At 40.8% G+C, this 288358-nt stretch overlaps 4 protein-coding genes, 1 long non-coding RNA gene and 2 pseudogenes across 15 annotated transcripts in view; 2 read left to right on the top strand and 5 right to left on the bottom strand.

The window, feature by feature from the left end:
* Positions 1 to 59068: 59068 nt before the first annotated feature.
* EOGT (EGF domain specific O-linked N-acetylglucosamine transferase) lies at positions 59069 to 96952 on the bottom strand. The gene is made up of 16 exons (XM_049777245.1): positions 96893 to 96952; positions 94878 to 95101; positions 93646 to 93746; positions 92608 to 92716; positions 88557 to 88651; positions 88000 to 88104; positions 84734 to 84840; positions 80297 to 80400; positions 71788 to 71880; positions 71382 to 71453; positions 71150 to 71236; positions 70115 to 70183; positions 64766 to 64827; positions 62464 to 62583; positions 60197 to 60299; positions 59069 to 59262 (listed from the first exon to the last, which is right to left on the bottom strand). The coding sequence occupies exons 2-16, from the start codon at positions 95085 to 95087 to the stop codon at positions 59116 to 59118; spliced, it is 1584 nt and encodes a 527-aa protein (XP_049633202.1). The 5' UTR covers positions 95088 to 95101; positions 96893 to 96952; the 3' UTR covers positions 59069 to 59115.
* Positions 96953 to 109610: 12658 nt separating this feature from the next.
* TMF1 (TATA element modulatory factor 1) lies at positions 109611 to 157498 on the bottom strand. Its single transcript, XM_049777243.1, has 17 exons — positions 157319 to 157498; positions 152719 to 153923; positions 150248 to 150351; positions 148491 to 148617; positions 144714 to 144819; positions 143368 to 143510; positions 142624 to 142790; positions 142134 to 142290; positions 130687 to 130779; positions 128960 to 129116; positions 122329 to 122521; positions 118628 to 118697; positions 118046 to 118138; positions 115729 to 115830; positions 115326 to 115478; positions 111172 to 111297; positions 109611 to 110233 (listed from the first exon to the last, which is right to left on the bottom strand). The coding sequence occupies exons 1-17, from the start codon at positions 157458 to 157460 to the stop codon at positions 110090 to 110092; spliced, it is 3282 nt and encodes a 1093-aa protein (XP_049633200.1). The 5' UTR covers positions 157461 to 157498; the 3' UTR covers positions 109611 to 110089.
* Positions 157499 to 162946: 5448 nt separating this feature from the next.
* UBA3 (ubiquitin like modifier activating enzyme 3) lies at positions 162947 to 272595 on the bottom strand. Of its 11 annotated transcripts, none has more exons than XM_049777256.1 (18): positions 272547 to 272571; positions 272312 to 272353; positions 270046 to 270166; positions 266511 to 266591; positions 262780 to 262862; positions 258067 to 258147; positions 255339 to 255382; positions 254283 to 254347; positions 253561 to 253716; positions 252188 to 252290; positions 251948 to 252061; positions 248765 to 248818; positions 247188 to 247224; positions 246149 to 246230; positions 245676 to 245776; positions 245506 to 245569; positions 164734 to 164788; positions 162947 to 163734 (listed from the first exon to the last, which is right to left on the bottom strand). In XM_049777256.1, exons 1-18 carry the CDS (start codon positions 272564 to 272566, stop codon positions 163646 to 163648), a joined length of 1392 nt encoding a protein of 463 aa, XP_049633213.1. In that variant the 5' UTR covers positions 272567 to 272571; the 3' UTR covers positions 162947 to 163645. The 11 variants fall into 11 exon arrangements, with proteins under 11 accessions (XP_049633213.1, XP_049633214.1, XP_049633212.1 ...); XM_049777257.1 differs by lacking the exon at positions 245506 to 245569 and adding an exon at positions 164878 to 164941; XM_049777255.1 differs by lacking the exons at positions 245506 to 245569; positions 245676 to 245776 and adding exons at positions 164878 to 164941; positions 165047 to 165147.
* Positions 180288 to 183317, top strand: LOC126013985 (uncharacterized). Its single transcript, XR_007497558.1, has 3 exons — positions 180288 to 180366; positions 181839 to 181977; positions 183003 to 183317. It is a non-coding gene; the product is annotated as an uncharacterized LOC126013985 (long non-coding RNA).
* LOC126015346 (uncharacterized) lies at positions 207945 to 208032 on the bottom strand (annotated as a pseudogene).
* On the bottom strand, positions 230186 to 230273 carry LOC126015282 (uncharacterized; annotated as a pseudogene).
* A 9329-nt stretch (positions 272596 to 281924) lies between the features above and the next one.
* Positions 281925 to 288358, top strand: part of ARL6IP5 (ADP ribosylation factor like GTPase 6 interacting protein 5) — a 27792-nt gene continuing 21358 nt past the window's right edge. The window contains exon 1 of the mRNA XM_049777260.1: positions 281925 to 282148. Within this exon, the coding sequence (XP_049633217.1) occupies positions 281973 to 282148 (176 nt within the window). The 5' untranslated portion in view covers positions 281925 to 281972. The remainder of the gene's footprint in view (positions 282149 to 288358) is intronic.

Below are 288358 nucleotides of genomic sequence, written 5' to 3'. Positions count from 1 at the left end.
AGTGACTTATCATAGCTTGCTGACTTAATATGTATTTCTAACTCCTATTTAACTTTCAAGGGTGAGGAAGGGCACCATTATTTGCTGTATCAGTCCTTCCAGAAGAGGTGGCAGAATCTGCCACTGCCTTCTGGGAAATCACTCTAATACAGGAGGCCAGATAGTTCACACAGGGACACTCCGCCAGTCCCGGGCCAGTGGGCTTCCAATTGGTGCTCAGAATGTCTGGGGGCCCAACCTAAAACTGTAGATCAACCAGGAAGTCAGTTTAGTGCAAAAAGTTGAGGACGCAATCAACACTGCTCCAGGTTCTGCAATGCCAAGGATAATCAAGCCATCTTGGCAGTGCTGGGGATGCTCCCAGAGATGGCAGAGTACAAGCCAGCAAAACACGCTAACAACTGTTATTATATCCTGTCGCCATTTCTGGTACTTTCAACTTCACAGTGATTTCCACTTTGCCAAGAGTGCAGCCAGCTACTAATCATACCTCTCTACTAATGAAAGACTGATGGTGTTCAGCCTAGAAATTATTGTATAGTGGTAAGGCATTTGCCTTGCATGAGACCAACCTAGGTTTGATCCCACGTACCACACGTGGTGTCCACTCACCACCTTATATTAGTTCCTAGCCCCAACCAGGAATGATTCTTAAACAAATATTCAGGAAGTAGCACTGTGCACCTCCAGATCTGACCCCAAAACAAACACAACTATGTTGTGATAAAAAGTGAGAGGAAAATATGTAAGAAAAAAGTGAGTCTGTTGAAAATTGATTTGCCAAAGGCAATACAATTTTTAGCAGCTGAGGTCTAAAATCCGTCTTACCTGAAGCCAGGACTTTTTCCTATTAGTGCAACATTCACACTGCCCAAACTGAAATAATCCTGAGATTATGTCCCCTACTCACATAGTGTAAATTTGTGAACCTTGCAATGTTGGAATAATTTTTTATTATGAGTTGTATCTCCAAGTACAATTTGTGTAGAATCAGGAGATCCCAAAATATAATTCAGCGACCTTGAATGAGTGACTGTCACTTCCTCAACAAAATTCCACACCATTTTCATATCCAAATGCTCATTTAGAGGGACAATAGTTAAAGATTCTAATTCCAACATCTGATTCTTATTTATCCCTGAAGTCAAATTAAGTTGGTACAGTCTGTTTTTACTTCCAGTTACTCTCTAACACAGATTTATCACTGATTAATTTGTTATCAAGGAAAAATAACCCCATTATAAGTATTTGCAATAATGGCATTTAAGTATTTTATATTGCTTTAAGACTGAACAGTTAGAATAGAGTGCATCCAATGTTCATTACCTCTTAATGCTTGCATTCTTTTTCATGTTTTGATTTGCCAAAAATAAGGAAAAAAAAGAAGTTACCCAATGCTTAGTCACTTTTTAGCTTTAATGAGATAAAATAAATTCTGATGGGGGAAAGAAAGAGTACAGCTTAATAATGTTTTAAGTGGTTTGTAGAAACATTTCTTTTACCATGGGCACAATTTTAAACCAAAGCCAACTTTTGCAGTGTTATTGAAGGCTAATGAATGCCTTAATAATATGGAGAGGAAAAACATGATGAGTTGATTAGATACAGAAATATCCTAGACCTCTGAAACACAGTTAGAAAAACAACTCAAATGTAGTCAGAGACAGAATTTATAACAAAGAATTATCCTAAAATCCCAATGATATATCTCTATTCTGTACGTATAAAGAGATTGCTATTTTTGCAATGGGGGGGGGTGGTGGACATGGGTGATCTCAGACACTGTTAATAGAAATTAGGTAATTAAAAATTAAGAAATTAATTGAGAAATTAAGTAATTAAGTAATAAAATATCACCAAAAATGATTCCTTATTAATAATAGAACCAGAGAGATAGCATGGAGGTAAGGCATTTTTGCCTTGGATGCAGAAGGTCAGTGGTTTGAATTCCGGCATCCCAATGGCTCCTTGAGCCTGCCAGGAGCGACTTCTGAGCAAAGAGCCAGGAGTAACCCCAGAGTGCTGCCAGGTGTGACCCAAAAACCAAAATAATAATAATAATAATAATAATAATAATAATAATAATATAATCATATTTTCTCCTTTCAGTGATTAGAATATATTAACTATCATATTATAACAAAGGGAAATTGAAAAATGTTTAAGGATGAAGTAGGAGGGCCAGGGATATAACTTAATAAATAAAAGCACTTGCCTTATGCATATGAGGCTCCAGATTCAATCTCTCCAACACCCCCCCCCCACACACACACACACTCTAAAAAATGAAAAAGTCTTAAAGAATGATGTAAATGTAAAGCAATAGATACACAAAAGAAGGAGAAAGGTAGGGGTTAGGATTAGGGTTAGTCTAAGAAAGGGAAGAGAGTTTGATAGGCAACCATTACATATTAGTTCCAAAAGAAGGAATCTTAGTCTTGAAATGTATTAAGCTATTGCTCTTTCTTCATTCCTCAATTGAAGGAAATGAAAAAAAGCTGAATCCTCTAAAGTTTGAACTTTGCTTGAGTGAGCAGTAAGACTTAGCAGCCCCTGCCTCCAGCCCAGTACAATTGAGGGCCTAAAAGAAGCTTCTTTTCTTCTCAGTCTCCATCATCACTGGGGCTTCCAGGAAACTTTGATATTATTAATGGACATGTTGGAAAAAGCAAAACAACACGTTCAGCAAACACTGGATTTAGCAAGCACCTATTTTGTTATGACAACCTCAACCACCTAAAATATAGAGAGGTTGCTGTTTTTGCAGTGGGGTAGGCTATGTATGGTCTTGGTGAGTTAATATCCACTGACCCACCTGTCCTGTCTTTTATTTCAATCAGAGGAAGAAAATTGTTAATGGGAACTAACAAATAGAGTTAGCTTCTGGATTTGGGCCAGATGGTACCGATTCAAATTATCCTATTGTTGCCAAAGCATATAACAGGGTAAGACAATTGCTTTGTTGGTTTGCCACAAAAGTGAACATGAAGAGCTTTGCTATTAATGTCCACAGAGTGTGGGGCAACAGATAGAGGAAGGCTTCTCTGTTGGCCAGGTACTCTGAAGGAAATAATTCTATTTTCAAAATGGATGTGCCCAGGTTCATTTAGTATTATGACCTAAGTTCATCATTGCCCTTCTAATCATATAGTCCTTTGTCACTATAGCAGTCTTTTTTAGTACATCAAAAGAAGACAGCAGACCCACTGTAGACTCAAACCCAAGGTCCAGCTAGCCCTGTATCTATGTGCCAGAAGTAGGAGGATGCTTTCTAGGAGAAAATAGCATAGAGTTTAGGTTTTGAACCAGGGCATATTGGACTCATTAACTAACTGGCTTCAAGAAACATATCAGCATACTGTTGTTTCCTTTCTTCCTTTATCAATGGCCATAGGAATAACATTTCCCTAGAAGAATGTTTTGATGCATATTTAAATATGATATATACAGGCACAGAGATCAATAAGGAAAAAATTACACTCAAGAAGGAGGGCCAAGTTTGGGCGGCTCATTCTGCAGTGACCTAGCTGGTGGTGTCATGGCCAGACAAGCATGACAACTCATGACCACCAGTTGCCCAGCCTGCTTCCGCAGAGCTTTTGCTCCACATTCTGTATTCCGGATAGGTGTGAAAGTCTCAGCAGAGTCCTCAGACCCCAGACCATCAGGCTTTGTGCTCTGGCCTTGTTGCCTGGGAACACAGGGAGAGCCTTGGATTGGACCACAGCTCCCAGGCCAGCCAATTCTCACGGAACTGCCCAGCCGGGCTCCAGGATTTCCACTGGTCCCAGTGGGCCAGGCCGTTGTGGACATTTGGGCAGAACGTGGCAGGTTTTCTGGACAGGCTAGCCCGGTGAAAGGACCCGTTAAAGACTTCGTTTCCTCGGGACAGTTGCTTGGGGCCTTGGAACCTGCATTTTGTGACTACTGTCAAGCACTGAGGTTGGTGTTACTAACATGTTTCCCGCCCTCCTGAGTCCATGATCACTGGGTCCATTGCATTTGGATGAAGCCCCCTTTGCCTACGATAGTGCTAGTCGTTGTTGAAAGTACCATTTCCTGCTCGGGTGTATCTCTTCTTCCTGGGACCCTGCTCAGATCCTGGTGGAATTCTGCAGCGGTGGGACATCGGTTGGGCTCTTTCCAACGGTTCCAACGGCCTAGCCTTGAAGTCCTTCTACCTGCCCGTTAGAGCGTTCCCATTTGCAGAGGCAGCTTCTGTGGCAGACACGGCTCCCCTCTTAGTGGACTTGCCAGGAGGGACTTGATCCAGGACCAAGGTGTCTTGACTGAGTAGTAGATGGGGCAGGGGTGCTCCCATGGAGAGAAGACTGAGGGTGGGTCCCTGAGTCTTTTGAGGGAGACGCCCTGCTATGCCAGACCTAATCTTAGATGGGCATTGAGTTGAAAGAATGGTCAAGTCCTCTGGGCAAAGAATTTCCACTTCCTGAAGTGGCAGGCTTTAATGAGTTTAAACTGAAGAGTTCTCTTGGTCTGGGCTGGGAAGCTAAAAGGTTCCCTGTTTTTGTGGGGCCAAAGACTGGCCCCTTGCCCAGTTTACTGAGTTAGGCTGATTAAGTCTTGTTTTCGAACAGATAGGTCTTTAAGCAGGTACAAAAAGAGGTTGTGACCTGCATTGTTTTCATAAATGCCCCATATTGCCACACTTAAAGCCTATGACCTGACCTCTTGAAATAGTCTTTGGACCCCTCCCTGGTTGTTGATGAGATGGTTAGATACTGAATGAGAGTTACTTGCCCAGTAAAATCTCTTCCAACACCTTGGACAAGGACCACATGGTTTCCTTGGGTGAAAGCCATCTGATTTCCTGAGTTTGCCTCTGAATAGCATATGTTGTTAGAGGTGCTGTGGTGGGAGAAAAGGGGACATTTCTAAGTCCAAGCATTTCTATGGGGAAGAAGAAATCCCATGACATGTTCTCTCTCTCTCTAATTAGGCATAACACAGCCTGACAACGTTCAGTGGCATTGTCAAAAGCTAAGGATTTTGTCAAGAGATATTGAATTTCCATATTTCTAATCTGCCTTTTAATTGCCTCTGTCAATTTTCCTACAAATTCTGCATATGGCCCCATAGCTCCCTGAATAATCTATGTATAGCTTCCCATGAACTAGGTAAATACCTAGTAATTTTTTCCCCGAGGTTTCAATGCAAGTTCCCTGACAAGTTTTAAAAACCGCCCAGGGTATTCTTGCCTACCTAGTTTTTTCTGTATTCTGTCCTTCACCTATCAGCATTTCATAAGATAAAATAATACCTGCAACCTTCCAGAGTGATCTAGATTATGACTTTTAATCTTAGAATTTTCTTCAAGCCACATTTTCCATTGTAAATATTGAGAAGCACTTAAAAAGGTTTTTGTTACAATGATAAAATCCTGTTGGGTCTAACACTCACCATCACTCCAGGTACCAAGGTATTAAACACAAAATGGAAAAGAGGACCATACTCCGAGCATGCTTTCTTAAATGTACTGAGGGGTGACTCCTGGCTATGCACTCAGAAATTGCTCCAGCTTGGGGGACTATATGGGATGCCTGGGATCCTTTCAGAACTATTAGAAAGCACTTCAGAAACTTTCAAAGTAAGAGTAGAATAATCAGCCTGTGCCTAATCAAATTTTAATGCAAGGGGCCAGAGCAGTGACATAAGCAGTAAGGCATCTGCCTTGCATGCCCTAGCCTAGGCTGGACCACGGTTCAATCCCCCACCATCCCATATGGTCTCTCAAGACAGGAGCGATTTCTGAGTGCATAGCCAAGAGTAATCCCTGAGCTTCACCAGTTATGCCCCAAAAAAAAAATTTTAATGAGAGGTTAGAGTATTCAGCCTAACTTTTTTGATTCTCAAGATACATACAAAATGAAAGAAAGAAAAAAATAAACAAGGAAAGCCACCACTAATGTCATTTAAATGAGGAAAAGCCAGGGTCCTTCAACTAAAGCCCAAGCAAATGATATCACATTGAACCAAAGAGTTCTAAACCTAATAGCCTAGAACGGTGAATTCACCTGAGAAGCAATAAAATGAACATTTCACCAGTTGGTGGCAGAGTCCCTTTCATATTCCCTTTTACAGTTTCAGGTCCAAGTCTTGGCGGCATCTCTAACTGGAGGGCTTTGCTCCAAAATGAGGATCTGGGAGATCCAGATCTGGAAGCAAATGTCGATGCAGGAAATAATCCACAGAGGAAAAAAACTACAAGGACAGGTTTAGGAAATTCAGCACTCAAGCAAAGAATCTCACCACACAAGCTTTCTGCTCCTGAGGAATGCAGCTTAGTGGAAGAAGAGCCAAGAATGAGCACCTGCCTTCCTCTGACTCTTGCTTTTATTGACAAAAACCAAGCCACACCTAGGGTGGAAGAGGAATACCAAGTAGGAAATAATCCAGTAAGCCCATCACCAGATTACACTCTAGGGTGAAGTATGAATATTGATTAGGGTGGGACCAATAACCCAATAGTGTACCAGCCCTGACCAGGTCCTGTGTCTTGGCCATCCTATGTTTACAATGTAGGGATGGTGTACCTCTGCACAAAATGTGTTCTGCCCTCCAATGTCCTGTGACCTGGGTGGGGGCCCTGCTAATGGCCAAGCTCTTTCTCCTGTCTCTTCTTTGGGGTGCTTGCAGAGGGTCCCACTTGTTTTGCTCAGTCTTCCCAGGCGACACTGGTGGGATGCATTCAACCTGGACTAGATCACTGCTGGGTCCATTGCCACGACAAGCGCCTCCCTTGGCATGCCTAGGGCTGGTCATTTTGGGATCTGAATAGTCTCCCTGTCTTGGCCATCAGTGCACTCAAGTGTGTGTGCACAGGGATGCTCCGTTTAACTGGGAATCTTCCTGCTGCTGTCATTCATGGACTCAACATGTGCAAGAAAGGGGCAGAAGGATGCCCAGGGCAGTGATGGGCTTTTGATCTAGGTGGCTCCAGAAAAAAACAGACTCTAGCTCCATGTGGTCCTGACATGGCTGCCAGTAACCTCAGTTTCTGCTGGAGCCGGTTCAGTCTCAGGGCCTCGAAGCCGGTGTGGCTCGACCTGGTGTGGGTGCTGGGGTCCCAGTTAGTGTCTCAACAGGACCTGTGGCAGTGCCTGCTCGAACTCCTCCTATCCTCACCACAGCTCTGCAGCTAGGTAACCCTTTGATCCCCCAACAAGGTCAGTGGAGATGACTTCCTGGCCTAGTGGGTGGGAACTTTCCAGGAATCATCCCAAGATGTGCTCGCAGCTGCACGTCCTCTCATTCTTCTTTTACCAGGTGTGCAGAGCTCAGGCCTCCCCTCTGGGCCAGTCAAGGCCAGACACCCCACCTGGACTAGGACTAGCTGGGGCAGGATAATCTCCTTCCAGCTGGAGCCAGACACCCCTCCCTCCCCTGACTGGGGCCTCTCCCTGGACTTTCTCCCTCTCTGACTTCCCTACCCCCCCCCCAGACTTACCTCCTCTGACTTGGGATCCAGCTAGGGCTGAGGCTAGGCCAAGCCAATTTGTCAGGGCCCTGGATGGTTTGGGGACAAACCCACTGAATAATGAAGATTCCTTTTTCCTTGCCTATTTTGTCCTTGTAAATAGGTATATCCACTGACCAGATTGAAGGGAGCATTTTTGTAAAAAAAAAAAAAAAAAAAAAAAAAAGTCACATCAAGTCACATAAGTCTGCCTTTATTAATGTAGATGAAATGAGGGGCAGAGCATTAATATGTAGATAAAGAATTGGCAGAGCCTGTCCCCAGCCTCTTCTGAGCCCTCAGACATCAAGGGGTCAGCTGTCTGAACCTGGAAAACTATATCACAGCCAGTTAGTGCTGTGCACCAGATTCACTCATTGTAGTGCAAGGCAGGGTTCTTGGGCACACTCCCTCACACACTCCCCTCACCAGGGTTGGGGTTAGTTCTGGGGGGCTTCTTGGAAGGGATGCCAGGACCTCTGTGTTGTGCTAGATTGGCCTTCTCTAGGTAGAGGGGATCTTTGCCTCGCTTCCTCTGGACCACTTCTAAGGACACTTCTTCCTGCCAAAAACTTCCCTTCCCTCTCTCTCCACCCCATCCTGCCACTCACTGCTTGGGCAGCTGCCATCTACCTGACCCTTCCAGGTGGACTTCTTGGCACAAGTGGATGAGCGTGTGGATGTTTGGATGTGAAGTATGACTATTCATTGTGGGTAGGTACATATACATGTGTATATGCATAGGTGTGTTGAGCATATATGTGGAGGGATATATGTGTTACGTATATATGTGCCTCAAGTGTGGTGTGTGCATGTTAAGTGTGTGTATAGGTGTGTGGAGTGTTCATGTGAATGTGTATGCGGGAAGGGGAGCTCTGAACACCCAGACACAGCCACGGTGATGTGTCAGCACCTTCACACCCTTCCCCTGCCAAGACTACTGATGATGTTGGCCTTGCTTAGCTCAATGTTCATGGACTCTGAGACTAGCCACGCTCCCAGACCTGCTGATGATGATGTTCTATCGCCAAGGTGGTTGCTGTTCCTGGTATCCTCACTTAACGCTGCCTTCAATGATGTCATCCCTGTGCGTTGGATCCACTGAGACATCCAAGACTTTCAAGAACACTCACTGATCCTTTTGGGCCACCCAAGTCGCTGGGTCCACCAGGGCCACCTGTGCCCCTCTCAGGTGTTCCAAGGAGAAAGACAAGTACTCTTGGGGGTGCATAGCAATTCAGAAGGTTGGGAGAAGCAAACCACTGCATGAACTGTGGCTATCTGGGCTGGCTTCAGTGAGTATGGAGAGGGATGGGGGTGTCGACCTTTTGCCAGGGCAGAGGTGCCCAGGAAAGGGGAGGGCATGGCCTCAGAACAGAGTTCACCAGCAAGAAGGTGTGACATGGTCACCCATGAGCCCCGTGGGCTGTGGGACTCTAAATGGGCTTTGTGTTCAGGAGGAAGGCTGTGGGACCCGAGTCCCGGAAAATGCCCAGGTGACAGCTGGGCCAGAGTGACCATCGTCCCGGGGGCCAGTGCTGGGCACTGCTGTCCATGAAGAGCCTCTCCCTGACCCCTCCAGGGGATCTGGTGGGAGGATAGAGAAGGCCAGGGCGCTCTGCTCTTCCCTCTGGAGGAGAGAACTAGAGAGCGAGTCCTACCTGGCTCTAACTTCCTGAGTGGGAAGCTTTGGCTGGAAGCCAGAAGGAGGAGCTGCACCACCACTCTTGTGGTAGCCAGCTTCATGCTGAATTCTATCGTAATGAAAGTCTCCTCTTCTCACCCTCTGACTAAGATGACTGGAAAATCTCTGCTCTCTGAAGTCATCTGTGACGTCATGAATGCCAAAGAGGGGCGGGGCATGCTAGTGAGGCCTGTCAGGTCACTTAAGCTCTTCCAGGAGGGCTGCCTTGATTCCCTGGCCCTTCCTCATTTCCTCTAGAACAGCCCCCCATGGACCCCATTCAGGAGTTCCCCTCTTTAAGGCTATGAACTAAGTTGTTGCTTGTACATGAAGCTCTGTATCACTCCCTTAAATCAGAACAATAACTTCATTGGATAGAATATTCTCAACCGAGAATTGAGTTCCATGGTGTTTTTTCTATATCCCTCCATTAACACTGGCTCAAAGGACCATTTTATTGATCTGTAAATTTTCTGGGACTCCTTTTGTATGTGAGTTTTTTCTGAGTTTCAATATTCAGCCTTGGGTTTTGGAATTTGGAGTACAATGTGTCTTGGAGTTTTTCTATTGGGTCACTTTTTGCTGCGACCCTTGAGAATTCTTGGATATGGGTGCCTGTACTCAATTCTGCAAAATTTTACCACTGTGTTTTAAAATATAGTCTAAATTCCTAAAAAATAAAATAAGACACCTGCCCAGTGGGGCCCGACCGTGAGAAATTGTGAGTGCTGCCTGAGTGTATCTGTCTCCTGTCTTGTCACTTGAACCTCTTGGGAGTGGACTGAAAAGAGGCTCCAGCAGAGCACGGCCACTTCGCTATGTGGCCATGCGCTCTTTCTAAGGAAAGAACACCATTGAAACAAAAAAAAATCACAATAAGAACTGTACTGGAGGCTGAACTCTGCTGGAACTCAGATGCCAGAACCCCTATCTGCCTGTCTTCTGTGCTGTGCTCCATTATTGGCCTGATTTCATCCTGTGTGTGGCTCATCTGTGGATGGCTCACCTTCCCTGGAGCCTTCCCTGGAGGTGAGTTTACAAGCCAAGAAAGGGGAAGCCGCTGAAATCTGGAACTCAGATGCCAGCACCCCTATCAGCCTGTCTTCTGTGCTGTGCTCCATTATTGGCCTGATTTCATCCTGTGCGTGGCTCATCTGCGGACGGCTCGCCTTCCCTGGAGCCTTCCCTGGAGCTGAGCTTACACAACCAGAAAGGGGAAACCACTGAACTCTGCTGAAACTCAGATGCCAGCACCCCATTCTGCCTGTCTTCTATGCTCTGCTCCATTTTTGGCCTGATTTCATTCTATGTGTGGCTCATCTGAGGATGGCTCGCCTTCCCCTGGAGCCTTACCTGGAGGTGAGTTTACAAACCCAGAAAGGGTGAACCAGAGGAGCACAGCCGCTTCGCTTTGCCTCCCACCTGTGCACATCATTTAGCCAATGAATACAACCACAACACGTAGAAAAACCCACAATACAAGTGTGACAATGGGGAAACAATGCAGGCCAGCGACAGACATAGAGAATGACGATGGCAACTCTGATGATTTGAACATCACCAACCAACTAGTCAGTCTCTCAGATAAGGAGTTTAGAGTCACAATATGGAAGATGTTCAAAGAACTCAAAGTATAGAAGAGAACACTAATAAGAATCAAGAAAATATGAAGATAAAAATCAGAAAACTCCAAACTGAAATTTTAGGTCAAATAACAGGTCTGAAAAACTCAGTAGATGAATGAAGAAAAACATGGTTGAGCTTTTCCATGGGTTAACAGCAACTGAGGATAGAATTAGTACACTGGAAGATGAGATGAATAACAATTCCATACAGCAGAAGAAATTGGAAAAAAGCCTTAAAGCAAATGATCAAACAATGTAAAAATTAGTCAAAGAATGTGAACAGATGAAAATAAAAGTCTATGATAAGCTCAAAAGAGACAACTTAAGAATCATTAGAGTCCCAGAGACCCAAGAAAAAAATCTCCAGGAAGAATCAACGGTCAAGAACATCATTAAAGAGAAACTACCAGAGCTGATGAATACATGTGATCAAATCCTGCATGTCCGAAGAGTATCAACTAACAGAGATCCCAGAAAAAACACCCCAAGACACATCCTAGTCACAATGACTAATCCCAAAGATAGAGACAGAATTCTGAAAGCAACAAGATTGAAAAGAGAAATTACATTCAAGGGAACATCCTTGAGATTTACTGCAGACCTGTCACCAGAAACACTCAAGGCTAGAAGGCAGTGGTGGGACATAGTGACAAAACTCAAAGAAATAAATGCTTCGCATAGAATGCTGCACCCAGCAAAACTCACTTTCAGGTCTGAAGGAACAATACATGGTTTTACAGGAACTTTACAGACTCAAAACCATTCTTAAAAGAAAAACTGAAAGGCCTACTTTAAGAAAAGACAGACCAACAGACACACCAAACTCCAATATAAAGATGGCACTGACTCCCAGGACAATTCTTTCAATGTCAATGAACTAAATGCACCAGTTAAGAGACACAGAGTGGCTAAATGAATCAAAAACTCAATCCAACCTTCTGCTGCTTACAAGAAACACACCTGAGTAGTCCGAACAAACATAGACTCAAAATAAAAGGCTGGAGGAAAATCATCCAAGCAAGCAACACCCATAAAAAAGCTGGAGTGGCTATACTACTATCAGATGATGCAAACTTTATACTTAGGAAAGTTGTAAGGGACAAAGATGGATATTTTGTATTAATCAAGGGATACGTACAGCAGGAAGAAATCACTCTCCTAAACATATATGCACTGAATGAGGGGCTAGCAAAATATTTAATAAAATTGTTGACAAATCTGAATAATAATATCAATAACACAATAATTGTGGAAGACCTCAACACGGCATTGTCAACACTTGACAGATCAACCAGACTAAAACTGAACAAGAATATACTTATACTAGACCTGAAAAGAGAAATGGAAGAAAGAGGCCTAGTAGATATATACAGAACACTCTACCCCCAGAAGCCCGAATACACATTCTTCTCCAATGTACATGGGACATTCTCCAGAATAGACTACATACTAGCACATAAAACATACCTCCATAATATCAAGAGGATAGAAATTTTGCAGGCTACCTTCGCTGACCACAAGGCCCAGAAATTATATGTGAACCACAAAGGGACACAGAAGAAAAACTTTAATACCTGAAAGTTAAACAGCCTAATACTGACTAACCAGTGGGTCCGAGATGAAATCAAAGAGGAAATCAAAACCTTCCTAGAAAAAATGACAATGGAGACACAAACTATCAGAACCTATGAGGCACAGCAAAAGTGGTACTGAGAGAAAAATTTATAGCTTTGCAAGCACACATCAGGAAAGAAGAAGGGGCATACCTGAATAGCTTAATGATGCAGCTCATAGAATTAGAAAGTACTCAACAAAAGGACCCAAAAATAGGAAGACAGAAGGAAATAACAAAGCTGAGAGCAGAAATCAATTAAGTGGAAACCCGAAAAACAATCCAAAAATCAACCAAAGCAGAAGTTGGTTCTTTGAAAAAATAAACAAGATTGATAGACCACTAGCAAAACTAACAAAGAGAGAGAAACTTGATAACTCGTTTTAGGAATGAAAAAGGAGAGATCACCACTGATATAGTAGAGATTCAAAGGGTAATCAGAAACTACTTTGAGAAACTCTATGCCACTAAAAATGAAAACCTGGAAGAAATGGATAAATTTTTGGACTCTTATAATCTTTCACGGTTGAATGAAGAGAATGTAGCATATCTAAACACACGCATCACTATTGAGGAAATTAAGACAGTAATCAAATGCCTGCCCAAAAACAAAAGTCCAGGCCCAGATGGATTTACTAATGAATTCTTTCAAACCTTTCAAGAGAAACTTCTACCAATCCTGGCAAGACTCTTTCATGAAATCAAAAAAACAGGAACACTTCCAAATAGCTTTTATGAAGCCAACATCACCTTGATACCTAAACCAGACAGAGATGCTACCAAAAAAGAAAATTACAGACCAATATCGCTGATGAATACAGATGCAAAGATCCTCAACAAAATCCTGGCAAATAGGATTCAATGCCTCATTAAGAAGATTATTTACTATGTAGGTTTCATCCCAGGAATGCAAGGATGGCTTAACATCCATAAATCTATCAACATAATATACAACATCAACAACAAGAAAAATAAAAATCACATGATCATATCAATAGATGCAGAGAAAGCATTTGATAAGGTCCAAAACTCATTCTTGATAATAAAAAAAACTCTCAGCAAGATGGGAATGGAAGGAACCTTTCTCAATATAGTTAAGGCCATCTACCACAAGTCAGAGGCAAATATTGTCCTCAATGAAGAAAAACTGAAAGCCTTTCCTCTAAATTTTGGCACAAGACATGGCTGTCCTCTCTCACCACTCCTATTCAACATAGCACTGGAGTTACTTGCTATAGCGATTAGGCAAGAAAAAGATATCAAGGGAATCCAGATAAGAAAGAAAGAAGTCAAGCTCTCGCTGTTTGCAGATGACATGATATTCTACCTAGAAAACCCTAAAGTCTCTATGAAAAAGCTTCTAGAAACAATAGACTCATACAGTAAGGTGGCAGGCTACAAAATTAACACACAAAAATCAATGGCCTTTCTATACACCAATTGTAATACGGAAGAAATGGACATTAAGAAAACAACCCCATTCACAATAGTGCCACACAAACTCAAATATCTTGGAATCAACTTAACTAAAAATGTGAAGGACCTATACAAAGAAAATTATAAAACTCTGCTCGAAGAAATAAGAGAGGACACGCAGAAATGGGAGCACATACCCTGCTCATGGATTGGCAGAATTAACATAATTAAAATGGCAATACTTCCCAAAGCATTGTACAGATTTAATGTGATCCCTCTAAAGATACCCATGACATTCTTCAAAGAAGTGGATCAGGCACTTTTGAAATTCATATTGAACAATTAACACCCTAGAATAGCTAAAGAAATTATTGGGAAAAAGAATATGGGAGGAATTACTTTCCCCAAGTTTCAACTATACTACAAAGCAATAGTTATCAAAACAGCATGGTATTGGAATAAAGACAGGTCCTCAGATTAGTGGAATAGGCTTGAATACTCAGAGAATGTTCCCCAGACATACAATCACCTAATTTTTGATAAAGGAGCAAGAAATCCTAAATGGAGCAGGGAAAGCCTCTTCAACAAGTGGTGTTGGCACAACTGGCTAGCCACTTGCAAAAAATTGAACTTAGACCCCCAGCTAACATCATGTACTAAGGTTAAATCCAAATGAATGAAAGACCTCAATATCAGACCCAAAACCATAAGATACATAGAACAACACGTAGGTAAAACACTCCAGGACATTGAGACTAAAGGCATCTTCAAAGAGGAAACTGCACTCTCCAAGCAAGTGAAAGCAGAGATTAACAGATGGGAATATATTAAACTGAGAAGCTAATGCACCTCAAAGGAAATAGTACCTAGGATACAAGAGCCCCCCACTGAGTGGGAGAAACTATTTACCCAATACCCATCAGACAAGGGGCTAATCTTCAAAATATACAAGGTACTGACAGAAATTTACAAGAAAAAAAATCATCTAATCCCATCAAAAAAAAAATGGGGAGAAGAAATGGACAGGCATTTCGACAAAGAAGAAGTACAAATGGCCAAAAGACACATGAAAAAATGCTCCACATCACTAATCATCAGGGAGATGCAAATCAAAACAACTATGAAGTACCACCTCACACCCCAGAGATTGGCACACATCACAAAGAATGAGAACAATCAGTGTTGGCGGGGATGTGGAAAGAAAGGAACTCTTATCCACTGCTGATGGGAATGCCATCTAGTTCAACCTTTATGAAAAGCATTATGGAGATTCCTCCAAAAACTGGAAATCAAGCTCCCATATGATCCAGCTATACCACTCCTAGGAATATACCCTAGGAACACAAAAATACAATACAAAAATTCCTTCCTTACACCTATATTCATTGCATCACTATTTACCATAGCAAGACTCTGGAAACAACCAAGATACCCTTCAACAGATGAATAGCTAAAGAAACTGTGGTACATTTACACAATGGAATATTATGCAGCTGTCTCAGACAGATGAAGTCATGAAATTTTCCTATACATTGATGTACATGGAATCTATTATGCTGAGTGAAATAAGTCAGAGAGAAAGATAAAGACGCAGAATGGTCTCACTCATCTATGGGTTTTAAGAAAAATGAAAGACATTCTTGTAATAACAACTTTCAGACACAAAAGAAAAAGAGCTGGAAGTAACAGCTCACCTCATGAAGCTCATTACAAACAGGGATGAGTTTAGTTAGAGAAATAACTACGTTTTGAACTATTCTAATAATGAGAATGTACGAGGGAAATACAATGCCTGTCTAGAGTACAGGTGGGGATTGGGTGGGGAGGAGGGAGATTTGGGACATTGGTGATGGGAATGTTGCACTGGTGATGGGTGGTGTTTTTTACATGACTGAAACCCAAACACAATCATGCATGTAATGAAGATGTTTAAATAAAAAATAATAAACATAAAATAAAATAAAAAAGAAATCACAGTCCAAAATTCAAATCCTTTCACGTGTGCAGTTAGTCTATGACAAAGATATCAAGAGCACAAAATGAAGAAAAATCTTTCCAATAAGTAGTGTCATATGCAAAACAAAAGTAGATCACTCATTCCATACATAAAAGTGAACTCAGAAAGGATGGTAGGACAAGATAGTACAGAAGCAGTTGGCTATGTGCAAGGCAAGCACGTTGGATTGCATGTAGACAACCAGAGTTGAATCCCTGGTGACACATATGACCCTCTGTAACTCTCCTGTTTTTGAGTACAGAACCAGGACTAAGCCCTCAATGTTGGATAATTTTTTGCTGGTGCTTTTCATTAATGGACTGAATGTACCTCTAGATTGGTCCCTTACTCTACTGATCTCTACCCAAGTCATTTTCAGACTCCACAGGACTGTGTTGAATCTATACTCTGGATTTTATTCCCCTCAGACTATTTTAAAAGACTTATGGGATATGTATGTATATTTCCTTTGTATATTTTTTGGTGTATTTCTTTGAAATGTATACTTTATTGTATTCCTCCTTATGTAGATGTAGTTTCCCATCCATTTTGGATTAATTCTAGTAGATATGTATCTCTAGGGTTCTGTGTTTCTGATAGAGCCAGGTTATAGAAATTTATTACTTTGTTATTTATACCCCCACATGCATCAATAGTATCCTGTGACATTGTTCATTTCTACATAGGCACAATTAAATAGGGGAAACCTTAGGAATGAAAAGAAATTACTATCTATGAGTGATGAAGACTCCAAAATTTTTATTGTTGCAGGGGAGCCTTTGACCCTGAACATTTGTTATAGTGATTTGACTTAGGCCTCAGTTGCTCAGACATTGATCATTTACCCCTAAAACTTGGGTCCCATTTCTGGAACCGGCACAAGATTTCTACACCAACATCAGGATTAGACCTTCTATCGTGACAGGCTCTTGTGCTGCCTTGGCGCCAACTTGCTCAATAGTGCGTCCCTTTGCCAACCTGATGATAACTTGGAAACAACCTTCTTCAAGGGCAGGTTTTCTTGCCATGCCACCTAAAAGTAAGATGAAACCAGGAGATAATTCATGATGCCCTGAATTCACATAGAATGAAAGTAAAAACCAAAAATTTTGATTACTGAAGTCTGATAACTATGACGAGAACTTTTTTCTGGGATGTTCCTGAGACTTTTAGGGTTCGACAAATTAGTACGCCCAACTTTTGCCATACCTATGCAAAAAAAAAAAAATGACTGCCACCCTTTTTTAATCTTTTAGATAGGGGCTCCAGCATTGGGAAAAGAGTTACTTTTTTTACCTCATATTTTTGCATTTTCTATAAAATTAAGAAGGGGAAATTGTTGGAGTAACTGGTTTTTATTATATTCAGGATAATTCCCCTTTGCTGGTGCTTGTCACTCATGGATTAGAAGTACCTCTAGATTTGACTCTTACCTACCATTCTCTACCCAAGGAGTGGTCTTTTTCTTCTCAATAAAGACCTCAAGTCTCAGGGAGAAGCTGGTTGTAGTTTAAGTTTTCACAATTAGTCTATCTGCCTGCTGGTATCTTTTGCTAGTGAGCAGAAAGCTTGTAGTGGAATTTTCTGGAACCTATTTTATTCTCTTTAATCTTGTGTGAATTATTTCCTGTATCAGCAATTGCTTCAAGACATGTGCTACCCAATTCCTTGGGATTGTGGCATGAGGCATTCACTTCACCTCAGAACTATTGTTTTAAAAAATAATCAAACAAAATGGCTATTAGAACCCAAACTTTGTCTACGAATTCACAGACAAAACAATATACTCATTATCAGTTTTACTCCAATATCAAAACAAAAACAAAGATAAGTTGGTTGTCATCAAGTTAAAAATCTTCTACACAATAAAAATAAGTTACCTTTAAAATATGACATCATACATCATACATAAAGTGGGAAAATATTTGTACATCATACAACGAATAGAGAGCTAAAATCTAAAATTTTATATTTAAATTTTTAAATCTAAATTTAATTTTTAATTTGTTTATATTTAAACTTAGATTTATATTTTAAGTTTTAATTTTAGATTTAAAATCCAAAATGCTAGCTGTTTCCATGTCCCACTATCATTCCTGATCTCCCTGTTGTTTCTTTCCTGATATCTGTTGCATCTGCTGAGAGGGACTCTCTAATCCCTCTTATCAACCCCTCCTCCAAACCTTCCCTTTTCTCAAATTGAAGACATTTCAATTTTTATCAAATATTTGCAGGCAGATTGGACCTAGCATGTTTTTTTTTTCTTAGAAAATACACAAAAGGGGCCAGTGTGGTGGCACAAGCAGTAAGGCATCTGCCTTGCACGTGCTAATCTAGGATAGACCACGGTTCAATCCCCTGGCGTCCCATAAGGTGCCCCAAACCAGGAGCGATTTCTCAGCTCAGAGCCAGGAGTGATCCCTGAGCGTCACTGGGTGTGGCTCAAAAACAAACAAAAAAAATTTGATAAAACCAGGAGATGGTTTTTTGAAAAAGTAAACAGACAAATAATTGGCAAGACACAAAAAAGGGGAAAATGCTCAAATACATCAAATCAGAAATAAAATGGGAGAGATTACAACAGAATCCCAATAAATCCAAGACATCATGACAGCTTATTATGATCATCTGAACTCTGTTGAGCTAGAGAACTTAGAAGAAATGTACAGATTTCTAGAAAAATATAACACCCAGAACTGAATAGGAGGGAAGTAGAAAGCCTAAACAGGTCAATTGGTTTCAAGAGAATTGAAACAATAATTAAGAAACTTCCCAAGAATAAAAGCAGGGCCAGACAGATTTATGGGTAAGTTTTATTACACATTCAGAGAAGACTTACTAGCATTGATCCTTAGACTTTTCCAAAACAGTTTAAGAGAAGGGAATCCTCCCTAATACCTTCTATGAAGCTAGCTTCATGTTCATCATTCCCAAAGCTAACAGAGATACTACAAAGAAAGAAAACTACAGACCAATATCTCTGCTAAATATTGATACAAAAATCCTTAATAACATCTTAGCAAACCGAATCCAACAGCACATTAAAAAGATTATACATCATGACCAAGTGGATTTCATCCCAGGAATGCAAAGATGGTTCAATATACGCAAAACAATCAACATCATATACCACATCAGTAAATGGAAGGATAAAATCCACATCATCAGATAAATTGATGCAGAGAAAGCATTTGATACAATACAACACCCATTATGATGAAAACCCTCAGCAAAATAGGTGTAGAAGGAACCTTCCTCAAGATAGTTATAGCTATCTATAAAAAGCCCCCAGCAAATATTATTCTTTTTTGGGAGGCACACCGGTGATGCCCAGGGGTCACTTCGGCTATGCGCTCAGAAATTGATCCTGGCTTCGGGCAGGCATGGGGGACCAGATGGGATGCTGGGATTCAAACCACCGTCCTGGATCAGCTGCATGCAAGGCAAACACGCCCTACCACTATGCTATCTCTTCTGGCTCCCATCACACCCATTTGTTAAAAACATTTGTTAAATAAAATCTCTACTGAAATTGAAAAAAAATTGATCCTGGCTTGGGGGACCATATGAGACCCGGGGGGATAGAACCAAGGTCCGTCTTAGGCTAGCGCGGGCAAGGCAGATGCCTTACCATTTGTGCCACCACTCCAGCCCCAGCAAATATTATTATTAATGGTGAAAATTGAAAACATTTCCACAAGGTCAGGCACTAGGCAAGGATGTCCACTGTTTTCACTCTTATTCAACGTAGTATTAAAAGTCCTAGCAATAGTAATCATACAAAAAAAGTAAATAAAAAAATCCAAATTTAAAAAGAAGTCAAGTTATCTCTATTTGCAGATGACGTGATATACATCAAAGACCCTAAAGGTTCACCAAAAATAAGCTCCTAGAAACAATAAACCAATACAGCAAAGTGGCCAGCTACAAAGTCAATACACAAAAGACAATTGCGTTCCTTTATACAAACAATGACTCAGAGGAGGAAAAGATTAATCTATCCCATTTAATATGATATAGTGTCCAAAACTTTCAAGTACTCAGGAATCAACCTAACAAGAGAGGTGAGAAACCTATACCACTAAAACTTCAAAACACTTCAGAAAGCAATTGAAGAAAATGGAAATACATTTTATGTTCATAGATTGGAAGAATCAATATAAGCAATAGGACCATTTTACCTACACTACTATATAGATTCAGTACAATATCCAAATTCATTCAATATGTTTCATAAACTTAGAATAATTATAAAATTTTCCCAGAAACATAAAAGACCTAATATAGTCGAATCCATGTTGAAAAACAAGAAACTGAGAGGCATCTCATTACCTAATTTGAAGCCATAGTGACCAAAAAAGCATGGTATTGTAACAAAGACAGTCTTTCAGACCATTGGGTCAGAATAGAATGTCCAGTGAATAATCCTCAAGAATATGGTCATTCTTTGACAAAGGACACAAATGAAATCAAGACAATCTCTTCAACAAATGGTGTTGGAACAATTGGATAACCATATGTAAGAAATTAAAGATCGATCTATATCTCACACTTTACACAAAAGTAAATTCAAAGTGGGTTAAAGATCTTGAGGTTTAATGAGGAGACATAGGCAGAGCATTCCAAGACTTAGACCTCAAAGAAGTCTTTGATGATGATGGCAAAAGCAAGAACTATAGCATCAAACCTAAATAAATGAGACTACATCAAACTAAAAAGTTTCTGTATGGCAAAAGAAACACAAATTAAAATTAGAAGGCAGCTAAATGAATGGAAGAAAATTTTTGCACTCAACATATCAAATAAGTTTTGATATCTAGGATATACAAAGCACTCATAAAGGTTAACTCCACAAAACCCACAAACCCTATAATGGGGAGAAGAGATGAACAGGCACTTCTCTAAGGAAGACCAATAGATGATCAACAGACACATCAAAAACTGTTTATCATCACTTATCCTTAGAGAAATCAAAATCAAGACAACAATGAATATAATCTTACACCAGTCAATATGACACATATTAAAATACTGGGAACAATCTGTTGGCAAGGATAAAGTGAGAAAGGAACTCTTCTCTATTGCTGATGGGACTGATTGATCAAATCAATATGGAAAAAAGTATGGAGGGTTCTCAGTAAACTCAAAATTGAGCTGCCATATGACCTAGGAAATCCCTCTTTTGGATATCTATCCCCAGTACAGAAAAACATTCATTCCAAAGCATGTATACACACGGCTATTCATTGCAGCACACAGTACAATATCTAAGACTTGGAATCAACCTAGAAACACAACAGATGAGTGGATTATGAAGATATGGTACATATATACAATGAATACTTCACAGCTGTAAGGAATGATGCAATCATGCAATTTGCAGGAACATGGAACTGGAATATATTATGTTAAATGAAGTAAGCCAGAAAAAGAAGTATAAATATAGAATGATATCACTTATATGTGGTATTTAGAATAATTGCATGAATCAACACAATGGTTTAAATGGTAGCTGTCTCTAACACTATTATTCCCAGAGTATAGTGAGGAGAACAAAAAAAATGAGTTGAAGAGGAGAAACACAAAAGCTTGTATTCTCTTCTATACTTCAAAGAGACCTTCAGCAACAACACAGCCATTTTTATTGAACAGGTGTCCAATCAACTGCTCTTTATAGAGATCAATAATACTGTTCTAATGCTTTTATCCACAAAAACAAGTGACGAATGCATTTGGAAGCTATGGACTCCCAATACAATGCTCTATAAAAAGTTTAAGTATCTTAATATTAAGAAGTCTATAATAGGGGCCGGGCGGTGGCGCTCGAGGTAAGGTGCCTGCCTTACCTGCGCTAGCCTAGGAGACGGACCGCGGTTCGATCCCCCGGCGTCCCATATGGTCCCCCAAGCCAGGAGCGACTTCTGAGCGCATAGCCAGGAGTAACCCCTGAGCGTCACCGGGTGTGGCCCAAAAACCAAAAAAAAAAAAAAAGAAGTCTATAATAACTTCTTGATCTTTTTGTCCACAGTGGTTAGTTGGAGATATACGTTGGCCACCCTAATTTCACATTGCAATGCTATATTATATTAGACTCAAAAGACAAGTGCTCATTAAGATAATGTCTTGACAAAAATTCTAAACTATTTTCCATTTGATTATGCCTGCTACATAATCTAATGTTTTTATGTCTACAGACAACAATGGAATGCCATAAACTCCTGCTACAGTGAGTGTTCATTCATTGAGTATGTTATTGCACTTTATTTTTATTTTAGATAGTTTACCATTGTATTATAATGCTCATGATTTCAGTTTGCTTTCCAGAAAGGAATCTGGATGTTTAAGACCTGCTAAATAAATAAAACTAAAATAAAAATAAATAAATAAATAAATAAATAAATAAATAAATATAATAACATAAAATAAAAAGACCTGCTAAATAATAGACTTTTATTACAGTGCTCATTACCATATGACTTTGCTTTCTAAACTTGAAAACTATGATTGTTTTAAGAATGTTCTATATAGAACCTAACCCAGGAAGCCTCATTTCAGTAAAGTTTACCCTCACCGATGGTGATTTGCCTAGAAAATGGAAAACCTTTCCATCTGACTTGCCTGCCTTATACTTTGTAAGCGTTCTAACCCATTCCACCTGGGTCAGCTTTTCACCTAAAACCCATAGATTGATCCTCAGTGTCTGTCTAAAATTTAATTTGTAATGAAGAACCTAAATATAAAACCTATATGCATATTCAATAATCATATGACTATGCACCTTTATTTTTTATTTGGGGGTCCACACTCAGAAGCACTCAGGGGTTACTCCTGGCTCTGTGCTCAGAAATCACTCCTAGCTCAGGATACTATATGGGATACTGAAACCAGGGATTGAATCCATGTCCATCGTGGATCAGCCTCGTGCAAATCAAATGTCTTACCACTTGGTTACCACTCTGGCCCCAAATTAAAAAAAATTTCCCTTTCTATTTACTGGGTTTTACTCTTGGAAGACATTTTCAAAGAAATAAACAATGTTTAATTCTCTCATGGTAATGATATTTATCTTTGACATTCACTTCATATATATCAAAATGAACAAATATTTTTAGACTAATAGATTATCACATTGTCACAATTGGCATGTTGAATAATTTTTGAATCTCTAGTCCATAGTTGTGTCTTCTTTGACACAAATGCATGATGTGTAATTTAAGAAAATTACTTACCATTACTCAACTTCAGTTTCTTCTAAGTTATATAGAATGCTTACATCTCTCTTTATATTTATCCAATAGGGAACTTCTCTGGCTTACTTAGAAAATTCACATACAATTTGGTTTGGGATTATTGCTGTCCTCGGATCCTGTGTTTACATCTCCTCTTCTTGTAGGTAAGCTTAATTTTCCAATCTGAACATATGAAATTTTTCAATTGTTCATAGAATAATTAACTCTCTCAATTGGTGGAGAAAGCTCAAGCATGTTGATTCTGTAGATAATTAAGAATTATCTATTACCTATCCTGTAAGAATTAAGTCAAGTCGTGATGCTGTAATTTAGTCACAAGTTCGTTGTTACGAAGAATATATGGAACCAAATTTGGCCTAAGTCCAACTCAACTCCAGAGTAAGAGCCTGTGGTTAATATACCTTTAAAGAACAAAAGAATATAGGAAGGATTTATAAGGAAAGGCCTTCCTAGAGACTGGACTCAAAAAGTGTTCTATCAATTTTAGACTAAATCTATGTCTTGTCATATTATCAATATGTCATTTTATCAATATGTGGTCTACAGTTTTACTTATGTCATTTTAACATTATGCTTTCATTTCCAAAATTGGTGAATTAATATCTAATTGTAATAATATTAATTTATGTTTTAAAGTGTTTTACACTATATATAATTTTCTGAAGTCTTAATTTATATAAATAAATTTTAATATATTTAGTGTTAATAATAGCCTATGAATTTTGTCTGGAGACTGTTTCAAACTACTGTGGCCCTATGGGTAACCTACTTTGACTCTAGGTCTTCCAGCTCCGTCAGTCTATATGCATATGTCGGCAACCTGCGGCTCCGGAGCCGCATGCGGCTCTTTTGAAGGCTTGCCGCGGCTCCGGAGCCGATGTCAGAAAAAAAATACTGCTTTAATCTCAGCTCCGCTTCTCTCCGCTATATCTATAGCAGTGAGGCGGAGCTGAGGAGCGGAGCCAATGGAGGCAGCCGTACCTGGTGACGTATATAGCATTAAGGTAAGAAACAATATATGCAGTGTTATATTTGTTTTAAATGTTGCAATGGTTTTGCGGCTCCCAGTTTCCTTCGGAAACGGGTCCAAGTGGCTCTTTATGTCTGAAAGGTTGCAGACCCCATGTATATGTGTAAGTGAATGTATTGTCCAAATCAATGTCTGACAAATGTCAGTCTGTAATATACATAATATCTATGTTGTATATTGTTCTTCTCGTTATATATAACCCTTCCTCCCTCCCCCCACTTACACTTTACAAATCCTTTTCTATTTCTTTACTCTCTCACCTCCAATCTGTTATTTCTCCCTTTTTACACCTTAATACCCTCAGTTTTTAACTTCTCAGGAACCCGAATCTCCTTTTACCCCAAGCACTCAGAGAAGAATTACTACCATTAATACTGAGACTGTTCCAAAACACTGAAAAAATAGGAACCCTCCCTAATATCTTCTATGAAGCTAATATCATGCTAGCCTAGGACAGATTGTGGCTCAATCCCCCAGATTCCCATATGGTCCCCCAAGTCGGAGTAATTTCTGAGTGCATAGCCAGGAGTAACCCCTGAGCATTACCAGGTGTGCCTAAAAACAAAAACAAAAACAAAATAAAATAAAAAAGAAGAATGTTGGCTGTGGGCTTTTTATATAGACAGCTGTTACTATCTTGAGGAAGATTCCATTCACACCTATAATGCTAAGCGTTTTCATCATTAAGTGTGTTGGAAAATTTTTGCACTCAACATATCAAATGAAGTATTAATATCTAGGTTATACAAAGTACTCACAAAGATTAATGCCACAAGCCCACAAAACCTATCAAAAATGGAGAGAAGAGATGAACAAGGCACTTCATGGTATTAGATTTTGTCAAATGCTTTCTCTGCATCTATTGATAGTATCACATGTTTTTTTTATCCTTTTACTAATGTAGTTCATGATGTAGATTCCTTTGCTTATATTGAACCATCCTTGCATCCCTGCGATGAAGCTTACTTTGTCATAATGTATAATCTTTTTGATGTATTGTGTTTGGTTTGCTAAGATTTTGTTAAAGATTTTTACATCTATGTTCATTAGTGAGATAGATCTGTATTTTTCTTTATTGGTGGTATTGTTGTCAGCTGTGGGAATGAGCATGATATTAGCTTCATAGAAGATATATGGGAGGGTTTCTGTTTTGTTTTGTTTTTTCAGTGTTTTGGAACAGTCTTGGTATTAATGGTAATAATCCTCTGAGTGCTTAATAAAATTCACATGTAAGCCATCTGGTCCTGGACTTTTATTCCTGTAGAGTTTCTTAATTACTGTTTCCATTTCCTTACTTGTAATTGACCTGTTTATGCTTTCCACTTCTTCCTCATTAAGTATTGGTAGATAATATTTTTCCAGAAACTTGTTCATTTTGTCTAGGTTCTATAGCTTACAGGTTTTCATAATAAATACTCATGATGTCTTGGATTTCTAGGGGTTCTGTTGTAATCTTTCTCCTTTCTTTTCTGATCCAATTTATTTGAGTATTTTCCTTTTTTCCTTATGAGTCTTGACAGTGGTTTATCTGTTTTGTTTGTTCTTTTAAAAAAAACCAGGTCCTGATCTCATTAATTCCTTGTATTATTTTTTGGTTTCTATATTTTTTATTTCTGCTCTGGTTTTTATTTTTTTCTTCTGCTTGTCTTTGGGATCCTTTGCTGTTGGTTTTCTAGACATTTAAGGTGTCCCTTAGGTTGTTGATTTTGTCTTTTTATCTTTCCTAATGTAGGTCTGTATTGCTATGTGTTTCCCCATAATTACTGCTTTTGCTATATCCTTAGATTTTGTTTTTTCATTATATTAGGAATCTCTTTATTCTTTTATTTTTTCTTTGATACAGCTGTTATTGAGCAGCATGCTGTTTAGTCTCCAGGTGCTAGATTTTCTCCACATCTTCTTTTTTACAGTTAATCTTAATCTCTGTGGCATTGTGGTCTGATAGGGTGATTGGTATAATTCTTATATTGGTGACTTTATGTAGGTTAGACTTGTGTCTTAAAATTGGTCTATCCTAAAGAAACTTCCAGAGCTAAAGACTGCATGCAACCAAATCCTGTATGCCAAAGAGCACCAGCTAAAAAAGATCCCCAGAAAGCACACTAGACACATCCTAGTCACAATGACAAATCCCACAGATAGGGACATAATACTGAAAACAGCAAAATCAAAAAGGAAAATTACATTCAAAGGAGCAGCCTTAAGATTTACAAAAGACCTTGAAATCCTCAAGACCACAAGGCAGTGGAGGGATATAGTGACAAAACTCAATGCAGATAAATTGAAGACCTTGATATCAAAACTTATGGAAGCTATATAGAAGCTATATAGAAGAACACAGGAAAACACTCTATGGCATTTCTACTGAAGACATCTTCAAGGAGAAATCACCACTGTCCAAACAGTGAATTTTTATTATTTATAAATAAATAAATAAATGGGACTATATTAAACTGAGAAGCTTCTGTACCTCAAAGGAAATGTTGACTAGCATACAAAGGCCATCCATGGAATGGGGAAACTATTCACCCAATACCCATCAGATAAGAGGCTAATATCTAACATATCTAAAGTACTAACAAAACTTAAAAAAAAAAAAGCTAACCCCATCAAAAATTGGAAGAAGTATTGAGCAGACATTTCCTCTAAGAAGAAATACAAATTGCCAAAAGGCACATGAAAAAAATGCTCCACATCACTAATCATCAGGGAGATGCAAATCATCAGGGAGATGCAAATCAAAAAATCAAAAAATATCATCTCATGCCACAGAGATTGGCACACATTACAAAGAACAAGAACAATCAATGCTGGCAGAAATGTGGGGAGAAAGGAATTCTCATACATTGCTGGTGTGAATGCCTTCTAGTCCAGTCTTTTTAATAGATTTCTCAAAAAAACTAGAAATTGAGCTCCCATATGATCCAGCTATACCACTCCTAAAGGTATACCCTAGGAACACCAAAACACAATACAAAAATGCCCTTTGCATGCCTATGTTTATTCCAACTTTATTTACAATAGTCAGAATCTGGAAACAACCCAGATGCCCAACAACAGATGAGTGGCTAATGAAACTATGGTACAAGTATAAAAAAAAAGAAAAAAGAAACTATGGTACATATATGCAATGGAATACTATGCAGCTGTCAGGAAAAATTAATTTGCCTGTACATGGACAGACATGAAAACTATTATTTTGAGTAAAGTGAGTCAGACAAAGACAGACACAGAATAGTTTCACTCATTTGTGAGATTTAAAAACAATAAAAGATAGTTTGGTAATAATTCCCAGAGACAACAGAGATGAAGTTTGAATGGACCAGCCCATGATATGAAGCTTACTACAAGATTGGTGAGTACATTTAGAGAAATTATTACAACTATCATGACAATGGTAGTGAATGAGAGAAATAGAACATCTTGAAGACAGGCAGGGGGTGAGGGAGGAGGGAAATATGGAGCATTGGTGGTAGGAAAGTTGCGCTGGTGAAGGGGGTGTGTACATTTTTATGACTAAAACACAACTACAGACTTGTTTGTAACCATTGTGCTTAAATAATGATATTAATAAACAAAAAATTTAATGAATAAAAGAAATAAAATTATTTCTATAAGCATCCAAAAGTATCACAGTCCTCAGGCATTGTGCCTACCTTGACTATATCCTAAAATATTAGCCTCTTCCACTCACATTTCTGACAAACAGGAAATGATCAGAAGTTTCCAGGATAATGGTTCTCTACAAAAGTTAAAATCATGATCCTTAAGTTAGTTTTCCTAAACAATCTTTTTACCTGTCAGTGAACCAAACTCCTTGTCCTTCAGCAGGTTCAATTTCCAAGTCATAATGACAAGCCATGATGACAAGATAATAACAGGAGAAAAATGAAGTATCTAGTGTTGAATAAAGGTCTAATTCATTGACTGTTCCTCACGTTCCAGTGGCTAATGACACCTTAATCATATACTTAATTAATAACACCACTTTCCTCTATGTGAACTCGATAGCTACACAGAAAATGTTCTTCTCAGAAATATTGTTTCTTTACAGTACTGAAAAACAAGGTTAAAGTTTGTTTTGCTTTGTTGAAGTATATTCATTGTGATTTCTTTTTTGAGAATAGAAGAATTATTTGTGTGTGTGTGTTAATACCATCTTTAGTTGGCCATTTGTTAAGTAATTAAGGTTATATTTGGATTTCTCTTTGTTCAGCTGGCTCTTAACCTATGATCATCTCATAGACCAGGTAGGGGGGAAACATTAACAAACTAGACAGCACAACTATTAGTAAATCTGAAACAAGCAGTTATTGGGCCAGAGAGATAGTACAGTGGGTAAAGTGCTTGCTTTGCACACAGCCACACCAGGTTCAGTCCCTGAGCCCATCAACAGTGACTCCTGAGTGCAAAGCTAGAAATAACCTTTTAGCACGGCCAAGTGTGGCCTAAAACAAAATTAAAATAAAATAATCAATAATAAAACAGTTACTGATTTTCTGTTGAAGGTAAAAGCCTCGTGCCTATACAAATGTGAACCTAATGTTACTTTATTTCTTTCTATTCTTTTGACTGACATCTTAACTTTTTATTACAAGATTGAAATCTCTAAGCCTATGGATCTCTCTGAACCCTCTTGCCAGTCTTTTCCTTTGACAGACTGAAGGCATGAGAAGGTCCTGCAAAGGACAGGGAAGGCTGAGAATTTGCCCCCAGCACCCTAAATATCAAGCATAAAACTAATGAACTGTGGCAACTGAATTGTCTAGGTTCATTCCAAATTATGCCTTGGTAAAGTTCATCTTTGTTTTCAATTATCATCCTGGAATCATAAATGTCGAAATTGAGGTAGTTGCTCAGCTCCCTGAATCAAGCTAGCATTCTTCTTACTATAAAGTTCAGGATACGTGATGTCTACTTTACTGAAAACAAGGCAATAAGTCCCCTTTGGGGGTGGGGAAAATATTTTATTTTTTCTAGGTTATTATATATGAGAAGGTCTTTGAAAGCATACCCTAAGTCAATGAATCTCAGTTTTGACATGTTGCTGAGGATGGTGTTTTTAAGTCTATCACTCTGAACTATTCATAACCTAGTTATGAATTCATGTTTCTTTTATACCATTTTCCTCTTTTTCCTCTTATGACATCTGCCCTGACAAGTTTATAGAAAATATTTAGGTTGATGCTTGCTTGTCTTAGTAGACATTAATCTAAGCCCATCTGTTCCCTTCTTGGCCTGGACAATTTCATTACAACTAAACCAGAGATTATAGGATTCTTATATATTCTTTTTTTTTTTTCTAACATAGTTTAGCTGATTTTGGAAACTATGATTAAAGCTGCTTACTTTAAGGGAGATTGGAAAGATGAAAGCAACTTGATCCTGAAATATTTATATCTAAGACTGGAAATCTGCATCAGAGGCATGATGAATGATGAATGTAACCAAAGACTTTTTTTTTTATTTGAAAGCTATATGTCTTCTCTTTACACTTCACTTTACTCATAAGCTAAAGGAAATAAGCACTAAATGCTTTCACTGCCCCCATCCCAGTTAGATTTTCTACTTTTATTTACTTGTAAATCCAAGATAGTATAATAAAGAGATTCAACGATAACGATTACCTTCTGACACTGACTTTTTATAGGGATAAATATCAGTTATCCTTATGTGGCCTTAGAATGACTGCTTTCAAAGAAACACAGAACACAAATGAAGGGGAATGTATTTAAGCCTCCCGCAAGGAAATACCTTGATCTGGGATTCAAGAAATCTAACGAATTAGAAGTGATTACTAGAGAGTAATTCTGGGTTTACTCAGACTTAGACAGGTGCTATAATTAACTTCTCTCATTCTCCCCCCCCCCCTCCAATCTGCTTTCCAAGACATTCTTCTTCTAAGTCTCAGTTTAATTGAGATAAAATGCAAAGAACTTCCGTATCCATTTGGATAAGTGTTGACAAATATATACTCATCATCACAGAACCACCATCTAGTCAATAATTAGAACATTCTTATTCTCAATTGTGTCTGTGTGGTTGGTTTTCGTTTTGTTGTTGTTGTTGTTGCTGTTTTTTAATGAGAATTACTGTAACCCTCTGCTAGTAGGCATGAACTCCAATGTAAATTCCAAAAGGAAGAAAATGAAGCCCAAAATCTTGGCACTGGTTCCCATGGAGTCAATTGCTGTTTGAAACCCATCCATGTCCAGAGCCTTTTAACAGCATAACAAAAAAAAAAAAAAAAAAAAAAAAAACTGAACTTGACTGGCAAGCAGAGGAGATGCGTCATGGCGCAAACACCAGATTAGAAACACAATGATTCCCAGGGACTGAACTAAATCCTGGCAGACACGCAGCCTTTCATCTTCTGAAATGGATAAATTGAATGAAACAAGGCCAATTCTAGGCCAGACGGTGGAAAGCGTACGTGTGTGTGTGTGTGTGTGTGTGTGTGTGTGTGTGTGTGTGTGTGTGTAAGTTCCTCACTGTCTTACATAAACAGTAAAACTTCAATTACCACAGACCTTCAGACCTAAAAATGAATGACCTTCAGTCCTTGACATTCCCTTCGTCTCTCCGTGTTCTTGTGTAGCAGGAAAACTCCCCAAAGTCTATTCCCAGCCCTTCAGAGGGATTTCCTGTCTCACAGAAATTCCTCTGGATAAAATGAGAATTATCACTCTCAACCTTAGAAATTTTGCAGATCAAATACAAACAGCTGAGGCAGTGCAAATGTTCTCCATATCGTACAGTAATTGCTGCTCAGGGCCTAAGCATGGTGACAAAGGGTAAATAATCTGTACAGTAGAACAAAAAGAACTGAATGGTGGGACAGCATTGTTTTTTACTTCAGATTTCTATGTTCGCAGCTTTCAGAGCAATCAGATTGTGGTACAGTAGAGTTTTCTAGGACCTAGAAAAGAACCTTATTCTAGTCTGAGTTCAAATCTTGTCTCTGTCTCATAGTTGAAATGTGACTTGCTTTGTTCTGTTTTAGTTTGGGGGTCACACCCAGCAGATCTCAGTAGGGTTAATCCTGGCTTTGTTCTCAAGGATCACTTCTGACAGCCCAGTGACCACATGTGGTGCCAGAAATCAAATCTGTGTAAACGGTGTGCAAGGCAAGTATCCTACCTGCTATGTTATCTCTCCAATTCAAAATGTGACTTTCAATTCTTTTTATTTTATTCACTAGGATTTTCAATTTTACAGTACTGTCCATAATAGAGTTTCATGCATGCCACACTCTAACACCACACTCTTCATCAGATTGTCTGTTTTCCTCCAGCATTGTCTCAGGCTTCCCCCCCTCCAACCCTAGCAATGTCGCTACCATGGGAAACCAAGTCTTTATATTGTGCATATGAGAAATCATTCTCTCTCTCTCTCTCTCTCTCTCTCTCTCTCTCTCTCTCTCTCTGTCTTCCCCCCAACCCTAGAGGACTTCACTCAACTAGATACTCTCTAGATAGATGCACCCACATAGTGGAAAATTGCATAATTTTGTCTTTTCTTATAACTGAATTGTATTTCATTGTGTTTATTTACCATAGTTTTTTTTTATCCATCTATCTGTTCTTGGACTTTTGGGGTCTTTCCAGATTTGAGCTATCATGAATAGTGCTCCCATGCGGTTATAAACTAATGATTACTCTCTCTGTGTTTGCCTATAAAAGGAGGACTCTATAAGGAAGACAGCTACAGTGCCTGGCTGGGAGAGAGGGGTCAGTGCAGTTCCATAAAGTGCCAAAAACTAAATATTTGAGCTACTTCTTCTCCTTCTCCTTCTCATCCTACTTCTCCTTCTCTTTCATCTTGCTCCTTTTCATGTTGTTGTTGTTGTTTTTGAGCCTATATCTAGCAATTCCCAGAGATTACTCCTGGCTCTGCACTCAGGAATTACTCCTGTCAATGCTCCAAGCATCTCAGATGCTTCCTATCTTATGCCTTCTATCCTAACCTACACTCTGGCATCTGATATGGCAAAGATTTGAATTGGATTAGCCATACAAGGCAAAGACCTAAACCATTATACTACTCCTTTGGTCCCAACTACTTTGGGTTCTAAGAACCTTGCAACTTGTCATAGCTACTGAGCACTGTCAGGTGGTATGAGTTGCAGCCATAGAAAACATACTGTATTTAAACAAATTTGTATTTAAACAAAATGTATTTCATTCAAATATGAATCTCAGGGCTGAAAACATAGTATGGGGCTAAGATATTTGCCTTGCATACAGCTGACTCTGTGATTATCTGTGATTATCTTTATGATCATCCATGATTATCATAAAGTCTCCTGATCACTACCAGGAACAAACCCTGAGCAGAGAACCACTAAAGCCAGGTATGGCCCAAAAATGCCCCCCAATTTTTTTGGCCAGACCCAGTGATGCTCAAGTGTTACTCCTGGCTATGCACTCAGAAATGGCTCCTGGCTTGAGGAACCATATAGGACACTGGAGGATGGAGGATGGAACCGCAGTCCTTCCTAGGCTAGAGCGGGCAAGGCAGATGCCTTACCATTTGGACCACCTCTCCGGTCCCAAATGCCTTCCAATTTTAAAATTTCGTGTAAATTTTGTAGAATGAGAAGTTTTATCTTTATAATATGTTTAATCCTCATCCATCCTAAAAATAATAGAGATTTCCTAAATATTCCTTGCCCTCAAATATGTTCCAATATTAATGTCTTTCAGCAGAGTGGTAGATGTGTTACTAAGGATGACCCTCCATGGACACATCATAATCTCTCAGCATTCATCCTTTCCCTTAGGGCTCACTTTCAGTGTTGTATCTTCTTTGGGTTCAGTCAAGTGTATAAAAACATATGTCTGGGCCGGGCGGTGGCGCTCGAGGTAAGGTGCCTGCCTTACCTGCGCTAGCCTAGGAGACGGACCGCGGTTCGATCCCCCGGCGTCCCATATGGTCCCCCAAGCCAGGAGCGACTTCTGAGCGCATAGCCAGGAGTAACCCCTGAGCGTCACCGGGTGTGGCCCAAAAACCAAAAAAAAAAAAAAAAAAAACATATGTCTATAATTATAATTCTTTAAACCATACCGAAAACCCTGTGCTCTATCCATGTATCTCCTCCAAACTACTTTACAATGACTAGAATATTGTTGTCTTCAAATTTTGTTGAAGGGGCCAAGATTTATTGTGGTAGGTAGGATAGGGTGGTGAGCAGAGATCAGGAGCCCACACCAAGGCGCTCAGAAGTGCAATGCATGCTATTTGTCCAGAGGCCCACGATACGGGATATACTTGACCCCACAGCCATCTGAGATGGGGCACTTCTCAGTCACCATGTCCTCAAACTCATCTGCATTAAACTTGGTAAAACCCCACTTCTTGGACATGTGGATCTTCTGGCGACCAGGAAACTTGAACATGGTCTGATGCAGAGCCTCAATCACATGTTCCTTGTTCTGCAATTTGGAGCGGATGGACATGATGACTTGTCCTATGTGGACTTTCGCTACAGTGCCCTGGGGCTTTCCAAAGGCTCCCCACATACCTGTTTGGAGCTTGAAATTGGGGCCAATGAGAACCCATAGGAACATCCAATAAAGACTTTTAACTTTTTCAGAATCTTACATAGCTGAAACCATATAATATAGTCTTCTGAAATTGACTTCTCAGTGCTAAATAACATTCTGTTTTCTGGATATACCATATTTATCCATTCGTTTACTAAAGGAGATCATGGTTATTTTCCATTTGGGGCATTTATGAATAAAACTACAAGCATGTAATAGATATTTTTAAAGCTCTAAACATCTGAAAATCTTGCTCAAGAGACAAACCTCTCATACTAGAGGCAACTTTATGCCGGTCTACCTTTATTTCTATTCTCTTACATAAAATCTCTTCTGAATTCTACGTTTAAAATACTTAAAAATAAATCTCTAACATCTATATACAGGTATTTGCATAAGTTTAAATTTTTTAACTTTTTTGGTAAATAACAAGGAGCACAGGTATAAGATAGATCATATGCTAAGATCCTGTTTAATTTCATAAAAAAGTATCCAGATATCTTTCACTTGCATTTCGATCAGCACTGAAGAATTCCTATGGTTCTACAATCCATGAGAGTATTTGGAGCTGTCAAAGTTCCATATAATAGCTTCTCATAGTTAACTTAATTTCCATTTTCCTGATGGCATATGGCATGAACTGTTTCTTCATAGACCGTACTTATTTGGCATCTATATATCTTATTTGGTGGGCTGTTTATTAAGGTCTTTCAGCCATTTTATTAATTGGTTGGGTTTTTTACTTATTATTGGGTTTTAAAATTCCTTTATACTTTGTGGATAAAATCACATCTTATCTGTTTTATTTGCTAACTCATAGTTATCAGCTGTCAACAATTGATGCATTTTTTTCTTTCTGTTTTACTTTCTTTTTTGTGAGGAGGGATTTTTGTGGGGAGGGGCCACACCTGGTTGTGCTCAGGGATTACTTCTGGTTTTGTGCTCAGTAGAAAATATTGGGTGCTGGGGATTGAACATATAGGTTGACCACCTATATGTGACCACAGGTGAGTAGCACAGCTAAAACTGTGCTAGTACCACAGATAAGCATGTGTGTTACTCTGGTCAGGATGGTTTTTTCACAACAAAAGGAAGAAGGGATGAACAGGAGATAATAACAAAAATGTAGACCATATTCTTAGTTGAAAAAATAAAGATAGCAGCTAAATTATGTCAATGGGGCATATTTTGCCAAGTCCTGAGTTAGCTCATAATAGTTGTCTGAATAGTAACACATGTAAAGCTTTTAGACCAGTCTGTAGCATTCGATAAGCTCCATCTCACTGTTATAATTTATTGTTATTACTATTTAGGAGGACATGATGAATGCTATACTCTCCAGGTATCTACTGTCAGAATTATTTCCCAGAAACTGATCTTATGGGCTTATAATTATGAGAAAAGATAAATAAATGTCCTAAGAGAGAAGATGATTTTAATATCTTCCTCCAATATCTAAGAAAGAGATAGTGAATATTGTCTACAGATATGGATCCAACATACAAAGTGTGCCATTGTATAGATCCCATCATTTGGGGAATGATTTTTTAAAGCTGTTGCTGTCCATTTTTGCACATTAAATCCCACAAAGAGATTTATTTACAACATTAAATCATTCCTCTGCTGCCTGGCTACATTTTTAACTATTAAAATATTCATCACACACTCTAGGAACCTAACGCCAAATGTTTTATGACCTTTTAAAGTATGGCTTCTTTAAAAAATCACCTTCAACTGTGGTTGTCAGTTTCTGAGTGGGTCTCAGAAGAACAGCCTATTGTTAAGATATCAAAAGGGATAAACAAGAGATCATTGCCCTGGAAAATATTCTCAAAGATGGACTGTTTGAACAGAAATGGATGTAAGCTTAAATCCATGGTGGGGGAGGCAAGAAAATGAAAAGAGTAGAGAAGTTTGCGGTTAAATGTATTTGCTGACGAGCATGAAAAACTCTATTCTATACACTCCTATGGTACACAGTCACAGTTCCAAACAGGGAAGCAATTTGGTATGTTCAGAACCCTTGGCATTGTTTCTGGTTATCAGAGCTGCATTGAGGGTTTGGGATTTGACACTGGTATCTGGTAAGTAGTGAGGGGGGATACGCTGTAAAATACTCTACAAATCACAGCATAGCCACACCCACCAAAGTAGTGGCCCCATGTATAATATCAATAATATATAATGTACAATAATATAATAAATAATGTATAATTATTCATATATAATTATAATATCAATAATACTAAGGTTCAAAACTCTGTTTTGGGATCCATACCAGCAGACCTCCCTTCCCCACCTCATATCTGATTGTATTTTAATTTTCAACTTTTTTATTTTTTTATTTTATTTTTCATAAAAGTCCATGTAGTGCTAGGATCAAACTTGGGGCCTTGTACATTCTACCTACACTATCATGCCATGCCCTTTAAATTATTTATTATAGGGATGTGTTAAAAAAAGAAACCCACAAGAGAAACTTTGGGAAGATCTTGTCACTCCATTTCCATTAAGACTCACAATTCAGTTTGAAATCTCTATTAATCTACTTTTCATTTTGTTTTGTTTTTGTTTTGTGGCCACACCCAGCTGTGCTCAGAAGTTGCTCTGGCTCTGCACTCAAAAATCGCTCCTGGCAGATTCCAGGGACCTTATGGAATGCTGGGGATCAAACCCAAATCCCTCCCGGCTCATCTGCTTGCAAATCAAATGCTCTGCCGTTGTGCTATCACTTCAGCCCCACATCATCCACTTTTTTCATAGACATCTATGATAGAAAATTTGCAAGATTGGTATTCATTTCGATAACAAATTAACTCAATTACCCTGAAGAACACTGATATCAGATCACCAGATTACTAGCTAATGCTAATTTAGTAATTTATTTACTAAGGAGATAATGGACAAATTTTTAAAAGCTAGTCAGCTGTAAACAAGGCAAGACAGCCAAGGAAGACTTAACCTGCTGAGTCTCGATTTCAGATTCATTTCTTGTTCTCTACCACAATGAATCTGCTCAGTTTCCTTAAGCAAATAAGGCCCCTTTTAGAGCAATACAAGGTGAAAAAGAGGTGTTATGAACCTCTATTATTTTATAGAACATCAAAATATTTAAGTTAGCCGATAAAACTGATAAAAAGTCTTCCGACTTAATTCAGAGAAAGTCAAAATAATTCTGATTAATATCACTGAAACTAAAAATCATAAGTAAACCAATTAGCGTTGTCTATTAGCACTGCTTTTTTAAATTTTGCAATATCAGTTCCAAACTTTCTTCTTACAATAAAGTTCTACTTAAACTGTACTTGTAGACTGTTTAACAATGCTATTTTAATTCATATCTGTTTGTGGAGTGATTTATAATTTATGAAGTGATTCACTCGCATTATCTCAACTGAGCCCTAAAATAATTCCGAGAAGGGATGCCAGGCACTATCATCCTTAACTTACAGATGATAGAGCATCTTTTTTTCCACTATGGAGAAGCCTATGTTCTCACTAGAACACATCTTCCACCCTTTCTCTCCCAACACATCTTTTAACTAAATTTTTTCCACAAAAAATATTTTGTTAAACTAAAAAAAAAGAAAAAGCACCTTAAAGATAAATGAAGGTTTTCCTCTAACACAGAGATCCTTCGGCTGACTGGAACATTCTGCTAGGGATGATAGTTTACAAAATTAGATTAAGAAGATCTCAAACTCAACACATTCCGAAAGGAACTCTCCATCTCTCTAAAATCCTCCCTCCCTGCCTTTTACTGTAGCAGCAATGCAATCATTCACAATGTTTTCTAAATGCATGTCCAGAGCATCATCCTTGGCTTCTCCTTCACCTCATCCTTGGCTTGGACACTCCAGAATTCTAACTCTTCAAATTCCTCCACTTTACTTCATCATCATTACTTCTAGCCTACTTCAGAGATGTCCACACTCCTCTCCTACTTTCACTGACTCTGCTCTTCTTCCCATTTAATCCACAGTGCCCTTTCTAAAATCCAAATAGAATTGTGTCACTTCCATTTTGGCCAGAGGCACGCTGCCATGGATAAAAATCCAAACTCTTGAATATGATTTGCCAATGTCATTCTGGTCATTTGATCTTAAGACACCAAATGCACTCCTACTCCCAATGTATTTTTCTCACTGGCATAGTCTGTAAAATATCTGCATTGTCCATTCTTTCTAGTTAAATAAAATTCATGAGTCTCTGCTAATTGAAAATGGCATCTAAGAGCCCCCATTATTGCTTTTGGTTCACTCATCAACATATCTCTGTGATTCTTTGATCCTTTGGTAATGGGTTATAGGAAAGAATGTTTTGAAAAAAGTGGGTGTTATCTAAGTGTGTAGACCCATTTCTGATGTATAACAATCACAATAATTTTCCATCATAAAATCACATCAGGAAATATTTTTATTGTAAAATTATGACATTTTGGAAGAATAAAATAATGGGTGTCATCAAAAAAGACATATCTAGTAAATATCTAGCCACTTCAGAGCCAATGTTTCAAAATTATCTGAGAATCATCTAAATTCCTTATTATTGTATCAGAATAGCTTAAGAATCAGCCAAATCCAAAAATATTAAAATAAATTCCAAAGAATGACTTGCAATCATTGGTGATATGTAAATATGAAGTATCCATAACTTCTTTTTAAAAAACTTTATTGATTGGTTTTGGGGCCACACGCAGTGGTGCTCAGGGGTTACTTCTGGCTCTGTACTCAGAAATCATCTTTCTGGCTCCCAGTATCAGTCACTTCTGGCAATTAGGGACCCATGAGACAAGACCTAAAAATTGTTTCCATTAATAGCTTAACTGCTGATTTATAACAGTATTTATTACTATGATAGGACTTGACCTTTAGTAGAATTTAACAGCTTTGAAACGGAAATTCTCTGACACCTCTTCATTCATTTTCCACTGCTGTTAAACTTTTCCATGTTCCTTTCCTGTTGTAGAAATATGAAGGACTGATGTCACTATCACAAGTACAGTGTCCATACCCTCTTCTAAAACCTGAATTACTGGCTATTTGTGCTTATCTTTTTTCTTCATCTAGCTCCTGCTATGCCCATATTTTTAAACATTCTCATCATTTTTCTATTTTCTTCTATCCTAGCAGTCTTTTATCACTCCACATCTCCACATCTTACCACTTCGCTTCCCAAAGGTCCTACATGGCATTTCCTATAAAATCTGAATTTCAGTTATGCTAATAGCAAAGATGATATTACATTTTTATCATTTTCATATTATCTTGTGGGAACTTCAGAAACCCTCACAATACTACTACAATGATATTATAATCATTTTTATTGAACAGAAATTGAGGTTCAGAGTAGTCAATTTTGTTGGGCTCCTATAATGAGTCAATATTGTCTAAAAAATACTATGAAGATACCGAATCAGGTTAGATTCATTGCTATCAACCAGTCAAAATCACTTTGGGTACTTTAAAGTATTTATGGATAGAATGAGATATCAAAGATTTGGTTTAATATCATACAGTGCAGAGGAAGAAACTAGAGTAACCATGAATTAACGAATGTCAGTTAGGTGATGTGTGGATGAATTCATTGTAATTCTCACTCTGATTTGTATATATTTGAGATTTAGTAAACGAAAAATGTAAATTTTCAAATGTCATAATTTTAATACAATTGCAAACAGCTCAAGCCTACTGATATGTAATTATGATCATGTTTATAGACCATTTTAAAATGTTCCATGAATGCACAGACTTATATGGGGAGTTCTCTAGCTTTAAATAAAAATATCTCTTTTTTGTAGACAAGTTGGCTTTTTGCTAGACCTATGTAATATGCATAGCATACTTGTCTTCATGGAAGAAACAATTACCCAGGCACTATGTCCAACTGCATGGTGTTATCTTTTAATTAACCTGTGTAGCCTTTTTTACTTAACCTAGTTTGAGAAGTGACAACCACTTGGGCTGTCTAAATAATGCTTGCGCCTACTCCTTTATAGTGTCTATTCAATCAAAACAATAGTTCCCTGTGCTTGGTTCTGCTCTCCAGATCTGGTTATACTTTCTATTTAGCTTTGATCCTTGTCACAAACATCAATGTGACAACCCTCCCGCTAACCAAACTGCCTAAATTGTCTCAATATATGAAGCACAGATTGACCCAATATGTCTTCTTCTCTCAGTTTTTCTGTGTAAAAGCTGTTCTGAAATCCTGCTTTAAACACTTACCGCCAACTTAGAATATCTAGTATTGTGGAAAAAAGTGCAGAAGTTGGTTATGCACATATCTGCAGAAGTGTTAGATAAAAATTATCACATTCTAGGGACAGTGGGTAAGGTATTTGCCTTGTATACATCCAACCATGTTTTGATTCCTAGCACGACATAGGGTCCTCCTTGCCAGGAGTAGTCCCTGAGCACAAAAATAGGAATAGTCCCTGAGTACCATTGGGTATGGCCCCAAAATAAACAAAAAAATGTGTCACATTCTAGAATCTAAATTATCAATATATAATTAAATTTCTAAAAATGTGAATTCTGGGGCTGGAGAGATAGAACATTGCACATACATGGTCAACCCAAATTCAGTAATAGTCATCTCAATCTTATCTGGTTCCTTGATCACCACAGGAGTAATTCCTGAGTGCAGATACAGAAATAAACCCTGAATGTCACCAGATATTGCCCAAAAACAGGGTCCAAAATATGTGGACACTATGGAGCTAAGAGTTCCAAATCTAGAAAACTATTCTAAAGAAATAACTGGGCAGTTGTATAAATACAGACATGCAAAAATAAGCGAGACAACTTTGAAAAAATACAATATTAAATACAGTATTTGCATTTAATATCATCAGTGGAATCTTGGAAACTTCAACTCAAGCAAAATGGCCATTTTATTACAAAAGCAGAGCCTTGAATAGCATCACTTGGTTCAACATGGTCCAAGGCTGTTTATTTTTCCACCTTAATTATTATAAAATGATGTGGAACAAAATTTAGAAGTTTTTCAGGGACCTGCTACATATAGAAACAAACTTTCCAATAATATTTCTATGCCTTAATTAAATCATCAATACATATTTGTGGGCATACCCAGCAGTTACAGGACTTACTCCTGACTGCACTCAAAGATCAATTCTGGCAGGGCTCAGGGGTACCTTATGGGGTTCAGGAATTAAAAGCAGATTGGCAGTGTTCAAAGCAAGCATCCTACCCACTGTATTATTTCTCCAGTTCCTTCAGTAGACATTTAATTTTATTTAGTTTTAGGACCACACCCATCAATACTCAGAGCTTACTCCTGGTTCTGTGCTCAAGGATCACTGTGGTGGTGGTCAAGGACTAAATGGGACACCAGGAATTGAACCCGGGTCTGCTGAATGCAAGGAAAGCACCTTTCCCACTCTACCATGTCTTCCAACCCTATATATTTTAAATAATGTAGTAGTTTATATGATAATGAGATGTGTCCATTAAACCCTATTAGTTACCAGCATGATGCCCAGAAATATTCATGAGTGACATCTATATCCAAGTATGTATGTATAAAATATATGTGATTATGTCTGAGGAGATGTTAAGACTATAAATCCAGATTGATAAACATTTTATTATGCTTTCCTTCAAGTGATTTTTTTAGATATGTAAGAAATGAAAAAGAAACACAAATAACAGATCAAGCCCATTCTGTCTAAATGTGTTTCAGATCAAAGGAAAATTAAATAACCTGGAGAGGAGCAAAAAAAAATCTTTGAGGAAAATTGTTTCAATGAAGAAAGGCCTTTCAGCATTAATTATTGAGTAGGAAAGATGGAAAAAGTAATGGGAAAAGGTGCAGAGTGAGTCCTTTGCAATTGGCAATAGCATTATTCCAATGAGAGGCTGTGAGCCAGGGTTGAGCTTTGACTATTGACAAATCTTGCTTCTTTCTTGTAGGATGCCAGAGAATTTTGGAGTTTCTTGAAGTCCAGGACTTTCTGCTAATCCTTACAGCAAGATGTCAATGGAAAATTTCCTAAAGTGTGACTCAAGAAGCTCAAGCCTTGCACAAGGTCGTAATCTTGGTCAAGATTTTGAATTGACCACTATATTTTGGGACTCTCCACTATAAGTAAGGAGATGTACTGATGAATTCACCTCTATGTTACTTAGATAGGAACTGGCTACAGTTTGGGAAGAATTCTCTATAGGACAGGATGGAGCTGAATGTACAGGCAGCAAAGAGAGCACTTTTTTAGGAAGCAGACATGAGTCTTTGTGATTATCAGTTATTCCAGCAAAATGCTTGCATGAACAATTTAGCTTTAGACCAATGTTAACTTCCATTCCTATTGCTATTAGATGACTTGAATTTGTGTGACTTATTTCTAAAGACAGTCCAAATCAGAAAATCTCAAATTTAATAACACTTGGTCATTAAAGAAGTCACTGTGTAGCTAAACTGCAAACAAGCAAAATCCAAGGTGGGTTTGTTTTTAAATAATAATAAGCATAATAAGATTAAAAACAAGCTGTGATGTGTACATTGAAAGATTCTTTAGATTATAAAAGAACTAAAGAAACACAAACAAAGGTGGAGAGAGGGAACATGAGTAACACTGTGTTTAAATAATAAATCTTTAGAATTCATAGAAATTTTAACTAACTCAGTTCAAGGTTAGACAATCTATATAATATTGAAGTCATATGTATGTCAGTATGTTCAGATAAGATAGACTCAAAGGGAAGTTCGGATTATCAAATAAATTTTAAATACTCAATACCAAAAAAATTAACATTTCCCTTGTACTTCAGATAATAGGTAAATATGGATATACCTATAAATATCTATGTATCTTCATTTGTCATTGTTCTCCATGGTCTCATGCCTTTACATACATCTGATATCAAGTACTGTTTCACAGCAGATCAATAAAACACCATTTACATCAAATAACTAGAGAGTTGTCAATTTTTTCTAAATCCCAGCCTCTCTTGTGGATTGCTAACTTCAAAGACATGCATTAAGATTATTAAGCAAGTAATGATTGATTTATTACATAACATTAAGAAATGTTTTCTTTGAAGCACAAATTAAAAGGTCACAGATGTCCAGATTTTTCATCAGGTTGTGAGTTAAAAATGCAGAAGAGATCATATTGCTGACTGTGAAGGACACATGAAGGGGATTTGAAGCAACTGTCCTTTCTGAGCAATATTTTCATGAAATGCTAACTATTTGGCAGTGAGTCAATGGAGCTATTCTCTATTTCCAAACAATGGGTGAACAATTAACACTCAATCCTGAGAACAAGTTGGTGTTGCTGTGATTTTGAGACGGTATTTTTAAAAATCACCATCATTGTCGTAATGGGGCATTATTTAACGGAATGGAAAATCATCATTTACATCAAGCAATTCAGTGGAGAATTTTGAGTTGGGAAAAAAATGTGTGTGTGTGGCAGAAAAAAAAGTGTGTGGCAGCTGTTCTTTCTAGAAATAAAGCTGACATTTTAGGATGAAAGCAATTTGACCGGCTGAAACCTAAACAGGCTTTACACCATGTTCAGAAATCACCCAAAATGTATACCAACGTGCTAACCAGGTCCCATAAAGCCAGTGAGCTGTGTAGTTTCTCACCTGGTTTCACAGCATGCAGGAGAGAAGAGATGGGTGCAGATCTGTCTAGAGAGATCAGACTGAACAGGTTAGATCCGAGAATAAATGGAATTAATTAACCACTTGAGTATAAGGGGAAAAAAACACTGCATCGAGTGTGAGAAAAGTAAACCTCATTTGGATATTCACTGGGAAAAAAATTGATCTTGCAAGCAAACTCAAAGTCCAACCCAAGATTGCCCTAAACACCTGTGTCCCAAATAATCAAGAACTATATTGCTCAGCAAAGCTGCATCTCGGTGCAAACCTAAAACTAAATTATCTCCTGTCTTCCTGGTGCTGTGTTATGAAAAATGATAAAAATTTCAGTGTCACTCTACAGGTAGTCAATGAGAAACACCATTTTTCCCAAGCCCCGGATGGGTCTAAAACCAGGAAACGTTACATGAACATTGCAGAATTGCAATTGCATGTTCACCGTCATGTCTTCCCTGAGGATATACTTCCTAATTCTATTTCTCCTACATACAGTCTTTCCTTCCCAGGTTGCAAAGTTATATTGCTTACTATCTTCTTGTCACCACTGTTGTTTGGTGCTAAAAACCATGTTTACTATTTTAAATAACTTCTCCGGCTTCATCCTACCACCTCCCCACCAAAAACAAAAGTATAGATAACCGCATTGATGGAATGAAATGGTAGGTTTAAAGAATAATTCATTATACTATCAAGATCTTGGCATGCCAATTGCTGAAAAGACTATTTTGAGCTGTCAGCTCTAAAGAACATATTTTTTCATTGACTGACATGCCAAAAGCTTGATGGAATAATGAATTGTTCTCTTTGACATCACCGTTGTTCACAACCCTGGGGCCCCATGGAGCATTTTTCAGGGGGAATGAATAATGTTGCACATTTTCTGGAATGCATAAGACTAGGAGGGTAAGGTCGACTCAGGGACATGTTGAAGAGGGGGTGGGTCTAGTGGCCCAGAGGTGGAAGGAACAATGGGCAAGAATAGGATATTCAGTGGTGGAGGGAGGACAACATTGGTGGTGGGAGTGCCCCTGATTCAATATCACTATGTACATAAAAAATTACTCTGAAAAGCTTGTAATCCACTTTGGTCAAAATAAAAATTAGAGGCCGGTGAGGTGGCACTAGAGATAAGGTGTCTGCCTTGCAAGCACTAGCCAAGGAAGGACCACAGTTCGATCACCCAGCATCCCATATGGTCCCCCCAAGCCAGGGGCAATTTCTGAGTGCTTAGCCAGGAGTAACCCCTAAGCATCAAATGGTTGTGGCCCAAAAAACAAAAACAAAAAAAAAAAAGAATTAAAAAATAAATAAATAAATAATAAAATTTAAAAAAAGAAAAAGAATAGGATATTCAGTAAGATCAATCCACACTGTGAAAAGGTCATAGTCTTCACTGTTAAAAAAAAATGTGCCTGCATCTACTTTTGGACATAATTACAACATAATGCCACCTTCCTGACATTTACTTTTTTCTTTTGTACAAGGAAGAGCTTGTGATTTTTTTTTTTTTGGTTTTTTTTTGGGTTTTTTTGGTTTTTGGTTCACACCTGGCAGCACTCAGGGGTTACTCCTGGCTCTACACTCAGAAATCGCTCCTGGCAGGCTCGGGGACCACCATATGGGATGCTGGGATTCACACCACCGTCCTTCTGCATGCAAGGCAAAAACGCCTTACCTCCATGCTATCTCTCTGCCCTGTGATTTTGTTTATAATCTGACTTTGAAACATTCATAAAGTTGAGTCCTCTAATTTAGAAAACAAAAAAATCATAAAAAGAGGAACCACAGGGGGAGCTCTTACCTGGCATGTGACCCATACAGGTTCGATCCCCAGCATGGCATATACTCCCTGAGCCCACCAGAAATGATCACTGAGCACAGAACCAGGTGTAATTCCTGAACAACAATGGGGGTGCCACTTCCCCAAGAAAAGAAAAAGAAAAAACTTAAAAAGGAGACATACCGGGCCTGGAGAGATAGCACAGCGGTGTTTGCCTTGCAAGCAGCCGATCCAGGACCTAAGGTGGTTGGTTCGAATCCCGGTGTCCCATATGGTTCCCCGTGCCTGCCAGGAGCTATTTCTGAGTAGACAGCCAGGAGTAACTCCTGAGCACCGCCGGGTGTGGCCCAAAACCCAAAACCCAAAAACCAAAAAAAAAAAAAAAAAAAAAAAAAGATACATACCAACTCAAGCCAGAAGCATTGTCCGGAGCTTAGGGTAACTTTTTAAACCTGTTGAGGTTCTTCTCTGAGGATGAGCCAGACCCAAACCTTTTCAGCCCAAAGAACCATCTTGTGCCTGAATACCCACTGAGCACTGAAGATGTCCAGATGCTCCATAATAACAAAAGGTCATTCATAGACATGTGCATACATGTGATAAAAATTTCTAGTCACAGGAAGGTGTGTTTCTCAACCAGAAACCACACAGTCTCATATGGGTCCCTCTAGGGAGGATACTCCAAGGGAGCCACAGATGAAAATCAGATAAACGAGAGGTCAAGGAGAGATTAGGGAGACCAACTTGTAGGATAGGAACAAAGCAAAATTAGAAAGATGAGGGGAAAAAATCAAGAAGAATTTATGTAAAGAACTTTGATTTCTGGGGTCCAGATAGTACAGTGGGTTGCCTTGCATACAGCTGACCTGGGTCCAATTCCCATCATCCCTTTTGGTCCCCTCAGCACTGCCAGGAGTAATCCTTGATTGCAGAACCAGCAAATGATCCCTGAGTACTGTCTGGTGTGGTTCCAAAACAAAACAACAACAGTAAAAAATCAAACACAGAAGAAAACAAAAGAGAGAAAGAAAATGAAAGAAGAACTTTGGCTTCTGAATCTAAAAAGCAGGCTTGGGAGGGGAAGAAGTGAGATAGTCCAGTGGGCTAGAGCATATGCTTTGCATGCACTAGGCTAGGCTCCAAGTTTAATTCCTGATACTACATCAGGAATTCCTGTGCCCTCAGCACAGCCACGGTGACCCTGGTGGCTTCCATTACCACTGGGCCCAAGCAACTTTACATAACCAGCCTGAACACTGAATTATCAGGCACACACAACTGGCCAAGTATCACTGGAAGTAATCCCTGGGACCCCAAGCACTGCTGGGGTTTTTGAAAACAGTTGAGGCCAGGGATATAGCTTAGTGGTGAATACTTGCCTTGCATTTGTGAGTATCTGCATTCAGTTGCCAACACAAAAAAATAAAAGTAATAATACAATTTAAATAAAGTGGGGACCAGAGCCATAGCAATCTGGTAGGGCACTTGCACACAGCTGACTTGGGTATGATCCCAGCACCACATATGGTGCCACAAGTACTACCAGAAGTGGTCCCTGATGGGGAGCTAGGAGTAACCCCTGAGCACTGCTGGGTGTGGCCCAAAACAAAACTAAATAAACTAAAGGCAGTCTTGGACCTTCACTGAACAAGGCTCTAGTTTCCAGGTGTCCTTTGAACAAAGGGCTACAAGTCTTTAACCAAAATCTGCAGTAATAATGCCAGCTTACTTTCTTTAAAATATTATTGATGCTTTTGGTTGTGTTGTGGAAGCAGGGAGAGAGTAGAGAAGTTTGCACACAGCCAACTCAAATTCAATCTCTGGTTTTCCACACACAGTCCAGTATTACTGACAGACTCAGGAGGCCCCTGACCATCACACCCCAAAGTCTGCATCTTTAGGGTCTCACACTGAACCTCCTGTCAGGTTGGCTGAAAATCACTAGAGATAATTCCAGACCATATAAAAGGCATATCTACCATGCCCCCCAAATTTCTGAATGCTAAAACTCAAAAAGTACATACCAAGAGGGACTTGTATACATGCAAGTTGTATGTTATTCACTGTTGTACCACACTACCTTTGTTATTGCTCTGCAAAGCTTCTAATTTTTCCTAAGACAAGCACTTGCTAAATGCCATTATCTTGTAGCATACCCTCAGGAGAACTCAGGAAATCTCAGTGAGGGGAGTAAATGCAATCCACAGGCTAGTTTAAACATTCCAACATATTCATTCCAAACCTTCCTATATCAACAGCTTTTTGGCTGATGTTATTTACCTTCACCAAGAAAGGAGACTTTAAAAACCCATCTGGTGCTGGAGTGATAGCACAGCTGTAAGGCATTTGCCTTGCCCTTGTCTGACCTAGGACAGACCCAAGTTTGTCCCCGGCACCCTGTATGTTCCCCCAAGCCTGCCAGGAGGAATTTCTGAGAGCAGAGCCAGGAGCAACCCCTGAGAGTCACCACCAGATGTGACCCCAAAACAAACAAACAAAAAATGGTACCATCAGGATTGATAAAATGTGTTTTAAAGTTATTTATCATCAGCAAATCAAAATGACAATGAGATATCATTACATGCCAGTGAAAATGGCACATATCCAAAGACCAGAAATAATCAGTATTAGTAGTAATGTGGTAAAAACAGCAAACCTTCATTTATTGTCAATGAGAATGTTTATTCTCCATGGAAAATAGTGTGCAGATTCCTTAAAAAAAAAAGGGGGAGAAGGGGCCGGAGCAATAATATTAAAGATAGGATGCTTGCCTTTCACGCAGTGAACACCAATTCTATCTTTGGCATCTTATATGCTTCCTTGTGCACCTCCAGGGGTGTTAACAGAGTGCAGATCCAGAAGTAACCCCTGATCATCATCACCTGTAGCCCAGAAAAAAAAGTAATAATGAAACTTCTATGTTGCGACCCCCAGGACCCTGCCCGCAGGGTGGACTGAGGATCGCGAAGTAATTCGTGGGTCTCGAGAGGGATCCGACCTAAAAAGGAGGAAAGATGCTGGGAAAGAAATGAGCTCAAGTCAAGCTTGCTAATCAAGAGCCAAAGTTTTTTGAAAGGGGGCTAGCTTTTATAGCATGAGCAAAATACGGAAGTAACAGTCAGTACTTTTCCATGGCATCTATAGAAAAGTAGGGGGGTCGTGCAGGATGGACTTTCCAGTTTTACATGATCTTTATGGGGCACAAACATTCTTTCACAATGGTAGCTTAACAGGATGTGTGATCTTATCTTAGCAACTCGGGCGGTTTACTGGAACATCTTGTAACCTTTGCTAACTGAACTATATGGCTGTTCTTTCCTTTAGGTCCATGGGGGAAATGCCACAGTGGCCGCCTGTCATGTACACAGGCCTTATGTTTCAGGCATCAGAGACTTCATTTTGCTCTCTAGCTCTAACAGCCTCCAACACTATGTGATCTACTGATCCTATTTCTTGGCATCCAAGACCCAAAAAAAATTGATTAAAAAAAATCATCATATTTTTACTGCATCACTTTATATTATAGCCAAGATATGAAAACACCCCAAATCCATCGGGAGATGAATAGATAAAGAAATGTGGTTTATTGGGACAGAGACATTATACAGGGCTAAGCATTTGCTTTGCATACAGTTGATAGATCAATTCCCAGCATTCCCACTAGCACAGGCAGGAGTAATTTTTGAGCAGAGTCAAGAGTATTATTGGACATGTCCCTAAAATAACAATAAAGGAACACATAGAGCACTTGACTTGCATGCAGCTGGCCCAGATTTGATGTTCACTACCCCAGTCCGTATGGTTCTCTAAACCTGCCAGGAGTGATTCAAGTAAGCTCTGAGCAAGACCAGAAAACAAACCCAAAAAAGAACTTGTAGTAGATACACACATAATAGCAATAAAATGAAATCTTTTGGTTCACTGCAACGTAGATGGAACTTAGATGGGACTAGAGGGCATTAAGGAAAGTCAGAGGAAGAACAAAAAATACTGGGTGAACTCACTCAACTGTGTTATTGACAGAAACAAGACAAGGAACATAGCATTAAATGACAAGAAACCCGTGACCCTGGATTTTAACACTGTAAGTATCAGGTCAGTGAGAGAGAAGGCAGCAGGGAATAAAGAAGTGAATTGGAAATAACATAAGTTCATTTCCTGGTGGAGGGTCTTAGGCATATTCTTGGGGCTGAGTTGAAGTAACTACACGTGAAAACCAGAAGCATTAACACTTTTGGAAACATGTGACAATTATAATAACTTTTTAAGTGATTATACCAGTTTCTCCCTTCCTGATACTCTGACAACCACAGGGTGTGACTCCAAACAAAACTAAAAAAGGAGGAGGAGGAAAAGAAAGAAGAGAACGTGGAAGAAATAAAGGGAAAGGAGAAAGAAGAGGAAGGAGTAAGATGATGGAAGAAGTAAAGGGAAAGAAAGGAAAGGAAAGGGTAAGAAGATGGAGAGAAGTGGAGGGGAGAAGGAAAAAGGCACAAAATAAAAACATCGAATTGTACATAGCCTTTCCCAGCCATCAGCCCTTCACACTCAAGCACAACAAACAGCCTCTCTCTGGGATTGTTTCTATTCCCCAGTCCTCCAGAGTTATTACTTACACCAAGAAACAGCCACCATAAAGCTCTTCTTCTCAATAGACTGTCATTTGCATTACAGGCGAGAGGACCCTAGGACATATAACCTAGTAAAAAGTAAATACAACAGTATTACAAAGTGATTTCCCAAAGGTACTTTATTTGCATAGAGATACTGACAGGTCAAACCAAAATTGCATCTCAGCAACTCCTTGCTGTTAGGTGATGGCACTAGGAGATGCTCCATCATTATCTTCTCTAATGTTACAGAAAAGTAGATGGATGGACTTTCCTGTAACAGATAGATAAAGGGAAAATTCCTGGTCTCATTTTTCTGCAAGGTGAATAATAGAACATAAAGCATCTTGTGTGAAAAAGGAAGGAAGGAAGGAAGGAAGGAAGGAAGGAAGGAAGGAAGGAAGGAAGGAAGGAAGGAAGGAAGGAAGGAAGGAAGGAAGGAAGGAAGGAAGGAAGGAAGGAAGGAAGGAAGGAAGGAAGGAAGGAAGGAAGGAAGGAAGGAAGGGAGGGAGGGAGGGAGGGAGGGAGGGAGGGAGGGAGGGAGGGAAGTAGGGAGGGAAGTAGGGAGGGAAGGAGGGAGGAAGGGAGGGAGAAAGGGTGTGAGGAAGGGAGGGAGGGAGGAAGGGAGGGAGGGAGGGAGGAAGGGAGGAGAGGGTGGGAGGGAGGGAGAAGGGAGGTAGGGAAGGGAAGGGTGGGAGGGAGTGAAGGGAAGAAAGGAAGGGAAGGAGGAAAGAGAAGGGAAGAAAGGGAAGGGAGGGGAGTGATGGGAAGGGAGGGAGTGATGGAAAGGGAGGGAAGAGAGGGGAGTGATGGAAGGGAGGGAGGAGAGGGAAGGAAGGAAGTGAGGGAGGGATGGAGGGAGGGAAGGAAGGAAGAGATGGAGGGAGGGAAGGAAGGAAGAGATGGAGGGAGGGAAGGAAGGAAGGGAGGGATGGAGGGAGGGAAGGAAGAAAGGGAGGGAGGAGAGGGAAGGAAGGGAAGGAAAAGGAGGATGGGAAGGAAGGAATGAAAGAAGGAAAGAAGAAAAAAGAAGAAAAGAAGGAAAAAAGAAGAAAAGAAGGAAAAAGAAAAAGGGTCTCAGTATGCATATTTTTCTACCAGTCAGATGCATCTTCTATGATACGCTGCTATAAAGCGATGATGGCTTGCAGGTCTCCCAGTTTCTACCCACATTAAGCATCTGATGGGTTGCTACAGTGCTTGCATTTATTTCCTTTAAACTATCCATCCCTCTCCCTAGCTTCCTTTAGTTGGCCTCTTCAATATGGGTCTAGGCCTTCTCGGTGACCTCTTATGCTTCATTTGATTCATGTGTCTACACATTCATCACAGCATGTTTTCCCCACTTCTTCCCCTCCATCTCCTCAATTAACACCAGTGGGATTTCTCTGAAACCGTTAGAAAGCTCAGCCTGGGATTTTGCCCAAAGCAACAGATAATTCAACAGCTGAACCAGAGAGAAGCAAAGGAGTAGGGCCTTGTGTTACACATCTTTTACTCTAGCTCAGACCTGCACATATACTGTCCCTCATGCACTGCCCAGGAATGATCCCTCAGCAAAGAACCTCAGCAGATGTAAGCCCTGAGCACCATTGGGTGTGACCCATTTCCTCCTTCTCCACAATATAAAAATATTTTAAACCAAAACCAAATAAAAACAAAACAATAACAACAAAAAGCAGCATTCTGTTCTTGCATCTTATTTGCCAGATTTTCCTGGAAATGAACCTACTTTCTCCCTGGAGTTGTCCTGCTAATGGAATGGCCTCATCTTGAGAGGCAGTAATGGTCTAGGTGAGCTGTATGGCATTAGACATGGAGTTCTAAATTCTGGATGCCAAGCTTCCGTGGTGGCATGTGTGATGTTCACGTGGCTGAATGAGTTAAACTCTTCAGACAGTAAAGAAGAGTTTCTTCTTTATTGGAGAAGAAAGGAATGCATGCACTGTTGCAACCCATCAAAGGCTTATTGTGGGTGGAAACTGGAGAGACCTACAAGCCATCTTCACTTTACAGAAGTGCATCATAGAAGATGCCTCTGCACTGGTAGGAAAAAGTACATCCTGAAGACTCCTTCCTTCCTTTCTTCTTTCCTACCTTCCTTCCTTCCTTCCTTCCTTCCTTCCTTCCTTCCTTCCTTCCTTCCTTCCTTCCTTCCTTTCTTCTTTGCTTGCTTCTATTTCTTCCTCCTTCCCTTTCCTTCTTTCCTTCTTTGCTTCCTTCCTCCCTCCTTCTCTTCCTTCTTTCCTTCCTTCCTCATTCCTTCCTTCTTTCCTTCCTTCCTTCCTTTCTTCTTTCCTTCCTTCCTTCCTTTTTGTTGTATTGGAGACAAGAAAACCCTAGAAATCTGAAGTTTTGGTATCAGGGATTTTGGCATTCTCTCTGCACCTCACATCCAAATGTCTCTCACAGAAATATTGTTAGATGGGTCATTTACTGTTTGTTCATTTTGTTGTCATAGGGTCTTCCTGGTCATGGAGTCTTCTCTGCTAATCTCATCAGCAGTTCAATGTAAGAGCCCAAGATAGGATGCTATGCAAGCCCTATGGTGCTTTTGATTATCAAGACATCCAGGAAGTGATCTGGGGTCTCTAGAACCTCAACCAACAATGCTGGAAGACTCTTTGGAAATGGGTCTGCTGCCATGGTGGCAAGACCTCGTGCAAGGTGTGTGCCTTAATCTCAGTACTACCTCAGTACTATCCTGTGGGTGGGTCATTTATTTTACCTTTAGTATGCAATCTCCTATTGGGTAGACTTTGGCTCAGTTCATCCAATAAACTGTGACCAGGGAGCAGTTTATTTAACTCACACACCTGCTACAACTGGTCAGAGATGCTTCATGCTAAGCACTGTCTGGCACCAGTTTCTGCAGAAGGTGGCATTACCAGCAGAAATACTCAGGATTGGAGGGATGTTTGCAACACAAGAAAAAATTCTGTAACCCTTGAGAAAAAGATCCACAGTCAAATAAATCTGGGTGGAGCGCATGTTTAGAGATTCACTATGCAATAGTCTGTCAAAGATGCAGGAAAATCCTGCAACAAACAACTCTATTTAATTTGACTTAGGACAGCATTTCCTGGTGAACTGTTTTATGTGCAAAACCCATTGGTACCCAGTGGAAGCTATTTTGACAAATGCTGACTTATCCCTCATGAATTGTCCAGTGTCATCAGCTTTATCATTGTCTCCTAGGCTAGTTATTCCCAACTGTCAGGCACAGGGACTAGCTTGTGACGTCTGAATAAATATAATCAGTCAACTGTAGTCCTCAAAATTCTGATTTACTCAGTCTGGGCAGAGGCCTGAAATCAGAATTTAAATGCTTCCCGGGTACTAAAGCTTTAAATAATAATAGCCTTATATGTCATAGTATAATAATAGTGTGCTTGAAGAATGCATGTTATATGTCACGCCAAACAAATGTGATTTTTTTCCACCACCTCTAAATCTACCATATCTGATATGCTTCTGTACCATCTGAAAGTAGATCACTCCTATAAAGCCTTTCTTATTTTTTTAGGGAACTTCCCCAGCAGTGCTCGAGGATCTGAAAGCCACTTGTGGCAATTTTTAGCAGCTCAGGCCAGAAGATTCAAAGCAAAGTAAAAAATCACTGCTACTTAAGCCCAGCGTTAGAGGCCCTGTAGTGCCTGGGACTAAATTTGGGAATTTGCACATAAAAGACATGTGGCCCTGACCCCTGAGTCACCTCTGCAGCCCCTGTGAAGCCTTTCTCTAGCAGAAATGGCAGAAAGCAATTCCCATTTCCATTCCTGTCACGTTGAAACATGCCCAGGCTCGCACAGCTCCCTGTTACAAAGCTGCGAAGTCAGAACCTCCACGTGTATTCCCATGATCTTTGGTCTGCATGGCTCACTTTTCTGGATCCCTCCTCTGGGTCTGGAAGTACCTGTTACAAGTACACAGTTGACACATCATTGTTGGGTGGACAGATTCACAGAGGACTTCCACAATCCATTTAGGGGGGAAAGGGCATCATCCAAGTTTGTGAGGAATAAAACAAGAATATAAAATACTTTGAGAACTCCTTTGTCTTATGCCCATGGAAAGACTAGAAGCAAACACGCCTTTCTTTATGTTAAGCAGCACTCTTGAATCAGTGCTGCAAAATTCTTGGACGCGCTGCAGAAGGAAACTCTTTTGGTTACCGTTTGGCTCCTCTGAATCTAATGATAATAGCAATTATATATGAGAAAACGTAGTAAGTAATATATGAGAGAGATGAACTCCTAAAAGGAAGTGAAAAGTGACTTCACTGTCTATAGATCCTGAAATAGAGCCAGACACTTTAGTAAATTCCTCTGCCTAGAAAGTGTTTTCCACCAAGTAGCCTCTGGCCGGGGATCATCTACCAGGGGTAAGTGCTCTTTCCACAAGGTCATCAGGAGCTTTTATACAGGCTTCAGGATTGGGATATAGCTAAGAAACTCCACATTTAAATCGGGAAACCTTCCATTATAATTTTCCCTCTTAAGTCATGGTGGGGTTGGAAGTGGGCAGACTTAGATCACTCAGAAGCGAGGTCTTCATTCCCAGCTCTCAGGTGTTTGGAATCTACAGTGAAATTAGTATACCAACACCAGGCCACAATGGCCACTTCGAAGGGCTTGACTACCATCTAGTGGTAAAAATGAACACTACATCCCGCGTGCACTCTACAGCGGGGGACGGGGGTGCCAAAACCAAAACCAAAACACGTTTAAGGGAGAATTGATCCATAGAATTGGTTGGGGAGGACTTGAAAGAGAGGGGCTTTGAGAAACGAAAATGGGGACACTGATGATGGGTGTCATGTTGGAATTGTAGTAAATCCATCATTAATAGTGCAGTACTTCAACCAATAAGGAAGTTTATTTTAAAAATAAAAATAAAGAAAAGAGGGGCCTGAGCGATGGCGCAGCTGTAGGGCATTTGCCTAGCATGCGGCTGACCCAGGACGGACCTGGGTTCTATGCCCTGCATCCCATATGGTCCCCCAACCCAGGAGTGATTTCTGAGAGCATAGCCAGGAGTAACCCCTGAACGTCATCAGGTGTGCCCCCCCCCAAAAAAAAAAAGAAAAAGAATGTTTACAATACTGATATATAGTTCCAGGGTACATATCAACAGTCCTTGGTTTGTAAGTTTCACGCAAAATATTTTTTCCTGAGGCAACTTGGTCTTAATTTAGAAAATAGCAAATATTTTCTAAATCCTCTCTCTACTATGCTTTGAAGAAAACCATTTTCTCCATTTTCTTGTTTCTCAAAGTTTTTCCCCTTTTCCTTCCACCCTCTCCTCTCCTCTCCTCCCCTTCCTTCTTTCCACCTTTCCTTCTTCCATGCATAGCTTGTACATGTTATGGCTTAAGCTCCCTCGAAACGCTGTGTGCTTAGACACCTTAAAAGCTGCTCTTTGCTTAAACATCTGGATGGGTATTTTTCAAAGACTGGAGCAAAGGGTGGGAGTGGAGGCACAAATAATAACATGGGGCCAAAACCATAAATATTTCACAAAGCCAACCTATTCTAGAACCTTCCTGCCAGAATCCCAGTGGCTGGGGACAGACGTTGGCTGCTAATGGATCCAACATGAGCTCCCCTGAAAGAACTGCCCAAGCAGTCAAAGACATAGTACATGAGCTTATCCACATATGGCTAAACCCAATGTAATACCCACCACTTCCTGTGGTTTCTGAGTCCCACCACAATCACTTCTGAGCACAGAGCTAGGAGTAGGCCCTGAGCACCACTAGGTGAGGCACAATTATACGCCCCCGCAAAAAGTTCTCAGCAAAAGAGAACAGCTTGCTCATAGCCTTGTGCTCCTCTGTGGGTCTGACTCATTTAATGAATCATTGATTTGAGGATAAATCCTTATTCCTTTGTTCCTTTTGATAGGGAGGGGAGTAAATCTAGGTCTGTCACCTTGATTATCATAACCAAGTATGTGTGTTGGTGTGCCTGTTTGCCTTGGTTGCAACCTTATCTACAACTAGGTGGTCCTTTGATGTCTTCTCCACTCAAGTCTGGTCCCTGAAGTGCATGAAAAGAACCTTCCTTCATAAACTACATGCAGACAAATCTCAGTTCTCCATCCCTAACTCTCTTCTAGGAAAACAATCTAAACCAATCCTTACAGTTTATTCCCAGCTAGAGTGATCCCATATCATTAAACCTTTATGAAGATCTTTCCATGCTTCTTATTTCATCACATCATGTACATTTCTGTCCCGTTATCTCTGTGATGTCCTCACCTACTCATCTGGTCCTCAGTCACCGCAGTCAGCTTTGGTCTCCCAGTTGTGGCTCAGTACATGCCAGGCAAGCTTCTGCTTCAATGATCCTGTCTCAGTGTCTTTGTCCACACCCCTTTGGCCTCATGGAATCCTCTTTGCCCAGTTATCTGCATGACTTCCTCCCTCCTGACTTCAAAAGTCCACTCAACTGTTTCCCCCCAGAGAGAACTTTGACTCATTTGCAGTCTGAGGCATTCATAAGGAATAAGACTTCCCACATTTTGGCTTTTGTTTTCTCCATAGCCATCCGTATCTGGCTTATAGTGTTCTCATTTAAATCACTCCTCCAGGCAAATTCAAACTCCAAAAGGTCAAGAACTCTCTTCTGCTCTTTTCACAGTTATATCCCCCAAACCTAATGTAGTTAGTTACCCAAGCAAGACTGAGGGAGCAAGAGTTTAGAATCAGAAAACCTGAGATCCTTCTGGAATTTCCTTAAGCAGAATTTTTTCATGTGAAAAAACAGGAGCTATAATTCTTAGGTCACTTTTGTAAGCTTTATACAATCATTTGTACAAACATTTGTGAAGGCATCACTTGATAAACTGCTTATAAGTACAAAGCAAATTTTTTTGCATAAATTGAGTTCTTTATCCGTGATCGACTTGATTGTTATAATCCAGAGAAACCATATTTCTTAAAGACACAGACAAATCTTAAAAGTACTCCTAAGTGTCAAAATATAAAAATTTATTCCAGAGTCATATGCAAAATGTACAATGGCATGCATCTCTTCTAAAGACTTAACCAAAAAGTAGTCTTTACATTTAAATTGTATAATAATTTTAAGATCTTATAGTTTCCATTTTAAAAGCCTGAAAAAAAACTTAGTTCTATAAAATATCAACTGTTTTTGTATTTATATAAAACATATTTCTCTAACTGCAAAATATTCACATATTACAGTTTTATTATAAAATTGTTTTCAGTTCCTAAAATCCACACTCATCTAGAGAATCACATATCCACACACTTCCTAAATGAGGTAATAAGAGACATGATGAAACATCAGATGTTTTCAAACACACATTCATGACTAAAAGTGCAAATGACTTTGACAACTACTTTTATGGGAAATATTTTCCCAGCGGTTACTCAGCTTCTGCCCAAAAAACTGCAGTAATATGTCACTGAAAAATTGATCTGTCCCCATTCTTTTATACAATTTTCAGATCCCAATCAAGGCTAGAACTGTATATAGTTCACTATTTTCTTTACAGATACTTTAATAAATATCCTAACCTCTGAAACACTTCCTTGTTCTGTAAAAGTCAGGTAAAAAAAAAATAGTTTAGTTTCTCCAGTCTCTTCTCAGTTTTGTACAACTCCAATATGTGATGAAGCAAAAATAAGTTCCATTTTCATTTGCTAAACCTCTACTTCATTTTTATTATTATCATTATTGTTGTTATTACTGGTCTTTAGAACATACCAGGTAATGGTCAGGGTTTACTCCTGGCTCTTTGCTTAGTGTTCCTTCTGAGCTGGGCTCAGGGGACCATATGGGGTGCTAGAGATAAAAGCTTGGTGCTAGGGAAGCACCCTTCCCATTGTATTATCTCTTCAGTCCCAAAAATCTCTACTTAATTTTGTTGTGGTTGTTTTTTGTGCCATACCCAGCAGTGCTCAGGGGTTATTCCTGACTCTGCATTCAGGTGTCATTCCTGACTGTGCTCAGAGGATAATATGGGATGGCGGGGATTGAACACGGGTTGACTGTTTGCAATAAAAAATACCCTATACTCATGTGCTATAACTCTGGCCCCCAAAACCTCTACTTTTTTTGGGGGGGGCCACACCCGGCAATGCTCAGGGGTTACTCCTGGCTGTCTGCAAAGTGGAAGTTTGGGGGTTTTTTTGTTTTGGGGCCACACCCATTTGATGCTCAGGAGTTACTCCTGGCTAAGCGCTCATAAATCGCCCCTGGCTTGGGGGGACCATATGGGATGCCGGGAGATCCAACCTCGGTCCTTATTTGGCTAGCGCTTGCAAGGCAGACACCTTACCTCTAGCACCACCTCGCCGGCCCCCAAAACCTCTACTTTAAAAAAAGGAAATATCTATCTTTTTCACTTACTTAGCTCAAATATAATAAACTATGAACTTCACAATTTGTCATCAAATCAAGAGAGTTCATGGAGAGTAAGAAATAATCCCATTCAAAGAATGGGACTACATTTCAGATATTCTTTTTCATCAATGGCATTTTATTATATCTTTGCTCTTTTAATAGGAAAAAGCTCTGTTAATGTGGCTAATCTGAAAATCAAAATCAAAATACACAATCAAAGACTGGAACACTTCCTTGCTGAAAGAGGTAGATGTGTGCGTGCATATAAGCACGTGCAGTTATAAATACATGAATGATGGCAACCATTATTGAGATACACATTCAATACAAATGTTCTCCATTGTTGAGAAGAAAACAGAGCAAATCAGCCAGAAGGTACAAATAGTGGTCTTAAGAATCTAGTTTGTCTTCAGCATTTGTTGGTTTTAAAGTTTGGAAAAATATGATTTGCATATAAAATATGTGAATGTAAATTTATGAAACTGCTGGGTTAATTCAGCTTCTTAAAACATATTACCTAAAATTGATTAAGAAAAAGTGACTGATTGGGGCTGGAGAGATAGCATGGAGGTAAGGTGTTTGCCTTCCATGCAACTAAATGCTAAGGAAGTTGAAACCTTTCTTTAAGGTGTTTTTTTGGCCACAACTGCAATGTTCAAGTATGATTCAAAACTCAAAATTATTCCTGGCAAGCTTGAAGGACCATGTGGATTGCCGGGGGGATCAAACCCAGATCTGCTAAATGCAAGGCAAGTACCCTACCCATTATACTATAGCGCTGGCCCAAAAGTTGAAAACTTCTGTATTCTGACAAAGAAACCCATGCCCAATTCTTTAACTATAAAAAAAGAAGAGTTTTCAGTGCAAAATTAGTAAGTTGATAAATAGCAATGGCATAGAAACTGTTAAAGATTATGCAATATAAGTAACATCCCAAAGGCATTTTTGAATAGAGAAAGGTCATCTGGTGACTACAAAAAAAAAAAAAAAAACAAAAACCAGGTTGTTTTGGTGATTTAACTTCAGAGTTTGGGTGATAAAACACTTAAACACCCCTCTTTGTAAACAAGCTAAAGTTATTTACAGTTCATCGTGTTTTTTCTTAAATGGCCACTTTGGGTGTTGAGATACATAGTCTGCAGCCTGGAGGACAAGGTACATAAATTCTTCTACATCAAAAGAGTAGTTGGTAAACTTGGGGTGCTCCCCCAGAGTGGGGTGGTGGCCCTGCAAAAAAAATCAAATCCAAATCAATATGTCGTTGCAAACATGACTTTCAGCACAGGAAGACAATTATTTTTCTTAGAGCAACTATTTTAATGTGTGTCTTATATTCAGTGGTCAGCAGATTTTTTCCACTAAAAGGCTACACATAATACTTTTCCTGCTCTGTAGGCCTCAGAATTTCCACCACAGTTACTCAATGCTGCCACTGGAGTTCTCATGCAGAGACAAATACCACAAATCAGATCAAGGGGACTGGAGCTTCAATAAAGCTTTATTTATAAAAAAAAAAAAAATGAGGGAACAGATTGTATAGTTTGTTAATTCTTTGTACAGAATAGATCTTCCTAGGCTTAAATATCACACCATAGAGATACTGAATGATCAAACGTCCCTTTCCCTGCTATTTTTAAATACAAAATACAACAGCTATTTCAGAGAATAACAATAACAATTTTTTTGGTTATTTGGGCCACACCTGGTGATGCTCAGGGGTTACTCCTGGCTATGCGCTCAAAAATCACTCCATTGGGGAACCAAATGGGACGCCAGAAATGGAACTGAGATCTGTCCTGGGTCAGATATGTGCAAGGCAAATGCCCTACCACTGCGCTATTGCTCTGGCCCCTACAATTTATCTTTGAGGTTCAATGGGTTTTTCAAATGAACAATTTATTATTTTATTTTTGCTTTTGTTTTTTTTGGGGGGCCACACCCGGCAGCCCTCAGGGGTTACTCCTAGCTCTGCTCTGCTCTCCGAAGTCGCTCCTGGCAGGCTCGGGGGACCATATGGGCCAGGGATTGAACCCGGGTCTGTCCCAGGTCGGCCTTATTTATGTAAGGTAAAAGACCTACCCATTGTGCTATCACTCCAGCCCCAACAATTTAATATTTTAATCCAATTAAAAATCAAGGGACATTTTTGTTATTTTGTTACCTTATCTTGAGGAAAGACTTTGTTTTGCTTCCGCCAAGTGATGTAGTGGACACCTCTCAGCCTGGCCAGGTCTAAATAACAGCGTTCATCTTCACAGTTGTACCTAAGGAGCCAAGAACATCTATAAGGGAACTTTGTTGGGAGACATCTACCCTATCAATGGCTCTCTAGGAAAGGAAATTATCACATATATATTTTCTTGAATATGGTTTGATATATGGGCAGAGCAACAGTACAGGGACAAGATGCCAGCCTTCCTTGTACATGGTGGCAGTTCATATGGACCTCTGAGCAGGCCAGAACACAGGTGTATGTGGCCTAAAAATCAGAAGAAAGAGAAAAAGAAAGAAAATGGTTTACTATCCAGTGAACAAGACAGGGAGGGCATTTTTGTTATTTCGTTGATTTTGGCTCTGCACACAGGAATTACTCCTGACATTTTCTCAGGGGCCACATGCGATGCCAGGGATTGAGCTCAGGTCAGTGTGTGCAAGGCAAACGCCCTACATGCTACAGTATTGCTCTGGTCCCAGAGAGTTTATTTTTAAAGTATTATAACTATATTACCTTAATTAGCACACATACACAGAGGATTATCCTCTATTAGTTGAGCCATCAGGGTTATAGTTCTGACCAGCAATTGAATATAATATATAACATTATGTATTATATATAATCTAGCAATGCGTCAAGAACTAAAGATGGGTCCTGATTGCAAGGTAAAATAACTATTATTTTTTGTTGGTTTTTTTTTGGGGGGGTCATACCCAGTGACATTCAGGGGTTACTCCTGGCTATGCACTCAGAAATCACTCCTGGCTTTGGGGACCACATGGGACACAGGGGGTTAGAACTATAGTCCTTCCTAGGCTAACGTGGGCAAGGCTAGCGCCACTGCACCGGCCCCTTGGTAAAATTATTAAGGAAAAGAGGGCTATGACACCATAAGCAGCCACCAAATTTAAGGAATACCTAGAGCAATCATTTCTGCCTTAGGGGCCTCATTTCCCTGTAGACTAAGTCAGTAAACGGGTCACTTATGTCGAGGAGCCATTTCAGCATAATAAGTTATTAAAGTAAATTCTTTTTTTAAAAATTTTTGGCACAGGGATGAATTTGTTGTATATAAATTAATATGTTTGCTTAGCATGCAGCCAATCTGACTTGCTCCTTGTCACTGCCTGGTTCCCCAAGCAAATCTACAGTGATCCCAAAAGCCCAGACCAAGAATAGGACCTGAGCACCACTGGTTATATCCCTAACTTGCCACATCAAAATAAATAAAGATGGAAAATAAACTTAAATAAACTTATGGATGTTTTTGTGGTAAGAAAAAAAAAGACATGATATAAAATTTATTAACCATTTTTTGTTTTGTTTTTGTTTTTGCTTGGGGGCCATATCTGGCAGTGCTCAGGAATTACTTTTGGCAAGCTTGGGAGGCTGGGGATTAAACCCAGGCTGTGTTCGAGGCAAGTGCTTTACTCTATACTATTGCTCTGGTGCCCTTAACCATTTTTTAAGCAAATGATTTAGTTGTGTTAAGTATATTCTCCTTGTGGCAGAGCCAATAACTAGAATTTTTCAAAAATTCTGAAATACTAAAATTTGCAAAACTGAAACACTGTACCCTGTAACCTTTCAGTTGCAGCTTCCTTTCTTTCAGCTGTTGGGGGCAGAATTATCTTTCTACTTCCAGTCTCTTGCATTTACCTACAAGAGGTGTCTCATAGAAGTAGGAGAGCACAGATTGTAAGTAACTGATTTCACTTGGCACCATGTTTCACTCATGCTGTAGCATGTGACAAAATTTCCTTTTCTAAGAGGGAATAATGATGTCCAAGGCCATATTTTATCTCTTCACCCATCAATGGATATTTTGGATTGTTTCTAGCTCTTTGCTGTTGTGAATAGCACAGCTCTGAACACGGGTAGGCAACGCAGGGTTTCTTTGAAAACAATAATTTACACCAAGTACAGGGAAATGCCCACAGTTTGAGCAACACAGGCACAAATTTAGTGAGGCAAATCACAGTGTTAGCTCCTGTGCAGTTGAGACATAGGCAGGAAGAAACAGCCTGCTTGCTAAATAGAACGGCAGGCTGCCGACTTCACAAGTTTAGCTTTAGGTCTTTTTTTCTTTCTAGGCGCCTAGATGATGTAACTTCTCTGTCATGATTAAATATTAAGCCTTTAGATGCTCTGAATAAAAGTCTCAGCATGCATGATAAGCTGCTGCAACATAAAAACTATCCCCCAAAACTTACAGTTCAAAAACAGCAGCCCAGTCTGGGAGAAAAAGTAAGTGGGTAAGTCCAGCTCCATGCATCCCAATAAATATGTCTGTGTTATGAGTGATGCGGAGTTGATCCAAAAATCCAAGTTCCCTGTGAACATAAGAAAAACAATAAACAGATGCGGAAGTAAGACAATGTATTCAATAAAATTAACTCCTAATTCATGGTAACAATATTTATAGTCATGTCTTTCTCAACTTAAATCATATCCAACATGATTTTTTGCCAAACTTCAAATGTACTGAAGAAAAAAAACTTTTTAAAATTACTTCATAATTTTATTTATTTTTTCCGAGATAAAATCACCTTTAAAAAAACCTTAGGTAAGGACTCTCTGTCCACCCTGAGGTGATGCTGGCCTCTGGCAGAAGTACTTCATACCATGTGGGTCCCAGAAGCTTCCACATCAACCTATACTATATCAAGGGACCACAACACAGTTCCGTCCTGACCTTCTGCTTGCTGCTTCACAATCTCAGGACAGGCAGTGAAGACAGAATGCAACTTCCATCTTAATCCTTCAGCATGTGTGTGTGTGTGTGTGTGTGTGTGTGTGTGTGTGTGTGTGTGTGTGTGTGTGTGTTAACTACAAAAAGTCACCCCCAGCTCAATAAGAGCACTAGAAACCAATGGGGGGAAGACATGGATGTGCCTTAAGCTCAAGGAGCAAAAAAACACTATCATTAAAGACATAGCAATGCCAGTAAATCCTCAGGGAGTATCTTTAGTTACAATATGATGAGGATATTCAATGTTCAAAAATGATAGTACAAGCAATCAGCAAAGCACAAGAAAGTATGAGAACTGAAATTTAAAAAAATAACCACAACAATCAAAAATGATAGAAAGTATGTGATATAAAAAGTTAATAGATGCTCTGAACAGTAGAATAATAAAAACTGAGCAAAATATCACGGAGTTTCAAGACAAGAAGGAAGCCACTGCTACAATATGGTCAAAAGTAGAAAATAGTCTGAAAATAAATGAACCATGGGATGAGTTCAAGAGGAACAATATAAGAACCATCAGAGTCCCTAAAGAACAGTAAGGCAAATGCGATGAAGAAGAAATAGTTAAGGAAATCTGTTATTGGTGGAGAGAAGGGAACACTAAAGACGGGATTGGTGTTGGAATATTGCATTTCTTTTTGTTGTTGTTTTTGGGTCACACCCGGCTGTAATCAGGGGTTACACCAGGCTCAGCATTCAGAAATCACTCCTGGCAGGCATTCGGGACCATGTAGGATTATGAGATTTAAACTACCATCTGCCCTGGATCGGCTGTGTGCAAGGCAAATGCCCTACAGTTCTGCTATCTCTCTGGCCCGGAACATTGTATTTCTAAACAACTCTTATTATGAACAACTTTATAAATGGTGTCTCATTAAACATTACTAAAAGTAGATTTAAAAAAAGAGAAAGGAAAGGAATGTGTTCTCTTAAACATTTCTTACAATTAGTTTTCGATTGTTTTCAACTAATTTTCAGTTAGTTTTGTTTTTGTTTTTGTTTTTGTTTCATTTTGTTTTGGGGCCATGCTCAGAGATAATCAAGGCTTGTTCCTGGCTTTGCACTCAGGAATCAATCCAAGCAGTTACCCCTTATGGTAAGGGATGCCAAGGACTGAAAACACAGTCTGACAAGGCAAATGCCCTACCCCTTGTGCTATCGTTCCAGCCCTCTAAGTATTTATTGTTCTAAAATGCACGGATATTTATTATACTAAAAATAATAAAAATGTAAACATGAAAAGAAAAACTTAGATAAATTTCTTTAAGAAGAAAACATTGCTGTCCTGTGCAAAACTAGTAATAGCTGACATAAACAAATGTGAAAATACATCAATAAAACTAATAGAACATAACTCAAGTATAACAATATACCTTTGCATGGTAAAGTACTGAGTTTGACTATCTCATTATGAAAAAGTAAAACAGACAAATATTACCAAGATGTGATGCTAAATTAGGGATAGAGTGAAAACTATTTCCTTGTGATAACAAGACTACTTTTTAAGCAAATGGACCTTTATCAGACACCAGCCATTTTTCTACCTTTGTACATTAAGACTAAACTTGTCCCCTCAGTTCAAGATATTCAAAGATGTGCAAGATTGGAAGTGAAATCAGTACCAGAAAGGTTCACTGAAGTGAGCTTGAAAGGAATACTGGAAGTAAGGACAACACTCTGGATAAATATTACAGCATTAGATCTACCACTTCTATGTAACCAAAGTCAAGAAAAATAAATGACCAAGAATGGTTATTACTTACTTATATTTGTAATCTACAATCCGGACTTCAAATACAGATACCGTTTTCAGTGCATTTACAAGCTAGGGAAGAAAAAAATAAACAAACACTGAGAATTTCTTTCCCTTCCTTTTTCTGTGTTGCTTTCCTTTGAGTCCTAAAATTACTCCTTTTTTTCCTGGGTTTACATCTGGTGGTAGTCAGAACTTACTCCCATCTGTGCACAGGGATCATTCCTGGGGGTGCTCAGGGATATATGGGGTGCTGGGGATTGAACCAAGGTTGACCATGTGCAAGATAAGTTCCATATCTGCTATATACTTCTTTCTTTGTGTGTGTGGTTTTTTTGGGTCACACCCGGCAGTGCTCAGGGGATACTTCTGGCTCCATGCTCAGAAATTGCTCCTGGCAGGCACAGGGGACCATATGGGACACCGGGATTTGAACTGATGACCTTCTGCATAAAAGGCAAACGCCTTACCTCCATGCTATCTCTCCGGCCCCTGCTATATACTTCTTACTTATCAGGTATTAAATATCCTGCAGAACAATTGTTTAGTTTTGGTTGGGTGCAAATGTGAATTGTTGAGAGCACACAACCACAACAAAAGTGAGCTCTCATTTGGGCTTTTTCATTAATTATTCCTTCAGCTATAACAAATTTGTGGGCAGCTTTGTTTTTAGAAATCATAGTAAAATATTTTCTTCTTTTTTTTTTTTTTTTTTTGGTTTTCGGACCACACCCGGTGAAGCTCAGGGGTTACTCCTGGCAATGTGCTCAGAAGTTGCTCCTGGCTTGGGGGACCATATGGGACGCCGGGGGATCAAACCACAGTCCATCCTAGGCTAGTGCTGGCAAGGCAGACACCTTACCTCTAGCGCCACCGCGCTGGCTCCAAAATATTTTCTTCTTAACCACTATGTCATCTCAGATCCACCATTCATGCTCTTGACCTCATCCTTTAAACTGTGTCATTTAGAACTAATGCAATAGAATGGGAGGTAAAGAGCTAGCCTTGTATGTAATACAATTTGGTTCAGTTCCCAAGCAGTGCCAAGAGTGATCTCTGAGCAGAGTTACAGTAAGCCCTAAGTACTACCTCCTGTTGCCCAACCCTTCCCCTGCAAGTAGGGGGGGGGGTATTATTTCTTTTTAGCAACCAGAAAATAACACAGTACACTAACCTATTATCAGATAGATAATCATAGCTCCATATGTTCCTCTCAGTCAGTTTATTACAATTCAGTGTCTGAGGTCACTGGCATTCATGACTGTTGCCCTTGAGTCCTGCTGTCCGTGCAATAATAGTGGGTACCCTACTTTGCAATTATATCCCTGATGGTGCATTTCAGCTGTGTTGGCATTTCCATCCTCATGGAATCATACCAAGAAAGTGTTGATAGTAAGCTGTTATTTTTAAGGATATGGCAAGACCTTAGAGATGCCCCCATTTTCCTGCAGCAAGCATGTGTGTTTCCATTTCTAGTCTTCCTCCAGAGAGGAGGACATTTCCCTTCTAACATGTTTAGTTCAAACCTGAATTTTGGGCAGGACTGCACAAACTTACAAAAATGGAGCATTCTAGGTTTTATTATCTATTCACAAATCAAGGTCAAATCTTTGATGTTGCCTGGGTGTTGGCTTTTCAAGTGATGATCAGCATTCAGGTGAACAGCAGCCAGCAGGATGCTCACTGGCTTAAAATCTAAGTTCAACTATCAAATCTCACCCTTGTTAACATCATTAAGGCAATCTGCACTCCTGGCTCTGGAAGCAGGGATGTGACTATATTAGAGCTTTTTGATACTGTCCATCTCTATTGGACTTCTCAAAGTCTGATGCTGTTCCATTCTGATACACTAGGAACAATGATCGGTCTCCTTATTTTAAGACACATTAGGCAACAAGGAGTAGGGCAGTTGCCTTGCATACAAGTCCCAAGTTCAATACCTGGCATCCCAAATGGTCCCCTGAGCCAATCAGGAGTAATTCCTGAAGGCAGAGCTAGGAATAACCCTTGAGCATCAGCTGGTATGCCCCCCCCCAAAGAACAAACAAACAACAACAAAAGAAGTACTGTAGTTAAGTAGCAGGCTACTGAAGGGATAGGAGTGAAGAAGACAGTACAGCACAGAGCACAGTCTAAGGAAAACACTTAGCACTAGCACAAGGCTGACCTGGGTTCAATCCCCAGCACCACATATGGTCTCCCAAGCCCTACTGTGAATGATACCCGAGCACAGAGCCAGGAGTCAGTCCTGAGCACAGCTGGATGTGGCCCAAAAACAACAAAAGACTCTGAAACCTCTGCTCACATCTCATTACTCTGCTCACTGACTGATGAACTTGATTATGTTCTGGGTTTGTTTACTTAAAGGACCACCTAGTACCAAAGATCAAACTCAGTGTCTCATAATACTAGGCATATATTATGGGTCTTTTTCTTTTTTTAACTTCAAAGCATTAGTATTCTCATCCAGAATAGAGGATAATAATAAAATACCTATTAGTGGGTTGGGGGAGAGATCATAGGATATACATAAGGAGCATATATAGTTAGCATTTGATAGAGCATTTATCTCTACCAATATATACTATGGTTATGCCTACTGAGATTTCCATCTATCTACCCCAACATGCATTATTTGATATGTTCTGACTTACAGGTATTTAAGGAAAACAAACAAAAAAACTTGTTTCTTTCATTCACAAAGCTAATGAGCAGTGTCTCATTATACCATATGTTCATGGCCTCTGTCATCCACATGGATCTCAGCAAGAGATGCTGACTACATCATTCTGTTTAGCCTATACATAAATTCATGTAAAATAATTTATCTATTGAAACTTTGCTCTCCCTTCCTTCCTACAAATTTTTTATCCATCCAAATTGCACTAAAGTGTCCAAGCTAAAAGTCTCAGCATTCACATCTGAATCTTAGTACCAGTAATGTTAGCATTACTTGATATGAAAACTGACATTACAACAGTATCGTAAGTTCTGTATCTAGATAGATCTCAAATCCATGCATTTTGTCATTTCTTCTCCATTTGTCTTTGTCCTAGTTCTTATCAGGATTGAAGTAACTGCTCTGAGTTATCTCCCTGATTTAATTTTGGAGGTGGCCACACCTAGCAGTGCTCAGGGCTTACTCCTGGTGGTGTAGTGCTGAGGATTAAACTGACATTGGCCCATGTGCAAATTTCTGTACTATTTCTCTGGCTATTTCTCCCATTACTCTATAAATCCCACTCCTACTCTTTTTTTTTTCCCACTCCTACTCTTAATCATCTCCTTGATCCTATTCTTGCAACAAGAGTGATTTAAAAATAATTATCAGTTCATATCTCCTCTGTCCTTCTTTCCTATTTGCTGCTATAAAAACTTACCACTAACTTAGTGTCTTAAAGTAACACACATATCTATCCCTTTACAGCTCTTTACATAGAAGTTCAACACATGAGAAAGAAGGTTCACTGAACTAAAAACCTAGGTCCAAGCAGGTTATTTCTAGGCTCCATGATCTTCCCCTGCTCCACCTTCAAAGGCAGTAGCACTGTACTTCCTGCACTCACATGCCCCTTTCTGACATTCTCTAACTCCCCTTGCTCCTCTGAAGGAAGAGAGAACCTAAGATATAACCAATGAAGCTAAGCCTCTCTTAGGTGGGAACTTAAAGCACATTTGTGATTTACCTTGAGTCCCTCATAATCCAGCATAATCCCCCCTATTATGATGATTAGCAACCTAGTAATTTCATCAGCAGTTTTAACTTCCCTGTCTTGCTAATCTAACCTATTCACAGGCTGCAGAGATTAGAGATGATCTTTTTCTTGGGGGTGGATGAAGGGGCAATTTTCTTCCTATCACATCCTGCTTCAAACTTCACAGTAACTTCTGTCTTCTCATCAAAGTCTATGAGAGCATATGAAATTTGACTTCCCTGTACACGTCCAGGGCTCTGTCTTTGCCCATCTCACATTCCCTCCCTCACATGTACATCCCAGTCACACTGGTATCCTCATTTCTGGAACACAAAAGATATTTGCTCTGGACTTGGCTGGCTTCTTCTCAGGTCACTTCTCAGCCCCAGCAGTGCCTGTATCTGACTACCTTCCTGCCAACTGCATGTCTATACTCCATCACAACCCCTGCTGTATTTCCTCTGTGCCCCAAACAATGCCTGCGCTCACCTTATTCACTAACTTTACTACTTTCCTGTCTTTTCTGTCTCACCTTCAGAGCACAAACTCAAGGATAGCAGGCACCTTACATCTCATATTCTCTACAACAGCTCCAAAGCCTAAAACAATGGCCCCACACATGGCATATGCCCAATACATTTTTGTGAAATAACTTACTATTGTGAGGATTAGCCAGGAGGTTTGCATGGGTCTTTTCTTAGTTTAAGTACAATTTTTATAGGAATGACTTCCAACAGTATGTGCAAGGTGCAAAGAGATTCCCAGTGATGCTTAATCTGTTGATGCTCTAGGGCCAACAGGAACACACCACCAGTGCTTGGCAGAGCTATGCAGTGCCAGGGATGGAATCCAGAATCTTGCACATGCTAGCAAGTGCTCTTGCAATTTAAGTAGGTTCCTGGCTCCCAGTTAAATATAATTTATGGGCTGATGCTACTGAAATGTGGTAGGACTCACTGAATAAACAATTTACAAAATTCACAGTCATGAAAAGAATCAGGATACTTTCAACTGAATAGACCATGGGTTGCTTAGGTATTGCCAAATTCCATCAACCAACTCCCCCAAAGATCTCATATTTTTGCTGCTAATGTGTTCAGAGACTGGCAAGCAGTAGTTCATTATAGAAAGAAGTAGAAATTCAGGGCTGGAGTAGATAAGACACTTACCATACCCAAATATGACCCAGGTTTGATACCTGACATTCTATATGTTCTGCTGAGCACCAACAGAGAGCAAATGCTGAGCACAGAACCAGGAGTAACCACTGAGCATGGCTGGTGTTGTTCAAAAACAAAACAAAATGGGGCCGGAGAGATAGCATGGAGGTAAAGCGTTTTTGCCTTGCACGCAGAAGGTCAGTAGTTCGAATCCCGGCATCCCATGTGGTCCCCTGAGCCTGCAGGAGCGACTTCTGAGCATGGAGCCAGGAATAACCCCTGAGCACGGCCGGGTGTGACACACAAAAAAAAAAAAAAAAAAAAAAACAGAAAAATAAACAAAATCAAATCCAATAAAATGTCTGGACATGGCCATCAAACTTTTCTAAATCTAATCATTTCAAACCAAAGCATTTAGTACTCTGTAAACAAATCAAGCTCATTAATCACAGAAAATCATATTCAGTGTGATGACATTAAAAATGTATCTAAAAGCTAACTAACCTCATTTTGGTTTAATATTTTCCGGTATTCTGTGCTCCTTGCAAGAATGGTAACTCGAATTTTTCCATCCTGTATTAAAGATAAAGGTAAAAACAATGCTGTGCATAGCTGAGCAAGTTATTAAACCTTAAAAATAGAGTTTTTCACAGAGATCATTCTGGACAATAATTGAGTGCTGAAAGGAGATAAAGTGATATGCATAATACCTCTTCAGTAATAGTATTGGAAGCCACAGTGTCTAAAGTGGAAAAAAAGGAAGAATAAGAGAGAAGAAAAGTATCTGCCATAGAGGCAGGCAAGGGAGCAGGCAGGGAAGAGAGTCAGAGGGAAACTAGGGACACTGGTGGTAGCAAATGTGCACTGGTGAAGGAACAGTTGTTGCATGTTGTATGACTGAAACTCAATCATGAATAACTTTGTAACTGTGAAAAAAAATGAGATTACAGCCCCCCATCCAAAAAAAAACTAATAAGTTTACAGCTATCCAACAATCATTTTCAGCCTCATTTCTTCAAAGTTCTCTCGAGGACTAAAAAAATGTACCATTACCCAGAGATGACAAAAACTGTTCATTCCGGGGCCGGAGAGATAGCATGGAGGTAAGGTGTTTGCCTTTCATGCAGGAGGTCATCGGTTCTAATCCCGGCACCCCATATGGTCCCCCGTGCCTGCCAGGAGCAATTTCTGAGCCTGGAGCCAGGAATAACCCCTGAGCACTGCCGGGTGTGACCCAAAAACCACAAAAAAAAAAAAACAACAAAAAAAACTGTTCATTCATTCCACTATTCACAACTTAGCTCAATAGAGGATTTGGGGGCAGCAGTATGTGGCCTACTGGAACTTTGAAAAGAATGGGAAAATAAAGCCAAAGTAATATCAGAGGAAAAGGAGAAAAGCCTAGTTTTTCACCTTGATTAGTTCATAGGCAGTGGGTGGCTGATCAGAAAGCATGTTATTCTATTATTTTTCTGTAGTTGCCACAGATGTTTACTAGGAGGCAGGTCAAGCCCTTTAGAACCACAATGCATTCTTTACCATGGGTCCTTCCCGTGTGATATTCAGTCTGTGTAGGACATGCTGAGAAAAGGCCCTGAATAATCCAGTATTTTGACAGCCAGTTATCTAAAATAAAAAAGAGAGTTCATATTGCAGTGAAGAGTCTGCATTACTAGTGGAGAAGTTCTCAAGTTATAAGTAATTGCCACATTAAAATCTGCAAGTTTCTTTCAACATGAATGTTAACAAGAGTAAAAGCTAACATGCTTACCAAAGGAGTGTTATAGAATAGCCCATATCTCATTCGGGGGAGTAATGAAAAAATAGCTTCTTTAAAGCATACCTAAGAATAAAGACATTTTAAAAGTTAAGAGAATACATCTCATACACTATTATAGAAATAGCACTTCTAATTCCAGACATAATTTTCAATTAATCTCCATTTTATATTATGATAGTTTGAATGGCAAATCATTTCAAATGAAATTCATGGTTTGGGAAAGTTATAGGGGGAAGTCTTAATAAGCTACATAGTTTTAAAAAATAAGGATTCTAGCAAAAAGGGTAGTGAGAGATTGATGATTAAAGCTAATAAAATGTTATATTAAATATGTATTTGATAAATGTATTATCTACAATGAGAGCTAGTTGTAGATATTTTGGTAGCACTGCAGTACCCGTTTGGAATCATAAGCCTTCAGGTGGATAACATCATAATCTGTAAATGCTTTCCATGTTTCTGAGAACAAGTCACCATATCCATAGGAGCTCTGGAATGAGAAATGAAAATCAGGACAATGAAAGGGACTAACATGCTTTAGTAATAAAAAAAAAAAATGATCGGACTTAAACACCATATCCAAAGTCAACAACAAGCTAGACACAGAGGGGACCACTTATACTAGCAGCCCGGGGGGCGGGGAGGGGGGGGGGAAGGAAGGGGAATATGGGATGCATGCTGGGAACAGTGGTGAAGGGAAGACAACTTTGGTGGTGGGAACTCCTCTGATTCAATGTCAATATGTACCTAAAATATTACTGTGAAAGATATGTAATCCACTTTTGTCAAAATAAAAATTGTCATTATAAAAAGAAAAGTGCAAACAAGGAACCAGAGCAATAGGGCATATGCCTTGCATGTAACCAACCCAGGACAACCCATGCTTGATCCCCAACATCCCATTGGGTCCCCTGAGCCTGCCAGGAGGATTTCTGAGTGCAGAGCCAGAAGTAACCCTCAAGCAACACCAGGTATGGCCCAAAAACAAACAAACCAAAAAAAAAAAAAGTGCAAACAGAAAAGGATGGAGATAATACAGAGGTAAGACACTTTTGCCTTACATGTGTCAGTCCTGGGTACAAAACCAGGTATAAGTCATTAGCACTGCTGAGTGTAGTTCATCCTCTACCTGCCTCCTTAAAGTAACTATCTGAATTCAGTTATTAGTGTGAAAAACCAATGATTTAAAACATTTCATAAAATTCTTATAGGAAAGTATATCCTTTCATCTTGAGCCTGATCAAGTACCTAATTGGACTGATTTTGATGTAATGTCACTAGAAATAATAATCAAATTATAATTTCAGGTAGCTAAAAAATGCTTTGTTTCTCTATCCTTGCCTTTTTATTTTCATGTCTTTAAAATCATAGTTATTAAATGGTTATTGGGTTTTTTTTCTGAGTTTTCTATCCAAATCAGAGATCAACACAATCCAGACACATGCCAATATTTGAACACATTCAAATAGGTTCAGTGGACAAAGACGATCAAAATGAACAAAATATAGTCTGGAAAGATATTTCAGCAAGAAAATGCCTTGAAAAAATTTAACACTGGCATTAATATAATGCATGTAGCATAACAAAATAATATCTCTACAGACTAATAAGTACCATGATAATTCCTCCATTATCACCATTAATAATAGTATCATACACACTTCAGACATCCTAACCACTGTTTATAAAATTTTGCATTATTTATAAATCAAAACAACCATGAGGTACCATCTCACGCCACAGAGATTGGCACACATCACAAAGAATGAAAACAAGCAGTGCTGGCGGGGTTGTGGAGAGAAAGGAACTCTTTTTCACTGCTGATGGGAATGCTGTCTAGTCCAACCTTTATGGAAAGTGATATGAAGATTCCTCCAAAAACTGGAAGTTGAGCTCCCATACGAGCCAGCTATACCACTCCTAGGGATATACCCTAGGAACACAAAAATACAACACAAAAATCCCTTTCTCACACCTATATTCATTGCAGCACTATTTACAATAGCCAAATTCTGGAAATAACTAAGATGCCCTTCAACAGATGAATGGCTAAAGAAACTGTGATACATATACACAATGGAATATTATGCAGCTGTCAGGAGAAATAAAGTCATGAAATTTTTCTATACATTGATGTGTATGGAATCCATTATGCTGAGTGAAATAAGTCAGAGAGAGAGAGATAGACGCAGAATAGTCTCACTCATCTATGGGTTTTGAAAAAATGAAAGACATTTTTGCAATAATTCTCAGAGACAAAAAAAAGAGAGGAGGGCTGGAAAGTCCAGCTCACGAAATGAACCTCACCACAAAGAGTGATGAGTGCAGTAAGAGAAATAACTACACTGAGAACTATCCTAACAATGTGAATGAATGAGGGAAGTAGAAAGCCTGTCTTGTATACAGGCAAGGGTGGGGTGGGGAGGAGGGAGATTTGGTACATTGGTGATGGGAATGTTGCACTGGTGAATAGGGGGGGTGTTCTTTTATTCTGACACTGAAGAATATTTTAATATTCTTTTTCGTTTGTTTGGTTCTAAAAGTATTATTTTTTTAAACTTTCTTGGGCCGGAGTGGTGGCGCTAGAGGTAAGGCATCTGCCTTGCAAGCGCCAGCCTAGGATGGACCAGGTTCGATTCCCCGGCATGACATATGGTCCCCCAAGCCAGGAGCGATTTTTGAGCGCGTAGCCAGGAGTAACCTCTGAGCATCATAGAGTGTGGCCCAAAAAGCCAAAAAAAAAAAAAAAAGTTAAGAAAAGAAAAAACTTTGTTACTAAGTCTGTTTTACATTTAAACATGCACATCACCTAAACATTCTACATTACAGGAATTACATCTACAGGAATCTATCTTCATTCTGTTTAAAACCCACAACCCTGGGGCTGGAGCAATAGCACAGCGGTAGAATGTTTGCCTCGCACACACCTGATCCAACACAGAGAGTGGTTTGATCCCCAGCAACCTATATGGTCCCCAAGCCTGCCAGGGGTGATTTCTGAGCAAAGAACCAGGAGTAAATCCTGAGCGCCTCTAGGTATGACACTCCCCCCCCCAAAAAAATCACAGCCCTGTTAGTGTCCAGAAATGCTACTCTAAGTGTGTAAAGGAGATTTCACTGCATTTATGTACATAGAAATGACATGATAGAAACACAAGACAGAGATAATTACACGCATGGAAGCATTCAAATATCAAATATTTCTGGTATCCATGATTCAAATTCCTTGCAGCTGCTAAACAAAGACCTAGATGTGCTAATTTGGAAAGATATCCATGATACAATATTAACACTTTGAGAAGGGGTGTATTTTCTACAAAGATAGGCTGTTCATATACAAATTTTATATATTACATAAGCTATAATATACATATGTTTTATTTGGGGGGGGGGTTACACCAGCAGTGCTCAGGGGTTACTACTGGCTTTGCGCTCAGAAATCACTCCTGGCAGGCACAGGGGACCATATGGGATGCTGGGATTTGAACCACTATCTGTCCTGAATCAGCTGCATGCAATGCAAATACCACTGTGCTATCTCTCTGGCCACTATAGTATACATTATATATAGATTTTATATAAAATTTCTAAGAGTATATATTTTAATATAAAAATGCCTTACCCAAGGAACTTGGGTAGATTAATTGCAATTACCTCTAAGGGGAACAGAACTGGAGGAGAGTAAAACTGTGGGGTTTTAATTTTCTTGGATACACCCAGTGACGTTCAGTGGTTACTCCTGGTGATATCAGGCATCCATATAGAATGCTGGAAATGAAAAACTAAGGCAGCCGCATACAAGGCAAACACCCAGTGACTGTATTATTGCTCCATCCCCAAGAGTGAAGAACTTTGTTTGTTTTGACATTTGGGGTCACACCTGGCAAGTGCTCAGGCACAGGCTCAGGTTCAGACTTGCTTTCCACATGCTCTACCTCCCATTTAGCTTTTTCCATATCCCTTGAGAAAGGAGACTTTTTATTGTTTGTTTGGGTCATTTCAGGACTCTCATAGGTTATTCCTGGTTCTATATTTAGGAAGGGCGATGCTAGATTGCTGGATTAGTAATGAAAATAAAGACATTTAACTGTATATATACTTCTATACTGTTTGAACTCATTACACCAGACATCACTTACATAATTAGAAAAAAAATAATAACGAATGAAGGTCAGAGCAAAGTAAGTACAGCAGGAAGGAACTTTCCTTCCATATGCAGAGCAGGGTTCAATCCTCAGCATCATGGTACCCTGAGCCACCACCAAGTATGGAACCAAATCAAACACCAACCAACAAATGATAATTAACGTCCATTTTGCTTTGCTTTTCAGCACAAGAAAATAGAGACAGGGCAATCTGGAATCACTCTCATCGATTATACCCCATCTTGGGATGGAGAACACCTTTTATTCACAGAGTTCACTCTTCTCTCAGATTTCCTAAATAAAACTACATACTTCATTAAACGTAAAGTTCAAGAAAGAGCTTCATTGTTATTCAGTTCTGCTGAAAAAGAACAACTCTACCATAATCAGAACTGTATGTGTAGAAGTGTTCCTCTAGGACTTGCTTGAGGTTAGGTGTCTTGCCCCACTACCAGCTTCAAGAAGGCCAAGTTGATGGATTTTGAGAGCAGGTAAGGGGATGAGGTTCTATGAACTTATTTGTGAGGAAAGATGAAAAATGCCACTAAGATCTGACCTGTAGACAAATCCACTCCCTGTGGAATTTGCATTTACAACATTGGATTTTCTTTTTCTTTTTTTTGAACTTTTAAATATATTTTTTTATTTAAGTAACATGATCATATTTGGGTTACAGTCATAACCAGAACACCTCCCCCTTCACCAGTGCAACATTACCCCCCTCTCCCCCCTTCCGATCCCTGCCTGTATTTGAGACAGGCAATTCTACTACAGTAATTTGTTTTTAAGTTCAGTAAGTTGTATTTTTTTCTTAAAGGATAAGAGTAAAAAAATATAGTAAAGGTGTGATATTGGCAATCGCCAATGTTTGCATAGGGTCCAGAAACATTGGATTTTCATGAACGACATTGTTCACACTTTTGGCCTCATCAAGGCCTTTACATGCAAAAGAGAAGAGTCAGAGGCCACACACCTAATAACATTGCCATCTAACTGACAGTATGCTGTAGGTTGAATTCTGCAACAACCCAATTCCACTGAGACCCTGATTGACAGGCTGACCAAGACTAAAAGTTCAAAACAAGGAAAGAGAAAATGGCCAAAGAGGATGTGTGGAAACAGGGAGCCAATCCACTCAGAAGAATACATCCTGCCTATTCCTAGAAGTCAAGGTCAGACTCCTCTAACTGCAACATTCCTGGGAAGTAGGTAAGCAGAAAGCTTTGTGATAGCAATACTTCCTATTTCCTCCATGCCAACAGGCACAAAAAGTAGGTTTGTAGAAGTAGGGCTCCATTTAAGTCAATCTACATGCAGAAGAAGTGGAAGAGCTTTCAATAAAATACAGTGAAGAACTGTGAAAAGTGTCAGGAAAACTTCAGACAAATCCTTTCGAGTCAGGACAGAGGTGGGTCATAATGCCAGAACAGCATCTGTCCCTCTTTCTATTGACTGCAATAAATTGACATTATTTATACATCTGCCAACTGCTCAGTGTCTCAGCTTCCTCCCCTTTTAAAATCAGCTAATCAAACACAAGTTCACAAAGAGCTGTGAATATTCAATGGCATAACACTGCATGCTATTAATCAACAACCCAGAAAAGCACAACTAGGAGTTAATCATTCTGGGTGAGATCTTGAAATTGTGGCCAAGCAGCACTAACTACAGAGAGAGAGAGAGAGAGAGGAGAGAGAGGAGAAAGGGGAAAAAAATGGGGACTATTATTCCTTTGTTCACAGAAACATTTCCAGAGAAATGAAACTATGTGGCAGCAAAACTGGGAACACATAATGGAAACATGAATAGCTGGAAAGCAGGAACCGAGAGAGAGCACGACCTTGCCAAGATATGACCTATTTTCATTCAAGCTTCAAATCATACAACAGATCTAAAGAACAAGGATAATGATCTTTAGGCAGTTCTGGGGCCTCCAATCTGTGAACAATAAACATTAGCAATGTTCTGGTGGGGAAGCACCAAGTAAACTAGTTAATTTAATTAATCAAAATGGTACCCAATCGAAATAGAAACTGGGGATGACTAGTGGTGGGAAGACAAGATACAAATGGAAGCCCCCAGCTAGGCAACTCCTCCTTTTGGGGAAGGAAGGTTGGCTACACCTGGTGATACTCAGGAATCAGTTCTGGTTCTGCACTTAGGGGATTATTCCGAGAGTGCTCAGGGAGATTATATGGGATACCAGGAATGAACCTCCATTGGCTGTATGCAAAGCAAGTGCCCTACAAGCTGTATAATCTCTCCACCCGCCCCCCCAGGCAACTCCTCTTTTGTCCTTTCACCTAGGCCCGGACAGACGGCCACCAGCAGAGGTTCTCACCTACCTTCATATTGTCATGGTGGAAACTAAGGAAAGCCAATGGCACAGGAAGCTGCTATGATACAGCTCTAGAAATCTGAAGTGATAGATTATAGAGAAGTAAGCCTCAGCATGGGGACAAAGGTTACAGATTTCCAGCTACAGATTTCAGATTTAGAAAACATATAAAGACAGCATGGGGGGGGGGGGGCACGGAGAGATAGCACAGAGGTGTTTGCCTTGCAAGCAGCCGATCTAGGACCTAAGGTGGTTGGTTCAAATCCCGGCGTCCCATATGATCCCCCGTGCCTGCCAGGAGCTATTTCTGAGCAGATAGCCAGGAGTAACCTCTGAGCACCGCCGGGTGTGGCCCCCAAAACAAAAAACAAACAAACAAAAACAAAGACAGCATCAGGAACAAGGTCAAGTTATCATACACTGGAGGCAGTCAGATGGTAGGTGAAGGGATAGGACCAGGATATCATCATCTACACCGGGCATTGATGGACTGCATAAATGATACATAAATGACTAAAAGGAAAGACCTGGACTTTGGGAGGGACCCAGACCCATCTACTTAAGCTGAACTATAACATATAAATTCCTGTGCATCTGAGTTGTATATGCAAATCTTTCTTGTAATGCTCAGGAACCTACATACAGGATTAAAATCAGTTTTGTGCCACTAGCAGAACCATGCCTGCTTCTCATGATAATATGACCTTCAGTGAACTGTCCAGCTCTGCCCTCTGAAAATGTAAATTGCCCCTGCCAGCTATATTTTTAGACAGCAATCCTCATGATTAATAAAGACACTTAATGAGAAAATTGTATCTGGAATGAGAAAGAGCGCAGCAACTGTCAACAAATGGCTGCATGTCTCCTGAAGATGCTGGGTGCTTTGCCAATATAGTTATTCCAGAGATATTGGGCTCTATGGGACATGCCCTGGGAGATTTGTCTATTTGTACTTGAATTGAGATGTGTGTGGGTCATTACCTATGCTGCCATGCCAGCAAATTGACATGTATCTCTCTCAATGGACTCATACAAGGGAGAGAGAGGCCAATGGAGGCCTTGTGAGCTACAAAGTTTTGGTAAACTATGGTAGCCATTCCGAGGACTTCCCAACTTCCCAGTTTATACAGCCTCTCTAAAGTACACTACAACAAGGAAGGACCATGGTTCGATCCCCTGGCGTCCCATATGGTCCCCCAAGCCAGGGGCAATTTCTGAACGCTGAGCATCAAATGGGTGTGAAAACAAAAAAACAAAAAGTACACTACAAACTTGTCCTTATCATGCCAAAGTGCTACATGCTAGTCAATGTGACACATCACATTGATTGTTCTCAAAATAACACTGAAATAGATACTACAAGGATCCCATTGAGTGTCCTGAGGCAACTTCCTGAAGAAGGAAAAGAGAAGAAAAAAGGGGGTGGGAGAGACCGAACCAAAATAGCAAAAGTGAACAAACAAGCAAACAAGCAAACAGCATTATAATTCAACATATATGGATATATGTACATATATGGATTTATGTACAAACCTAAGACTCATCCAGCCCAGTGAGCTTATTGCACACAGTACAACTGGCATAAAGTAGGTAGCAATAGGGAGACTACAATGAAGCAAAGGCAAATGACAAATACAAGAGGCCTAACTACCACTTACAAATTACAAGATGCAAGTGCTCCCAAAATGCTTCATGCAAGGATTCACAGAGGTTCAGAAAATGCATTTATATAAGTCTTTCTCAGAGAATACTAAGCATAGGGGTTTGGTCTTTGCTCAATGGGAGAAAGAAATCCCACTGCCTTATTCTAAAATTTCTAAAGCAGAGATAGATGATAGATAAATGGATAGATATGCAGACTTATATTTTGCCTACAAAAAATTAATACAAGTGTATACATCTACACAGACACATCTTCACAGGTCTCAGAATACATGTCTTAGACAATGGTAGTGAGAGAACTAGAATGCCTGTCCTGAATGAAGGCTAAGAGTTGGGGAGGAGGGAGATGAAGGGCATTGGTGATAGGAATGTTGCACTGGTGAAGAGGAGTGTCCTTTTTTTATTTATATAACTGAAACCCAACTACAAACATGTTTGTAATCATGGTTCTTAAATAAAGATATTTAAGAAAAGAATATGTGTCTTAGAATATTCCATTTCTTATAATGCCTGTCTTGAAGACAGGTAAGGAATAGGGGAGGAGGGATATGGGGGACATCGGTGGTGGAAAAATTGCACTGGTGAAGTATGCATTTTATGGCTGAAACCCAATTGCGGACATATTTGTAACCATGGTGCTTAAAAAAAGAAATTATTATTTAAAAAAAAAAGAACAAAAAGGAAAATCCCATTTCAAAACATCAAAACCACACATTTAATGAGCAAGACCAAAGCAGAAGCAGACAGCATATCTTACTTACAGTATCCCACATCACGATGTACACATCAGTATTGAATGAATTATTAACATGCTGAGTAATATAGAGATTGATGAAATCGCAGAAGTGATGATACATGTTAACACCTAGTATTAAAAAAAAACGATATCAGTTAAGCCCAAATAACAAATAACTGTATGTAGGTTACTTACAAAACAGCAATTGTTATTCTACCCCATTCATTTAGAACATAATAAGAATTTTAGCCAAAATAAATTGAAAAAAATAAGCTTTTGAAACATGAAATTATGCACATTCTTAATTAATTAATTAATTCTTAATTTACAGACTGAGTCAAAAATTCCCTTAAAATTGGTTATTTAAAAATTAGGAATATAGGTATTTTATCTAGAATCACCCATGCCCCTCTTGGGATGTATTATTTCTCTACTTTTTAGGGTTCTCTATCTCTTTCTTTTCCTCTCTCTTTCTCTCTCTCTCTCTCTCTCTCTCTCTCTCTCTCTCTCTCTCATCCACACACACTATTCAAAACAAAAGGACTTCATTTGAAAAAACTAAGAATGCATTCCCCAATATATGTTAAGAAATTATGATTGAATTCCTAGAGAAAAATAGTAAGTATTGAAATCAAAATGGGATCAACTGGAGGAGCTTAAAGTCTAGTTTTTTGTTTGTTTCTGTTTTTGTTTTTGGGTAACACTCAGTGGTGCTCAGGGGTTACTCCTGGCTCTGTGCTCAGAAATTGTTCCTGGCAGGCTTGGGCAACCATACAGGATGCCAGAGATCGAATCCAGGTAGACTGCGTAAAAGGCAAATGCCTTACCCACTGTGATATCACTCTAGCCTAACATTTTTGGGGGCAATTGGGTTTAAGGGCCACATCTGGCAGCAGCTCTCAGGGTTTACTCCTTGCTCTGTGTTCAGAAATTACTCCTGGCAGGCTCAGGGGAACCATATGGGATACCAAGGATTGAACTTGGGTCCATCCTGGGTGGGTTGCATGCAAGGTAAATGACCTACTACTGTGCTATTGCTCTAGCCCCTAATCTAGCTTTTTATTAATTGTTTTAATTTAAAGAACTGTGATTTACAAAATTATTGATAGTTGAGTTTTAGGCATATAACATCTCAACACCAATCCTACCACCAGTGTCAACTCCCACCACCAGTGTTAATTCCCATCATAAGTGTCCCCCAACTCCAAGACCCCACTCCAACCCACCTCCTTCCTGCACTTTGGCCAGCACATCACAAAACGTTCAGTGATTGCAGCTTAGATCTCATGTTTTCAGTGTCGTTGAATCTGTGTTTTGGATTTATAGATAATCCACTCTTCCACATCATCAATACAAACAATACAAGGCCCTGACTCCAGTTCCTTCATTACTTTCCTTTCTCATCTTTTTCCTCCTACCTTGATTAAGACTAGCTGTTACTTTGATGTTACTTTATTTTTTAGATCACAAAAACCAACATGCATTCATAAAAGTGTCAGAGACGATACCTACAAACATTGTGGTATTTTCATTACTGTTTTTTTCCTAATCAATAACTATTTTATAATATTACTTCTTGGAAAACCATTAGCTCTCACTTCAAAGGGCTCCATGCTTCATGTTCTAACTGTAAGAATTTGAACTTTGGGGGCCAAAGCGTTGGTGCTAGAGGTAAGGCGCCTGCCTTGCAAGGACAAACTGTGGTTTGATCTCCCAGCCAGGAACGATTTCTGAAAGCATAGCCAGGAGTAACCCCTGAGCATCAATGGGTGTGGCCCAAATTAAAAAAATATATATGAACTTTGGAATCAGAATAACCAGACTGAATTACAGTTCAGCTATCATGTGCAGAGTTTTTTGATAAGCATGTAAAGTTCCTAAGATTTAGCTTCTCTCCTTGAAATCGGAAACCATTGTACTTAGGTGCCACTTTGTTCAGAGAAATCTAAAGATAGTGTATCTAAAATGAAACTGGCCCTAGCGTGTGGAAAAATTTCAGTGAAGACTCTGAGTTCCATATGACCCCAAGAGTTAGGGAAAATAGCTGCAGCTACTTATAAAATCCTTTTAAAAAGAAACTGAGGGCCCGGAGAGATAGCACAGCTGTGTTTGCCTTGCAAGCAGCCGATCCAGGACCTAAGGTGGTTGGTTCGAATCCCGGTGTCCCATATGGTCCCCCGTGCCTGCCAGGAGCTATTTCTGAGCAGACAGCCAGGAGTAACCCCTGAGCACCGCCGGGTGTGGCCCAAAAAACCAATAAATAAATAAATAAAATAAAATAAAAAACTGAACATGCTCTCTTAACTTTGCAATCCAGACAGGGAATTCAGCGGGGCAATATAAACATTTAAGCAGGCTGGAATTCCAAGAACCAGCAGTTCAAGACTATATTTTATAAAAAAGAAATAATGGTACAATGGGCAAGGTGCTTGCTTTGCATGCAGCCAACCCAAGTTTAGGACTTGTCAGGAGTGAGTCCTGAGCATAAAACCAGGAATAATTCCTGAGTACTGATGGTTGTGGCTCAAAAAAAAAACAAAAAAAAAAAAAACAAACAAACAAACAAAAAAAACATATACACATGAAAGAAAATGTTTGCTAAAAGAGAAACATGACTCCCCAAAACAGAAATCATTAAAATAGAGCCAGAGCAATAGCACAGTGGTAGGGCATTTGCCTTGCATGCAGCTGACCAGGAACAGTCCCGGATTCGATCCCCAGGATCCCATATGGTCCCCCAAACTTAAAAGGAGTAATTTTTGAGAGCAGAGCCAGGAATAATCCCTGCCAAGAGTAACCCTGAGAAATGCCAGGTATGGCCCCAACTCAAAAGTAAATAAATAAATAAATAAAAGTAAAACAAAATGAAACAAAAAAATCATTAAAATATTCTGGGGCCGGAGAGATAGCATGGAGGTAAGGCGTTTGCCTTTCATGCAGAAGGATGGTGGTTCGAATCCTGGCATCCCGTATGGTCCCCTGTGCCTGCCAGGGGTGATTTCTGAGCGAGCTAGGAGTCACCCCTGAGAGCTGCCAGGTGTGACCAAAAACCCAAAAAAAAAAAAAAATGTGTGTGTGTGTGTGTATTCTCACCTAATTTTCCCACACAGTGAAAAATAATGCAAGCCAGAAAAATAAAGGAAAAACTCTGTTCTCTGAAAATGACTAGTATCTTAGATAAATGTTTGAGGGGCTCTTTTTTCACTCGCAAAACTGTGACAAGGATCAATTTTCAAGGAAATAAGAAAAACAGCACTCCATTAAAACACCAGTCCTTTTCCAAGAGTAGTGTGCCACACATGCTGGATCTCCAGTGGGTTATTTTATGAGTTACCAGAATTGATTGAGGAAAGGAGCACAAAATAGCACTTGGGGCCAAGAGGACATAAAAATAAGAAAACATAGGCTCTGTGTTCAAGAAATGGGCCCCCAAATGATCTTTGTTCTGCAGAAAGCTCATTCATTGGAGGTATGAGTGAATGAAAAAAGGAAAGCAGAATAATGATGAACTACACTAGAAGAAAATAATAGAATTATGAGAATCAAAAAGTGTGTGCTGTCAACACTAGCCCATTATTTCTATTTCACAGCCTTTAATGCATGAGTATCTACATAAATTGAACAGCTTATTCATATTCAACTCTCACAGAAAGACAGTGTTTTCTTTTCTCCTTTTTCATTCGCATATTTTAAAAATGTGTCAGGATCTTGAGCGTAGCATTTTTTCGTGCTCTTATTTCCAATACTTAAGCTTGTTTGATTTCTGAACTTAATACTTTGTCATATAAGAATGATGACTTCAGAAGTTGAGCACATTAAAAAATACGATCAACAAATTATAGCAATGTTGAAATATTTTTGACAGAACACTCTCTATTTCACTGTAAGCCCAGCCTCTCATGAATTTTTATATGGGGTGGCCTTCCACTCATTCTAAATGAGAGAGGATTGCGTGCTATTCTCAGGGCCAACTAGTTCACAGTTAAAGCTGTTCTTACAAGATGAGTCAGAGATGATAAGCACAAATGGGAAAATCATTTTAATGTATTTTAATATATACTGTAGTACTCCCAGAAGAATTCATGAAAATGGTTTCAGAAAGAAGGCCAGAAGTCTCAGACATTCTATTCTCACATATGGTTTTTACTTTAACATAGTTTCTAACAGTTTCTAAAGTGAATGGTTAGAGAGAAACCAAGCCATCTAAATTTAATTACAGATACCTTCTCCTCTCATCTTTGATTTTGACTCAATCACGTGATACAAATGTGAAGGTTTCTTCTAAAACCACAAAAAGCAGGAAATAATGGAAAGCTCAAAGTAGTTCTCAGCGAAGCAAGAAGCAAGACCATTGTTCAAAGTCAAGTTGCTTTCCAAAAATCTACAAAATGCTACTACTACGTAAATACATCAAGAAGGAAGCAAAGCCTCATCAACAAGTAAGTAAAAGACAAATTTTCACCTGCATCTAATTTCATGAAGTAGGTTGGTTTTTCAATAACCATGTCACATCTAGTGTCTTCTATGGGTCTGAAGTTGAGCTGAGTATAGCTTTGTAGCTCAGCAAACCTGGAAAAAGAAATTGGGAGATGCCTTTAAAGTGATTCCCCCAAACTCCTTACTGAAACAGTCTAACTTAGGATCGGTTACCCTCTATTATTGGTGCTTCTCAAACACACAAACATTTACACAACCTGATTTCATATTATTTTGTGTGTGTGTGTGTGTGTGTGCTTGTTTTTGAGCCACACTCAGCCATGCTGAAGACTTACTCCTGGTTCTGTACTCCGAGATCATTCCTGGCAGATTTGGGAAAACAGAGAAGTGCTGGGAATCAAATCTAGGGAACTAATCCTGCTTTCTCCACTCCCTTATCTCTCTGGTCCCCTGATGTTGATTCTTATGTTGAAACAAGGGTGTCAGGTAATTAGTGAGATATTTGCCTTGTACATAGCCAACCCAAGTCCAATCCCCAGTACCACATATGGTAATGAGCCCCACCACAAATAATCCCCAGACATTAAACCAGGAATAGCACTGTACACTGTCAGGACCTCCCAAAACAACAACAAAAAATGTTGAGACATCAAAACATTTATTGTGGGGCCGGATCGGTGGTACGGAGTGGTAAGGCTTGCCAGCACTAGCCTAGGACGGACCTCGGTTCAATCTCTCAGTGTCCCATATAGTCCCCCAAGCCAGGAGCAATTTCTGAGCACATAGCAGCAGTAACCCCTGAGTGTCACCGGGTGTGCCCCAAATAACAAACAACAACAACAAAAAAAAAACATTTGTTGTCACAACAACATTTAAAACATTTAAAAATGAAGATTTTTTTAAATTCAACCTAACGTACAAAGTAAATTAGAAAGTTTTCACATTTAGTTGGTAGTCTACCAGTGAAACGAGCTTATTATTCAAAAAGGTTTCCTATCATTTGATAAAACTCAGAAATAACAATGAGTTCAGAACATCGGTGAGTTTCTTGGATTCTGAGAAAGAGGACTTCGCAGAACTATGAGCACTTCAGAAGCAGCAACCAACTAGGACACTTGCCAAAATGAAGAAAATTTTGTTTCTCAGAAAACATCTTTGAAAGCCACAGGCACAATTTTCTTTCATATGAAAGAGGGCAATCATGAAAATGTAAAAATAAAGTGCTTGAAACTCTTCGAGTCTATATTTTGAGGTAAAAATACAAACTACATCTTTCAAAAATATCCAGTTACTGGACCAGAAAAGTAGTACAGAATTAAAGTATTTGCCAGATTGATCCCTGTACCATATACTGCCCAATGACTCACACCAAGAGTGATATTTGAGTAAAAATCAGGATCAAAGGACCAGAGTGATAGCACAGCAGGTAGTGTATTTACCTTGCACACCACCAACCCAGGGATGCCAACCTGGGGATGCCAACCCTGATTCAAACCCCAGCATCCCATATGGTCTCTTGAGCCTGCCAGGAGTGATTTCTGAGGGCAGAGCCAGGAGTAACTCCTGAGCACTGCTGAATGTGGCCAATAAAAAATAATAAATAAGTAAACAGAATCAGGATTAAGCACTGAGGAACACCAGATGTGGCCCTAAAACACTAAATGATTTTAAATATCCACAGTTGGGAAATGCTATGATAATTTCAAAAATATGCCTTAATTATTCTTAGATATTTATCTCTCTTTTTTTTTTTTTTTGTTTTTGTTTTTGGGTCACACCCAGCAGTGCTCAGGGGTTACTCCTGGCTCTATGCTCAGAAATCGCTCCTGGCAGGCTCAGGGGACGATATGGGATGCTGGGATTCGAACCATTGACCTTCTGCATGAGAGGCAAACGCCTTACCTCCATGCTATATCTCCAGCCCCAGATATTTCTCTTTTTAAGAGGCACAGATTCATTTCCTTTCCTGAAGGATGGACTAATTTTGTAATTCATTTCTGACTTATAAATGATAGCAGAAACAATGGTGTGTCACTCTGAAATCAAGGCACACAAGGACTGAGACCTCTATTTTGGGTAATCCTCTCTGCATTTCTGTCTTTCTGTCAGTTTCTCTGGCTCTTGGAAAAGTCAGCTACTTTGCTGTGAATAGTGCTAGAGAGAGGCCCACATGGCAAAGAAATCATTCCTCTGGTCAAGAGGCAAATAGAAATGGGAGCTGATAACCACAAACTTTGAAGCAGGTTCTCTAGATCCAGGTGAGTCTACAGATGGCCACAAGCCCTCATCAGTTTGTTTCTGGTTTTTTGTTTGTTTGTTTTGGATCACATCTGGTAGTACTCAGGACTATGCTCACAGATTACTTCTGGCAGGCTCTAAGGACCACATGGGTTTCTGGGGATCAAAACCTAGTTGGTTATATTCACAGCAAACATCACACCCAAGTCTTGAACATCAGAAACATCATGAGATAATAACTGTTGGTTGTCCTAAGTATTAATCTTTGGAACAATTTGTTACTTGGCAATAGGTAATAAACATAAGTATATGTGAGGGTATTAGAATAATGTAGTACAGGGGCCAGAGAGATAGCACAGTGGTGGGGCATTTGCCTTGCAGGTGGTTGACCCAGGACAGACCTGGGTTCTATTCCTGACACCCCACATGGTCCCTTGAGCCTGCCAGGAGCTATTTCTGGGTGAAGATCCAGGAGTAACCCCTGAGCACCTCCCGGTGTGGCCCAAAAATCTAAATAAATACTTTTTTTAGGGGCTAGAAAGATAGTGAAGCGGTAGGGCGTTTGCCTTAGATGCTGAAGGATGGTGGTTCAAATCCCAGCATCCCATATGGTCCCCTGAGCCTGCCAGGAGCGATTTCTGAGTGTAGAGCCAGGTATAACCCCTGAGCGCTGCCGGATGTGACCCAAAAACCAAAAAATAAATAAACAAGTAAATAATTACTTTTTAAAAAAAAAAAAAAAAAGAATAATGTAATACACAAAGTAAATAAAACAAATACACCCTAGGAAAATACATAACAAAATGAATTAAAAATTAAATTTCAAACATCAGGGGCCAAGGAGATAATACAGAGGTAAAGGAGTATGCCTTGCATGCTGTCAAATCTACTTCAAGTCTAGCACTTCATTTATATGGCTGCCTCAGCAACTCTAGGAATAATCCTTGTGCATAGAGTAAGCTTGGAGCACCACTGGGATGACCAAACGAACAAACAAAAAAAAAAAAAAATCAGATGAGGTAAAATAAACTAATAAATTTTTGAAAGTCTTACCAAGACTGCAGTGGGCTTTTGCGCTGACCTTCAGACATCAAAGTATGACTGTCTAGTTTACAGTATCCTCCAATCTCCCCACTCTGGAAAAAGCCTTCCTTAAATCTGTGGATAAGAAGTTAAGTTCAGAAAAAGTTTCCATGGACTTCAGCACCAAGACTATAACTAACTGGTTTACCTAATTTTTTTTCAGGGGAGAGCACAAACACAGTCAGTCCCCCCCATCACAAATTATGCAGTTGAGTTTCCCACGTCTGGGGAAGTCATAGGGGTCAGCACATCCAGGTGGTTTACCTATTTCTAATGTCAATTTTTATTCGGATTTAACTTCTGATAATAGAATGTTTCAAACATACAAAAGTAACCTAACACAGCATAAATGCACATTCTGTCTATGATTATAACCCAGCTGTACAATGATCAACTTGGGGCCAGTCTGGGTCTTTTCTATATTCCTCATTCTCGTTACCATATTATTCGGAAGCAAATCTAAAGCAGATGCCTGGATCTGAAAATAATTCAAAATTTTCATTTCATTTCAACAACCACTTCATTACCTGTCATGATTTCTCTTGATGTTTGTAAAATCAAGGTAGAGATTGACTGCTCTGCAGTACTGAAGAAAACGGGAACATACCAGACTCGAGTCACTCTGAAATTAAATTGATAAAAAGGGGGGAAATAACTCTGAGTATTAATATTTTGAGAATATAACCAGACTTGTTAGGTCTGTTAAAGGCTGTACAACTTCAAGTGCAAATCACAGAACTATAAAGAACTTGAGAATCTTTAAAAAAATTTATGCTGCCTAGCAAAGCTTGAACAAGCATAGTTTTGCCAATTCACACATGTTTAAGTTACTATGAATAACTCCCACACATTCTATTTATACCACCTCATTCTTTAAAGCCAAGAAGTATATCTGTAGTTTAAATCAGTAAAAAGAAAAAAAGAAGGAAAAAGAAAAAAGAAGAAAAAAGAAAAGAAAGAAAGAAAAGAAGAGAGAAATAAAAATATAAAAAAGAAGAGAGAAATAAAAGGAAAAGGAGAGAAGTGAAAGAAAAAGAAAGGAGAAATAAAATAGAAAGGAGAGAAATGAAAGGAAGAAGAGAAATGAGAAAAAATGAAAGAAAAAGAAAGCAAGAGAAAGAAGAGAGAAAAGAATGAAAGGAAAAAGCGAAAGAAAGAAAGAAAGAAAGAAAGAAAGAAAGAAAGAAAGAAAGAAAGAAAGAAAGAAAGAAAGAAAGAAAGAAAGAAAGAAAGAAAGAAAGAAAGAAAGAAAGAAAGAAAGAAAGAAAGAAAGAAAGAAAGGAGGGAGGGAGGGAGGGAGGGAGGGAGGGAGGGAGAGAGAGAGAGAGAGAGAGAGAGAGAGAGAGAGAGAGAAAGAAAGAAAGAGAAAGAAAAGAAAGAAAGAAAGAAAAGAAAGAAGAAAGAAAGAAAGAAAGAAAGAAAGAAGAAAGAAAGAAAGAAAGAAAGAAAGAAAGAAAGAAAGAAAGAAAGAAAGGAGGGAGGGAGGGGGGAGGGAGGGAGGGAGAGAGAGAGAGAGAGAGAGAGAGAGAGAGAAAGAAGAGAGAAAGAAAGAAAGAAAGAAAGAAAGAAAGAAAGAAAGAAAAGAAAGAAAGAAAGAAAGAAAGAAAGAAAGAAAGAAAGAAAGAAAGAAAGAAAGAAAGAAAAGAAAGAAAGAAAGAAGAAAGAAAGAAAGAAAGAAAGAAAGAAAGAAGAAAGAAAGAAAGAAAAGAAAGAAGAAAGAAAGAAAGAAAGAAAGAAGAAAGAAAGAAAGAAAAGAAAGAAGAGAGAAAAGAAATTCAGAACATTCACTATTCTCACTGCATTGTGAAAAAGTATTCTTCAAAAGCAAGCCAAATGAAACAAGGAAGAATGCAGTTCCTAAGAGATGTTAAACTGCAGGGCAGGAAAGAAGCTTGCCAATTTTATTAAGCAGTACTTTTTTACAATCCATAAAACTTGTAGGAATTTCTGTCTCAACAGAAGCATTGTCTAAAACACCAAAGAAACCATTCCCAGACCCTGTTCCTATTTTTATCAGTCTAGATTGTATTGTAAGAGGGATATTCAAAAAGCATTTAATTGCAGCAGTTTTTATTTACTGATGCGATGCCATCTTATTGATTTTGTAATGAATATGAGGCTCTAATCTTGACCCAAACGGGATATACAGCTGGTATAGGATTGTACTCAATCAGCACAAAAAGATTAGGATAGATCTCATCCAAAAAAGGATCCTATAAGCAGTGATGTCTCAAGCCTCCTGTGCCAAAAGGGATTGTGGCTCTTCCTTAACCCTTTCCATGTGAACAACTAGACTCCAGCAAAGTGTACAGTATATAAAGAAGGAACTGATAATGATGTCTGGCAGCAAAGCCAGGCCTTCCATCTTCCCGTGCATCTTCAAAAAGTTCATTTATGACCAGAGTAATAGTACTGTGGGTAGGGTACTTGCCTTGCAAGAAGACAATTTAGGTTTGATCTCTGACACTTATGGGCCTCAAAGCTTTGCTAGGAGTAATACCTGAGCAGAGAGCCAGAATAAGCCCTGAGTACCATCAGATGTAGCCAAAAGAGCAAATAATAATGAATAAAAGTTCAAATATGTGACATCTCCAAAAGTACCATTAAACTTATATCTCAATTTGTGGATTTTTTTTTTTTTAGTATTTTAGAATTCCTGGAGATAAGAGAAATCCCTAAGATGACAGAGACATGAGGTAGATTCAAGAAAACTGGGGCCAGAGTGAAGCCAATAGTGGGGCCTGCAGCAGGTAGGGTGCTTTCCTTGCACACTGTTGACCCAGGTTCAATCTCTCACACCCCACATGATTCTCTCTAGCCCCTCCAGGAATGATTCCTGAGTGGAGAGTCAGGAGTAGGCCACACACACCAGATGTGGCCCAAAACTGCAACAACAAAAATGAATATTGAGTAAGTAAATAATAGACTTTAATCAAAAACGTTTACAACTTCATGGACCTTTAAAAACTAGCACTGAAGCCTTTGCTGGGAAGCAAATCCTGCAAAAGCACTTTCAGATGCAGAAAATATAAGAGGTAAGATGTATGCATGCCTTCCCAAGCAGCCAACCATAGTCTAATTCCTGGCACTACATATGGTCCCCAGGTCAGCCCTGAGCACAGAACTAGTAGTAAGCCCTGAGCACAAGTAAAGTGGTCCAAAATCAAAACACACACATACATGTATGCATGCACATACATATTATACATACAAAAGCTAGCTCAAAGAATATGAGTAAATTCTTTGTATGCAGAGCACCACTGGGCATGATTCCTGAGCAATGACCCAGGAGTCACCCAAATGCATACCAGTGGAGATCAAAAGCAAAAATAGAAAATGACTTAGCAACTAGAATGCAAGCTATAATATACAAAACAAAGAAAAGTATGGAATGGCAGTATTTATAAAAATTTATAGAATTGCATTATCAATTTACCTTCTTTAGCATATGTTGGGGAAAACAATTCTAAATCTAGAAAAACAGTCAGAGACATAGTTCCATGGGCTGAAGCTCAGGCTTTGCATGCCTCAACCCAGGAGGCCTGGATTTAATCTCCAGTGCCACAGATTCTCCCAAGCACAGCCAGGAGTGAGCCCTGAGCACCAAGCTTAGAGTAGTTTTTGAGCACTCCTGAATATGATCCCAAAAGAAAACATACAGAAAAAGTGAATCTAGAAATAGTTTAACTGCCTCAAAATTCAGTGATCTCATATATATATATATATATATATATATATGAGAACAGAATGGGGGCTTCTAGGATAATTCAGTGGTTTAGGTTTGGCTTGCCTTGCAAGCTCAAGACTGAGAGTTCAATCCCAGGTTCCACCACTTACGTTGTCGCAGCTGCAATGTTCTACTGTATGTACCTAGCCGTGAGTTGATCTGTGACCCCCTACACCACAGATGACTTCAAGCTATACTGCAACCAAGTGTATGCTAGCACTGCGATGAGCAGGGGTGCAAGAACTCAAGCACCAAGGCTCAAAAAAAATGTGAGAGCACCAAAGCTAAGGAATGACTAGTGAGAATGTGCATGAGCCCTACAACTCAAAAAGGGGGCCGGAAAGATAGCATGGAGGTAAGACGTTTGCCTTGTATGCACAAAGGCAGTGGTTTGAATCCTAGCATTCCATATGGTCCCCCGAGCCTGCCAGGAGTAACCTCTGAGCGCTGCCGGGTGTGACCCTAAAACCAAAAAAAAAAAAAAGAATGCAAACTCAAATGAGCATCACAGCAAAGAGTACAAGCACTGCAACCTGAGGAAAATCCCCTACAAGCATCACAAGGAAATGTATCAACAATAACTAGTATGTGACTACCAGAGACTCACCCACAATAGCAACCACCACAACAGGGAAAGGAAGGGATGGGGAGGAAAAGGAAAAACAAAACAAAACAAAACAACAGGATATGGCCTCCAAATGAAACAAGTTGTTTAGGAAAGTTAAACAATAACAACAACAACAAATACAATAAATATATTTCAGGAAAGGGTTCCTTTCATGACACCATCACCAACATAGTAACCTAAATACTGTAGGTATTTTTACATGTCCTCATGGCTCAATACACACCGTTTCCTTCGGGTGGCAAAGCACATGTAACTCCTCTAGCCGCTCGCCAGCATAGCCGAAATCAGCCTGCCTCCAAAAGATATCTTGTGCTGACTCCAGGGTGTCTGTCCTACTCACAAACAAAATGATTTCATATAGCTGGGTTGTAAAATTTTTTGAACATTAAATCTTTCCCTAAAAGTCTATCATTTCTTGTTAAGTAACTTATGGTTTTCTTGAAACTATCACTTGCTATGCAATATTACCAAAATATAAGACTTACAAATTTATATATTGATAAAAAAAAATATTCAACAGAAACAAAGTTAGGAACTGAAGAAAAATAAAGTGTTAATTACTACATTTTCTTGAATGTACTGAAAACACCAATTACATTAAATCCTTCCTTCCGGGGACTGGAGTGATAGCACAGCAGGGCATTTGCCTTGCACATGGCCAACCTGGGATGGACCCAGGATCGATTCCTGGCACCCCATATGGTCCCCAGAGCCTGACATTAGGGTTTCTGAGTGTAGAACCAGGAGTAACTGGTTCTGAGAACTAAGTGCTGTTTGGTGTGGCCCCCCCCCACCAAAAAAAAAAAAAAAAGAAAGAAAGAAATCCTTCCTTCTAGAACTAGAAGAAACTATTAACTTATCTTCCTAAGTATGTTGAGGCAAAGTGTTTCTCATGTATTAGGGGAAACGAAAGATATTTCTATGGAAGGGGAGATAGGTTAAATTAAGCTTATGATTGCATAAGCAAGTTATTACCTAAAGGAATTACTATCTAAAACCAAGAGTTGGGACTGGATTGATGATAGTACAGTGGGAAGGGTAGTTGCCTTACTTGAGGCTGACCCAGGTTCGGTTCCCAACAACGCCAAGATTAATTCCTGAGTGCAAAGGTAGAACTAATCCCCTGATCATCACTTGGTGTGACCTCCAGAAAAAACAAAAATAAAACAAGCCAAGAATCTAGCTGGGCATTGGAGCATTAATATACAATGCAGAGCTATAGATGACTTAAAGGGGGAAGGGATTCCATCTGCAAACTTACCATCCCATGTCCACATAGTTGCAAACAGGGTAACCAAATCTGAACTCTGGTTGACAGGATTTTTCATATCCCCAGCAGTACTTTAGATTTTCTAAGTGTTTCTGGAATATAACACACATAGATTTTGACTCATCTCTCTTCTTCTGACAGTTGAAAAGAACCCCAACATTTTTCTCAAGAAGAAAACAAATACTTTTACATTTTCTACTACTTGTCATACAAAGAAAACAGTCAGAGAAAGTTCTAAGAATAGAAGCCCTTGAGAATTTTCCTTAATAGCAAAGCCCATCCCACCCCATGCACACTATGTGACACAGTCAAAGTCTAGAGTTTATCTAGAACACCAGAAATAATTTAAAATGGAAAATTTCAAAGTAGCCTAACCAAACTGTCTTTCTCTGTGAAAACAGATTATAAAAACAGTTATAATATATAAAAATAATATATATTCATTTATATAATATATAAAAACAGTTCTTAGGAACTAATATTCCAGCAACAAAAGTACAGTTGATAAAATGAACGGGTCCACAAATTTTCTCATCAACTGAGATTAGCAGAGCCCCCATGGAGTGGGAGATCTCTGCAGTTTTTAGGAGACAGAGCATTTGTTGCTGACCAGGGAGAAGAAAGCTATTCTCCAAGACCCAGAGAGCAATGTAAGATTGTTCCCATGTTTCTTCTCCATATGCTTCCTGTGCTGGCACCATGAAAAAGGAAATGTCTCACAATGCCCAAGCTTTGATGTAGGAGGATTTGTGAGACATCTTAATGGGCTCCAATTTGAGGCTATTCCAAAAACAGAAGGAAAACCACAGTAACCTCTTAATTAAGTGGAGGCAGAGATGGGAGTGCTATTGCTGAAATTAGGTGCTAAAAAACCCTGTTAAGTGCAGTTTTAGAAATAAAAAGTGAGAGATCTTTTCTACATAAAATCTGTTTTGCTTCACTTGCAGAGTAATTTATTAGTGAATTCAATTTTAATTTTCACATCTCCCATGACTGTCTCTTGGAAGCTACAGATGAGTATTGACTTGACTTGACTACAATTTTATATATATATATATATTATATATATATATATATATTATATTATATATACACTACTATAAGACTTGACTACAATTAAAGAAAGAACTCTACCTTCCAGATTAGAATAGACTGCAGAACTTGTAAGCAGCCTAAACTGCATCCTTATAAAAATAAATAAAAAGAAAAGAAATAATACCAACCTTATAAGGACACTGTGCGTCCTTTTTGCAGATGGTGGCAATGTGTCCATTATTGTGCAGAAAGAAAGGGATGTGTTCTTCTGGCAAGTGGATGCTGGTGTAGTCAAACAGAGGTGCATCTGCACTGCCTTGGACTTTGGGGGGAGTCTCATCTTGACCACTCAGTGGAACTTCATGAAGCAATACTCCAAAAACAAACAGCATTAACATAGCAACTTCCAAACCTATAGAAAAAACTTGAAACCATCTTTGTTAATATCTGGCCTTTAAACGGCAAAATGGCTGGGGATAAAGAGATAGGACAACAGCTCATGACCAACCCGAATTCAATCCCCAGCATCCTGTATGGTCCTCCAAGTCAACCCCTGAGCATCACTGAGTGTGGCCCCCAAACCAAAAGAAAAAAAATTAAAGGCAAAAGGGGTTGCAGAGTAAATCACATGTATAAAAAACTCAGCAATACCACTGAGTAGTGTTTCTTTATTCAATATTTATTGTAGAACTATTATGTGCCAGAAGTTGTGTAAAGATCTAGCTATACAGAGGTGAGCAAAACTAAAAAAGACCTTTGCTTTCATAGAGCTTCTAATTCAATATCAAGAACATAAAATAAACAACACCAGCTGTTATCAAAGGCTGAGAATCAAATAAACCAGAAGCAGGCAGTTTTAGAGATAATACAGAGGTGAAGGCATTTTGCCTTGCATGTAGTCAACCAGAGTTAGATCCATGGCATCACATGGTTCCCCAAGCACTCACATTGAACTTCCCACAAAAAAGTTGGCCAAAATTGCTAGAAGTAATCCTCAGACCCTCCTAAAAGTCCCCCCAAGAAGATTTTATCATCACAATAAACATGGGAGAGCATACCGTGTGCTCTTGTGTTAAACAGATGCACCAGCAGATATGTCTTTGTGAATCCTACATTTATATGTATATAATGCTTATCTCTGATTGTAAGAACTCAGACTTAGAACACTCCAGAAGTGAACTCCAGGCCATCTGTCCCAGAATTTGGCCTTAAAGCCTGGCTTTCATAATGTATGATGATGAGTTTAGTTAGAGAAATAACTACATTGTGAACTATTCTAACAATGAGAATATATGAGGGAAATAGAAAGCCTGTCTAGAGTACAGGTTGGGACATTGGTGGTGGGAATGTTGCACTGGTGATGGAGGGGGTGTCATCTGATATGCCTGAAACCCAACCACAATCATGTTTGTAACCAAGGTATTTAAATAAAAAATATTAAAAAAAAAAAGACACGGCATGAAAAAAAGAAAAGACATCACAGCATGATAGAAAGACTTGACAGTCACGACATGACAGCATTAACTCTATAAAGGACTTAAATCTCTTGGACCAGATTTCTCCTATATAATTCAGAAAAATCACCATGTCATTCTTTACTTATGTTAGTACTATCTTAGTTCAAAAGTGAGAAGGAAAAGGTTCCCATCCTGTCAAATGATAGAACCAAAATGCACATTATTTGCTCCCTGGCAAGGTCTGGGAGTGGCAGATGGTGGGAAACCCAGCTTTCAAGCCAGTTTTTATTAACAGTGGGAGATGTGGGAGGAGCCTTTAGAAACAGATTACAGTTCACGCAAGTCTCAAATTGCAAACAGTGGAGACAGCGAAAGAAAACTTTTGCCACTCTAGATTCAGCAGTATAGTGTTTCCCATTTAGGTGACTCCGGAGATTGTATTATTATCTCATTTTAAAGGTAGTGTAAATTTTTAGTTATGACTTGTCTCCAACATTAACAATTTTACAAAAGGTTAAAAAGACATATTAAGGGGCCGGAGCAGTGGTGCAAATCGATCAGGCAGAGGACCAAGTGTGGTTCCAAACCCTGGAGTTCCATATGGTCCCCCAAGCCAGGAGTGATTTCTGAGCACATAGCCAGGAGTAACCCCTGAGTGTCACTGGGTGTGGCCAAAAAATAAAAAATAAAAAAAATAAAAGCATATTAATAGTAACCATGGTTTTACTGAAAACAATGATATTTACCTCTTTAATCCTCAAAATCCCTCAAAAGCTGTTGTGATCTTTCAGGCATCTAAAAATCTGTCAAAAGGGAAACACATTACCTTTAAAAAACAAATCTAAATTAGATTCCTATTCAAGTAAATATTTTGAATGAAGGTAAAGGGCAATGAGATAAACCCTATTAGGAGAAGACTTAGCTAGTTCATCAGGTTCTTGATTTTCTTTAAAGAAAACCTGCCACTAAACATCCAATTACAGAAGGCTTCCTTAGTGCAGTAACTTAAAATTCTAACCGTGAACCACAGAAGAATGCACTTTATTATTTTGGTTATGGGGGCAGAACCAGGGAGTTGGGGGGGGGGGTTACTCCTGGCTCTGTGCTCAGAAATTACTCCTGCCAGGCTCGCTGGGACATATGGGATCCCGGGGATCGAACTTGGGTTGGCCATGTGCTGTGTTGTTACCACTCTGGTCCCTGAAGGATACACTGTGGAAGTCTTTTGTTTGTTTTTGAGGTTTTGGGTCACACGCAGCGGTGCTCAGGGGTTACTCCTGGCTCTGTGCTCAGAAGTCACTCCTGGCAGACTAGGGGGACCATATGGGATGCCGGGATTTGAAGTGGGGTCTGTCCTGTATTGGCCGCGTGCAAGGCAAACACCTTAACGCTGTGCTATCGCTCCGGGCCCCTGTAAGTCTTAAGTGGTCCAGGACACAGGACACAGTAGCAAAAAAGACAAGGAAAAAATTAATTCCCAGGAGCAAACTATTGGTCTGCTTCTCAGGGTAGTAATCCTCAGCAAACCACATTTAAACCTTGCATCATGTCCTCTTGCCTAAGGTTTAACAAACTGCAAACCTATCCTTTAAATCACTTTTAAAAAAAATCACAAACGGTCCCTCTCCTCCGCCACCCCACAAAGCCCCTAATAAGATCTAGTCCTTTTTGCAAGCCTATTGTCCTCAGCTGAGCTCAGGCCTTAACTAAGCTCACTGATCCATGGAAACAGAGTAACACTTAGGTCATGGGAAAAAAATAGTCTAAAGACCCAGATGAGAAAGAAGGTTTCTACAGCCGGCAAGTACCCACTTGCTTAAATTAACGGGAAGTGGCGCTGGTGGCATGAAAGCACAAGCCCCAGGTCCTGGTGGAGAGCCTTCCCAGGCCTCTGGCAAGCACACCAAGGCCTCTGGCTAGGGATAGGGTGGAAAGTTTTGGCGACTGCTTTACTTTCTCGACTTAAGCGCAAAGTAGCGGATTCTATCCATTTGTGTTTCTTTGCTTGGATTTCCAGGGGCCTAGACTTGGGAGAGGACCATGGGAGGAGACTATGAGATGCTAAGAGGAGGGCCTGGGGCTACAGGAGAAAGTCTCCAAAGCGTAACCTGTCTCCAAGGAGTGCATTAGGCTTTATAAAGAAAGCCTAAAATAAAAAGCAGCCAATCTTCAACAAGCTATACACAGAGGGGACCAGTTATCCTAGCAGTCTGGGCGGCAAAGAAGGGGAATGCTGGGAACAGGGATGGAGAGAGGACAATATTAGTGGTGGGAATCCCTCTGATTCAATGACTATGTACCTTAAATATTACTGTGAAAACTTGTATTTCACGTTGGTCACAATAAAAATATTTTTAAAAAAAAAGAAGAAAAGAAGAAGAAAGAAGAGAAAGAGGAGGAGGAGAATGGAGGAAGAGAAGAAGAGGGAGAAGAAAAAGGAAAAGAGGAGGAGGAGGAAGAAGAAGAAGCTGAAAAAGTTGGACACATCTCACTAAAATATTTTTAAAAGGAAAGAAAAGAAAGAGAAAGAAGAGAAAGGAAGGAAGGCAGGAAGGAAGGAAGGAAGTAAGAAAGGAAGGGAGGAACGAAGGAAGTAATGAAGTAAGGAAAGAAGTAAAAAAGAAATAATAAAAGAAAGAAATAAAAATAAAGAAAGAAAGAAAGAAAGAAAGAAAAGAAAGAAAGAAAGAAAGAAAGAAAAGAAAGAAAGAAAGAAAGAAAGAAAGAGAAAGAAGAAGGAAGGAAGGAAGAAGAAGGAAGGAAGAAGAAAGAAAGAAAGAAAGAAAGAAAAAGAAAGAAAGAAAGAAAGAAAGAAAAGAAAGAAAGAAAGAAAGAAAGAAAGAAAGAAAAGAAAGAAAGAAAGAAAGAAAAAGAAGAAGAAAGAAAGAAAAAAGAAAGAAAGAAAGAAAGAAAGAAAGAAAGAAGAAAGAAAGAAAGAAAGAAAGAAGAAAGAAAGAAAGAAAGAAAGAAAGAAAGAAAGAAAGAAAGAAAGAAAGAAAGAAAGAAAGAAAGAGCGAGCAACTGAAAAAGTTGGACACATGTCAGGCTCCCAATGACTCCTGAATGTGTGCACCCAGCTTGGATTCTAACTTCACCATCGGTACTGGGCAGTGGGCCAGGCCGCTCCTGTCTGCCTGAGATGCCCAAGTGGAGACGCCCTCCAGACACTTGGTTCTTGGCTAAGGCTAATAGGAGACTTCGGAGTGCACCCCCACATCAGAACCTGCCAGGATCCCCAGTTGCATTCCACACCTCCAAAAGCACTAAGAAAGGGGCCTGGGGTGAGAGAGGCAGAGCTATGCCCAGAGCGCGCAGAGGAAACTGGGTGCATGGAGAGCTTCAGGGAGAGCTCCACGCAGCATGCAACTATTTTGCAAGGGTGCGGGGGGGGGGGTGGGTAATCGCCGTCCCCCCAACCTTCCGGGAACTGGCAAGAGGAGTCCTAAGGAGAGGGGTTCGATCCCGGAAAGTGGCCCCAGGAGCGGGGCAGCCCACGCGCCCCCACTTGCAGCCCGGCGCGCCCCCCCCCCCGGACCCGTAAGGCGCGGCTGGCAGGCAGGGCCTGGGCATCGAGGCGAGGCCAGGGGAAGGCTCAACTAAGCGCGCGGCGAGTCCCCCACCTGCAGTCCAGGCGATCTGGGGTTCCAGATGAGGAAGTCGGGGTGGCAAAGGAGGAGGAAGCTTTGGAGACGCTGCTGCTCCCGAGCCCAGGCGAGGCGAGGCGGTCACAACCGGCTGCCGCGGCTCACCGGAAACCTTGGGCGCCCCGAAGCCGGCCCAGTTGGGGCGCCAGGGAGCAGCCGAGACAACCCGGGCGGCGGGGCCGGGCCCAGGAGGCGCCGCCGACCCCGGCGAGTGGGGCGCGACTCCTCCGGGATCGGGCTTCGGCTCGGCTGGGGGCCGCTGGAGGAGGCGCCTCTGCCACACCCGGATCTGCCCCCCCCCGTCTCGCTGCGAGTCCCAGAGCCAGCGGCCTCCGCACACAGAGAAGCGGTGGAGGCCGAGCAGGAATGGGGAGGACATCTCGGGCGCTTCTCGCTCTCACACTGAGGCGGGGTTTAGGGTCTCCTTCTTCTTCCTTCCTTCTTCCTTCCTTCCTTCCTTCCCTTCCTTCCCTTCCTTCCTTCCTTCCTTCCTTCCTTCCTTCCTTCCTTCCTTCCCTTCCTTCCTTCCTTCCTTCCTTTCTTCCTTCCTTCCTTCTTCCTTCCTTCCTTCCTTTCCCTTTCCTTCCCTCCTTCTTTCCTTCCTTCCTTTCCTTCCTTCCTATCCTTCCTTTCTTCCTTCCCTTCCTTCCTTCCTTCCTTCATCTCCTTTCTCTTCCTTCCTTTCTTCCTTCCTTTTACCTTTCTTTCTCCCTCCCTCCCTTCCCCCTTTCTTCCTTCCTTCCCTCCTTCCTTCCTTTCCGTCTTCCTACCTTCCCTCCTTTCTTTTTTCTCCCTCCCCTTTCTTTTTTCTTTCTTTCCTTTCTGTCTTTTTCTTTCTTGTTTTTTTTTTCTCTTTCCTTCATGTTTTCCTTTAATTAAGATGAAACTGGTTTGCTTTATTTTTATTTATTTATTTATTATATTTATTTATTTATTTATTTTATGTGGAGCCACTCCTGGTGGTGCTCGGGGTTACTCTTGGCCTTGCGCGTCAGAAATCACTTCTGGCAGGCTCTGGGGACCATATGGGATGCTGGAGGTCGAACCAGGAATCGTCCCTGAGTCTGCTGCATGCAGGGCAAACAATCTTACCCACTGTGCTCTCGCTCCAGCCCCCCCCCCTTTTTTTTCTTTTTGGGCCACACCCTGTGATGCTTCAGGAGTTACTTCTGGCTATATGCTCAGAAAAATGCTCCTGGCTTGGAGGGGGACCAATATGGGACACCGGGGATCGAACCAAGCGCCAGCAAGCAGACACCTTACTGCTCTGCACCACCACTCCGCCCCTCATTTTTCTTTTTCATTTTATGTGTTTTCTTGAATAAAGATGACACTGGGTTTTTCTTTTTTTCTTTTATTAGATGGGTGTTTTTTCTCCCCTCTCGACATGAGTGTTTTCTTTAATTAAGATGACATTGGTTTGCTAGAGAGGTCATGTTGTTAAGGCCCTCTCCCCACCACCAAAATGCCAACGTCCAGAACACTTAAGTCTTCTGGGCTTCGTCCTCCTGTTTCAAATCTCATCATCCCCACATTCCCCAAGGTAGCTCTGAAAGCTTTATTTTTCCTTGGATTTTGCTTTTTTAAGCAGGGCAGTCGCAGCCCTAATTAAATCTGAGGCCTGAAAGTAATTAAATGGTACTTTTGCTAACAATGGGGGGAAGGTGTAAGGTTGAGGACACATCCTTCTGTGCTCAGGGATTCACTCTTGGGGGGGAGGGGGGGAAGGGACATGCATGGGGGAGACCAGGATAGAGTTAGCTCCATGCAAGACAAATGTCCTACTTCTCTCTGGCCACAATGAACAGCACGTTTTGAGAAAGTTTCATGCCTTTCCCCTGTGGACCAGAATGACGCTAAGGTCAAGTGCTATTCTATAGATTTTTTGATTTTTGCTGTTATTTTATCAAGATTTGAAAGGACTGTCCTTAGACTCCTTTATCAGCACATATGCTGTCTAGAGAATAAAAGAGTGGGTCATTAGACTCAACTTGAACAGATTAAATGAAGATTGATAGTAAAATAAACATGCTCAGCGCATGTGGTCACTTGCAGAAGTAATACACTCAAGAAAACATTCTTGTTTTCATAGACTTTTGTTTGTTTGTTTGGGGGGGCTACACCCAGCAGTGCTCAGGGGCTACTCCTGGCAGGCTGGAGGAACATCATGGGATGCCAGGATCTAACCTGAGCTTGACCGTATGCCAAGGCACAGTCCTACCCGCTGTGCTAGTGCCTTCTGCCTCAGAAGACTTGTGAGGTTTTTGTTTTGTTTTTTATTAGTATTTTCTATTATCTTTAAGCACCTTGACTACAAAAAATGATTGTAGTTCGGTTTCAGTCATAAAAAGAACATCCCCCCCCTTCACCAGTGCAACATTCCCACCACCAATCTCCCTTCTCCCTCCCGTCCCCCACCACTCCCTGCCTGTATTCGAGACAGGCATTCTACTTCTACTTCTCTCACTCATTGATATTGTCATCATGGCTGTCAGTGTAGTTCTTTCTCTCACTGCACTCACCACTCTTTGTGGTGGTAAGCTTCATATCGTGAGCCAGTGCCAGTCCTTCCGGTTCTCATCATTATTGTCATTTCTGGGTATTATTATAATACTATCTTTTCTCTTTCTTAAAAACTATAGATGATGGGGGCCGGGCGGTGGCGCTGGAGGTAAGGTGCCTGCCTTGCCTGCGCTAGCCTAGGACGGACCGTGGTTCGATCCCCCGGCGTCCCATATGGTCCCCCAAGAAGCCAGGAGCAACTTCTGAGCGCATAGCCAGGAGTAACCCCTGAGCGTCACACGGTGTGGCCCAAAAACCAAAAAAAAAAAAAAAAAAAAAAAAACTATAGATGAGTAAGACTATCCTGTGTTTCTTAATTTTTTTATTCTTTTGTTTTTGTTTATTTTTTGTTTTTGGGTCACACCCAGCAGCGTTCAGGGGTTACTCCTGGCTCTGTGCTCAGAAATTGGTCACTCCTGGCAGGCATGAGGGACCATATGGGATGTCGGGATTTGAACCACCATCCGTCCTAAATCGGCTGCATACAAGGCAAACGCCCTATCGCTGTGGCTATCTTTCCACCCCCCCTAATATTTTAAATGTATTGGAATTGCTACAACTTCCAGCAGCTTCATTAAGGCTGGGCCAGAGTGATAGTGCAGCAGTAGGGCATTAACCTTGCACGCAATCTGACCAGGACGGACCTTGGTTCTATCTCGGTGTCCCATATGGTTCCCCAAGCCAGGAGTGATTTCTGAGCACAGAGCCAGGAGTAACTCCTGAGCGTCACTGGGTGTGGTCCAAACATCACCCCCCCCCAAAAAAAAAATCATGGCTGGCGCTAGGGCAGAAGAGTTGGGCCCCCTGGAAGGAAGGTAGGAAGGTAGGAAGAGAAGGAAAGGAAGGAAGGAAGGAAGGAAGGAAGGAAGGAAGGAAGGAAGGAAGGAAGGAGGAAGGAAGGAAGGAAGGGAGAGAGGGAGGGAGGGGGGGGGAGGGAGGAAAGAGGGAGGGAGGGGGGGAGGAGGGAGAAAGGAATGGCTGGCCCCAGGGCAGAAGAGTTGGGCCCCAGGAAGGAAGGAAGGAAGGAAGGAAGGAAGGAAGGAAGGAAGGAAGGAAGGAAGGAAGGAAGGAAGGAAGGAAGGAAGGATGGAAGGGAGGGAGGGAGGGAGGGAGGGAGGGAGGGAGGGAGGGAGGGAGGGAGGGAGGGAGGGAGGAGGGAAGAGAGGGAGGGAGGGAGGGAAGGGGAAAATGGATGGCATAGCCAGGAGTAACCCCTGAGAGTCACCAGATGTGGCCCCAAACAAAACAGAACTAAAAAATTAAGTCCCCTTCAGCCCAAGTTCTTGAGGAACTGTGGACTCAGGCTCGCAGGAATTGCTCTTTTCAGGAAAGTCAATTCTAACCTCAGCACAGGTGTTCCAGGTCCATTGCCTGCCATTGCAGAAAATAATTTTAGGTATCGAAATAGTGAAGCAAAGTAATTTTTAATGAAAAGTGGAGAGATATGTAAAAAGAAAAAGGAAAAAAGATATTCTCAAGAGAATACAAGCCTGAAAAAGCAAGCAAGCTAAAGTTTTCTTAATACTTATATTTCAGAGGTATTTTTATTGGGACTAATTAATTCTAATTTAAGCAGAGCCTTGAATATACTCAGTCTTTAATTCTAGGTTCTCACTCATAATTATCACACAGCAGTAGTACTTTTAGCAACTCACTAACTTAAATGTGTGTATCTCAATGGGCCCATTTTGACCATTAGTTTTTTGTTTTGGTTTGGTTTTGATTTTTGAGTCACACCCAGTGACACTCAGGGGTTACTCCTGGCTATGTTCTCAGAAATCCCTCCTGGCTTGGGGGACCATATGGGACATCGAGGGATGGAACTGTGGTAAGTTCTAGGTCAGCTGCATGCATGGCAAATGCCATATAGCTGTGCCACCCCATGTCCTATTAGTTTTTGTTTCATCTATTTCTGATTTCTTTTAGTGCCTGTAGAATTTTATTAAGTGTCTATTAGTGTCTATTGATGAGATTATGTAATATTACATTTCTTTTGACATGTTACTTTAATTGATTTGCATGTGGTGAACCAGACTTTGGCATCTTTGAAATGAATCCCACTTGATTGTGATAAATTGATTTGTTTTAAAGTATTGTTAGACTTCATTTTGCATCTATTCATTTGTAGCTTTTTTTGTATGTTGCCTTTACCTGGTTTTAGGATTAGGATAAAATATTTTTTCATTACTTTTATATGGGGATGAGGGGTTGGCCATACCTAAAGTGCTCAGTTTCTATCTAACCATGTACTCAGGGATCACTCCTGAGTGCTTGGGTGGCCATACATGGTGCCAGGTATTGAACTAGGGTTGACCTGAATACCTGTAAGTCAAGTGCCAAGAGGATAATTTAAAGCAGCAATAAAGGTAACTCTGATAAGGGGCCGGAAAGATAGCACAACGGTATGGCATTTGCCTTGCAAGCAGCTGATCCAGGACAAATGATGGTTCGAATCCCGGCATTCCATATGGTCCCCCCCGTGCCTGCCAGGAGTGATTTCTGAGCATAGAGACAGGAGTAACCCCTGAGCATCACTGGGTGTGACCCAAAAAACAAAAAACAACAATAAAGGTAATTGTGATGAAATTAAACACAAATACTTTTAAATACTGTATTAAAAAATAATCAACTTGTCAACCCATGCCTGGGAAACTGGTTTTAAAAATAATTTTCATGGGTTGAAGCATAAAATATAAATAAATCAAAATGAGCCATGAATTACTGAACACTTTTAAGAAATATTTTGGGGCCAGAGAACTAGTATAGTGGGTAGGACAATTATCTGGTTTGCCCTCAGTACACCCATATGGTCCCTGAGCTCTGCCAAGAGTGATTCCCCAAGCACCACTGAGTATGCCCAAACTCCCCCACCCAAATATTTTAAGGAGTACGTAGAGATACAAATCCTTGCAGGCAGGTACACGCCCACAAGTTTGATCTCAGCACTGCCATATGCCATTAATGATTCCCAACATCACAACAAAGTATGCATCTGTGGCATATTATGCATTATGACCAAGTGTGTATATCACAGCAAAAAGTGATTCAATCTCAGCAAGCACTGCAAGTCAGGTGGGTAATCCCCAGCAAACACAAGCGATCAATCATTAAGTGTGAAGCACTGCAATTATATCCACAAATTCTACAACTAAAGCGTAAGAACCCTGGTGAGAACTACAACTAAAATGTGTGAAACCTCCAGGGTATCATAACCAATTGCATACAATCTCAAGTCATAACAACAACAACAAAAAAAAGGGTTGTAGGGAAAAAATATAAACATCGTTTAAAAAAAAAAGGTATGCATGAACCCTATCATCAACAGTATTGTAAATCATGGTGTCTCAAATAAATTTTTAAATAAAAATTAAATGGAAATTAAAAATTTAACAGCAATGATTTATATTAAACAGAAAATGTTTCCACTACTCTGTTTAGTATTATTTTAAAAATCTAAATTCTATGGAGAGTGGATCAGTGGAATAAATACTACATAGCACTAAAAAATAATTCCATTATTTCAGCTCTTTAAATTAAATATACGTATTTTCATTGTAATTTGATTTGCCCAAAGGTCAAATGGATATTTACTAAAAAAAAAAAAAAAGGGGGGGGTAACTTAAAAGTTCTTTAAAAGCTCCAGTTGCAATGGTCAGATAAGGACAGCAGCAGGTTAAGGAGCTTGCCTTTCACAACCTACTTTTCATCTCCAGCTTTCCTTGTGGTTCAAGTGATCCCTGAGCATAGGGTCAGGAGAAAGTCCCTCTCAAAATAAATGCTGCAAAGTTCAATAATATAGCAACATATAAAGAAAAGATAATTTATTTTTATCTATTTCAATACTGCACACTTATGTTATTTTTCACTTATGTTATTTTTCAGAGTATCTTCATACAGTTTAAGGTTTAGGGCTTGGGGGGGGAGGTGCAAGGACTTATTCAGAGTTGCTGGAGGACCATCTGTGGTGCTTGGGGGGGGGGGGGAACCCAGCATGGCTGCATGCAAAGGAAGTATCTCTCTTGTCCCACCCCCAGTTTTTTTCTTTTCTTGAGCCACACCTGACAGTGCTCAGGTGTTACTCCTGGTTCTGTGCTCAGAAATCGTCCACAGCTTGGGGGACCATATGGGATGCTGGGAATCAAACCTGCATCCATCCTGGGTCAGCCACATGCAAGTCAAGCACCTTACCAGTTTGCTATCCTCAGGCACCTCTCTGGCCCATTTAAAAATGTTTAAAAGATACAAATAATCCTTAGCTACTAGTTCATCATAAGTTCCTATACTTAATATTTTCAAAAAACATCTGCATTAGAAATCTATTCGTGGTACTAGTAATAGTTTATAATGTAACTTCATTTTCTTAAAATATGAATCCAAAGTTTTTTATTTTATATCTGTTTTTGCTTCTGGGTTACACCCAGTGATGCTGAGGGCTTTGTGCTCAGAGATCATTGCTGGCTTGGGGGAATCGTATGTGGTGCCAGGGATCAAATCCAGTCAGCTGCATTCAAGACAAGCATATTACCTACTGCGTTATCTTTCTGACTCACTAAATTATGTTCCTAACATTCTCTTCACTCATTAGGATTAATGACTGTTAAAATACATTACCTTTTTACAATCTTTATTCAAACAGATCCATGCTGATTATTACATTTTAACTTAGAATTAAGTATTTTTAAAATTATATAGATCTGCAGATCTAATCATACCATTAGCCCTTTACAAATATAAAATTAAAATTGTTGTAGTTCAAAACTAAATAGGGAAATAAACTTTTTTTTTTTTTTTGGTTTTTGGGTCACACCCGGCAGTGCTCAGGGGTTACTCCTGGCTGTCTGCTCAGAAATAGCTCCTGGCAGACACGGGGGACCATATGGGACACCGGGATTCAAACCAACCACCTTTGGTCCTGGATCGGCTGCTTGCAAGGCAAACACCGCTGTGCTATCTCTCCGGGCCTGAAATTAACTTTTTTTAAGATTAAAATGAAATATTATGTCTGATATACTGGAATAAAGATGTATGTAACTTAACGAATAGAAAACAATATTCACTTTCCTTTTTTCTGTGGTTAATGTCTAAGTACTTAAACTTAGACTTTCAATAAGCATTTGGTAAAAATTAGTTGTCAGTTAAAACATCACAAGACAAGTTTTCAAAAATTCTTTTAGAGTTAACTACAAAGGCTTATGTTTCTGTAGAAAACATGTTAGACACATGTGCTAAGTATAGCACAATCTGACATTCTCAGAAAAGAGGCAAAGTAAAAGCAAGAAAGTATTTTCAACTTCACTTCCAGTTAAAAGAATGCCTATAGCTTGTACTAAGTGCCAAACAAGAAGCAAGAATCAGGCCTCCTTTACACTTGTTTGTATTCCTGAAATTGTGATTTATTCATTTTCCTCCAATGGAAGCACCCAGTTACAAACGTTTTGTAAAATAATTAAAATATAAGTATTTTTTCACTAGAATATGGATACTCTATCCATGTCAAGCTTTACTAACAAAAGCAAAATATGGCAACTAATATTTATTCAACAAGTATTTTTCACATTGTTGACTTCAAAAAACTGGTTTTATTGTTTTTCTTTTCCAAAAACATCATCTGCACTCAATTTAGAAATGTACTGATTTCTTAACAATTCTTAACAATTAAAATAATGTCATGTATCAATTTTAAATATGTGGCTAAAATACACGGCAATATACCAATAGGCCTTTAAGTAGCTGTTTTGTATTTTTATATTAAACAAATTAAAAATTCTTAAAAATTTTAAGTTGACTCAATTCTATTAATAAAGAGACTTAATATTATGAAACTGAAAATTATATAGAAGTTTTATTTCCAATGTTATATTTCCAACTAAAGGAGCTATTTAACCACACGTGGATTTGTTGTTGTTGTTTTTGTTTTGGGGTCACATCCGGCAGCGCTCAGGGGTTATTCCTGGCTCTATACTCAGAAATCGCTCCTGGCATGCTCAGGGGACCATATGGGATGTGGGGATTCGAATCACCGTCCTTCTGAGGCATGGCAAATGCCCTACCTCCATACTATCTCTCCGGCCCCAACTTGGATATTTTAAAAGAAAATTTTTATTACAATTCCTAAGCTTCAAACTGAAAGTTTCACAAGCTAATTTTCTGGTTTTGTATATTTTTTATTGCTATCAGTCTTGTCATTCCCTGTAAGCCCCTGAATATTAAAAACAAAAAACAATAAAAAACAAAAAACAAAAAACAAAAAAAACAAGGAACAAAACGTTTTAATATAGTTTTTAACCCCACAACATGGAAATCTAATTTTATGAATTACATAGTGAAATAATATTAATGCTGCACATCAGAGATCTAACGACAGATCTGCCCTTTGGAATATTAAAAAAAAAAAAAAAGAGGTCACCTGAGTTGCTCTAAAAAGCATTCTAAATTCTTCAGCATGGCATACTTACAGCTATATTTTGAATTCTTGTTACTTCTTTATTTGTAAATAAAGGCAGTTAAATGACATTTAGAATAAAATATGTCAAACTACTTCTATATCTAAAAACATAACCTGGTTGGTTAACTTTCTTTTTCTTTTTCTTTTCTTTTTTTTTTTTTTGGTTTTGGGGCCACACCTGGCATTGCTCAGGGGTTACTCAAGGCTCTGCATTCAGTAATCATTTCCAGCGAGCTCAGGAGACCCTATGGGATTCAGGGGATCGAACCCCAATCAGTAGCATGCAAGGCAAATGCCCTACCTGTACTATTGCTTCTGCCCTTCACTAGTTAACTTTGAACAAAATAACATTTGGAAGACAGCATAGCCATTTTCAAAGCTATTCTATACTATTTCCATGTTTATATGCTAAAGAAGAAAAATGATAAACTACACATAGTGAAAAGGCCAAACTGTTGTGGATAGTCAATAGTATCAGATAATCACAATTAATGTTTTAATAATGACTTACAAAATGTGAACACTTGTTTCTAAGGAGAAAATATTAATCATTTTAATCCATTTATAGGAATGTAAAAAGCACTTAAATATTATTGTTGCTACCACAAAACATTATAATAAAATTGTCCATTATCCAGTTATACCTATATAACTGAATAGCTCTCAAATTTCTCCAGATAGGTCCCAAAACTTGTAGACTTCATTGTGAAATCTGGGTAAAATAAATTCTGATATAATAAAATAAAATTGTATGAGCATACATTATCACCCATAAATAGAGTGTCAGTGTGATATATATTTTAAAAGAAAAAATTAGGTCAAAAGGTTTAGTTTTATTACTTGAACATTTAATGTCCATTTTCATGAGTAGTAATTAGATATGTTTAATATTTAGATGTAAAACCTTTCAAAGTTTTGATATGTTAATATCACTCATTAAATGCTCTCATATATACAAACATAAATTATAAATACATTTAGCTATGTCTATAATATACATATAAACATCATTCTTCTTCCTTAATCGTACTGATGAGGATCAAGTAATAAATCTGTGCTAGTCAAGGCAAATAAAAGGATGCTTTAAAAAATAAATCTTTAAAGAAAAGTTTCAAAAATAAAGTTCAAATATTGCATAAAATAATTTAACTGCAAGTATTATGTACTATAAATGTTTTTCAATTTTTGAATTCTAATTTGGTTCCACTTTCTAATTCTATAAAAGAATTTAATGGAGGTCCAGATTTAGATATTCAATGTTTACATTCAGTTTGATAGGAATTTTCAGAAGTTTAGCTGAGCCTTTGTCTCAAAAGTTCATCTATTTGAGTCTTATACATATTTTTCACATCTTCAAGATCTAACCGAAGTTCTTCTGCTTCTTCTGCTTTTTCTCCATACATCTGCAGAATAGTGTTGTACCTTTGATCCAAATCCTATAAAATATTTGTTTACAATGTTAAAAACTGGGTAGACTACCTTTTATATTAGCATAAGAGTCACAAATATGGGCGGGGAAAAAAAGAGTCACAAATAAAGCTACAATTTATATAAAAGCATAGTCATCACTTAGAAAAATTAATTCACACTCCAGTTTGTAAAAATTAGCAAGAAAACAAAACAAATTAAAACACCTATGAGAAAATGGCTATGATTTTACTCTCCAGTAAATCTGTAATTCTCCCAATATTTAATTTAAATCATTTTTTCTTCCATTAATGTATGCATACATGATAATAAAGTGTCACTGGTCATTATAATTATTACTTAGCATTTTCCTCTAAAGGAAAATTCAAAAGAAATTGTTTTCATTTATGGCCCAATAATGACTCATAATACCAATATGCTAAGTGTGAGGACACAAACAATATTTCAACAACTAAAGTACTACTAATCATGTAAAATGCAATACTTTTTTAGTCTTGGCTAGAAAGTCTAGTTATTTTCCTATACTGGGACTAAAAACATTTGTGAAAAATACTTCGCATTTTATAACCAAGAGTCATCTTTCAAGGTCTTTACTAGAATGCAGTCAATTCTCTAAAGTTTTAGACACAACAAACACATGCATTAACATTCATTAAAAGGGCCCGGAGAGATAGCACAGCGGCATTTGTCTTGCAAGCAGCCGATCCAGGGCCAAAGGTGGTTGGTTCGAATCCCGGTGTCCCATATGGTCCCCCGTGCCTGCCAGGAGCTATTTCTGAGCAGACAGCCAGGAGTAACCCCTGAGCACTGCTGGGTGTGGCCCAAAAACAAAACAAAAACAACAACAACAAAAAAAAACATTCATTAAAAATACCAAAATTTAAAAAATAATTAACTGTTACTATACTTATAGTATCTTGGATCCATTTGAGTGACCAATACTTACTCTTAGCTGAGTTCGAAGTTTGGGTATTTCCCTCACTTTTTCTTCAAGTTCATCATTTTGGTTTGTTAATTTAACTAGCTCTTCAGCCATTATTGAACGAGTTTTTTCTAAATTGCTTATCTCTAGCTGAGAAGAGAGAACCACAAGATAATTTAAACCAAAATTAAATTCAAATATTAGTTTAACATTCTGAGGGTTCGAGATATCATACAGGGAATGAAACTTCTCTTGCATGTGGCCAACCCCAGTTAGAACCTTAGCACTGCATATGGTCTCCCCTGAGCACTGCCAGAAGTGATCCTTGAGCAGAGAGTCAAAAGTAATCCTGGGCACCTCTGGCTGTGGCACAGAAACAAGCACATTAGCAACAAAACAGAAAAGCATAATTATGGAGCCAGAGCAATAACACAGTGGATAGAGTGTTTGCCTTGCATGTAGCTGACCTGGGTTCAAATCCTAGCATCCCAGATGGTTCCCCAAGCCTGCTGGGAGTGATTTCTGAGCACAGAGCCAGGAGTAATCCTTGAGCACTGCCAGGTAAAGGCCCAAAACTAAAAACAAAAATAGAAAGACAAAACAAAAAATACCCACATAATTATGAGTGTGTTCTTTAAGAAAAAAAATATGAAAATAGTGTAAATGAGAAAATAGTGCCAAAAATGGGTTCCAACTTTTATCAGAAGTGTAAACCATTTGTAGGATTTATTAAGTTTGAGAAGCTATAGAAAATCCAGATATCAGTTTGAAAAATGAATCTTTGCTCTCAATTTCTCGCAATTGCCTTTCTCAAGTAACCTCTTGTTACTTGTTACTCTTGTCATCTTGTTATGGAGAACATGAAGGCCAACTGAGGCCCTGTAATTACACAAAGAATATAGATTTGTTTTTTCTTTTTTTATTTAATTTTTTTTTGTGTGTGTGTGTGTGTGTTTTTTGGGTCACACCCGGCAGTGCCCAGGGGTTACTCCTGGCTCCATGCTCAGAAATTGCTCCTGGCAGGCACGGGGGACCATATGGGAAGCCGGGATTCGAACTGATGACCTCCTGCATGAAAGGCAAACGCCTTACCTCCATGCTATCTCTCCAGCCCCTGTTTTTTCTTTTTAATTTTAGGCCACACCCAGCTGTACTTAGGGCTTATTTCTAGCTCTGCAAACAGGATCCCTTCTGGAAGGCTGCAGACACTGTATGTGGTACTGAAGATGAACCCTGTTGGTTGCTTGCAAGATAAATACAAAACCCACTGCACTCTCTTCAGCCTCAACACAGATTATTCTAAATTATGAACAGTTTTAGCCTTAAGAGACTAAAAAGAGGTTTTTGTGCTTGCCTCAGATCTTTGCCCTTTCTTTTCCTAATCAAGAGAGCAATGACTAAAAAAATCTGCTACAAAGGAACAGACAGTCCCTGATGAAGGTAAGTTGAATAAGCAAGCAAACCTTTACATATAATGTGAATGATGGACTATAAGGATCACTTAATTGATTGATCCTTTATGATCATGTACACATGAAGCCTATTCTGCAAGATCCAAACCAGAGAAGTATATCCAACATAGGAAGGCCAACTTGTGACAGCTTCGATCGGAGAACTGAGCACTACGACATATCAGAAATGTATATGGGTGATTCCAGAGGCTCACTATCCACTATGTGATCTCTGGCCAGAATGGCAGCTCATGCAGCAGATATAGAGCCAGGACTTGTCCTCCAAATCAGAGGAACAGGACATCAAGCACTCTGCCTGTGTCTTGTGTGTAGAGAGTGGCATAAAGAGCACCCAGTAACTCGTTTCCATTAATAATAATGTGAACGTATGACTCTTGCAGTTCTTCACAGTGAGTTTAGCCTGAATTATGGGATTTTGGCAACCATTTAATTTTATTATTGCTACTGTGTCTTTGTAAGTAGAGGGTTGGCACAGATGCAACAAGACAAAAGATGGGTCACATATTTGTGTACCTGTGAAAACTAATAAATATTTTATATGATTTTTTTTTTGTTTTGTTTTTGGTCCACACCCGGCGATGCTCAGGGGTGACTCCTGGCTCTCTGCTCAGAAATAGCTCCTGGCAGGCACGGGGGACCATATGGGACACCGGGATTCGAACCAACCACCTTTGGTCCTGGATCGGCTGCTTGCAAGGCAAACGCCGCTGTACTATCTCTCCGGGCCCATATATATGATTTTTTTGTTTGTTTTTGTTTTTGGGTCACACCCGGCAGCGCTCAGGGGTTACTCCTGGGTCCATGCTTAGAAATCGGTCCTGGTAGGCTTGGGGGACCATATGGGATGCCAAGATTCGAACCACTGTCCTTCTGCATGCAAGGCAAATGCCTTACCGCTGTGCTATCTCTCCTGCCCCTTTTATATGATTTTTAATTCACTTTTCAAACATGCTACCAAATGCTGAAGTGCATGCATTTATAACTTGGGCATCAGTGGGATGCAAGACTAAAAGTTAGTGCAGTGATGTATTTTAAAATGATGTGCTTAAGTAAATAAGCTAAGAAAAGAAAAGGGAGGAAGAAAGAATGAAAGAGAAAAAAAGAAAAAAAATGATGATGAGGAAGAGGAGGAGGAAGAATAAGAACAAGAAGATATTGTAGTTTTCAGGCCACACCTGGAGGCATTCAGAGGCTGAACCTAGCTTTGTACTTGTAGCTATGGGCTCAGGAGACAATACACAATGGCAGGATTAGAACCAGTGTTGTGACCACAACCACAAACTAAGCAAGAACCTTAAACTTTTGTGCCATTTCTCAAGCCCCCAATACATGGATATCTCTTTTTTAATTTTGGGGATACACCCAACAGTGCTCAGAATTTACTTGTTTCTGTGCTTAGGGATCAAAGGATCACTCCTTGCATGCAATTAGCTATAAAAATATAAAATTTCTGTTTTATTCTTTTTCTTTTCTTTTTTCTTTTTTTTGGGGGGGCGGGGGGCACAACCGGTAACACTCAAAGGTTACTCCTGGCTATGTGCTCAGAAATAGCTCCTGGCTTGAGGGACCATATGGGACATCAGGTTTTTGAACCTTGTTCTGTCCTAGCCTAGCACCAGCAAAGCAGACACCTTACCACTCCGTGCCACTCACTGCTCTGGCCCTGTTTTATCCTTTTTAATTCCAAATAAATTTATTTTATTTATTTATTTGGTCTTTGGGCCACACTTGGCAGTGCTCAGGGGTTACTCCTGACTCCGTGCTCAGAAATTGCTCCTGACAGGCTTGAGGGACCATATGGGATGCTGGGGATGGAACCCAGGATCACTATGGTCAACCTCATGAAAAGCAAGTGCCTTAAACTTTGTTCTATCTCTCCAGCACCACAGGCATATTTTTAATAGAAAGTTAGCATACCATTTTCAACTAAAATCATGTAATGGAAATTAATTAAGCCTTAATATAAAATAATTTGGGGGGGGGGTTGAGTCATACCTGGCAGCGCTCAGGGGTTATCCTAGCTCTATGCTCAGAAATCGCTAATGGCAGGCTCAGGGGACCATATGGAATGCCGGGATTTGAACCACCGACCTTCTGCATGCAAGGCAAATGCCTTACCTCCATGCTATCTCTCTGGCCCCACAAACTAAGTTTTAATACTGAAAATAGGCAAATTGTTCAAAGATTTACCAGCATGTTTTTGCAGAAGATGAGAGAATACTTCTTTCCCATTCATGATTCTTCCTTTCATGTATAAAATGCTATTAACCACTTCACTTTTTTTTCATTGCCCTCAAGAAGAGATGGAGTAACTTCCCTAAGTGCTAAGGAAGAACAGAATCTGCTTCACTCAGCAATTTCCCTACTTTATTGTTGTTTGGAAAAATATGCCTGCAAGAAGCTCTGTTCTTATCTAAGTCTTCCCTGAACAGTTCACAACTCATGAGGAAGCCAATTCATTTTGCATTTTCTGTGACAAAAGAGGCATGTCTCCCTAACTCTGGCCATCTGTTAGAGCAGATTCTTCTGACACGTAACTGCCTAATTTCCCTACCTAGTCCTTGTCATTAGGATGCATTTTTGGTCTTTGTCTTTAATTCATTTTAATTTTTAAAATTTGTTCAGCGTTCAAGTGGAAATAAAGAATACAACAAACTATGAACTCAAAATGTCACTTGTTTCTACAGTACATTTAATTTTCAATACCTGCAAATGAGTAATTTCTCCTTCCCTGAGCTTTAGCTGAGACTGTAGATTTTCAATAACGCTTGATCCTGCCCCCATCCTTACAGCATCGTAGAGATTGTTTCCATTTGCTGATAAAGACATTGATCCAACTGAGTGATCTTGAGCCTCATCCTAATTAAGAAAGTACATATAGTTTTTCCATTACTATAGATTTTATTCCATTTTATATGCAAACAAAGGTTCTGTCAATTCTTACTTCAAAATGTCTAACTTTCTCAAAGACACATAAATCTCTGTAAAACTGTAATCAGCACCCTAGAAAGCAAAGTCACAATGATAGCCAAACTCTTAACTGCATATTCCATTTATCACTGTTCACTTTACGAACTAAGCACATATAATATAAGAAATAAAGTATTACCTGAGATAGAAAAGATGTTTGTAGCCCCGCCATATCTACTCCACTTATTGAACTTGAGCGTGAAAGTGTGGGAGTGCTAGAAACAGAAAATGGTTTCCGTTCCTTTGAGTAAAAAAAAAAAAAAATTTAGTTACCTAAAGAGTATAATGTTAAACAGAAAAGAAAAAAGTGAGAAAATTTTCTAGAATTAGTAACAGAAATACTTTCCTTTCCCCAAAATCATTACTATGATTCTGAAGTGGTTTGTTTTTTTTTTTTTGGTTTTTGGGTCACACCCAGCAGCGCTCAGGGGTTACTCCTGGCTCTACACTCAGAAATCGCTCCTGGCAGGCTCGGGGGACCATATGGGATGCTGGGATTCGAACCACCACTGTTCTGCATGCAAGGCAAAAGCCTTACCTCCATGCTATCTCTCTGGCCCTGATTCTGAAGTCTTAACAAAGACATAACTTAGTAATTGAAAAGGGTTGGTAAATATGGTTGAATCATTTCAGGACTCATTTTATATATATGTATATATATGTGTGTGTGCATGCGTGCGTGTGTGTGTGTGTTTGTGTGTGTGTGTGTTTGGTTTTGGGGCCATATCACAGCGCTCAGGGTCTGTGCTCAGAAATCGCTCCGTGTGTGTGTGTGTGTGTGTGTGTGTGCCCCTGGTGTGTGTATATGTGTGCCTGGTGTGTGTGTGTGCCTGGTGTGTGTGTGTGCGCTCAGAAATCACTTCTGGTGTGTGTGTGTGTGTGTGTGTGTGTGTGTGTGTGTGTATTTGGTTTTGGGGCCATATCACAGCGCTCAGGGTCTGTGCTCAGAAATCGCTCCTGGTGTGTGTGTGTGTGCGTGTGTGTGTGTGTGTGCGCCTGCCCGGTGTGTGTGTATGTGTGTATTTGGTTTTGGGGCCATATCACAGCGCTCAGGGTCTGTGCTCAGAAATCGCTCCTGGTTTGTGTGTGTTTGTGTGCCTGGTGTGTGTGTGTGCGTGTGTGTGTGTGCCTGTGCCTGGTGTGTGTGTGTGCCTGGTGTGTGTGTGCTCAGAAATCGCTCCTGGTGTGTGTGTGTGTGTGTGTGTGTGTGTGTGTGTGTGTGTGTGTATTTGGTTTTGGGGCCATATCACAGCGCTCAGGGTCTGTGCTCAGAAATCGCTCGTGTGTGTGTGTGTGTGTGTGTGTGTGTGTGTGTGTGTGTGTGTGTGTGTGTGTGTGTGTGTGTGTGTGTGTGTGTGAGAGGCAAATAACCTACTTGCTGTGCTATAGCTCTGGCCCCCTCATTTTCTATTTAACAAGATTCGACTAAATCTTTTATCTTTCTATTTTGGGCTACACCTGGTAATACTACAGGGTTATTCTTGGCTCTGTGTTTTAGAATTATTTCTGGAAGTTCTCAAGGGATAATATGGTATGTTGAGAATCTAACCCAGATTGGCCACATGCGAGGATAGTACCTTACCACACTCTTTTATCTCTCTGGCCAAGATCTAGATAATGTTTAATAGCATGTGAATGTTTTTGTTGAAATAATCAGAAATTAACTGCTTCATAATATGTAGTATCAATTAAATTTTCTGCTTCAGAATAGATTTATCAATTAACAATAAAACCATAAAATGTCTGTTTTATCCTTTTTTAATTCCAAAGAAATTTAAAAGATGATTTCAATGGACACAAGAAGCCTTAGTATTATGCTAACCACCAGGTATACTCTAATCCTTTAACAAAGGAATTTTCTATAGAAAAATTAGTTTCTTTTTCCTTTTTATTTTTTTGTTCTTTTTGAAAATTAGTTTCTTAATTAGAAAATCAAACTAGTTTTATTTCTTAAGTCACCATGGGCCAAATGAGGTGCATTAGTTTCAATAAGAAGCCACAATAATTACTTAAAAGTGAGTACAATGAGAGGAGAGAAATAGTACAGCAGGTTGGATACTTCCCTTGTATGTCTGCCATGGGTTTAATCCCTGTAATCATATATGGTCCCTGAGCCCAACTAGGAGTAATCCCTGAGCACAGAGCCAAAATGTAAATTCTGAGCACAGACAGTCATTCCCCCATCTCAAAATAAAAAAAGCTAAAAAAGGGACGGGGGGCTAGTCTGTAATTCAAATTCTAGAAACCACAATCTCTAGAAAAATTTTAGTTTAGAATCTGCTTCTGAGCAGGACACTGATTCCTCTACTTAAACTCATCACTATTCATTTTAGGTGTAGGAAAAGGCATTTATAAAGTATGGTCAAAATTAACCAAAAAAAAAAAAAAATCAATGCTTGATAATAACATCTTTTAAGTAGTAAAATCCTCCCCCTCTCCCAAAAAGAATTCAATACCTTTTCTTTCAAAGCCTCTTGAGTAAAAATTGCTTTTTTTCTTTCTTGTTCAACTTTCATTTTCTCCATTTCTAATTGACTATTCAGCAGTGTCTAATGAAGAGAGATACAGTTAGATCATTTCTCTAATACTAATTCAGGTCATCATTAAGTCAATTTCAAAGTCAAGCACATAGGCTGCTTTTTTCAGTGTTCCCTCTTCAATACAAATCTTGCTTGCCTGTCTGTCTCTTTGCCTGCTTATTTCCACACTGGAGGAGCCATGTTCTTTAATACCTACTTCTATCTTTTTCTCCTCTCACATCTTTCTAAATAAGTTTCAATAAAAACTTTGCTAAAAAACCTTTAAATAAACCTTTTCAATAATAAAAAGCTTTTCAATAAAAACCTTGCTTAAAACAAATGCACCAAAAACAAAAAACAAAACAAGTCAGGCACATAAAATACACCCCATTCTAAAAGAGGTAATTCCAAAAACAGTTAACGATATAGCAAACATCTTGTCATCCCATTAGTTCACTACCATCCCAAGCCATTCTCTACTGGAAGCCTAAAGAGGTGAGCAAAAAATGAAAGAAATACCTTTTCTTTCCTTGTCTCTTCAAGTGTCCTTACATATTCATCTTTTAGATTTTCTAATTCAACCTGATACCTATACAGGGCATTATACAAAACAAAAAGAATGATAATACAGAAGATTAAAACCTCACTACTTAGGTCACACTGATAGTACAGAAAATCGGGCACTTGCCTTGCCACAGCTAATATGGGTTTAATCCCTGGCATCCCATATGTCCCTGAGCACTGCCAGGAGTGATTACTAGCTGCAGAGCTTGTAGTAACCCTTGCAAATGCACCAAGTATGGAAAAACAAAACAAAACAAAAACACTATTTAATTTTATTTCCTAGCAGACATTTTTTTAATTGAGGCACTGTGATTTATAGTTATTCTTGATTGTGTTTTCTAAAATGCAGTATTCTTTTTTTGTTTTTTGGGCCACACACACAGCGGCACTCTGGGGTTACTCCTGGTTCTGTGCTCAGAAATTACACCTGAAGGCTCAGGGGACCATGGAATGCCAGACATTGAACTCAGGTCAGCTGTATGCAATACAAATGCCCTTCCATCTGTGTTATCACTCTGGCCCTACAAATATTCTTTTTTGTTGTTGTTGTTTTTTGTTTGTTTGTTTGTTTGTTTTGGGGTCACGCCCGGTAGCTCAGGGGTTACTTGTGGCTCTACTTTCAGAAATGACTCCTGGCAGGCTCAAGGGACCATATAGGATGCCGGGATTTGAACCATCATACTTCTGCATGCAAGGCAAACACCCTACCTCCATGCTAACTCTCCGGCCCCCAAATAGAATATTCTAATACAGATAATCCCTTCATCAGCCAACTTCATTCTACCAATGTCCCCAGATTACTTTTAGACACTGTGATTTACAATAGTGACACTTAATGTCCTTCCAGCACCACCTCCTGCTTTGGAGTGGCCACTTCTTTCCATTATTGTTGCAGAAATCCCCAGTAATATATTTACCATATTTTACAGTGTATAAGACGACTTTTGAAACAAAAAAAGTCAACCAAAAATCGGGGGTCGTCTTATACGCCAAGTATATCTCGAGAAATGGTTGAATATGCCGCTAAACAAAACAAACAAAAAAATATCAGGCCACAGAGTTTCCAAATCTCTTTCTTGGGGGCTCCCAAACAGTACTTAGGAGATCTGGGGGCCACTTCTGGCAAAACCCAGCTAACCGTGTTGGTGGTTCAGAGCTAGGGTCCGAGGATGGGGTGTTGTTTGGTTCATGTAGTGGGGGAGATTAACTGACGCCACCAGGGAATTGCCAGAAAAAGTGCCTATGATAAGGGGCTAATCACTGCAAGGCTGCTCGGACCGCCTCTCTAACTCAGCCAATCCAAGCAGGCTTTTTATGCATGCAAATTAGACAATGTTCTGGACCCGAATCTACACTGTCAAAAGCCTGCTCAGATTGGCCAGTGTCAGAGAGGAAGTCTATTACAGTGTAACCTTTGAACCTTTGCTTGTTGTGATTGGCTCACTGTGGTACATACAGTTGCAGCATAGAAACGTTCTGTCTGATACAGCAAATACAGGCCTAAATCTATGTTTTAACTGCAAAATTAGGGGGTCGTCTTATACGCCCAGTCGTCTTATACGCCAGAAAATATGGTAGTGGTCATTTTTATTTCCATCTTAACATTGGTGATTTTCCAACTATATTTTTTCAGAGAAGTTGATTTTATTCAGAAACTGAACTCCAAATTAAAAATGTATTTTTAATTGAACTTAGACCCCCAGCTAACATCATGTACGAAGGTAAAATCCAAATGGATTAAAGACCTCGATATCAGACCCAAAACCATAAGATATATAGAACAACACGTAGGTAAAACACTCCAGGACATTGAGGCTAAAGGCATCTTCAAGGAAGAAACTGCACTCTCCAAGCAAGTGAAAGCAGAAATTAACAGATGGGAATATATTAAGCTGAGAAGCTTCTGCACCTCAAAGGAAATAGTGCCCAAGATACAAGAGCCACCCACTGAGTGGGAGAAACTATTCACCCAATACCCATCAGATAAGGGGCTAATCTCCAAAATATACAAGGCACTGACAGAACTTTACAAGAAAAAAACATCTAATCCCATCAAAAAATGGGGAGAAGAAATGAACAGACACTTTGACAAAGAAGAAATACACATGGCCAAAAGACACATGAAAAAGTGCTCCACATCACTAATCATCAGGGAGATGCAAATCAAAACAACGATGAGATACCACCTCACACCCCAGAGAATGGCACACATCACAAAGAATGAGAATAAACAATGTTGGCAGGGATGTGGGGAGAAAGGAACTCTTATCCACTGCTGGTGGGAATGCCGTCTAGTTCAACCTTTATGGAAAGCGATATGGAGATTCCTCCAAAAACTGGAAATCGAGCTCCCATACGATCCAGCTATACCACTCCTAGGAATATACCCTAGGAACACAAAAATACAATACAAAAACCCCTTCCTTACACCTATATTCATTGCAGCACTATTTACCATAGCAAGACTCTGGAAACAACCAAGATGCCCTTCAACAGACGAATGGCTAAAGAAACTGTGGTACATATACACAATGGAATATTATGCAGCTGTCAGGAGAGATGAAGTCATGAAATTTTCCTATACATGGATGTACACGGAATCTATTATGCTGAGTGAAATAAGTCAGAGAGAGAGAGAAAAACGCAGAATGGTCTCACTCATCTATGGGTTTTAAGAAAAATGAAAGACATTCTTGCAATAATAATTTTCAGACACAAAAGAGAAAAGAGCTGGAAGTTCCAGCTCACCTCAGGAAGCTCACCACAAAGAGTGATGAGTTTAGTTAGATAAATAACTACATTTTGAACTGTCCTAATAATGAGAATGTATGAGGGAAATTGAGAACCTGTTTAGAGTACAGGCGGGGGTCGGGTGGGGAGGAGGGAGACTTGGGACATTGGTGATGGGAATGTTGCACTGGTGATGGGTGGTGTTCTTTATATGACTGAAACCCAAGCACAATCATGTATGTAATCAAGGTGTTTAAATAAAAAAAAAAAGAATTATTAAAAAAAAAAAAGAAAAGAAAAGGGCTCCACAGTCTGCTTGCACCCCACTGTTTTTGGGGGGCACATTTGAAAAAAAAATGTATTTTTAGGATGTGGAGGTGGCTAAAATAAAAGAGCACATGTTTGGCATGTTTGAGGCCCTGAACTCAGTCCCTGGTACTACATGGGTTCCTAAACACAGTTGGATACAGCCCTAATTATTCCCGAGTACCACAAGTTCTGATCCTTATAAAAAGAAATGCACTTCTGAAGATAGAGAGCTAGAACAGTGGGCTGGGCACTGAACAAGGTTGGTCCAAGTTCAGTCCACACCACCACATAAGGTCAATGAGGATGACTATGAGTGTTCCCAGTATATTTTTTGCTATATTATCTCGTCTGTGGTTTTTTGTTACAAATTACAAACAAGTCTTTTTCTTTAATCAGGTTCAGAGCTGCACACTCAGGATGTGGTAAGGAATCATACCCAGATCAACTGCTTGCAAGGCAAGCACCCTGCCTGTACCTACATCTCCAACCCCACAAGCACTTCTTCTTTTAAAACTAAAATTAATTAGTACTCAAAGTTATAAAGCTAAAAGCCAACATGATTTTAAGTGCTTTGAAATATCAAGAACTATCATGAATGATACTCAAGACATACTCACCTATTATTTTCATCCTCCATTTTTCTTAGTCTATTTTTCTCGGATTCTAGTTGGGCCTGAAATCTACTGTTTTCCTGTCTTAAGAGAGAATTCTGTGACTCCATGGAAGACATCTGAGTTTTGTTGGCAAGAAGTTCTTCTGTAGCTGCACGTTCTCTTTCCACTGCTGCTGCCAACAAAGACTGAGATTCACCTGCAAAATTCAAAGGAAAATCACACATTATATAAAAGACCAAGAGACCAGGTATTCTTTTTTAAAAGTTCTTCAAACTTCCTTTAAAATATCACTTTCTCTTCAAAATCCTTTCTTCTAAATGTTCTTTAAACCTCTTTAAAAGTCAAAAGTTCTTTAAACTTTTAAATATGCAAGCAGCTACATTTAAAACTGTTAACCAAACTTACTGTCTAATGTTAGGACTGCCCATGAGACAAAATAATCTAAATAAACTTAATATTTTCTCCTTTAAAAAAAAAAAGCAGGGGAGGAGGTGGGTCTTTTCAAATGGCACTCGGAAGGTCCAAAGGCCTCTTCTAACAATTTTCGGCCGAAAAAGATCATGGGTCAATCCTAGGGCCAGACTATATTTAGGTTACCCCAGCAGCACTTGAGGGCCTCTAGAGTCATACAGTGATACTTGGGATTCCATAGCTGCGCCAGAGCAATGCCCAAGGAACCATGTAGTACCAAGCTTGGAACTGGGGTTGGCCACATGTGTGCCTACTCTGTATGATCTCTTTGGCCCACTTTAAGTAACTTAAAAATAGAGGGGGCTGGAGCAATAACACAGTAGGTAGGGTGCTGCCTTGCACGTGGCTGACCCAGATTCGATCCCTAGCATCCCATATGGTTCTAGAGCTTGCCAGAAGTGATTGCTGAGTGGAGATTCAGGAGTAATCCCAGAGTGCCACTGGGTGTAGCTCAAAATCCAAAACAAAAATAAATAAATAAATGGAGGAGCAAGAGAGATATAGTACAGCAGATAAGGTGCTTGTCTTGCATGCCACCATCCATCTCCATGAAGCCCCACAAGGGTGATTCATAAAACAGAGCAAAGAATAATTTCTGAGAACCACCAAGTGTGGACCAAAACTCAAAAGGGAAAAAAAAAGTAAATGGAAGAAAATAAGAGGAACAAATTAAGTAGTGCAGAAGCAAAATCATCTGTACAAAAGCAAACTTCAAATTAAACTTGACACAAATAGATTTGTACAAAAACAAACTTCAAACTAAACTTGTCATACAATACAATCATATATAAAAAGTAACTCAGGGCTGGGCTCAGACCACTCCACATGCCAGGATTTCTGGGTCTTTGACTGGTATGTTGGGGGCTCTGGGCAGGACAGCTAGCCACAGGTCCCCTGGGCTGAACTCCTAGTCCAGGGGGCCAAGATCCCCCCAAACCTGGTGGGTCTTCAGGGCCACGCCTGGTTAATCGGGCCCTGGGGGGAGGGGGGGGAGAAATCCCGCCCTATGCATCCCAAAACTGCAGAACCGCGCGGGGGCGCTATTAAGAGTATTCCTATTGTTATGTTACGTTTTACGTATCCAGAATCTTCATTTTGTATCGTGCCCTTTCCCACATCCCTACAAAGCTCTTTTTTATTCCTTTACTCTCTATCCCCCCCAAACATCTCTAATCTACATTACTCTTTTTAATCAGTAGTGTACAAGCGTTATCACAGACCAAAGCCGTGCATTGTGTGTAACAACCCTAAACTGCTTCAAGATACATAAAATGGACACGTATTTCTTTAGAATATTTTGTTTTTTTTTCTCTGACAGCTATAATTCTTACTAAATGTTGTCTTATATAGTGATGATTCTAACCGCTTTTCTCCTTCTCTTTTTGAGCTGTTTAACAAGGAATCTTAGAGAAAGAGTCCCCCAGATTAATGCTTATGATTGAACCATAATTGTTCTTATCACCCCCTTATGGGCCAAGAACACCACGTGGCATTGCTCCTTTTTTGCATAGGCACATTAAAATGGGAAAATACTATACATATAAATAAGATCCTATCTAATAGAGATTGGTACAGACAAATCTTATAGTGCAAAGGGACCTTACACCCTGAACATTGACATAACGACCTGGCACAGACCTCAGAAGAAAGGGCATTTCCCTGAACCAGGGAAGCCATCCACAAAACATCCAGGCTGGTCTATAGCATCACCTGGAAGCAATCCTCTACCAAGGAAGGCTCTACACTGCTCAGACATTGTCCTGCTCAAAAGAGACTTCCATTAACACTGAGAAGACTTAACAACAACAACGATTTGCTTACAGGACAGGGCTCCCTGCATTGCCCTTTGATTGTAAGGTGAAACCAGAGGACGCTCCACATCCTGACTTCAATGTTGGATATACAGATTCCAGGATCTTAAATACAGAAGCTTGATACCAACAACAGAGACTGTGTGAAAAATATAAGTGTGTTGGCACTACAGACAATGTCTTGGATTGGACGATCTAGCTTGCCTGGAGCCTAGAGTTGGTCTTGTGCCAGGAACCTTCAGGGATCGGGTCTTTTTGTATTTAGGCCAAGGTTATTTCTTTCCATGTCTCTCATATTTTGGTGGGCCTATGCAAACAACAATTGCCACTCTAACACCATTTTTGCTGTGCTCCTTTGACTCTAATCCTTAAAAAGAACCCAGTTAAGATTTGAGGTCAACTTAAGCTAATATGCATGAATATGGAAATGTAAAAAAAATGCTATGCCTGTAATGTTTAAGGAGTTATGTAAGTTTTATGGCTTTAGATTGTCTTGTGTGCTGTTAAGAAATATTATAGTGTGTTACAATCTTAATGTTCTTTGGATGAAATTTCAAAGTTGGGATATCAGCAAGGGGACTTCTGAGAATTATGTTATGTATTGTCCTTCCACTGTAACTTTACCTTGTCCTCTTTCTTTGCATCCTTGTTCTCATAATTAAAAATAAAAAAAAATAAAAAAAAAAAAAAAAGTAACTCAAAGCAGATCATATACTTAAAAAGTAAAACTAAACCACAAAAGGGCCTGAGAGACAGTACACAGGTTAAGATGCCTGCATGTCCTGCCTGTAGCCTGGGTAAACCAGAAGTGATAACTGAGCAAAGAACTAAAGTAAACCAGAGCACAGCTGGGTACAGCCCCCAAACAAAACTCAACCAAAATCTAAGCTATAAAACTTTTAAAGAAAAAAAAAAAAGAGAATTCTTTAGGATCTAGGAATAGGCAGAAGTGGTTTAGGTTTAAACTTAAAATATTTAACTTTTGCTCTATGTGAACAAGATTAAAAAAATGGAAACCATATATTTACAACTAGTACCTAGAATAAGGAAGTCAAAATACTTCTTGAAAATAGAAACAATTCATTAGGAAATGGGCAAAAGAAATTGGGAAACTAGTTTCAAAGGCTGGAAACACAAATAGTAAAATTGTATATAATTTAACACAAACACAAAGTTATACAAATAAGTAGCAGTGAGGCTGGGAAGATCTTAATAAAGTCATTAAAAGGAAAGTAGTGGGGCCAGAGCGATAGCACAAGTGGTAGGTCGTTTGCTTTGCAAGCAGCTGACCCAGGACGAACCTGGGTTCAATTTCTGGTCCCCATCATCGGGAGCGATTCCTGAGTGCATATCCAGGAATAACCCCTGAGTGTCACTGGGTTCCTACCGCCCAAAAAAAATAAATAAATAAAAGGAAAATAGATTATATTAATTTAATATCTTGGCTACAGTCTTTTGCTATGATTTAAAAAATATTAACAGTTGGCTACTGGGCAAATTAAATTATGCAAGGAATCTTATATTATTTATCATAACTACCTGTGACTGTGCAATGAATTCAAAATATTTCAATTAAGAAGATTCTAGGGATTGGAACATTAGCACAGTGGATAGGGTATTACACATAACCAACCTGTGTTCAATTGTTCAATCTCTGGCATCCCATATGGTCCCCAAGCCTGCCAGAATTCCTTATCACAGAGCCAGGAGTAACCCCTGAGTGCTGTACTATATATATATATATTTATATACTACATATGTACTATACATATATAGTACACCATGAGCATAGCCCAGAGTGAACTCAGCATAGAGTGCAGAACTAGAAATAACCCAGCTAAATATGGACCCCCCCCAAAAAATAGTAGTAATAAATAAAATGTAACTAAACTAAATATTCTCATATTTCACCCCCACAAAAATAAGTCTTTAATTCGTTTTACATTTTATGCTTAGCTTTCTACTATATCTTAGCTTCCCTGGATAACATGTTGCCTTATGACTTTGCCTGCTTCCAAGAACATTACCACATATCCCTCATGTAATGTCAACTCTAGTTTAAAAAACATAAAAAGATTGAGCTGGGGCCGATGTGGTGGCGCTAGAGGTAAGGTGTCTGCCTTGCCAGCGCTAGCCTAGGACAAACTGCGGTTCAATCCCCTGGTGTCCCATATAGTCCCCCAAGCCAGGAGTAACCCCTGAGCGTTACCGGGTATAGCCCCCCCCCAAAAAAAAGATTGAGCTGGAGAGACATTAGAGGGGTTATGGCATTTGCTTTGCACTAAGCAGACTCCAGTTCAATCTCCAATATCACATATGGTCTCATGAGCACTACCTTAATATAGAGCCAGGAACAAGCCGCAGCACAGCCAGGTATGCCCACAAAACAAAACAAATCAAGTTATAAAAATGAGGAAAACTGGCCTAGAAACCATTTCATTCAAAGGTAGATATTTATTTCAGAAGGCTTGATATTCAGATTCTCATATTTCATAACAAATTGGGCTCATTTTCACAGGTAACAAATATAAAATTTATCTATAAGTTAAACAATATATTAAAATTTACTTTAGTAATGATAACATTGTTTTAAGCTGATGAATCTCTCTTTACCCAGACAACTCAAATAAAAATAGGCTAGTAGGAACTACTTTATTAAAGAATTCTGGAGAAAGTCAGGCACAAATCTATTTAGCTTCTCACTATGACAGGTAGTCCTAAACATCTAGGGGACTTACTGAATACTCTTTCGTTGTTGTAATATTGTTGTTTTTCTGGTTTTGAGCCACAACCGATATTGCTTAGAGTTTACTACTACCTGTGCTCAGGGATAACTCCTGGTGGGTTCAAGAGATCACTTGAGATACTAAGAATCAAACCAGGTCAGGGCATGCAAGGCAAATATCCTGCAAGATGTACTATCTCTTCAGATCCCGTATACTGTTTGGTAGTCTCTCATCCAGACCAGCTGCTTCCCATTTAGAGAAAGGAAAGGCTAGAGAGCTGCCTAATGAACTCAGCATATGCTTTGTTATGTGTGAGGCCAGGGTTCAATCCTGGTCATCATAAAGTTCACTGCTCACTTTCAGGAGTGATCCTCAAGCAGAGCCAGGAGTAGTCCCTAAGCACTGCCGTGTGTGATTCCAAAACACAAAAACTAAATCAACAAAACAAAAAGCAATGCTAAAAAAATGGTTAAGTAACAGCTCCAAACTATTTGGCTAGATAATTCAAAACCCTGACAGTCCATGACTCCAAAACCCAGTCTGCATTTTTCACTTTAATCACTACGATAAGATGTCTCTCAAATAATAGCTAATCTTCTGCACAGAATTGGTAAATGAATTTTCCAAAAGTTTGCTGGTTCCAGGCTATTTAATACTAATTTAATATTTATACTACCTGTATGTATGCTTGTATAAAGATCATATAAAATAATTTTCTTTCTGTTAATAGCACACAGGGCAACTGTGGCATTTCATAAGAAGCAGAAAATAAAAATCTTTAGATATCACAGTATGTCTATTAGAATTTGAACTTAATTATCCTTAGACCTTTCTCTGCTTAGAAGTCTGTCACTAATTAGCATAATACTTTTTCCTACACAATAGTATAAAAAGGAATAGGATTTAGCAATAGACAAGGAGAAAATGAGTGCAGAAGTCCATAAAAATGGGTGCAAGAATGAAATGAAAAGTATTTTAGTTTCTATACAATGTAAAAGAGAAAACAAATAATTTGAAAATTAAAGTAAAAGAGAAGAGTTATAAATCTATTAGGGGCCGGAGAGATAGTACAGTGGGTAAGGTGCTTGTGTTGCTATACAATTGACCTAGTTTCGATCCCCAGCATCCATTATGGTCCCCAGAGCACAGCCAGGAGTGATTCCTGAGTTTGAAACCAGGAGTAACCGGAACATCACTGGGTGTGGCCTCAAAACCAGCAAACAAACAAAAAACAACAATAAATCTATTATTTAGGTGCCAGAGCAACAGTATAGTGGATAGGACAATTGCTTTGCATGCAGCCAACCCGGATTCAATACCTGGCATCTCATATGGCCCTCTTTGCTCCAACAGGAATTATTCCTGAGCTCAGAGTCAGGAGTAACCCCTGCTCACCATTAGGTGTAGCCCCAAAACAAACAAACAAAAAAATCTATTAGTAAGGTTCAAAATATAACTCAGATCAAGAGAATTTCAATTTCATACCATAATCCTAACTAGATTGACGGTTTCTATATGCAACATAAGAAGTAAAGCAATAGAGATAAAAACATGGCTTGCATGTGAAAGACCTGGAGTTCTATATTTGTTGTCACATGATTAAAAAGAAAGAATTAAAATAGTTACCAAGCCTATCAGAAAGATTCTTTTCTAACTTCTCCCACGATGAAGTCTGGGAGCCTAGAGTTGCTTGTAAATTTTCTATTTGGCGAAGCAGTGGTCTTGTTGTTGATGAAACATTTTGACTCAGTTCCTGGTTTCGATTCTCTGCTTCTTGTAGTCTCTGAATCATGAAATTCTTAAGTCACTGCCATTGATAGTAATAAAAACACTGAAACACTCTAGCAAACAAACTCTATGACAGATTCCTGGAAAAAATTATTTTTCCAAGATAAAAATTTCCTAATTATCTTCAATCCTTAAATTCAATCCTTAAAGTTAAGATGAATAAATAGAATATCTAAATAAGTGCTCATCTACAACCATTTCTATGATAAAGATGATCTCTGACAACCTTAAGGTTTAAAAGGGTATCATCCAAACCGCCTGATTAGGTGTCTCTTCATCCAAGATTTTTAAATTATTCATAATATTTTCTACATTAACATAATTTAAAAATATTAAGGCACTGTATTTATATAATTAGTCATAGATGAGTTGCAGATGTACAATGTTCTAAAAACAGTCCCAGCATAAATGACCACAGGTTTCTTCTCACCCCAAAGTCTCATCCACATATTTTTTATTTATAAAAACAGAAAGATCTAAGTTATAGTTTACCTTTACCTGCACAATGTTGACTGAGTGAAAATACAGTAATGGCACAACAACTGGGCACAGACTTCTTTCCCACTCTGAAGTGGGAAACATTTTCCATTTTCTTTCTTTCACATATATTTCTATCCCTCCCTAGCACTTCTTTTTTTTTTTTTGGGGGGGGGGGCATACCCGGCAATGCTCAGGAATAAATTACTCTCCGCTCTCTGCTCAGAAATCACTTCTGGTGGGTATGGGGAACCATATAAAATGCTGGGATTCGAACCACCATTGGTTCTGGGTTGGCCGCAAATGCCCTACCACTATGCTATCTCCCCAGCTCCTCCCTGACACTTCTTAAAGTAAATTTGTTTATAAAACTACTCTGCCTTGAGGCCGGAAAGATAGCATGGAAGTAAGGGGCTTTGCCTTGCATGCAGAAGGTCGGTGGTTCGAATCCTGGCATCCCATATGGTCCCCTGAGCCTGCAAGGAGCGATTTCTGAGTGTAGAGCCAGGAGTAACTCCTGAGTGCTGCCAGGTGTGACCCAAAAACAAAAAACAAACAAAAAAACTACTCTGCCTCACAAAAAGAAAGAATGGGCACATAATTATCATTCTCAAAACAATCAAATACTAAAATAAATCATATTCTTAAATTATACAAATATGTAACAGTACTAAAACAGTGAATTATGATAAAATTATTTTCTATGAGGGTTGGAGAAATAGTACAGTGGTAGGGCGCTTGCCTTGCATGTAGTGGAGCCTGGCTCAATCCCTGGCATCTCCTGTGGTCCCCTAAGAACTGCTAGGAATAATTCCTGAGTTCAGAGATAGAAGAAACCTTATGCATCATAAGGTGTGACCCAAAAACAAAAGAAATGGAAATAAATCATTTTCTATGAAACAAAACTAAGGATTTCCTTTATTTCAAAGTACTCATTCTCATTTTATTCACATAAGCCACAAAAAAAGTACTAATGAGAAAGATGGTGGTGATAATCTCGATTGAATGCACATTCCATCACGGAGTTATTTTTTTATTTTTAGAAGGAAAAAAACTTGAATTTCTGTTCAGGAAAATTGTGACCATACCTGCTGAAGTTCACTGATCTCATGACGTAGGTAATCCTCTTTTCTGGCTGCTGTTTGTTCTGCACGTTGTAGTGCCAGTCTAAGGTCTCTCACCTGTGTAAGGAGAAATCATCAGTTGTCAAAAAAAAAAAAAGTCAAGAACTTAGAGCAATAGTACAGAAGGTAGGAGACTTGTACGTGGTAACCAGAGTTTGATCCCTTGAAGCCCCTATGGTCCTGATCCCTGCCAAGAATGTTTCCTGTGCAGAGTCAGGAGTAAAGCCCAAGCACCATCAGATATATCCCCAAAATGAAGTCAAAGCATCATTATAAATTCCTATTAAATACAAATTTTGTATTGTCTTAGCTGTTTATGCACATGAGCTATTACATTTATCCAATGAGCTATTACATTTAATTTCACATCCAATTCATTAATTTCAAAACAATTATTCATATGTTTGTGTGTATATGTGTGTGTAAATGTCTACTTAGGAAAGCACTGTTATCCAAAAACAAAAACACACAAAAATCTGCACAAAACATAATCAACGGGGGCCGGAGAGATAGCACAGTGGCAGGGCTTTTGCCTTGCACACAGCCAACCCAGGACAGATGGTGTTTCAAATCCCAGCATCACATATGGTCCCCCAAGCCTGCCAGGAGCAATTTCTGAGCACAGAGCCAGGAGTAACCCTGAGCACCACTGGGCGTGACCCCTCCCCCCCCAAAAAAAGACATAATCAATGCCAAACAATATATGAGACACAATATAAGCAAATTTAATGTTTGCATGATTAAGATATAATCCATATAATTACTCAAGCTCTTCAGGAATGATCCCTGTGTGCAGAAAGTATGCCCTGAAGACTGCTGGGTTGCAGTTCTAAAAGGTAAATGCTATACTAATCAGAAATGCACTTCTTTGGCCAGAGGTGGTGATGAAATGGTGGAGAGTCAAAGTGATTCTCAGAAAAACCAGGGCTAGGGGCCCCATTGATGATTCTTGGCCAATTGAGTTGCTGGTTTATGCAAGGCCTTGCAAAAACCATAAAGGTCACATACCCAGGCTAACCTGCAATGCCATGCTGGCAGTGCTGGGGGCCTCCAAGACTGTATCAGGCAAAATTTGGGGATCATGTATTACTGAGAATCAAGCCCAAGTATGGTGCATATACTATCCACCCTTGTAGTTACCCATCTTATACACTGCGACAGTCTTTAGGGCACATATAATGGCAATACATACTAAAAATCTCAAACTTCACATTCTTTCACCTGTTTATCCTAATTCCAGGATTTTGCTGTTTGGAAGCAGGTCTGTAAGCAAAAATATTCTTAAACCTATTAGCTATATTTGAAGAAACAAGAATAAACTTATTAAAGTTTTTGAGTATAAAAACATGTAAAATGCAATTTATTAAAAATAAAAACATGTGGGCCCGGAGACATAGCACAGCGGTGTTTGCCTTGCAAGCAGCTGATCCAGAACCAAAGGTGGTTGGTTCGAATCCCAGTGTCCCATATGGTCCCCCGTGCCTGCCAGGAGCTATTTCTGAGCAGACAGCCAGGAGCAACCCCTGAGCACCGCCGGGTGTGGCCCAAAAACCAAAAACAAAAAAATAAATAAATAAATAAATAAATAAAAATAAAAACATGAGGGACCCAAGAGGTGGCGCTAGAGCTAAGGTGCCTGCCTTGCAAGCGCTAGCCAAGGAAGGACCGCGGTTCGATCCCCAGGCATCCCATATGGTCCCGCAAAGCCAGGGGCAATTTCTGAGCGCTTAGCCAGGAGTAACCCCTGAGCATCAAACAGGTGTGGGCCCCCCTCAAAAAATAAATAAAAAAATAAAAACATGTAAATAAATTTGATTTTCTTTTTTGGGGTCATACCTGATGATATTCAGAGAAAACTCCTGGTTCAGTGCTTGAACATCACAACTGACAGTGTGTTCAGGGACCATAAGTAAAATCAATCAAGTGCAAGATAAGCAAGCTTATACTCTATACTATCTCTCAAGTCTTTTAAATTTTAAGTATAAATATTTCTCTATCAGTGATAAAAGCTAAAACCATATGAATGGTATGCTCCAAAATAACAAAATATTGGAAATAAGCCAAATGTCCATCCATAAGAACTGAGTATACTAAAACAAAGCCCAAACATGAAAGTTAAGATGATCAACTCTTAGAAGGAAACAAAGGAAAACAATCATGACCTTGGATTTGGCAACAGTTTCTTAATTATAATATCCAAAGCAGAGGCGGGGAAAATCCGCGAAAGTACACCGGCCCAGTGGGGCTCAACTGTGAAAGACTGTGACTGTGACCTGTCTATGTCTGTCTACTGTCCTCTTGCGTGAAACTCTTGCGAGTGGGGCAAAAAGAGCCTCCAGAAACCTCGCTCGCCCAGACGCCATTTTCAGGGAGGGACTTCAGAGCATAAAAACCGGCTAAGCTTTGCAAAAGCCAGCTCCCTGTGTGTGACACCAGGCGGGGAAAATCCGCGAAAGTACACCGGCCCAGTGGGGCTCAACTGTGAAAGACTGTGAGTGTGACCTGTCTATGTCTGTCTACTGTCCTCTTGCGTGAAACTCTTGCGAGTGGGGCAAAAAGAGGCTCAGAGGAGCACGGCTGCTCCGCTTCGCTACGCGGCCGTGCACTCTTTCTAAGGAAAGAACTCCATTGCAACAAGAAGGAAAAATCACACTAAGAACGGCGCTATATCACAGAAGCAAACATTTCTCTCTGGACTGTCTTCTCTGTTGCATGCTCGGGCCTAAGATTTGACCCAGTGTGAGGCTTCATCCACGGAGGACTCCCCTCCCTTAGAGGCAAGTCAGCCCATCCAGAAAGGGAGGAGCCAGAGGAGTGTGCTGCCTACATCATATAGACAATGAATACCACCACAACACGTAGAAAAACCCACAATACAAGTGTGACAATGGGGAAACAACGCAGGCCAGCATCAGACATAGAGAATGAAGATGACAATTCTGAGGACCAGATAATGACTGAACAACTAATCAACCTCTCAGATAAGGACTTTAGACTAGCAATATGGAAGGTGCTCAACAGACTCCAAGAAACCATGGATCGAGTTGAACAGAACACTAATAAGAACCAAGAAAATATGAAGGCAGAAATGACAAAACTCCAAACTGAAATAACATGTCAACTAACAGGACTGAAAAAGTCAGTAAACGAAGTGAATGACAAAATGGATAAGCTCTGGGACAGGGTATCAGAAGCTGAGAATAGACTTGGTGCTGTGGAAGATGAGATACATAACAATTCCATACAGCAGGAGAGATTGGACAAAAAACTTAAAGCAAATGAGCAGACAATGGAAAAATTAGTCAAAGAATGGGAACAGACGAAAATAGAAGTCTATGATAAGATCAACAGAAACAACTTAAGAATCATTGGAGTCCCAGAGACCCAGGAAGAAAATTTCCAGGAAGAATCAATGGTCAAGAACATCATTAAAGAGAAACTTCCAGAGCTAAAGAATATATGTGATCAAATCCTGCATGCCCGAAGAGTACCAACCAAAAGAGACCCCAGAAAAACCACCCCAAGACACATCCTAGTCACAATGACAAATCCCACAGATAGAGACAGAATTCTGAAAACAGCAAGATCAAAAGGGGAAATCATGTTCAAGCAAGCTTCCCTGAGATTTACAGCAGACCTGTCACCAGAAACACTCAATGCCAGAAAGCAGTGGTGGGATATTGTGACAAGACTGAATGAAATGAATGCTTCACCCAGAATACTATACCCAGCAAAACTCACTTTCCGGTTTGATGGAAGAATACATGGTTTCACAGACAAAAAACAGCTCAGAAACTTCACAGACACAAAACCAGTCTTAAGAGAAAAACTGAAAGACCTAACCTAAGACAAGACTACCCAAAAGACACACCAAATTTTGAAATAAAGATGGCGTTAAATCCCAGGACAATTCTTTCTCTCAACGTCAATGGACTAAATGCACCAGTTAAGAGACACAGAGTGGCTAAATGGATCAAAAAACTCAATCCAACCTTCTGCTGCCTACAAGAAACGCACCTGAATAGTCAGAACAAACATAGACTCAAAATAAAAGGCTGGAGAAAAATTATCCAAGCAAACAACACCCATAAAAAAGCTGGAGTGGCCATACTAATATCAGATAATGCAAACTTTATACTCAGGAAGGTTGTAAGGGACAAAGACGGACATTTTATATTAATCAAGGGGTACGTAGAGCAGGAAGAATTCACTCTCCTAAACATATATGCACCGAATGAGGGGCCAGCAAAATATTTAATACAACTGTTGACAAATCTGAAAAATAATATCAACAACAACACAATAATTGTGGGGGACCTTAACACGGCTTTGTCAACACTGGATAGGTCAACCAGACTGAAACCCAACAAGAATATACTAGACCTGAGGAGAGAAATGGAAGAAAGAGGCCTAGTGGATATATATAGGACACTCCATCCCCAGAAACCTGGATACACATTCTTCTCCAATGTACATGGGACATTCTCCAGGATAGACTACATGCTGGCACATAAAACATACCTCCATAAGATCAAGAGGATAGAAATTTTGCAGACTACCTTCGCTGACCACAAGGCTCTGAAATTATTTGTGAACTCCAAAGGGACTCAGAAGAAACACTTTAACACCTGGAAGTTAAACAGCCTCATGCTCAATAACCAGTGGGTCCGAGATGAAATCAAGGAGGAAATAAAAAGGTTCCTGGAAACAAATGACAATCAAGACACAAACTCTCAGAACTTATGGGACACAGCAAAAGCAGTACTGAGAGGAAAATTTATAGCTTTGCAAGCACACATCAGGAAGGAAGAAGGAGCTTACCTGAGTAGCTTAATGACACAGCTAATAGAACTAGAAAATGCTCAACAAAAGGACCCAAGAATAGGAAGACAAAAGGAAATAACAAAGCTGAGAGCAGAAATCAACGAAGTGGAAACTCAAAAAACAATCCGAAAGATCAACGAAAGCAGAAGTTGGTTCTTTGAAAAAATAAACAAGATTGATAGACCACTGGCAAACCTAACAAAGAAAGAGAGAGAGAGAAACTTGATAACTCGTATCAGGAATGAAAAAGGAGAGATCACTACTGATATGACAGAGATTCAATGGGTAATCAGAAACTACTTTGAAAAACTCTACGCCACTAAAAATGAGAACCTGGAAGAAATGGATAAATTCTTGGACTCTTATAATCTTCCACGGTTGAAGGAAGAGGATGTAGCATATCTAAACACCCCCATCACCATTGATGAAATTAAAACAGTAATCAAATGTCTGCCGAAAAACAAAAGCCCAGGTCCAGATGGATTCACTAATGAATTCTATCAAACTTTCCAAGAGGAACTACTGCCAATCTTGGCAAGACTCTTTCATGAAATTGAACAAACAGAAACACTTCCAAATAGCTTTTATGAAGCCAACATCACCTTGATACCTAAACCAGACAGAGACGCTACCAAAAAAGAAAATTACAGACCAATATCACTGATGAATGCAGATGCAAAGATCCTCAACAAAATCCTGGCAAATAGGATTCAATGCCTCGTTAAGAAGATCATCCACTACGATCAAGTAGGTTTCATCCCAGGAATGCAAGGCTGGTTTAACATCCGTAAATCTATCAACATAATACACAACATCAATAACAAGAAAAATAAAAACCACATGATCATATCAATAGATGCAGAGAAAGCATTTGATAAGGTCCAACACCCATTCTTGATCAAAACTCTCAGCAAGATGGGAATGGAGGGAACCTTTCTCAATGTAGTGAAGGCCATCTACCACAAGCCAGTGGCAAACATTATCCTCAATGGAGAAAAACTGAAAGCCTTCCCTCTAAATTCTGGCACAAGACAAGGCTGTCCTCTCTCACCACTCCTATTCAACATAGCACTGGAAGTACTTGCTATAGCGATTAGGCAAGAAAAGGATATCAAGGGAATCCAGATAGGAAAGGAAGAAGTCAAGCTCTCACTGTTTGCAGATGACATGATACTCTACTTAGAAAACCCTAAAGACTCTATCAAAAAGCTTCTAGAAACAATAGACTCATATAGCAAGGTGGCAGGCTACAAAATTAACACACAAAAATCAATGGCCTTTCTATATACCAATAGTAATAAGGATGAAATGGACATTAAGAAAACAACCCCATTCACAATAGTGCCACACAAACTCAAATATCTTGGAATCAACTTGACTAAATATGTGAAGGACCTATACAAAGAAAACTATAAAACTCTGCTCCAAGAAATAAGAGAGGACACACGGAAATGGAAACGCATACCCTGCTCATGGATTGGCAGGATTAACATCATCAAAATGTCAATACTCCCCAAGGCATTATACAGATTTAATGCCATCCCTCTAAAGATACCCATGACATTCTTCAAAGAAGTGGATCAGACACTTTTGAAATTCATTTGGAACAATAAACACCCTCGAATAGCTAAAGCAATCATTGGGAAAAAGAATATGGGAGGAATTACTTTTCCCAACTTTAAACTGTACTACAAAGCAACAGTTATCAAAACAGCATGGTATTGGAATAAGGACAGGTCCTCAGATCAGTGGAATAGGCTTGAATACTCAGAAAATGTTCCCCAGAGATACAACCATCTAATTTTTGATAAAGGAGCAGGAAATCCTAAATGGAACAGGGAAAGCCTCTTCAACAAGTGGTGTTGGCACAATTGGATAGCCACTTGCAAAAAATTAAACTTAGACCCCCAGCTAACATCATGTACAAAGGTAAAATCCAAATGGATTAAAGACCTCGATATCAGCCCCAAAACCATAAGATATATAAAACAGCACATAGGCAAAACACTCCAGGACATTACAGGCATCTTCAAGGAGGAAACTGCACTCTCCAAGCAAGTGAAAGCAGAGATTAACAGATGGGAATATATTAAGCTGAGAAGCTTCTGCACCTCAAAGGAAATAGTGCCCAGGATACAAGAGCCACCCACTGAGTGGGAGAAACTATTCACTCAATACCCATCAGATAAGGGGCTAATCTCCAAAATATACAAGGCACTGACAGAACTTTACAAGAAAAAAACATCTAACCCCATCAAAAAATGGGGAGAAGAAATGAACAGACACTTTGACAAAGAAGAAATACACATGGCCAAAAGACACATGAAAAAATGTTCCATATCACTAATCATCAGGGAGATGCAAATCAAAACAACGATGAGATACCACCTCACACCCCAGAGAATGGCACACATCACAAAGAATGAGAATAAACAGTGTTGGCGGGGATGTGGAGAGAAAGGAACTCTTATCCACTGCTGGTGGGAATGCTGTCTAGTTCAACCTTTATGGAAAGCGATATGGAGATTCCTCCAAAAACTGGAAATCGAGCTCCCATACGATCCAGCTATACCACTCCTAGGAATATACCCTAGGAACACAAAAATACAATACAAAAACCCCTTCCTTACACCTATATTCATTGCAGCTCTATTTACCATAGCAAGACTCTGGAAACAACCAAGATGCCCTTCAACAGACGAATGGCTAAAGAAACTGTGGTACATATACACAATGGAATATTATGCAGCTGTCAGGAGAGATGAAGTCATGAAATTTTCCTATACATGGATGTACATGGAATCTATTATGCTGAGTGAAATAAGTCAGAGAGAGAGAGAAAAACGCAGAATGGTCTCACTCATCTATGGGTTTTAAGAAAAATGAAAGACACCCTTGTAATAATAATTTTCAGACACAAAAGAGAAAAGAGCTGGAAGTTCCAGCTCACCTCAGGAAGCTCACCACAAAGAGTGATGAGTTTAGTTAGAGAAATAACTATATTTTGAACTGTCCTAATATTGAGAATGTATGAGGGAAATGTAGAGCCTGTTTAGGGTACAGGCGGGGGTTGGGTGGGGAGGAGGGAGATTTGGGACTTGGGTGATGGGAATGTTGCACTGGTGATGGGTGGTGTTCCTTTTATGACTGAAACCCAAACACAATCATGTATGTAATCAAGGTGTTTAAATAAAAAAAAAATTATGCATTAAAAAAAATAAAGAGATACAAACATTAAAAAAAAAATAATATCCAAAGCATAATCAACAAAAAAGTAGCAGTAAGTTGAACTTCATAAAAATTAAAAACTGCATTCATCTCACCACGAAGAGTGATGAGTTTAGAGAAATAACCACATTGCGAACTATCCTAACAATGAGAATATATGAGGGAAGTGGAAAGACTGTCTAGAGTACAGGTAGGGGCAAGGAAGGGAGGTGGGATATTTGGGTCATTGGTGATGGGAATGTTGCACTGATGATGGGGGGGTGTCTTCTGATATGACTGAAACCCAACCACAATCATGTTTGTAACCAAGGTGTTTAAATAAAAAATATTTTTAAAAAAAAACTGCATTCAAAGGAGAATACTGAGAATTGAAAGACAATCTATATAATGGGAGAATTTAACTGCTAATGAAGTAAGGATTAAAAGGAGTGATTTTCAATTGCCAGGCTGCAGGCAAAAAAAGACTGAAAACCACTGAGCCAGGGCATTATTTCTCAACTGGGAACCATATGACCCCGGTGAGCCATGCTACAGGAACCACAGTTTGAGTGGAGGAAGTCAACTGGTAGAACTGGGAGCTGCACAAAGGAAATAAGATTGGATGGGGCCCATGGCCAAAAAAACTGAGAAATCACTGGTTTAAAGTATACAGAGTTAAAAAAAAAGTAGTATACAGAGTATATAAAGAACTAATAATAACAAGGATAACTCAATTAAAAACTAGAAAGTTATTTGAACAAACTCATCTAAAAATGGTATGCAAATGGTCAATAAGTACATTTAAAAGACATTTAATATTGGGGGCCGGAGAGATCGTGTGGAGGTAAGGTGTTTGCCTTCCATGCAGGTCATTGGTTCGAATCCCATATGGTCCCCCAAGCCTGCCAGGAGCAATTTCTGAGCATAGAGCCAGGAGTAACCCCTGAGCACAGCGGGGTGTGACACACCCCCCCCAAAAAAAAAAAAAAAAAAAAAAGACGTTCAATAATCATTTAGGAGATCTAGGAATACTAAATTCAGATACTCACTTAAGGGTTATAATGGACAAAAAGATGAGTGGATCATAAAGATGTGATACATATACACAATGGAATTCTACGAAGTTGTAAGGAATGATGCAATCATACAATTGGCTGCAACATGGATATGGAAGATATTGTGTTAAATGATAAAGCCATAAGGATAAACATTATTTATCACTTATCAGTATTTAAAAGAACTGCATGAAGAAATGCAATGTTTTAAACAGGGGCTTCGAGAATACTCTGGGCTCCAAAACATAGTAAGGAGAAGGAAAGAAAGAAAGTGGGTTAATGAAAAACACAAAGAATTGATAGGAGACAGGAGTTAAAGGGTGCATTGGTGGTGTTAAGAAAGGACAGAACAAAATATAAGCCAAAGTCTACAATAATGAAATCATGAGACCCAAACTTTTAACAACCAAACTTAAAAAAAGGTGCCTGTTATGATGACAGGCTGGGGCTGGGATTGATGGCATTGAATAGACTCTGGGTGGAAAGAGGTTGACACTGCTGGTGGGATTGGTCCTGAAACACTGTGTGTCTAAAACCCAACTATGAATAACATTTTACATCATGGCAGTTTAAATAAAACAAAAATTTTAGGGGCCAGAATGGGGGACTAGCACAGTGGTAGGGCATTCGGCTGATCCAGGACGGATGTCAGTTCAATCCTGGGTGTCCCATATGGTCCCCCAAGCCAGGAGCAATATCTGAGCACATAACCAAGAGTGTAACCCGAGTGTCGCCGGGTGTGGCCCAAAAACAAACAAACAAAAATTGCTTTTTAAATAAACAGATAATAATAAATACTAGTAAAAATACAGAGAAATTAAAACAATCATATATTACTATAAAATATTAACTGTGTACATGCAAAAATAATTTAGTACTTTTTCAAAAAGTAAAATGTAGTAAAATGACTCAAGGGTATTTAGAGAATTTAAAATATGTGTGCATAGGGCCAGAGCTATAGTTCAGCGGGTATGGCATTTTCTCTCCATGTGGCTGATCCTGGTTCAATCACTGGCACCCTTTATGGTCCCCCCAAATCACCCCTGAGCACCACCTGAGTGTGGCCCCAAAACAATAAAACAAAAACGTACACATTGAAATCTTGTTAATGAAACACTATTAAAAAATAACCTGTTACCTCAATAATAACTGTTAAAAGTTTGCTAATTGTTTATAGCAGTATAGTTTTCATAGCCAAAAAGGTATAAATAACTCAAATATTCATCAACTGATGGTTTCCTAAAGTAAGGTCAAACAAACTCTAGTCTTATTCATCTGAAGCCTATATAATTCAGAGATTAAAAACTCAGAGTTACACAAAATATCCTCAAATTACATGGAGGCTTTAGCAGTCATCTGTAATTGTAGCATTTCTCAATAAAAGGATCCCTAAAAATTTTTTTGTTTTTGTTTTTGTTTTTTGGGCCACATCGTTTGATGCTCAGGGGTTACTCCTGGCTAAGCGCTCAGAAATTGCACCTGGCGGGGCTGGAGAGATAGCATGGAGGTAAGGTGTTTGCCTTTCATGTAGAAGGTCATCTGTTCGAATCCCCGTCCCATATGGTCCCCCGTGCCTGCCAGGAGCAATTTCTGAGCATGGAGCCAAGAGTAACCCCTGAGCACTGCCAGGTGTGACCCCCCCTCAAAAAATAAAACCACAACAAAAAAAAAAAAAAGAAAAGAAATTGCCCCTGGCTTGGGGGGGACCATATGAAACGCTGGGGGATCAAACCGCTGTCCTGCGGTCCTTCCTTGGCTAGCACTTGCAAGGCAGACACCTTACCTCTAGCGCCACCTCACCGGCCCCAGATCCCTAAAATTTTTAATTAACCTCAAATATATGTTCAAAATACAAAATACTAGTATATAAGCATATAAGCAATACTAGTATATAAGCATCTCTTTAATAACAGGTAGCATAAACAAACACTATTATTAAATTTGGTACTGTCCAGTACACTTAGAAATATGCCCAGGCCAGGTTCAACTGTGCCCAGGGCACAGTGAGCCCTTTCCTTAAGCATGGCCAATCTGGATTCAATCCCTGGCACCAATACATAAAGTTCCTGAATCCTCATCAGGAGTAATTCCTGACTACAGAGACCAGAATAAACCCTAAGCACAATTAGGTATAGTCTCAAAGCAAAACAACAACAAAATGCCCAATAGGTTTATAAAATTTTCTAAAATAGTATCAATTAATATCCAGTGTCAATATAGCACATGCTCTACCTATACTGCTGAATTCACTAATTAACAGAATCTAATTTGCAGAAGTACATACACAGATAGGAAAGACTGACTTAATCCATCATTCACGCTTACCTGAATGGCCAATGTTTCTTGCTGCAGGCGGGCTTCTTCTTGAGCCTTTTCTAGTGCTGCAGAAAGTTGCTCTTTAGCTTTCATTTCACGACTCAGAGCAGCTTCCTGTGCTTCGCTATCTTTGGCAGCATTAGCTTTGTGGAGATCAGTCAGTTCTCTTTAAAAATTAGATTGATCATTTTAGTTTGTAATAATAATCACATGCCCAAGTTAATGAAGTTCACATTTATGAAATCTACATGAGATCTACAAAGTGAGGTAGAGTTCACATAATAAACTGACTACAAAGAAAAACGTAACAGTCCCTGATGAAGCTGCTTTGAAGTTTATAACAAACTTAAAATGTAGTTAGATGTCAAGCACCGAATGAGTGTGTCCCAAATCCCCCCTTATCCTCAAATTATGTAGTGTCAGGGAACAAAAAGTTATGTCTTGACCATTCTGCTCTGGTTACTGATTTTAAATGCGTCGATACTTGTTCATTTCTTACTTGTAAGCATTATCAAGAGCAGCCTGAATACTTCGGTTCTTTTCTTCAAGTTCATCCATATCTACCTGAAGTCGACCAAGATCCTTTTCTTGGCGTTCGACCAGGGAATTTAGTTTTTTAATATTTTCTCTATGTTGTTTCTCAACTTCTTCTTTGCCATCCAGAACCTATATTATTACAACAAACAAAAATGTTTTGCAATAAATAACACCATGGTAAATAACCCTAGTCCTGGGATATAAAGTATTAAATAAAAAAACAAAACAAAACTTCAGCCCTAAATTAAGGTCAGTAGTTTGCTGATCCTGGTTTCAAGTAGGACCCTAAGAAAAATCTCTTCATGGTATGCTGACCATTTCAAAATTTTAGAAATGCAATGGTCAAAAAAATACCCCAAAATAAACCCTTAATTGGTATTTATCAAAACATTTCCTTGATATATTCATTAAATGCTTTATAAATTAAATGCTTTATAAACAACAGTAATCTGTTCGTGTAGAAAATAAGACAATGTGTTTATGTAAAGAATGGGACATATGGGCCTGGAGAGATAGCACAGCGGCGTTTGCCTTGCATGCAGCCGATCCAGGACCAAAGGTGGTTGGTTCAAATCCCGGTGTCCCATATGGTCCCCCATGCCTGCCAGGAGCTATTTCTGAGCAGACAGCCAGGAGTAATGCCTGAGCACCGCTGGGTGTGGCCCAAAAACAAAAACAAAAACAAAAAAGAATGTGACATATTTACCTGTCTTAAATGTTGCAATTCTTCTTCTAGCTCTTTAACTTTTTTGTTCAGCTTTGTAATAACATTTTCATTTTCTTTGTCTTTAGCTCTTAACTTCTTAATGATGTTAGAATTATGCAACTGCTGTTTTGAAAGTTTTTCTCCTAGCAATGGCAATGAGTAGAAATTCAAACAATTAATAATTTCCTAAGAGTCTGAAAGTTTCAGTTAATGGTGATAAAAAAATGATAGTGATAGAGTAATTTTAAAAAATATTATCATTTGGGGATCGTTGTAGTCATACTTGATACAATCAAGAATCAGTCATAATCAGTGGTGGGAGAGATTGAGCCTGGGTCAGTCATGTGCAAAGCAAGTGCCATAACTGCTGGACTGCATCTCTAGTCCCCCAAAAGTACCAATATTATACCAAATGTCACAACTGATTTGATAAGAATCAATTGATTATTCAAATAATAATCTTCTAAGAGTCTGGAATATCATGTTTAACAGTGTTATAAATAAACAGAATATTTTAAGAATAACAATATCTTAATTACCGTGTTACAACTAATCTGATAAGAATCGTCAAAAAGGGGCCCGGAGAGATAGCACAGCGGTGTTTGCCTTGAAAGCAGCCAATCCAGGACCAAAGGTGGTTGGTTCGAATCCCGGTGTCCCATATGGTCCCCCATGCCTGCCAGGAGCTATTTCTGAGCAGACAGCCAGGAGTAACCCCTGAGCACTGCCGGGTGTGGCCCAAAAACAAAAACGAAAAAAAAGAAAGAATCGTCAAAAAGTACTAATTCAAATCATAATCCCCTGAGAACACTGAAATGAAAGTTTCATTTAACAGTGATGCAAAATAAGTAGAAATTTAAAAATTAACAATACTTTGAAAAAAGAAACAAAACAATTTCTTATTTTAGGGCCAGAGCCAGGAGTGTTCATCACTAGCTCCTGGCTCTGCTCAGGGAATACACCTGCAGGGCCTAGGGAACCATATAGAATACCTGAGTTCAAACCTAAGTCAGCTGCATGCTAGGCAAATATCTCACTCACTGTACTATCTCCCTAGCCCCTAAATGAAAACTTAACTATCAAATGTCAAAATAATCATAATGTTATCGTTTAGTAGCAACCAGGCTAAAGATTCAGATACTAAATAAACTTCACATTTATAACCTTTAAAGGTTCTGGCATAGATTTCTGCTTATAAATTCTTATTCTGCAGCGTAGCATTTCTGAGCTTTAAATACAGACATTCTTTGCTTCTGAAATGATTTAGTAGGGGAGTGGTAAGCTAGTTAAGTAATTAATAGTTTTCATTTCCTTACAAAATTTTTAGCAATCAACAAAATACATACCTTCTTCCATTAGCCCTCGGATCTGCTCATCTTTCTCTTTCATCAGGTCTGCGGTTTCACTACTATTTAATCTAGTAGCAAGTTCTTCTTTTATATTTTTTACTTCCTAATTGAAAAGATCACAAATATCATAAGACACTATCATTTGAGGCGAATTTTTCAATTTTCACACATCCAAAAACTTGTCAATAATCACATCCTCAATAGAATCTGTAGGACCAATTAAGTTAATTGGCACTTATTACCTTGGCTAATTATAACTTAATAAACACATTTTGTTTTAATTGAAACAACTGTGATCTACAAAGTACTTGATTATTGAATTTCAGACATATGGTGAATAACCAGATTTTAGATGGCACACAAAGCAAACATAGAAACAAGTTTTAATATTAAAATACAAGTTTGCTTTTACTTTCTCCATATTCTATAGGCTACATAAGTGATATACTGAAACATTTTCATTAGTACAGGTCTCCAATTTTCACTACTTCTATTTGTCATCTAAAACTGAAATTACTGGTGTGTTGTGAAATGAGGTAGAAAACAGCTTATAGAGGTTTGATCTACTTGAATAAAACAGAAGCATGTGAAGATAGCTTAACTTTTCAAAATACAATGGAGAGTAGTGATGTTCGTATATCATGATTTAAAATTTAGTCTTACACAATGGAAGTATAAAACTATAACTACGCTGTTAGCCTATTATCATTTAATCCCTAACAATCTTATGAAAGGAAGCACTTAAAATTCAACTAAAACTTGGAGCCAGAGTGTTAGCACAGCAGAGAGGATGTTTGCCTTGTATGCAGCCAACTTAGGGTTCAATTTCTGGCATCCTATCTCCCATCCCTGAGCCTGCCAAGAGTAATTTTTTTTAATAATTTTTATTGTGACCAAAGTGAATTACAAATCTTTCACAGTAATATTTTAGGTACATAGTGACAATGAATCAGGGGCATTCCCACCACCAGGGTTGTCTTCCCTCCATCTTTGTTCCCAGCATGGATCCCATATTCCCCTCTTTGCCTCCCAGGCTGCCAGTATAAGTGGTCCCCTCTGTGTCTAGCTTGTTGTAGATTGGGTATCGATTCTGTTGTCAATAGCTTTAGATTTGGTGTTTAAGTCTGATCATTGTTTTATTTATACTCAATGTTCACACGACTGTTTGGTCTCAGTACCATCATTTTTTTACACCCTGAGGCAGAACAAGATGATTCAAGTTTTGTGGTTCTGTTTGAAGAAAAAAAAAATAGAAAAAAAAAGGAAAAAAGGAAAAACAAATGAAAACAAAACAAAATAAAAGCCAAAAAACAAAAAACCATGGGTGCCGGAGAGATAGCATGGAGGTAAGGCGTTTGCCTCTCATGCAGAAGGTCATTGGTTCGAATCCTGACATCCCATATGGTCCCCCGAGCCTGCCAGGGATGATTTCTGAGCGTGGAGCCAGGAGTAACCCCTGAGCACTGCTGGGAGTGACCCAAAAACAAAAAACAAAACAAAACAAAACAAAAAAAAAAACAGGAGAAATCCTTCTAGAGGTTATAAATATCAATTTAAGAGAAGAAAGGGAAAAGGAAGAAAAACATAACAAAAATACAAAAAAAAAAAAAACTAAACAGAATAACAAGAAAACAAAAATAAAAAAACGACAAAAAATAAAATTAATCAAGCAAACAAACAAAAAAAAACCCAAAAAGCATCATAGCAATAAAGACAACAACCAAACAATAACCATATGGCCAAAATAAAAGGGAAAAGAAAAAAAAATTGTTTTTTGTTTTTTGCGCATAGGCACAGTAAATATTGGGGGGATTAGAAAGATTAGAAAGGGGGCCGGAGAGGTGGCACTAGAGATAAGGTGTCTGTCTTGCAAGCACTAGCCAAGGAAGGACCGCGGTTCGATCCCCTGGCATCTCATATGGTCTCCCCAAGCCTGGACAAACAAAATTTCATACTAATATTGGTTAAGGGAAAAGTAAGCTAAGAAGTGCAAATGCAAATGCTGAGAAATGTTATTACTAATAGTTTGTTATAAGCAATAATTAATAAGCCCAGTTACCAATTTCTATAAGACAATTTTTCGAGTGATAAGAACATGGGTGATTTTGCTTCCAAAAAGCCATCTGACAATATCTCTCAACATTAAAAATGATCTCAACTGGCGATAAAGCAATAATAAAAGTGGGTAGTATGTTTGTCTTCCATGCAGCTGGCCTGTGTTTGATCCACAGTGCCCTATATGGGTGCTGAGTCCCTCAGGAATAATTCCTGAACACTGAGCTAAAGCATAGGCCCTGAGTACCACTGGAGGTGACCAGATCTCCCCCATTTCCTTCTAAAAAAAATCACAACTGAGATGGTAAAGTTGGGTAGAGACTAAAAAGGGGAAAGAAATATATACATTTTTTTTGTTTTGTTTTGTTTTGTTTTTGGGTCACACCCGGCGGTGCTCAGGGGTCACTCCTGGCTGTCTGCTCAGAAATAGCTCCTGGCAGGCACGGGGGACCATGTCGGACACCGGGATTCGAACCAACCGCCTTTGGTCCTGGATTGGCTGCTTGCAAGGCAAACGCCGCTGTGCTATCTCTCCGGGCCCAGAAATATATACATTTTAGGTGGGGTCTGAGCACAAGGACAGTCTAACACAACATGAAAAATCCAGTTCAAATTATCAATAGTGCCAAGGTTGAGGATTAGTGCATCAAAATAAGTCAACATGGGGGCTAGAGCAATAGTACAAAGGGCAGAGCATGGTTCAATCCTTGGTATCCCAAATGGTTCCCTAAGCCCTCCAAGAGTGATCCCAGAGCACAGAACAGGAATAAGACCTGAGTATGACTGACTATGGCTCAAATAAACAAAAAAAGTAAATAAAGATTAGTCAATATGATTTCCAAGTCACCAACCACTAGCAATTTTTATTTTTAAATTACTTTTACTTAAAAGCTATATGTTAGTATGCTTTATATGGCAGGGAAAAAGCCAAATGAAAAGATAAAAATCTTTAACATTTAATGCCTTCTATAATTACATATTATTAATTTTGATAAACCGTTCATTCACAAAAATTATACTAATATTCCAGTAATGTATCTTGCATGCAGACAACCCAGGTTCAATCCCCAGCATACCATCTAGTCCCCAAACACCACCAATTGTGATTCTTGAGTGTAGAGCCAGGAGTAACCTCTGAGCACTTGCCAAGTGTGGCTCCAAAACTAAAACAAACAAAAACAAATCCAAACAACCAAAACCAAAAAAAAAAAAAAAAAAAAAAAAAAACTATGATTCTAAAAGTGCTAAAAAAAAAATAAAATCCACAACTATTGTGCTTAAAATGCATGATATTACTTTTCTTTTTCCGAATATCAAAATATCAAAAATAGCGATCCACCCTGGTTTAATCATCAATATTCCATATGGTCCTTCCAGGAGTGATACCTGAGTTCAAAGCAAGGAATAAATCCTAGGAACAGCTGGATGTGTTCAATAAACAAAAACAGAAAAACCTCAAGTATTATAATTGTACTTACAAAAATAAACTGGGGCCAGAGCAATAACACAGAGGGAAGGTGTTTTTGCCTTGCATGAGGCCAACCCGATTTAATCCCCAACATTCCGTATGGTCTCCTGTGCCTGCCTGGAGTGATTTTTGAGTGCATAGCTAGAAGTAATGCCTGAGCACCACCAGGTATAGCCCAAACTCATCCATCCCCCCCCAAAAAAAAACTCTACCTCTATAGGTTTAAATTACATTATTTAAACTTCCTTTACCTTTTTAGCAACATCTCTTTCTTTGCAAGCTAGCTGAACTTTCTTTTCTGCTTCTGCAATTCTTTGAGTAAATTCATCTTTCAAGGAAGAAATGCTGCTGCTTTCTTCTTTCATTCTGAACATTTCACTAAATTTAAAACAATATTAAGACTGAGAATATGTTCCAAAAGTAAGATAAGTTTAGTTTGCAAAAAAAAAAAAAAAAATGTTACAATCTGGGTACTTGAGGGACAAAATAATTGTACATGGATTCTGTTTTATTTATCTTAATGTTCTTTGGCTGAAAGTTCAAAGTTAAGATATCAGCAAGGGGACTTCTTCTGAGAATTATGTTATGGGTGATTGTCCTTCCACTATAACTTTACCTTGTCCTCTTTCTTTGCATCTTTGTTCTCATAATTAAAAAAGAAAAATTTTAAAAATTACTTTATTCAAACACTGTGGTATAAAAAAATGTGTTTTCAATACTATCAATACCTTATCATAATGTTAGTTTCATATCACAGCTGAGTTACTTTCTTGACTTTTCCTTTTTGTTGTTATTGTTGTTGGCTTTTGGGACCTGCTTTGTGGGGTTACCCAGTGTCAAGGGTATTATAAGATGGCTGGAATCAAATCAGAGGCATGATGGAAAGCATATGCTCTGTGCCTCATACCTTGAACTATCATCTTGGGCCCTTGTTAACACTGGGACAAAAGAGATAATAGACCAGAAATAATGCTCCTTCCTGCCTTGCATGAGTTGATCCCAGCTCAATCCCTGGTACCACATATGGTCCCCTAAGCACTACCAGGAGTAATCTCTGAACACAGAGTCAGGACTAAGCATTGAGTACAGTGTCTGTAACTCAAAGACATTCCCCCCTAAAAATATTATTTTTCTTAAAGTTAAGACCATTAGAAAATGTAAATACCACCAATGGGACTGGAGCAATAGTACAGCAGGTTGAGTGCTTGCCCTGAATGAGACCAACCTGGGTTGAATCTCCAGCAGCCCATATAGTCCCAAGAACATAGCCAGGTGTGCCCCCCTGAGTGTAGAGCCAGGAGTAACCCTTGAGCTCTCCCCAAAATGAAAATGCCAACAATATTTTCTGTGTAAAATAATATTTAAAATTTTTCATTATTGGGGCTGGAGTGATAGCACAGCAGTAGGGCATTTGCCTTACAAGCTGGCAACCCAGGACAGACCCAGGTTTGATCCCTTGCATCCCATAGGATTCCCTGAGCCTGCCAGGAGCAACTGCTGAGCACAGAGTCAGAAGTAACCCCTGAGTGCCACTGGGTGTGGCCCAAAATTAAAAAAATTTTTTTCATTATTTAATTCTTGTGTTACAGCTCAACAATCACATTATTAAAAGTAGACACATAAACTTATCATTAACAGAGTTGTAAATCATGGCAGCAAAATAGAAAAACAGGTACCCTTTCCTTAGGGCCAGAGGTTGCATGCAGACAACCTAGGTTCAATCACCAGCACTACTATGGCCCCTAAAATCCCTACCAAAGTGACCCCTGAGTACAGAACCAGAAGTAAGCCCTGTGCACCTCAATCTCATCATTGCACTCTTCCCCACTGGCACCACCTGGATCAACCTGAGTATAGACAGATGTGGCCCCCAATATAAAATAAAATAAAATAAAATGCTACTCAGTCCTTTAAAACTGTTATATAAACACTTTAATTTCAAAAAAAATCTTAAATACAAGTTAAGTGTATGAGTTTCAAATATTATTCACACTTAAAAAATACTTACTCTTTCAGATTATCATAAGCTTCCTCTAGAAGAGCCTTTTCTTTACTAAGCGATAGTAACTGAGCTTCCCTTTTATCTAGTTTTTCATTCAGATATTCAACTTTCTAAGAAAGAACAAAGTACACAATGTCAAACACTCAACTTTCAAAGACCAATTTTACAAGTGGAAAGATAACCTAATCATTAAAAAAAGTAAAACAGTAATATGAATCTTAAAAATACCTTAGGAAACAAAGAAGCTACAGAAAAAATAAGGTAGAAAGTATACCTTAGTACAACCAATAGTTAGTGGGAATATAAATGAGAAAACAGGTCATATCTAGTTGAAGATCTCTATTTCCTTTTATGTAGAAAATTAATTTAGGAATACTATAAAGGAAAAAACTCTAATAAAAGCAAACTACATAATGTGCAACAATGTGTAATAGTAAATATCTAGGAATAGTGTGTATAACCAACAAATAAGACAATCATGGGGCCAGAGAGATAGCATAATGGGTAGGGCATTTGCCTTGCACGTGGCCAACCACGGTTCAATTCCTGGCATCCCTTATGGTCCCTCAAGCCTGTCAGGAGTAATTTCTGAGTGAAGAGCCAGGAGTAATCTGAGCGTCACTGGGTATGGCCAAAAATAAATAAATAAAAATAACAAATAGGACAATTATGATAAAAATAAAATTTTTAGGAGCCGGAGAGATAGCATGGAAGTAAGGCATTTGCCTTTCATGGAGAAGGGTGGTCGTTCAAATCCCCGCATCCCATATGGTCCCCTAAGCCTGCCAGGAGCGATTTCTGAGCGTAGAGCCAGGAGGAACCCCTGAGTGCTACCGGGTGTGACCCAAAAAAACAAAAAACAAACAAACAAAAACAGTTTTAAAAATAAATTTTTTAAAGAGGCCCAGAGCAATAGTACAGCAAGTACTATTTGTCTTACACGCAACCAACCCAAGTTCAATCTCTGGCATTCTGCATAGTCCCCTAACCAATACCAAGAGTGATGCCTGAGCACAGTGCCAGGAGTAAACCCTGAGCATTGCTAGGTGTGTCCCTCACCACCCAACTTTAAATTTTTTAATCCTAGAGTAATAGCACAGAGATTAAGGCACTTGCCTTGCAAATGACCAACCAAAATCAACCCCAGGAAGGATCTCGAGATACCAGGAGCACTGTCAGGAACAGCCAGAAGCAAGCTCTAAGCACTCCAAGGGTGGCCCAAAAACAAAACAAAAAACTTAACTAAGTTCGATTGAAATTATTCAGAAGCCAATTATATTCTGAAAATAGTTTTAAAATATCTTACTACTAATGAATAGTGACATTTTAGAAATTCAAATTACTAGTATAGCGATAGCATGGCAATTTGTGAGTAATAATAAACCTAAGTAATAGAACCCAGAATTTTTGTTCTGCATTAAATAACTTTATACTTTACATTTACAGGACATCTCTCCAAAGCATCCTATAGCTCAGAGGAATATATTAAAGATGCCAGATCCAACTCAATTTCTCTATCTAAAAATCACAGGAAAAACAAATCTGTGACATAATGTTAAAGAATTTACACCACTTTTTATGCTTTAGGTAGAAACAATTTCTTGGGGTTTTATTTGTTTTGGGGTCATACTCAGCGATGCTCAGACATCATTCCTGGTACTGCTCAGGGCCATGTGGGGTCCAGGGACAGAACTCAAGGTTGGTCACATATAAAGCAACTGCTCTAGCCATAGTATCACTCCAACCCTCCAATTTGTCATTCTTTGTTTTTGTTTTTGTTGTTCTGTTGTTTGGTTTTATTTTTTTGTTTTTGTTTTTGGGCCACAGCCGGCAGTGCTCAGGTGTTTACTCCTGATTCTGCTCAGAAATTGCTCCTGGCCATATGGGATGCCGAAATTCGAAACATTCTCAGTCCTGGGTCAGTGCTTGCAAGGCAAACACCCTACCACTATGCTATCTCTCCAGCCGCCCAAATTGTGATTCTTAAGCAATGTCCTGGTTCTTTAGACATTTTCCTTTTCTTATTAATGTAAAACAGCTATCAATAGGGAATACTAAAAACAACTTGAGAGAAAACTCAATCAATAAAAACCAGAAAAACATCATGTAAACAAATGCAAAAACAATTTCTAGAAAACCCAGACTTTAGAACTTCGTTCTGCAAAGAAGTTCTATATATTAACATACCAGTTAAGTCGTCCTTTGCTATCTAGCAAATCAGTGAGCATTAGAGAACTCTAAATTAGAACTTGAGGAAAGACATGACAACTTTCTTATATGAGTTTTACTTATACTTAGTAAAAAAAATAAATTCCAAGTAATTTACTAATTCAATTCTACAGGTAACTTCCACAGGTAATGCTACAGATAACTATCTTCTAAAGTAAGTACAAATTATACCATCTCAAAATATTAAACAAATAAATGTATCTCTGAAAAGCATATCCAAAATTTTTTCTTCCACTGTCTATAGTTACCTTGCAAATATCTTCCTTCTCAGAAAATACTTCTAACTGATTTTCGGCAACTTCACTCTGCTCAGTCACCTTGTCTAACAAAGTTTGTTCTTCATTTATTGGTGTCGAAGGAACCAAGATATCAGGCTGTTCACAGTTAACGGGGGTTGCACTTCGTCCACTTTCTTCCATTTCTGTTTCCTCAGCGGGTATACTTAAGGATTCATTTACTTGCTCAGATTTTCCTTCAACAGATTCAACTACTTTAGTCTTTGGAGTTGAAGAATTAACCATGATAGGTGCTAAAGCATATCCCTTGCCTGGCAATTCATCATCTGAATTGATTTCACTTACGCTACGGCTATCTAATGACTGTACACTAAACGAGTCTATTCTTTCAAAAGCATCCGACGAGCAGCAACTTTCAGTGAGTTTCTGGAAATCATCTAAACGATTATATTCCGGACAAGCAGATGCTGAGAGAAGCTGAAAAGATGTCTGCATCAAGTGAAGGCTTGATTTTGAATCTGTGGTTTCCTGTCTAGAACTTGCTGAGCTCTCACTTATGACACTTTCATGATCTAACACTTCAATATCACTGGTGGTAGAAGTGCCTGATGAAAAAGTACTAACAGGAGGAGAAGGTGTGTTGCTTTGTCTGTCTTCATGTTTCTGTTCTTTAGGTTCCAGAGTTATGTCCTTGGTTTCAGTGGTGAGAGTTTGCATAGGCATACTGGATGCATCTTCCTTAGTTCCTTTCACATTAATTACACTTTCAGACACTTTCAAATTTACTGTTGGCACTTTCATATCGGATTCTTTATTAACCATTTCTTCATAGTTATTGTCATTTTTAGAGGGCAGAGCATCTACTGCCGGAGTTTCTTCCCCTGATACACATGAAAAATCTTGTACTGTCGACTCAGTTGTTTCGGTTGTTTTCGATTCTTCTTCATGCAGGGATTCCTGTAAGGAACTTTTCACTTCTTCCTCTGGACGCTGTGATTTAGCTGGCGGTTTTGACACTACTGGACTCTTTTGAATGGGCTGGACATCCGTTGAAGAAAGAAAGGCACTGAAGAAATTTTCAGATTCATCTACCACAGTTCTCCGAACTGGCTTTGTAATTGCTTGAGGAGTATCTACTGGTTGACTTTGAGGTTCTTTGCTTGATTTTAATCCCCAAGTCAAAGTGTCCCATCCTCCAGTGACAGAGGGGCTTATTCCTTTGGCAAAAATAAAATAAATAAAATTACATATACTCATATGCAGTGTTAATACTTAAATTATTATTTACAAGTCAATATGAATGTGAATTATAAATATTGGGTTTTTTTAAAAGCCTGCAGAAACATACAATTTTCATCTCATAAATGCCGTGCTTACTTTATAATTAGTTCTCAAATTAACTTGGGCCTTAAGGAGGAAGCCTGTTGTAAACCTAAGTAAGAGAAAAGAAAAAAGACTTCCAACACCAAGTATATTATTCCCTCCCAAAACAAACTGAGAAAATAATTGTCATTTTATTGACAGATATGGTGTGGTAACATTATACCCCTAAAGCATATAAAAAATTACTGTCTTGTAAATCAATATTACCTCAATACATTAAAGTTTTAAAAAGTAATTAAGTAATGGTATTTCTGAGATAGCCATGTGTAGTACAAGATATATATCACATTATCAGACAGTATCTTCACTCAGGTCATAAGCAATACTGGTAAATAAACTCTATCTTTTTATAGTGAGTTTCATAAAAATTTCATTCTTTAAAAGAAATATAACTTCTAAAGCACAATATTTTTCTTATTCACTTAATGATAAGTTATTTCTCCAAGTTCTACTCTTTATTTTATTTTGGGGCCACACCTGGCAGTGCTTAAGGATCACTCCTGGTAGTGCTTGGGGTATCTTATGGAGTGTAGGAATCAAACCCTAAGCTTAAGAACAAGCAAGACAAGCAAGTACCCAATCCTCCTACGCACCATACAATTTCTCCAGCCTTTAGGCCTACTCTTTAAACCACTTTTTGAAAAATTCTGTTCTCTTCCTAAATCCCACACAGTCAGTAGTTACTGGGTCACTAATCTTGCATGATTAAAAATGTAGGATGGGCAAGCACAAGAACTAAATGTTACTCAAAACTGCCAAGCTAATAATCTTGACCCTCCAGAGGATAGGTCATGGAAGAGAACTTTTAAGACAATGGTGAAGGGAAAAGTATCTGCCATAGAGCTTGGGGCTGGTGATACTGAGGTAAATTGGGTACAAAGTGAAGGGAAGGGGCCGGTGAGGTGGCGCTAGAGGTAAGGTGTCTGCCTTGCAAGTGCTAGCGGTTTGATCCCCCTGCGTCCCATATGGTCCCCCCCAAGGGGCAATTTCTGAGCGCTTAGCCAGGAGTAACCCTGAGCATCGAACAGGTGTGGCCCGAAAAAACAAAACAAACAAAAAACAAACAAACAAAGTGAAGGGAAGTGAACAATGGTGAAGGGATGAGTGCTAGAATACTCTATTTCTAAAACCTAATCATTAATCACTTTGCTAACATTACAATTCATAGTGATGCAATAAAGAAAATTAAAAAAATAAAGTTTAACCTCTAATATAACTTCAGAAGTATGTATGCTGAAAACTTCAGTTTAAGAACACAGTTTTATACCTCTTATTGTTCAGTACGTGAAAACAATGGAAAAGAAAGACCATCAGGGGTGGGGGGGTGACAGTACAGGGAAGAGATTTGTCTTGCACACAGCCAACTCAGGTTTAATCCCCAGTGTCCCATACAGTCCCCAGAGTCAGCCAAGAGTAATTCTGAGAGAAGAGGAAGTAATTCCTGAGCATTGGCAGCTATTACCCAAAAGCAAAAAAAAAAAAAAATAGGCCATGAGGGGCCAATATGATGAGGGTGGACAGGACCTTTGCCTTTCATGTGGTCAACCTGGGTTCATTCCTCAGTAGCTCAAATTACTCAGGGGTAATTCCTGAATGCAGCAGTGCCAGCTGTGGTCCAAATTCCCCAACCCTCCAAAAAAGGAGGTGTCCAGGGCCCTGAAAGTCCCTCCAAATTAAAGGATAAATTTGGGCAAGCAACAGTAAGCCTATTAGCTGATGAAGTTATCCAAATATATTAGTCTTGATGAACGGCAAGTCAAAATTGTCCCTGAGACATATTTCCTATAAATGTCCATTATCATTATTACTCCACTCCTGGGTCATCTTTGAGTCAGTAAAACAAAAACACTGAGGAGCAAATGAACATCTAAATGGCATTTCATGAAAATCTAAGTCTATTCGGGAGTCTATTTATTTTTAATGATAGAAGGCAAAATTCATACAGCCGGTTTCATAAAATGAGAAGTCCCGAAATAAAAATGCATTGTCCTCGAAAGTTCAGTGATTCAAAATGAAGGCAGCATGCAAACAGAAGTAAAGCTAGTCCAAACAAGAAGCACATTTTGTAAAGAATAGGACCCTGACATATTCTCAATTACCTATTAAGAGGGGATAGGTCAAGTTCAGGTTCTTGCAAAATCGAAAAGAAATAGAATGCCTTTCTTGATTACAGGCAAGACTTGGGGAAGAGGGAGATGGGGGGCGTCAGTAGTGGGAATGTTGCATTGGTGAAGGGGGAGATGTTCTTTTTTATAACTAAAACCCACCTGCAAACATGTTTGTAATCATGGTCCTTAAGTATATTTAAAAAACTTAAAAAAAAAAAGAGAGAGGGGCCAGAGAGGTGGCACAGCAGTAAGGCGTTTGCCTTGCATGTGGCTGACCCAGGAGGGACCCGGTTTGACTCCTGGCACCCATATGGTACCCTAGCCTGTCAGGGGTGATGTCTGAGCGCAGAGCCAGGAGTGGCCCCTAGGCACCGTTGAATGTGGCCCAACAACCAATTAATTAATCAATCAATCAATAAAAATAAACCCACAATGCCAAGTAATAGATACTAAAACATCTATTAATAGGAGCTGAGAACTTAAGAACTGGTCTTTAATAGAAAGTTTCCATGGGGTAGAGGGGCAGGATAGAATGAGGGGGAACACTGTAAAATAAAAAAAATTAAAAAAAAAAGAAAAGAAAACAGCAACCAAAAGGTGTGTCACTTACAACTTAAATCTCCCCAAGACCCACCTTCCTACAAATCTATCACTCTTTGGCTAAACCATTCCATCAAACAGCAAAAGTTCAGTCCCCAGGGATGCAGCTCAGCGACTCTAAGCCAAGGCTACTTTGCTAGAAATAAAGTGGGGGACCGCCCCCTCCCCAGAAGCACCCCCCAACCCTGAAACTAGGGTTTCTCTAGTTGCTCTAACTTCCAGCAGATTTCATCCCGAGCCTGCTGAGTGACCTCGGGACTTCCCCTTTCTGAACCTCATTTTTTCCTCCTTTGCAAATCTGTCATCCGAGGCCCCACAATCCTAGGCCCCATCCAGAGCATAGGCCCGGGAGGAAGCTGGGTTCGGATTTACTTGCAGCAAACAAAACCCAACTTGGAACCAAAGAGATCCTGGAAGGCAGTCCAGGGGGCTGGAGAGGGGTCACCCCTTCCAAGCCAGGCAGGATTCTGCTCTGCACCCCTTCTTCTGCCAGCTTCCCAGGGCGCCCTGAAACGCCCTACCCGGCTCTCCGAACGGGATGGTGTCGGCCCAGGCGCTCGGCTCCTCGTCCTGGATGTCCAGGACCCTGTCGATGGACTTCTGGGCCTGGGACAGGGCCTGCTTGGCGAAGCTGGAGAGCTGCGAGGCGTTGAACCAGCTCATCTCCTCGGTTCCTCAGCCCACAGCGGCGGCAGCAGGACCCCGGCCTCGGGGATCCCCCTCGGAGCAGCCTGGCCCCCTTCTTTCTCGTCTCACTGTCAGTGGGGGGCCATGATCCCCACCCCAAAAGTCGGCCAGGTCCGGAGCCTCAGGTCTTCCCGCACAGCTGACCCACCCGGAGGGGGCGGTGTGCGCATGCGCCAGCTTCTTCCACGTACACAACCACCGGATCCCGGAGACTCAACTTCCTCGGGTGGGCGGGGCTACGTGCCGTCACATCCGGGAGCAGGGGTTGCCCCTGGTTACCGAGGAACGCGGAACTTTTTTTTTTTCTAATTGTGACCTGGTCGGTTACTAGGCCAGAGTGGTGGCGCCAAAGGTAAGGCGTCTACCTAGCGCGCGCTCATAACTAGGACGGACCGCGGTTCGATTCCCCCTGGCGCCCCTTAGGGGGTCCCCCAAGCCAGGAGCGATTTCTGAGCTATGCATAGCCAGGAATAACCCCTGAGCATTACCGGGTATGGCCCAAAAACCAAAAATAAAGAAATAAAAGGAATGGAGTGAGAAAATAAAAAAGGAAATGTTATACATATAAAATAAATTGGCTCAAAAAAAAAAAAAAAGCCTGAGTTTCTAGTTTAGGACTCATGAGTGCACAGACCTAAATCTGAATTCAACTCACCTTGTTGGGGTTTTGGCCACATCCAGTAATACTCAGGGATCATTCTTGACAGTGCTAAGGGACAGTATTTGCTGCTGGAGATCCTACGGGGTGTGCAAGCCAAGTGCCTTATCCCTGTTCTGTCTCTCCTGGACTCTTTACAGAGGCTGAACCCAAAAACCAAAAATTAAGAAAAAAAAATGAATGCTCAGTGCTTTTCATAACTGACCAGCACTGCCCACATTAGGGGTTCAACCTACTAAGAACTAGCACCAGGCCTCAAGAATGGACCAGAAAGGTTAGTTTGGTTTGGACATTTCCTTTTGTTTTTGGGCTCACACCTGGCAGTGCCCAGCGGTCACTCCTGGGTCTGAGCTCAGAAATCACTCCTGGCAGGTTTCAGGGGACCACATGGAATGCTAGGGATCAAACCGGGATCTGCCGCATGGAAGGTAAAAACACCCTACTGCTGTGATACTAGTCAGGCCTCCCCTGGGTTTCACAATTCTCTCACTGTCACAAGTATTTTAAATTTTTTTTTGTTTTGTTTTGTTTTGTTTTTGGTTTTTGAGTCACACCCGGCGGTGCTCAGGGGTTACTCCTGGCTGTCTGCTCAGAAATCGCTCCTGGCAGGCACGGGGAACCATATGGGACACCGGGATTCGAACCAACCACCTTTGGTCCTGAATCAGCTACTTGCAAGGCAAACTCTGCTGTGCTATCTCTCCGGGCCCAAGTATTTTAATATTTAACCAGGTCTGTATTAATTTGGTTTCTTTGAAAAGGAGCTCTAGCTTTAGGTTTGCCTACGAAATACCAGACGTGTGGAAGAGATCAGATCAGCCCTCCTTTAAGTGAAAAGCCTCTTGCACAAATTGCATATAAGAACAAGGGTACAAATCACTTTACATGTCCACATGTCACGCTTCTAACCATCCCGGGAAGTATTAGTACCATCATTTGAAAATAAAACTTAATGGGGGGCCGGAGAGATAGCATGGAGGTAGGGCGTTTGCCTTTCATGCAGGAGGTCATCGGTTCGAATCCCGGCGCCCCATATGGTCCCCTGTGCCTGCCAGGAGCAATTTCTGAGCATGGAGCCAGGAAAAACCCCTGAGCACTGCCGGGTGTGACCCAAAAACCACAAAAAAAAAAAAAAAAAAAAAAAACTTAATGGAATCTCCAGGTTTTTTGATATAGGAAGAAATCAATAGGTGGCCTCATTAATTCAGCTTCACTGAAATTCTCATGAATTTCATATCGCCAGAGCGATAGTATATCAGGTAAAGTTCTTGTCTTGCAGGAGGCTGACCTTAGGTTTGATCCACAGCACCATACATGATCCTCCAAGTCTTGCTAGGAGTGATCCCTGAGCAGTCAAGAGTAATCAAGCTCCGAGCACCTCCAATTGTGGGCTCCACAGGGGAAAAAAATCTACACATATTATAAAGCATTACCCTAGTTTTACCACTGGAAAACTTTTAATAGTATTATCAGCTATGATATCTCAATGAAACTATTTAAAATTGTGTATGGGGGCTGGAGTGATAGCACAGTGGGTAGGGGGTTTGCCTTGTCCATGGTTGATCCAGGTTTGATCCCTGGCATTCCATATGGCCCCAGAGCCGTCCAGGAGAGATTTCTGAGCACAGAGCCAGGAGTAACCTGTGTGCTCACCAGGAGTGAACACTTCAATTGTGCTCATACCTGGGCTGAAGCAGAGGAAGAGTTCTTCTTTAGCTGAACATCTCTGGGAAATCACTTAATTTGTTGGTTGGTTGCTGTTTTTATTTTCCCTCCTACACTTGGCTGTGCCAAAGGATCATTCCTAGTGGGTTCCGGGGGACCATATGGGATGCTAGGGATAGAGCCCATGTTGGCTGCTAACAAGGCAAGCACCCTACTCACTGTACTGTAGCTCTGGCCTCTGGGAGATCACTGTTGTGCTCATACAAGGTTTCATTACAGGCCAACGTGCTTTCACATACCTAGAGGGCTCTAGAGAGCAATTCTCAAAGGGTGGCCCCATGTGCCTCCAGGATATTCCCAGGGGGGGCTACCAGTGAAAAAGAAGTAAATAGGTAATCATAGCAGAAGCAAAGGACAAAACAGAGTGGGGAGCAAGGAAGAACAAAGTTGAAAAAGGACCACAGATAAGAGTTTGAGAAACACAGCTCTAGAGATTTAGAGATCACACACTACGCTGCATCTTGGAGGGCCCCAAACAGCACAACTGCGACAATATGTGGGTAGTACCAAGAATCAAGTCAGTGGCCTTATGACTGCACAGCATGTACCTAAAGGGCCACAGTGATAGTACAGCAGATAGGACACTTACCTTCCACTCGGCTGACCCAGGTTTGATCTCCAGTACCACATATGGCTCAAGTTCTACCAGGAATGATCTCCCCCCACCCCAAGCACAGAACTAGGAGTACAGGGGCCAGAGTGATAGCACAGTGGGTAGGGTGTTTGCCTTACACACAGCAGATCCAGCTTCGATCCCCAGCATCCCATATGATCCCCTGAGCCTGCTAGCAGTGATTTCTGAGTGCAGAGCCAGGGTATGGTTCCCCCTCCCCCCAAAAAATATCAAGTACTCTCTCACTAAGTCCCTCTGGAGACCTTTTGATCAGTAACTTTAAGTAACGCATACATATTTATGCCATGATTCACAATGAAAAATTTTAATTTTTCAACACATTTAAAAATTAATCAAAAGGTGGTTTGTTCGAATCCCGGTGTCCCATATGGTCCCCCGTGCCTGCCAGGAGCTATTTCTGAGCAGACAGCCACGAGTAACCCCTGAGCACTGCTGGGTGTGACCCAAAAACTAAAAAAAAAAAAAAAAAAAAAAGAAAAAAGAAAAACAACCCATTAAAACTTTTGAGGTTAACTTAAACTAGTAAGCATGTGCATGGAACTAGATAAATGTACTTTGCCCTCAATGTTTAAAGAGTTACATAAGTCTAATATCTTTAGATTATATGGTGTGCTGCTAAGAAACAATATGTACTACAACTGGGGATTTGAGGGACAAAGTAATTGTATTGTACATGGGTTCAGTTTTGTTTTTCTTAATGCTCTTTGGCTGAAAGTTCAAGGCTGGGATATCATCGATGGGACTACTGAGAATCCTGTTTATGGGTGATTGGGCCTCCACTGTAACTTTACCCTGTCCTCTTTCTTTGCATCTTTGTTGTCATAATTAAAATAATAAAAAAATAATTAAAAAAAATTAATCAGTAATCAATCACATATCTTTAAAAGCTACCATCTAAGTAGGTTTTGAGGCCACATCAGGCAGTATTTAGGAATAACTGCAGTACTAAGTGGACCATGAGAAGCAGTGATTAAACTAGGGTCAGGCACATGCAAGAAAAGTAACTTAGGGGCCGGAGAGATAACATGGAGGTAAGGCGTTTGCCTTTCATGCAGGAGGTCATCGGTTCGAATCCCGGTGTCTAATATGGTCCCCCGTGCCTGCCAGGAGCAATTTCTGAGCCTGGAGCAAGGAATAACCCCTGAGCACTGCTGGGTATGACCCAAAAACCAAAACAAACAAACAAACAAAAAAAACAAGTAACTTAACTCCAGTCCTGCCATCTAATTTAAAACAATAAGACTGTGTACCATGTACACAGTAACACCAAAAGTAATCTTTATTTTCTGTTGTTGCACTGAAACCATACCTAGCAATACTCAAAGGCCAGGGCCAGAGCCTGAACAATAGTACAGTGGATAGGGTGCTTCCTTGGGACATGACCAATCCCCAGAATCCCATGTGGTCCCTGTGCCCCACCAGAGTAATTCTTGATCCGAGTCAGAAATAACCCGAGAACTGCCAGATGTGGCTCAAAAACTAAAACACAAAGATCTGGGCCACAGCCAGTTGTGGTTGGTGGCTATTTGATGTGAAAGATCAAATGTAAGACAAGTGCTCTATCACTTGAACCATATCTCCACTCCCTACCATACATTTTTCGATGGTTATGTTTGATTTAGTTTGTTTTCTTTTTGGCTCACATCTGGCTGAGTTCAAGGATTACTGGTTGTGAACTCCTGATCACTCATGGAGGAGGATTGGGGAACTATATAGAGTGCTGGAGACCAAACCCAGGTTGGGTGCTTGCTTTGCATGCACTATCCATATACTCTCTAGCCCATATACTTTAACTCCGGTTCCTTAAAACTGCCCCAGTACTTAATGTGCTACACATTTAGAAATTAATATACTACAGAACTATTACAACACCAATGCCTCTTATTTAAAAAAAAACTTCTGAATGGTGCTAAAGCAATAGCACAGTGGGTAGGGCATTTGCCTTGCACGAGGCCAATCCAGATTTGATCCCTGGCATAGAGTCCCTCTATAGTCCCCCAAGTACCACCAGGAATGACCCTTGAGCACAAAGCCTGGAGAGTCCTCAAACTTTTTAAACAGGGGGCCAGTTCACTGTCCCTCAGACCATTGGAGGGTCTGACTATAGTAAAAACAAAACTTATGAACGAATTCTTATGCACACTGCATAGATCTTATTTTGCAATGAAGAAACAAAACAGATACAAATACAACATGTGGCCCGCGGGCCATAGTTTGAGGACCACTGTAACACTGCCAGGTGTGCCCCTCCCCCAAGAAACTTCAGTGTGGGGCAAGAAAGATAGTATAGTAGATAAAGCATTTGTCCAACAAGCATCTGACCTGGATTTAATCCCTGAATGCTCGTTTGTCCTCTGAGCATCACCAGGCTCCCTTAGCTTAAAGAAAAAAAAAAATCCCTAGAAGCATCTGGTGGTTGTTGCCCAAAACAAAACCAAAAAAATATTTACTTTCAGTGATAAAAGTAGATAACATATGATTTTATTAATAAATAGTGCTTAAGCATCAGTGATAACTGTTAAAACATTAAATTCTTTTAAACATTCATATCTTGGGTTCAACGTTGCGGACACTGACCTCTATGGCACTGCAAGTAAACACATAAAAATATTTCCCATTTCCATGCTTAGGTATTAGCTATATTACCATTTACAGATTATTAAGGACAAGGTAATCTTTGCAATAATAAATATTCATTTGAACAGACACCATTAAATGAATATAAATCAAGCAAAAAGTCTGTTCGATATGCTCTAGATCATGTTTTAATGTTGCTATTATTGAAAACTTAATTTTATTTGTTTTAAAAGAACATCTTTCAGATCAGTGCTGCAATGAAAACTGAGAAGTACGTTCTTGGACCATAATAATAAAATTCACACACGACTGCCACAAAATAAGCAATACATTTGCTCGTCATTGTGCTCTCCAGACATCACTTCCAACATTAATGAAAATGCTTACAAGTTCTAACCCCCATATTCAGTCTTTAAGGGAAATTATAAAATTAAAAAAGAATGAATGATCATATTTAAAAAGTCAAATTCTGGCAATGCTAATCCTAAAAATGACATCAATTAAACATCTAAAGCATCCATGAAGCATATTTCTGTGAGTTTTCTATTATACAAATATTTATTTTCCTTAAGAAGTAAAATGAAGTTTGAATAGTATGGTCTGTGGTGTAGTGACATCAGCAACTGCCAGTTCTTGCCCATCGACAAGTCCTAATTCTAAAACAGAAAAGGTGTAATTAATCAAAGAAGAAAATTTTTAGCAAACAGGATAAAAATACAAATACTATAAAGTATTATGGCCTAAAGCCCAGCTCTCTTTAGTAAAAGACAGCCACACTCAGCAGCACTGGGGTTACTCTTGGCTCTGAGCTCAGAAATCGCTCCTGGCAGGCTTGAGGAAACCATGGATGCCAGAGCTCAAACCCGGGTCTGTCCCAGGTCATCTGAGTGCAAGGCAAACACCCTACCACTGTATTATCTCTCTGCCCCCCCAATAAAAGAAACAGTAAATTTATTTCTTAGAACGTTGTCAACATTTTATTAAAAGAACAATATTTCATTGCTTCTAAAAGCACAACTGTATCATTTTAAGAGAAAAATCTAAAAATATTTATTACTTTTACCAAAAAATAAAGAATAAAGTAATCATTAAATATAATAATTTATAGTATCTTTCAGGGAGGGATTGAAGCAATGACGCAGCAGGTAGGGCATTTGCCTTGCACACAAGTAGACTCAGGTTCGACCCCTGTCACCCTTTATAGTCTTCCAAGCACCACCAGGAGTGATCCCTGAGCACAGTGCCTTAGGCACTGCTAGGTGTGGCCCAAAAACAAAGAAATAAGTAAAAAAAAATTAAGCATATTTCAGGGGACTGGAGCACAATAGAACAGTAGGTTGGACACTTAAATGCAATCCTCAGCACCCCATATAATCCCCCAAACCCCTGCCAGGAGTGATCAATGAGCCTAGAGTAAACTCTGAGCACTGCCGTGTGTGAAACATAAACCAAAACCAAAATCAAATCTCTTTCAGAGCTCAGGAAATACTTCCAAGGGCTTAGAGAGCAGGATCTGCATGCCAGAGCACCAGGTTTGATGGGTCCATGGCCAAGCATTATTCCTCCAACTAAGTCACAAACAGCCCTGCAGCACCTATAATAGATGTCACAGAAAAATAAAAATAGAAGCAACAGAACAAATTCTACTAAAGTACCTTTCAATGTCTTGGAGAGATTTGGCCTTGTTCGTTCTTCAATTGAAGTTACTGACTGGAAAACAATATAATTTAAATATACAACAAATTAAATGAAAGTCAACTTTTAATATAAATTTGTTTTTAAAAAGGAACACTAATAACCTGTAAGTAAAGCGTTCTATTTTTCCCTTCTAGTGTGGCTGTGATGGCTGGAGATTTCATCTGCCTAAATTAAAAAATAAATACAAGTATTAAAACAATTCTACTTTTTAAAGATTATAAAAATCACAAAAATTGTTTCCTTGAGATAACGAAAAGTCAAAACACTTACAAAGATGCACTATTAGTTAGGTAATCCAAAACTTCCTGTAGTTTAGCTGATGGCGAAAACTGAATATTTTGAGGAAGCTGACTACAAGCCGGACAGTTGTCCTAAACATATAAAACAACAAATTATCGTAAAAACAGCAACGTATCTTCAGAATGACAAAATCAAAATCAAGTATATTGAAGTCATATCTTCCTTTTGAATTTATTTATACTCTCTAAAACCTATTACTATTTTTATATTATTAGTTTTTCCTAATAATATTTTCCTATATTACTTTGGGACATAATTTTTGTTTCAGGCTACAATAAATAATATGTACAATATGTAAAGTTCTCAAAGTTACAAGATATAGTGAGGATAACTTCATTTCCTATTTCTAAGAAATGGTTAGATTTTAAAATCAAAATATACAAGAAAAAACAAAAAAAATTAAAATATACAAAAATCAAAAACTTTTCACTAATATTACAAACCTTTCTCTCTGCTTCAAATGTGTATGTGTACAGTCCATCCACATCGTTAAATATCAAGTAGTTATTAAGGGGAATATATGCACTATAATAAAAAAGTATACATTTTATTAATTATATTTTAATTAATAACAGTATTTTCTTAATTACATAAAAAATAATGAATCAGGCCAAACATAGATTTTCCCTTTTTTGGGGGGGACACACCCACGATACTCAGGGGTTACTTCTGGCTCTAAACTCAGAATCATTCCTAGCAGTGCTCAGGGATCTATATGGGATGTTGGGGATTGAACCTGGGGCAGTTGCATTCAATACAAGCATCCTACCCACTGTACTTTTGCTCTGGACCCTTAGATTCAAATTGAAAATAAAATCTGGGTTATGTATTCAAATGCCTGCCATACATATGAGACCGTAGATTTGATCCCCAAAACGACACAGAAATTAACTGATCAATAAATAAGAACCATTAGAAAAGCTCCCATACACACTATCCCGCTGCCTGGTTTCTTCCTTTCACACACACAACCCTCCAGAGACTGAGCTATCTAACAAGTAGTTTCTAGTCATATTTGCCTGAGGTCTCTGGAAAAAGCAAGTAACAATCTCTAAGAGTAACAGTCTCCAAAAATGAGTTTGGTGGCCTTCACAAAAACCTCGAAGGGACGCCCATGTCCTTAACTATATGATGAAGAACTGGATAACTATGACTGGCAACTCAATTTTTAGGACTTTCTTAATTGGAGTGTTTTGCCCTGGCTTCTTTTCATTGTACCACATGAAGTTAGTCTAAGGGAGCCTCCTGATCTCCAGACCCCATTCCCCAGCATCCCAATCATCTTCCACTCCATCAGCTACTTTGGTGCCCATACATAAAGTTCAGTATCCCTAAAACCCTATGCAGCAGGTCACTTCTGCTATAGAAACAAACTTTAAAAAAAAAAAAGACATAAGATTAAATAAAATACATTACCACCTAAAATACTACTGTGAAAGATATGTAAGCCAATATGGCCAAAAATAAAATAAAATAAAATACATTACCTTGTAGCTATTTTAAAAACCTCAGTGGCACACACGGCTGAAGAGGGTAAAAATTTAAAGGGGTATCAATTCAATGAATATTAGACATTTAACAGTCTCTCTCTCTCTCTCTCTCTCTCTCTCTCTCTCTCTCTCTCTCTCTCACACACACACACACACACACACACACTTTAATAAGAAATAAAGTAACAGACACATTTTTTTTTCTCTTTCCTCTATTTCTCTCTTCACTCTCCTCTCTCTCTAATTTTAGTTTTTGGACACACCCAGCAATGATCAGGGGTCATGCCTGCGCTGTGCTCAGAAATCACTACCGGCTACGCTTGGGAATTAAATGGGATGCCGGAGAGCAAGCCTGGGTCAGCTATGTACAAGGCTAGTGTCCTGACTGCTGTAATATTACTATCTCATCTCCCCCTCATGTTCTTTTTTTGAATATGTCTTTCTCTCCTTAAATTTCTCTTAACTAAAATTTTCTATTTGGGGCGTAGGAGGGGGAGGCTTGATGGGATGAATATAGACAAACCCAGCACTATCAAGGGCTTATTCCTGGCTCTGCATTCAGAAATCACTCCTGGCTGGATTCAGGGGACTAAATATAATCCCAAGAATCAGAACCAGGTCAGTCGTGTAAAAGTCCTCCCACTGTAATATCAGTCTAGTCCAGTAAATTTTTCTAAATAAAACTTACTTCACTAAAATTCACAAAAATGTTACAGATTCCATATAATCCAAGGAATAATATTACTATTCCTCTATTTATGAGCAGCCTGCTTTACTGATTAAATAAGAAATGGTTCTAAAGGAACAGCAGGCAGGGCATTTGCCTTGCAACAGCTGACCTGGTTCAATCCTGTCGCATCCCAGATGGGCCCCCAAGCCTGCCATGAGTAATTTTGGTACACAGAGCCAAGAGTAACCACTGAACACAGCCAGGTGTGACCCAAAATTGAAAAAAGAAGTGGCTGGTGAGGTGGCGCTAGAGGTAAGGTGTCTGCCTTGCAAGCGCTAGCCAAGGAAGGACCGCAGTTCGATCCCCGGTGACACATATGGTCCCCACAAGCCACGGGCAATTTCTGAGCGCTTAGCCAGGAGTAACCCCTGAGCAAATGGGTGTGGCCCGAAAAAAAAAAAAACAAAAGAAGTGGTGCTAAAATGTTCCCTTACTGCAAAGTGCTTTATCTATGACATATTATAAATCAAAATACAAAGTTCAAGAGCTTTTTCTTTTTTTTTTTTGTTTTTTTTGTTTTTGGGTCACACCTGGCAGCACTCAGGGGTTACTCCTGGCTTTACGCTCAGAAATTGCTCCTGGCCAGCTCAGAGGACCATATGGGATGCCAGGATTTGAACCACAGTCCTTCTGCATACAAGGCAAACACCCCCACCTCCATGCTATCTCTCTAGCCCCAAGATTTTTCAATTTTTGATAATTTAGTTACATTGCCTACTCAAGAAATCAAATTCCTAAAAACACTTTTCAAGATCAAGCAGCAAATTCAGCATTCATACATACTGAATCATACTTAAAACATTAAAAAAAAATTAAATAATGGACTTTTTTTTCTCACCCGCAATGACCGCATTTGTGGAAGCTACTGCAGGAATGATTCGTTTTACCACCCCTAGAAGAAAAATAAAGGCTGATTAAAATATGGTCATATAATTTGTTTAAAAGGTGTTAAGAGAATATCATTATTGGGCCAGAGCGATAGCACAGCAGTGGGGCATTTGCCTAGTACACAGATGATCCAGGACAAGCCTCTGTTCGATCCCCGGCATCCCATATGATCCCCCAACCAGGAGCAATAGTGCATAACCAGGAGTAAATCCTGAGCGTCACTGGGTATGGCCCAAAAAAAAAAAAAAAAAAAAAGAGAGAGAGAATATCATTATTGAATACCATTTTCCACAACTTGATTTTCTTTTTTTTTTTTTACCTTGATTTTCTTTTTCTGTTTTTGTCTTGTTTTGAGACAAAACAAAAAAGCTTTATAGCTTTCCCACCAATCTAGGAAGGGATGCAAGCTACCCTAAGCCACTGAAATTTAGCAGTCCAGTTCTACAGATCCTGGGATCTCTAAAATCCACCACCATACTGGGATCCTCCAAATCTACAGTACTGAGAGTCCAGTAGAAACACACCAAACTAGATAGGAAAATAGAGTGATAGCACAGCAGTAGGGCCTTTGCCTTGCACGCAGCCAACCTGGGACCTCCCCAGGTTCAACCCTCAGCACCCCATATTGTCCCCGAGTCTGCTAGGAGCGATTGCTGAGGGAAGAACCAGGAGTAACCCCTGAGTGCCTCCGGGTGTGCCCCTCGCCCCCAAAAAAAGGTAGGAAAGTAGCACAGAAGCCAAGTAAACTCAATAGAAACAAAAAGGCTTAAGGAGCAACAAAAAGCTTAGAAAACTCTCAGGGATGACTTTAATGATCCCATAGTAAGATATGACAGGTTTCACAAGTTTTCTTTTACTCTTTTTTTTTTTTTTTTTTTGGTTTTTGGGCTACACCCGGCTGTGCTCAGAGGTACTCCTGGCTATCTGCTCAGAAATAGATCCTGGCAGGCACAGGGGACCATGCCGGGATTCGAACCAACCACCTTAGGTTCTGCATGGCTGCTTGCAAGGCAAACACCGCTGTGCTATCTCTCCAGCCCCTCAATATTTTTTTTAATTAATCATTTTCTTGTAACAAGCAATATAACATAAATTGTTTTGTGCCTGCTATGAGGACAAGCTTGGTAAGAGTTTGGGAAAATGGGGACAATAGTATAAGGAAGGTCACACTGGTGATGGACTGGTGTTGGAACATTGAAAGCCCAAACAGTTGCATTCTGAAAACTTGGTAAACCTTTTAACAGTTGTATTCTGATAAACTTTGTAAAACAAAACAAAACTTTGAAAAAAAAAAGTTTCGGGGCGGGCGGTGGCGCTAGAGGTAAGGTGCCTGCCTTGCCTGCGCTAGCCTTGGACGGACCGTGGTTCGATCCCCCGGCGTCCCATATGGTCCCCCAAGTCACGAGCAACTTCTGAGCGTATAGCCAGGAGTAACCCCTGAGCGTCACCGGGTGTGGCCCAAAAACAAACAAACAAACAAACAAAAAACAAAAAAAAAGTTTCTTTTTTAAAGAAGAAAATAAAAGGGGGGTGTCGAGGTGCTAGCCAAGGAAGGACCACGGTTCGATACCCCTGCATCCCATATGGTGCCCCAAGCCAGGGGTGATTTCTGAGCGCTTAGCCAGGAGTAACCCCTGAGCATCAAACGGGTGTGGCCTGAAAAAACAAAAAAAAAAAAAAAAAAAAAAGGAAGAAGAAGAAGAAAACAAAAGAAACAAACAAAAAGAAAAGATAAAATAGTAAATGTCTCAAGTCATGTTGTGTTGAATTAGGAAAACTGGGTTAAGTGCACAAGTTGAGGGATAAGGGAAACGAAGGGAAAATATTCCAAATACGGGGTCAAAGAATATTAGAATTCAAAAGAAGAAATAAATTTGGTATGTGCAAGAATATGAAGCAGGCCAGAATAACACTGTAGGAAAGGATGTATGAATGGAATTTTCAGTTTGATCCTCAGCACAATGTATGGTCCCTGAGTGCCACCAGGAGTAATTCATAGAATAAATCAGGAGACCATTTGGAGTAGCCTTAATTCCTCCCTCCAAAACTAAAATACATAAATGCCTTCTTAAATTACAGTGCCATAAAAGAAAAAGGTAAAATCTAAAATGCTATATAATATTTATATTGAACATGGGGTGTTGTATATGTAAACATTTCAATGAGATTATTATGTTACTGACCCTACCCTGATCAGTGATTGTGCCCTACCCTAAAGTGTGACCTGGCATTCTGCTCCCACCCTAGGGTGGTACCTGATTCTGCTCCCACCATTGGGTGGTACCTGATGCTGGGGTATAAAAGCAACAGTCTGTGGTAGGTGAGGGGCTTTTTTCATGGGGCTGATTCTGGGGCCTTTTGGCTTCAGCCACTTCCACAGAATAAAAGCTGTTTTCTTCAGAAGTCTGACTGCCTGTTAGCTTTCTTCCCACCGCATTCACCTCAGAACCACCGGCTGAACAGGGTAACAGACGCGTGGTCTGAGCTGGAGGAGAAAGGCCTCATCCTCCATCCCTCCATCAGTCAACCCCATCAAGAACAGTATTGCAAGAGGTCACACCCTAGGGTAGGGCACAATCACGATCAGGGTAGGGTCAGTAACATAATAATCTCATTGAAATGTTTACATACACAACAATGCGGGAGTTGGGGCAGTTTGGTTAGTTAGGAACCATACAGTGTAAAGAAAGGGATGAAACATACATCAGCTATGTGTAAGCAAGAACCTTAATACCTACTTTTCCAGCCCCTAGAAAGTTGCATTATTACCTAGAATTGAGAATATAGATGACACTTAATATATGGAACAATTAGTCTTCTCCAAATGCTTCAAGAGTTGATAAAGTTTATCTTCAGTAAAAGGTGAATTAAATGTCTCAATTTGCATTATTTAGGGTTTCACCTAACCATAAGCAAATGAAGTCAGTGATTTTATTCCTATGTAGTACGGTGGATTCTACTAAACTCTTGTCTTTGAGTCACTTAATCTCAAATGGGTATTACTATTTGATATGAAAAATATGATCAATTATTTCTTAAGAAGCACCTCTAATAGGTGCCAGAGTGACAGTACAGTGGCGGGAGTTTTGTCAATGACATGATTCCTTGATATTAAATCTGAAAGTATAAAATAAACCAAAATAAGTTCAAAGTTAAATTAATCCTTGAGCCCTTCAGGAGTGATTCCTAAGTGCAGAGCCAGAAGTAATCCTTAAGCATTGGCAGGTGTGGCCCAAATAAAAAACAAAATATAAAAAGCACCTCTTACCCTTAATTATAGTCACCCAAAGATCATAATTCACTAACTTACCTTGAGTGAGTCTATATGTAATACCCCTAATATTATACTGAGATGCTCTTTCTTGGGATTTTTCAAAAATCCACTGGATATGATCAGGATCATCTCCATCTAATGGAACGCCTTCTGTTAGTGCAGGAAAAAATAAACATAAATAAAACACGTAAATAAACTTTTCTGAAACATACTTAGTCAAGCTAATAATACAAATACATTTTGTGTAAATATATTTTTTAAAAATAAGTTTATTACCTCCAAAAGGCTGCTCCTTAGGCCACTGCAATATCCTTACATATTCAATACAGTGTTCTGGTAGCCTGGGCATAGATGCAATGGTGCACATGGGAAAATTAACCTAAAACCACAGTATGTCTTTTTTAGTGAATTTAACTAATGAATTATTTTTAAATTTATCTCTCTGGACCCCTTTCAAATCTAGTTTCTAATAGTTTCAAATTCACTTACTCAATTTCTATAGAATTATATATTATATATACAATTACTAATGCTTCTGAAATTAATAGTATCTGAGTCACTTCACACAGTTTGATCTATTTACAAAAATTACTACATCTACAAGGTCTGCAGTTTAAGAACTGCTAGATTATGGCAGTGCTGAATGAATTCTCACTTATTTCGAGAATATATTTGAGAATAATTTGACATTTATTACAACAATTTTGTAATATTTACTTGATATTAAACCTGAAAGTATAAAATAAACCACAATAAATTCAAAGTTAAATCAATCCCAACTAAACAGAGACCTCTTTTTTTGGGTGGGGGGGCACTCCTGGCAACGCACAGGGGTTACTCCTGGTCTGTGCTCAGAAATTACTCTTGGCAGGCTCAGGAGACTATATGGGATGCCAAAGACAGAACCCAGATCAATCAATCGCATGCAAGATAAACACCCTACCCACTGTGCTATCAATCTGGCCTCCTTAAACCTTTATTTATTTACAAATTAAATTTTCAATTGTCCTTTAAAAGAGTCCCATCTTTGAGAATATCATTCATATCCTTATTATCTCTATTATGGTGAAATAATAATCAGGAAAAAAATCAAGTAAGCTATAGTTATCTCTCACTAAGTATCTAGCTTTGTAACTGAACCTTTGATTCATACTTTCCAAATAAAAAAAGCAAGCAGCAGCACCACCTAAACACAGTCCCTAAGTGTGGTCCATGACCCCCCATAATATTAATAAAATATTAATATGATTAATATGATCACACTAATTAAAGCATAACTTTTTATACCAAGAATTGAACTTATTGGGGCTAGATCGACAGCACAGCGGTAGGGAGTTTGCCTTGCACATAGCCGACCCAGGATGGACCAGGGTTGGATTTCCGGCATCCCATACAGTCCCCCATGCCTGAGCGCAGAGACAGGAGTTACAAAATGCTGCCAAAATGTGGCTCAAAAACTAAAACAAATAACAACATAAAAGAATTGAACAATTGAACCTATGGTTTTTTCATCCATGGAAGGCATGTATGCCCTCTTGAGCCACACACCCAGGCACCTCAATCCTAAACACTGACTAGATTTAGTAATTCAATCCTAAATCTAGCCCCCTAAAATAGAATAAGACAAAGTACAGATGCTATTTTGATTACCTGTGGTGGATACAGTTCCAGTGTACACTCAATACAGGCAGTCATTCCAGGCAGAATCACTCGGGCATTCCCTTTAAAACCTTCTGTACCCCCATCTATCAAAGGGACAATGGAGCTGGTATCCAAAACACCATCTTCATAATTCAGAAGTGATATCTAGGAAAATTATTTAAAGGATTTAAACACATAGGGAAGAATTCTTTAAAGCATATTACTGAATAATTCTATAAGCATTATGGAGTACTAATATATCACATTAATTATGTGAGCAATTTATGGGCTCACCTAAAAATTGACTGAAAATAAGCAATAAAATATCTACTCAATTGAAAATTCAAACATATGTAAAAAATTCTTACACCAAAAAATACAATTTTCAAACATAAGAAATTCTAACTTTCAGTCAGTTACAAGTACCAATAATAGGGGCGAAGCTAGTGTAGCAACAGGACACCTGCTGTGTACGAGATCGAACCAAGTTGATCCTAGGTACCCCATATGGTTTCCAGGGGCTTCTAAGAGATCCCTGAGTGCAGAGCCAGGAATAGGCCCTGAGCACTGCAGGGTGTGGCCCAAAATTCAAAAGCAAACCGAAAGTTATATAATAAGTATTTTAAAAAATTGGGCACAGTGGCAGGGTGTTTTGCCTTGCACCTAGCTAATCCCCCCCCCACAAAATAAAAATAATTAAAAAAATATATATATAAATTTCCAGTCTTTACCAGCATGCATTTATCCATCTTCTGGCTATAATTGAGTCTAAGCCACATACGATTATATGAAATTCTATAAAATAAAGATCAAATTAATATTTTTAAAAGTCATACACAAAACAATTCACTTTCTAAGAAATTGCATGGAAGTCATACAGGTCAATCAATCCTAATTGATTCTAATCAATTCTAATCCCTGAAAAGTTTCATTCATATCAGCATAGAAAAGTTTCAGTTAGTGCTATCAATGATTAAAACATAAGTATTACATATTTTTCTGATCTCACATGTGGCATATAAAGAACAGTGAGGAAATAACAAATGTCCCAAAGCAATAGAAACGAAAGTATGAGACTGGTCCTCAGGAGAAAGGTTATCACTGGAGTGGAGGAGGGTAGATCAGGGAAGGGAACAATACAATGAAGAGAGAGAGAGAGAGGGAGAGAGAAGAGAGAGAGGAGGGAGAGAGAGAGGGGGAGAGAGAAGGAGGAAGAGAGAGAGGGAGGGAGGGAAGGAGGGAGAGAGAGGGAGAGAGAGAGAGAGAGAGAGAGAGACCTGCTATAGAGGCAGGTTGGGGACAAAGGAGAAACTAGGAACATTGGTAAAGGTACCTAGACACTGCCAAAGGAATTAGTGTTGGAATATTGTATGTCTGAAACTCAACCATGAATAACGTTGTAATTCACTGTGATTCAATTAAAAAAAAAAGAAAAACAAAACAGTAGTATTCTTCAATCAATTTGCTTAATAAAGTGAACACCAAAGAGATGAAAAGGCAATGAGGGACAAAGCAATAGTACAGTGGAATTAGGGTATTTGCCTTGCATGCTGCCAACCTAGTTTTAATACTTGGTATCCCACATGGTCCCCCAACCACCATCAGGAGTAATTCCTGAGTGAAGACAGAATCATATTTGTCAGGTGTGACCCAAGACAAAAGTGCCAGTAAGTAGTTTTCAGATAGCTAGCACTCTCCAAATATTTGATTACTAGAAAACATCCAGTAATTAATGAAAGTTTAATTTCAAGTGAACAACGTACGTCGATAGAAAATGTCATTAAAATCCTGAATCTTGTTGAAATGTCTGAATAAGAAGGTAAAGAAATTTAACTTTGCAATTTCAACTTGAAAAGTGAACAATTCCATAACAGATTATAAAAATGTTTAAAGCAATGGAATTCAAGAATTGACTCAAAAATCCACACAACCCAATTTTCTAATAAAATCTTTTTCTAATATGCTTCCCTTAACAACTTAGTTTCTCATCTCTTATCCCTTATATCATTAGAACCATGCCTGACGTATTATTTACTTTGCTTCATTTTTTAAAATAATAAAATATTGATTTTAGGAAATAGGAAAGCAAAATGTGCCTTCACATTAACATTAGGTCATTTGGTATAGGGAGAAAACACAATTACAGTTCCTCTTTAACCAGAATTCACAGGAAAGACAGTCTAGCAGGTAAGGCTCTTGCCTTCACACAATCCCAGGTTCAATCCCTGGCACCCCATAAGTCCCCAAACCTGCCAGAAGTGATCCCTGAGTGCGTAGCCAGGAGTAAGCCCTGAGCACAGCCAGGTATGGCCCCAAAACAAAAGAGGGTCATTTACTCAGTTTCCCCACATGTTTATATTAAACAATTATAGCACAATTATCAAAACCATAATATGATTTTAGTAAATGTATATAGTTGTCATTTAAATATATGTAGATTTTTCTAACTATCAAAATCATATGTAACTATAACTACACAATCACAAGATCTTCTCCTGAGCTATCCCTTTCTACTGATACCCCTTTCCTATGCCTAATCCCTGGAAATTATCAGTATGTTCTCCATCTATAACTGTGTTACTTGAAGAATGTTAGGTGAATATAATCCTATGTGATGCTTTAAGATGGGCCTTTTAGAGTAACAAGTCCTTTATTCCCATCCACCTAGTTCATTAATGAGTACCTTTTTATTTCTGAATAATAGTCTAGGCTCTGGTTAGTCCAATTCAATTCAATACTGAAAATGCTTAGGTAGTCTCACGTTTTGGCCTACCTACTACAAATAAAGTTATTATGAACATTCGAGAATAAGTTTTCCTGCAGTTTTTTTTTTAATAATTCTCCAGAATCAAACTGCTGGATCATATGCAAATAAGCATGGAATTTTGTTTGTTTGTTTTGGGGCCACACCCTGTGGCACTCAGGGGACTCCTGGCTTTGATCAGAAATTACTCCTGCCAGCTTGGGGGACCATATGGGATGCTGGGGATTGGACCCTGGTCTGCTGTGTGCAAGGCAAAAACATCCTAGTCGCTGTGCTATTGTTCTGACCCAAACTTTTTGCTCCATTTTTAGTGAAACAAACCTTGAATTTTTGCCCATTTTCTATGTGCACTGTTTTACTCTAGTTCTAGGTATTTATATAATCAAGATGTGAACCCTATGAAATACTTCTGTTATTTTCCGTTTGTTACTGGTCTTTTTACACTCTTAGAGCTAAAGGTTGTAATGACAAAATTCATAATAATACTCTTATGTGTAGGAATTAAACAAAGCCTTCATGAAACATGAGCTCCAGCACTTTGAACTATACTCCAGCCCCATCAATCAGATTTTTTATGTGATCTATAGATTCATCACCAAGTTCTAGATCTCAAGGAGCTTCTATTGTTACCGTCCAAGGTATTCTTTTCTATTCTAAAGACTATTCTAAAATAGTCCTTAAAAAAAATTAACTGGGCCAGAGAAAAAGCATTTATAAAGGTAGGGTGTTTGCTTTGCATGCAGAAGGACAGTGGTTCGAATCTGGGCATCCTATATGGTCCCCTGAGCCTGCCAGGAGTAATTTCTGAGCATAGAACCAGGAGTAACCCCTGAGCGCTGGTAGGTGTGACCCCAAAATTAAAAAAATAAAAATAAATTTACTCTAGGAGACACAGTGCACCACAAAAAGTGAACCCAGAGCACAGAGCCAAGAGTAAACACTGAACACAGCTGGGTATGGTCCAAAACTAAAAAAAAAAAAAAAATTTTTAAAGGCGGGGGGTGGGGGCTGGAGAGATAGCACAGTGGTGTTTGCCTTGCAAGAAATCAATTCAGGACCTAAGGTGGTTGGTTCGAATCCCGGTGTCCCATATGGTCCCCCGTGCCTGCCAGGAGCTATTTCTGAGTAGATAGCCAGGAGTAACCCCTGAGCACAGCCGGGTATGGCCCTAAAACCAAAAAAAAAAAAAAAAAAAAAAAAAAAAAACCTTTTGGTAATCTACTACTCGATCTACTCTGTCTCTTCCTACTACTATCAGACCAACTAGATATTAAACAAAGAATTTAGTCTAATAGAGGAGGTATTAAACTCTGGAATTAAGGTCAATAATGAAAAAGAAAGGCACTGGTTACATATACAAAATATATTAAAAATGCTGGGGCTAGAGTAGTAGGGCAATGGAGTAGTGACACAGCGGTAGGGCATTTGCCTTTCATGTGGCTGACCTATAATGGACCTCGGTTCGATCCCTACGCGTCCCATATGGTCCTCCAAGCCAGGAGCAATTTCTAAGCACATAGCCAGGAGTAACCCCTTAGCGTCACTGGGTGTGGCCTCCCCCCAAAATTACTAAAAATTAGGCTAAAGAATTCTAAAATTTTAAAAATTTGGAATCAAATGTCACCAGCAGATACTTCTCATTAATACAATTAATGATAATAATTTTTCTTCTTAATTCATTTTCTATGTTAAACATCTATGATGAAACTAAAAGCTTTGTTTGTTGTTTTTTTCAAAAGGATACGGAACTACATTGCAAGTAGGAATTCTGTCATTTAAAAATTCTGCAGCAACTTCAGCTTTAGGTCTTCCAACATCTTTAGGCCTATAGGAAAAATATTTAAATCATCATTCATGATATATATTCAAGTATAGTACATAATCTACTTTCAAATATAAAAATATCCAGTGATATTTTGAAAAAGTATTTTTAATGAATATAGTCACACAATACTAATAAGCATTAAAAAGTATAATTATTTGGGGCTGGAACAATCATAAAGTGAGTAGGGCATTTATTTGCTTTTCATGCAGATGACCCAAGATCGATCCCAGCATCTATCCCATTTGATCCAGTAGGCAAGCCAGGATTAATTCCTGAATGCAGAGCCAGGGGTAATCCCTGAACACTACCAGGTATAGCTCCAAAACAAACAAAAAGTGCCACCAGGTGTGATCCCCCCAAAAAACAAATGGTAAAAAAAATAAGGCCTCAGAACTGAGAGACAGTACATCAGATAAGGTACTTGCTAAACTGCCAACCAAAGTTCAATTCTCCTCATCCCCTATGGTCCATCAGGAGTAATTCCTAAAGGTAAAGCCAAGAATAACCCCTGAGCACTGCTAGCTGTGGCTCAAAAACAAAACAAACCAAACAAAAAATATAGGACCTCAAAAATTATTCCCAAGTAATAATTATAACTATAGCTAGAAAAGAACATGAATTTCTCTTAAAATCTCAATGCAAATGTTATTTTCTTTCTTGATTTTTATTCTTTCTTTTGGTTTTGGGGCCACACCCGGCAATGCTCAGGGGTTACTCCTGGCTGTCTGCTCAGAAATAGCTTCTGGCAGCACGGGGGACCATATGGGACGCCGGGATTTCAACCAACCACCTTTGGTCCTGGATCGGCTGCTTGCAAGGCAAACGCCGTTGTGCTATCTCTCCGGGCCTTTGATTTTTATTAATACAGAAATAACTCTCACGAGTAGATGCCAGTGTTTCATTACTACTTTTCTTCAACACTATTTTATTTTGTTTCTGGGTCACACCTGGCTTATTCCTGTCTACGTTCTCAGGATGCTCATTGGACAATACAGGGTGACAGAAACCAAGCCCATGTAAGACGCCAGTTGTACTCATTCTACACAGGATACATTTTTGTTTGTTTTTTTTTTGTTTTTGGGTCACACCCAGCAGTGCTCAGGAGACCATATGGGATGCTGGGATTCAAACCACTCTCCTTCTGCATACAAGGCAAACGCCTTATCTCCATGCTATCTCTCCAGCCCCAGGATACATTTATATATGTATATATAAAATATATAAATATATCTATCAATTCTTCTAAATATGAACACTTAATTTTGTTATTTCTTCATATCTAAGAACACAGTAAGCACTTTATTTTGGAGAGGTAGAGGCTTTGATCATACTCTATGATGCTCAGGGTTTATTTCTGGTTTTGTGCTCAAGACTGACCCCTGACAGTGCTCAGAGATCACTCATATGTAGGGCAGGTCTCAAGCCAGGATCAGCTGGACTGACCTGGGTTCAATACCTGGGATCCCATATGGTCCCCCAAGCCTGCCAGGAGCAATTTCTGAGCACAGTGCCATGAGTAACCCCTGAGTACTTCTGCTGTGGCCCAAAACCAAAAATGAAAAAAAGGAAAAGGAAAGAAAAGAAATGTGGTTTCAGTACTACATTCAAATATTCTGAACTCAGGCTATGTTTATATATAAATTTTAGTTATGCAAAGCAGATAAAGTAGACTGAAATTCTTGTAAAGCCCCTAACTATTAAGTATAGAAAAATACAGGGTTCTTTTAAAAGTCAAAAATGTGTAACTTGGGGCTGGAAAGAGCATAGAGGTAGCACATTTGCCTTGCATGCAGAAGGACGGTGGTTCAAATCCCAGCTTCCCATATTCCCCTCCCACTCAGCCTGCCAGGAGCGATTTCTGGGTGAAGAGCCAGGAGTAACCCCTGAGCACAGCTGGGTATGGCCAAAAAAATAAAATCACAATATAAATAATAAGTAAATAAATTTAAAGTTTTTTATACAACACAGAAGGAATGGACCCCTTCCAAGGAGATCATTCCAGAACTGAGCTTATACACACATAGATTAAACACTGATGTCTGAATAACGAGTAAGTAAGATTGGAAACCGTTCATGTCAGATAGTTTGCCAATCCAAGCAAAGATGTGTCAGAAAACAGAATCCTGTTTAAGAATAACAAAGATCAAAGCCACTGGAGGTATAGGAGGAGCCTGGACTGGGAAAGGGATACCCTTGAGGCTGGATTGTCTGAGAGATAAAGGTTTTGTCAGCGGCCAAGCAGAGAAGGAAGGGAATCTTCAAAGAGTCTCCACAGACACAAGCCCTTGGCTCTCAAGGCCTAGAATCAGACCTGGACATCTAACCCAGATTCATTTGCTTGTTTTGTCAACTTAACTTCTAATATTGCTCTTGATTGAATCGGCCTGATCTATGTGGTAGCCAGAGGCTAAAGCAGAATTCTAAGCAGCATGAGGGAACCAAAGAGAACATTCGTGAAGACTTTTTGGAATGAATATTTCAGCGTACCATCTAACAGCTTGCCATGTTTGTTTCTCATTTGTCTGACAAGATCTGACTCCTATTGAACATGACAGGAGAGGTTTAAGCATGAATTGTTTGTTGTTTTTCACCAGCCTATAAAGTAAAAATCACATCCACATCTGAGGAAAACATTTTTGTTAAGTACACTGCAACCCTCCTGGATGTTTACAAAGCTGGTAAGGATTTATGTTTTTCCTTTCCCTCGACATTGATGTTATTCTACTACATATTGTGTGCCAGACCGTACATTAGGTACAACTCAATTAAGACCCTCAGAATTCTACCCTTCGTCAAATATTTTCTACTGGAAAAAATACTTTTTATTGAATCACTGTGAGATCCAGAGTTAAAATGTTGTTGATGGTTGAATTTCAGTCATATAATGTTCCAAAACCCATGTCTTCGCCAGTGTTCATTTCCTGTCATTCTTCATCCCAGCCTGCTTCAATAGCAGACACTCTCTCCCTCCTTCTCTCCTCTTTCTCTCTCCATCTCTCCCTCTCTCTTTTCTCTTTCCCTTTCTTCCTTTTATGCAGCAATGTTTGCAATATTGTTATGTCTATTCATTGACCTCCTATCAGCACGCCCTTCTTGTCCAGAGTGATCATTTACAACTATTATCATCATAGTGATCCATTCTCTGCCCTAAGTGCACTCTCCCCACCCTCATTTCTACTGCCTTTGGGCATTATCATACCATATTTTTAATATCCCACAAATAAGTGTGATCACTATGTGTGTCCCTCTTATACTGGAAGATACATTTTTAAAGGGGAAAAAGGCTATCATAAATTGTATGTGTCCTATCTGAAACAGACATGAAATTATGGGAAGATATCCTTCAACTTGAGAGTCAATGGTCTCTTTTAGGGATTAGCCATTATTAAGGGGGTGGAGTGCAGAGGATGCCAATGTACAAAGTGTTTGAGGAACTTAAGAACATGGTACCATCAGACATCTATAAAAACCCCTGCAGAGGCTGGAGAGATAATACAGGGATGAGGCCCTTGAGATGCATGTGATTCACCTCATTTCCATCCCCAGTACTTCCTATATTCTTGCAAGCAACACCAGGAATGGTCTCTGAGCACAGAGCCAGGAGTAAGCCCTGAGCACTGCCAAGGGAGGCACTTTCCATATAAAGAGCATTGAATGGCTCAACAGGTAGGCTTGAGTTGAGAATCACACCAATGTTCAAATTAGTGATTCCTTATAATGACAGCATAGATCTCTGGTTCAGGACCTCACAGCCAGGATGTGGCAAAGCTTAGTTTAACCCCACAGCCAGACTCTTCCTCCTCCCGCTCCTCCTCCTCACGTCTTACCCAGAGGGACTCCACCACTCTCCAATCACCATCATTTTCCAAAAGAGAATTTCCACTCATGAGACCAGAGAGATAGTACAATGGGTAGGTACTTGCCTTGAACCATCAGTCACTATCATGGCCAACTCAGGTTCAATCTCTGGTATGCGAAAGGGTCCCCTGAATACCTCCTGAGTGCAGAATGAGCAACCCCTGAGCATTGCTGGGTGTGACACAAAACAAAAGAAAATCCCACTCAATAATACATCACCCTGAGAGACTGGCATGCTGATTTCTCATAGTTATAGTCACTTGAACGTGATGCTTACCTGTGTGTCTCTCAGGCGAAGCAGCTGTGGAAAGAGCCGCTGAAATTACCTTCCTTAAGAAGACAAATTGTGCTAACACTGACTTGGAGAAAGGAAGTCAGTATTTGATTATGGGCAAGGAAGCTCTCCAGATCAAACACAACTTCAGCTTCAAGTAAGTCACCCAGACTTTGGCGTCTGTGCCTTTTCCTTCTAACATGGACTGTCCTGCATTCTTAAATGCATGCCACGTTTCTCACCAACGGGTCTGTACGAGCATAAATCAAGTGAGTTAAAACTCACAATTAAAAGAGAAGCTTGCAAGTCACAGAGCCCCACAAGCTTTATTGGGTCAGTGAGTTGGAGAAAAAGAAAGGAAGATACTGGACCAACCCTTCACACCACCTTGGCTCCCTCTGTCAATTTGCAGCTGGTTCTGTTCGTTTAAAAGAAGAAGAAGAAGAAGAAGAAGAAGAAGAAGAAGAAGAAGAAGAAGAAGAAGAAGAAGAAGAAGAAGAAGAAGAAGAAGAAGAAGAAGAAGAAGAAGAAAGGGGGAAAGCAAATAGAGACCCAGGGGCTGGAAAGATAGCACAGCAGTAGGGCTTTTGCCTTGCTGGGAGGGACCTGGTTCAATTCCCCAGCATCCCATATGGTCCCCCAGCCTGCCAGGGGCAATTTCTGAATGCAGAGCCAGCAGTAATCACTGAGAGCCCAGAAACCAATAAATAAATAAATAAATAAATAAATAAATAAAGTTAAAAAAAATAGGGGTCCAAGTGATAGTACAATGGGTAGAACATTTGCCTTGCACATGCCAACTCAGGTTTGACCCCTGGATCCCTTACAGCCCCCCAAGCCTACCACGAGTGATTCCTGATATCAGAGCCAAGAGTAACTCCTGAGTACCACTAGCTGTGATCCCAAAACAAAAACAAAAAGAAGGAATTTTAATTTAAGCTAGGCATTTTATTCATTATCTGCTTCTTAAAAAATAAACATTGAATCTGATGCTATCCCTGCCTTTAATGGAGAAACGCAAGGTGGCTTCATGAATTGCCAGAAGTTTGTGGGTCTCAAAGTTTCGGGTGATGCTGATTTCTGGGCACCTGAACAGGCTGACTTCTGAGCGAGACCATTAACTCAGCACCTCACTATTTAGATACATCAGACAAATCCTCAGCTTTCATCTTTTCTTCACAGGTATATCTACCCTTTAGATTCCTCCACATGGATTGAATATTGGCCCACAGATACACAGTGTCCATCGTGCCAAGCGCTTTTAGCTAACTTAGATGACTTTGCTGATGACATCTTCCTAAATGGCTGCGAAGTAGCCTGAAGTCAACTGGGAAGGAATTTGGATTCCTGGTATCAAAGCTTCCTTCTCCCACCTGCTCCCCTTCACCACCACCACCCATTTTTTCAATATGCACAGCTGCTTGTATTTGGAAACCTCACTTTTCTTAGGATTGAGTGGCACTTGCCTTTATTAAAGAACAATTTTAAGGGCTGTCACTTTCTGGAATAACATGACCCTGGGTGTTATGGACACAAACACACCTTCCCAGGTTATCAGACACCAGAAGCAATAAATTGGAACTCCTCCCACACCCACTGCTCCACACTGTTTGCTGGCCATGAAAGAATAGCCCCACTGAAATGGAGTATCTTACAAAAACATGGTCTTTGCTTGAAAGAGAGCAGAAACAGAAAACCCATGATTAAAGCCTGGTGTTGCTTTCCAAATGAGCGGGCAAGGCCAGTTCTTTTATGCTCCACAGCTTCAAACACACAATGACAGGCAAATGGAGAAAGAAGGGAGGACAGCAGGGGGGCCTTTAGCCCCCAACGGCCCCCAACTTCAGATTCCCCTGCAAACTGAGAAGCTCTCAGTCGTGACTTCCCCTGCCTCTTATCCCAAGAGAGATCCCTTTCCAACCCCACCTCTTCCCAGCACAGATTCCTTCCTGAAGTTCCCCTGGAAGGCTGGTTCTGGAACCCTGGCACCAGAGTGGGCATCAGGAGGGCTTGTTCCTGCCCTCACAAGATCCCTGAGCCTCTCTTAGATGGAGCTTTAGAAAAGAGCATTGGCAATCAGTTCATTTGGAAAGGCTTTTGGGAAAGAGCATGTGTGTAGATGCCCATTTGACATCAAGAATCTTAGTGGCTGGAGTTATGATATAGCAGGTATGCTGTTGGCCCTGCATGTGGCCAACCCAGGCTCTATCCCAGCATGCCATATAGTCCCCTGAGCATAGAGTCAGGAGTCAGCTCTGCACTCAGGTGAGGGTGGCCCCAAAACAAACAAACAAAAAAGAATCTCATGAGAATCTAGAATGATTATCATCCCCTTTTGGTGGTAGAGAGGATTCAAACACAGAATGGTTGCAATTTTCCCAGCCTACTAAGGGACATAGTTAGAGACCAAACTCATATGCTCCCTTTCAGCCCAAATACTGCCCAGTCTACTTCCAAACACCATGACATCCCTGTCAAAGCCAACAGAGTAAGACTAAGGCAAGATACAGATAGTATTTCTTCACTAGAGTTTAAACCTGCACCACAGAAATATTTCCTGGAAATGCAATGGTCACTCTAGACAGAGTGGTAACAGTGACAACTCTTTGAAAGGTCTGTATTCTGCCACATAGGGGGACCTGTCCAGGACTTGTAATGTGTCCTTTAAGTCACACAAAGATGATTTTTGTTCCTGTTGAAGCTCAGCATGGATATTCCCTTGACCAAAACCACATATCACATCCAGAGATGGTTACACGACTAAAGCATCTGCCTTGCACGTGTAAATCCATGAGTTTGCTCCCCAATGTGACCACACATGCTAAGCACAAACCTGGCAGTGGTGCTCTCTGCGCCTGGTTGTTCTGCTGTCTCTCATCCCTGGCCTTACGAGCAACTTCAGATATGCAGAAACATCATAACTAAAGGACCCAGCAACAGCGAAACCTAATGCACAACAACTCGATGGTCAAGTACCGTAACCAAGTGTACGTGCAATCCAGGTCATCACAACACATCAACAGAGGAAAGGGAAGGGGAGGCTTAAAAGACACCTAAAGTGTCCATTGTGCCTAAATTTTTTATCAGTAAAAACTGAGAACCCTTTGAACAAGCCTGAAACTGCCACCTTCTTTTTGAGTGGAGGGGATCACAAAGGGTCTTCACCTCAGAATGGTGGCCCAGTCTAATGAACCAAGGATGCCGCTGAGTGTTCAAGCAATAGAGTAGGCCTTGGAGCTAGTCCAGAGCCATAAACACCTCCAGCTCCTCTTCAACTAATTCCCAGGTCCTCTTTTCCCAAGATAAATATTTCCTTCCATTTTTTTTGTCTTTTGGAAAACATATCACACTTTTCTAGTATGTATTTATGCATAATTCCTTGAGGGTGGCTTCCAGAAAATTTCAAACATACTTGAATCCCATATCAACCCTTCTCTTCTCTTCCAAGGCACTTGCAGTTCATGCAATTAAAGTTGTTGCAATAAAGAGGCCCCTACATGCTCTATCCATACAGGGTTGGAGGCCCAATTGGAGGCCCTATCCATGCCGTACTGGAGTCTCAGGATCGGAGGCTCCAACTAACAGGTATAGGGGAGAAAGGCTCCTTAACATATTTGATTGGTCCATGCCACAGTTGTTCAGAGTTCTGACACAACATCCCCAACATCGGCAACATCTTTTTCCTGCACCCCCAACTCCCATTACCCCACCAATTTCCAACCCATGCTCTCCCTTCCTTCTCAACATTCCAAAAATCTCTACCCCTGGCATTTGGAATGCAAAAGGTTGCCTAAGAAATGAAAGCCAACATTTCTTCTTTGTAGAGCAATTTGACAATATACTTTAAGCCAATATACATGGGTAGGCCTCCATCCAGCAATCTCCCTCTGGCTGGATTATTTATCTAAAACAAATTCTCAAAGGGAGGGAAAGAAAGTTATACACAAAGATCTTCTTGTAGGATTCTTTACTTTATAAATAGGTATTGAATTCCTCGTGTGTGCCAGTTCTAGACGGGGCAATCAAGATAAACAAGGGCTGCCCTCCTAAAAAGTATGTTGCTGGGAGATGGAAACAATAAATACCTACTTAAATAAGAAGTCGTTTAAGCTAACAGACTCATGGCAAGCAGGAAGAGGCATAGGAAAGACCACCAGAGAACATTCTAGAAAGGAAGGCAAGTGAACATCAGTAGTCAGTGGTTCAGGAAACTAAAGGCAGGGGAAGGTGTCATTAAAGCAATAAAAGCAAGTGATGGAAAATGAGGCCGGTGGAAAGGAAGTCAGTGTGGGTCATGAGAACTTTGAACATATAGGTGCTTAGATTTGAGTCCACGGATCGGACTCTCCCAGAGCTGAACACTACATGTCTTTAAGCAGACTTGATGTGAGCGCATGCATGGATTGTCCTCTGCATACATACATGAAATTGGGCTGTGGACTCACAAGAAACTGCTTCCAGTTTATTTCCACAGCTGGGTTGTCTGCTGGTATCTTTGTCTGCTGGCAGATAGCTTGTGGTATAAGTTCCTGAACCTGTTTGATCTCCCTCACCTTGTGTGGATTATTTCCTGTGTCAGTGCGGCTTCCAGACCTGCTTCTCCTCAGGATGGGGGCATGAGGTTTCCGCTTCATGTGACTGATGCTTCTCACATGGTTTCATACACAGACAGAGACGGAAGCTTCTGACTTGTTACAGAAGAACTGATGCTTCGCACAAAGTCGGACAGTAACTTGCTTCCAACGCTGTTTCATAGCCAGTGCCTGATGTTCCTGGTATGGTTATACAGCCTATGATGCCACCAGCCACCAGGCAGTAACTGCCGATGACAAGAGCAGAAAGAGCAAGACAAGAGAAGAGCCAAACTACCTGAGCCCAAATCTTGGCCACAACTTTCCTCAATTGTCTGGAATAAGGTACGTGTCACTGTATCCTGCAAGTATTATCTCCTTCATAAATAAAGGTGATGCCAGGGTAAGTGAGCCCAGAGTTGAAAGGCAAAGAGTTAATGGAGTGAAGTGAAGAAGCAAACTGAGTAGAAGTAGAATTAAGCAAGGCTGCTTCCTGGAAGAGATGACCTTCTCAAAAGACACAAGTCGTGTAGGCACAGAGTGTCCCCACAGACCAGGATTGTGGCAGCAGAGAGTTGAACTCAAGAACTCCAGAGAGTCATCCTCAGCAGCACCCACACAGAAACTCAGGGCCTGACTACTTCCTCACATCCTCTACCTTGGGGAGCTGCTCAAGGACCAGGCTGCCAGCCTGTTGCCTCTGGAGCCAGAAACACAAGACCTGGTACCTTGGGAGAGGTAAAATCAAGTCTGGGACAGACAAGTCTGTCCCAGAACATCTGGATCCAAATTTGACTATCATTTAAAACAGAATTCTTTTTATCTATTATCATCATTGTTACATATATTTGTATTTCTTATGCACACTACCCCATGAGGCGTGTGGAATTGAGTCCCTCAGTGGCAAACATAGGCCTCTGAGATTCACCTGTGGTGGTGGGCAGAGGTTGGGGTGCATGATCAGCTCCTCCTCCTCTTTCCCCCATCTCTTTCCATTTGCTTTGACGTCTGCAGCCAACAGGCAGGGTCATGAGGAGAAGCAGAGGAAAGGGGGAGAAGCAGGCTCTCCCAGAGCTGAACACTACATGTCTTTAAAGCAGACTTGATGTGAGCACATGCATGGATTGTCCTCTGCATACATACAGCCAGGCACAGTTGCACATATGTAAATAGCACTGTGTACATACAAGTGCATTCACACTCCGAGAGAAAGATCAAAGATGTGGTCACTCCCAGCCTCCATCACGAAAGCCTCAAGCCAGCTCAGAACAGAAAGGCCTGTGAGATCAGCCCCAACCCCCACAAACTCTATCCTTGTGGACTCTAGCTCAGAGGAGGTGGTGGGCTGGGACCTGGGGTCACCATGTAAACTAGGCACACGCAAAACAGCCCCTACCATCTCTTCCACCTCCAGTACTCCCAGCCATCAGAAAAGTCAAAGATGTACCTGACACTGTTTCTTGAGTGTTTCTGTTCCCTAGGGAAAGGGAACATTGACCATTCATTCCCTCAGTCAGTGCAGGGTCAGTGCCTCCCGGGAAGGGCAAAGGGCCCTGGAGAAAGTGGCTTTCTCTGCTCCTTCTTACTCCTGGAAGTGTGAGTAGCACTTGGATCCCATGAAACGAAGCCTTTCCCTGGACAGGGCATGGAAGGGTGGAGGGCTGGGGGGAGCTCTACTGATTTGTTAAAAGGGAGACAAGGGGCCACCAGACCAAAATGAAACCAGAAAAGGGTTCAGTGTTTCCCATCAGGAATGAATCTTTGTAGGTCACAACCAAGGCCCCAGAATGAAGGCTGGATTGGGGAGGACAGTCACTGGCTCTTATAGAAACAGGCTCATTTTTTCCTGGAGTCAGAACTTGATCCCTATGAAAGAAAAAAAAAGAAGGAATAAAGCCTTCCCAGTCCTGCTTTCCTCCCAAGACCTCCCCAGTCCTTCAGCAATGTCTCGAGCTCCCTTTAGTGAGACCCTGGTGCCTGTTAGCACTGTTGGAGCAAGACGCAGCACCTTGCTCCAATGACCAGGCAACTTCAAACTACAGCCTGTGAGTCACATGTGGCCAGCTGAGGACATTTTCCTGGCACACCAGGTGTTTTGGCCATTGCTGGGGTTTTTTTTTTTTATTTCAAAGGAAGATATGTGCATAGGAATTTATTCATAACTCTGTATGTGTGTGTGTGTGTGTTTAACTATAGTCCAGTCTTCCAACAATCTGAGGAACAGTGAACTGATCCCTGCATAAAAAATTTGAAGACTCCTCAACAAGACTCTCCTCCTGCTGGCTCCTGGGGTCTCAGCTGCTGGACCACGGCTCCAGAGCTCAAGGCCAGGATGTCCCTCTATAAACAGGAGGATGTCATGAGAGACATGAGAGACACAGCCCTGCCACTGGCTCTCCAACCCCGGAGGCCACCAAATCGAGAAAAGAGCAGGTTTTGGAGAAGGACCTTAGGGAATGTTCAACGTTCAATGTTCACCTAAGAAACAGTGTCAGGCACATCTTTGACTTTTCTCTCTGAGCAGGTGTGTTTGTGTGTGTGAATGTATGTCTGTGTATGAATAAGTGCATGATTACATGTACAGATGTATGCGTGTGTCTTAGAGAGCAAGTCTGGATTCAAATACCAGTTCTTCCCCTGGCCCTTGGATCTTTAGTCATGGCTCAACCTGGTGGGTTTCTCCACAGATTAGTAGCATAGACCCCCACCCCACTCACAAGGTGGCTGTGGAGGGGGCCAGGAGTGGGAGCGTCAATGCCCAGAGCAGAGGCTCTGCATACATTCATCCTCTCCCCTCCTGTACCCCCCAACCAGCTTCTCTCCTCGGGAGAGTGAGTGAGTGAATTGGACCTGGGCTTTCCGGGGAAGGAGAATTGGATGAGCTGCTCCAATGGGGCCTTTCTCTGCCTGTGTGATGGAAACTGGTCTTTATTTTAAGATTTCCAACAACCACAAAGCACACCTCCACACAGCATGGCCACCTTCCAAGAAGAGAACCTTGGCACACACGAGAAAGGACCTCACTTCCCCCCCCCCCAACTTCTCCCACAGCCCCCGTGGACTAGTTTCCCTCATCTACAACACAGTGGCATCTGAGAGCCTCACCTGCCCATGTGCCCACTGGGTTGGATAGACAGCATATGGCAGAGGGCGCTCTGGGCACCACCTCCCACCCCTTCCCCCCAATCCCCATCCCCTGCACCCCACTCCAGCCTGCCCCAGCTCTGGAGAAAGGCACAGAGCCAAGGAAAATTCTGGTGGAAATAAAGAAGAAAAGATTCCAGGTTTATGAGTCCCAGACTCTGAAAAACAAAACTGTTGAGTTGTCTCCTGAGTTAGGAGCACAGAACACCACAGTGGCCTTGAGAGTTCCCGGAAACGATCTGTGAAGGTTTGGGGCAAAGCTGGAAGGAGCACAAAGAGAATGCAGCTTCTTCTCAGGCTAGAAGGGGGAACCTGGAATAGGCAATCACATGCCTATGAACAAAGAGTCAATTTCCTAGTCACGGAAGAGTTGGGGGCCCATGTGTGAGTTTCCCTGTGTCTTTCTCTGTCCCTGGGTGAGGAGGGCTGTGGGCCCCATTCCCTCATAGTGCGGGGCCAACGGGTCGTGTCAGTAAACAAGACACAGCCTCTGCACTCCTAGAGCCGAGTCTAGAAAAGGAAACACAGACGTGGGCTTTATAGGTCAAGATTGTGGCCTCTGGAAGTTTTGGGGACTGGTTCCCAGCACTGGCTTGGAGATCCAGCAGCTTAGATGCTGGCCAAACAACCACCACCACCACCACCATCTTGCAGAGATCTTGGCAAACGTCACTCTGGCTTCTTCCCTGGAAACGGGAGTATTTAAACAGATCCTAGGAGAAAGCGTGTGTAAATGCAGGGTGGCTGGATTCTAACACAGAGGCACAAGCTCTGTACCTGGCAAAGCACAGACCAAACACCAGGTCCTTCCATCCAAGCTCAGCTGCTTATGTGCTAGATATGGGATGCCAGCTTCTGCCAGAGCGGCCAAGAGGGGTCCGCAGACACAAGCTATGTAGGTGCTGACTTAGCTAGACTTGGTATTTTGGGGCATATGCATGTTCTAACAATCAAGATGTTTCACCTGAAAAAATCCAGATCTCAAGTTTCTCTGGAGACCTTGGAAGAACCAGCCCTCCTGCCTACAAGCTCCTACTAGCCAGAACTTCCTGCAGACTTGCCCTCGCTTCTGGCAGGAACCCAGACCTGGCCTTGGAGGGACTCCAAGAAGGTTTGATGGGACTCACATGCAGACATGTGCTCTGGGAACCAGGAGGGTGGGGCAAGCAGAAGGCAGTGGGGGAGGCGGCAGGCCCTAGGCCTCACAGGCAGCTCCAGTTCCAGGGGTCAAAAGATCCAACAAGAAGACACTCCTGGCCCTCCCCAAGACTCTCCGCTGTTCCCTGGACTGCGGCTTCAGAAAAATGTGCCCAGGACTCGTTTATTGACTTTGCACTTTCTTTAAAAATACCTCCTTGTCCAGACAGACAGTGGTCTTCCCTGAAAGGTTCACTAGCTATGTGTACTGTACTATGGCTCTTTGAAACCTGAGCAATCGGCCAAACACTACACTATCAGTCCAGGGGATTAAGGACGGAGGAATGGGAGGCATGCTGGGAAGAGTGGCAGAAGAAGGTCAACACTGGCGGTGGAAATGGCCCTAATTCACTGTCACTCTGTGCCTGAAAGACAACTGTGAAAGACTTGGAATTCACATTGCTCTCAATAAAACTTATTATTTAAAAAAATACCATTGATCACTTAAAAATCTACTGCATCTGTTCTGGGGTTTCCCAGTGCCACCCTAAGTCCAAGTGAGGAAAGAACTATCCAGGGAGGAGAGCTGTACCTCCCACACAGGGTCTCTGAGTGGTGAATGACTTGACCCTAAAGCCACTCGACTCGAACCCAGAAGTCAATCGTCCCACATCGCAGGAGAGAACACTGAGCTCCCTGGTTAGGATGGGCTTTTCTCACAATCATCAGGCAGTGAACAGGTCCCCCTTTGGGGCAGCTTCCCCTTCTTGATATTATTGTCAGGCAGACACACAGATTGGAGCACAGAGGGGGCCATGGGACTATAATGAAATGTCCTTCCTCTGCCAGATGTTGATGAGCTTGAAGTCTGAGTTATTAGTGTTCAAAAACAGGACACCCAATCTGCATAGGACATTGTGGAAGGAAAGTGGTGCTCCTCGGCCCCGGGACATCCCTCTAACACAGTATCTTAACCCCAGGGACTGGCAGGAGTAGGCAAAATCAGCTGTGGGATTCCACAGTACCTGCCTTCCTCATGTAGGATTGTGCCCTGCTCAAAGGATCAACGTGGCCTATTCGTGGTACCTTCATCGCAGGCCAAAATTTGCATGCTCTCTGAGCAACCAGTCATACAAATTTCAGAAAATGATGGGGAACCCCTCAGAGACCATTCTAATGCTGCCAAACCAAAGTCTTTGTGATGCATCACATCATCTCTTCAAATCTGGAAACCCACTGAGATTGGGGAGGGGGTCGGTCACCCTAGCAACCTCCTCAGCGAACAACTCCAAGCTTCTTTTCGCAGTTTTGTTGGGATGATTTTATAACTCTGCAAAACAGACCAGCCCGAAGATAATTGACAGATGTCACCCATAATGATGAGTTCATTCTGAGTCATTCACAGACCCAACATTCTTTGGAGTCTTTCTACAAGGCTCAGCTCATTGTGAAGCAGAAGGGAGACAATATTGTAGACATGAGACACAGCTTGAATTCAATGGCTTCATTCATTGAATTGCCATGTGTTCGCATAAGTGATTTCATCTGTTTGTCTAGGGTACTGCAACAGAAAGATAACCTGCACTCATATTGTCGAAACTGCCAACTACAAGTCAAATAAGAACTGAAATAGAGATGAACAGGTTACATGGGACAACACTATGGATTATGACCCCCAAAACAGAAATTGTATGGTTAGTGATTGGGTTTGTTGTTTTTTTTTTTTTTTTTATGAGCTCATGCTCCGTGTCACTCTATTCTGTTGCTATCAGTTCTATGTATGTTTCCATGGGGAAGAACTTAACTGGGTTAAAAGAACCCAGTACCATTTGGTCTCTAATCTATCAGGAAACTGGTACCCTGTGATTATCTGTGTTATTAAAATTTTTTGTCCAGAATCAGAAGTTATCAGAGATTAAGAGGCTGCTACCAGGACATCTGCTCATTAATTGCTTTTCCAAAACAATTCAAGTCATGAATACAACTGGAGTCGAGCAGGCTGACTGAAAATGGGAGGTTTGGTTGCCATAATTAGGGAGAGTAGCAGCCTACTTGGGCACCATGGGTTAGAGTCATTCTCAGGATTCAGCTTCAGTAGCCCCCTAAATTCACTTCCTTATTCTTTTCACCATTAGGAAGTAGTAGCCAACTACTTTCACAGCTACATTCTAAATCCACATAGTGAAGTCCAAAAGAACATGAGATGACCTCCCGAAAAATGATTGCTGCAGTTGTGGTCTACACCCAATCCCCAAAGCCTTAAACTTATTTGGTCTACTCCCCTTCCCCATTCAGAAAAAAATCATTTAGCACTACCTAGAAATTTTCCTTTTTTTGGTTAATATTTTGTTGTTGTTGTTGTTGTTGTTATTTTTGTTTGGGGGTCACACCAGACAATATTCAGGTCTTATTTCTCACTGAGCTCAGGGGTCATTCATGGCAGTGCTCAGAGACCATGTGAGACCAGCCGTGTGCAAGGCATGTGCTCTGAATACTGGACTATCTCTTTGGCCCCATCTACCTTTAAGTGAACAAATAGAAAGTAACTCCACAATTGCATCCAATCTTCACATACACACACACACACTCACACACACACACACACACACACACATACATACACACACCCTTCTAGCTCCAGAGCACATCCCTTTCCCAGAAATATCTACTGCTTTGGGAAAGACTGCCCTATCTCATGTCCCCGTCAGGCCTACCTCACTACAGAGGGTGCTCATTCCTCCTTCTATGCTCACCTGTCCCCAAAACTCGGGTCAGTTATGAGGCTAAAGTGCTGGACCAGACTGGGTATCCAGAGCTACACTTCCCCTCCTCATCAGGCCTGAATGCCGAGTCTGAGGGTTGACAGTCTCCAGAACAATTTACTCCATCCCTATGACCTGACAAATGAGGAAACTGCGGCCCAGAGTCATTGGAAACAGAAAGATCCCAGCTTGGATCGCACCACCATGCAAAAGGACTCTAAGTCTATACTCAAAACTCAGAGATAAGAAGGAGGAGAAGGATGAGATGGAGGAAAAAGAGAAAGAAGAGGAAGAGGAGGAGGGGGAGGATGAGAGAAGAAGGAGGAGGAGGAATAGGAGGAGAAGAAAGAAGAACAAGAAGAAAAAGAAGAGGAGAAGAAGGAAGAAAAGAATAAAAGAAGAGGAGGAGGAGGAGAAGAAGAAGAAAGAAGAACAAGACGAAGAAGGAAGAAGAAGAAGAAGAAGAAGAAGAAGAAGAAGAAGAAGAAGAAGAAGAAGAAGAAGAAGAAGAAGAAGAAGAAGAAGAAGAAGAGGGCCGGGCGGTGGCGCTGGAGGTAAGGTGCCTGCCTTGCCTGCGCTAGCCTAGGACGGACCGCAGTTCGATCCCCCGGCGTCCCATATGGTCCCCCAAGAAGCCAGGAGCAACTTCTGAGCGCATAGCCAGGAGTAACCCCTGAGCGTCACCGGGTGTGGCCCAAAAACCAAAAAAAAGAAGAAGAAGAAGAAGAAGAAGAAGAAGAAGAAGAAGAAGAAGAAGAAGAAGAAGAAGAAGAAGAAGAAGAAGAAGAAGAAGAAGAAGAAGAAATCTCCCCACTGGGTAGGGTGTTTGCCTTGCATACAGCCGCCCTGGGTTCAATTCTAGACATCCTATATGGGGCCCCAAGCCTGGCCAGGAGTAATTAATTTCTAAGCACAGAACCAGGAGCAACCCCTGAAAGGTGTGACCCAAACCTCTCCCAAACAATTCAATAAAAAAATCATCTATATATCAGTATTGGGTTCAGAATAAGGCTCAAGGGGGCAGAGCATATGTTACAAGGTTGAGTTCCTAAATATTATCCTAGCACCAAATGACCCTAGAACCATTGCTAGGTGGCCATAATGGTCCCAACATCACTGAGCCTGAGTAGCACCACAGAAATAGACCCATGCATTGATGTGTCAGACCAGCACTGCCAGAATAAGTATCCCTAGGAGTGGTCCCTGAGCTAATGAGCACTATTTAGAGTCAGGACTCTGCTCCTAGCCTCTGTCAATATTCACAATTGGAAAATTGTGAACCAATAAAATGGAAATGTTCCTAGGTTTTTAGGAGACTAATGCCAATAGTAGAGAAAGCTATTACTTTAAAAGAACATTTCAGGCCAATGTCCAGGATGAACATTGATGTCAAGATTCTCAACAAAATTTTAGGGAGCCAAATTCAATAACATAGCAAAAGGATCATACTCCATGATTCATTGGAATCATACCAGGAATGCTGGAAATCATTCAATGCAATACTTCAAATCAGCCAAAGGGAAGATAAAAAATCAGTGAAAGATAAAAATTTCAGGTGATGAAATCAATTGATTCAGAGAAAGCATTTGACAAGATTCAGTATTCGCTCGTGATTTTTTAAAAAATAATCAACAAAATAGGGATAGAGAATAGGTGCTAATAGCCATTTACAACAGACCCACAGTCAATATCATTCATACTCAGGAATGAAAAACTGAAATTCTTCCCCCTGAGGTCAGGTACAAGACAATTATTCTGCTCTTCACAATATGTTTGGAAACACTGCCACAGCAATCAGCTAAGTAAAAGAAATCAAAAGCATCCAAATTGGAAATGAGTTAAACTATCACTGTATACAGGTAACATCACAATATACATAAAACTCCTAAAAATACAGAAAACCCTGAAAACTCCTTGAAAGCCTCTTACAAACAATAAACCAACACAGAAAAATAGTAGGCTACAAACATTCAAAAATCTATTTTCAGCAGCCAGAATCTGGACACAATCCAGATGCCCAACAACAGATGAATGCCTAAAGAAGCTGTAGTACATCTACACAATGAAATACTAAGCAGCCATCAGAAGAAATGAGGTTGTGAAATTTCCCTATACATGTATGGACATGGAAACTATTATGCTGACTGAAATAAATCAGTGGGAGAGATATAGACACAGAATAATCTCACTTATCTGTGGTATTTAAGAAAAATACAAGACATGATGTGGCCAGAGTGATAGCACAGCAGTAGGGCATTTACCTTGCACTCGACCAATCCAGGATAGACCTATTTTAATCCCTGCATCCCATATAGTCCTCCTAGCCAGGAGCGATTTCTGAGCACATAGCCAAGAGTGACTCCAGACCGTCATCAGGTGTAGTCCAAAAAGAAAAAAAAGAAAAAGAAAAATACAAGACATTATTGTAATAATACCCAGAGACAATAGAGTGATGGCTGGAAGAACCGGCCCATGATATGAAATTCTATCACAAAGAGTGATGAGTTCAGTTGGAGAAATGACTATCACATCAATGGCAGTGAGTAAGAGAAACAGAATGCCTTTGGAACTGGAGAGTTAGCACAGTGGTAGGGCATTTGCCTTGCATGCAGCAGATTCAGGACAGATGGTGGTTCGAATCCTAGCATCTCATATGGTCCCCTGTGCCAGGAGCAATTTCTAAGTGCAGAGCCAGGAGTCACTCCTGAGCACTGCCAGGTGTGACCCCCCCCCAAATAAAAAGATTTTTAGAAACAGTATAATTATTCGAGGACAGTTTAGCAGCTTGAAACAATATTTAGCTTTATTTTTGAGGGATGCTCCAAAGAGTGCAAAGAGGAGGGTTCAGGGGGATCTCCCATAGATAGTCTTAGCTAGCTAGCTAGAAATTCAATGTGAGGTCCAAGGATTGCAAAGCTGCATGGGCCCTACAGTGCGAGGACCTCCAGGGCCTAACAGCAGTCAACAACCCTTTTTTTCAACTGAGCCAAATCTCGCCAAAACCACGATTGAAATTTATTTTGAGAGCCACACAGGGCGCTCACTGACAGAGGCTAGGAGCAGAGTCCTGACTCCTGGAGCAGCCGCCCAGCACACAGAAGAGCCAAATGAAAAGTGAAAAGAGCCACATGTGGCTCGCGAGCCACAGGTTGCCGACCACTGGCCTAACATGTCCTTCTCTGGCCAGGCTTAGGGGCTTCCAAGCTACACCCAAGGGTGCTCAGGAGGAAACATAAGCTGGGAACTGACCACTTCCAGCATGTACCTTTCATGTGCTCTAACACCTTACTATCTCCTCAACCCCTTCAGTCCAGTTCTTAAATGTTTTTCTCTTAAACTGATCCTGTGGATGCAAAATTATATGCACATGGGTTTTCACTGAAACATTACTTATAGTTACTTACATTACTTCCTTCCAAATTACTGACAAAAGCATTATAGGATCTACAAAATAATGATATAGTCATAAAAAAGTCATGATTAAAAAAATAAAATTCTCCTTTATGCCAAAATCAAGAGACATCAACAGTATTTTCATGCCATCTCTAAATAAGTTTTCTCTTTCCTCTAATAAAACTTATCATTGCTCTCTCATTTGGGGGTTGGGAATCACACCCGGCAGCGCTCAGGGGTTACTCCTGGCTCTACACTCAGAAATCGCTCCTGGCAGGCTCAAAGGTGCAGGGATTTGAACCACTGTCCTTCAGCATGCAAAGCAAATGCCCTACTTTTATGCTATCTCTACGGTCCCTCTCATTATTATTATTTTTAATTGCCTGAATCTTGATTAATAGAGCCTAGACTTGGGGCCGGTGAGGTGGCGCTAGAGGTAAGGTGTCTGCCTTGCAAATGCTAGCCAAGGAAGGACCACGGTTCGATCCCCCGGCGTCCCATATGGTCCCCCCAAGCCAGGGGCAATTTCTGAGCACTTAGCCAGGAGTAACCCCTGAGCATCAAACGGGTATGGCCTGAGAAACCAAAAAGAAAAAAATAGAGCCTAGACTTGCACCTAACAGTCTTTAAAAGGGAAAAATGAAAGGCCTGAAAATCTCCCAAGATAGTTTCAATTTGGGTATTGGGAAATAATCACCTCTCCCCATGCAAATGGTATATTATGATTTTATGGACTGAATTGCCTTGTTCTTATTCAGGTCTAAACCAGACTGAGAGCTGAGGTTCTGTGACTTCATTCTTTCTAGAAAAAGAGAAAATCAAGTTAATGGTAATTCACTCATTCAACAAATATGTACCACAGACCTACCAGATTGCAAGCACTGACTGACTCTGTAGCTGTGATCCTTGTCCAGCCCCTGCCCACTGGAAGCCGATGGACTAACAGGCAAGATATTACTAAATAGAAAGCTACAAGCCAAATGATAAGTGCAATAGGGAAAAACAGATATTACAAGAGCATAGAGTTGGGCTTTCCGACCTAAGTGGGGATAAGAAAACCGCTTGGAAAAGAAACATGTGAACAAGGTCTGGAAGGAAAGGGGCTCATGCAAAGAATACATAGCATGGGCCGGAGAGATAGCATGGAGGTAGGGCATTTGCCTTGAATGCAGAAGGACAGTGGTTTGAATCCCAGCATCCCATGTAGTCCCCCGAGTCTGCCAGGAGTGATTTCTGAGCGTAGAGCCAGGAGGAACCCCTGAGCACTGCCGGGTGTGACCCAAAAGCCGAAAAAAATAAAAAAGAATACATGGCATAATGGAGGCCACACATTAGTATTAATTAGGCCAGAATTAGTATTAATATTAAAAACATTTTTAGTATGAACAGCATTAGTATTTTTCTTAAATCCCACAGATGAGTGAGACTATTCTGTGTCTATCGCTCTTCCTCTGAATTATTTCACTCAACATGATACTTTCCATGTCCATCTATGTATAAAAATATTTCATGAATAAAATAAAAGATATCACTTTAATAATATCTAGAGAAAATAAAGGACTGGACAAATGAGGGCTGGAAGGACCAACCCATTCTATGAACCTTACCACTAAAATTGGTGGGTGCAATTAGAGAAATAACTACACCAATAACTATCTTGACAATGTAGTGAGTGAGAAAAGTAGAATGCCTGTCTCGAATACAGGCAGGGGTTTGGGGAGAGAGATGGGGGAAATTGGTGGTGAGAAGGTTGCACTGGTGAAAGGGGTTGTTCTTTTATTATAACTGAAGCCCAACTAAAAACATGTTTGTAATCATGGGGATTAAATAAAGATATTTGAAAAATAATAGAAATAAAAGCATTAGTATGTTTCTGGAAGGAGGGATTTGTTTTTAAAAATTAATAGAAAAAATTTATAGAGCAGGGGCCTGAGAGGTGGCACTAGATGTAAGATGTGTGCCTTGCAAGCACTAGCCTAGGATGGACCGTTTCGATCCCCCCCCTGCGTCCCATATGGTGCCCCCCCCCCGAGCGCATATCCAGGAATAACCCCTGTAACCTCTGAGCATCAACGGGTGTGGCCCCCAAAAAAACTTAATAGAGGAGGGCAGGAGCAATAGCGCAATGGTTGGGCATTTGCCTTGTAAGCAACTGACCCAGAACTGACATAGGTTCCAACTCTGGCGTCCCACATGGTCCCCCAAGCCAGGAGCGATTTCTGAGCACATAGCCAGGAGTAACCTTTGAGGGTCACAGGGTGTGGCTCAAAAACAAAATAAAATCAATAGAGTGATAGTACAGTAAGGTGGGGTGTTTGCCTTGCATGCAGCCAACCTGGGTTTGATCTCCAGAATTCCATATTGTCTCCTGAAAACCACCAGGAATAATTCCTGAGTGCAGAACCAGAATAGACCCCTGAGCATAACTGGATGTGGCCCCAGAACAAGAACAAATGAAATTGACAGAGCAAACTCTATGTCAGGCTAAAATACAGGTTGAATCTGTGTAGATGTCAAATTCTAATTCCCACTAAGTAATGGACAGTCTGTTATGATTTGAAGCTATGAAGTTAGAGGAGGAGTCCAGGTCTATTCCAAGAGAAAAGAGAGAGCAGAGAACCCTATTCATGAAAGAACATGAGTCCACCAAGGAGGGTCTATTGAGGTGCTGACTGGCCCACCCGTATCTTCCAGTGTGAAGAGCAAGAACTTATAGGAGCCAAAGTCGCACTGCTGCAGGAGGAACTGGTGGACCTAAGGAGGAAGGTAACTCCTGCTCCAGCATGGCAGGAGGTGGGAGGGACCATCGAGGGGCTGGAAGGACATGCCTGGGGCCCAGAGCAAGAGAGAACTTAGGGAGTTTTATCAGGAAACGGAGAGTGGGGATGCCAGGGTCTCGAGGACATGAAGGCCTGGAGGTAATGGTCAAGGAAGAGCAGCAGGAGAGACACTGGGTGGTCTCAGCCATGCGCTAACATGCACTTCACCACGCAGTTCACACAGCAGCACTGAGACTCAGGACCCTTAAGCCAGGGTGGAGGCTCCTAGGGGTGGGGGGATAATGGATGGAGCTAGTGGCCTTGAGACAGAGCACAGCCCAATGTCTTAAGTCCTGAGAGGAATTTCATCAGGACTTGCACAGGGAGCTAATGGATTGTCCCATGTCCTATCTGCCTTGAACTTGTGAGTGGCCTTGCGTGTCCAAACTCAGGATCATGCTATCACTGCTGCCAAGCCTCACTTCCAGCATTCTGCCCACAGATGAAAGAGTAGGACCACCAGGCGCTGACCCTGCGCCAGGAGCAGTTAAAATCCCTCCACCACCTGCAGCTGTGTGTGGACCAGTTCCAAGAGCACCTGGCCGGCTCTTGGGAGCTGACCACCCAAAATGAGGAACTGAAGCAGCAGTGCTGCGTCAGAAGCAACATCTAGAAGAATTACAACACCAGAAGGAAAAGGTCCAAGCGAAGATCTGTCACCTGAAAGAGCAGCTCACGAGACCCAAGTGAGAGGCCGGCCTGGGCGGTGGGGCAGGAAGGCCTGGAGCTGGCTTCCCCCCTGGAGCCCTCCTGACCTTCTTCCCTCCCCTTCAGAGTCTCTTAAAAACCACAGAGGAGCTGAAGCAGGAGCTGCAAGCCAAGCTCAGGGCCATTGAGAGTGAGTGGCAGGCTCCCAGGGAGGGAGGAGCCGAGGCCGCACAGGGGGGCCCATTCTGCTAGGGCTCCTTGGTTTTCTGACACCCTGGGGCTCCTCCGCAGGCAATGAGGTGGAAAAAACAGATGAGCAGTGGGCCAAGGTGCTGGAGCTCATGCAGGACGAAGAGGAGGCCATGGTGAAGACCAGTGGCGCAGAGGCCAAGGTCAGCTTGACAGCCCCACTCTCTTTCAGGGTCAAACTAACTCTGGATTTCCCTCCCTCCATTTCCTCTCAACAGCCACTTCCTCTGGCACACAGGGGCCACCTCTCCTCCTCCGCTCAACATCCATGGACTTTGGTGGATGCCTGGGAGGGACTGTCCTTCCTCAGGGCACTCCTCCACAAATTCCATTCTGCCTCTGTCCCCACCCAGGTGGAACTCGAAGAATGAGTCTAGGTTGACCTGAATGCTCCTCCGAAAGAACCTCATGGAGGTGTTGTGAGATGCTGAACTGGGTTGAGTACCTGCTAATCTCCGACATCCTCGCTTTAGACCGGGAATCTGACACCCAGAAGGACATGGTGGAAAGCCACCCGGCTCCGCAAGAACACACACGCCAGGGTTGGGGGTCTTTTTTGGCTAAGCTACCATTTTTCAATGGGTCCAAAGGCAACGAAGCAAGGAATATCTGCCACCTGTAATCACGACCCTCTCCCTCGCACCATCCATCCTCTTTCCCCTATTTCCCTTTCTTGTTTTGCTTCCTTTCCTGCCCTCATCTGTTATATTCTCTATTCATTCTATATTAACCCCAGTTAATAAATTGAAGTTGATGTTACTTTGAGAACCTTTGAATCTTACCGGATGGTCTAGCTTATCGAGCTCCATTGCTTTCTTTTGTTATGCTGCAGGACTGCGGGCACCTGATGCTGTGTTTTGTTCCACATAGCTTCATTACTCTACTCTCAGTTTTTATGGACTTGGAATAGCGAATAATCAAACATGCCCAACAGTACCAACATGTAAAAAGAAAACCCTCTGTGAAAAATAAACACATCAAAGCCGTCATGTCAACCTACAGCGTCAAAGAATGAAGCACCTGAGCTTTAGACAAGTAGAAAGTTCTGGATATTTTAGGGGTGCTTATAAATGATAGTTATTATTGTTGGGAAGAATGGTTTATACAATTTGGTATTTTAGGATTCGTACAGATAGACTTGTGCTAGGAAAATAGCTAAAAAAAAAAAATGGAAGCCATACTTTCTATTTGGGCCCCTAAGTGAATCTCTTATGTTCAGTTGCTATCCATGTACTGTCTCACTTTTTTTGTTTGTTTGTTTTTGGGCCACACCCGGCGGTGCTCAGGGGTTACTCCTGGCTGTCTGCTCAGAAATAGCTCCTGGCAGGCACGGGGGGGGGGGGGGGGGGGGCATATGGGACACAGGGATTCGAACCAACCACCTTTGGTCCTGATCGACTGCTTGCAAGGCAAACACTGCTGTGCTAACTCTCCGGGCCCAGCCATGCACTGTCTTTAGAGGCCCCAGAAGTAGGGTTTGTTTCACAACTGGTATTTATAGTTCAGAATTATTTTTCGACTTTAAAAAGTTTTTAAAAAGAATATCTTTATTGAAACATCATGTTTGCAAACATGTTTGTAGTTGGGTTTCAGTCATAAAAAGGACACCCCCCCTTTCACCACTGAAACATTCCACCACCGGTGCCCCTCCTCTCCCCCCTCCCCGACTCAGAATATTTTTAAATGGCATTAATGGGGGGAGCACAGGGGTTATGGCACTCGTTTTGCACATCTATATATCCTGTTCAGTCCCACCCAAATCTCATTCTCCCCTGAACACTCCCAGGAGTATTCCCCAGTGTGGTGTTGCGAGGAGCTCCCATCTCCCATCTACACGGCCCAATTAAAATTAAAATATTGAAATAGAGATTTTACCTAACAAGATAAATGAATGGTCGCTAAATGAAAAATAAATGCTTATAACTATATTCAACAGTGGGGTACAAGAAATTGATGAACTAAATTACTTAAAAGAACACTAGTAAAGAAGAGAATGTGGAGGTCCTGACATTTTCATATGATGTAGAAACAAACTTGACAGTATGTAAAGTTGTTAAGTATAAATGTATAGTATCAGCTGCCCAGAAGCTCAACTCCTAGGCCTGTATCCAAGAGAATGGAACACATATATCCACAGGCTGCCATTCAGATATTCAGAGCTTTGCTCCTAACAGACAAGAACCAAGTGTCTACTTACTGGTGAAGGAGAACTAAACTGTTGCTCGACCCTAGGACAGTTTAAGAGAATCTGCTAAGACACGTCACAAACTTGGACTAACCCAAGCAAAATTGCAAGAAACCAAAAATAATCTGTATAGTGTCTGCTAGCATCTCTCTGAGAAGTCCATGAAAACACATGCTAGACACAAAGAATTGTTGGGTGCATATCATTGAGGAAGAATGAGTATGTGATTGATTAAAATTGGCACGAAGGGTCTTTTTAGGAGGACTGAAATGTGGTATTATTGAATTGTGTGGATATGCACATATTTCCTCAAGTTACCAAAGTTGGTTCATTATATACTCAAATGGGTGACATTATATAGCAACTATGCCTTAATACAACTATTTGAAATGCCTGTATGCATCGCAGTCAAATATCATATTTCATTTTTGTGATAGTGTTTGATGGGGTATTCCACAACCATGGAAGAAGAACTTTATGACTCGTCTGTCTCCCGTCACCATTTTTCATTCATTCCACTATTGGGCCACAACGTGTAGAGCTCATAAATACTCAGAGAAGAGCCCAGAGGACTACCTCAGGTGGCACTGATTAAATCTGTGTTACATTTGTGCAATACAAACATAGCCATATTTGTTTGAAACCATCATCATCTGCACTGAGATGAGAGGGACAGATATTTTCTTCTTTTTATATTGTTACACTTTTGGTTTGTATCACAATATTAACAAATGTAATATCTATCATACATGCATTAATAACAATATCCTTGCAATAGCAATAAAAGCTTGCTATGCAATTTATAAATAAGTATAAAACTACAAGAGATGGAAGAACTCAAGGGCAAGTGAGTCCATCATGTCTCTGGGACAGGAGATGAAAGAAGTGGTGGCTTGTCTTAAAAAAGCAGTTACCACCTAAAATATCTGGCAGTGCATTTTTTTTGAACCCAGGTAAGCCAATTTCACAGGTAGAGATTCCCCAGGAGACTCAATAGAATGAGCATCAGAGGGCCAAATGCTAGAAGCAGATGGGACAACTCCTCTGTAAATATATAAAATGGCCCCAACCTCTTGCTATGATGGACATTCATCATAACCACTGTGCTAGCTCTCAGCTCTGATTTTCTCTGTTTTATTTGTTTATTTGGGGCCACCATCGACCTTGCTTTTGGACTTGCTTCTGGCTGTGCTCAGGAATCACTCTGGAAGTGTTTGGAGAATCCCAGGTGGTACCAGGCATTGAACCCAGGGATCAGCCACATGGCAAGGCAATTAACATGCTGTGGTAACTTTCTGAAGCTTTATGTTTTAAAAGAAAACACTTACAATTGGTTTATCATCCTTCACCCCGTCAGGAACACATGTGCACCCACTCATTTCTTTTTCCTTGCTTCATGTGTCATATAGAGAATATACTAAGTCCTCAAGCAGGGGATTAAATACAAAACTATCCCATTTAAACATATAAAGTATATATTTTTAGAGCCAAAGAGAGTGGTATTTAAAAAGGAAACCCAAAATCATCAGTAATGTTTCTCCCCATGAAAACAAAAGTTCATTTTCAGGAGCTCTCATTTCCCAAAGGTTGAGAAGGTCTTCCAGAGGGTAGTAGGGATGCTTCTTGTGTCTTGAGAGGATGCACAGGCCCCAATAGGGACTGAGAAGTACGCAGAATCCCCGCCCCCCCTTTCTTGCAGACAAAGTCATCATCAGTCCATCCTCTCTTTCTCTGTTAACAGGACCTATATGTTGTTTAGAAGAGTGTCACATGTAGATCATCATTTCTTCCCCACATGAAGGACTGATCCAATGTATGTTCTCTCTCAGGTTGCAATGACGAGTCTAAAGATGAGCACTGAATCCAATGTGGTTCAGTGAAACTCAATCCCAGGATTTCTACGAAATCATTGGAAACTGTGGTGGGAGTGCCATCTGGGAATTTCTGGGGTGGCCTCGATCTAGAGAGCCTCACTCAGAAAGAGACCAGCTCAACCCAACACACTGTTGAACACCAACCTGGTCCCGATGGGATTCTCTCAGTTTCTAGAGTCCAAACACACTCAATCTATCTCTACATATCTTCTTTCTATTTATCTATCATCTATCTATCTAATCTATCTATCTATCATCTATCTATCCATCCACTCACCCACCCATTCACCCACCTACCCTCCCACCTAACTACCTACATATCAATCTCTTTCTCTCATAGGTATAGTAGGGTTTCAGCTATACCTATAGTAGGCTAGCTCATCAGGGTATAGTAAGCTAGCTACCAATAGATTTATGTACATACAAACACCCATCTCTAGTGAAGAAAATGCACATTAAACAGATAGCACAATTTCTGACATTTCTAAAACTTTTATTAGCTTTTGAGATCACTCTTTTCATCAGAACTAGGAAGAACCATTTTTCTTTGTTTTGGAGCCGCATGCTGCTGTGATCAGGGGCTACTCCTGGTTCTGAACTCAGGAATCACTCCTGGAGAGCTCAGAGGACTATATGGGCTGCCAAGTATTAAATCTAGGTCAGCCGCATGGAAAACAAGAGCCATATCCACTGCGCTATCGCTCCTTGGACATTTTAAAAATTATCAATATTTTATATTTTATTTTTATTTATTTCATATATTTTATATTGATATAAATACTTTATATTAGTATATAAAAATTTAAAAAACAATGTTAATAAGTGAGAGTAGAATGCTGTCTTGAATACAGGTAGGGGGTGGGGAGGAGAAAGATGGGGACACAAAGGTTGCACTGGCGAATGGGGTGTTCTTTTTATAACTAAGACCCAGCTACAAACATGTTTGTAATCATGGTGTTTAAATATTATTAAAAAAATTTTGCGCTGGGGCCGGAGACATAGCATGGAGGTAGAGCATTTGCCTTGCATGCAGAAGGATGGTGCTTTGAAACCTGGCATCCCAGATAGCCTCCCAAGCCTGCAGGACTGATTTCTTCTTCTTCTTCTTCTTCTTCTTCTTCTTCTTCTTCTTCTTCTTCTTCTTCTTCTTCTTCTTCTTCTTCTTCTTCTTCTTCTTTTTTTATGGTTTTGAGGTCACAGCCGGCAGCACTCAGGGGTTACTCCTGGCTCTATGCTCAGAAATTGCTCCTGGCAGGCTCGGGGGACCATATGGGATACCCGGGCTTTGAGCCACCGTCCTTCTGCGTCTAAGGCAAACACCTTCCTGCTGTGCTATGTCTCCGGCCCCCAGGAGTGAGTTCTGAGTGTAGAGCCAGGAGTAACTCCTGAGCGCTCCTGGTGTGACCTCAAAACAAAAACAAAAACAAAAACATTTTGCACTGAGGGGCCAGAGTGGTGGTACAGCGGTAAGGCATTTGCCTTGCACATGCTGGCCTATGATGGACCCGGGTTTGATCCCCAAGTATCCCATATGGTCCCCCAAGCCAGGAGCGATTTCTGAGCACATAGCTAGGAATAACCAACATCTTAGTGTCAATGAGTGTGACCCAATAACCAAAACAAAACAAAACCATATTTTGCACTGAAAGCAATTAAAAATATATCATATAAATATTATAACTATAGGTGTGATTATACAGATATATATAAATAAAATATATCATAAAGTTGTTCGTGATTAAGATCCCATCATAAAATGTACAACACCAGTGCACATTTCCTGCCACCGATGCCCCCACTCCTTCTCACTCTTTCTCCTGCTCTTCCTCTGCCCTCCCCTGCCTGCTTCTGTGGCGGGCCTTTTTTTTCCCTCTCTTTACTTCTCTCTCTCTTTCTCTCTCTCTCTCTCTCTCTCTCTCTCTCTGTCTGTCTCACACACACACACACACACACACACACACACATTTTCCTTTAAGACAGTGTGGTTTCCTTGGCCAACTTTTTATGACTTGTATATTTGTGGGTTGAGGTGTTTTTCTTTTTACCAACCAGGCTTAATCAGGCTGATCAGAATAAAGCACGCTGTTCCAAAAGAAAAAAGAAAAAGAAAAAGAAAGGGTGAGGGCAGAGATGGTACAATATCTTGTTTCTCCTCCAACCTTGCTCCAAAAACTTCACAGTCCTCTAAGAATCTGTAAAATTGTAAAGGAACCATAGAGTCCAGGAGACGTTTCAGTAGCTAAAGGTGCCTGCCTTACAAGCCCGAGGCCCTGAGTCCAAACCCAATACTGCCCACATTCACTTAGCATTGACTCTGCAGCTCTGCTCTCAGGGGCCTGTGGCACCACAATGGAGTATGTGGTTTCTGGAACACTACAATTCAGGGTGTCCAGGCGCTACAAATAAAGGACAATCCCCCTTGCTGAGCTGTGCACAAGTACCACAACCAAAACAGTGCGCCCCGTGATGAGCACTGCAGAAAATATAAATGACAACCAAACATGTGGGAGGAGCAACAAAGGGAAGGAAAATAAATTCAAATATTAAAAGAAAGGTTTGAGCAGGGTTTGGATGGCACCCTATGAGGCTGATGTACATGGCTTACTCATGGCTCTTCACGCAAGAACTTCTCCAAGCAATGCCCAAGAACTTATGGCTGCTGGGCTCGGCTGGGAAGCCCTGGTTGTCTTCATGGAATGCAAACGCCCTACCCGTCAGACGATCACTCTGGCCCCTAAAACTCACGATTGCTTTGTCACCACACAATTTTCACTACTCTTGGAACTCCTCAGGCAGACCATGCCTTTCTTGGCTTCTCACACAGCAGTGCTCAAACGCCTTCCTTTTTTCCTTCCTCCCTTCCTTCTGTCTCTCCCTCCATTTTCCCCTTCTTCATTTCCTCCTTCCTCCCAGTGCCCTTACAGACCTTCTTCCTTCCTCCCTCCCTCTCTCCATCCATCCTTTCCTGACTTCCTATTTCCTTCCTGTCTTCCTTTCTCCCTCCCTATTTTTCTTTTTCCTCCTTCACTTTTTTCCTTTTATATATATATATATATATATATATATATATATATATATATATGTATCTATAAAATTTAAACCCCTTGATTACATACATGATTGTGTTTGGGTTTCAGTCATGTAAAGAACACCACCATCACTAGTGCAACGTTCCCATCACCAATGTCCCAAATCTCCCTCCTCCCCACCCAACCCCAGCCTGTACTCTAGGCAGGATTTCTATTTCCCTCATACATTCTCATTATTAGGACAGTTCAAAATGTAGTTATTTCTCTAACTAAACTCATGCCTTCATGAGATGAGCTGTAACTTCCAGCCCTTAAAAATATGGAACGCTTCATGAATTTGCGTGCCATCCTTGCGCAGGGGCCAAGCTAAACTTCTCTGTATCGTTCCAATTCCACCTTTTTTTTTTTTTTTTTTTTTTTTGGATTTTAGGACATGTTTTCACTTGTATTTAATATCTTCCTTACTTTTCCTTCCTTTCTCTTTTCCCTGAAAGAGAAGAACGACAAGTCCCCAAGATCTGTCTTCAGAGTCACCAGGGATCCTGTCTGTGCCTAGTACCCGTAGTTGGGGGCTGGCTTTGAGGATGAGAATGTGGAAGAGGAGCTGGTGACGGAGATAGAACTGCCAGATTGGGGGGGCACAATGGGCAGGATGTGGGGTGAGCCGCCATCTCTGCCTTTACTCATGTGTCACCCAATCACAATTGTGCTTTGCCCCTTGGTCTTCAGACAGACCTCGGTTTGTAGGGACTTTTCCATCATTTTGGGTGGGCCCTGCCTTAGAGACTTGCTGTACCTGGAACATCCCCTGGGATGATTCCTTGCAGACAGAATGAGAGGGTCACAGTGGCCTGAGGTCAGCTTGGGGGGGGGGCTGCAGATCAGTCATAGTTTCTCAGCTTGAGCCCCTTCTGGGAAAACCATCCTTTGGCAGGGAGCCGAGCCAGCAAGATGCCTTAAATAGGTGCCATGATCCAGGCGTGAGGGCACACGCTGAGCGCCCATCCCGGGTTAGATTCCTGTAATCACATGGTGCCCAGGGCTTTGCTGGGAACAGCCCTGAAGATCCCCAAGCACTGAGATACTCTCAGCACTGAGCTCTGAGCAGCATTGAGCCCCCGGGCCCTGGCTCTGAACTGCCGGGCCAGTGCCCGGGGAATTGCTGATGAGGCTCTGGGCTTCCTGAGCTCTGCTGAGGAACAGTTGCCCTAAGAGATGCTTGAATATGGCCCGGCACAGTCTTGAATGATTCGTGGAAATGTTTCTCTGGTTTGTTTTGGTTTGGCTTGGGGGCCACCTCCACCTCTGCCCAGGGCTTGCTCCTGCTCTGATTTCAGGGGTCACATGGAGTAAGGGGAATCAAATTCCTCTTGGTTGCTTGCAAGGTAGGTACCTTACCCACTATACTAGTTGTCCAAACAGAAATGGCCATTTTATTTATTTATTTATTTATTTATTTATTTATTTTTATAATATCTTTATTTAAGCACCATGATTACAAACGTGTTTGTAGTTGAGTTTCAGTTATAAAAAGAACACCCCCCTTCATCAGTGCAATATTCCCACCATCAATGCCCCCCAACTCCCTCCTCCCCCACCCACTACCCGTATTTCCACACAGGCATTCTACTTCTCTCACTCATTACTACTGTCATGATAGTTGTCAGTGTAGTTATTTCTCTTCCTGCACTCATCACTCTTGGTTTTAAGCTTCAGATAATGGCCGGTCCTTCCAACCCTCATCTCTATTGTCTCTGAGTATTATTAGAATAATGTCTTTTACTTTTCTTAAATCCCAGAGATGAGTGAGACTATTCTGTGTCTATCTCTCTCCCTCTGACTTATTTCACTCAACGTAATAATTTCCATGTCCATCCATGTCTAGCAAAATTTCATAACTTCATTCTTCCTGATGGCTGCATAGTATTCCATTGTATAAATGTACCACAGTTTCATTAGCCACTCATCTGTTGTCGGGCATTTGGGTTACTTCCAGATTCTGGCTATTGTAAATAGCACTGCAATGAATATAGGTGTGCATTTTTGTATTGAGTTTTTGTGTTCCTAGAGTATATTCCTAGAAGTGGTATAGCTGGGTCTTTTTAAATTTCATAGAGCAAGGGCTAGACTAAGAGTACAGTAGGGTGGGTGTTTGCCTTGTATGCAATCAATCTGGGTTTGATCTCTAGAATCCAAGATGGTCCCCTGAGCACCACCAGGAATAAATTCTGAGAGCAGAACCAGGACTAACCCCTGAGCAGCACTGGAAGTAGCCGCCAAACAAAAACAAACAAAATTGACAGCAGATAAAACTCTGTGTCAGGCAAAAACGAAGGTTGAGTCTGCTTAGTTGTCAAAGTCTGGTTCCCACATAGGTACTTTGGAATGGTTTGAAGCTAAGATGTTAGAGGAGGGGTCCAGGTCTCTATCTTTGATTTGAATTCCAATATGGAATCCACCAAAGCATGGAAGAAAGCTCAAAGGGTGGGCACATATGCATGAGACCCCAAGTTCAGTCCCTGTCCCCAATATAGGTGGGGTTGTCTTGGTGGGCTTCAGTGGGGTCTTAAACTATCTGGTCTGGCTGACTGAATATATCCAAAAATGCTGAGTATATCCCTTGGGACTCTATGAAAAAAAAAAAGGACCACCATGCTTTAGTTTTACATATTACATTTTCAAGTTTACTTTATTTTGGGGGGGGGGTTGGGCCACACCCTGTGACACTCAGGGGTTACTCCTGGCTATGCGCTCAGAAGTTGCTCCTGGCTTCTTGGGGGACCATATGGGACGCCGGGGGATCGAACCGCGGTCCGTCCTAGGCTAGCGCAAGCAAGGCAGGCACCTTACCTCCAGCGCCATCGCCCGGCCCCTCAATTTTACTTTTTAAGTGAATAATTTGATTAAGTACCTTATGAGGGGACTTCTTTCCTAAACAGGGCAGATTTTGTAAAATAATAATTTCAAGCAATTTGTGCTTCAAAAATGATTTTTAAAAAAGCCCTGATTTTTCTCTATCTTAACCACTAAGAGCTTAAAATTAAACAAGACAGGAATCTTAAGGTCAAGAGAAGAAATCAGATTAAATCAGCAGCTTGAGCCTTAAGGAATCATTGAGCCAGGCACCTTTCTGTCACATACATAGATCCAAAATCAGTATTTTCTTTTTGTTTGGTTTGGTTTTGCTTTAGTTTGGGGGCTACGCCCTGTGATGTTCAGGGTTTACTTCTGGCTCTGGATTCAGCAATCACTCCTAAAGGGCCTAGAAACCATATGGGATGCAGGAGATTCAACTCAGATGGGTCTTGTGTAAGGCAAATGCCCTACCTACTATGCTATTACTTCTGCCTCAATTCCTTCCTCCTCCCTCCCTCCCTTTTTTCCTCCCTCCCTCCCTCCATCCCTTCCTTTCTTCCTGCCTGCCTTCCTTCCTTCCTTCCTTCCTGCCTTCCTGCCTGCCTTCCTTCCTTCCTTCCTCCCTCCCGCCCTCCCTTCCTCCCTTCTTTCCTTTCTTCATTCCTTCTTTCCCTCTTTTCCTCCTTCCCCCTTTCCTTTCCTTCCTCCCTCCTAACAGTAAATATTCGTTATAATGATTTATTGAATGTTCATAAAAAATGATAAACGTCTGTAGGGAAAAGACCTACAGGGAAGGAATCAAGGATGAATATCCCTGGACTTGATTCCTGGCAAGGAGACAGTCCTGGGCAGAGCTAGGGAGGGGCTGGACTGTACTGTCCAGAGAAGGACATGCTTTCCCTGGGGGGACCCTCCTCTCCTCCTCTCTGGGCATTGACGTTCCAAACCCCCATGCTGGGAAGAGAGAGCATGGTGGCTGGAGAGCATCTCGTGCCTGTCCAGGCCGGTGACACAGGCGCGGGTCACCCCCATTGTGTGTCATCATCAGGCTCGCGGGATTCTGGATTTCTCCCTGGCCAATGAGGGTCCAGACCCTGAGCCCCGCCCACGAGCTAGTGCATCTTTCGGTCTCTGTGGAGACGTCGTTCGTGGCGGAGTATAGTAGTGGCGACCCCACTGATCGGAAGAGATGGACCCCCAAATCCCCTCCCAAACCCCATATCTGGATCAGCTACTCGAAGAGAAGCGACAGATGCAGTTGGCTAGAGCCAGAATAATAGTAAGAAAGCAAGTGTGGGCGGGATGGATGGACAGCCTAAGGCTCTGTCATGGCCCCATGATGTCAATGTGTGTGGCAAGCACCCCAAGACTGAGCCCCCTGGCAAACTAGCTTGGTGACTCCAAGGATGCCCTCTGCGGGACCCACAACCTCCTCCTTCATCTAACCCAGACCTCTTGGGCTCCAAAACCCTGGGTCATGTTCATAAGGTTCCCTAAGTGAACTCAGAGAGGGAGGAATCAGGACTGTCCCCGCTAGACGAGAGCCTGGCCTTGGACCATTTTCCCATGTCCATGGGCCCTACCTAGAGTTTCATCTTTTTTTTTTCTCTCATGTGTTACTATGTCCAGTGCGATGCTAGGGCAGTTGGCTACCTTACATGTTACTATGGCCCATCTTTGGACTTCATTGTGCCCAAAGCGCTACCACTTCACCTGACAGTTATTTTGTCTGGTGCCCACACTGAGTTGTGCTCAGAGATCTCACTAAGTGAGACTTTGGCACAGTCTACTGTGCACAACAGGATTTGAGGCAGGTCTCTGCAACCTCCCTAAAACTCTTAACACTCCATCCACTACATAAAAATTTGGCTGAGTGGATTTCTGTCTTTTTGACTCTTGTGGAATTTGGGCATTTTCTCCACAATTGCTTGCCCTCCCATTCTCATTGCATACTATCAGGTAGGTTCTCTAGAGTGAATTTAGGACTGATCCCCTGAAGTGAACTTCAAGTAGGTTCTGTCCCCTAAACATGACCCTCACAGGTATTGGAGTGCCACAGACTTTGTCGGGCTCTTGCTATGTCCAGATTTTCTGGCTTCTCCTGAGAGAAAACATTTGAACCAACAAAACTTGGGGAGGTGAGGTTTAGTGGCCTGACTTCCCCAGGTCTGACTTGCTTAGCTCAGGTTCCAGAGGTAAGATTAAGGCCAGCTGTGACAATGGCTCTAACCAAGATCTAAGCAAGATGGGACCCACCACCACTACCCCCATCCAAAGACTGATACGCTCATGAATCTACGAAATATACCATGGGTTTGCCCCCGAGTTTTGGAGTTAGAAAAAGCAAGTTAAATTACATAAATTATGCCTCCCTCCTCCCCATCCAAGTTTGAGCCCAATTTAGTTGAATTTACTTGGGGATTCTACATCCTGTCATATCACTGTCCTTTTCTAGGGACAATTAGTAAAGAATTTTGTCAATGGGCTGTAATAAAGAGATGAGAATCAGTATACTGTCTTGCTTTTCTGCAGCTGAGAAAGTATGAAAATGAAAATAAATGCGTCCCTGGCAAGAGGCATACTAAGAACAACATCAGAGGCAGTGGCCAGGAGTGCCAGAAGCCCAAGGGAGTAAGTTCTTTCCTGTGTAGTTTTGCAGGAAGGGGGAGGACGTTGCACCCAGAGCAATTACTGGTCCCCACATGCCCAGGCTATGCTCAGTCTGACATGGGGGGAAACTGCCTCAGTGTGTTTCCTGTTTCTCAGATGACTTTGACCTTTGGCCTTGAGTTAGGACCAGATGGGCAGGAGTGGACCTTGACCACCTTCTTGGTGGGCAACCTAAAGACACCAGGGTCTTGTATCTCTACTCATCTGTCCTATGTCATGTTGGATTATACTGTGTCCTGTCAGATGGACCGTTCAGCACTGGCATCTCTGTTGAAGCAACCCCCCTCCAGTGCAATGCTGGTACTGGTTCCTAAAATGGACAAGTTTGGGGAGGATGGATGGAGCCCTTCTGGATTCCTTTCATCCTCCTGGGCCTGATGAGGGGGACTCAATGCACACTGAATAGGCAGCAACATGGTGAGAGGACTCCAGGGGAAAGGACGCACATGTTGCTGCTGCTGGGTCTCTTCAGGATGTACTCCTTGTTTCCTTCTTGCTCTCTGATGGAATGAAGAGGTCTGCCCTTTGTCATTCCTCCAAGCATGATGCTCCTCTCCCTTTTCCAAGAGGAAAGGGAGAGCAGAGAGCCCTAGTGGCATGAAAGAACACGAGTCCACCAAGGAGGGTCTATTGAGGTGCTGACAGGCCCACCCGTGTCTTCCAGTGTGTAGAGCAAGAACTGCTAGGAGCCAAGGTCGCACTGCTGCAGGAGGAGCTGGTGGACCTAAGGAGGAAGGTAACTCCGGCTCCAGCATGGCAGGAGGTGGGAGGGACCATCGAGGGGCTGGAAGGACATGCTCCTGGGCCCAGAGCAAGAGAAGAACTTAGGGAGTTTTATCAGGAAACGGAGAGCGGGGATGCCAGGGTCTCGAGGACATGAAGGCCTGGAGGGGATGGTCAAGGAACAGCAGCAGGAGACACACTGGGTGGTCTCAGCCATGCGCTAACTGCACTTCACCACGCAGTCCACACAGCAGCACTGAGACTCAGGACCCTTAAGCCGGGGTGGAGGCTCCTAGGGGTGGGGGTGATGGATGGAGCCAGTGGCCTGAGAGAGTTTAGCCCAATGTCGTAGGTCCCGAGAGGAATTTCATCAGGACTTGCGCAGGGAACTGACAGAATAACGGATTGTCCCATGATCTGTCAGCTTTGACTTGAGAGTGGCCTTGCGTGTCCCAACTCCGGACCGTGCTATCACTGCTGCCCAGCCTCACTTCCAGCATTCTGCCCGCAGATGAGAGAGCAGGACCAGCAGGCGCTGACCCTGCGCCAGGAGCAGTTAAAATCTCTCCACCAGCTGCAGCGGTGTATGGACCAGTTCCAAGAGTACCTGGCCAGCTCTAGGGAGCTGACCATCCAAAATGAGGAACTGAAGCAGCAAGTGCTGCTTCAGAAGCAACAGAGAGAAAAAGTACAGAACCAGAAGGAAAAGGCCCAAGCGAAGATCTGTCACCTGAAAGAGCAGCTCAGCGAGACCCAAGTGAGAGGCCGGCCTCCTGGGCGGTGGGGCAGGAAGGCCTGGAGCTGGCGTCCCCCTGCAGCCCTCCTGACCTCCTTCCCTCCCCTCCAGGGTCTCCTGGAAACCACAGAGGAGCTGAAGCAGGAGCTGCAAGCCAAGCTCAGTGTCACCGAGAGTGAGTGGCAGCTGCAGGGAGTGTGAGGCCCCCTTTGGGAGGGAGGAGCCGAGGCCGCTCAGAGGGGCCCCTTCTGCTCTGGCTCTGGTTTTCTGACACCCTGGGGCTCCTCCGCAGGCCATGAGGTGGAAAAAACAGATGAGCAGTGGGCCAAGGTGCTGCAGCTCATGCGGGACGAAGAGGAGGCCGTGGTGAAGACCAGTGGCGCAGAGGCCAAGGTCAGCTTGACAGCCCCACTCTGTTTCAGGGTCAAACACTCTAAGTCTGGATTTCCCTCCCTCCATTTCCTCTCAACCGCCACTTCCGCGGCACACAGGGGCCACCTCACCTCCACGGACATTGTGGGACGCCTGGGAGGGACTGTCCTTCCTCAGGTCAGTTCTCCACAAATTCCATTCTGCCTCTTTCCCCACCCAGGTGGAACTCGAAGAATGGGTCGAGATTGACCTGAATGCTCCTCAGGAAGACCCTCGTGGCAGGTGTCAGGAGCTGAACTGGGCCGAGTACCTGCTCCTCGCAGATATCCTGGCTTTACACCAGGACGCTGACACCCAGGAGGACATGGTGGAAAGCCACCCGGCTCCACAAGAACACACAAGCCAGGGTTGGGGGTCATTTTTGGCTAAGTTACCATTTTTCAATGGATCCAAAAGCAACCAAGCAAGGAATATCTGCCACCTATAATCACGACCCTCTCCCTCGCACCGTCCATCCTCTTTCCCCCATTTCCCCGTTCTGGTTTTGCTTCCTTTCCTTTCCTGCCCTCATCTGTTCATTCTATATTATCCCCAGTTAATAAATTGAAGTTGATGTTACTTTGAGAACCTTTGAATCTTACCGGATGGTCTAGCTTATCGAGCTCCATTGCTTTCTTTTGTTATGCTGCAGGACTGCGGGCACCTGATGCTGTGTTTTGTTCCACATAGCTTCATTACTCTACTCTCAGTTTTTATGGACTTGGAACAGCGAATAATCAAACATGCCCCACAGTACCAACATGTAAAAAGAAAACCCTCTGTGAAAAATAAACACATCAAAGCCGTCATGTCAACCTACAGTGTCAAAGAATGAAGCACCTGAGCTGTAGACAAGTAGAAACTTCTGGATATTTTAGGGGTGCTTATAAATGATAGTTATTATTGTTGGGGAAGAATGGTTTATACAATTTGGTATTTTAGGATTCGTACAGATAGACTTGTGCTAGGAAAATAGCTAAAAAAAAAAAAAAAAATGGAAGCCATACTTTGTATTTGGGCCCCTAAGTGAATCTCTTATGTTCAGTTGCTATCCATGTACTGTCTCTCTTTTTTTTTTGTTTGTTTTTGGGCCACACCCGGCGGTGCTCAGGGGTTACTCCTGGCTGTCTGCTCAGAAATAGCTCCTGGCAGGCACGGGGGGCCATATGGGACACAGGGATTCGCACCAACCACCCTTGGTCCTGATCGACTGCTTGCAAGGCAAACACTGCTGTGCTAACTCTCCGGGCCCAGCCATGCACTGTCTTTAGAGGCCCCAGAAGTAGGGTTTGTTTCACAACTGGTATTTATAGTTCAGAATTATTTTTCAACTTTAAAAAGTTTTTAAAAAGAATATCTTTATTGAAACATCATGTTTGCAAACATGTTTGTAGTTGGGTTTCAGTCATAAAAAGGACACCCCCCCTTTCACCACTGAAACATTCCACCACCGGTGCCCCTCCTCTCCCCCCTCCCCGACTCAGAATATTTTTAAATGGCATTAATGGGGGGAGCACAGGGGTTATGGCACTCGTTTTGCACATCTATATATCCTGTTCAGTCCCACCCAAATCTCATTCTCCCCTGAACACTCCCAGGAGTATTCCCCAGTGTGGTGTTGCGAGGAGCTCCCATCTCCCATCTACACGGCCCAATTAAAATTAAAATATTGAAATAGAGATTTTACCTAACAAGATAAATGAATGGTCGCTAAATGAAAAATAAATGCTTATAACTATATTCAACAGTGGGGTACAAGAAATTGATGAACTAAATTACTTAAAAGAACACTAGTAAAGAAGAGAATGTGGAGGTCCTGACATTTTCATATGATGTAGAAACAAACTTGACAGTATGTAAAGTTGTTAAGTATAAATGTATAGTATCAGCTGCCCAGAAGCTCAACTCCTAGGCCTGTATCCAAGAGAATGGAACACATATATCCACAGGCTGCCATTCAGATATTCAGAGCTTTGCTCCTAACAGACAAGAACCAAGTGTCTACTTACTGGTGAAGGAGAACTAAACTGTTGCTCGACCCTAGGACAGTTTAAGAGAATCTGCTAAGACACGTCACAAACTTGGACTAACCCAAGCAAAATTGCAAGAAACCAAAAATAATCTGTATAGTGTCTGCTAGCATCTCTCTGAGAAGTCCATGAAAACACATGCTAGACACAAAGAATTGTTGGGTGCATATCATTGAGGAAGAATGAGTATGTGATTGATTAAAATTGGCACGAAGGGTCTTTTTAGGAGGACTGAAATGTGGTATTATTGAATTGTGTGGATATGCACATATTTCCTCAAGTTACCAAAGTTGGTTCATTATATACTCAAATGGGTGACATTATATAGCAACTATGCCTTAATACAACTATTTGAAATGCCTGTATGCATCGCAGTCAAATATCATATTTCATTTTTGTGATAGTGTTTGATGGGGTATTCCACAACCATGGAAGAAGAACTTTATGACTCGTCTGTCTCCCGTCACCATTTTTCATTCATTCCACTATTGGGCCACAACTTGTAGAGCTCATAAATACTCAGAGAAGAGCCCAGAGGACTACTTCAGGTGGCACTGATTAAATCTGTGTTACATTTGTGCAATACAAACATAGCCATATTTGTTTGAAACCATCATCATCTGCACTGAGATGAGAGGGACAGATATTTTCTTCTTTTTATATTGTTACACTTTTGGTTTGTATCACAATATTAACAAATGTAATATCTATCATACATGCATTAATAACAATATCCTTGCAATAGCAATAAAAGGTTGCTATGCAATTTATAAATAAGTATAAAACTACAAGAGATGAAAGAACTCAAGGGCAAATGAGTCCATCATGTGTCTGGGACAGGAGATGAAAGAAGTGGTGGCTTGTCTTAAAAAAGCAGTTACCAGCATCTCTGTCTGGTTTAGGTATCAAGGTAATGTTGGCTTCATAAAAGCTATTTGGAAGTTTTCCTGTTTTTTCAATATCATGAAAGAGTCTTGCCAGGATTGGTAGTAGTTCCTCTTGAAAGGTTTGAAAGAATTCATTAGTAAATCCATCTGGTCCTGGGCTTTTGTTTTTGGGCAGACATTTGATTACTTTCTTAATTTCCTCAATAGTAATGAGTGTGTTTAGATATGCTACATCCTCTTCATTCAATTGTGTAAGATTATAAGATTCCAAAAATTTATCCGTTTCTTCCAGGTTTTCATTTTTAGTGGCATAGAGTTTCTCAAAGTAGTTTCTGATTACCCTTTGAATCTCTACCATATCAGTAGTGATCTCTCCTTTTTCATTCCTAATACGAGTTATCAAGTTTCTCTCTCTTTCTTTCTTTGTTAGTTTTGCCAGTGGTCTATCAATCTTGTTTATTTTTTTCAAAGAACCAACTTCTGCTTTCGTTGATCTTTTGGATGGTTTTTCTGGTTTCCACTTCATTGATTTCTGCTCTCAGCTTTGTTATTTCCTTCTGCCTCCCTATTTTTGGATCCTTTTGTTGAGCACTTTCTAATTCTATGAGCTGCGTCATTAAGCTATTCAGGTATGCCCCTTCTTCTTTCCTGATGTGTGCTTGCAAAGCTATAAATTTTCCTCTCAGTACTGCTTTTGCTGTGTCCCATAGGTTCTGATAATTTGTGTCTCCATTGTCATTTGTTTTCAGGAAGGTTTTGATTTCCTCTTTGATTTCATCTCGGACCCACTGATTATTCAGTATGAGGCTATTTAACTTCCAGGTGTTAAAATTTTTCTTCTGTGTCCCTTTGTAGTTTATATATAATTTCAGGGCTTTGTGGTCAGCAAAGGCAGCCTGCAAAATTTCTATCCTCTTGATATTATGGAGATATGTTTTGTGTGCTAACATGTAGTCTATCCTAGAGAATGTCCCATGTACATTAGAGAAAAATGTGTATCCAGGCTTCTGGGGGTGGAGTGTCCTGTATATATCTACTAGGCCTCTTACTTCCATTTCTCTCCTCAGGTCTAGTATATTCTTGTTGGGTTTCAGTCTGGTTGACCTGTCTAGTGTTGACAATGCCGTGTTGAGGTCTCCCACAATTATTGTGTTGTTATTGATATTATTTTTCAGATTTGTCAACAGTTGTATTAAATATTTTGCTGGCCCCTCATTCGGTGCATATATGTTTAGGAGGGTGATTTCTTCCTGCTGTACATATCCCTTGATTAATACAAAATGTCCATCTTTGTCCCTTACAACTTTCCTAAGTATAAAGTTTGCATCATCTGATACTAATATGTCCACTCCTGCTTTTTTTTGGGTGTTGTTTGCTTGGATGATTTTCCTCCAGCCTTTTATTTTGAGTCTATGTTTGTTCTGACTATTCAGGTGCGTTTCTTGTAGGCAGCAGAAGGTTGGATTGAGTTTTTTGATCCATTTAGCCACTCTGTGTCTCTTAACTGGTGCATTTAGTCCATTGACATTGAGAGAAAGAATTGTCCTGGGAGTTAGTGCCATCTTTATATTAAAGTTTGGTGTGTCTGTTGGTAAGCCTTGTCTTAAAGTATGCCGTTCAGTTTTTCTTTTAAGAATGGTTTTGAGTCTGTGAAGTTTTTGAGCTGTTGTTTGTCTGTGAAACAATGTATTGTTCCTTCAAACCTGAAAGTGAGTTTTGCTGGGTGCAGTATTCTAGGCGAAGCATTTATTTCATTGAGTTTTGTCACTATGTCCCACCACTGCCTTCTGGCCTTGAGTGTTTCTGCTGACAGGTCTGCAGTAAATCTCAAGGATGTTCCCTTGAATGTAATTTCTCTTTTCGATCTTGCTGCTTTCAGAATTCTGTCTCTATCTATGGGATTCGTCATTGTGACTAGGATGTGTCTTGGGGTGTTTTTTCTGGGGTCTCTTTTAGTTGGCACTCTTCGGGCATGCAGGATTTGATCACATGTATTCATTATCTCTGGTAGTTTCTCTTTAATGATGTTCTTGACTGTTGATTCTTCCCGGAGATTTTCTTCCTGAGTCTCTGGGACTCCAATGATTCTTAAGTTGTTTCTGTTGAGCTTATCATAGACTTCTATTTTCTTTTTTTTTTTTTATTATTATTAATTTTGATTTTATTGTAAATCATTGTGATTTACAAAATTCTTCACAGTGGATTTCTGACATACAATAAATCAGGGTCAATCCCACCACCAGTGTCAATCCCACCACAAATGTCCACCTCCCTTTATCAATGTTCCCCAAGTGCATCGCCCACCCCCCCCCAGACTGCAGTATAACAGGTTCATTTTAAGTTTATATTGTTAAAGTTTGGTCTCTTGATTCCATTGTTGTTGCCTTTGGCGTGGATATTTAGTTCTGTCCTTTCTTTTTTTTTATGCATAATTTTTTTTATTTAAACACCTTGATTACATACATGATTGTGTTTGGGTTTCAGTCATAAAAGGAACACCACCCATCACCAGTGCAACATTCCCATCACCCAAGTCCCAAATCTCCCTCCTCCCCACCCAACCCCCGCCTGTACCCTAAACAGGCTCTACATTTCCCTCATACATTCTCAATATTAGGACAGTTCAAAATGTAGTTATTTCTCTAACTAAACTCATCACTCTTTGTGGTGAGCTTCCTGAGGTGAGCTGGAACTTCCAGCTCTTTTCTCTTTTGTGTCTGAAAATTATTATTACAAGGGTGTCTTTCATTTTTCTTAAAACCCATAGATGAGTGAGACCATTCTGCGTTTTTCTCTCTCTCTCTCTGACTTATTTCACTCAGCATAATAGATTCCATGTACATCCATGTATAGGAAAATTTAATGACTTCATCTCTCCTGACAGCTGCATAATATTCCATTGTGTATATGTACCACAGTTTCTTTAGCCATTCGTCTGTTGAAGGGCATCTTGGTTGTTTCCAGAGTCTTGCTATGGTAAATAGAGCTGCAATGAATATAGGTGTAAGGAAGGGGTTTTTGTATTGTATTTTTGTGTTCCTAGGGTATATTCCTAGGAGTGGTATAGCTGGATCATATGGGAGCTCGATTTTCAGTTTGTGGAGGAATCTCCATATCGCTTTCCATAAAGGTTGAACTAGACAGCATTCCCACCAGCAATGGATAAGAGTTCCTTTCTCTCCACATCCCCGCCAACACTGTTGATTCTCATTCTTTGTGATGTGTGCCATTCTCTGGGGTGTGAGGTGGTATCTCATCGTTGTTTTGATTTGCATCTCCCTGATGATTAGTGATGTGGAACATTTTTTCATGTGTCTTTTGGCCATGTGTATTTCTTCTTTGTCAAAGTGTCTGTTCATTTCTTCTCCCCATTTTTTGATGGGGTTAGATGTTTTTTTCTTGTAAAGTTCTGTCAGTGCCTTGTATATTTTGGAGATTAGCCCCTTATCTGATGGGTATTGGGTGAATAGTTTCTCCCACTCAGTGGGTGGCTCTTGTATCCTGGGCACTATTTCCTTTGAGGTGCAGAAGCTTCTCAGCTTAATATATTCCCATCTGTTAATCTCTGCTTTCACTTGCTTGGAGAGTGCAGTTTCCTCCTTGAAGATGCCTGTAATGTCCTGGAGTGTTTTGCCTATGTGCTGTTCTATATATCTTATGGTTTTGGGGCTGATATCGAGGTCTTTAATCCATTTGGATTTTACCTTTGTACATGATGTTAGCTGGGGGTCTAAGTTTAATTTTTTGCAAGTGGCTATCCAATTGTGCCAACACCACTTGTTGAAGAGGCTTTCCCTGCTCCATTTAGGATTTCCTGCTCCTTTATCAAAAATTAGATGGTTGTATCTCTGGGGAACATTTTCTGAGTATTCAAGCCTATTCCACTGATCTGAGGACCTATCCTTATTCCAATGCCATGCTGTTTTGATAACTGTTGCTTTGTAGTACAGTTTAAAGTTGGGAAAAGTAATTCCTCCCATATTCTTTTTCCCAATGATTGCTTTAGCTATTCTAGGGTGTTTATTGTTCCAAATGAATTTCAAAAGTGTCTGATCCACTTCTTTGAAGAATGTCATGGGTATCTTTAGAGGGATGGCATTAAATCTGTATAATGCCTTGGGGAGTATTGACATTTTGATGATGTTAATCCTGCCAATCCATGAGCAGGGTATGCGTTTCCATTTCCGTGTGTCCTCTCTTATTTCTTGGAGCAGAGTTTTATAGTTTTCTTTGTATAGGTCCTTCACATATTTAGTCAAGTTGATTCCAAGATATTTGAGTTTGTGTGGCACTATTGTGAATGGGGTTGTTTTCTTAATGTCCATTTCATCCTTATTACTATTGGTATATAGAAAGGCCATTGATTTTTGTGTGTTAATTTTGTAGCCTGCCACCTTGCTATATGAGTCTATTGTTTCTAGAAGCTTTTTGATAGAGTCTTTAGGGTTTTCTAAGTAGAGTATCATGTCATCTGCAAACAGTGAGAGCTTGACTTCTTCCTTTCCTATCTGGATTCCCTTGATATCCTTTTCTTGCCTAATCGCTATAGCAAGTACTTCCAGTGCTATGTTGAATAGGAGTGGTGAGAGAGGACAGCCTTGTCTTGTGCCAGAATTTAGAGGGAAGGCTTTCAGTTTTTCTCCATTGAGGATAATATTTGCCACTGGCTTGTGGTAGATGGCCTTCACTATATTGAGAAAGGTTCCCTCCATTCCCATCTTGCTGAGAGTTTTGATCAAGAATGGGTGTTGGACCTTATCAAATGCTTTCTCTGCATCTATTGATATGATCATGTGGTTTTTATTTTTCTTGTTATTGATGTTGTGTATTATGTTGATAGATTTACGGATGTTAAACCAGCCTTGCATTCCTGGGATGAAACCTACTTGATCGTAGTGGATGATCTTCTTAACGAGGCATTGAATCCTATTTGCCAGGATTTTGTTGAGGATCTTTGCATCTGCATTCATCAGTGATATTGGTCTGTAATTTTCTTTTTTGGTAGCGTCTCTGTCTGGTTTAGGTATCAAGGTGATGTTGGCTTCATAAAAGCTATTTGGAAGTGTTTCTGTTTGTTCAATTTCATGAAAGAGTCTTGCCAAGATTGGCAGTAGTTCCTCTTGGAAAGTTTGATAGAATTCATTAGTGAATCCATCTGGACCTGGGCTTTTGTTTTTCGGCAGACATTTGATTACTGTTTTAATTTCATCAATGGTGATGGGGGTGTTTAGATATGCTACATCCTCTTCCTTCAACCGTGGAAGATTATAAGAGTCCAAAAATTTATCCATTTCTTCCAGGTTCTCATTTTTAGTGGCGTAGAGTTTTTCAAAGTAGTTTCTGATTACCCTTTGAATCTCTGTCATATCAGTAGTGATCTCTCCTTTTTCATTCCTGATACGAGTTATCAAGTTTCTCTCTCTCTCTTTCTTTGTTAGGTTTGCCAGTGGTCTATCAATCTTGTTTATTTTTTCAAAGAACCAACTTCTGCTTTCGTTGATCTTTCGGATTGTTTTTTGAGTTTCCACTTCGTTGATTTCTGCTCTCAGCTTTGTTATTTCCTTCTGTCTTCCTATTCTTGGGTCCTTTTGTTGAGCATTTTCTAGTTCTATTAGCTGTGTCATTAAGCTACTCAGGTAAGCTCCTTCTTCCTTCCTGATGTGTGCTTGCAAAGCTATAAATTTTCCTCTCAGTACTGCTTTTGCTGTGTCCCATAAGTTCTGAGAGTTTGTGTCTTTATTGTCATTTGTTTCCAGGAACCTTTTTATTTCCTCCTTGATTTCATCTCGGACCCACTGGTTATTGAGCATGAGGCTGTTTAACTTCCAGGTGTTAAAGTGTTTCTTCTGAGTCCCTTTGGAGTTCACAAATAATTTCAGAGCCTTGTGGTCAGCGAAGGTAGTCTGCAAAATTTCTATCCTCTTGATCTTATGGAGGTATGTTTTATGTGCCAGCATGTAGTCTATCCTGGAGAATGTCCCATGTACATTGGAGAAGAATGTGTATCCAGGTTTCTGGGGATGGAGTGTCCTATATATATCCACTAGGCCTCTTTCTTCCATTTCTCTCCTCAGGTCTAATATATTCTTGTTGGGTTTCAGTCTGGTTGACCTGTCCAGTGTTGACAAAGCCGTGTTAAGGTCCCCCACAATTATTGTGTTGTTGTTGATATTATTTTTCAGATTTGTCAACAGTTGTATTAAATATTTTGCTGGCCCCTCATTCGGTGCATATATGTTTAGGAGAGTGAATTCTTCCTGCTCTACGTACCCCTTGATTAATATAAAATGTCCGTCTTTGTCCCTTACAACCTTCCTGAGTATAAAGTTTGCATTATCTGATATTAGTATGGCTACTCCAGCTTTTTTATGGGTGTTGTTTGCTTGGATGATTTTTCTCCAGCCTTTTATTTTGAGTCTATGTTTGTTCTGACTATTCAGGTGCGTTTCTTGTAGGCAGCAGAAGGTTGGATTGAGTTTTTTGATCCATTTAGCCACTCTGTGTCTCTTAACTGGTGCATTTAGTCCATTGACGTTGAGAGAAAGAATTGTCCTGGGATTTAACGCCATCTTTATTTCAAAATTTGGTGTGTCTTTTGGGTAGTCTTGTCTTAGATTAGGTCTTTCAGTTTTTCTCTTAAGACTGGTTTTGTGTCTGTGAAGTTTCTGAGCTGTTTTTTGTCTGTGAAACCATGTATTCTTCCATCAAACCGGAAAGTGAGTTTTGCTGGGTATAGTATTCTGGGTGAAGCATTCATTTCATTCAGTCTTGTCACAATATCCCACCACTGCTTTCTGGCATTGAGTGTTTCTGGTGACAGGTCTGCTGTAAATCTCAGGGAAGCTTGCTTGAACATGATTTCCCCTTTTGATCTTGCTGTTTTCAGAATTCTGTCTCTATCTGTGGGATTTGTCATTGTGACTAGGATGTGTCTTGGGGTGGTTTTTCTGGGGTCTCTTTTGGTTGGTACTCTTCGGGCATGCAGGATTTGATCACATATATTCTTTAGCTCTGGAAGTTTCTCTTTAATGATGTTCTTGACCATTGATTCTTCCTGGAAATTTTCTTCCTGGATCTCTGGGACTCCAATGATTCTTAAGTTGTTTCTGTTGATCTTATCATAGACTTCTATTTTCGTCTGTTCCCATTCTTTGACTAATTTTTCCATTGTCTGCTCATTTGCTTTAAGTTTTTTGTCCAATCTCTCCTGCTGTATGGAATTGTTATGTATCTCATCTTCCACAGCACCAAGTCTATTCTCAGCTTCTGATACCCTGTCCCAGAGCTTATCCATTTTGTCATTCACTTCGTTTACTGACTTTTTCAGTCCTGTTAGTTGACATGTTATTTCAGTTTGGAGTTTTGTCATTTCTGCCTTCATATTTTCTTGGTTCTTATTAGTGTTCTGTTCAACTCGATCCATGGTTTCTTGGAATCTGTTGAGCACCTTCCATATTGCTAGTCTAAAGTCCTTATCTGAGAGGTTGATTAGTTGTTCAGTCATTATCTGGTCCTCAGAATTGTCATCTTCATTCTCTATGTCTGATGCTGGCCTGCGTTGTTTCCCCATTGTCACACTTGTATTGTGGGTTTTTCTACGTGTTGTGGTGGTATTCATTGTCTATATGATGTAGGCAGCACACTCCTCTGGCTCCTCCCTTTCTGGATGGGCTGACTTGCCTCTAAGGGAGGGGAGTCCTCCGTGGATGAAGCCTCACACTGGGTCAAATCTTAGGCCCGAGCATGCAACAGAGAAGACAGTCCGGAGAGAAATGTTTGCTTCTGTGATATAGCGCCGTTCTTAGTGTGATTTTTCCTTCTTGTTGCAATGGAGATCTTTCCTTAGAAAGAGTGCACGGCCGCGTAGCGAAGTGGAGCTAAGTGCCTTCTGGAGCCTCTTTTCAGCCCACTCTAAGGAGGTTTACGCAACAGGATAGCAGAGAGACACACACAGGCAGCACTCACAGTTTTTCACAGTCAGGCCCCACTGGTCAGGCGTAGTTTTCACTCGCTCGCTGGGCAGCTTCAGAATGCTGTATTTTTGGGGTTCACTTCCCAGGACTCTGAGGAGAGTCACTGGCTCGCTGGGTAGCTTCCGAATGTAGTTTCTTTGGGGTTCGCTTCCCAGGGCTCTGAGGAGAGCTTCCAGAATTCAGGAAAGACAGAGAAGGGTAGGACAGGGCAGACTTCCGGTGCTCAGTTTCCTCAGAAGAAGCACAGCCGGGTGGAGACTCTGCAGGTAGAGCAATCAGCACTCTGCCTGGAGACCCCCACATCCAGCCATTTTTTACTCACTCACTGGCTCGCTGGGTAGCTCCCGAATGTAGTTTCTTCGGGGTTCGCTTCCCAGGGCTCTGAGGAGAGCTTCCAGAGTTCAGGAAAGACAGAGAAGAGTAGGACAGGGCTCCCTTCAGGTGCTCAGTTTCTGGTTCGCTGGGTAGCTTCCAAATGTAGTTTCTTTGGGGTTCGCTTCCCAGGGCTCTGAGGAGAGCTTCCAGAGTTCAGGAAAGACAGAGAAGGGTAGGACAGGGCTCCCTTCTGGTGCTAAGTTCCTCAGAAGAAGCACAGCCCGGTGGAGATTCTGCAGGTAGAGCAGTCAGCACTCTGCCTGGAAACCCCCACCTGCAGCCATTTCTCACTCACTCACTGGCTCGCTGGGTAGTTCCCGAATGTAGTTTCTTTGGAGTTAGCTTCCCAGGGCTCTGAGGAGAGCTTCCAGAGTTCAGGAAAGACAGAGAAGAGTAGGTCAGGGCTCCCTTCCGGTGCTCAGTTCCTCAGAAGAAGCACAGCCCGGTGGAGATTCTGCAGGTAGAGCAGTCAGCACTCTGCCTGGAAACCCCCACCTGCAGCCATTTCTCACTCACTCACTGGCTCGCTGGGTAGCTTCCGAATGTAGTTTCTTTGGGGTTCGCTTCCCAGGGCTCTGAGGAGAGCTTCCAGAGTTCAGGAAAGACAGAGAAGGGTAGGACAGGGCTCCCTTCCGGTGCTCAGTTCCTCAGAAGAAGCACAGCCCGGTGGAGATTCTGCAGGTAGAGCAGTCAGCACTCTGCCTGGAAACCCCCACCTGCAGCCATTTCTCACTCACTCACCCAGACTTCTATTTTCATCTGTTCCCATTCTTTGAGTAATTTTTCCATTGTTTGATCATTTGCTTTGAGGCTTTTTTCCAATTTCTTCTGCTGTATGTAATTGTTATGTATCTCATCTTCCAGTGTACTGATTCTATCCTCAGCTGCTGTTAACCTGTGGGAAATCTCAAACATGTTTTTCTTCAATTCATCTACTGAGTTTCTCAGACCTGTTATTTGATCTGAAATTTCCGTTTGGAGTTTTCTCATTTCTATCTTCATATTCTCCTGATTCTTTGTAGTTTTCTCTTCTATACTTTGTTTGAGTTCTATGAACATGTTCCATATTGCAACTCTAAACTCCTTATCTGAGAGACTGACTAGGTGGTTGATCATGTTCAAGTCATCAGAGTTGCCATCTTCATTCTCTATGTCTGGCACTGGCCCGTGTTGTTTCCCCATTCTCACACTAGTACTGCGTGTTTTTCTACGTGTTGTGATTGTATTCATCGGCTAAATGCTGTGCACCGTGGCAAAGGGGAGCGGAGCAACCGTGCTCCTCTGGCTTCTCCCTTTCTGGGCGTGTCGACTCACCTCCACGGAAGGCTCACAGGAAGGCAGGCTGGCAGATGGGCCGCACCCAGGATGAAATCAGGCCAAAAATGCAGGACAGCAGAGTAGAGAGGCAGAAGGGTGCTGGCATCTGAGATCCAGCGAAGTTCAGTGGCTCCTCCCTTTATGGGCATGTCGACTCACCTCCACGGAAGGCTCACGGGAAGGCAGACTCCCCGGAAAGTTCACAGGAAGGCAGGCTCAAATCATGGTGTTTAAATATCATTAAAAAAATTTTGCGCTGGGGCCGGAGACATAGCATGGAGGTAGAGCATTTGCCTTGCATGCAGAAGGATGGTGCTTTGAAACCTGGCATCCCAGATAGCCTCCCAAGCCTGCAGGACTGATTTCTTCTTCTTCTTCTTCTTTTTTTTTTTTTTTTTTTTTATGGTTTTGAGGTCACAGCCGGCAGCGCTCAGGGGTTACTCCTGGCTCTATGCTCAGAAATTGCTCCTGGCAGGCTCGGGGGACCATATGAGATACCCGGGCTTTGAGCCACCCTCCTTCTGCGTCTAAGGCAAACACCTTCCTGCTGTGCTATGTCTCCAGCCCACAGGAGTGAGTTCTGAGTGTAGAGCCAGGAGTAACTCCTGAGCACTCCTGGCGTGACCTCAAAACAAAAACAAAAACAAAAAAATTTTGCACTGAGGGGCCAGAGTGGTGGTACAGCGGTAAGGCATTTGCCTTGCACATGCTGGCCTATGATGGACCCGGGTTTTATCCCCAGGTATCCCATATGGTCCCCCAAGCCAAGAGCGATTTCTGAGCACATAGCTAGGAATAACCAACATCTTAGTGTCAATGAGTGTGACCCAATAACCAAAACAAAACAAAACCATATTTTGCACTGAAAGCAATTAAAAATATATCATATAAATATTATAACTATAGGTGTGATTATACAGATATAAATAAATAAAATATATCATAAAGTTGTTCGTGATTAAGATCCCATCATAAAATGTACAACACCAGTGCACATTTCCTGCCACCGATGCCCCCACTCCTTCTCACTCTTTCTCCTGCTCTTCCTCTGTCCTCCCCTGCCTGCTTCTGTGGCGGGCCCTTTTTTTTCCCACTCCTTACTTCTCTCTCTCTCTTTCTCTCTCTCTCTCTCTCTCTCTCTCTCTCTCTCTCTCTCTCTCTCTCTCTCTCTCTCTCTAACACACACACACACATACACACACACACACACAAACATTTTCCTTTAAGACAGTGTGGTTTCCTTGGCCAACTTTTTATGACTTGTATATTTGTGGGTTGAGGTGTTTTTCTTTTTACCAACCAGGCTTAATCAGGCTGATCAGAATAAAGCACGCTGTTCCAAAAGAAAAAAGAAAAAGAAAAAGAAAGGGTGAGGGCAGAGATGGTACAATATCTTGTTTCTCCTCCAACCTTGCTCCAAAAACTTCACAGTCCTCTAAGAATCTGTAAAATTGTAAAGGAACCATAGAGTCCAGGAGACGTTTCAGTAGCTAAAGGTGCCTGCCTTACAAGCCCGAGGCCCTGAGTCCAAACCCAATACTGCCCACATTCACTTAGCATTGACTCTGCAGCTCTGCTCTCAGGGGCCTGTGGCACCACAATGGAGTATGTGGTTTCTGGAACACTACAATTCAGGGTGTCCAGGCGCTACAAATAAAGGACAATCCCCCTTGCTGAGCTGTGCACAAGTACCACAACCAAAACAGTGCGCCCCGTGATGAGCACTGCAGAAAATATAAATGACAACCAAACAAGTGGGAGGAGCAACAAAGGGAAGGAAAATAAATTCAAATATTAAAAGAAAGGTTTGAGCAGGGTTTGGATGGCACCCTATGAGGCTGATGTACATGGCTTACTCATGGCTCTTCACGCAAGAACTTCTCCAAGCAATGCCCAAGAACTTATGGCTGCTGGGCTCGGCTGGGAAGCCCTGGTTGTCTTCATGGAATGCAAACGCCCTACCCGTCAGACGATCACTCTGGCCCCTAAAACTCACGATTGCTTTGTCACCACACAATTTTCACTACTCTTGGAACTCCTCAGGCAGACCATGCCTTTCTTGGCTTCTCACACAGCAGTGCTCAAACGCCTTCCTTTTTTCCTTCCTCCCTTCCTTCTGTCTCTCCCTCCATTTTCCCCTTCTTCATTTCCTCCTTCCTCCCAGTGCCCTTACAGACCTTCTTCCTTCCTCCCTCCCTCTCTCCATCCATCCTTTCCTGACTTCCTATTTCCTTCCTGTCTTCCTTTCTCCCTCCCTATTTTTCTTTTTCCTCCTTCACATTTTTCCTGTTATATAAATATATATATATATGTATGTATCTATAAAATTTAAACCCCCTTGATTACATATATGATTGTGTTTGGGTTTCAGTCATGTAAAGAACACCACCATCACCAGTGCAACATTCCCATCACCAATGTCCCAAATCTCCCTCCTCCCCACCCAACCCCAGCCTGTACTCTAGGCAGGATTTCTATTTCCCTCATACATTCTCATTATTAGGACAGTTCAAAATGTAGTTATTTCTCTAACTAAACTCATGCCTTCATGAGATGAGCTGTAACTTCCAGCCCTTAAAAATATGGAACGCTTCATGAATTTGCGTGCCATCCTTGCGCAGGGGCCATGCTAATCTTCTCTGTATCGTTCCAATTCCACCTTTTTTTTTTTTTTTTTTGGATTTTAGGACATGTTTTCACTTGTATTTAATATCTTCCTTACTTTTCCTTCCTTTCTCTTTTCCCTGAAAGAGAAGAACGACAAGTCCCCAAGATCTGTCTTCAGAGTCACCAGGGATCCTGTCTGTGCCTAGTACCCGTAGTTGGGGGCTGGCTTTGAGGATGAGAATGTGGAAGAGGAGCTGGTGACGGAGATAGAACTGCCAGATTGGGGGGGCACAATGGGCAGGATGTGGGGTGAGCCGCCATCTCTGCCTTTACTCATGTGTCACCCAATCACAATTGTGCTTTGCCCCTTGGTCTTCAGACAGACCTCGGTTTGTAGGGACTTTTCCATCATTTTGGGTGGGCCCTGCCTTAGAGACTTGCTGTACCTGGAACATCCCCTGGGATGATTCCTTGCAGACAGAATGAGAGGGTCACAGTGGCCTGAGGTCAGCTTGGGGGGGGGGGCTGCAGATCAGTCATAGTTTCTCAGCTTGAGCCCCTTCTGGGAAAACCATCCTTTGGCAGGGAGCCGAGCCAGCAAGATGCCTTAAATAGGTGCCATGATCCAGGCGTGAGGGCACACGCTGAGCGCCCATCCCGGGTTAGATTCCTGTAATCACATGGTGCCCAGGGCTTTGCTGGGAACAGCCCTGAAGATCCCCAAGCACTGAGATACTCTCAGCACTGAGCTCTGAGCAGCATTGAGCCCTCGGGCCCTGGCTCTGAACTGCCGGGCCAGTGCCCGGGGAATTGCTGATGAGGCTCTGGGCTTCCTGAGCTCTGCTGAGGAACAGTTGCCCTAAGAGATGCTTGAATATGGCCCGGCACAGTCTTGAATGATTCGTGGAAATGTTTCTCTGGTTTGTTTTGGTTTGGCTTGGGGGCCACCTCCACCTCTGCCCAGGGCTTGCTCCTGCTCTGATTTCAGGGGTCACATGGAGTAAGGGGAATCAAATTCCTCTTGGTTGCTTGCAAGGTAGGTACCTTACCCACTATACTAGTTGTCCAAACAGAAATGGCCATTTTATTTATTTATTTATTTTTATAATATCTTTATTTAAGCACCATGATTACAAACGTGTTTGTAGTTGAGTTTCAGTTATAAAAAGAACACCCCCCTTCATCAGTGCAATATTCCCACCATCAATGCCCCCCAACTCCCTCCTCCCCCACCCACTACCTGTATTTCCACACAGGCATTCTACTTCTCTCACTCATTACTACTGTCATGATAGTTGTCAGTGTAGTTATTTCTCTTCCTGCACTCATCACTCTTGGTTTTAAGCTTCAGATAATGGCCGGTCCTTCCAACCCTCATCTCTATTGTCTCTGAGTATTATTAGAAGAATGTCTTTTACTTTTCTTAAATCCCAGAGATGAGTGAGACTATTCTGTGTCTATCTCTCTCCCTCTGACTTATTTCACTCAACATAATAATTTCCATGTCCATCCATGTCTAGCAAAATTTAATAACTTCATTCTTCCTGATGGCTGCATAGTATCCCATTGTGTAAATGTACCACAGTTTCATTAGCCACTCATCTGTGGTCGGGCATTTGGGCTACTTCCAGATTCTGGCTATTGTAAATAGCACTGCAATGAATATAGGTGTGCATTTTTGTATTGAGTTTTTGTGTTCCTAGAGTATATTCCTAGAAGTGGTATAGCTGGGTCTTTTTAAATTTCATAGAGCAAGGGCTAGACTAAGAGTACAGTAGGGTGGGTGTTTGCCTTGTATGCAATCAATCTGGGTTTGAACTCTAGAATCCCAGATGGTCCCCTGAGCACCACCAGGAATAAATTCTGAGAGCAGAACCAGGACTAACCACTGAGCAGCACTGGAAGTAGCCGCCAAACAAAAACAAACAAAATTGACAGCAGATAAAACTCTGTGTCAAGCAAAAACGAAGGTTGAGTCTGCTTAGTTGTCAAAGTCTGGTTCCCACATAGGTACTTTGGAATGGTTTGAAGCTAAGATGTTAGAGGAGGGGTCCAGGTCTCTATCTTTGATTTGAATTCCAATATGGAATCCACCAAAGCATGGAAGAAAGCTCAAAGGGTGGGCACATATGCATGAGACCCCAAGTTCAGTCCCTGTCCCCAATATAGGTGGGGTTGTCTTGGTGGGCTTCAGTGGGGTCTTAAACTGTCTGGTCTGGCTGACTGAATATATCCAAAAATGCTGAGTATATCCCTTGGGACTCTATCAAAAAAAAAAGGACCACCATGCTTTAGTTTTACATATTACATTTTCAATTTTACTTTTTTTGGGGGGGTGGTTTGGGCCACACCCTGTGACGCTCAGGGGTTACTCCTGGCTATGCGCTCAGAAGTTGCTCCTGGCTTCTTGGGGGACCATATGGGACGCCGGGGGATCGAACTGCGGTCCGTCCTAGGCTAGCGCAAGCAAGGCAGGCACCTTACCTCCAGCGCCACCGCCCGGCCCCTCAATTTTACTTTTTAAGTGAATAATTTGATTAAGTACCTTATGAGGGGACTTCTTTCCTAAACAGGGCAGATTTTGTAAAATAATAATTTCAAGCAATTTGTGCTTCAAAAATGATTTTTAAAAAAGCCCTGATTTTTCTCTATCTTAACCACTAAGAGCTAAAAATTAGAACACTGTTATAAAATTAAACAAGACAGGAATCTTAAGGTCAAGAGAAGAAATCAGATTAAATCAGCAGCTTGAGCCTTAAGGAATCATTGAGCCAGGCACCTTTCTGTCACATACATAGATCCAAAATCAGTATTTTCTTTTTGTTTGGTTTGGTTTTGCTTTAGTTTGGGGGCTACGCCCTGTGATGTTCAGGGTTTACTTCTGGCTCTGGATTCAGCAATCACTCCTAAAGGGCCTAGAAACCATATGGGATGCAGGAGATTAAACTCAGATGGGTCTTGTGTAAGGCAAATGCCCTACCTGCTATGCTATTACTTCTGCCTCAATTCCTTCCTCCTCCCTCCCTCCCTATTTTCCTCCCTCCCTCCCTCCCTCCATCCCTTCCTTCCTTCCTGCCTTCCTTCCTTCCTTCCTTCCTTCCTTCCTTCCTTCCTTCCTTCCTTCCTTCCTTCCTTCCTTCCTGCCTGCCTGCCTGCCTTCCTTCCATCCTTCCTCCCTCCCTCCCTCCCTCCCTTCTTTCCTTTCTTCATTCCTTCTTTCCCTCTTTTCCTCCTTCCCCCTTTCCTTTCCTTCCTCCCTCCTAACAGTAAATATTCGTTATAATGATTTATTGAATGTTCATAAAAAAATGAGAAACGTCTGGCGGGAAAAGACCTACAGGGACGGAATCAAGGATGAAGATCCCTGGACTTGATTCCTGGCAAGGAGACAGTCCTGGGCAGAGCTAGGGAGGGGCAGGACTGTACTGTCCAGAGAAGGACATGCTTTCCCTGGGGGGACCCTCCTCTCCTCCTCTCTGGGCATTGACGTTCCAAACCCCCATGCTGGGAAGAGAGAGCATGGTGGCTGGAGAGCATCTCGTGCCTGTCCAGGCCGGTGACACAGGCGCGGGTCACCCCCATTGTGTGTCATCATCAGGCTCGCGGGATTCTGGATTTCTCCCTGGCCAATGAGGGTCCAGACCCTGAGCCCCGCCCACGAGCTAGTGCATCTTTCGGTCTCTGTGGAGACGTCGTTCGTGGCGGAGTATAGTAGTGGCGACCCCACTGATCGGAAGAGATGGACCCCCAAATCCCCTCCCAAACCCCATATCTGGATCAGCTACTCGAAGAGAAGCGACAGATGCAGTTGGCTAGAGCCAGAATAATAGTAAGAAAGCAAGTGTGGGCGGGATGGATGGACAGCCTAAGGCTCTGTCATGGCCCCATGATGTCAATGTGTGTGGCAAGCACCCCAAGACTGAGCCCCCTGGCAAACTAGCTTGGTGACTCCAAGGATGCCCTCTGCGGGACCCACAACCTCCTCCTTCATCTAACCCAGACCTCTTGGGCTCCAAAACCCTGGGTCATGTTCATAAGGTTCCCTAAGTGAACTCAGAGAGGGAGGAATCAGGACTGTCCCCGCTAGATGAGAGCCTGGCCTTGGATCATTTTCCCATGTCCATGGGCCCTACCTAGAGTTTCATCTTTTTTTTCTCTCATGTGTTACTATGTCCAGTGCGATGCTAGGGCAGTTGGCTACCTTACATGTTACTATGGCCCATCTTTGGACTTCATTGTGCCCAAAGCGCTACCACTTCACATGACAGTTATTTTGTCTGGTGCCCACACTGAGTTGTGCTCAGAGATCTCACTAAGTGAGACTTTGGCACAGTCTGCTGTGCACAACAGGATTTGAGGCAGGTCTCTGCAACCTCCCTAAAACTCTAACACTCCATCCACTACATAAAAATTTGGCTGAGTGGATTTCTGTCTTTTTGACTCTTCTGGAATTTGGGCATTTTCTCCACAATTGCTTGCCCTCCCATTCTCATTGCATACTATCAGGTAGGTTCTCTAGAGTAAATTTAGGACTGATCCCCTGAAGTGAACTTCAAGGAGGTTCTGTCCCCTAAACATGACCCTCACAGGTATTGGAGTGCCACAGCCTTTGTCAGGCTCTTGATACGTCCAGATTTTCTGGCTTCTCCTGAGAGAAAACATTTGAACCAACAAAACTTTGGGAGGTGAGGTTTAGTGGCCTGACTTCCCCAGGTCTGACTTGCTTAGCTCAGGTTCCAGAGGTAAGATTAAGGCCAGCTGTGACAATGGCTCTAACCAAGATCTAAGCAAGATGTGACCCACCACCACTACCCCCATCCAAAGACTGATACGCTCATGAATCTACTAAATATACCATGGGTTTGCCCCAGAGTTTTGGAGTTAGAAAAAGCAAGTTAAATTACATAAATTAGGCCTCCCTACTCCCCATCCAAGTTTGAGCCCAATTTAGTTGAATTTACTTGGGGATTCTACATCCTGTCATATCACTGTCCTTTTCTAGGGACAATTAGTAAAGAATTTTGTCAATGGGCTGTAATAAAGAGATGAGAATCAGTATACTGTCTTGCTTTTCTGCAGCTGAGAAAGTATGAAAATGAAAATAAATGCGTCCCTGGCAAGAGGCGTACTAAGAACAACATCAGAGGCAGTGGCCAGGAGTGCCAGAAGCCCAAGGGAGTAAGTTCTTTCCTGTGTAGTTTTGCAGGAAGGGGGAGGACGTTGCACCCAGAGCAATTACTGGTCCCCACATGCCCACGCTATGCTCAGTCTGACATGGGGGGAAACTGCCTCAGTGTTTCCTGTTTCTCAGATGACTTTGACCTTTGGCCTTGAGTTAGGACCAGATGGGCAGGAGTGGACCTTGACCACCTTCTTGGTGGGCAACCTAAAGACACCAGGGTCTTGTATCTCTACTCATCTGTCCTATGTCATGTTGGATTATACTGTGTCCTGTCAGATGGACCGTTCAGCACTGGCATCTCTGTTGAAGCAACCCCCCTCCAGTGCAATGCTGGTACTGGTTCCTAAAATGGACAAGTTTGGGGAGGATGGATGGAGCCCTTCTGGATTCCTTTCATCCTCCTGGGCCTGATGAGGGGGACTCAATGCACACTGAATAGGCAGCAACATGGTGAGAGGACTCCAGGGGAAAGGACGCACATGTTGCTGCTGCTGGGTCTCTTCAGGATGTACTCCTTGTTTCCTCCTTGCTCTCTGATGGAATGAAGAGGTCTGCCCTTTGTCATTCCTCCAAGCATGATGCTCCTCTCCCTTTTCCAAGAGGAAAGGGAGAGCAGAGAGCCCTAGTGGCATGAAAGAACACGAGTCCACCAAGGAGGGTCTATTGAGGTGCTGACTGGCCCACCCGTGTCTTCCAGTGTGTAGAGCAAGAACTGCTAGGAGCCAAGGTCGCACTGCTGCAGGAGGAGCTGGTGGACCTAAGGAGGAAGGTAACTCCGGCTCCAGCATGGCAGGAGGTGGGAGGGACCATCGAGGGGCTGGAAGGACATGCTCCTGGGCCCAGAGCAAGAGAAGAACTTAGGGAGTTTTATCAGGAAACGGAGAGTGGGGATGCCAGGGTCTCGAGGACATGAAGGCCTGGAGGGGATGGTCAAGGAACAGCAGCAGGAGACACACTGGGTGGTCTCAGCCATGCGCTAACTGCACTTCACCACGCAGTCCACACAGCAGCACTGAGACTCAGGACCCTTAAGCCGGGGTGGAGGCTCCTAGGGGTGGGGGTGATGGATGGAGCCAGTGGCCTGAGAGAGTTTAGCCCAATGTCGTAGGTCCCGAGAGGAATTTCATCAGGACTTGCGCAGGGAACTGACAGAATAACGGATTGTCCCATGATCTGTCAGCTTTGACTTGAGAGTGGCCTTGCGTGTCCCAACTCCGGACCGTGCTATCACTGCTGCCCAGCCTCACTTCCAGCATTCTGCCCGCAGATGAGAGAGCAGGACCAGCAGGCGCTGACCCTGCGCCAGGAGCAGTTAAAATCTCTCCACCAGCTGCAGCGGTGTATGGACCAGTTCCAAGAGTACCTGGCCAGCTCTAGGGAGCTGACCATCCAAAATGAGGAACTGAAGCAGCAAGTGCTGCTTCAGAAGCAACAGAGAGAAAAAGTACAGAACCAGAAGGAAAAGGCCCAAGCGAAGATCTGTCACCTGAAAGAGCAGCTCAGCGAGACCCAAGTGAGAGGCCGGCCTCCTGGGCGGTGGGGCAGGAAGGCCTGGAGCTGGCGTCCCCCTGCAGCCCTCCTGACCTCCTTCCCTCCCCTCCAGGGTCTCCTGGAAACCACAGAGGAGCTGAAGCAGGAGCTGCAAGCCAAGCTCAGTGTCACCGAGAGTGAGTGGCAGCTGCAGGGAGTGTGAGGCCCCCTTTGGGAGGGAGGAGCCGAGGCCACTCAGAGGGGCCCCTTCTGCTCTGGCTCTGGTTTTCTGACACCCTGGGGCTCCTCCGCAGGCCATGAGGTGGAAAAAACAGATGAGCAGTGGGCCAAGGTGCTGCAGCTCATGCGGGACGAAGAGGAGGCCGTGGTGAAGACCAGTGGCGCAGAGGCCAAGGTCAGCTTGACAGCCCCACTCTCTTTCAGGGTCAAACACTCTAAGTCTGGATTTCCCTCCCTCCATTTCCTCTCAACCGCCACTTCCGCGGCACACAGGGGCCACCTCACCTCCACGGACATTGTGGGACGCCTGGGAGGGACTGTCCTTCCTCAGGTCAGTTCTCCACAAATTCCATTCTGCCTCTTTCCCCACCCAGGTGGAACTCGAAGAATGGGTCGAGATTGACCTGAATGCTCCTCAGGAAGACCCTCGTGGCAGGTGTCAGGAGCTGAACTGGGCCGAGTACCTGCTCCTCGCAGATATCCTGGCTTTACACCAGGACGCTGACACCCAGGAGGACATGGTGGAAAGCCACCCGGCTCCACAAGAACACACAAGCCAGGGTTGGGGGTCATTTTTGGCTAAGTTACCATTTTTCAATGGATCCAAAAGCAACCAAGCAAGGAATATCTGCCACCTGTAATCACGACCCTCTCCCTCGCACCGTCCATCCTCTTTCCCCCATTTCCCCGTTCTGGTTTTGCTTCCTTTCCTTTCCTGCCCTCATCTGTTCATTCTATATTATCCCCAGTTAATAAATTGAAGTTGATGTTACTTTGAGAACCTTTGAATCTTACCGGATGGTCTAGCTTATCGAGCTCCATTGCTTTCTTTTGTTATGCTGCAGGACTGCGGGCACCTGATGCTGTGTTTTGTTCCACGTAGCTTCATTACTCTACTCTCAGTTTTTATGGACTTGGAATAGCGAATAATCAAACATGCCCAACAGTACCAACATGTAAAAAGAAAACCCTCTGTGAAAAATAAACACATCAAAGCCGTCATGTTAACCTACAGTGTCAAAGAATGAAGCACCTGAGCTTTAGACAAGTAGAAAGTTCTGGATATTTTAGGGGTGCTTATAAATGATAGTTATTGTTGGGGAAGAATGGTTTATACAGTTTGGTATTTTAGGATTCGTACAGATAGACTTGTACTAGGAAAATAGCTAAAAAAAAAAAAAAATGGAAGCCATACTTTGTATTTGGGCCCCTAAGTGAATCTCTTTTTTTTTTTTTTTTTTTTTTTGGACCACACCTGGTGATGCTCAGGGGTTACTCCTGGCTGTCTGCTCAGAAATAGCTCCTGGCAGGCACGGGGGACCATATGGGACACCGGGATTCGAACCAACCACCTTAGGTCCTGGATTGGCTGCTTGCAAGGCAAACACCGCTGTGCTATCTCTCCGGGCCCCTAAGTGAATCTCTTATGTTCAGTTGCTATCCATGTACTGTCTCTCTTTTTTTGTTTGTTTGTTTTTGGGCCACACCCGGCGGTGCTCAGGGGTTACTCCTGGCTGTCTGCTCAGAAATAGCTCCTGGCAGGCACGGGGGGCCATATGGGACACAGGGATTCGAACCAACCACCTTTGGTCCTGATCGACTGCTTGCAAGGCAAACACTGCTGTGCTAACTCTCCGGGCCCAGCCATGCACTGTCTTTAGAGGCCCCAGAAGTAGGGTTTGTTTCACAACTGGTATTTATAGTTCAGAATTATTTTTCGACTTTAAAAAGTTTTTAAAAAGAATATCTTTATTGAAACATCATGTTTGCAAACATGTTTGTAGTTGGGTTTCAGTCATAAAAAGGACACCCCCCCTTCACCACTGAAACATTCCACCACCGGTGCCCCTCCTCTCCCCCCTCCCCGACTCAGAATATTTTTAAATGGCATTAATGGGGGGGGCACAGGGGTTATGGCACCCCGTAGGGGTCCCCCCAAGCCAGGAGCGATTTCTGAGCTATGCATAGCCAAGAATAATCCCTGAGCATTACCGGGTGTGGCCCAAAAACCAAAAATAAATAAAAGGGATGAAGTGAGAAAATAAAAAAGGAAATGTTATACATGTAAAATAAATTGGCTCAAAAAAAAAAAAAAAAAAAAGGCCTGAGTTTCTAGTTTAGGACTCATGAGTGCACAGACCTAAATGTGGGTTCAACTCACCTTGTTAGGGTTTTGGCCACATCCAGTAGTACTCAGGGATCATTCTTGACAGTGCTAAGGGACAGTATTTGCTGCTGGAGATCATACGGGGTGTGCAAGCCAAGTGCCTTATCCCTGTTCTTTCTCTCCTGGACTCTTTACACTTACAATGTAGTAGAGGCTGAGCCCTTAAACCAAAAATTATGGGAAAAAAAATGAATGCTCAGTGCTTTTCATAGCTGACCAGCACTGCCCACATTCCTTTGCATAAAATGGGGTTCAACCTACTAAGAACTAGCACCAGGCCTCAAGGATGGACCAGAAAGGTTAGTTTGGTTGGACATTTCCTTTTGTTTTGGGGCCTACACTGGTAACATTCAGGGGTCACTCCTGGCTCAGAGCTCAGAAATCATTCCTGGCAGGTTTCGGGGGACCACATGGAATGCCGGGGATCGAACCCGGATCTATCCCGGATCTGCCTCATGGAAGGTAAACACCCTACTGCTGTGGTATCAGTCAGGCCTCCCCTGGGTTTCACAATTCTTTCACTGTCACAAGTATTTTAAACTTTTTTGTTTGTTTTTGGTTTTTGGGTCACACCCGGCAGTGCTCAGGGATTACTCCTGGCTGTCTGCTCAGAAATAGCTCCTGGCAGGCACGGGGAACCATATGGGACACCGGGATACGAACCAACTACCTTTGGTCCTGGATCGGCTGCTTGCAAGGCAAACTCTGCTGTGCTATCTCTCCGGGCCCAAGTATTTTAATATTTAACCAGGTCTGTATTAATTTGGTTTCTTTGAAAAGGAGCTCTAGCTTTAGGTTTGCCTACGAAATACCAGATGTGTGGAAGAGATTGGATCAGCCCTCCTTTAAGTGAAAAGCCTCTTGCACAAATTGCATATAAGAACAAGGGTACAAATCATTTTACATGTTCATATGTCACACTTCTAACCAACCCGGAAAGTACTAGTACCATCATTTGAAAATAAAACTTAATGGAATCCCCAAGTTTTTCGATATAGGAAGAAATCAATAGGTGGCCTCATTAATTCAGCTTCACTGAAATTCTCATGAATTTCATATCGCCAGAGTAATAGTATATCAGGTAAAGTTCTTGTCTTGCAGGAGGCTGACCTTAGGTTTGATCCACAGCACCATACATGATCCTCCAAGTCTTGCTAGGAGTGATCCCTGAGCAGTCAAGAGTAATCAAGCGGGGCCGGGCGGTGGCGCTAGAGGTAAGGTGCCTGCCTTGCCTGCGCTAGCCTAGGACGGACCGCGGTTCGATCCCCCGGTGTCCCATATGGTCCCCCAAGCCAGGAGCGACTTCTGAGCACATAGCCAGGAGTAACCCCTGAGCATTACCGGGTGTGGCCCAAAAAACCAAAAAAAAAAAAAAGAGTAATCAAGCTCCGAGCACCTCCAATCGTGGGCTCCACAGGGGAAAAAAAATCTACACATATTATAAAGCATTACCCTAGTTTTACCACTGGAAAACTTTTAATACTATTATCAGCTATGATATCTCAATGAAACTATTTAAAATTGTGTATGGGGGCCAGAGTGATAGCACAGTGGGTAGGGTGTTTGCCTTGTCCGTGGTTGATCCAGGTTTGATCCCTGGCACCCCATATGGCCCCAGAGCCGTCCAGGAGAGATTTCTGAGCACAGAGCCAGGAGTAACCTGTGTGCTCACCAGGAATGAACACTTCAATTGTGCTCATACCTGGGCTGAAGCAGAGGAAGTGCTCTTCTTTAGCTGAATATCTCTGGGAAATCACTTAATTTGTTGGTTGGTTGCTGTTTTTATTTTCCCTCCTACACTTGGCTGTGCCAAAGGATCATTCCTAGTGGGTTCCGGGGGACCATATGGGATGCTAGGGATAGAGCCCACGTTTGGCTGCTAACAAGGCAAGCACCCTACTCACTGTACTGTAGCTCCGGCCTCTGGGAGATCACTGTTGTGCTCATACAAGGCTTCATTACTGGCCAACGTGCTTTCACATACCTACTTAGAGGGCTCTAGAGAGCAATTCTCAAAGGGTGGTGGCCCCATGTGCCTCCAGGATATTTCCATGGGGGCTACCAGTGAAAATGAAGTAAACAGGAAATCATAGCAGAAGCTTAGAGAAGCAAAGGACAAAACAGAGTGGGGAGCAAGGAAGAACAAAGTTGGAAGAGGACCACAGATAAGAGTTTGAGAAACACTGCTCTAGAGATTTAGAGATCACACACTACGCTGCATCTTGGAGGGCCCCAAACAGCACAACTGCGGCAATATGTGGGTAGTACCAAGAATCAAGTCAGTGGCCTTATGACTGCACAGCATGTACCTAAAGGGCCACAGTGATAGTACAACAGATAGGACACTTACCTTCCACTCGGCTGACCCAGGTTTATCTCCAGTACCACATATGGCTCAAGTTCTACCAGGAATGATCTCCCCCCACCCCAAGCACAGAACTAGGAGTACAGGGGCCAGAGTGATAGCACAGTGGGTAGGGCGTTTACCTTACACACAGCAGATCCAGCTTCGATCCCCAGCATCCCATATGATCCCCTGAACCTGCTAGCAGTGATTTCTGAGTGCAGAGCCAGGGTATGGTTCCCCCTCCCCCCAAAAAATATCAAGTACTCTCTCACTAAGTCCCTCTGGAGACCTTTTCATCAGTAACTTTAAGTAATGCATACATATTTATGCCATGATTCACAATGAAAAATTTTAATCTTTAAACACGTTTAAAAGTCATCAGTAATCAATCACATACCTTTAAAAGCTACCATCTAAGTAGGTTTTGAGGCCACATCAGGCAGTATTTAGGAATAACTGCAGTGCTGAGTGGACCATGAGAAGCAGTGATGAAAGTAGGGTCAGGCACATGCAAGACAAGTAACTTAGGGGCCGGAGAGATAACATGGAGGTAAGGCATTTGCCTTTCATGCAGGAGATCATCGGTTTGAATCCCGGTGTCCAATATGGTCCCCCGAGCCTGCAAGGAGCAATTTCTGAGTGTGGAGCCAGGAGTAATCCCTGAGCACTGTCGGGTGTGACCCAAAACACACACACACACACACACACACAAAAATAAGACAAGTAACTTAACTCCAGTCCTGCCACTAATTTAAAACAATAAGACTGTGTATCATGTACACAGTAACACCAAAAGTAACCTTTATTTTCTGTTGTTGAACTGAGACCATACCTAGCAATACTCAAAGGCCAGGGCCAGAGCCAGAATAGTACAGTGGATAGGGTGCTTCCTTCAACCTGGGTTGAATCCCCAGAATCCCATGTGGTCTCTGTGCCTCACCAGAGTAATTCTTGATCCGAGTCAGAAATAACCCGAGAACTGCCAGATGTGACTCAAAAACTAAAACACAAAGATCAGGGCCACAGCCAGTTGTGGTTGGTGGCTATTTGATGCTAAAGATCAAATGTAAGACAAGTGCTCTATCACTTGAACCATATCTCCACTCCCTACCATACATTTTTCGATGGTTATGTTTGATTTAGTTTGTTTTCTTTTTGGGCTCACATCTGGCTGAGTTCAAGGATTACTGGTTGTGAACTCCTGATCACTCATGGAGGAGGACTGGGGAACTATATAGAGTGCTGGAGACCAAACCCAGGTTGGGTGCTTGCTTTGCATGCACTATCCATATATATACTCTCTAGCCCATATACTTTAACTCCGGTTCCTTAAAACTGTCCCAGTACTTATTGTGCTACACATTTAAAAATTAATATACTACAGAACTATTACAATACCAATGCCTCTTATTTAAAAAAAACTTCTGTATGGTGCTAGAGCAATAGCACAGTAGGTAGGGCATTTGCCTTGCACGAGGCCAATCCAGGTTTGATCCCTGGCATATAGTCCCCCAAGTACCACCAGGAATGACCCTTGAGCACAAAGCCTGGAGGGTCCTCAAACTTTTTAAACAGGGGGCCAGTTCACTGTCCCTCAGACCATTGGAGGGTCTGACTATAGTAAAAACAAAACTTATGAACGAATTCTTATGCACACTGCATAGATCTTATTTTGCAATGAAGAAACAAAACAGATACAAATACAACATGTGGCCCGCGGGCCATAGTTTGAGGACCACTGTAACATTGCCAGGTGTGCCCCTCCCCCAAGAAACTTCAGTGTGGAGCAAGAAAGATAGTATAGTAGATAAAGCATTTGTCCAACAAGCATCTGACCTGGATTTAATCCCTGAATGCTCGTTTGTCCTCTGAGCATCACCAGGCTCCCTAAGCTTAAAGAAAAAAAAATCCCTAGAAGCATCAGGTGGTTGTTGCCCAAAACAAAACCAAAAAAATGTTTACTTTCAGTGATAAAAGTAGATAACATATGATTTTATTAATAAATAGTGCTTAAGCATCAGTGATAACTGTTAAAACATTAAATTCTTTTAAACATTCATATCTTGGGTTCAACGTTGCGGACACTGACCTCTATGGCACTGCAAGTAAACACATAAAAATATTTCCCATTTCCATGCTTAGATATTAGCTATATTACCATTTACAGATTATTAAGGACAAGGTAATCTTTGCAATAATAAATATTCATTTGAACAGACACCATTAAATGAATATAAATCAAGCAAAAAGTCTGTTCGATATGCTCTAGATCATGTTTTAATGTTGCTATTATTGAAAACTTAATTTTATTTGTTTTAAAAGAACATCTTTCAGATCAGTGCTGCAATGAAAACTGAGAAGTACGTTCTTGGACCATAATAATAAAATTCACACAAGACTGCCACAAAATAAGCAATACATTTGCTCGTCATTGTGCTCTCCAGACATCACTTCCAACATTAATGACAATGCTTACAAGTTCTAACCCCCATATTCAGTCTTTAAGGGAAATTATAAAATTAAAAAAGAATGAATGATCATATTTAAAAAGTCAAATTCTGGCAATGCTAATCCTAAAAATGACATCAATTAAACATCTAAAGCATCCATGAAGCATATTTCTGAGTTTTCTATTATACGAATATTTATTTTCCTTAAGAAGTAAAATGAAGTTTGAATAGTACAGTCTGTGGTGTAGTGACATCAGCAACTGCCAGTTCTTGCCCATCGACAAGTCCCAATTCTAAAACAGAAAAGGTGTAATTAATCAAAGAAGAAAATTTTTAGCAAACAGGATAAAAATACAAATACTATAAAGTATTATGGCCTAAAGCCCAGCTCTCTTTAGTAAAAGAGAGCCACACTCAGCAGCACTGGGGTTACTCCTGGCTCTGAGCTCAGAAATCGCTCCTGGCAGGCCTGAGGAAACCATGGATGCCAGAGATCAAACCCAGGTCTGTCCCAGGTCATCTGAGTGCAAGGCAAACACCCTACCACTGTATTATCTCTCTGTCCCCCCAATAAAAGAAACAGTAAATTTTATTTCTTAGAACGTTGTCAACATTTTATTAAAAGAACAATATTTCATTGCTTCTAAAAATACAACTGTATCATTTTAAGAGAAAAATCTAAAAATATTTATTACTTTTACCAAAAAATAAAGAATAAAGTAATCAGTAAATATAATAATTTATAGTATCTTTCAGGGTGGGATTGAAGCAATGATGCAGCAGGTAGGGCATTTGCCTTGCACACAAGTAGACTCAGGTTCGACCCCTGTCACCCTTTATAGTCTTCTAAGCACCACCAGGAGTGACCCCTGAGCACAGTGCCTTAGGCACTGCTAGGTGTGGCCCAAAAACAAACAAATAAGTAAAAAAAAAATTAAGCATATTTCAGGGGACTGGAGCACAATAGAACAGTGGGTTGGACACTTAAGTGCAATCCTCAGCACCCCATATAATCCCCCAAGCCCCTGCCAGGAGTGATCAATGAGCCTAGAGTAAACTCTGAGCACTGCTGGGTGTGGAACATAAACCAAAACCAAAAATCAAATCTCTTTCAGAGCTCAGGAAATACTTCCAAGGGCTTAGAGAGCAGGATATGCATGCCAAAGCACCAGGTTTGATGGGTCCATGGCCAAACATTATTCCTCCAACTAAGTCACAAACAGCCCTGGAGCACCTATAATAGATGTCACAGCAAAATAAAAATAGAAACAACAGAACAAATTATACTAAAGTACCTTTCAATGTCTTGGAGAGATTTGGCCTTGTTCGTTCTTCAATTGAAGTTACTGACTGAAAAACAATATAATATACAACAAATTAAATGAAAGTCAACTTTTAATATAAATTTGTTTTTAAAAAGGAACACTAATAACCTGTAAGTAAAGCGTTCTATTTTTCCCTTCTAGTGTGGCTGTGATGGCTGGAGATTTCATCTGCCTAAATTAAAAAATAAATACAAGTATTAAAACAATTCTACTTTTTAAAGATTATAAAAATCACAAAAATTGTTTCTTTGAGATAACGAAAAGTCCAAAACACTTACAAAGATGCACTATTAGTTAGGTAATCCAAAACTTCCTGTAGTTTAGCTGATGGCGAAAACTGAATATTTTGAGGAAGCTGACTACAAGCCGGACAGTTGTCCTAAACACATAAAACAACAAATTATTGTAAAACAGCAATGTATCTTCAGAATGACTAAATCAAAATCAAGTACATTGAAGTCATATCTTTCTTTTGAATTTATTTATACTCTCTAAAACCTATTAATATTTTTATATTATTAGTTTTTCCTAATAATATTTTCCTATATTATTTTGGGACATAATTTTTTGTTTCAGGCTACAATAAATAATATGTACAATATGTAAAGTTCGCAAAGTTACAAGATATAGTGAGGATAACTTCATTTCCTATTTCTAAGAAATGGTTAGATTTAAAAATCAAAATATACAAGAAAAAACAAAAAAAATTAAAATATACAAAAATCAAAAACTTTTCACTAATATTACAAACCTTTCTCTCTGCTTCAAATGTGTATGTGTACAGTCCATCCACATCGTTAAATATCAAGTAGTTATTAAGGGGAATATATGCACTATAATAAAAAAGTATACATTTTATTGATTATATTTTAATTAATAACAGTATTTTCTTAATTACATAAAAAATAATGAATCAGGCCAAACATAGATTTTACCTTTTTTTGGGGGGGCACACCCACGATACTCAGGGGTTACTTCTGGCTCTAAACTCAGAATCATTCCTAGCAGTGCTCAGGGATCTATATGGGATGTTGGGGATTGAACCTGGGGCAGTTGCATTCAACACAAGCATCCTACCCACTGTACTTTTGCTCTGGACCCTTAGATTCAAATTGAAAATAAAATCTGGGTTATGTATTCAAATGCCTGCCATACATATGAGACCCTAGATATGATCCCCAAAACGACACAGAAATTAACTGATCAATAAATAAGAAACATTAGAAAAGCTCCCATACACACTATCCTGCTGCCTGGTTTCTTCCTTTCACACACACACAACCCTCCAGAAACTGAGCTATCTAACAAGTAGTTTCTAGTCATATTTGCCTGAGGTCTCTGGAAAAAGCAAGTAACAATCTCTAAGAGTAACAGTCTCCAAAAATGAGTTTGGTGGCCTTCACAAAAACCTAGAAGGGACGCCCATGTCCTTAACTATATGATGAAGAACTGGATAACTATGACTAGCAACTCAATTTTTAGGATTTTCTTAATTGGAGTGTTTAGCCCAGGCTTCTTTTCATTGTACCACATGACGTTAGTCTAAGGGAGCCTCCTGATCTCCAGACCCCATTCCCCAGCATCCCAATCATCTTCCTCTCCATCAGCTCTTTTAGTGCCCATACATAAAGTTCAGTATCCCTAAAACCCTATGCAGCAGGTCACTTCTGCTATAGAAACAAACTTAAAAGACATATAAGATTAAATAAAATACATTACCACCTAAAATATTACTGTGAAAGATATGTAAGCCAATATGGCCAAAAATAAAATAAAATAAAATACATTACCTTGTAGCTATTTTAAAAACCTCAGTGGCACACACGGCTGAAGAGGGTAAAAATTTAAAGGGGTATCAATTCAATGAATATTAGACATTTAACAGTTTCTCTCTCTCAGCCTCTCTCTCTCTCTCTCTCTCACACACACACACACACACACACACACACACACACACACACACACACACACTTTAAGAAATAAAGTAACAGATACATTTTTTTCTCTTTCCTCTATTTCTCTCTTCACTCTCCTCTCTCTCTAATTTTAGTTTTTGGACACACCCAGCAATGATCAGGGGTCATGCCTACGCTGTGCTCAGAAATCACTACCGGCTACGCTTGGGAATTAAATGGGATGCCGGAGATCAAGCCTGGGTCAGCCATGTACAAGGCTAATGTCCTGACTGCTGTAATATTGCTATCTCATCTCCCCCTTATGTTCTTTTTTTGAATATTTGTCTTTCTCTCCTTAAATTTCTCTTAACTAAAATTTTTTATTTGGGGTGGGGGAGGGGGGAGGCTTGATGGGATGAATATGGACATACCCAGCACTATCAAGGGCTTATTCCTGGCTCTGCATTCAGAAATCACTCCTGGCTGGATTCAGGGGACTAAATATAATCCCAGGAATCAGAACCAGGTCAGTCGTGTAAAAGTCCTAGACTTTTAATATCAGTCTAGTCCAGTAAATTTTTCTAAATAAAACTTACTTCACTAAAATTCACAAAAATGTTTCAGATTCCATATAATCCAAGGAATAATATTACTATTCCTCTATTAATGAGCAGCCTGCTTTACTGATTAAATAAGAAATGGTTCTAAAGGAACAGCAGGCAGGGCATTTGCCTTGCAACAGCTGACCTGGTTCAATCCTGCTGCAACCCAGATGGCCCCCCAAGCCTGCCATGTGTAATTTTGGTACACAGAGCCAAGAGTAACCAGGTGTGACCCAAAATTTAAAAAAGAAAGGGCCGGTGATGTGGCACTAGAGGTGGCACTAGAGGTAAGGTGTCTGCCTTGCAAGCGCTAGCCAAGGAAGGACCATGGTTCGATCCCGGTGTCCCATATGGTCCCCCCAAGCCAGGGGCAATTTCTGAGCACTTAGCCAGGAGTGCCTGAGCAAACGGGTGTGGCCCCAGAAAAAAAAAAAAAAGGAAAGAAATGGTGCTAAACTGTTCCCTTACTGCAAAGTGCTTTATCTATGACATAATATAAATCAAAATACAAAGTTCAAGAGCTTTTTCTTTTTTTTTTTTTGTTTTTGTTTTGGGGTCACACCTGGCAGCACTCAGGAGTTATTCCTGGCTTTACGCTAAGAAATTGCTCCTGGCCAGCTCAGAGGACCATATGGGATGCCAGGATTTGAACCACAGTCCTTCTGCATGCAAGGCAAACACCCCACCTCCATGCTATCTCTCTAGCCCCAAGGTTTTTCGATTTTTTGATAGTTTAGTTACATTGCCTACTCAAGAAATCAAATTCCTAAAAACACTTTTCAAGATCAAGCAGCAAATTCAGAATTCATGCATACTGAATCATACTTAAAACATTAAAAAAAAATTAAATAATGGACTTTTTTTTCTCACCCGCAATGACCGCATTTGTGGAAGCTACTGCAGGAATGATTCGTTTTACCACCCCTAGAAGAAAAATAAAGGCTGATTAAAATATGGTCATATAACTTGTTTAAAAGGTGTTAAGAGAATATCATTATTGGGCCAGAGCGATAGCACAGCAGTAGGGCATTTGCCTAGTACACAGATGATCCAGGATGAGCCTCTGTTCGGTCCCCAGCATCCCATATGATCCCCCAACCAGGAGCGATAGTGCATAACCAGACGAGCGTCACTGGGTATGGCCCAAAAACCAAAAAAAAAAAAAGAGAGAATATCATTATTGAATACCATTTTCCACAACTTGATTTTTTCTGTTTTTGTCTTGTTTTGGGACAAAACAAAAAAGCTTTATAGCTTTCCTACCAATCTAGGAAGAGATGCAAGCTACCCTAAGCCACTGAAATTTAGCAGTCCAGTTCTACAGATCCTGGGATCTCCAAAATCCACCACCATACTGGGATCCTCCAAATCCATAGTACTGAGAGTCTAGTAGAAACACCAAACTAGATAGGAAAATAGGGCCAGAGAGATAGCACAGCAGTAGGGCCTTTGCCTTGCACGCAGCCAACCTAGGACCTCCCCAGGTTCAATCCTCAGCACCCCATAAGGTCCCCGAGTCTGCTAGGAGCGATTGCTGAGGGAAGAACCAGGAGTAACCCTGAGTGCCAAGAACCAGGAGTAACCCCTGAGTGCCTCCAGGTGTGCCCCTCCCCCCCAAAAAAAGATAGGAAAGTAGCACAGAAGCCAAGTAAGCTCAATAGGAACAAAAAGGCTCAAGGAGCAACAAAAAGCTTAGAAAACTCTCAGGGATGACCTTAATGATAAGATACAACAGGTTTCACAAGTTTTCTTTTACTCGATTTTTTTTTTTTTTTTTTTTTTTTGGTTTTTGGGCTACACCCAGCTGTGCTATCTGCTCAGAAATAGCTCCTGCCGGGATTCGAACCAACCACCTTAGGTTCTGCATGGCTGCTTGCAAGGCAAACACCACTGTGCTATCTCTCCAGCCCCTCAATATTTTTTTAGTTAATCATTTCCTTGTAACAAGCAATGTAACATAAATTGTTTTGTGCAAATTGTTTTGTGCCTGCTATGAGGACAAGCTTGGTAGGAGTTTGGGAAAATGGGGACAATAGTATAAGGAAGGTCACACTGGTGATGGACTGGTGTTGGAACACTGAAAGCCCAAACAGTTGCATTCCGAAAACTTGGTAAACCTTTTAACAGTTGTATTCTGATAAACTTGGTAAAATAAAACAAAACTTTGTAAAAAAAAAAAAAAAAAGTTTCTTTTTTAAAGAAGAAAACAAAAGGGGGGGCGGAGAGGTGGCACTAGAAGTAAGGTGTCTGCCTTGCAAGTGCTAGCCAAGAAGGACCGAGGTTCGATACCCCCTGCATCCCATATGGTCCCCCCAAGCCAGGGGCAATTTCTGAGCGCTTAGCCAGGAGTAACCCCTGAGCATCAAACGGTATGGCCTGAAAAACCAAAAAAAAAAAAAAAAAAAAAAAGTAGTAAACAAAAGAAACAAACAAAAAGAAAAGGTAAAATAGTAAATGTCTCAAGTCATGTTGTTTTGAATTAGGAAAATTGGTTTAAGTGCACAAGTGAGGGATAAGGGAAACGAAGGGAAAATATTCCAAATACAGGGTCAAAGAGTATTAGAATTCAAAAGGAGAAATAAATTTGGTATGTGCAAGAATATGAAGCAGGCCAGAACAACACTGTAGGAAAGGATGTATGAATGGAATTTTCACTTTGATCCTCAGCACAGTATATGGTCTCTGAGTGCCACCAGGAGTAATTCATAGAATAAATCATGAGACAATTTGGAGTAGCCTTAATTCCTCCCTCCGAAACTAAAATACATAAATGCCTTCTTAAATTACAGTGCCATAAAAGGAAAAGGTAAAATCTAAAATGCTATATAATATTTATATTGGACATGGGGTGTTGTATATGTAAACATTTCAATGGGATTATTATGTTACTGACCCTACCCTGATCAGTGATTGTGCCCTACCCTAAAGTGTGACCTGGCATTCTGCTCCCACCCTAGGGTGGTACCTGATTCTGCTCCCACCATTGGGTGGTACCTGATTCTGCTCCCACCATTGGGTGGTACCTGATGCTGGGGTATAAAAGCAACAGTCTGTGGTAGGTGAGGGGCTTTTTTCATGGGGCTGATTCTGGGGCCTTTTGGCTTCAGCCACTTCCACAGAATAAAAGCTGTTTTCTTCAGAAGTCTGACTGCCTGTTAGCTTTCTTCCCACCGCATTCACCTCAGAACCACCAGCTGAACAGGGTAACAGACGCGTGGTCTGAGCTGGAGGAGAAAGGCCTCATCCTCCATCCCTCCATCAGTCAACCCCATCAAGAACAGTATTGCAAGAGGTCACACCCTAGGGTAGGGCACAATCACGATCAGGGTAGGGTCAGTAACATAATAATCTCATTGAAATGTTTACATACACAACAATGGGGGAGTTGGGGCAGTTTGGTTAGTTAGGAACCATACAGTGTAAAGAAAGGGATGAAACATACATCAGCTATGTGTAAGCAAGAACCTTAATACCTACTTTTCCAGCCCCTAGAAAGTTGCATTATTACCTAGAATTGAGAATATAGATGACACTTAATATATGGAACAATTAGTCTTCTCCAAATGCTTCAAGAGTTGATAAAGTTTATCTTCAGTAAAAGGTGAATTAAATGTCTCAACTTGCATTATTTAGGGCTTCACCTAACCATAAGCAAATGAAGTCAGTGATTTTATTCCTATGTAGTATGGTGGATTCTACTAAACTCTTGTCTTTGAGTCACTTAATCCCAAATGGGTGGGTATTACTATTTGATATGAAAAATAAGATCAATTATTTCTTAAAAAGCACCTCTAATAGGTGCCAGAGTGACAGTACAGTGGCGGGAGGTTTGTCAATGACATGATTCCTTGATATTAAATCTGAAAGTATAAAATAAACCAAAATAAGTTCAAAGTTAAATTAATCCTTGAGCCCTTCAGGAGTGATTCCTAAGTGCAGAGCCAGAAGTAATCCTTAAGCATTGGCAGGTGTGGCCCAAATAAAAAACAAAATAGAAAAAGCACCTCTTACCCTTAATTATGGTCACCCAAAGATCATAATTCACTAACTTACCTTGAGTGAGTCTATATGTAATACCCCTAATATTATACTGAGATGCTCTTTCTTGGGATTTTTCAAAAATCCACTGGATATGATCAGGATCATCTCCATCTAATGGAACGCCTTCTGTTAGTGCAGGAAAAAATAAACATAAATAAAACACGTAAATAAACTTTTCTGAAACATACTTAGTCAAGCTAATAATACAAATACATTTTGTGTAAATATAGTTTTTAAAAATAAGTTTATTACCTCCAAAAGGCTGCTCCTTAGGCCACTGCAATATCCTTACATATTCAATACAGTGTTCTGGTAGCCTGGGCATAGATGCAATGGTGCACATGGGAAAATTAACCTAAAACCACAGTATGTCTTTTTTAGTGAATTTAACTAATGAATTATTTTTAAATTTATCTCTCTGGACCCCTTTCAAATCTAGTTTCTAATAGTTTCAAATTCACTTACTCAATTTCTATAGAATTATATACTATATATACAATTACTAATGCTTCTGAAATTAATAGTATCTGAGTCACTTCACACAGTTTGATCTATTTACAAAAATTACTATATCTACAAGGTCTGCAGTTTAAGAACTGCTAGATTATGGCAGTGCTGAATGAATTCTCACTTATTTCGAGAATATATTTGAGAATAATTTGACATTTATTACAATAATTTTGTAATATTTACTTGATATTAAACCTGAAAGTATAAAATAAACCACAATAAATTCAAAGTTAAATCAATCTCAACTAAACAGAGACCTCTTTTTTTGGGTGGGGGGGCACTCCTGGCAACACACAGGGGTTACTCCTGGTCTGTGCTCAGAAATTACTCTTGGCAGGCTCAGGAGAATATATGGATGCCAAAGACAGAACCCAGATCCATCAATCGCATGCAAGATAAACACCCTACCCACTGTGCTATCAATCTGGCCTCCTTAAACCTTTATTTATTTACAAATTAAATTTTCAATTGTCCTTTATAAGAGTCCCATCTTTGAGAATATCATTCATATCCTTATTATCTCTATTATGGTGAAATAATAATCAGGAAAAAAATCAAGTAAGCTATAGTTATCTCTCACTAAGTATCTAGCTTTGTAACTGAACCTTTGATTCATACTTTCCAAATAAAAAAAGCAAGCAGCAGCACCACCTAAACACAGTCCCTAAGTGTGGTCCATGACCCCCCATAATATTAATAAAATATTAATATGATTAATATGATCACACTAATTAAAGCATAACTTTTTATACCAAGAATTGAACTTATTGGGGCTAGATCGACAGCACAGCGGTAGGGAGTTTGCCTTGCACATAGCCGACCCAGGATGGACCAGGGTTGGATTTCCGGCATCCCATACAGTCCCCCATGCCTGAGCGCAGAGACAGGAGTTACAAAATGCTGCCAAAATGTGGCTCAAAAACTAAAACAAATAACAACATAAAAGAAATGAACAATTGAACCTATGGTTTTTTCATCCATGGAAGGCATGTATGCCCTCTTGAGCCACACACCCAGGCACCTCAATCCTAAACACTGACTAGATTTAGTAATTCAATCCTAAATCTAGCCCCCTAAAATAGAATAAGACAAAGTACAGATGCTATTTTGATTACCTGTGGTGGATACAGTTCCAGTGTACACTCAATACAGGCAGTCATTCCAGGCAGAATCACTCGGGCATTCCCTTTAAAACCTTCTGTACCCCCATCTATCAAAGGGACAATGGAGCTGGTATCCAAAACACCATCTTCATAATTCAGAAGTGATATCTAGGAAAATTATTTAAAGGATTTAAACACATAGGGAAGAATTCTTTAAAGCATATTACTGAATAATTCTATAAGCATTATGGAGTACTAATATATCACATTAATTATGTGAGCAATTTATGGGCTCACCTAAAAATTGACTGAAAATAAGCAATAAAATATCTACTCAATTGAAAATTCAAACATATGTAAAAAATTCTTACACCAAAAAATACAATTTTCAAACATAAGAAATTCTAACTTTCAGTCAGTTACAAGTACCAATAATAGGGGCGAAGCTAGTGTAGCAACAGGACACCTGCTGTGTACGAGATCGAACCAAGTTGATCCTAGGTACCCCATATGGTTTCCAGGGGCTTCTAAGAGATCCCTGAGTGCAGAGCCAGGAATAGGCCCTGAGCACTGCAGGGTGTGGCCCAAAATTCAAAAGCAAACCGAAAGTTATATAATAAGTATTTTAAAAAATTGGGCACAGTGGCAGGGTGTTTTGCCTTGCACCTAGCTAATCCCCCCCCCACAAAATAAAAATAATTAAAAAAATATATATATAAATTTCCAGTCTTTACCAGCATGCCATTTATCCATCTTCTGGCTATAATTGAGTCTAAGCCACATACGATTATATGAAATTCTATAAAATAAAGATCAAATTAATATTTTTAAAAGTCATACACAAAACAATTCACTTTCTAAGAAATCGCATGGAAGTCATACAGGTCAATCAATCCTAATTGATTCTAATCAATTCTAATCCCTGAAAAGTTTCATTCATATCAGCATAGAAAAGTTTCAGTTAGTGCTATCAATGATTAAAACATAAGTATTACATATTTTTCTGATCTCACATGTGGCATATAAAGAACAGTGAGGAAATAACAAATGTCCCAAAGCAATAGAAACGAAAGTATGAGACTGGTCCTCAGGAGAAAGGTTATCACTGGAGTGGAGGAGGGTAGATCAGGGAAGGGAACAATACAATGAAGAGAGAGAGAGAGAGAGAGAGGGAGAGAGAAGAGAGAGAGGAGGGAGAGAGAGAGGGGGAGAGAGAAGGAGGAAGAGAGAGAGGGAGGGAGGGAAGGAGGGAGAGAGAGGGAGAGAGAGAGAGAGAGAGAGAGAGAGAGAGAGAGAGAGAGACCTGCTATAGAGGCAGGTTGGGGACAAAGGAGAAACTAGGAACATTGGTAAAGGTACCTAGACACTGCCAAAGGAATTAGTGTTGGAATATTGTATGTCTGAAACTCAACCATGAATAACGTTGTAATTCACTGTGATTCAATTAAAAAAAAAAAGAAAAACAAAACAGTAGTATTCTTCAATCAATTTGCTTAATAAAGTGAACACCAAAGAGATGAAAAGGCAATGAGGGACAAAGCAATAGTACAGTGGAATTAGGGTATTTGCCTTGCATGCTGCCAACCTAGTTTTAATACTTGGCATCCCACATGGTCCCCCAAGCACCATCAGGAGTAATTCCTGAGTGAAGACAGAATCATATTTGTCAGGTGTGACCCAAGACAAAAGTGCCAGTAAGTAGTTTTCAGATAGCTAGCACTCTCCAAATATTTGATTACTAGAAAACATCCAGTAATTAATGAAAGTTTAATTTCAAGTGAACAACGTACGTCGATAGAAAATGTCATTAAAATCCTGAATCTTGTTGAAATATCTGAATAAGAAGGTAAAGAAATTTAACTTTGCAATTTCAACTTGAAAAGTGAACAATTCCATAACAGATTATAAAAATGTTTAAAGCAATGGAATTCAAGAATTGACTCAAAAATCCACACAACCCAATTTTCTAATAATCTTTTTCTAATATGCTTCCCTTAACAACTTAGTTTCTCATCTCTTATCCCTTATATCATTAGAACCATGCCTGACGTATTATTTACTTTGCTTCATTTTTTAAAATAATTAAATATTGATTTTAGGAAATAGGAAAGCAAAATGTGCCTTCACATTAACATTAGGTCATTTGGTATAGGGAGAAAACACAATTACAGTTCCTCTTTAACTAGAATTCACAGGAAAGACAGTCTAGCAGGTAAGGCTCTTGCCTTCACACAATCCCAGGTTCAATCCCTGGCACCCCATAAGTCCCCAAACCTGCCAGAAGTGATCCCTGAGTGCGTAGCCAGGAGTAAGCCCTGAGCACAGCCAGGTATGGCCCCAAAACAAAAGAGGGTCATTTACTCAGTTTCCCCACATGTTTATATTCAACAATTATAGCACAATTATCAAAACCATAATATGATTTTAGTAAATGTATATAGTTGTCATTTAAATATATGTAGATTTTTTCTAACTATCAAAATCATATGTAACTATAACTACTCAATCACAAGATCTTCTCCTGAGCTATCCCTTTCTACTGATACCCCTTTCCTATGCCTAATCCCTGGAAATTATCAGTATGTTCTCCATCTATAACTGTGTTACTTGAAGAATGTTAGGTGAATATAATCCTATGGGCCTTTTAGAGTAACAAGTCCTTTATACCCATCCACCTAGTTCATTAATGAGTACCTTTTTATTTCTGAATAATAGTCTAGACTCTGGTTAGTCCAATTCAATTCAATACTGAAAATGCTTAGGTAGTCTCATGTTTTGGCCTACCTACTACAAATAAAGTTATTATGAACATTCGAGAATAAGTTTTCCTGCACTTTTTTTTTTTTAATAATTCCCCAGAATCAAACTGCTGGATCATATGCAAATAAGCATGGAATTTTGTTTGTTTGTTTTGGGGCCACACCCTGTGGCACTCAGGGAACTCCTGGCTTTGATCAGAAATTACTCCTGCCAGCTTGGGGGACCATATGGGATGCTGGGGATTGGACCCTGGTCTGCTGTGTGCAAGGCAAAAACATCCTAGTCGCTGTGCTATTGTTCTGACCCAAACTTTTTGCTCCATTTTTAGTGAAACAAACCTTGAATTTTTGCCCATTTTCTATGTGCATTGTTTTACTCTAGTTCTAGGTATTTATATAATCAAGATGTGAACCCTATGAAATACTTCTGTTATTTTCAGTTTGTTACTGGTCTTTTTACACTCTTAGAGCTAAAGGTTGTAATGACAAAGTTCATAATAATACTCTTATGTGTAGGGATTAAACAAAGCCTTCATGAAACATGAGCTCCAGCACTTTGAACTATACTGCAGCCCCATCAATCAGATTTTTTATGTGATCTATAGATTCATCACCAAGTTCTAGATCTCAAGGAGCTTCTATTGTTACCTTCCAAGGTATTCTTTTCTATTCTAAAGACTATTCTAAAATAGTCCTTAAAAAAAAACTAACTGGGCCAGAGAAAAAGCATTTATAAAGGTAGGGTGTTTGATTTGCATGCAGAAGGACAGTGGTTCGAATCTGGGCATCCTATATGGTCCCCTGAGCCTGCCAGGAGCAATTTCTGAGCATAGAACCAGGAGTAACCCCTGAGCGCTGGTAGGTGTGACCCAAAAATTAAAAAAATAAAAATAAATTTACTCTAGGAGACACAGTGCACCACAAAAAGTGAACCCAGAGCACAGAGCCAAGAGTAAACACTGAACACAGCTGGGTATGGTCCAAAACTAAAAAAAAAAAAAATTTTAAAGGCGGGGGGGGGCCGGGGGGGGGGGGCTGGAGAGATAGCACAGTGGTGTTTGCCTTGCAAGAAATCAATTCAGGACCTAAGGTGGTTGGTTCGAATCCCGGTGTCCCATATGGTCTCCCGTGCCTGCCAGGAGCTATTTCTGAGCAGATAGCCAGGAGTAACCCCTGAGCACAGCCGCGTATGGCCCTAAAACCAAAAAAAAAAAAAAAACCTTTTGGTAATCTACTACTCGATCTACTCTGTCTCTTCCTACTACTATCAGACCAACTAGATATTAAACAAAGAATTTAGTCTAATAGAGGAGGTATTAAACTCTGGAATTAAGGTCAATAATGAAAAAGAAAGGCACTGGTTACATATACAAAATATATTAAAAATGCTGGGGCTAGAGTGGTAGGGCAATGGAGTAGTGACACAGTGGTAGGGCATTTGCCTTTCATGTGGCTGACCTATAATGGACCTCGGTTCGATCCCTACGCGTCCCATATGGTCCTCCAAGCCAGGAGCAATTTCTAAGCACATAGCCAGGAGTAACCCCTTAGCGTCACTGGGTGTGGCCTCCCCCCAAAATTACTAAAAATTAGGCTAAAGAATTCTGAAATTTTAAAAATTTGGAACCAAATGTCACCAGCAGATACTTCTCATTAATACAATTAATGATAATAATTTTTCTTCTTAATTCATTTTCTATGTTAAACATCTATGATGAAACTAAAAGCTTTGTTTGTTTTGTTTTTTTCAAAAGGATACGGAACTACATTGCAATTAGGAATTCTGTCATTTAAAAATTCTGCAGCAACTTCAGCTTTAGGTCTTCCAACATCTTTAGGCCTATAGGAAAAATATTTAAATCATCATTCATGATATATATTCAAGTATAGTACATAATCTACTTTCAAATATAAAAATATCCAGTGATATTTTGAAAAAGTATTTTTTTTTTTTTTGGTTTTTGGGCCACACCCAGTAACGCTCAGGGGTTACTCCTGGCTATGTGCTCAGAAGTTGCTCCTGGCTTGGGGGACCATATGGGACACCGGGGGATCGAACCGCGGTCCGTCCAAGGCTAGCGCAGGCAAGGCAGGCACCTTACCTTTTGCGCCACCGCCCGGCCCCGAAAAAGTATTTTTAATGAATATAGTCACACAATACTAATAAGCATTAAAAAGTATAATTATTTGGGGCTGGAACAATCATAAAGTGAGTAGGGCATTTATTTGCCTTTCATGCAGATGACCCAAGATCGATCCCAGCATCTATCCCATTTGATCCAGTAGGCAAGCCAGGATTAATTCCTGAATGCAGAGCCAGGGGTAATCCCTGAACACTACCAGGTATAGCCCCAAAACAAACAAAAAGTGCCACCAGGTGTGATCCCCCCAAAAAACAAATGGTAAAAAAAATAAGGCCTCAGAACTGAGAGACAGTACATCAGATAAGGTACTTGCTAAACTGCCAACCAAAGTTCAATTCTCCTCATCCCCTATGGTCCATCAGGAGTAATTCCTAAAGGTAAAGCCAAGAATAACCCCTGAGCACTGCTAGCTGTGGCTCAAAAACAAAACAAACCAAACAAAAAATATAGGACCTCAAAAATTATTCCCAAGTAATAATTATAACTATAGCTAGAAAAGAACATGAATTTCTCTTAAAATCTCAATGCAAATGTTATTTTCTTTCTTGATTTTTATTCTTTCTTTTGGTTTTGGGGCCACACCCGGCAATGCTCAGGGGTTACTCCTGGCTGTCTGCTCAGAAATAGCTTCTGGCAGCACGGGGGACCATATGGGACACCGGGATTTCAACCAACCACCTTTGGTCCTGGATCGGCTGCTTGCAAGGCAAACGCCGTTGTGCTATCTCTCCGGGCCTTTGATTTTTATTAATACAGAAATAACTCTCACGAGTAGATACCAGTGTTTCATTACTACTTTTCTTCAACACTATTTTATTTTGTTTCTGGGTCACACCTGGCTTATTCCTGTCTACGTTCTCAGGATGCTTGTTGGACAATACAGGGTGACAGAAATCAAGCCCATGTAAGACGCCAGTTGTACTCATTCTACACAGGATACATTTTTGTTTGTTTTTTTGTTTTTGGGTCACACCCAGCAGTGCTCAGGAGACCATATGGGATGCTGGGATTCAAACCACTCTCCTTCTGCATACAAGGCAAACGCCTTATCTCCATGCTATCTCTCCAGCCCCAGGATACATTTATATATGTATATATAAAATATATAAATATATCTATCAATTCTTCTAAATATGAACACTTAATTTTGTTATTCCTTCATATCTAAGAACACAGTAAGCACTTTATTTTGGAGAGGTAGAGGCTTTGATCATACTCTATGATGCTCAGGGTTTATTTTTGGTTTTGTGCTCAAGACTGACCCCTGACAGTGCTCAGAGATCACTCATATGTAGGGCAGGTCTCAAGCCAGGATCAGCTGGACTGACCTGGGTTCAATACCTGGGATCCCATATGGTCCCCCAAGCCTGCCAGGAGCAATTTCTGAGCACAGTGCCATGAGTAACCCCTGAGTACTTCTGCTGTGGCCCAAAACCAAAAATGAAAAAAAGGAAAAGGAAAGAAAAGAAATGTGGTTTCAGTACTACATTCAAATATTCTGAACTCAGGCTATGTTTATATATAAATTTTAGTTATGCAAAGCAGATAAAGTAGACTGAAATTCTTGTAAAGTTTTTTTTTTTTTTGGGGGGGGGTCCACACCCTGCGGTGATTAAGATTAGTCACTCCTTGCAGTCTCCAGGAAACCATAAGTAGTAACAGGGATCAAGCTGGAGTCAGATATATGCTAAGTAAATGCCTTAACCCCTATACTATCTATCTAGCCCCCCTCAAAAATGTTCTAGTTTGGGCCAAAGCAACAGCATGGCGGTAAGGTCAACTTGGGTTCAATCTCCAACATCCCATATGGTTCCCTGAGCCTGCCAGAAGTGATCTTTGAGGGCAGAACCAGGAGTAACCCCTGAACACCACAGGATGTAGCCCAAAAATGAAAGGTTAACAAAAAAAATTTCTTAAGTTATGGATTATAGTGTTTTCATAATAAATCAAAAAAAAATTTCTGGATGAGTTACTTATTTTAAAATAAAATTTTAAAGAAAATACCTTGTGGACCAGAGATATTACAGGGGTTAATCCTGGAAATAGCAGAGGTTTTAAATTGGGGGCTTTTACTGTTCCTCTTAAAACCTACAACTTCATAGGCAAGGTACAGTGGGTAGGGAGCTTGCCTTGCACAGGCCAACCCTGATTCAATTTCCAGCAACTCCATTGGTCCTGGGCTCACCAGAAGTGATTCCTGAGTGCAGAACCAGGAGTACCCCCCTGAGTACCACCTGGTTTAGCTCCAAATCAAAATAAAAAAGCCGGGTCCAAAGAGATAGCACAGCGGCATTTGCCTTACAAGCAGCCAACCCAGGACCTAAGGTGGTCGGTTTGAATCCCAGTGTCCCATATGGTCCCCCATGCCTGCCAGGAGCTATTTCTGAGCAGATAGCCAGGAGTAACCGCTGAGCACCACTGGGTGTGGCCCAAAAACCAAAATAAAAAAATAAATAGAATATGGGGCCGGGTAGGTGGCGCTGGAGGTAAGGTGTCTGCCTTGCAAGCGCTAGCCAAGGAAGGACCGCGGTTCGATCCCCCGGCGTCCCATATGGTCCCCCCAAGCCAGGGGCGATTTCTGAGCACATAGCCAGGAGTAACCCCTGAGCGTCAAACGGGTGTGGCCCAAAAACCAAAAATAAATAAATAAATAAATAAATAAATAGAATAAAATAAAAAAAAAACCTGTAACTTTAAAAGGAGGGAGCATATATCATGCTTCAGAACATACTGACCTAATCACTTAACCTTAAAAACAAGAATCTTACTCAGTGGGTTGTTCTGAGTACATGAGATAAAACATACAAACAGCTCACTAAGTACTTAATGTACCCTGAGCACTCAGTGTTAACTATTATTATGATCAATTCTTTTTTTTTAAGCAAGTTAAAAATTCATGGCCAATTATAATGACCAATCAATTCAGACGTAACTTATTAACTTTTTAGACTAAGTGCTGTAAAACGTGTCAGATCAAAGAAAATCTATAAATTTCTACAAAGCAGGAAATTTTCAAGGGTTTAAAAACAAACACAGGAGCAATACTGCAGCAGATAGGGCAACAGCCGTTGCACAAGTCCAACCTGTGTTCAATCCCCGGAACCTCAGACAGTTTTCCCAAGCCCTCCAGGAGTTACCCATGAGCACAGAGTCAAGAGTAAACCCTGTGTAAACTAGGTGTAGTGAAAACTAAAACAAAAACAAAAAAACAAGTTCAAAAAAATTTAAAATTAAATGTAGAATTTACATTGTAATTGCAACTTCCTTAACCTGACTTAATTTAACCTATCTTTTAGCTTCCTAAAGGTCTTCCATAAATATAAGTGGGCCGGAGCAATAGTACAGTGGGTACAGTGCCTGCCTTCCACACAGCTGACCAGGATTCAATCTCTGGCATCTCAAGTTGTCCCCCAAGCACCATGAGAAACAATTCGTAGAGTCAGGACAATCCCTGAGAACTGCCGGTGTGGCCCCAAAACAAACAAACAAATAAGAGATCTTCCACAAAAATAGAGAATTTAATTTTACCTTTCTGCTAATCAATTCTTATCCTCATACCAAGAATGAATAGTCCTAATCAGTACACTAATCACTAGGATAGTCTTTATCTTTCCATATCTGTATTTCTTTTCTTACAATTTACCTAAGTCACTCAAACCCTTCAAAGTTATTTTAATAAAATTCACTAATAATGAAGAAAGAAGACAGTTTAATGGAATGGACCACAAGTATTGCATGTAGGAGGCCTGGATTTGATATCTGGCACCACAGAGACCCTCAACACTACCAGAAACAACTCCAGAGACTGAGCTAGGAGTAAGTAGTTAGGCATGGTCCTAACATCCCATTTCACTAATAAAATGTTCCTCATATTTGCAAATATGGTCTACATTTTTAAAAAGTTTCTTTGTTCCTAGGTTTCTACACTTAACTCTCCAATTCTTTTCCCCTCTGTAACAACTTCATTGTCCCAGACTCACTAGTCCATTCTCTCTCACAGGTCCCCATTACAGTATTTCACAAAGGCCAAACATTCTTGCTACTATTACTATTATCTTATGAAGCAACTAGAAGGAAATATCTGCATTCCAGATTTGCAGGGCACAATAAGCTATAAATCTTTGGACATTTCTTTAAAAAGAAATAAATACAAATGATTTTCACTAGAATGCCCCAAATTTTGTTGCAAATTTTTACCTAAAATGAGAGTGGCATTTTAAGATATATGTAAATAGTGTTATCTGCCATAATTAAAAAAAAACTGCAAAATACTCAAATTAAAACCAAGTGATTATCAAGATTTTTAAAACACAGACATCAAAACTTACCTAAACAAAAACTGCCTATTCAGATTGGAAACATCTATAGTGTCCATGTCTATAACATGTATCTGTCTAAATCCAGATAATGCCTGCAGGAACAACAACAAGAAATTCAGTTAAATGGATGTTTCCTCACATTTGAAATCTTAGGACTTTTTTCCAACAGTCTTACATATAAGAATTTTCAATAATAAACTCTGAATGATCAGGGGCTGAAGAGACAGTGAGTAGCCTACAATGGGTAGGTTGCTTTTCTTACACTTGACTAACCTAGGTTTGATTACAGGCATCCAATATGGTCTCCTGAGCCAGTCAGGATTAATTCCTGAATGCAAAGCCTGAACATAGCAAGGTGTGGCCCAAAACCCAAAAATAAATAAACAACTAAATTCTGCAAGATCATAATTACTGGTTAGCTCCTAATTATAAGTATAGAAAAATACAGGGTTCTTTTAAAAGCCAAAAATGTATAAAAATATATAATATATGGAGAGAGCATGGAGGTAGCACATTTGCCTTGCATGCGGAAGGATGGTGGTTCAAATCCCAGCATCCCGTATGCCCCACCTCTGAGCCTGCCAGGAGCGATTTCTGGGTGAAGAGCCAGGAGTAACCCATGAGCGCTGCCGGGTGTGACCCAAAAAAAGCAAAATAAAAATTTAAAAAGAAAGTATAACTTGCTTTCAAAGTATCTATAACCAAAAGAGGATAATTCAAACTTTATAGCTGTTTAAGATAAAATTCCATAAACTTGGGGCCTGAGAGATGGCATGGAGGTAGGGCGTTTGTTTTGCATGCAGAAGGACGGTAGTTCGAATCCAACATCTCATATGGTCTCCCAAGCCTGCCAGAAGCGATTTCTGAGTGTAGAGCCAGGAGGAACCCCTGAGTGCTGCTGGGTATGACCCAAAACTCCAAAAAAAAAAAAAATTTTTTTAAATGGTTTCTGGATCATCATTCAGTTGTATTCCTCCCACTATAAAAGTATAAAAGTATCTCGGGGCTGGAGAGATAGCATGGAGGTAAAGCGTTTGCCTTACATCCAGTGGTTCGAACCCAGCATTCTATATGGTCCCCCCACCCCCATGCCTGCCAGGGGTGATTTCTGAGTACAGAGCCAGGAATAACCCCTGAGCGCTGCTGGGTGTGACCCAAAAACAAACAAACAAAAAAAAAGTAGAGTATCTTCATAAACATCAAGAAATATAGGGGCCGGGCAGTGGCGCTAGAGGTAAGGTGCCTGCCTTGCCTGCGCTAGCCTAGGACGGACCGCGGTTCGATCCCCTGGTGTCCCATATAGTCCCCCAAGCCAGGAGCGACTTCTGAGTGCATAGCCAGGAGTAACCCCTGAGCGTCACCGGGTGTGGCCCAAAAACCAAAAAAAAAAAGAAATATCTCAATTTCTAAAAACAAACTCAATCACTCTGCTCATCAACACAACCAAACCTGTTCTGTTCTTTTACCAGTGTCCTTTATTCTAGTGAACATTAACTTCACCTTTCCATTTGCTTAGGGCAAAATCTTTTATTTTATGTCTTCCACTATCCTCTTCTCCTGTCTCACAACCACTCCTATAACAAATACTGTTGATGCTATCTTCAAGATATATCCAGTCTTGATTATCTCCAGTCCATCACTATTATTACTTGCCAAGATGACTAAACTAGCAGAGAACTCATTCCTCTGTTCTGTTAGTCTTTCCATAGTACATGAGCACAGTGATCCATGTTAAAAAAGTTTAACAAACTCATTTAAATTTCCAAAAACTTCATAAAACAAAATTAAAAACCTAAGTTCTGACAATAGAACCCTAAAGTATTTTGCGATATTTAGCCCAAATTATTTCTTCTCTCATTTCTCCAATAATTTCTTGGAAAACCAGTTCTGCCTCTCTCCCCCAACTCTTTATTCACATATGCACTTCATAGTGCAGTTCACCTGCCAGTTCTGGAATGTTCTTGGTCTTCTTTTGCTCAAATAGCACCTGCCTGCCAGACAACCTGTCTTCTACCTGACCCTTCACTATAGCATTTATTTCACTGTCATATGATACAGTATGTAGCTATAAAATGTAAGTTCCACAAACACAGATGTAGTCTCAAATGGTATCTCAAATTTAAGGAAGAGGATCAACAAATACTTGCTCAGTCAACATTAATGTCATTATTTCTAGACTGAGTGTTGGGGATTGCAGTCAATTTAAGAAAAAAAAAACTTGTGTATTGGCTCAAGAGATAAAACAGTAGGCAAGGCCAACCTGGGTTCAACTCCTCAGCCCATATCTGGTCAACTGAGCACTGCCAGGATCAAGCCCTGAGCACAGAAAGTATAGCAGAAAATTTTAAATAACAATAAATTCACAAAACTTGTCATATCTATGAATTTGTATCTGAAATAAACAGTTTAAAATGGTAAGTAAAATGTCATTCATTTTTCCCTTTGTGTAAGTGGTTATACAATGCAATAAATATTAAAAGTTGCTCAATGACCATTCCTCAGATGCAATCTATTTGATATGTAAAATGAGTATAATATTTGCAAATATTTTTCAAACTGAACAAAATTGAGTATATGGGGTTATGCACCCAAAGCCTACCAAAAATCACTACCAATTTTCCTAAATCCTTCTAGAATGCTTCAGATTCCACATACATATTTATATCTGATTAGCACATTTTAGTATCCTATAACAAAGTCCATCATACGTACTATTTTGTAATTTATTAAGGAGACCAAGAAGACCTACAATTCCCAAATAACTTCACATAGCAAAAGTCCTATAAACAATATTAATGTTTTTGTAGTATTCCCTAGCAAAATGAATGTGGCTATTTAAACGAGTTTCATAGCAATTTTTTAGGTCCTTTATTTGATTCTGATATCTGATTCATTTTCCAAAAGAAAAATGTTATCCCACTTTTCTATACATTAATAAAAAGTCTGACACACAACAATTCTAATTCCTTCTATCCATTTTCACTTACTAAACTGATACTTATAAAAACCAATTATTAAAAAATTATAAATGTCCAACTAGGATATCAAAATAGCTTGATTAATAGTTCATTAAAATTATATTCACTAAAAACAAACTGACTCAAAAATGGGAGTATAAGTTTAACTTTTCAAATATTAGTCATTATAATAAGATCATCAAAATATTGATGTCTAATTACCATTTGGCCTAAAGGCTCTGGGAAAAGGAATCAATAACAGGGAACAACTATATAATTCCAGCAACATAAATATAATGCATAAAAACTTGGACAAGTCATGTATCTCTAACATGTCTCCCTTTATATAGAAATGTCTTTGTATGTCTCCCTTTATATAAGAATTAAGACAATGCCCAAGTATCTGAACTAGTTTGAGAAACAAAAGACATAATGAATCCTGCGCCAGAGCAATAGCACAGTGGATAGGGCTTGCTCCTGGCAGAGTTCAGGAGCACTCCCACATGCAGCAAACCAGTTAACAATCCCTGGCATCCCTCGAGCTTGCCAGGAGTAACTTCTGAGGGCAGATGCAAGAGTAACACCTGAATGCTACTGGATGTGCTCCCCCCCCAAAATAAGAATTGTTTGAAATTACACATTAAAATATAACTTATGTAACGAAGATTAAAGAGAAAGGGATTAAAATTAATAAAAATTTTCCTAATGTGGCAAAAAGGAAAAAGATTATCACCAAGAATTATACACATTACACACACATATATATATATACATATAGATTACCAGATTTTTCAGTAGCTCACATCCTAAGCCGCCTGCTCCAATGACTAGAACTTTACATGTTTCTAACAAAAACTGGAGAGACTGTAAAGAATAAAAAGTAAGTTAAAACTAACAAACTAATAGAAACATCTCTTCATACACAATAATTTGTTATTTCTATAAAAATGCAATTAAGGATAAATATTGCAGACACTGGACTTAATGAAGTTTTAAGATAATTATTCTATAACCTTAATAAATTCAGATCTTTCCTTTATTTTTTAATTTTTGAGCCACACCTGACAGTGCTTATGGATTACTTGTGGCTCTGAAGTCACCTGGTGGGGTGTGAGAGACCATACAAGATGCTGGCCTGGGCCAGCGAGGTGGCGCTAGAGGTAAGGTGTCTGCCTTGCAAGCGCCCCCGGCGTCCCATATGGTCCCTCCAAGCTAGGGACAATTTCTGAGTGCTTAGCCAGGAGTAACCCCTGAGCATCAAACGGGTGTGGCCCGAAAAACAAAAAAACAAAAAACAAAACAAGATGCTGGCCATCGAACTCAAGTGGACCATGTGCAAGGCAAATGCCAAACCAGATGTTCTAGAGTTCCAGTCCTCAATAGTTTTTAAATGACCCCATTGTGGAGTCTAAAACAATAGTTATAGCAGATAGGGCATCTGTGCCTTGCCTAAGGGCAAATGGGGTTCAAGGCTCAGGATTCTATATAGTCCCCTGGGCACTGCCTGTGATCCTAAGTAGAGTCAGAAGTGAGCAGCCCTAAAAAAAAAAAAAAAAAGAAAGAAAGAAAGGGGCCGGGAAGGTGGCGCTGGAGGTAAGGTGTCTGCCTTACCAAGGAAAGATCACCACCGCAGCTCGATCCCCCGGTGTCCCATATGGTCGCCCCAAGCCAGGGGCGATTTCTGAGCGCTTAGCCAGGAGTAGCTCCTGAGCATCAAACGGGTGTGGCCCAAAAAAACAAAACAAAAAAAAAGAAGTGAGCAGCCCTGAGCACCAATGAAGGTTTGGCCCAAAGTGGGGAAAAATAAAAAAGAAGCTATTTCTAAGAAGAAAACTATGCTTAGATATGCTTAAAAAGGTTTAAGTTTGAAAGGAAATGAAAAACCTCAAATTCAATTACTTAACTTCAAAAACATAATGCTTTTTGTCTTTAAGTGTAAAAAACTTAAAAATAGAGGTGTGGGGCCCGGAGAGATAGCACAGCGGTGTTTGCCTTGCAAGCAACCGATCCAGGACCAAAGGTAGTTGGTTCGAATCCCGGTGTCCCATGTGGTCCCCCGTGCCTGCCGGGAGCTATTTCTGAGCAGATAGCCAGGAGTAACCCCAGAGCACAGCCGGGTGTGGCCCAAAAACCAAAAAAAAAAAAAAAAAAAAAAAAAAACCAAAAAAAAAAATAGAGGTGTGGGTCAAAAGGAGTACAAGGGTTAAGGTACTTGCCTTGCAAGTGGCCTACCCTGGTTTGATCCCTGGCACCAGGGTACTGCCAAGAGTGATCCCTAATCATAAAGCACAAAGCAGTGTAATGTATGGCCCAAAATGATGATGATAAAGAAGATGATGATGGTAAGCAGGAGGTTCAAGAACTACAAAAGGTAAAAGGCTGAATTAAAATACTGGCAAGAAGGGCCAGAGTGATAGTCTAGCAGGCAGGGCGCTTGTCATATATGCCGCCAAACCAGGTTTAATCGCCAGCATACCATGCAGTATCTCAAGTTTGTCAGGAGTGATTTCTAAGTGCAGAGCAAAGGAATAACCCCTGAGGGCCACTGGGTAAGACCCTAAAATCATAAAAAAAATATTAAAATACTAAAAATCAAAAATATAAAACATTGGAAAGTATAACAGTTCATTTTTAATACAATGAGTGAAACTACAAGATGAAAGGGGCCTGAGCAATAGTACAGTGAGCAAGGCCTTGCAAAAGGCCAAGCAGAGTTCAATTCCCAGCAATCCATATGGTCCCCAAGCACAGAGCCAAGAGTAATAAGCCCTGAGCACTGCCAGGCATGAACCCCACCCCACCCCCAAAAAAAAACAACAATAACAACAAATGATTGGAAAGAAAAAAAAAAGACAAAACTCTTAGAAAAACGCATATCCGCACAAATATAATCACTTAACAGAAATATCATATTATTTCCTGCCCCACCCAAAAACTTAAAAAGCACAAATATGAATTATGGATTAGCTAAGAAAAACACAAATAGCGTCGATCCCTCTAGATTTAATCCCTCAAGATTAAAAGATAAATATTACTCAGAGAAAAGAGTAGCACTTGAGCCTCATTTTTAGAAGGACAATATTTCGATTTCAATAAAATCCCTTTAAAGCACAGAAGTCATAAAAATTTGTCATTGAGAATAATTTTTCTACTTTGTAATGTAAAAACAAACTTGTATCTAATTCAACATTTGCTCGAAGTCCAGTAGTATTGTAAAATTCTATTTCTCTATTACATATCCTCATAATTTTAACATGCATTAAGTACTAAAGATACTCCTATCAACTAAATTTCTAGATTCAAACAAGCTTTTCTATACTCTTATCAAAATTAATTTTCTGGGACCAAAGAGACAGTAAAACAGGTAGGAGGTTTTAGCCTTGCCTGTGGCTGGCCTGGGTTCACTCCCCGGACCTCCATATGGTTCCCCTAGAACAGGGGTCTTCAAACTAGGGCCGGAGGGCCACATGTGGCCCGCAGAGGAGTCTGATCCGGCCCGCCAGCAGTGAGCGCTGTTTGGTTGCCAAGATACCTGCCAGCATCTACACTCAGTGTATTTCCAAATATCAGGAACCATGCACTCAAAATGGTAACCATCTTTGGTAGCACTTATGCCTGTAAACAGACTTTTTCAAAAATGAAACATCTGAAATCTCCAACCAGATCAAGATTAACTGATGCCCACTTGCATCACTTGTTACGGCTGGCAGTGACAAATATGGAACCGGACATTGACCACCATCTCATTAGCCAAAAGCAGGCCCACAGTTCCCATTGAAATACTGATGCGTGACCTGTTTATTTTCATTTTATTTATATAAAATATGTGCAGTGCGAGTAGGAATTAGTAGCTCATATAGTCCGGCCCTCCAGCTCTTTAAGGGACCGTAATCCGGCCCTCACTTTAAAAAGTTTGAAGACCCCTGCCCTAGAACCACCAGGAGTGATTCCTGAGCAGGAAGCCAGGAATTAGCCTTGAGCACTGTTGGTGTGGCCAAAAATAAGCTAAGACAACAACCAAAACACAAAATTAATTTTGCAAAATAATTAAGAGTCTTATCTCAAATGTTTTTTTAAATTGAAATTTTAAGTGAAGTATAACATAATTTTAAATAAGTTTGTAAATTCATTCTTGCAAAACACCAACATATTACAAGAAAATGTGAAAATGACTCTAACTTTAGTCATTTGCAAATATTTAACTTAATATTGCAACGATCTTATTAGTATTTTCCTTACAAGAGCAAGTTAAAAGGATGCATGTTATTACTTTTGAAATATCAATTAGAGGAGTTATTTAAAAGTAAAAGTTTCTCACTTCGGTGCTGGGTTCGAAATCAGGGTGTGTGAAGGGTCCAGATCGCTCGAGGAACTTCTTTACATGGTTCCAGCGACCTTCCCAGTCTCCAGTGTCCCCACACCCACCATCAACAGCCATTCTGCACAGAACACAGTAAATTCAGCTGCAACAACCAGTATGAAAAAGTCATTCCTACAACTACTACCCAAATGAAAAGGTAATGGCACCAGACCTGCTCAAAAAGGGAAATACTCAAAGTGGTTATACTCAACTTTCTTTTTCTTGGTTACAATAAATTTAAAGTTAAGAACCACCTGAGCTGGATGAAATGAGTAGCATGTTTCTAGTTCCTAATGCAACCCAAGGTCAGGTTTGTGATATCGGTCAGCTAAGAAGAAATAGGTTTTTCTACATTTGAAATGTACAACAAATATCATTGGGTACTTCTCTAATTTGCCCTCTATGTACTTGAATGGAGGAATACAAGTTTCAAGAGAAACAAAAAACTGCATCTTAGAGTTCTAATATTTCAAACAAGTCATGTGTCCTTTCCAAATTTGAAGTGTAACCTACTAATCAATTCTCATGAAACTTTCACCCAATTTTCTTCTGAAGAGGTCACAATTTTTAAAGAATCTAAGTACTATCCAGTAGTTTTGTTGTCATTAACCTCGAGTTTAAGATTACAATCACACAACTGATGGGCCTTACCACTTAGAAATATTCTAGAACATACAAGGAAAGCCAGACTCTTCTGACAAGCATCATTTGCTACTCAAAGTCATGTTGGGTTGATAATTTTTGATTTTCAAATTTCCTACAACTACACAACTTTTGGCTTCAGGTAATAATCTGATGTTTACAAAAGGGAACCAAAAGTATTAATGACAAACAATAAAGACCACTTGGGTTTTGGTTTTGTTTTGGGCCACACCCAGTGATGCTCAGAAGTTACTCCGGGCTTTGCACTCAGGAATTAACTCCTGGAGGGCTTGGGAGACTCTTATGTGATCAAACTCTGGTCAGCTTTGAGCAAGGCAAGCATCCTACCCCCTGTACTATTTTTCCAGTCACAAGCCTACATGGTTTTTGCAGCCACAGCTGGATTTGGTTCTACAGCAGCACAGTGACCTTGAGCAGATTACTTAACCATCAGTAGGCTGTTTGCAACTACTATTTCGGGTCAGGAGGAAGATAAAGAATCCCCAGAAACTTATTTAGAACAATGCTTGGCATAATAGTGTTCATACACTTGTCATTTAAAGCAAAAGGAAATAAAAAAGGAACAACATTTAAAAAAAATAAAAAGAAATTGAAATTAAGGTGGTCAGTCCAGTCCTTCTTGCAACAAGTGAAATTTAACTTTCTGGTTGAGAAACCTGAAGACAGCAGCAATTAGTCAGTCAGTCCTTGGAATGGCCAGAGAAATCACTAAAGTCACCACACCCAATGAAGAAAAAATACTTTCTTCCCCCACCCATTTAGGGAGGAGGAAAAAATTTAGGTGGCAGTGACAAGGTGTGGAAAACACTGTGGAACTGTCCCATCAGCACAAAAAACAAAAACTAAGCAACTGGGTAAGAAACTAATAAACAGGGGAAATAACTCTTAGAAAGCAATGCTCTCCTTACTTAGACAGCCAATTTATTTTTTTTTTTTTTGCAAACGGTGACTGGTAAACATATTTGGTGCAAATATAATGATGTACAAATAGATTCGCTTTCCAAAAGTCCCATCAAGAGTTTGCAATCAGAACTACTACAGCCTCAATGTGACTATATTTGGTGCAAATCTATTGATTGGCAAATAGATTTGCTCTCCCTCTCCCCAGTTCCCATCAAGGGTTTGCAATCAGAACTACTACAGCCTCGACGTGACTGTATTTGGTGCAGATCTATTGATTTGCAAACAAATCTGCTTCCCAAAGTTCCCATCAAGAGTTTGCCATTAGAACTGAACTGCTACAGCCTCGGTGCCTGGTGCAAAGGCCCAAAGCGGGGCTCTGGGCTCTGACAATCTGGGGCAAGATGGGGAGGGAGCACCTAGGCTAGGCCTTGGGGGTCGAGCCCCCACCCGGGTGGGCCCGGCAAAACCTGCGGAGGTCCCCGAGGGAGGGAGGGAGGGAGGGAGGGAGGAGCCAGGGACGAGGCCCCGCGCGGCCCGCAGAGCTCGGGGTGCCCCCTAGGCCTCGCCCCCCGGGCCCGCTGCGGCTGTCCCCTAGGCCTGTGGGCTGGAGGGAGGCGGGGGTCCCCGGAGCGGACCCCGGCCTCCCGGCGACACTAACTTCTCAGCCAGCAGCTCCTCTATTCTCCTTCTTTTCTTCTCCCTAAAAGAAAGAGAGAATAAAAGAAGGGTCAGCATCACGCCACACGCGGGGCGCCGCGAGAGGATGGGGGCAAAAGGACGGGGCGGGGGGTCTGGGGGCTCCGGATGGCAGCGGCTGCCGCCCACCGCCGCGCTCGCTCTCCACCCAGCCCCGACCGACCGGCCCCGCCGGCAGGGGCCCGGCAGGTACTTACGGCTCCTCGCCATCCGCCATATTGTTCCCCGCCTCTTCCCAGGAGCCCCCGCGGCGGGCGGGGCCGGGGGCGGGGCCAGAAGGGGTCCGAGGGCGGGGCCAGACGGGACTCTGGGGCGGGGCGGGGCCAGACAGGGCGCTGGAGCGAAGCGGGACCTGACGGGACGCTGGGGAGTCCGGAGCGGGGCCATACGGGGTCCGAGGGCGGGGCCAGGCGGCACGCTAAGGGGGCACGGCCAGCTGGGTCCGGGGGCGGAGCCAGACGAGACGCTAGGGCGGGGCGGGCGGGGCCAGACAGGATTCGGGGGCGGGGCCAGACGCAGGGGCTCTGGGATGGGGCGGGGCCGGACAAGGTACTGGGGCGGGGCCAGACGCAGGGGCTCTGGGATGGGGCGGGGCCGGACGGGGTACTGGGGCGGGGCCAGACAGGGTACTTGGGCGGGGCCGGAAGTGGGGGCAGAGGGAGCGCTGGGGCGGGCTCGGGGGCGGAGCATACTAGGCGCTGGGGGCGGGGCCGGCGGGACGGGCCAGGCCTGGTGACTCCAGGTGCTTAAAGTCCTTCCCCTTTGCCTGATTTGGTTGTCAATTTTTGTTCTCTTTTTCTTTTCAGTATTGACACCACGGCCGGTCAATGCTGGGGCTAACTAAGGGTTGCTTAACTAAGGTTCCTGAAGATTCCCCAAAAGGTACTGGGAATCAAATTTGGGAGGATTCCTGCCTGCCCTGGATTTTTCAAGCACTTCCTTGTGATTATAATATTAACTATATTTAACCAGAAAAGTCTTGCCCCCGTGTATGTTTTTGGGGAATGAATACAGATGTAATGCTTGCTTATTTTTTTCTTTTTACAATATATGTTATTTTACATATAAGTCACATAAAATACTGTTTTATGAAACTCCTCCTGGAAGAGCTACTGCAATACACCAGAGCTTAAAGCATCAGAGAAATTTTCACTTCCTAATTTTATTTTATTTTTTGGTCTTTGGGCCACACCCGGTGACACTCAGGGGTTACTCCTGGCTCTGCGCTCAAAAATTGCTCCTGGCTTGGGGGACCCTATGGGACACCAGGGGATCAAACCCTGGTCCATCGTAGGTCTGTGCATGCAAGGCAAATGCCCTACCACTTGCGCTACCACTTCGCCCCCCCTTCTTTTTTTTCACTTCCTGATTTTAAAGATGATTCCAACATCTTTGCATAAAGGAACACTATTGTTTTAAATTTTTTCTTTTCTTTTTTGTTTTGTTTTGTTTTGTTTTTAGGTCACACCTGGTGGTACTCAAGGGTTATTTCTGGCTCTGCCCTCAGGAATTACTTTTGGTGACTTTTGGGATTGACTGTGATGCTGGGGATTAAAGCCCTGGTTGGCCACTCGTCAGGCCTTACCCACATAATGTCTCTCTGGGCCAATAGTTTTAAATGTTTTATGGGACTAGAGAGATTGTACAGAGGTAGGGTATTTGTTGGGCACAGGAGACCCGAGTTCAATCCCCAGCACTTTTCATGGTATGTGTTCCCTCTGCCCTTCCCCAACCGACACCCAGCTCCTCCAGGACTAATTCCTGAGTGCAGAGCCAGAAATAACCCCTGACATTCCTGGTGGTGGCCCCAAAACAAACATCAAAAAATTGTTCTAATGTTTTCAATGTAGTCACCGTCATTTACAACTTGGCAATATTATCAATAACAGGATTTCATGAATACAGATTCCACCAGCATCACTTTTTCCAGTAGTACCCCCCCGTTACTGTCTCAGGGTCTGTGTTGGGTGCACACACACGCGCGCGCGCGCACACACACACACACACACACACACACACACACACACACGTCTTACTGACTGGTTCTGTGAACCAGTTCTTAGATTCTGTTGTTTTTGGCATTTTATTACAAAGCACACATCTTAAGAATAACTTTTATCTAGGTTTTGAGTGATAATACAGGAGTTAAGAACGTGACTTGCATTCAGCGGACATGTGGTGCCAGGCATCTCAGTCTTCTCAGGTGCAAATTATGCATGCAGCTCATTGAATTATCTCCTAGATCCTGAAATCGAAACTTTTTTGGGGGGGGCAAAGAAACAAAACTGTGTGTGTGTACTTAGATTAATATATACATTTAGATAGAAGAAAGCTATTTTTTATTTTGTTTTATGGATTGTTTGTTTGTTTGAGGGCCACATCTGACTGGGCTTAGGGCTTATTGCTGGCTCTACTCTCAGAGATCCCACCTGATCAGTTCAGGTACCCATGTGGAATATTAGGGATTGAACCAAGTTCAGCTACATGCAAAAGAGCAAAGCACTGTTTTATTGCTCCAGCTCTGAGAAAGGTTTTTTGTTTGTTGTTTTGTTTGTTTCTGGGTCACACCTGGCAACTCTCAGGTATTACTCCTGGCAGGCTCAGGGGACCAGATGGGATGCCAGAGGATCCAATCCGGGTCTGTCCCAGGTGGGCCGCATGCAAGGCAAACACCATGCATCGCTCTGGTTCCCGAGAAAGTAACATTTAAGACACAAAAATTAAAGAATAATTTGGGGAGGCCAGAGAGAAAGCATGGAGGTAAGGCGTTTGCCTTTCATGCTGAAGGATGGTGGCTCGAATCCTGACATCCAATATGGTCCCCTGTGCCTGCCAGGGGCGATTTCTGAGCAGAAAGCCAGGAGTAACCCCTGAGCGTTGCCAGGTGTGTCCCAAAAACAAAACAAACAAAAAAGAATAATTTGGAACATGCATAATCTCATCACCTACAGATAAATAGTGATATAAAGTTTGATTAGACAATAGTACAGTGGGTAGGGCATTTGCCTTAAATGTAGCTAACCTAGGTTCGATCTTTTGCACCCGATATGGTTCCCTGAGTCCCCCAGGAGTGATTCCCTGAACACTGAGCTAAAATAAGTCCTGAGCATTTCTGGATATGGCCAAAAAACTCAAATAAATAAATGAGAAAAAGTTGGACCATTTCTTGCAAAGTACGAAATAGAGAAGGAGTAAGGTAGGTGGATAATATGTATATATATGACTAAATACAGAAAAGTAATTTGGGGAAATAATAATAGAACATTTAATATCAGAAGTTTCTTTTGTCTTTGTTTTGCTTTTTGGATCATACCTGGTAGTATTCAGTCAGGGTTTACTCCTGGCTCTGCACAGGGTAAGTACCTACCTACTGTACTGTCTCTCCAGCACCTAGTATCAAAAGCTTAAATTCTGCATACTCTACTTTTTTGAGGGCAGTGATAAGGGATCAAACTAACGGCCTCATACGTTCAAAGTAAGTGCTATATCACTTATCACTATATCACTTAGCTATATTCCATGTAATAATTTTATTTTACTATAAGACCATGAAACTGGGTCCGGAGCGATAGCACAGCGGTAAGGCGTTTGCCTTGTACGTGGCCAACACAGGAGGAACCCCATTTCGAATCCCGGCATCCCATATGGTTCCCCAACTTCTGAGCGCAGAGCCAGGAGTAACTCCTGAGTACCACCAGGTGTGACCCAAAACCCAAAGAGAGAAAGAGAGAGAGAGAGAGAGAGAGAGAGAGAGAGAGAGAGAGAGAGAGAGAGAGAGAGAGAGAGAGGAGAGAGTCCATGAAATTTATCTGTTTTCCTTTGTAATTTGGGATTATTATTAAATAGCTTGTGAGAATGTTTAAGAATTAGATAAATATGGGGGCCGGAAAGATAGCATAGAGGTAGTGTGTTGCCTTGCATGCAGAAAGGCGCTGGTTCAAATCCCGGCATCCCATATGGTCCCCCATCCTGCCAGGAGCGATTTCTGAGCTTAGAGCCAGGAGTAACCCCTGAGCACTGCCGGGTGTGACCAAAAAAAAAAAAAAAAAGAATTAGATAAATGACACAGTAATCCTCACAATTTTGTCCTTGATTATGTTTATACAAATTAGCATCTGTTGTAAACTTGTCACAAATGCATATTTTCAGGCTTCAGCCTTCTGCAACACCCTGTTGATTCTACACAAAATTAAAGCTTAAGAACCACTGAAATGGAGAATATGAAACCTAATGAATACTCAAAAAATGTTTTGTCTGTGAATAAATTACATTGTTTAATCTTCTTTTGTCCTTTATTATCCCTCAATTGGGTTCAATTCAATAGCACTCACTGAGTTGAAAGTCAGTGCCAGGCAGTAAGTAGGTTTGGCAGCTGGAATGGAGAATTTGCTCCCCACATCCGGAGCAGGAGACACCAGCCTCTTTCTGGGTCATATATCTCAGAGCACTTTCTCTTCAAATGGTTATATTATGAACTTTTAGACTACCTGCTTTAGTTTATCTACACAGATAAATATCTAATAAATATCTCTCTAAGAGGGGTGGAACAGTGCTGCAAGTGGTAGGGCGTTTGCCTTGCACACTAACCTAGGACAAATTTTGGTTCCATTCCCCTGCGTCCTATATGGTCCCCCAAGCCAGGACTGATTTCTGAGCGCATAGCCAGGAGTAACCTCTGAGTGTCACCAGGTGTGATCCAAAAACAAAACAACAAAAATATCTCTCTAAAAGCACAAGCCTGGGGTTAAAGCCCCAGCAAAGCCTTTACAGTGAATCTGACCTCCCCTAAATCAACTGTGACAAGAAACAGCTACTAATAACATTTCAGTGTCTGAAATAAGATGTCCAGTTTAAATTCCCTTTTAACAACTTTTATTAAAAATTATTTGACAAAAATATATAAAGGAAAAATTTATACACAATAAGGAAAAGAAGTATAGCCAAAATTTTGGGAAAGAGGAAGACGCATGCTATATAATTATGTCTGTTCTTCCTTCCTTGTTTCTTTGCTTCCTTTGTTCCTTTCTTTTCTTTTTCTTCTTTCCTTCCTTCTTCCTTCTTTTCTTCCTTTTTCTTTACTTCTTCCCATTTATTCTTTTCTTCTTCTCTCCCTCCTCTTTCTCTTTCTTTCTCCTTTATTTTCTGCTTTCTTACTTTTTTTTTTTTATCTTAAACCTCTCAGGACATTCAAACAAATAAAAGTACACTGAACAGGGGCCAGAGCAGTGGCACAGCAGCAGGGTGTTTGCCTTGCACACAGCTGACCCAGGACAGACCTTGTTTTTTTTTTTTTTTTTTTTTTTTTTTTTTTGGTTACTTTTTTGGGGCCACACCCATTTGATGCTCAGGGGTTACTCCTGGCTAAGCGCTCAGAAACTGCCCCTGGCTTGGGGGGGGGGGCTATATGGGACACCGGGGTAACCGCGGTTGTTCTTTGGCTAGCGCTTGCAAGGCAAACACCTTACCTCTAGCGCCATCTCGCCGGCCCCCAGACCTTGTTTTAATCCCCTGGAGTCCCATATGGTCTCCCAAGCCAGGGGCGATTTCTGAGCACATAGCCAGGAGTAACCCCTGAGCATCACCGGGTGTGGCATCCACCCCCCCAAAAAAGTACACTGAACATTTTTTTCAAGATATTAGTTGACCATGATCAATGAGTCACCATATGTTGCTAATACACACTTGACAGCTTATGGTCATGTAGTATTGAGCAATTGGGAGATAACAGTTCTTAGTCAGAGTTCTCTAATGCTCACTAATCTCCCCAACAGGTGTGAGCTCCTGCTGTGGCTCCCAGCATGGCCTTGGGTGAGATCATTTACTCAGCCTACCCACAATGCCACTTTATGAAATTCTGCAGCAGCAGGAAATTATTCCACACTCTCCTGGTCAAGGAGCACCAAAACTTGGCAAATCTTTATCCAGGACTCTTTCCATATCTTTGTTAAATTAATGTTTGCAAAGTTGCAAAGACCCAAAACAACAAACATTTTTACAATGCTTCTTTTTTGAGTTTTTTTTTTTTTTGGTTGGTTGGTTGATTGGTTGGTATTGGGTTTTTTGGTTCACACCCAGCAGCACTCAGGGGTTATTCCTGGCTCTATGCTCAGAAATCCCTCCTGGCAGGCTCAGGGGACCATATGGGATGTCAGGATTCAAACCACCGTCTTTCTGTGTCTAAGGCTTACTGCTGTGCTATCTCTCTGGCCCCTTTACAATGTTTCTTAAAAAAACAAACAAACAAACAAAAACTTCCTACAATACTTTCATGGGTCCTTGAGAAAACTCAAATTATCAAAATATTTTTGGGAGGTCACACCTGGAGGCGCTCAGGGGTTACTTCTGGCTCTGTACTCAGAAATTTCTGCTGGCAGGCTCGGGGGACTATATGGAAAAACAGGAACCAAACCTGAGTCTAACCCGGGTTGGCTGTATGCATGGCAAACGCCCTACCACTGTGCTATTACTCCAACTCCCATGTCAAAATATTTTAAGCTTGGGGCTGGAGTGATAGTACAGTAGGCTGGGCACTGCCTTGCCGATGGCAGACCTAGCGTCAATCCCCAGCTCCACATATGGTCACCTGAGTCTAGCCAGGAGTGATTCCTTAGTGCAGAGACATGAATAAGCCCTGAGCACCACCAGGTATAGTCACCCAAACCAAACCAAACAAAACAATTTCAACCTTTATTTATCATGTCTACTCAGAAACTAACCCAATAATAAAATTGCCACAAGATAGAGAAAACGTCAGAGAATATTTATTTACAAAAACATTGAAAATAGGTCAAGTAAAACCCTATTAATACCATATAGACCATATTGACTCATGGTCTATAATATTATTAATAACAATGATATAAATATCATACAGGTGACTCACAGTCTATATTATTATTAATAACAATGACATAAATATCTGTGACCAAGTGCTAAACACTAAACTCTTCACATTATTCTCATTTCTTTTTCAAAAAAAAAAATCTTTTTTTTTTTAAATTTTTTTCTGGATCACACCCAGCAGTGCTCAGAGGTCACCCTGGTTCTACACTCAGAAATTGCTCCTGGCAGGCTCCGGGGACCACATGGGATGCCAGGATTTGAACCACCATCCTTCTGCATGCAAGGCAAATGCTTTACCTTCATGAGATCTCTCCAGCCCCTATTTCTCTTTTTCTAAATGGCAGATGTCATTTTACACATAAAGAAACTGAGGCTGGAGTGAATTATGTAATTTTTCCAAAGTCACCTTAAACAGGAAGCTAGGATTCTAGTTTAGAATCAAAAAAAGAAGAAAAAAAGTAAGAGCTCAGAGCCATATTCATTTTTCTGTTTCTTTTTATTGTTATTTGAGACCTCACTCAGGAGAAGTCTCAGGAGGTCTCCTCAGGAGACCAGGTAGTACAGAAAATCAAACCTAGGCCAACTACATGTAAAAGATATACTTCAGTCCTTTGAGCTAGCTCTGTGAGCCACATTTTAAATAATTGGGTTTTTTTGATTTTTGTTTTTGTTTTGTTTTTTGTTTGTTTTTGGGCCACACCCGGTGACGCTCAGGGGTTACTCCTGGCTATGTGCTCAGAAATTGCTCTTAGCTTGAGGAACTATATGGGATGCTGGGAATCAACCGAAGTCTGTCTTGGGTCAGCCCCGTGCAAGGCAAACGCCCTAGTGCTGTGCTATCGCTCAGGCCCTTAATGTTTTTCTACAAGTATCACCTAGGTTATGTTTTAACACTGGTACATTCAATAACCAAACTTCCGTAAACTTCAGTAGAAAGAAAATTATTTAGTCATTGCAAGTTCTCTTACTATCTTTTGAATCATCGAAAAAAAATAAATTGTGCCCTCTAGATTTTGCACTAGGTATACTTTATTGCTTTGTAATTTCAAAATAATGGTGTTCTGAGAAAATTAATTTTATTTTTTTGGGAAAAGGGGCCATACCCGGTAGTGCTCAAGTTAGTAACCTGGCTCTGAGCTCAGGAATCATGTCTGGCTATGCTTAGAGGACCATATGGGATGCTGGAGATCGAACCCAAGTTGGCTATGTGCAAAGCAAGCACCTTCCTCACTTTACTATTGCTCTGGTCCCTTGAATTTAGATTTTATTTATTTATTTTTTTTGGTCTCACCTGGCAGTGCTCAGGAGTTACTCCTGACTCTGTGCTCAGAAATCGCTCCTGGCAGGCACAGGGGACCATATGGGATACCAGTATTCTAACCACCATCTGTTCAAATCAGCTTCATGCAAGGCAAACGCTCTACCACTGTGTTATTTCTCCAGCTCCTTGAATTTGACTTTTAAGAGACAGAACTCACTGGGCCTGGAGAAATACTACATATATAACTTTACATGATGTAGACTGGATTCCATCCTGTTTATCACATGATTCCTTCGGCACTATGAGAGTCACACACAGATACAAAAAGAGTAGGCCCTGAGCAGCAACTATTTCCAGGTTTAGAGACTTATCTCAGACACTAACATTTGACAAATCTGCCTGCTACATTATGAAACTAACCAAACCACTATTTCCTTATTCTTGGTAAAAGGAGGTTTTCAATACTAATCATTCCTTTGGGAAAAGATCCTTAAAAAAAAAAAAACTTAAAAGAGAATTTACAACATATCTTTTTTTTTTTTTAGCACTTTTATGGGCTGAGATACAAAGCTTATCACTTTCACTACTAAAACAACGTGCTTTCTTCCTTTAAAAAAAATTGTACCCAAATAGTACAGTAAACTTAAAAAAATCTCTTTTGGAATGAAAACTATGGTTCTGCCCAGAAAATTATTCTGGGTACAAAACAATACACTCACTGTACACCACTGTTTGCTTTAAACTTCATTTAACAAAGTGCCCGGTTATGGCTCAGGTACTCTCAGTAAGTAGCATTTTATCAGAATAGCAAAGTGCTTCAAAAATGTTGCTACCAGATAGTAGAGTTAAAGATTAGAGATGTAAAAATACAAACGACTCCTCCCATTTTACACATCCTTCTCATTTTGCTTTTGATTCCACTTACTGTGACTCATGGTCAAACAGAAAAAATAAAATGAGAATTGCATTCAAATTTGTGCAGAAGTGAGTAACCGTGCAATTTTCCCAACCAACTTTTTATACAGTAACTAGAGAGTCACTTGCCATTCCATTTTGTTGACACTGGCATCTGAACAGCTGCAAAAGTCTCCCCCCACTAAGGTCAAACTTAATTGTTTTCCTAACTTAAACACCCTCCTGGGTGGAGTAAGTCAAAGGAGGTAGTATTTGAACTGTCAAGGAAGTCTTTGCCTCTCCACTTCTCAGATGACCTCTTCGGTTGGTTTCTTCCTGTCATATCCTCTCTATTCCTGCACTCAATTCTTGGCTCTGTCGCGTGGCCCATTTTCGCGTTGACACAGAGCACCCAGAACCTATCAAAAGGAAAAAAGAAGACCAAAAAAAAAAAAAAAAAAAAAATACGCCCTTCCGCTTCCAATTTTGTTCGCTTCGCCGCCCTGCAACCGCAGAGCCGACCGAGCCCGAGCCGCTGTCATCGCTGTCTTAACTCGGCTCAGCAGATCGGTTGACGTCGCCGCCGCCTCCAGATTCCAGCAGCGAAGAACTAAGCAGCCGAGCCATGGAGGTGACTATCGCCCCGCTCCGAGCCTGGGACGATTTCTTTCCAGGCTCGGACCGCTTCGCCCGGCCGGACTTCGGAGACATTTCCAAATGGAACAACCGAGTGGTGAGCAACCTGCTCTATTATCAGACCAACTACCTGGTGGTAGCTGCCATGATGATTTCCGTTGTGGGGTAAGTCGGGAGCTGCTTTCAACCCCCAACCCCCTGGGAGCACTAGTTATTTTTTGGGGGGAGGGGGGCGATCGCCAGGGTCTTGGGGTGCAAGATCAGAAATAGGGAGACACTCTGCTAGCCCAGATGACTCCTGGGCAAACCCAGTGGAAACTTCTTGGGAGGCCATAAGCAATCTGAGGGTTCCTTATTTTCTTTCTACGCCTACGTTTGAAACTGGGGTCCTGACACATCTACCTGCATTGGGGCTAGGATTGATATTTCCAGCCCACCAGTTGCTTATATTGTTGTTGTTGTTATTATTATTTTTTTTTATCAGAAAAGAAAAGTGGTGCAACCCTGCCCTAGATTGGCAGTGGTGGCAGATGCCACCCAGGGAGGCTCAGGGTGGACAGAGGGTGTGGACACTGTCTTCTGGGGTGTTAGAGTGTGAAAACGGGGCACTTCAAGCTTTGAGCTTTGTCGAATTCTCTGCCCAGTGCAGACACAACCCAGGAAAAGCTGAGTTAGGGAGCATCTGTGTTGGCGCATCTCCCAAGTGTGGGATGGATGACAGCCACTGTAGCAAAGGGGGTCCTAAGGCATTTCCTTCTGAAGTTGCCAAGGTTGGGTTACTTACTTTAACATTACGTCCTAGCTTGACATCTGGGGACCTGGAGGCCTTTTCAACATCTGCTATTTATTTATTTATTTATTTATTTATTTATTTATTTATTTATTTATTTATTAGCCTCCCCAGGCAGTACTCAGGAGCTACTCCTGGCAGAGCTCAGGAGGCTTTATGTGGGGTCCTGGGTTTGAACCTCCATAGGCTGTGTGCAATAAAAATAATCTTCCCTTTTGTACTGTCTCCAGTCCCCATTATCCATATCTAAAAGGAAAAAAAAAAGACCTGTTTTCTTTCTTTCTTTTTTTTGGTTTTTGGGTCACACCCAGCCACGCTCAGGGGTTACTGTTGGCTCTGCGCTCACAAATCGCCCCTGGCAGGCACGGGGGACCATATGGGATGATGGGATGCCGGGATTCGAACCACTGTTGGTCCTGGGTTGGCAGCTTGCAAAGCAAACTCCTTACCGATGTGCTATCTCTCCAGCCCCTAATGACCTGTTTTCTATACTATTTCAACATAAAACGAGTGTGCCACACACATCTGCTCTGCAAAAAGCCTGATGTAAGAAAGGCACATTTATAAAAAAGCCAACCTTAGACAATATACAGATTTTCATTTACTGTTAAAGAAATGAATGCATTTCTCTTTTTCCTCTTTTCCTTTTATTTTGGTGTGGGAGTGTGAGGGGGTCTCACAGGCCAGTGTCGTTCAGGGGTTACTCCTGGCAAGCTTGGGAACCATATGGGATGCTAAGGATTGAACTCAGGTCACTATCAGATGTATCTCTCCTGCTCCAAAGTGTCTTATATTTCTATTTCAGAATGTAATACAGAAAGTAAGAACAAACTAGTCTGAGGAGAGGAATTCAAACTTGAGGGTATGGGAGAAGGCTCTTAGGGTCGTATCTTAAGTTCGTTTGTTGTTTCTTGGTTCTTTTCACTTCTCTGTGCTGAAATTTGAGCACACCAATGGCATTCTAGGCAGTCAGTGTGATAGTACAGTGGGTAGTGCATTTGTCTTGCACACAGCAGATCCTGGTTTCTCATTTGACCCCAAGCACTGCCAGTAATGAATCCTGAGAACAGCCAGGAGGCTCAGCCCTGACCATAACTGGGTGTGGCCCCAAAGCAAAAACAAAATACATTCTAACAGGAATTCTAGCCCAAGGACATGAGGCAGTTGTGAACCACAAAGGAAATATAGTTCAAAATTTCTGTGTGTTTCAGGGTAACTTCCTGTAGTCGGAGTGGATATTTCTTGTAGAAAACTCAATAAATCCTGTTTAACAGAAAAAAAATGAAAACTGTGAAAATAATTTGATGTGTAAGGTCATGGGTCTCAGAAAATTCTGAGTTAGAGTGAATGAAAATCAATTTAAAAACTAGTTGCACTAGGACAGACCTGAAGCAGGTACTTTTGATTTTGAGTTTTTTTGTTTGTTTGTTTGTTTGTTTGTTTTCTGTTGCCACACCTGGCGGTGCTCAGGGGTTGCTCCTGGCAGGCTTGGGGGACCATATGGGATACTGGGGATCAAACAAGTAAGCTTCCGAGTCCTTGTGTGCAAAGCAAATGCTCTGCTGCTGTGCCATCGCTCCTGCCCCACAATCAAATATTTCTATGAAGCAAAATAAAAATGGAAATTGAAATTATTTTCTTTTCTTCTTTTTGGATTTTTGGGCCACACCCAGTGATGCTCAGGGGTTACTCTAGGCTATGTGCTCAGAAATTGCTCCTGGCTTGGGAGACCATATGAGATGCCGGGGATCGAACCGAGGTCTTAGGATAGCGCTGGCAAGGCAGACTCCTTACAGCTCTGTGCCACTGCTCCTGCCCCTGAAGTTCTTTTCTTTTGTTCTCTGTCTATAAAGAAAACAAAGGTTTATATTTGCCCCATTGCTGTACTCTCTCTCTCTCTCTCTCTTTCTCTCCAGCCTATAGTGAACATTTTAAAGAGAAAAATGAAAAGTAGTTATTAAGCTTTGGGGGAAGGGTTGTTTTGTTTTGGGGCCACAGCTGGCATACTCAAGGGTTACCCTGGCTCTGGACTCAGGAACTACTGATAATGCTCAGAGGACCATATGCAATGCCCAGAATTTAATCCAGGTCAGCCTCATGCAAGGCAAATTAAGAGAAGTGCCTTCCTCATCTGCCCTACTATGGTCCTGCCTCAGGTGAAGCTTATCTTTTCTTCTTTTTGGAAATTTACAGGTTAGCTTCACCAGGTATGGCTAAAAATAAAAATAAAATTCTAGGTGAGTTATTTTGGTGCATTAGTTATTAAGTGAGTTATTAGAGTGAGTTAATTTGTTTTTTTCTTTTTTAATTACGTTATTTACAGGCCATGGATTATTTAATACATTTGTTTTAGACAAATCCCATCACTACTGTAAAATTCCTCCCATCATTGTCCACAGATTCCCACTCATTTCCAAGCCTACTCCCCTTGGCAGGCATGAAATAATATATTTTATATTGATTGTTTATAGATAAGTGGTAATGAAATTACTAAGAAAAAAAGCACAGCAATAAGAACATTTGTGAAAATTAATACATTTTGCGGTGAGAACATTAAATCATTGTCAGAAAGTTTGCTAAATGATTTGTTGCTAGCTGATTTTCTGGTATTTGTCTTGTTTCTGAACATTTGGTGGCTTTGAATTGGTGTGTGCCTACTGGGATGACAGTATTGAAAACATTTGGGGGTATCATATGGCCACACATGTGACTGCACAGTCCAGGAATTTCAATTTCTATGGTTGATATTGTATCTTTTGTGGGCACAATATAAATATCAACTGCCAGGCCTTCTAGAAATGCGAGAAGGTGAGGGAGAGGGTGCCCACACTTAATCCAAAAAAGTCCTGCATAAATACCAGCATACCGGGACCAAAGAGATAGCATGGAGGTAAGGCATTTGCCTTGCATGCAGAAGGTCGGTGGTTTGAATCCTGGCATCCCATATGGTCCCCTGAGCCTGCCAGGAGCGATTTCTGAGCATAGAGCCAGGAGTAACTCCTGAGTGCTGCCAGGTGTGACCCAAAAACCAAGATAGATAAATAAATAAATAAATAAAATACCAGCATACCTGGAATTTTAGTCAGTTTGTCATCTCTGCAAAGCTCTGTGTTTGAGTGGTGAAGCTTGGCCATCAGGAAGTGGCAGTTGTGAGTGATGTATGCAGCTGGAGTGGTATAGGCTAGGTAGGGACTTGGCTCACACTCTCCTCTCAAGATACCCATTTTTAGCTGTGAGACCAGTGTATCCATGATTTTTCATGGCTTTATATACATCACTTCTGAGAATAGAGTCTATGGAGCTGGCTAAGTGCAGACATCCCTTAAAATGTTTTCTGTGTACAATAATCAACACATACAATCTATAATTTCTCTAATTATTATTATCTATATTTTAATATAATAATGATAAAACATCCATTTATTAAGAGTTCTGTGAGTTTTGCTAGGTCTTTTGTGAAATAATTTTTCTGTAACACCTTAGCAAACCCAATGAGCTATTATTTGTAGTTGGGGGATTCATAGCCAGCAATGCTCAGGATTTACTCCTGATTTTGGTTCAGGGATCATTCCTTGCAGAGCTCAAGGACTACACAGTGGTGCTGAGGATTGAACCTGGGTTGATTAAGTACAAGGCAAGCACCTGCCTGCTATTCTATTTGTCTAGCCCAATATTATTAATATTTGGCTGCTTCTTTTACATGTTATTATTTTTAATTTTAATTTATTTTATTTGGTGGGGGGTCCGCACCCAGCAGTGCTAGAGTCTACTACTGGCTCTGCACTCCTGGCAGGCTCAGGGGACCATATGGGATGCCAAGGATCGAACCTGGGTCCGCCCCAGGTTTTGCGTGCAAGGCAAACATACATGCTATTATTTTTAAATTTTCTTAAATATGAAGTTTAGAGAGGTTAAATACTTTTTGTTTTGTCACAGACCCAGGCTTTTGTTCTTTTTGGAGGGGAACCACAACCACTATGTTCAAGAATCATTCTTGGTGGTATTTAGAGGACCACACTCAGCTCTTGGAAAAGCTAAGTGCAGGCAAACATTTGTTTTGTTTTGTTTTGTTTTGTTTTGGGGCCACACCCGTTTGATGCTCAGGGGTTACTCCTGGCTAAGCGCTCAGAAATCGCCCCTGGCTTGGGGGGACCATATGGGATGCCAGGGGATCCAACCACTGTCCGTTCCTTGGCTAGTGCTTGCAAGGCAGACACCTTACCTCTAGCGCCACCTCACCGGCCCGCAGGCAAACATTTTTAACCCCTGTACTATTTCTTCAGTCCCACTCTATGCTCTTAACTGGTGCCCTATCTTCTTATGAGTCACAAGAGTTGAAATTATAGTCTCAGCACTGAAAGAAATGCAATATCTTCAGGATCAAGGAATTTGATTCCCTGGAATATTTTTCATTCTAAGGAAAAGCTTCTTTTTGTGATGTCAGTAGATGGGAGGGGCAGACCAATGTTCAGAATCTTTTATCTAACCTACTACTGGCATGTGATCATCTCAGGATATCTTAGTGGGGAGTATGTAAGTGAAATGTAGCCCAGGTGTTTACTGGGAAAGGAAACTGTTCAAAGGGTGTTCTTTATTTTTCCTCCCCTTCTGGTGAGAAGATCATTGTTGAAAGTCACTAGCCTCAATCCTGAATGGTCTTTTGTTGAAAACTGTCATGGCAGTATTAGTGGGTACAGCTCTAGAGATCTCCCGAACAGTACTGGGTATGGCCTTGAAGGCTCACAGAATTACACTAATAACTCCAGGCATTTCGAGTCCAAAGCAGTAACATTATTAGGTTTGTACATTGAACTGCATACCTGGTTGGTCAAAAGTCACCAGGTAGGACCATAGGCTTCCTGAGCACCAGAACTATGCCATCTCTTCTAATTTCAAAAAGAAGAATAAAAAATAAAGGGCCTGGAGAGATAGCACAGTGGCGTTTGCCTTGCAAGCAGCCGATCCAGGACCAAAGGTGGTTGGTTCGAATCCCGGTGTCCCATATGGTCCCCCGTGCCTGTCAGGAGCTATTTCTGAGCAGACAGCCAGGAGTAATGCCTGAGCACCGCTGGGTATGGTCCAAAAACAAAACAAAACAAAAAAACAAAAAAAGAAAAAAGGGGCCGGAGAGATGACATGGAGGTAAGGTGTTTGCCTTGCATGCAGAAGGTCGGTGGTTCGAATCCCAGAATCCCATATGGTCCCCTGAGCCTGCCAGGAGTGATTTCTGAATGTAGAGCCAGGAGTAACCACTGAGTGCCACAGGGTGTGACCCAAAAAGCCAAAAAAAAAAAACCAAAAAACCCAACAACAACAACAACAACAACAACAAATGGATATGGATGAGAGATTAGGGAGGACCTGCTCTTCAAGACTGCAGGAAGGGAAATCGAGGACCAAGCACATACAATTTAGTTCCTAATACCACTGAAAGGTCAGAATGAGGGTTAGAAAAGGCAGAATGGTAAATCTGTGCTTAGAAGACATGCCTTCCTTCTAAAAGTATTAATTACCAAGAATATGACCTTTTATTAGTGGATGGTGTCGGGAGACTCACAAGTGGTATTCAAGGAATGGCACATTCC

Source organism: Suncus etruscus, chromosome 7, assembly GCF_024139225.1.
Source record: "Suncus etruscus isolate mSunEtr1 chromosome 7, mSunEtr1.pri.cur, whole genome shotgun sequence".
In the NCBI taxonomy this organism is placed as follows: Eukaryota; Metazoa; Chordata; class Mammalia; order Eulipotyphla; family Soricidae; genus Suncus; species Suncus etruscus.
This window is presented reverse-complemented; position numbering and strand designations above follow the sequence as displayed.

What these genes read in the sequence shown, in the direction of transcription:
- EOGT (XM_049777245.1), bottom strand. Translation starts at nt 95,087, where the DNA reads ATGTTAATGCTGTTTGTTTTTGGAGTATTGCTTCATGAAGTTCCACTG. An exon ending in TTTGCCACCCGAAGGAAACG is followed by an intron (nt 88,652 to 92,607) that starts GTGTGTATTGAG and finishes ATTTAATTTCAG; the next exon opens with AGTGACTCGAGTCTGGTATG. An exon ending in AGGCTTATGATTCCAAACGG is followed by an intron (nt 71,454 to 71,787) that starts GTACTGCAGTGC and finishes CTTTATTCTTAG; the next exon opens with GTATGCTTTAAAGAAGCTAT.
- TMF1 (XM_049777243.1), bottom strand. Translation starts at nt 157,460, where the DNA reads ATGAGCTGGTTCAACGCCTCGCAGCTCTCCAGCTTCGCCAAGCAGGCC. An exon ending in GCTCTTGATAATGCTTACAA is followed by an intron (nt 142,291 to 142,623) that starts GTAAGAAATGAA and finishes TAATTTTTAAAG; the next exon opens with AGAACTGACTGATCTCCACA. An exon ending in AACTTCGAACTCAGCTAAGA is followed by an intron (nt 110,234 to 111,171) that starts GTAAGTATTGGT and finishes AATATTTTATAG; the next exon opens with GATTTGGATCAAAGGTACAA.
- UBA3 (XM_049777249.1), bottom strand. Translation starts at nt 272,566, where the DNA reads ATGGCGGATGGCGAGGAGCC. An exon ending in CCTAATTGCAATGTAGTTCC is followed by an intron (nt 255,383 to 258,066) that starts GTATCCTTTTGA and finishes CTTCTTATTCAG; the next exon opens with ATATTTCAACAAGATTCAGG. An exon ending in TCTCTCCAAGACATTGAAAG is followed by an intron (nt 244,366 to 245,367) that starts GTACTTTAGTAT and finishes TTTCTGTTTTAG; the next exon opens with AATTGGGACTTGTCGATGGG.